At 40.5% G+C, this 285,453-nt stretch overlaps 21 protein-coding genes and 1 non-coding gene across 33 annotated transcripts in view; 6 read left to right on the forward strand and 16 right to left on the reverse strand.

Moving 5' to 3' along the window:
• The first annotated feature begins 29,336 nt into the window (after positions 1-29,336).
• Positions 29,337-36,890, forward strand: trib1 (tribbles pseudokinase 1). The gene is made up of 3 exons (XM_071500290.1): positions 29,337-30,008; positions 30,793-31,085; positions 34,410-36,890. Exons 1-3 carry the CDS (start codon positions 29,694-29,696, stop codon positions 34,882-34,884), a joined length of 1,083 nt encoding a protein of 360 aa, XP_071356391.1. The 5' UTR covers positions 29,337-29,693; the 3' UTR covers positions 34,885-36,890.
• Positions 36,891-62,689: 25,799 nt separating this feature from the next.
• Positions 62,690-65,553, reverse strand: lratd2a (LRAT domain containing 2a). Its single transcript, XM_071500876.1, has 2 exons — positions 64,206-65,553; positions 62,690-63,706 (listed from the first exon to the last, which is right to left on the reverse strand). Exons 1-2 carry the CDS (start codon positions 65,008-65,010, stop codon positions 63,669-63,671), a joined length of 843 nt encoding a protein of 280 aa, XP_071356977.1. The 5' UTR covers positions 65,011-65,553; the 3' UTR covers positions 62,690-63,668.
• A 2,454-nt stretch (positions 65,554-68,007) lies between these two features.
• Positions 68,008-92,179, reverse strand: fam91a1 (family with sequence similarity 91 member A1). 2 transcript variants are annotated; one of them, XM_071500226.1, is made up of 24 exons: positions 91,876-92,179; positions 90,284-90,368; positions 89,488-89,639; positions 87,765-87,822; positions 85,632-85,699; positions 85,227-85,340; positions 84,548-84,638; positions 83,062-83,124; positions 82,682-82,788; positions 82,491-82,529; positions 80,043-80,155; positions 79,283-79,392; positions 78,647-78,759; positions 78,454-78,540; positions 78,127-78,256; positions 75,808-75,956; positions 74,967-75,101; positions 73,666-73,779; positions 73,438-73,510; positions 72,443-72,589; positions 71,825-71,926; positions 71,506-71,629; positions 71,309-71,378; positions 68,008-70,454 (listed from the first exon to the last, which is right to left on the reverse strand). In XM_071500226.1, the coding sequence occupies exons 1-24, from the start codon at positions 91,945-91,947 to the stop codon at positions 70,269-70,271; spliced, it is 2,502 nt and encodes an 833-aa protein (XP_071356327.1). In that variant the 5' UTR covers positions 91,948-92,179; the 3' UTR covers positions 68,008-70,268. The 2 variants fall into 2 exon arrangements, with proteins under 2 accessions (XP_071356327.1, XP_071356328.1); XM_071500227.1 differs by having other exon boundaries at positions 78,647-78,756; positions 91,876-92,088.
• A 3,341-nt stretch (positions 92,180-95,520) lies between these two features.
• On the forward strand, positions 95,521-100,396 carry klhl38a (kelch-like family member 38a). Of its 2 annotated transcripts, XM_071499975.1 has the most exons (4): positions 95,521-95,653; positions 97,641-98,997; positions 99,230-99,335; positions 99,971-100,396. In XM_071499975.1, exons 2-4 carry the CDS (start codon positions 97,642-97,644, stop codon positions 100,258-100,260), a joined length of 1,752 nt encoding a protein of 583 aa, XP_071356076.1. In that variant the 5' UTR covers positions 95,521-95,653; position 97,641; the 3' UTR covers positions 100,261-100,396. The 2 variants fall into 2 exon arrangements, with proteins under 2 accessions (XP_071356076.1, XP_071356077.1); XM_071499976.1 differs by lacking the exon at positions 95,521-95,653 and having other exon boundaries at positions 97,470-98,997.
• Positions 100,397-103,661: 3,265 nt separating this feature from the next.
• On the reverse strand, positions 103,662-133,506 carry spire1a (spire-type actin nucleation factor 1a). Of its 4 annotated transcripts, XM_071499971.1 has the most exons (18): positions 133,032-133,505; positions 128,912-128,943; positions 118,422-118,691; positions 116,092-116,217; positions 113,563-113,637; positions 113,263-113,427; positions 112,988-113,074; positions 112,631-112,760; positions 110,693-110,740; positions 110,164-110,318; positions 109,648-109,729; positions 109,387-109,529; positions 107,504-107,533; positions 106,381-106,518; positions 106,203-106,273; positions 106,082-106,109; positions 105,760-105,923; positions 105,253-105,656 (listed from the first exon to the last, which is right to left on the reverse strand). In XM_071499971.1, the coding sequence occupies exons 1-18, from the start codon at positions 133,375-133,377 to the stop codon at positions 105,389-105,391; spliced, it is 2,358 nt and encodes a 785-aa protein (XP_071356072.1). In that variant the 5' UTR covers positions 133,378-133,505; the 3' UTR covers positions 105,253-105,388. The 4 variants fall into 4 exon arrangements, with proteins under 4 accessions (XP_071356073.1, XP_071356075.1, XP_071356072.1 ...); XM_071499972.1 differs by lacking the exon at positions 107,504-107,533 and having other exon boundaries at positions 103,662-105,656; XM_071499973.1 differs by lacking the exon at positions 110,693-110,740.
• Positions 133,507-135,900: 2,394 nt separating this feature from the next.
• LOC139634489 (brain and acute leukemia cytoplasmic protein) lies at positions 135,901-139,587 on the reverse strand. The gene is made up of 3 exons (XM_071500944.1): positions 139,248-139,587; positions 138,838-138,995; positions 135,901-137,387 (listed from the first exon to the last, which is right to left on the reverse strand). The coding sequence occupies exons 1-3, from the start codon at positions 139,384-139,386 to the stop codon at positions 137,262-137,264; spliced, it is 423 nt and encodes a 140-aa protein (XP_071357045.1). The 5' UTR covers positions 139,387-139,587; the 3' UTR covers positions 135,901-137,261.
• A 1,041-nt stretch (positions 139,588-140,628) lies between these two features.
• Positions 140,629-148,296, reverse strand: atp6v1c1b (ATPase H+ transporting V1 subunit C1b). The gene is made up of 13 exons (XM_071500513.1): positions 148,157-148,296; positions 147,174-147,346; positions 146,994-147,061; positions 146,693-146,778; positions 146,415-146,509; positions 145,689-145,780; positions 145,171-145,269; positions 144,833-144,901; positions 143,226-143,318; positions 142,664-142,757; positions 142,246-142,343; positions 141,927-142,050; positions 140,629-141,585 (listed from the first exon to the last, which is right to left on the reverse strand). Exons 2-13 carry the CDS (start codon positions 147,303-147,305, stop codon positions 141,487-141,489), a joined length of 1,149 nt encoding a protein of 382 aa, XP_071356614.1. The 5' UTR covers positions 147,306-147,346; positions 148,157-148,296; the 3' UTR covers positions 140,629-141,486.
• A 4,612-nt stretch (positions 148,297-152,908) lies between these two features.
• azin1b (antizyme inhibitor 1b) lies at positions 152,909-160,064 on the forward strand. Its single transcript, XM_071500519.1, has 11 exons — positions 152,909-153,098; positions 154,017-154,160; positions 154,685-154,883; positions 155,068-155,241; positions 155,502-155,674; positions 155,922-156,135; positions 156,274-156,348; positions 156,833-156,998; positions 157,290-157,399; positions 158,183-158,400; positions 158,501-160,064. Exons 3-11 carry the CDS (start codon positions 154,782-154,784, stop codon positions 158,574-158,576), a joined length of 1,308 nt encoding a protein of 435 aa, XP_071356620.1. The 5' UTR covers positions 152,909-153,098; positions 154,017-154,160; positions 154,685-154,781; the 3' UTR covers positions 158,577-160,064.
• Positions 160,065-160,209: 145 nt separating this feature from the next.
• Positions 160,210-172,321, forward strand: adnp2b (ADNP homeobox 2b). 2 transcript variants are annotated; one of them, XM_071500517.1, is made up of 4 exons: positions 160,210-163,304; positions 165,649-165,770; positions 167,365-167,469; positions 167,725-172,321. In XM_071500517.1, exons 2-4 carry the CDS (start codon positions 165,663-165,665, stop codon positions 170,596-170,598), a joined length of 3,087 nt encoding a protein of 1,028 aa, XP_071356618.1. In that variant the 5' UTR covers positions 160,210-163,304; positions 165,649-165,662; the 3' UTR covers positions 170,599-172,321. The 2 variants fall into 2 exon arrangements, with proteins under 2 accessions (XP_071356618.1, XP_071356619.1); XM_071500518.1 differs by lacking the exon at positions 160,210-163,304 and adding an exon at positions 163,335-163,620.
• On the reverse strand, positions 171,937-175,917 carry ggcta (gamma-glutamylcyclotransferase a). The gene is made up of 4 exons (XM_071500520.1): positions 175,056-175,917; positions 173,995-174,140; positions 173,774-173,906; positions 171,937-173,613 (listed from the first exon to the last, which is right to left on the reverse strand). Exons 1-4 carry the CDS (start codon positions 175,275-175,277, stop codon positions 173,488-173,490), a joined length of 627 nt encoding a protein of 208 aa, XP_071356621.1. The 5' UTR covers positions 175,278-175,917; the 3' UTR covers positions 171,937-173,487.
• A 597-nt stretch (positions 175,918-176,514) lies between these two features.
• snrpd1 (small nuclear ribonucleoprotein D1 polypeptide) lies at positions 176,515-179,801 on the reverse strand. Its single transcript, XM_071500521.1, has 4 exons — positions 179,645-179,801; positions 178,928-179,004; positions 177,785-177,976; positions 176,515-176,744 (listed from the first exon to the last, which is right to left on the reverse strand). Exons 1-4 carry the CDS (start codon positions 179,656-179,658, stop codon positions 176,668-176,670), a joined length of 360 nt encoding a protein of 119 aa, XP_071356622.1. The 5' UTR covers positions 179,659-179,801; the 3' UTR covers positions 176,515-176,667.
• Positions 179,802-181,355: 1,554 nt separating this feature from the next.
• On the reverse strand, positions 181,356-201,651 carry LOC139634208 (ankyrin repeat and IBR domain-containing protein 1-like). The gene is made up of 21 exons (XM_071500522.1): positions 201,455-201,651; positions 197,927-198,263; positions 194,917-195,088; positions 194,636-194,767; positions 193,700-193,891; positions 192,345-192,462; positions 191,987-192,207; positions 190,994-191,082; positions 190,735-190,879; positions 190,414-190,574; positions 190,073-190,161; positions 189,513-189,643; positions 189,287-189,421; positions 188,952-189,038; positions 188,750-188,816; positions 188,364-188,509; positions 187,201-187,379; positions 186,992-187,043; positions 186,742-186,795; positions 186,482-186,605; positions 181,356-186,126 (listed from the first exon to the last, which is right to left on the reverse strand). Exons 2-21 carry the CDS (start codon positions 198,112-198,114, stop codon positions 184,601-184,603), a joined length of 4,008 nt encoding a protein of 1,335 aa, XP_071356623.1. The 5' UTR covers positions 198,115-198,263; positions 201,455-201,651; the 3' UTR covers positions 181,356-184,600.
• A 2,639-nt stretch (positions 201,652-204,290) lies between these two features.
• On the reverse strand, positions 204,291-206,428 carry LOC139634447 (receptor-transporting protein 3-like). Of its 2 annotated transcripts, XM_071500910.1 has the most exons (4): positions 206,274-206,428; positions 205,738-205,909; positions 204,620-204,992; positions 204,291-204,570 (listed from the first exon to the last, which is right to left on the reverse strand). In XM_071500910.1, exons 1-3 carry the CDS (start codon positions 206,287-206,289, stop codon positions 204,650-204,652), a joined length of 531 nt encoding a protein of 176 aa, XP_071357011.1. In that variant the 5' UTR covers positions 206,290-206,428; the 3' UTR covers positions 204,291-204,570; positions 204,620-204,649. The 2 variants fall into 2 exon arrangements, with proteins under 2 accessions (XP_071357011.1, XP_071357010.1); XM_071500909.1 differs by having other exon boundaries at positions 204,291-204,992.
• Positions 206,429-209,249: 2,821 nt separating this feature from the next.
• Positions 209,250-211,552, reverse strand: LOC139634492 (receptor-transporting protein 3-like). The gene is made up of 3 exons (XM_071500947.1): positions 211,240-211,552; positions 210,721-210,892; positions 209,250-209,939 (listed from the first exon to the last, which is right to left on the reverse strand). The coding sequence occupies exons 1-3, from the start codon at positions 211,253-211,255 to the stop codon at positions 209,582-209,584; spliced, it is 546 nt and encodes a 181-aa protein (XP_071357048.1). The 5' UTR covers positions 211,256-211,552; the 3' UTR covers positions 209,250-209,581.
• A 5,793-nt stretch (positions 211,553-217,345) lies between these two features.
• Positions 217,346-229,927, forward strand: fam83hb (family with sequence similarity 83 member Hb). Its single transcript, XM_071500277.1, has 8 exons — positions 217,346-217,649; positions 222,620-222,809; positions 222,911-223,243; positions 224,552-224,716; positions 224,863-224,987; positions 225,072-225,629; positions 225,749-228,089; positions 228,867-229,927. Exons 2-8 carry the CDS (start codon positions 222,687-222,689, stop codon positions 228,885-228,887), a joined length of 3,666 nt encoding a protein of 1,221 aa, XP_071356378.1. The 5' UTR covers positions 217,346-217,649; positions 222,620-222,686; the 3' UTR covers positions 228,888-229,927.
• A 326-nt stretch (positions 229,928-230,253) lies between these two features.
• Positions 230,254-235,383, reverse strand: LOC139634052 (synaptonemal complex central element protein 1). 4 transcript variants are annotated; one of them, XM_071500286.1, is made up of 10 exons: positions 235,089-235,378; positions 234,490-234,534; positions 234,328-234,390; positions 232,845-232,919; positions 232,585-232,632; positions 232,343-232,397; positions 231,625-231,714; positions 231,487-231,550; positions 231,277-231,343; positions 230,254-231,152 (listed from the first exon to the last, which is right to left on the reverse strand). In XM_071500286.1, exons 1-10 carry the CDS (start codon positions 235,102-235,104, stop codon positions 231,049-231,051), a joined length of 627 nt encoding a protein of 208 aa, XP_071356387.1. In that variant the 5' UTR covers positions 235,105-235,378; the 3' UTR covers positions 230,254-231,048. The 4 variants fall into 4 exon arrangements, with proteins under 4 accessions (XP_071356387.1, XP_071356388.1, XP_071356389.1 ...); XM_071500287.1 differs by lacking the exon at positions 235,089-235,378 and adding an exon at positions 234,662-235,059; XM_071500288.1 differs by lacking the exon at positions 234,490-234,534 and having other exon boundaries at positions 235,089-235,381.
• On the reverse strand, positions 233,159-233,291 carry LOC139634689 (U8 small nucleolar RNA). Its single transcript, XR_011694027.1, has one exon. It is a non-coding gene; the product is annotated as a U8 small nucleolar RNA (small nucleolar RNA).
• Positions 235,384-235,940: 557 nt separating the features above from the next.
• On the reverse strand, positions 235,941-250,919 carry grinaa (glutamate receptor, ionotropic, N-methyl D-aspartate-associated protein 1a (glutamate binding)). The gene is made up of 7 exons (XM_071500281.1): positions 250,767-250,919; positions 243,311-243,650; positions 241,843-241,958; positions 241,520-241,720; positions 240,273-240,401; positions 239,556-239,699; positions 235,941-237,894 (listed from the first exon to the last, which is right to left on the reverse strand). Exons 2-7 carry the CDS (start codon positions 243,612-243,614, stop codon positions 237,745-237,747), a joined length of 1,044 nt encoding a protein of 347 aa, XP_071356382.1. The 5' UTR covers positions 243,615-243,650; positions 250,767-250,919; the 3' UTR covers positions 235,941-237,744.
• A 586-nt stretch (positions 250,920-251,505) lies between these two features.
• mapk15 (mitogen-activated protein kinase 15) lies at positions 251,506-260,172 on the reverse strand. The gene is made up of 15 exons (XM_071500278.1): positions 259,755-260,172; positions 259,377-259,522; positions 258,181-258,279; positions 257,907-257,936; positions 257,190-257,280; positions 256,606-256,736; positions 255,866-256,029; positions 255,539-255,678; positions 255,393-255,450; positions 254,526-254,663; positions 254,174-254,279; positions 253,714-254,038; positions 253,128-253,258; positions 252,792-252,944; positions 251,506-252,590 (listed from the first exon to the last, which is right to left on the reverse strand). Exons 2-15 carry the CDS (start codon positions 259,488-259,490, stop codon positions 252,396-252,398), a joined length of 1,875 nt encoding a protein of 624 aa, XP_071356379.1. The 5' UTR covers positions 259,491-259,522; positions 259,755-260,172; the 3' UTR covers positions 251,506-252,395.
• Positions 260,173-260,763: 591 nt separating this feature from the next.
• Positions 260,764-266,266, reverse strand: vps28 (VPS28 subunit of ESCRT-I). 2 transcript variants are annotated; one of them, XM_071500284.1, is made up of 10 exons: positions 266,196-266,266; positions 264,590-264,653; positions 264,452-264,480; positions 264,201-264,238; positions 263,999-264,088; positions 263,786-263,891; positions 263,553-263,654; positions 263,110-263,163; positions 262,932-263,023; positions 260,764-261,969 (listed from the first exon to the last, which is right to left on the reverse strand). In XM_071500284.1, the coding sequence occupies exons 2-10, from the start codon at positions 264,627-264,629 to the stop codon at positions 261,849-261,851; spliced, it is 672 nt and encodes a 223-aa protein (XP_071356385.1). In that variant the 5' UTR covers positions 264,630-264,653; positions 266,196-266,266; the 3' UTR covers positions 260,764-261,848. The 2 variants fall into 2 exon arrangements, with proteins under 2 accessions (XP_071356385.1, XP_071356386.1); XM_071500285.1 differs by having other exon boundaries at positions 264,590-264,647; positions 266,196-266,219.
• A 126-nt stretch (positions 266,267-266,392) lies between these two features.
• Positions 266,393-269,391, forward strand: LOC139634048 (aurora kinase A- and ninein-interacting protein). The gene is made up of 4 exons (XM_071500280.1): positions 266,393-266,583; positions 266,818-266,933; positions 267,144-267,300; positions 267,494-269,391. Exons 2-4 carry the CDS (start codon positions 266,841-266,843, stop codon positions 268,522-268,524), a joined length of 1,281 nt encoding a protein of 426 aa, XP_071356381.1. The 5' UTR covers positions 266,393-266,583; positions 266,818-266,840; the 3' UTR covers positions 268,525-269,391.
• Positions 268,777-285,453, reverse strand: part of cap2 (cyclase associated actin cytoskeleton regulatory protein 2) — a 21,889-nt gene continuing 5,212 nt past the window's right edge. The window contains exons 3-13 of the mRNA XM_071500279.1: positions 285,305-285,405; positions 283,650-283,727; positions 277,397-277,540; positions 276,373-276,458; positions 275,608-275,713; positions 271,604-271,796; positions 271,006-271,175; positions 270,752-270,875; positions 270,571-270,653; positions 269,973-270,116; positions 268,777-269,859 (exon numbers count right to left, since the gene is read on the reverse strand). Of these exons, the coding sequence (XP_071356380.1) occupies positions 269,776-269,859; positions 269,973-270,116; positions 270,571-270,653; positions 270,752-270,875; positions 271,006-271,175; positions 271,604-271,796; positions 275,608-275,713; positions 276,373-276,458; positions 277,397-277,540; positions 283,650-283,727; positions 285,305-285,405 (1,313 nt within the window). The 3' untranslated portion in view covers positions 268,777-269,775. The remainder of the gene's footprint in view (positions 269,860-269,972; positions 270,117-270,570; positions 270,654-270,751; positions 270,876-271,005; positions 271,176-271,603; positions 271,797-275,607; positions 275,714-276,372; positions 276,459-277,396; positions 277,541-283,649; positions 283,728-285,304; positions 285,406-285,453) is intronic.

A 285,453-nucleotide genomic window follows, 5' to 3' on the forward strand; every position in this document is an offset into this window, starting at 1 on the left:
AACACCAATTATGTGCATGTGTTACAGAATGTGTTGTCTGTCACAGTGGAGGCTGCTGCCACTGTGTCAGCTGATGGCTCCTATGTGTGTCTAGCATGAGTCACCCAACACATTTATCATTCCTCGGCTGCCATGACGAATACTCTTCTGCCTCTGGACTTGCACACTCAGACACATGCACATTACAGGTTTATAGCATATATATCTGTTTGACAAACAATATGTGCAAATTTATTTCAGTCATGGTGCCGTCTTGCAAGCAACAACAACAGTTTTTGTTTGTTTGTTTTGTTTTTTATGTAACAAATATGAGGGCTACCAAAACCTCCCTTGCAGCAACACAGGTTATCTCAGTGGTTCCGTGAGATAAAAGCTGCATAGGTGGTGTGTCATTGGCCCTCTGCACAACAGCACCTTAATACATATAAAGGTTAATGTGTATGCAAACAGTCACACTAACACACTCACGTACCAGTTTGACTTTGGTGTACTGTGGATCTGAATGGCCTGTGTTGCAATGAGTCATCTCCTATAAAAGTGTGTGTTTGTGTGAGCGGGTGAGTCAGAGAGCTTTTCCAATTGCAGATAAACCTAAAGGCTCCACTCCCTGATCACAGGATAGAAGAATGGACAGTGACCGCTGAAAGAAAAAGGTCTGAAAGAATCAAAAGAATGGAATCATGAAAGGCAAGTGGTAAAAGAAAGACGAATGTTCATGTTAGCCAAGAGTCAAAGGTACAAAGGGAGATGAGGTGGTTATGACTCATTGCCTGTTAAAAACAAATGCTGAAAAGCAAACCGGGATACCCATGCAAGGAACCAGATGTGAAGAGAAAGGAGGAGGGGGAGAGAGGGACAGTTGAGAGAGGTCATTCCTCCCCCCAGGTCCTTATCATTGAGTCTGACTCGTTGCCCCTCAGCGTCACATCACTCCTATCAAATCCAACACCCGCGGCACACGTCAGTCTCACGCAGCTGCTTTCATATGCAATACTTTCCCCTTGAGCCCTGAGCCACTGATCTTACTTTGCCAGAAGCATACTCGTGTGCCACAGGTTTTTCTACTCCAAACATCGATCTAAATTCCTAGTACCTTGCACACTCAACAGTAAATGGAACCTCACAGTCCCCACAGTAAAACACCTACTGAATAAATAATACTTTTTCCAAGGTTTGAGAAAACCTTTCCTTTGAATGGCCGGGAGGTTGGTCACTTCCTCTAATCTGCCACCAGGGGGTGACGTTTAAAGGTTTTCTTACCTGAACTGTGTAATTTGGGAAACCTGGGTATGGAGACATTGTGTTCTTTTTCAACCTGTGGGTAGCTGCAGTGAGTGTGAGCTAGTTGCCTCTTATCAGTTACCTCCCATGAGAAGCAGACTGATTGCAATTTGAAAGCCACAAAACTGAGCTTTGAACTGTGAGACATAAACATTTGGATATGTAATGTATTTTTAGCATTTAAAACTTGACTTTATGAGTGAATCATTTTGGTCTCCACCTTAATGACAGTGCCGGTTTTGTAAACAAGTACGACATAAAAACTGACTGAGCTATGAAGGCTTTGCAAAATGTTTCAGTCCTTTTTGATCCATACTTGACATTCACCATATAACTGCCAGTGTTTTGTACATGCTTTGCCAGTTCAGCACTGTGAAACAGGTGGGGGTTTAATATTCCACCTCAGAAGCAGACACAGATTTAGGGCTATGTCTTGGAATGATATTTTATGCGCACACCTGTCCATACTTTGCTCCTTCAAAAGCTTCAAACATCTCCTGTGAGAAGGTAAAGGGGAGGGATTCATGGGTCAATTGTAACATAGTCAGCATCTGTGGTGCAGGACCATATTTTCCTATAGATCTGGCACACAAACAGGTAAGGATTCCCTCCTCTCCTCTTCTGACTCATTTGCAGTCATCCCCAACGACGAGTGTGCCTCTGTGTGTTTGAATGAAGGAGAAGAGGCATGAAGTGAGTGTGTTATGTGTACATGTGTCAGTATAACTCGATATAACTTGATCTTATTTGTGCAGACACATTGGGCCAGAGGAAATATTGTGTTTGTACACATATGTGTGTGTACAAATGTACAAACTGAAGTAGAGTGTCTACATATGTGGATATATGTGCATGTGTGCCACAGAGTCCTACACTACAGTTGTTTGGAATATTAAATACAGTGCCGTGCTGGCGGCTGTTATAAAATCAAGAGGCAGCATAGCCGGAGTGTGACTCACACACTGACTCACTGACAGCGCTGCCATTGCATGTGTATGTTTCAGTGTGTGTGTGTGTGTGTGTGTGTCTCAAACTCTGTGGTTCATCTGGTAGGCCCACAGTGTGTTGCTAGTGTTCTAAGAACTCTGAACCCTGCCACATTCCCTGGGTTTCACACCAGCAAACAAGATTACGTGTGTGTGTGTGTGTGTGTGTGTGTGTGTGTGTGTGTGTGTGTGTGTGTGTGTGTGCGTGTGTGTGTGTGTGTGTGTGTGCATGAGCAAAATGTGTGTTTTTTTTTCCTATAACAGCATGTGTGTTGCAAAAGATCCACAAAGTGTAACGACAGCTCCCAGCTAATTTAATTTAACACAGCAAGGTTTCAATCTTCACATAAATTACCCAAAAAAGAAACAATGATCCAAGAAACTGCTCCGTACAGGACTAAGGAGCCAGAGGAGTGAGATCTGTTAATTATACTTAGAAAAATTGTTTGTTTTAACAATAAACATTTACAAAAAAAAAAACTTTAACCCTTAAGTAATAGGGTAAAAACATAGAATCCCTGTCCCCTCCTCTTTTGGGGGGTTTATACATGTGCAATGTCCATGTGTGCGTTTAAGCAAGATTACATGTTTTCATGTCTCACTGCTGAACCACTGTACGCATGCTTCTAGTCACGTGTTTGCTATTACCAAGAGAGGGGACCTGGAGCTGCTCTTGAATGTCTTCCCAACATGTGTACAGTAACCACTCATGCTCCCATCTCTCTGATTTATGCACCAACATGAAAAGCAGTGTACCTGTTGTCAAGGGCAGTAAGTTATAGCAGTTACTGTACAGTAGCTGTCCTGTATCCCGGGATCACAGGTACAAACGTAAATCAAGGGACGCCTGTGCTTTAAGAAAGCATACGGTGGTTTTAAATCTGTATGTGTATTGGTATGTGTCAGCACTGCGCCGCTGTGCTCTGCTACACTATATCATCTGGTGGTGATAAAGCAGAAAGTGACTTCTTATTTACTTTCCGCCTGATGCCTGATAGTGGCGTCACTTGGATATCCCCGCTCAGCATAAATCACTGTTTGCAAAGAATAAGAGGGAAGTGAGAAACCTGGTGTGTATGTGGGTGGGTGTGTGTGTTCTCTACAGACTGATGTTGATGTATGGGTACGTATCCTCGCAAAAGATAAAAGACCTGGAAAAGGCCAACCATGCATGCAAAAAAGTGTTATTTATCTGGTTAGAGTTTGTCTTACACTGTGATTAGAAGGTTTAAGGTCACATTCGCAGCAAATATGAGACACTGAGTTTTAAGTCTAGTATTAAATGTTCTTTCATATACTAAAGCAGAGGGATCTGGTTTAGAGTGCATATCTTGAATACAAGTACACTGAGTCATGTCAAGTCATGTTTACTGTTTGTGCCTCTGATTTGTGTGTGTGTTATGTGTTGGACCTGATATCCATGTTTGGCCTCATGCTCTGCCTGCCAATCTATCCCTCCCCATGGCTGTTGATAATGATGTTGAAATCATCCGCTTTCAAAAAGGAATGGGAAGGAGAGTGACAAAGACTGTGCGCTGTATGTGTGTCTGCGTGTGAGTGCATACTTGCATCTATGTATTGCGTAAGATGCTTATCAGACAGAGCCATGTTGTGATCAGTGAGGGAGGCCTTGGCTTGGGCCTGTACAGGAGCTCTCTGTCGCTTCAGCCTTGGCGTGTGGCTCCGTGTGCGTTTTGTGTGTCTATGTCAGCTCACTGACGTCTGTGTCTTGTCTTGTTTTCGTGTCCCGTGCCTCTCGTCAGCCAGCGGCCTGGTATCAGCGTGGGTCATGATTAGTCTGTTTGTGTGTTGGCCAACTTCAGGTTTCTGCCGGGTGAGCAGCCAGTGTGTTTACAGTTGGCCAACCACTTCCTAGTATAACACCGCACTGCTATCAGCCATAACCTGCAACCCATCAGCCTTATCTCTGCCTCAGTTCATTACAATATCAAACAATTTTTATGAAGTTTAACTCCGAAAACAATTTCTGAACCTTAGCCACAGATTAATTTAACCATCGACTGATATGTTATTTGAAGTCTTTTTTTACTTCTGATAAAGAAGAAAAAACCGCAGTAAATGAGGAACAACATTAGGACTTCTATGTTACTGACATTCAGTATTGCTGATGAAAGTAACTTGCCGCCTGCTCTGTCCTTAAAAACGTGCATTCATTTAAAGTAGATTTGACGGCAGCAACCCTGTGTTTGTTGCCCACTCAGTAACAGATCCTCCTATGAGTCAGGGGCAGAAGATGTGAAGCAGAAAGATAAACGGACAGGCAGCACATATGGTGAGGCTCCTGTTTTATTGTTCATCTTACAGTATTATTTAGAGCCAAGACGGAGGCAACAAAAAAAATAATACAGTACTAATAGTGACAGATTAGATTTCATGTCTAAAGTATAGCGAAGTGAAGCCTCAGCCTTTACGGCACATATTACAGTAGAAGTGATACTTTTTTTTCTCCCTCTCTCTCTCTATAAACAGAAGGCAGCTGCAGTCTTCATGTCTCAGGTAAGATATATTCACAAGAATGTGCAAAGTGGCTAAATGTGCACTCTGGTCATGAGGAGTGGAAAAAAAAATATCTGTCGTCTGCTATTGCACAACAAAGGCAGCATTCTCCTTCCACATTTTGAAAAATCAGAACAGAGCGTTTCCCCCTGAACACACCCACCTCCCCTCTTACCCCTCCCCCTTCTCTCGTCTCACTCTCCTCCGGCTGAAAAATAAAGTGAAACCAAAGACAGAATGTGACATGAGAAGCTGTCAGGCCCAGCCCGGGTCAACAGCGGGGGGTCAAAGCTATGTCTGGAACACAGAGTCACTGAGTGATGTGTTAAGTGTCTCTCAGGGACACTTTAGTACATGACAGCATGGTGAAAAGAGTGCGTGTGCGTGTGTGCATGCATGTACGATTTCGCCGAGGCTGAGAAGAGTCCATCAGGAAAGCTAGTCCCTTGAGTACATCTCATGCCCTTGTAGACTTTACTGACCTCCCTTTGCTCCCTTACTGAGTATCACACACCATGTCAAAACACAGGCAGGAAACCCGCTACAGAGTCGAACCTGTCTTTTGAAACTACTCACAAACACAGCATATAACAGGAGCATCACGAAATGACAAGCAGAGAAGATGACATGCAGCAGAGACTCTCAAAAAAAAAGCCACAAGAAGACATGGACACAAAAAAAGTGTGAAGAAATACTTTCACTGACACACACACAGAGACACACACACACGCTGTAGCAGTGGCTATGAGACAGCCTGGGAACAGCTAGTCCACTAATGAGGTCTATCCCATGAGGATTTAGTACTACACAGAGGAATGCAGGCACTCCGCTCTCATGACTGACCTGCCTTGACACACACACACACACAGACACACACAGACACACAAACACACACACATGGAGCTACTTTACTGTCCGAGAGCTGCCCTCTTACACATGAATGAGAACTGATAGAAGGCATCCAAGAATAGGACACTTGTAATTTGGTAGGTACTGCATTAGAAACAAACATAACAAGCACACTGGGGAATTTGACACTAATTTGAGACGAGAGCAAGTGGAGGCAGGAGGAAGGGGGGAAACAGGGCTGAGAAAACAGAATGAGAAGAAGGAATAAATAAACAAGGGCACAGCAGGGTCAGAGAGAGAGAACCATGCAAGGAGGGAGAGACGGAATCATGAGGGTATGAATCTCAGAGTTTTATTTGCACTTAGCATTTGCTCTCGAGATTGGCTCATGTTCTGGATATGGGAGCCAACTTGAGCGAGTTTACCAGAACAGATCTGGTGTCTGAAGCAGACAGACCCCATCGCTGGAGGTCTGTTGACGGTGCCTGCTGCTAACTGACAGGCGGACAGCATGGGTGTCCGTCTCTGTCACGACTCCCCCTGAGAACACACAAAGGAGTTCTCTACTGTTTGGAGAGAGGAGAAGTTTGAGATGAATAACTTCATAAGTGTGTTTCGAAACATTTTAAGAAGCCAGTGCACCAGCAGTTGTGTAGCCAACCCAAACACTTTGGAGTGTGAACACATCACTCAAAAGAACACAAACTGGGTTCAACCCTGAGTATAGACGGCACTAAAATGTAGTGGTTAGATAAAGAGATTTCAAAACATGATTTGGTTGAGAAAGTCCATTGGACTAACAAGAAGGACGTTGTTTACTATTGGTCACCATCTTAATTTAGCAATGCTAACATTTGCTAATTAGCCCTAAACACAAAGTACAGCTGAGGCTCCTGGAACTATCACTAATTTTTAAGGTATTTGGTCAAGTTATTTTGACCCGATGATAAAGTTAAAAGATTACCAACATTTACAAATCATCACAAGTTAGAATCTGTATCAAATGTCATGAAAATCATTCCAAAAGTTGCTGAGACATTTCACTTAAAAAGCACAAATTATGACCTTATGGTGGCTATTATTTTCAATTACCATTTACTGTCTTTCTGATTGTGTATTTTGTCTATTGAATACATTTTTGGACTGATGGGTTACATGTTTTTGGACCATTTATTTACTCCTTTTAGTGTTTTAGATATTAGATATTAGGATTTAGGTGTTTTCTGGCTGAAATGGTATTTGTACATGCAGTGACAGGGCCCCTGTTCACAAGCTCCTGAAGCTTATTGGGGTGTCCCATTTTCACCCATTGCTATCATCATGTTTATATGCTTTAACTTGTATATTATTCTGATTTGTGTGAAATAAATGCAACGACTGAATGCCGTGGCACTAATGGAAAGGTCAGAGGATCACAGGATCATCATGTTGGAACCATTAATATCTGTATCAAATGTCACGACAATCCTTTCAATAGCAGATGTGAAAACTTTGACCTGCTTGTGGCAGAAAATTCAGGGGATTACCAAAGTCACTAGAGGAAAAGTCAATCACCAGAGTCAGTAAAGAAATAAGCCCTGCTCCACATCGTGCCGAACAACGCCCCTTAGCTGTTCCTAAATCACTGTAAACCACAGCGTCATATGGCTTATTGCTTTTATGAAACAGTCACTACATACGGGATTAGCGGCACCTCTTTTCTGGCACAGGGATGTTTGACACTGGACAGGTGTGTGTTTTAATTACACAGTGCCACAAGCAAGAACATTGCTCCAGCATCTTCTCTTGTTGTAGTTTGGCTGCCGGTAGGATTACAGGGACGATTCCCATTTATGCGCTGTCCCTGAGGTGATTTCTCTTGTCTGGAGGCTAACAGTGTTTTTGTACAGTTGTGCTTTGCAAGCAGTGGTCGGTGTAGACTGTCTTTGTGCTGACTGCTTTACAACTCTGTAAAGCATCTCTGGGCTCTATAGTATATCTAACGTTAGGAGAAAGAAAAAAAATGTTCCAATCAGGCTGCACTTACATTATAACCACATTTGTTGTCAATATCACAATGTCAATTCACAACAAAGTCTGACATTTTGTAACCAGTTGTTTGACCCAGTAATATTATGTTGTAATGTGGTCACAAGTGTGTGTTTATAGAGCATTTTATAGCAGCTTTGAATGCAGCTCAGCTAATAATAATCAAGGAATATCCATTTCATTAATGGATTCATTTTCTTGGCACCTTGAATATCTATACAAGATTTTATGACAATCTGTGCCATAACTGTTGAGATATTTAAGTCTAGAGCGAAAGCAGTGAACCAACAGACCAACAGGCCAACATTGCTATCCCTAGAGCCATGTTGCTAGTGTCACTTAAAAAAGGGGTATACTGTATATTATACTTTAGGCCTCTCTGTTCCGTACAGTGGTCTGGTTATTGTTAATCATGACAGTTTTCATTAATGGTATATAGTATGGTCTGTGTGCTGCCCTAACAATGACAGTATGCAACCACTGTGCACCCATCCCTAGAAATAAACACTGGGCCACTGCTAATCGTCCCTGTGTCAGCCATGCGTAACACCATGTCACAGCCTCCGCGCATGCTGAATGCCTCTCAGGCCTTTGTTTTGGAAAATGTGGAAGGGTTGCCATGGAGCTTGTGTTTGATCTATTGTAATTAACCGAGCCCATTGATTGCACAATGCTTCCCCCTGGCCCGTCTCCATCAGTGGGTAGCTCTGGACGTCTCATCAAACACCACGTTAAGCACCGTTTATGCAGTCACCTCCCCACAATGATTTGTCCTTACATGGCCTAACAGGAATGAAAAGAGCGCAGGAAGTTAAAGGGAAGCAGAGCAATAAGGATCATTTGAGGGTTTAACAAAGCTAAAACAGGTTTACTGTTTGAAATGGGTTTTGATTCTGAACGCAAGATAACTAATAAGTGTTAACTGATTACTGTTGATCAACTGTGTGTGTGTGTGTGTATGTGTGTGTGTGAATCCATCAACCATCACATGTGTACTTGTGTTTTGAAGACAACAATAAAATGCTTTATGGAGACATTTTTGGATTGTGTCATCACTGACTTTCTGTTAGACCCACTATCTTCAACCAAACTTTCATCATGTGCATAAAGGCCAAGTAAGTCTCTCATATTTGAATGCTAAATATGAAACTTTAACTGATTAGCTCAGTTAAGCTTAAACACTTGAAGCAGGGGGAAGCAGCTAACAGCTAGCTAATCTGCCTACATGCACCTTTAAAGCTAATAGTCTGGCACATAACCCACCCCACCCCCCGTAAAACACTTCTTTTTACACTTCTGTTTGTCTGCGGATTAAAACAAGTAAGACATAACATGTTAATTAGTGACCTTTAGCAATGCTAACAATGCTATCTTGGTGCTTTTCGACAGAGCCATGCAAGCTGTTTTCCCTGCTTACAGTCTTCATGCTAAATTAGCCGTCTCCTGACTGTAGCTTTATATTTAGCAGACTGATATGAGTCGCATTGATCTCTAAGTCTTGGCAAGCCAGCGAACAAGCACATTTCCGAAAATGTCAAATTCAGTTGCAAATTGAGGGGGATCACGCACTGTTATATTTTTATCCTCCTGTAGCCACAGTGGTTTATCATGACTGTAATTCCTCTGAAATCCAGTTAGTTTGTATATGGTTTCATACTGAGGAAGTTGTACTAGGTGACCACATCCTTCTGTAAATTTGTCCTTTATCTGTCAGTGGTCCAGTCACTGTGTCCTGATGCATGTCATGCAGCCTGGTTTAAAGTCAATTAGCCCTGCTTCCCAACCCCACGGGTGACAATCTGGGGCTCACATGTCCCGTCAGGACTGACCTTCACATGAGGGACTGAGCCAGCACTCACATATGGCCAAGCCCTGGGGTGGGAAACTGCCTACTACCAAGGACAGGACTGTGCATGAAGGGTTGAGGGATGGATATGAGGGTGGGTTTGTAATCTCTAGAGAACACACAAAAATGGCCACTTTTTCATTAAAGCTATACATTTAGCATTTTCCAAGGATTCCTGTTTTTGTTGGACTATAAAAAACATGAGTGAAATAAAAAACATGAGAGGGGTCCAGTGTTGGAAACTGTGGTTTCTGCTTTATTTATGTGATACAAGTGAAAGTGTGAGAGCCCTTTTTTGAGCACATAGTACTATGAATTTAATCTAAGAATTATCTGCAGGGGATTTCCAGTGGAATGAATCTCTGCTGTTTCTGGGCTTGTCCTTTGAACCTGCTCAGAGAATGGCGCAATAACCCTATATTATTTATATCATAATTAAATCTATTATATGGAATCCAGTCTACGTAGACACAGGCCTCATGACTTAAGTCTGGACTTTCCCAGAGCTGCTGTGAAAGCAAGTTCACTTTTTTTTTCATTTCTTGCTTAGTAATCCAAGTTGGATCAGGAGGGGTATCTCCACTGAAGCAGCAACTAAGATCACCTCCATGTTTCTGAAGGTCGGGTATGAAATTAGGAACAGAGGACCACCCATAATTAAGGTACTGGATATAAGGAAGTCCACCCAATTTGAGCTAATCTGGACCAGATTTTCACAGATGCATATTTCAAGATGAATAACAAGAGCTAAAAGCAGCTTATCTGTCAGAGGAGATCCCTGTGATGTAAGACATAAACAAAGTTAAGATACATAACACGTCTGAAGCCACAGTACAATTTCACAAGCTTTGGAGGTCAGTGAGCAGAGGTTTCTTATGAAACCAAGTTTCTCCTTGTGTTACACTTCACTAAAGGCATGGGAATAGGTGTGTGAGATGGCTCTCTGCAGTAAAACGAGGTGTTTCTAATTTAAGGGTCTGTTAAATTGAAGTGAATGGAAAAACAATAGTGTAATGCCTCGGCTGGCTTTTCCAAGCAGTGTTTACTGCAGATTGAGTGTGTGTGTCCCAAAGCCTCTGTGTGTGTGTGTGTGTGTGTAGTTTTGATGTGCGGGTGGCTGCACAGTTGTGCAACTACAGCCCATTTGCCCAAAGCAAATAGCAACATTCTAAGAAAGAAGAAAGGGGGTTGTGTTTTGTGAAGGTTTTTTGCATTTTTTTTCTTTCTATTTTCCGCCAGTGTCATTTGCGTTTAATCTGCAGGGCTTGCACAATTTTCTGTTTCATTTGATGCTGAGCAACAGACTGATAAAGGTCATAAACAGGCAGGACTTTGAAAAACACCTCACTGAAATATACTGGGGCATGGATATGAATCATGTGCAGAAGCTTTTTTAATAGCGTCTTAATCATAGTCCACAATGACAGGCTACCGGTGGTTCTTGGGATATTTGAAAAGGTCATCTGGTTTGTACAAATGCCTTGTTAAATAGGTGTTAGCTCTACTTGTAAGAGCCTGTATGTGTGCTTGCATTCCTGCATAACCATAACCTCTGGGAGCCACAGGTTGCCATCTGCCTAAAGCTTTACTCTTCTCACACCTCTGAAAAGTAAAAAATGTAAACTATGAAACAACGTCTAACAAAAAAATGCGCTGTGTACAAAATGTTGACCCGTACAAAATAATAGTTAATACATCTATAAATGCAGTAAAAAGGGCAAAATAAATTATTTCAATAAGCTAAAACAACGAAATCCAAATGCCTTCAGCAGCTCTATTTAAGAACATTTTAAAAACCATTAAGTCTGCATGATACAATAACTCTGAATTAGATTTACTTTAACCTGCAGTAAAACCTGACTCAACCACAGCAAACAGGAAAGAGGAACACCTGCGTCGAAAGACAAATATGAAGGATGATGAAACAGATGTTTCAGTAACAAGGTAACCCCATCAGCACAGAAGTCAACAATGAACTATGCACAAGCTTTTTTGTGCGTCTGTGTGTTTGTGTGCACTCACGAAGGGGTAATATCCTCTCAGCCTTCCTGGTAAACCTATGTTTACTGACAGGACCACAAACAGGGATTTTACCAGAAGACTAATGAGAGGAGGTGTATGTGCGGGCGCGTTGGGGAACACCAACCAGATTCTGATTTCAGATCACCTTCTCAGTTTTCACTCTTGCTGTGAAAATTTGGCAAGGGCGAGCTGACTTCAGGTCTGTGTCAAGCGGTGACATTTTCCCCTTAAGCCATTGTAACTGTTATTACCTATACCAATGGGAATCCTGTGTTTACTGACCACACAAACACCAGCCAGTGCCTGGTACCAAGATTGCTTACAGTCACTAAGCATACATATGTCAGCCTGTTAGTCAGTGCACTTCCCCATGTGGTGACATACGGATGTCTGCTCCTCCCATAATCAGGATGTAAGTCGGTCATCTGTTCAGTGGTTCTCCTCTGCCCATTCTAATGCTGTTGGACAGTCATTTTGTTTCATCGTCACATGTCCTTAATTACTGTCCTGTGGTGACAAATATGGGTGGCTTCAAGGGAGAATAACTGCAGAAATGAGCGATGGTGGTTTTTGGCTTTGAAACCAGCACTAAACTTCACTGCTGTTTGTTCTGCCGGTTTTGCACAACATGAAACCTAATGTTGGTTATGAGGAAAAACACTATTTTCTGGTGATTCGTCTTTTAAATACACAGTTGTGATAATTGTGAACCTCTTTCCTTCAGCACTGTGTAAACAGATACTAAACCTACTCAACAGCATGAAACTATTGTTATTCAATCACATGTTTTGTAACTTTGCAGTAAAGAGGTCAGTGCTTGTGCATGTTTGTATGTATTTGTGTGTGTTAATTGATTCTTTCCATTATGCCCTTTTCTTGAACTTTCATAAACTGCCTTTACTTTCATGGTATGCCAAATGTTTTTTTGCAAAGTAGCTCATCTCAACTCAGGGTCACCCGCCGCACTTTCAATTATTCAGCATATGATGCAAAATATGTCTCATATGTAAGTCGTTTCAACATTGAAACCCAAGGTCACATTTTAATTGGCTGTAGCGTAGCTCTGATATTCTCATATTCCCAGTAATGATGGGTTTCTGAGCTGAGCAAATTCCTAACCACCCGTTTGTCACTTGAGTCATCTCACCCTGTGCAATCCTTTGTCTGCCTGCACTATACAAGGCATAACCCACAAACACTGGAGCTTTTGAAATGCAGCAAATTTGAAATGTAAAAATGTTCTCTTTTTTTTTGTTTGATTAATGCCCCAGACCACACACTGTGTGGGGGAGTGGTGGAATTTTTCTCCTTAATAAGCATGTTTCAGGTCGAAACAGGCTGTTTTCCTTTCATTCATATTCATGTTTCAGTGTCTGTGAAAACAGGCATGTCTGAATCATCGTAGCACATCACAAGGCAACTGTGTATAGATGGTAACTTCAAAGTGAATGTCTTTTACTTCCCAACATCAAAATCACTGAAAATTCGATTTATTATCTGACTGTAAGAAGCGTTTGGTTTTCTGAGGCTTCATTACACTGCCAAGTAAAATTATTCCTTTGGCTTTTAGTTATAGTTCAAACAAATCTCTGGCTCTAACTTTTCTCAGTAACACTAAAAACAAAGACACCCAACAGAATTTTCTGCATAACTAAATGAACACTTCCCCATAAATAATGCAAGGTTTTAGTCATAAATATAAACCTTTCAACAATAAAAGCATCTGCTATGCGGCGTACAGATAAGACTTTTTATTTTCCTTTTCTTTTCAGTCTTCTGCTCAGACACAAACACTTCTGCCATGTCTCTTGGACAATAAATGGACAGCCTGTGGAAAGAATTATTAACACTGGAAAGTATGCTCATCCTTTGATTTACACATTCCACCTTCACATTCAGATATCTTATCTTGATAAATGCGTCATTACAAAAATTTTTCTCACAACTTGAGTCTATATTAGGTATTGGAATGTTGTCCTGTACACGACAGGAGAGATGGACAGAGACACAGATTTTAAAAAGTTGGTATGCCACATTAAACAATAGATTGTTTCAGCTCACCAACAGCTGAGTTACTGCTGCAAGAGCCACAAGTCTCCAACAGGGTCCACATTGGCATCAGAGAGGTTTCCTTTACAGTAATATCTGTCTGCCTGCTCCTTACCGTAATGCCTGCTGTATTTGTATAAACTGTATTTGTCACTTTATTAATAACAGATTTGCTCTTGCCACAGCTTTTTCTCTGTGTTATTTGTAGTGGATTGGAGAAAGCCAAGTTGTAGTAAATATAGGGTCTATTTAGTCTATTCTTCCACTTGTGTATATATTCTATCACTGAACTTTTGTTGTAGGAATTCTGGACAGCCAATAACATTGTGTTCATCGAGGAAGTAGAAAGATGCATTTAAGTTTACCTGGACACACGCCAGGGCAGTAACTGATGCCCAAGTTATATTTACCAAGAGATACATTACTTCTACATCCATATACCACATAGGTACTAATTAGTTTTGATCACTTCCTCAAATTGAGTAAGAACCTATATTTCACAGCTTCACACACTATCTCTAGATACAAATGTTTTTGAGAATCATGAAACACCAAAAGATGGGACAGTTAAATCAGGTTTGCTTGACTGTCCAGTTGACAGACAGAACACTGTGATTTGACTTCATCAATTCAGAAAACGACAAGTCTCATTGTCATGGTTACAATAATAAACATATGGTTAAACTTATGGAACTCATGGCTCATGGTTAAGTTTGGTAAGGTTCAGTTAGGTTTAGGCACAAAAACAACTTGGTTATGTAAAGTAAAAAAACAGAAGTGTTGGAGGCCTCCACAACTCAGACTAGTTTCAGGTTACATCCCTGTTTATCCAGAGTCAAATAAAATATTAACCATTCGTGTGAAATTTTGTCGTAATTGCTGTATGAAGTCTTGAGGAATGGCTAAAAAGTGTTTTGTGAGCTCACACTAACCTTTGACCTTTAACCACCAAAATCTACACAGTTCATCCTTGAGTCCAAGTGGACATTTGAGTCAAATTTGAAGAATCTCCTTCAAGGTGTTACTGAGATATCGCATTCACAAGGCCAAAAGTGTCTTTTGTGAGGTCACCACGACCTTGACTTTTGACCATTGACCCCCAAAATCTAATCAGTTCATCCTTGAGTCAGGTGAGCGTTTGTGCCAAATTTGAAGAAGTTCTGTCAAGGCGTTACTGAGAGTTTGTATCCATGAGAATGGATGTTCGTCATCTGTACTGAAGTCTCAATATGTAGAAATCATAATGTTGAGATATGTTTTCACTGAATTACACACTGATGCGTTTCGGTCTAAAATGTGTATAAATTATCTTACTCTTAGTGCTCACCTCCTCTACTTTCATTGTCACTATTAAAAATACACATTTGCCTTGAATCCCCCCCCCCCCAAAAATTTTTTTGTCAATTTAAATCTTCACATCTACATCACAGTTTATCGGTACATATGGTCATGTGGCTATAATGTATTTCTTGAGACCTTTTTGTAATTACGTATCATTTAACAACAGAATAGCACAACTGTTATTGCAGTAGATCATGTGGATTAATTACAATTCATTTTGATTTAAATTTAATTTCAGAGTCAGTAGGAACTGTGAACTGGGTCAATATAAATTTAAATTTACTGTTAAGGAAATGAACACAATAAATCATCAAGGTCTACAAATGAAAATATGGATAAGTATAATTACATTATAATCATTAGGCACTAACATGACAGGTTTCATTCTCCAAACCTTTTTATGTATCACAGTAAGACCTACAGCATAGACTCAACACTATAGCCATTTAACAATTCAGGCTTAAGACATCTGGATATTTTGCAGGTGATGTCTTTACACATTTACCACGGTACTTTATCTTGGGTGAGTTCTGCCATTACTGCATTCTTGTCTGTATTGTCTCCTTAATAATGTAACAGTATACTATACCCCTGACTCTGAGGGGAGTTTGATCCATAGCTGCTTGGAACATGTTCTGTCGACTCAAGGTTAGATTGTTTCATTACATCCCATCAATCATTCAGTGATGTAAACATCCCCTGAGCATAAGGTTTTGCCAAATGCCCTTCACAGAGCGAGCGAAGGGAAGGAGGAGAGACAGGAGGAAAGAGATGCACTAGGAAGAGAGAAGACAGATGATAACCAGAGAGAGAGAGACAGATGGAGTGAGGAAGACAGAGACACTGAGTCAGAAAGGAATATCCTGACTGAGAAGTGTACGGAGATTTGCAGAGTATCCTGCTCTCCCCAAGCGAGGATTTGTTTGGGCTGGACAGGATACAGGGGGTACATCTGGACAGATTATTCCCAAATACAATATACAATATCTCACTTCCTGTGCTGTGTGGGACAAAGAGTTTTTTCTCCAGGGACTGTCCGCTTCTACAACTTCACAGTACTTTACCATGAGTTACTGTATGTTTTTATAATACTTGAATTTTCACTATAATTCCAGCTATTCAAATATATACATATATTATATTTTCATTAAAAATAACACAGTGGTTACAGAATTAATTGCTAAGATCTGGGAATGCAGTAACTTCCCTAAAAAGATGTCTGACCAGGCAAAAAACAAGCAGACGATCATGTGGCATTTAAGATGAGTTAAATTATTACCCAACTATCTTACTTAACTGTCTGATTTGAACATGCATCACAATTTACATCGTTTTATACTGTATGTGTGTGTACACAGTTTTCTTCAGTAAGAAATCAGTTGGGTAGGAAACTGATGTCCCAGGAAAAGCCCATTTTTATTTCCAAAATACAAAAGCTTAAGTAATTTGTCCACATTAAAATGTATAAAAACAACTAGACCTATGTAACATATTTTGTTGAGTTGTATTCTTACATGATCCCAAATGTTTCCCAGTTATTCAAACCTAGAGAAATCTGTCATTTTAATCAAGTTAACAGTCTGTTTCATTTGGTCTGCTAGAAGCAGACATAATTGGCCTTCTCTCCAGTTTTAAGCCACATTTTTATGGTACACCTTTTTGATATTGCTTATTTCAACTATAAACATAAACACAGAAACCGCTTTATTCAGTGTTGTTCCTGGATGTCGCCTGGATCATTTGTTTTGGACAGGAGATCTCTGCTGGTAAAAACCTGCTGAATGACTGACACTGAAGGAATCCTAACCGGAGGGTAGCTGACAGCAATGGTGGTGAAACCTTTTCAGTACGGTGAGCGAGCGTTTGCATTAGCACAACCACAAATGCTGTGTCAGCCACTGCTAGTTACAAGCTAACAAGCTAACAAACAACACATAAGGGCATGAGGGCTGATCCAGAATTTTTCTCAATGAGGAAGTAAGTGTACATGTGTATTACTACAGTAGATTTGCGTGCTCCCAGTTTAGAGCGGCAGCAGGGCGACCAGCACGGAAGCTGAGCGATGTACTGCTGTGGACAACGACATTAAAATTTTTTTTATTTTTTTTAAACGTATTTTAGCAAGTTAAAAATGTGCCCACAGAAAAAAGCTAATATCAGTTTATATATACGCTATATTTTGAATATTTTCACTGCTTTATCTTGCCGTCAAACAGCCCCTTCCACATTCATTGAATCATCTAATATCACTTCACTGGATGTTTGGCTGACTGCAGCGTCATATGCTGAACATGATGAAACTGTTCATGAAGTCAGTCTAACATCTGATCATATTGTCATAGCTAACTGATGTCATTTCAAAAGTTATGTTTACTGTCCCTGCAGTGGTTTACATAACTTTCGAAATGAACTGCAACTTAACCATGTGCGTGCACCATAAATGTGCTCCGGTACTTAAACTTAATAGCACTACACCACTGCTAACAATGCATCAAATGACAGAGCGAAAACAATTCAACCGAATTCGCAGCTCCCTTCAGCATCCAGACCACAGCTTTTCTGTTTTGGTCCACTCTCGCTTCTCTCAACATTGTTTTCAGCCACAGAAGGCAACTGTCTTCAGTGAAAGACCTCTAAAAACACAGTTAGCCAGTTAGTTAAACACAGTTAGCCACTAGCTGGGGAACATAGTGGAGCGTATAGCAGCTAAAGAGCCAGATACTTCCCTCAGGAGTTGGTAGACAAAAAAAAAAAACCAGTGCGTGAGCATGTTCACACCTCTTTGTAAAGCCCTCAAGTGGCCCTAAAAATCATTTATTGTGGTCCACAGGTTGTTAAATTTCCATGTCGGACCCGGAACGTTTCCTGTGTTACCTTGGTGATTTTAGTTCATTATTTACACATCTCATCTTGACAAACACTGGTTCACAGTTTTAATGGCCAATTAGTGTTTTAAAACTCACTGGATTAAACTAATTCAGCTAAATGTATCTTACAGGCTAGGTGATTCATTCTCTCTGCGTTGCCTGTTGATATTGTGTTATTGTGAAAAAAACACCCAGAGGCCCATTGGCTCGTGGTCCATTAACACCAGCCCAATTGGTGCTGTTCAACATTCACGCTGGTTAAAGAGAAAAGTTGTTGTGTTCTCACATTTGACGAGTTTGAATCCAATGCTATAATAACCATAAAACCCTCCATGTAATACTGTAGAGTTTACCCTGTGCGTCATGAACTAACAGGCATAATGCCGTTGGAGGGACTATACGGAAGGGTTTAGTCTACGGTTCAGTTCACTCACACAGGACTGGACATGTCAAAATGCTTGTAAAACTTGAGTGTTATGCGAGCAAAGCTCGTGGAGGTAAGATGGGCGATCACGGTGGTCTCGTTTTACTATCACACTCATTCTAATATCATGAGTATTTTGGAGGAGAGAAAGTGTTTCATTTCTTTTCTTGTATTCTTCTGTACAAAGCACCTGAAGACAATGTGGTTGCTCTATCAGTGTTTCTCCCCCTCTCCTCAATCCGACTTTTTCCAGTTACCTTTCAACCAGTGAAAAATATTTACTCCTGAAAATTAAGAGGATAACTTTCCATCTCCGACACTGTTCCAGGAGACATCTGGCTTGTGTTAGGAGAGCTTCAGTGTGTGTGTGTGTGTGTGTGTGTGTGTGGTGGAGAATGATAATCATAAGAGAAGTGTATTGTTTCACTGTCTGTGTTCTCCCACAGGGGAAGTCAGCTGCAGTGGATCACACACGCATGCAAGCCACAAAGTCTCTCAACAAATAGCACAGAAACTGACACTCATACACACACACATGCACTCACACACACACACTCACACACACACACACACACACACACACACACGATGGACCTCCCCATTGTGTTTGTACCTTATGTATAGAGATTCTTGTTATACTTCCTCCTCTCTTATGACTGTGCATACATACTAACATGCAGGGAGGATCCACAGGTGGAAAGCTTCAAATTCATACATTTGCCAGTGACCTCAGAGGTCAAACATGATGCATGTACAGTCTTGCTCTTACTTGCACTGGAGAATCTGCTCTGATCCTTCCCCTGTCTCGACAGAGAGCCTCTTGCACACTAAACCAAACCTTGAACCAACTCAGTGTATAAACCACGTGGTTGAATAAGTCATAGTGTTGACAGCTTTCAAATAAACAAACAGCCCAGTACTGTTAATGATCTGAACGTCTCCTCCAAGGATTCCCATCATGTGTTTATAATCATCTTTTGTGACCCAGCTGTGATCTTTTCACCGGTGTCTAATTATAAAAAAACATAACAATTCGTGATTTTCATAGCAGTGAGTGTAAACAGTAAATTATTCTGTCAAAATTTAAAATAAAAATGATTCATGATTGGGTATGGCATTGCTCCACAGATGATAAATATCCGGAGTGTGCCAGGGTTTATAAGGCTATTTAAAGGTCTTACATAGATCATCATGCCTCTCAGCCACCTGCCAGCAGTTATGTCCTTAGCAGGTTCTCGGTTGTCAGCTTGGCACAATATGTACATATATCACAGTCAAAAAAATACTTTCTGTGAGGAGTTTGTGAGCACTTCTCAGATACTCAGTCCGAATAGTTTGACATTTTGGAAAATACGCCAATTTCCTTTCTCGCCAAAAGTAAGCATTGTAGAACCTGCCACCACCACTGCTGCTGGCAAGTGACCACTAGGCAAATGGTTTGGATCCAATTAAATGATCCTAATTAAATGAAAACTCGGGAACTCAACACTAAGGATTGCTGCTTCCTCTCTCACATGTTGAAGACATTATCACAAAAACAAACATTTATTGGAATTTCCTGACTTATAGAAATAGTTTCAGATTGAGTCATAGTCTTGAAAACCTCAGCAGCTACTAGTGAAGTGAAAAAATGTGCCCAACGAGCGAGTACCCCCCCCCCCCTTCTCTCCTCACCCGGTGAATACTTCACCCATCTTTTCCAGGCAAGCCTCCACGCAGGTTTTAGAGGTTCTCTCAGATGCACAGCCAGGCGCGGTAAAGAATAATAACATGTCAAAGAAGCTCACAACAGCACAGTCCGCAGAAAATGGAACATGCCTCAGGGTGGAAAAACACTTGATGATTTCTCGCAGCGCTCTTGACTTTATTGAGAGCCATGACCCCTGCCTACTGCTCAGGAGCAGGGGACAACAAGTGAACTGAGGCACGACTTTCATGATTTACCTTGCTATGCTACAAGTTAATAGTACCAGAGAGAGTTCTATTATCCCAGCATTATTGCATTGCTATTTATAGGATTTTTGTATAACACATATTTCATTGCTGTCTCACTCCATAAAAAGTAAGATCTGAACTGGCTGCTTGGCTGATATTCTATATAAAATTGCACAACTAATAACAAAACATTCATTTATCACTGTATTTATACTGTATGATTAACAATGTCACCGCAAAACCAAATGCAGATTTTAATCTTGCAGTCAGAATCACAGGAATGAGCAGAGCCCTCATTATCTGCTAACACAAATGTAGAATTCCCTGCTCTATGCTTTTCTGTTTATTTGAAGCCAGTGAAGTAGGCACAGTGTTCTTGAAAAGCAACTTTGCTTTTCATTTTAAACTAATTTAAAGACCGATGCGTGCCTTTGGGTTTGCACTTTTTTTTTCTGTGGATCTTGGCTTGCCCTATGATCTGTGGAAACAACTTTCCCTAAGCCTTCACAAGTCTCCTGTTCCATTGGTTATACCGCTGCTCAACCTGGATTTAAAACGACCGGATAAACCTAACCCTTTTCAGAATTTAACCTGAGGGGAAATAACATAACGCTAAAAACACTGAGGGAAAATCAACACCAAACATTGAGTCACAGCCTGGTAACTTGCCTAACACCTAAGCCCTGTCTCAACACTGTAGCGCAAACAAGCATGGCTCCTCTTCAGTCCAATGAGCCACGAATAGAACATTTCTGTCCTCATTTGTGAGATGGCTCTGTCACGACTACACTCACAGTGTCCTTTACAGCATGTTTTTGTTGTGGCTTGAATGGCAGAAATGACCTCTTGAAACAAAAGCAAGATAGTTTCAGAAGTGGGACACATACTGTTCAAAGTACTCACGCTAAAATAGGTCGTATATGTATTTGATTTCTCTTTCTCATAACAAACGCACCACAACACACAAGCAGTCACAGATACATGCATGAAAAGAACCACAGCACCTACAGTGTTCCTGTAGTGACTTTTTTTTTTTTTTTTATAAGTAAGGAAACAACTTGCACAAAAAATCCCAACAAAAACACATACATGCACACACACATGCACACGCACACCCCGGGGCTGTTCAAGTGGCTAGGCATGACAGATCACGCTGGCTCTCCATTATTACGTCGTGTTACGATTAATAATGCATGTTTCCTGACACCTTAATTACCTCCGCCCACACCCTATACACACACACAAACACAGCACATACAAACCGTCAGTCAGCACCAGCTCTATCGCATCAACACACACACACTCTCCCTGTGGAGGGAACACATCAGCAGCACCCATAACACTGGATGAGGTGCTTGAAGTAAGTGCAGCTGTCTGTCCCTGAACACCCACTGCACGACGCACTGTTCACTCAGCTGTCACGCACCCATAGTGATCCTGTCACACTGACTCCGCACTCAATTTAATGCACAGCAGTGAAGACAAAAACCTGTTTCCTGCAGGTCTGCCTGCCTGGGTTAAATTTGGTGCAGTGAATCACCATTTAAAAAAAAAAAAGAATTATGCATGACTGTAATCTCAATGGGGACGCCTGACCTGGAGGCTGAGAGCTGCAGAACAGGTCTGTGTGCTGATGAGGTGTATAATGATGGCTGTTTCCCTGCTGACACCTTTCAGTTAATGTCTAGGAGTCCAGGAACCACCAGGGAGCCCAAAGTTAGATTATTAAAGATTCAAGATTGACTGACTTTATTCTCATAGAGTTCAATTCTCATGCATCTTGCCCATCTTATCTGATGTTGAGCTGATAAAGTGTTGCAAAAACAGAACAGGAAACACACATTGATGGGAATTGCTTCTGGTTAATTTTGTTCAAGGGTCAGTTCCCATTTTTCCCACTGAACCGTGGTGGTGTCAATTCCCATTAAAATGGATATGAATAGAATTTTGTTAGTGTTTCACAAAGCATCCAAAAATACATCCAGAGCAGGGCAATGCGGTGCGCAAGTGGTTAAGAAGCACACAAGCGGGGGATATTTGCTGCATGTCATATCGTTCTCTTTCTCCCCCATCATTTCCTGTCTGCATATCTCCTGTGACCTATCTAATAAAGGCAACATTAGAAAAAAAAAAAAAACTCAACAGCAATGTGTCTTTCCAACGGTGGCCTCTTTTCTGCTGGGCACGCTTGCATCATGCAAGCTGCAGTTTGCAACATGAGATCATTTCATCTTGCTCATTGTGACACATTCCACCAATCAGAAAAATGCCATACTTGCACTCCATGCATGAGCACCAGAGAGTCCAGTAAGACCTGCAAAATTCCTTAACTCTACGAGGGAAAATCAGGTGTGAAAGGTGATTTTGCCACCATTTGCAATCTGCTTGTAAGCAGTGCTCACAAATTGCTTCTGTGAAAAGAGCCCTGGGATAAAGCAAAGACCGTACTGTCAACAGTTTTTCATTCAGAAATGTTCCTCTGCATATTGGGGTTTTTTACATGTTAGTTTTCACTGCTTTGAGCACCACAAATATTTTACTCTCTGCAAATAAAACAACAGCAATCTGCACGGCTAAATATCCATCAGGAGTAAGTGGGAAAATGTGATTTTTTTTTTCTAATGCCAGTGAACTGATTCTTCACGTCTAGATGATGCACCGTGAGTTCTCCAACAGAGGAACAGATGTCTCGTAAAATATCTTAACATTAAGTTCTGGATCAACAGTTTCAAGTTTTTCAACTGTTCAAGATGTTTTTTAAAAATTAATTTCCCACTTTCCGGTCGACTATCACCCTTTAATTAGGAGGTTGTACCGTCACGAACAAACGACTATGAATGAATTCCTTTGAAAGATTTAAGTGCCTGTTTCAATAACATCATGTGTGTACTCCTTTATGATGACATTCTGCCGTTGAAACTCAAACACAAACTTCATGAATGTTAACCCACATTTTCAACATCCTTCAAAACTGATGAAACGCCAAGAAACGCGGGGCCTAATTTTCAGAAGCCACGGAGTCTGCAGTTAATGGAGCAACACGCGGCTTTCATCTTTCTCCCGTGAGTTGTAGTGCAATCATATCATTAAAAGCTCTGCGTTAGGTAATTTGTGGAGAGTGACAGGTTGTTGTTGCTGGCTAAATAATAAGTGCGTATGCATACACACAAACACTTTCTTGTCTTTTCCTCCTGCTCCACGCTTCCTCTTTCTCCCGCTGGCCTAGCCCTGGTTTAGGCAGTGTGTTCCAATGCATGGGAAATAATTGGCCATCCCTTTCATCACGGGATTATGGGGATAAATCTCCTTTTGGAGCGGAGCAGCGCTAACAGTCATTGAAATCCTGTTACATGGGGTATTATCCTGCAATTAATTGCTTTTTCCAAACACTAAGCTCTTCTCTCCCTCTCGTGTTCACACACTTTGATAAATTCAGTACTGGGTGACTCACTCTGGAAAGAGGTTGGGGGTTATGGGACTTGTAGAAGGGATTGGAAACAAATAACAGTTTTTACTCCACATATCCGTCTCACACTCTCACTGGAAGTGCCATTAATGATGATCCAACCTCTTCTGTTTTGGCTGGAGGATGTACTTTTCGTCCTCGCTTATTGAAATGAAGAGGGACCGAGGATCTGCTCACTTCAGAATATAATTTAGTGTAGGTATGTTAAAAGCGGACGCCCCTTTTGAACAGCAGCTGTAGCTTATCTTTCATCAACCAGCACGCGGGAGATTAATGTCGGATGACAGTTTCATGTTCCATCCTCTCCGGCGCTGTTTGTAAAAGTATATTTTTTTACTGCACCGATAAAATAAATCAAAGCAAGTCACACCTGGAAGAAATTGTGTGGGAGAGAACATTAAGAAGACTAAAAACTTGCAAAACTAATCACATGACTGAATGACTTCAGCCGTACTTTGTGCTAATTAGGAAATATTAGCATGTTAAAAGTAGAACATGAACATTGCTGCACATCAGCATCAGCAAGTGGAACCATGATTCATGCTTTGATCTAGAATCTTTCTCCTCTACTTCCCTACTCTGCCACGGTCTACCAAAGGTGAATCACCAACACTTTTTTTTTTTTTTTCAGCAGAGCAACAAATGACCGTCACTTCCTTTTTCCTTTTCTCAATCAGTGTTTTCTCATTCCACTGTGAGTGACATCATGGATTAGGCCGGGGTAAGTGGAGACAGCTTGTGTAACCTCAGTGATGGGCTGGTGACAGTGTGGTGGTGACGTGTGTGTGTGTTGTGGCCATACACACACACACACACACACACACACACATATATGCACAATTGCCATCTACTTCCCATTAGCAACAGGAAACCCCTTGAGTCATCCTGGAGAAGAGCAGTGAGCGTAAGGGGACTATTTCAGTGAAATCATGTGTTGGAGAGTAAATGAAAAAGATGGAGTTATGAAATTGTGTTCTTAGGATGTGAAGGGAAGTGAGCTAAACTTCAAGTGAAATCCTGCTGGTGAAAGCTTGAGGGGGATACCTGGTATATGCATGACCTTTCCAATGAAATGTGGTGATATTGCACAAAGAGAGGATGGAGGCATTCACTTTCACTTTGACTTTAAATGGTAAAAACGCATTTCCTTATTCTGTTGCAATACAATGGAATACCTCAAGTTGTCTAAACTTGATCACGAGTGCTGGGAACATGTAAGCTTAATAACCTCACTTCTGAATGCAAGGTGTTCGCCTGGTGTCATTATAATTACCTTTTCAGGCCTTGAAGGGTTTTCGCGATGTAAGTGCAAATGTGGTGTTCAGTTATGTGAGGAAGTTTGTCAGATTAAAAGGAAGAAAAAAACCTGTGCAAATGAGCAGAAAAACATAACAGATGCTGCTGCTTTCACACAAGGCACTGTATGGTTTGATAAGTTTAAATGTGGGGTGAATCATATGCTTCACAGTCACCAGATCTCAACCAGATCTCAGCTGAATACCTACGGGAGATTATGATATCAATCAATTTGTTACCAATCTTCCAAACTAGAATAAAAACACTAGATCTGGGAATATCTTTTGGAAGTATGGTGTTTTAATCCCTCCTGTAGAAGTGGAGCTGCCTTGGAGGCCCAGCATGTTTGGGGTGGGAAATACCATCATCTGATACCAATACCAGGGCAAGAAACACCAATATTCAAACATACACTGTGCATGCAGTGCATGTGACCTAATGCGAGATGGATCCATTTTTTGGGGTTTGTATCAATCCTATTGATACTAGTATCAATCTGCACGTTCAAACTAAGGATGATGGAGTGTCAGTGCCAGTATGAAGCAAAAAGGGCCTCAACCACCCAGGTCATGTGATCATGATTATGGAAACATGAAGCATTTCCATCCACAGTAAATTCCCTGTGATTGGTGTGGGTTTCTTTTTTTCTTTTTAGATTAGTATGATCTGATTACAGCTGGTTTAACCAAACAGACCGCTTCACGTGAACACGCTGTGTACAGTTGACGGAGAATTTATATTCAGCTAAAGCTTTACAACTTCTCAGAAGACCTTTGGGGAAGTCTTTGTGCTGAGTGTGTGCAAACATGACAACTCCCCTGTGTGAGAACAAATGTTTTCAATCGTTGGGGAACAATGTGTAGGTGTGTGTTCTGATGTAAAAACAATTAGTTGTGATGTCTTGTAAAATCCCAAGCACATATTGTAAAAACTGAAAGAATGTTTTATAAACTGAGTTTTGAAATGCTCAAATATCTTGTGTTGCCAAGGACCCAGTCTCTCCAGTCTAACCAAGCCTAACTGTAGCGAGCAGATCAAAGGGATAGTGATGGACAGATTGGGATAACTAGCAAAAGAAGGCAGAATGTTTTGGCCAGACTACAGTCTGGAGTTCATCCACATGAAACAATCCCCCATCTCGACTCCTGGTTTGATTGATTGTCCTTGAGGTCTGCCGAGGTTGTGAAAATATAGAGCATATTCAGTAGAGATGGTTATAGCTGGGTGATGACTCATTTTGGACGAGACCTCAACACTTGAGTTCATAAAGTTCACAGAGTCTAGGAGCTTGTATCAAGATATACAGTAGACCAGAGGCGTACTGCAGTCTTAGAAGACCTGCTTTTATTTGTTCTCCAGGCAGAATTTACACTCTGAATAGAAATTCAATCATTTTCATTGCAAGCATGTAGTTGAATATCCACTGGCCCACTTCCATCTCCCACACTCTAATTCTACATTCATAGCAAACTGTCAGCTGTCCACAGATACAATGGTAACGGCAGACAACCAGGCATTTACAGAAAACAAGTTCTACTTCACAAAATTCATAAAAGACACAGTGGCAGCAGTCAGTGTAAAACCAATAGAGGAAGATAATGAACTTGTCAGAAGATTACTGTTGCATACAGTATCCTTCCTTCTATCCTCATGTGACCTTTTTCAGATGCTCAAGAATGGGGTCAAAGTACAACTGTAATTACGTTATTTAGCATAGTTGGCATACTTCTGTGAGTAGTCACTTTGCCAGAAAAATACTGATCTGATCTCTGCAGCTCTGCTGTTGCAGAGAGGCAGGTAATCCAGGCTCTTTATCTGATGTGACATCCAGGCTGGGTGTGGGGCAAAACAATCTCGGAATAAAGCATGAACGCCTCCCAGCTTGGAATAATATGAAGCTTTTTTTGCTTTTCCCATTCTTCCGACATTGAATGGGTACAACATCACTGAGACACTTCGAGTTAATGGTAACACCTGCGCTTTTTCTACTATAACAATTCAATCTTTGTGAAGTGAACTGAGCAGGTGTACTAGTGCCCCCTCGATTATAATGTATACTGTCAAAGGAGCAGGCCGTGTATTTTTTATAATTTGTTTGGTTCATCCCATCTACCCATCATCATTCTTCATTATCCTCACAAAAAGATGAGCAAAGCCCTTGGTTGATCTAAGCCTGTGGTCGTAATTGATCAAAACTGATCAGTCCAGTTGCAAGTCCTGGTTTTCATAACTAACTGTATGTCTGAAGTTCCAGTCTCAAGTCTACAGCTCTGTTCATTTATCATTTCTGTGTGTGTGCGTATGTGGAATGTGACGGAGCAGCTCAAATGAAGAATAATTCACAGCGATGGCTGGCTGTCAGCCAGACCAGATTGAACTATTCTCAGAGCAGATCAATTCCCAGCCTCCCTTTACCGCTGCTGGTGGTGAGTGACTCAGCTAATTATTACAAGGGAGAGCATGCCCTGAATACTGTTTTCTCTTCTAGCTCAGTGGTATGGGGACGCGGTCACACTCCTACACAGGCACTGTATACACACACACACACACACACACATATAACACACACCCACGTACCTACATCATGAGGTACACACTGGAGTCCAGCAACATAAACTATCTTGCATATGAGTAATGCACAGCCTAAACATGTAGTATGGTGTGACCTTGTGTAATGATTCCAGCATGAACTCTCAGTTACATTGAGACAAATTGTTATATCACACACACATATGCAAGCACTTTGTTTAATCACAGCCAACACAAATAAGTCAGTTTTTCCAGTATACACCTAAACACTGTGTCACACACAAAGACGCAACAAACACACATCATCACTTTGATGCGCTGGCACACCGGATCCGGACCATTGTCAGATAACAATAAACCTTTCGTCCTCCTGCACCTCTGCCACTCGTTCCCACAGTGACTGTTCATCCTGCTTTTTGAACTTCTCAAAAAAGAGGCAGGGAGACCGCAGCGAGAGAGGAAACCTGTTCCTGTGCCTGCTCGACGACATGACAAACACACTTGCTCACAGAGACACACACACAACAATCAGCTGGTGAGTCACCTTATTCGTAGGACGACCACTGCACAAAGAAAGAATGCGAGGCCTAAAAATAACAGCCATCATTTCTACGGACTCTACAGCTCGTCCGCGTTTGGACGGCCTTCAGGGACAGGTTCACATGACCTTTCTGAGCCAAGCTGAGCCGAGGTGGCGTGACCTGGTTAAGTGTGTAACCTCTTGTGGAAGGAACTGTGTTGGAAATGTGAAAAAGGAACGGTTTGGGACGACATGCTTGTGTTTGGCATGACGGTGGCCGTACAAAAGAAAGGTGACAGTGCGTACACAAACCAAACACACACACACACACACACACACAAACATAGGCCAGCTGTTGCTCTGTGTTTTTGTGAGCGCTCAGTATGCCTCTACCGCTGCCACTGTGCTAGTTCAACATAAAGCAGTGGAGAGAAAAAAAAGAGAACTCTTGCGCAAGGAGCACATGGTCACGCGTGTGCACACAACCCAAAAAACACACACAAACACACACATTTAATTACCTCATACTACAGTTCATCGCAACACTCATCACAAGAATATTTGTCGAACTGACTGTTTACTGTACTTCACCCTTCAATTTCTGATACATCCTGAAGTAATAGTCCATAGTTCACTGATTATATATGAGCATATTGCCTAATTCTCACACAGACTGCACAGCAAGGGCTTGTTTCTTCTGTGGTATCTGGGTAAAGGTGTAGTTTTAACTGAGGATCAGTGTCTCTGGGAGCCCAGCTGCTATGGTGCTGTTTACAGAGCTGTGCTGGCATAGGCTATTTTATGTGAATGCTTATAGCCCAGCACCAGTAAGGCTTTATGGGGGTGAGTCATATCCACATAACAAACAGGCTCAGCATGGGAAAATATCACGGTGATGTTAAAGCTAGAGTTAAGGTTTATACACTGGAGCAGTTGTATTGACTAGTTCACACTTGAGGCCTAACATTTGGAGAGCAAACAGCTCAGGAGAGACTGTTGCAACGTGTAATAAATGGCAATAAGAGGTGAACATTAAGAAACAACTGAGTCAGTTTTGAAGATTGTTAATTATTGTCTAAAACATGTGCATGCTCGATGAGGCAGCTGTAAGTGGCCGTGGTGGTTTCTTCATTCAAAGATCCTGGAGCTCAGAGAGTTTAGAGATTCGCCGCGACCATGACAAACACAGAAGAAAAAAGAAATAACGTTATGATGTCTGAACCATGTGCTGTCTGAAAGGTAAGACGGCAGACAGTTTCATCAGAGCCGGGCTGGAGCTGGAGTCGGTGCCGTTACAGGATTGCTCAATGGTTGTGTCACCAGGAGGCTGGACTGGTCGGGCGGAGTGTTTGAGCTCAGAGCTCAACATCACCGGAGCTCACTCACTCTCTGCCTCTCTCTGAGTGTGAGGCGGTCTCTCTTTCTCTCCCTCTCTCTGTCTGTCCGTCTCCCCCCCTCTCTCTCCCTCTCTCTCTCTCTCTCTCTCTCTCAGTCTGGGCTCTGGGGGATCGGGATTTTCTCACCAGAAGTACACAGACCTCAGAGCCGCGGGCATCCACTCTCTAAAAGGACGTGGGTTGGATTATCACCAAAAACGCACGCCGTCACTGAATCCGCTGAAGTTTCGTTTATATCTCAACTATAATGAGTCTCACACGGAGGGATGGAGCGCACTGTCTGTAGTTTATTTTAACCAAGCGACGGACACATCCTAAACAGCTCTCGTTTGTTGCTTTCATGGTGAATCGGTCTATCAGGATGAACTTGCAGTGGGGCAGCCCGGCACCCTGCGTCCGCGCCGTGAGAGTCGGGCACAAGCGGCTGGACTCAGACGATCAGCCGCCGGCGAAATGCGCCAGGCTGAGCGCCGAGGCGGGGGACACGCAGGGACTCCTCGGCACCTCTCCGGGCTCCCCGGCCAGCCCCGTCTCAAGCCCTCAAACCCACCAGGGACCGTCCAGGATTGGACCGTTTCTGCTTCTACCTCTGGCGGACCGGGAGAGCATGCACAGCGCGATGAACACCGACACTGGCGATGAGCTACTGTGCAAGGTATGCGCAATCCCGTCGTTGTGCAATATCTTTGAATGAATGGTGTTTCAAGACACGGCGTTGCTCAATAGCCCGTCTGACATGTCATCAGTATTTAGACGACTTTTTCACCGAAGTGTCATTCTCACGCGAAATGTGTCACACTTTGAGTAATAACAGAAGCGTCGCTTCATGGTTTTAAATCCACAACCATATATAGCTCTGTGCTTATTTCTCAATGTGTTTACAAGTACACGACAGACCAGTCTGTGCTTCGGCGTGGACAGACACAGCTTACCTATTCAGGTCCTACCTACCTATCCATGGCACCGTGTGGCTTCACACTGTGTCTGTCAACTCGGCTCATTTGCATACACGTCACTGCAATACGCCAAGCCGTGACACAAAAATGCAAACATGTGAGGCGAAGAAAAGCTGTCATGATAAAGATCTGCTCTGATAAGGACAGGGCCCTCCACTGTTCTAGATCCATGTGTTTAGTTTGCATGAGAGACCTGCAGGCGTTTGGCTTTGTTGATTAATAAAGTGAAAGGCTTTGGTGATTCATTCGTCATGCTCTTGCAAAAGCAATGTATTGAGCTGGAATCAAAGCATATCCTACGCCTGTTTATAGCCGGCTGCCAAATTTGCATGGTTGTTTCCTCAGATTATCATTAAGAACAAACTGACCCGTTGCCTCTTCCCTTTCCTCTCACACACACTCTCTCCCCCTCCTTCCCTATCTTCCTAATTTCCATCCTGCAACCCTGTCCTTCCTCTCCTGCTGCTCCTATCTCTCTCACAGGTCTTTGATATGGGGGTATACCAGGAAAAGATCAGAGCCTACGGGATCCTGCCTGCCCACAAGAATGTGGCAAACATCAGGGACATCATCCTTGGCGAATGCAGGGCCTATGTGTTCCTGGATAAAGACTTTGGGGACATGCACACCCTGGTGAAGAGCTGCCGCAGGCTGGATGAGGAGCACGCCTGCAGGCTCTTCCGTCAGGTGGCTCTGGCTGTGGCGCACTGTCACCAGGCTGGGATCGTGCTGGGCGACCTCAAGCTGCGCAAGTTCGTCTTCACTGATGAGAAAAGGTGAGATGACAGGAAAGGGACTTTACCATGCTCAGTTTCAGACTTCACCCGGAAACCTGAAAGGTTTCTTGCGTTGTTGAACCATCAACTTGTTTAGCATCACATTCCTTTAAACCAGTTCTCATCCGGCCATAATAGTATCAGGTAACTTTATTCAGATGCTCTCAGACTTAAATACATGCAGTGTGCTGGGACGTGCCAGCAAAGGCAGCAGCTGATACACACAGGCCATGTGTGCAGATATCGATGTGGGTACAGATAGAGTAGGAGGTTCTGTACTTGTGGAGGCAGACTGCATAGCTTCCCAGATTTTCGCCCTCTCTGTCTGTCTTACTTTCTCACTCTCGATGTGTCTCTTTGTATGCGTGTTGTTGTGTGTTTGTTTTGCATGCCCGTGTGTGTGTGTGTGTGTGTGTGTGTGTGTGTTTGCATGTGTGAATGTAGTGGGTGGTAGTTTGGCAGAGCTGCTAGACGAGGCTGGTGAATGAGACAATCATCCCCTTCTGTGGTCTGTATCTTAGAATATATTTATTACTCATTATTTATTAATAAATAACATCATAACTATGCTGCGGAAATGATTTTGCTCCCAACAAGGATTCATTCACATGCACTTTCATCCATGAAGGAAAAGTTCAAAGCACTGTTCTTTGAACACCCCCCCCCCCCCACACACACGCACACGCACACACACACACACATACACAAACACACACACAGGCCTTAATGTCTGCCTCTCTGTTCAGGAAGACACACAAAATCCCTGCTTACAAAACTATTTGTCGCCTCTTTGCCCTTGCGTCACTCTCTTTCCTGTAAGCGCCCGCTGATCCCACACAACCCCCCCTCCGGCTTTCCAAAGGCCCTTTTTCATGGAGACTTTTCAACAGTAACATTCTCCAGCCATGACCTCTGGGTTTTCAGGGTCACGCTGGATGAATGAGCGCAGACAGCCAGTGAGAGAAGTTGAAGTTGGTTGTGCCCCTCTGATAGCTATACGGCTGCAGAGCGATGAGTCACAGTGTATATGCGCAGAGGGGAAGGGGGGGGGGGGGGGGGGGGGCTGCATAGCTCATTTTCTCTCCTTGTGTGTGCGTGTGAGTGTGTCCATACATGCATGCTTGTATGTGTGCTGATTGCACATTCAGAGGTGTAAAGCTGTGGTCCATTGCGAGCTCAAATGCCTGTAATTCAGTATTTCGTTATCTAGGTGACGGCATTGCAACATTAATGCTGGTAGACTGACCCACAAGACCAACTTGACCCTAGAGTTGTAGGATGACATCTTTTTTAACTTCTCTTTACTCTCTGGCCATAGCGCCACTAAAAAAACATCCTAATGTGACACCGCTGCAGATTTTGATGATACCACATCAGGGAATTTGGTTTTCCTTTGCCAAAAAATCAGTTCCGAGCACCCTGAGATTGCTGCTTCCGTCCAATCACGGCCTGACTTTTTGACTCACATCAAAATAATAACATAAGTTTCTTTGAAATGTTGCAATTCTGCATGACCTCATTTATTCCGTCACACATTCTTCCAAATTCACAATCAGGCATCTTTCAAACCCCAACAATCACACCGTGATGCAATGTCCTGGCCAACAATGCAGCTCTCAAGCCAGAAACAGAGAAAGTCACAACAATTTGACAAATGCTGTGTCCATTCACACATACACACACTTACACGCACACACACACAGTGCATTTGAAAAAGCCAGTTTAGGGAAGGTGACTAGCACTGTGAAGCATGCAGAGCTTCACTACCGGGCCAGCCTTCTCGTGCGTCACTGATGTGGCAACAGCCATTTGAGGGTAATTATGGGATGGCTGGCGCCGCGAGTGTGGGACCCAGGTGCAGATAGCCTCGGCTCGAGAAAGAGAGAGAGAGGAGGAGAGAAGATATGTACTCTCACAGAAGGATGAGTCATTCTCTCCACCCCTCTAACTCTCTCTGTTCTGTTTCCTTTTCTGTCTGCATCTCTCTTTCTCCTCTGCTGACTTATCTCCTCCACTATCTTGCTGTTTAAATATCAGCTGCTTTCTATCTTGGTCCTTCTGGCTGTCAATCTTTTCATCCTCTCTCTGGCTGTCTGCTTCTCTCTCTCCAGCCGCTCTGTCTTGACGACCGAGACGAGTGTCTCTCACAGTGTCGACCCTTCTGAATGTGAGATAAAACAGCACACTTCTTGTGTGTGTTTGACTTGATAAAAACCTCAATCCGTGTAGCAGTCTTGGGAGCAGATCTCAGGACTCTCACATTCATTTTTAATTAAACACACTGCACATCTGTTGCTGTAGAAAATTAATCACTCTTGAAATTATTTAGGGATATTTTTCTTTGTCCCATTAATCATTTTGTAAGAGAGTTTCAGTGGTAAATGTCCAATTCTACAAATATACTCTCACAAACGTAATTGCTCCGGTACTGAACTAAATGCACGTCCTGTCATTAACATGTCTAAATATAGCTTTTTCTGGGTGAGTAGAGGAGAAGGGGGGGGTGCTGGAGTTGTATATTTATATGTGTGTTTATCTGAGCATGTGTGCACCAGGAAGTCATTGGAAATTTGCTTAGACGGGACTCACTGTGGTGCACTTAGGTCATATCAAGTTCACTGGTGTGTGTGTGTGTGTGTGTGTGTGTGTGTGTGTGTGTGTGTATGTGTGTGTGTCCATCTGTCTGTCTTCTGTGCAGCTTAAGGATAAAGGATGGATGATTGTTTTTCCATGATGCAATCAGTGACTTACATTTAACAGATCCCTGAAATGTTTGACAGTGTTACACAAAGTCACTGTTAGAAATAGACATAGACACACAGACACAGACAAAGACACACACACACACACACACACACACACACACACACACACACACACACACTCAGTAGTGTACTACATCAAAGAATGACTTGTGCTTTAAAAGTTTTTGTACGTGGGAACTGAGATAGCATCATCTCCAACAATACAACATTCAGCAAAAATATTCTATTTCCGTAATGCAGATTTGAATGGGGCTACGAACATCATGTTCTTAGGTTTCACCATAATGTGTAAAGTTGCTTGCTATACAAGATAGCAGATGACGTCATTGCCGTGGCATCTCTCTCAGCACTCGTCCTAATTTACAGCAGGACTTAAGCTCTCACTTGCAGCTGCAGTTGTGTCAGATGGGGTCTGGGGCTTAGGGATAGCTGTTGTAAGTGGGCACAAAGCTAACACAAAGGAATCCCCTGTGGACTAAACAAGATATTTTTCAACATTTTCTGTGCTCTTAAAGGTCATGCCAAATGTCCTGACCTTATTCTGACTTTTTCTTCACAGGACACAGGTGAGACTAGAAAGCCTGGAGGACTGTCGCGTCCTGGAAGACCCAAACAATGACTCCATGTCCGACACCCACGGCTGCCCAGCTTACGTCAGCCCAGAGATCCTCAGCGGCTCCGCGCCTTACTCCGGCAAGATGGCTGACATGTGGAGCCTCGGGGTCATGCTGTACACCATGCTGGTTGGCCGTTACCCCTTCCACGACCCGGACCCAGCCACGCTGTTTTCCAAAATCCGCAGAGGCCAGTGCTGTTTGCCAGAGGGCTTGTCGCCCAAGGCCAAGTGTCTGCTCCAGAGCCTGCTGAGGAAAGAGCCCTGGGAGAGACTCACAGCAACTGAGCTGCTCGCTCACCCATGGTTCCACCAGCCGCCGTCGTCGCAGGAAGCGGCGCTGGGTGAACAGGAAGTGAACTCGTCAGAACAGATGGTGCCATCCTTTGACGTCGAAGAGGACGATAATCTGTTCTGCTGACCGACTTGGTTCAGCTAAGACTGGCTGAGGGACCAAAACAAAAATTGCCATGAGGGATTCATTGTTGTTTTTTTACATTGGCACTTTTTAGAAACTCATTTGTCTACTGTTGTGTGTACATACACCCTTAAGCTTTCTACAAAAACTAACTGTACTGTATTTTGTTGTTGTATATGTGTTACTTGCTAAGGGCATTGCTCACAATGATCATTCATTGTGTTTCTATATGTGCGTTTTTGAAATGATTTGGTGCTAAAAGAAATAACAAGGACTCAAAACTTGCCAGATTAAGTTAACAAAATAATCTCTGCAGGCTACTACGAGTGAATCACAGAAATTTAAATCGTGGCAAACAGCAGTCACCAATGCTTGCTCTCAGCCTGGACTCATAAGGCTTCAGACAGCATTAGACGAATCCTGAATGGGAGGCGAGGAGACCAGGATGTTGTTCCTCTCACTCTCTGACCAGGCTGGAGGCTTCACCGGCTGACTCACCGACCGACTCAAGAAGACCTAGCACAAGCTCGACGTCTCGCAGCAGGCAGTGACATAGAGTGAGAAAGATGCTTAGCGGTGGACTGATGTGTCACACTCAGCGGGACGATACGAAGGTGTCACACTGCCAATCTGGCAACGTCTCTGCAAATGGAAAGCATTTACAAATCTCACACCATGCGCAAAGAAAGGTTGAGAAAGGCGGCGTGTTAATGGTGTAAGACTCACAGAAAAGTGGGATGACTTTGTCACACACACACTCAAAAATAAGCATTGGCATTGGGCCAACAGTTAAAATTAAATCATTATCTTTTTTTAAAAGCATGCTCAAAGCTGAATATTTAATATAAAGTGCTTCCAAACAGGAAGTGTCTATTAACAGGGTCGGACTGTGCAAATTTGACTCTTCTGAAATGCTAACACTAATGCTTCTGGTTTCAAAATCCGTCACCTGCCTTAGCAGCAGCAGAGGTAGGAGATAGCTAATTCTTCTTCTAATTCTAAAATAATAAAATACAGAAAACTCAAATGGTACTTCCCACCGATGCAATACTCATTTTCCCTCAGTCAACAACAAGGCTTGTATTTTTTAAGAAATGTTGTCAAATATCCAGTTAAGGAAAGAAACGCATTACAGGAAAAATGAAGACTTTCTCAGCTGCGCAGTTGAACCTGTTCTGTTCTTTTCTGTTGGAACATTATGTCAAGTTGTGTTGCTTTAACAAAAGCTGAGCTGTGCTGAGTGTTGTGCCCATATCACTGTGTTTCATAAACTGAATGGCTCCGAATCCGTCACAGTCAGGCGATGTTTGATGTTGGTTTGTCTGATGATGACTCAACACTTGAGCGTGTCTGTAGAGAATGGCCCTGACCTTGGCTGGAGGAATCTGTTCTGACTGTTTCACCTCTTTAATGGTACTTTTTTTCCTCCTTTCCTCTTTTTTTTTTTTTTTTGCCGTTGAAAGCTGTGGATCCATGGAGACAAGTCATCGTAGTTAGTGACATGATGTACCACTTTCTAAAAGATCTCTTATCTTGGATTGTGACAAGCGGATGCAGTGTTTCAGTGACGTTTAGCCATACAGGCTACCGTAGGTCTGCAGCCAGCTGTTTTGTTCTGGTACAATACTTTTGACAATGGTTCTAAATCTCGCATATCTGAGAAGCGCTGTGCATTTCGAGTTCGGGTCAAGCAGTAGGCTAATTAAACGTACAACTTGTGACAATCTAGGTCGTTCCTTGCAGAAAAGTAATTTAATAGATGTATGATTTTGTTTCAGTTCATACATGTAGAGTGAGTCACACATTCATGTGACATGTAGAGTAAACTGACACGGGTGCACAAACTTCATATTGCACTGTGAATTATGTATTTGTGACACAACCTAGAGGCTTTTATTGCTCCAGACAGGTTACACACAAGAGGTATATTCATTGTACAAAAGATGTAAATATGTATATTTGAAATATGTGTGGAGACGTTGAATAAAGATCACATTTTTTCATATTCATACAGATTTTTTTTTTCATTACTGCTGTCCTCCTCTCTCTCTCTCTCTCTAACACACACACACACACACACCCTTGCAAACACCTGCACATTACATTACACAGCTTGACCACATGCCTGGAAGGTTTCCCTGCAAGAATTCTCCCCACACAGCTCTTCATCACTGTGAGTGAACTCGATACATTTTCTCATTTTCTTCAGCACTTTCAATTTCATCCTTGCAAGGGAGAAAAAACTCTCCCTCTCTCCATCTCTGCCTCTAACCGCTTACTCTTCTTTGACCTTTGCGTAATGTAACATTTAACTCCTCAAACACACAAATGTCAATAATGGGTCAGTGTCTTTTCCTGGAATACGCAAGAGGGAGCATACTCTCTTTTTTTCTTGAGGTCAACTCATCAAACACTGAACACCAGCACCACCATTTAAGCTCAAATACTGCTGTACTTTTATATCTAATCCTATTTTTCTTGTGAATCACTGTTTGACCTATAAGAGCTTGGCATGTCTCCACCCTCTGTGTGTTATGACTACCCTAGGCATGGTTGGCCAGGGCTTGCGTAAGCAATGTGTGTGCATGTACATGCGCATACCTGCCTGCATGTCTACATTTGTGTGTGTGTGTGTGTGGGTGCGCGTGTGCATGAGAGAGAGAGCGCAAGAGTCAGATTAGGTATCAACAGGGTAACTGGAGTGCCTCAGCTGCTGGGAAGCTGCCAAACCGACGATTGCCTAACACGTCAGAGTCGTGCTCCTCCGGGGATGACAACAGGGCCCCTAAAAAGTAGGCTAATGATGGGTCAAGTAATGAAAATCAAGAGGAATGTGTGTGTGGGAAAGGGTGTGTTTGAGAAGGGAGTTTGTTTGTGGGAATTTGTGTGAGGACCTTTGTTGTTCAGGAGTTACAAGATTTAATGTTAAGGAAATATTTCTCATGTCTGCACACTTAATATGAACCCAGCAGCCAGTTAGCTTAGCTTGGCTAGCAATAAAAAATGAAAAAATGGAGATACAGCTAGCCCAAAGGTAAAAAAAAAAAAATCTGCCTAAGAACACATTTTAAGAGTCTGATTCATAACCTCCCTGAAAAGTCTTGTATTTACACAATGGTTTTTATTAAGGATTAAACAAACAGGATGTACATTTTTAATTAGTGAGTTTTAGGTGGTGTTGACAGGCAGATTGTTTTTGTTGACAAAGCCATGCTAGCTATTTTCAGGCTTTATACTAAGCTAACCGACTGCTGCCCACAGCTTCATATTTTATTTAATATTTGTTTAATCAGGTAGTCTCACTAAGATTAAAATCTCTTTTTCAAGAGAGACAAGAAGCAGCCACAAGACACAATCAGCAACAAATACACAATACAACCACGCAATATAAGAAACTAAGAAGCAAAAACAATTAACAATTAACATTTACACTAGTCATAAAATACATCAAATAAGAAAGCTTTATTTAAAAGGGAAAATGTAGGAGTCTAGTTTGAAGGTAATTTGCAGTTCATTCCATTTAAATGGTGCATAGTACCTGAAACTAGTTTTGCCAATATTAGTCCAATGGATACTGGATTTAAAGGAGAGAAGAGACGTGAGGTAGTTTGGAAGCTGTGACAGTAGAGTTTTATAAATGAATAACATGAGATGCGCTGTTTCTTCTTGACTGTAAGGGGGTCCAATCAAATGACAGTGGTGTCGGTTTTCTCATCTGACTCTCCCAAAATGTCAAACAAGGGTTACATTAGCTTAAAATTACAGTTAGGATTCAAGCCTAAGTGTTTTGTGGTGAGAAAAATGAGGTTAGGTGTCAGGAAAGAGGCTCTGGTATATTGTGTGGCCGTGTGAGCTCATTCTGTCCCTTGACCACTACTGTAAACTTTATCCTTCCTTGTGATCCGGGATCATTAAAGTTTCCCAGACATGTAAGCCTATTATAACAGACTTCACAAACTTCCTCATGACGGGATGGATGTCTCACAAAGGAGCGTCATCAGATTCTTTCTTGATCTTGTGACCTCATTTGATAAAACAGAAATCACACAAGACAGTGGATAGTCCTGCAGTCATCTATAACTATATATATATATTTCTATATATAACTATATAACTATACATATATATACACACATACACACACACACACACACACACAATATATATATATATATATATATCATTGAGGAATTTACTTTACTGATAAAAACTATGTTGGTTGTTTCTGATTTTCCACCTGGACCATACAGGAAAAGGTGTAACCCTGTGGTTCACACATGCACCACACAAGGAAGTGAAGAAGCAGATCTGAGGTTTGTCAGTGAAGCACCTGCTCCACTCTGAGATGATGTTAGGCATTGTGCTTCTTCCTGGAACTCGCTGGCACAGCCGAGCGCTCCTCTGATGCAATGGAAACAGCCTCCCCTGTTTAAATTTCTCTTTGACCTGACTTACTTCATAATAAAAAACCCTGAGGGAATCTGAGGTAGGTTGTGCTGATCATAGTTCAGCGAGGGGACTGAACGCTTGTAATAATGCTGGTATTTTCAACTGTCATCTTAAATCACAAAGGCATACCTGGAATTTGTAGTCAAACTGTGATCTCTGCTGCTATCTTGTGGAGGTACAACAAACTGCAACTTTGTGCCAGATGATCTGCTGTCCTGGAATATGTGTTGTTGTTTGTTAAAATATGGTACTAGTTATGTTTACCTTTTTAGAAGAAAATTGTCTGCAAACTTAATTATAATACATATGAGAATAACAACTCCTCAACATTTCAAATAACAATTCATGATCTGATGTATAATTGTTGATGTATAATTTATTTATAATTGTAAATTGAATATCTTTGGGTTTTTGACAGTCGGTCAGACACACAACACATCTGATCACCTCCATGTTTACTGGCCTGCAGTCTGCTTCCTCCTCACTGCCTTTGTTGGTCTTTGTGCAGTGCTACCACATGTTGATCAGTGTTGGCAGGTATGTGTAGCATGTCACCCTTCTGTTTATGCACAAGAACAAACAAAATCGAGATCCTCTCATAAAAACATTGCTCTGTAGTGCTACAAAAAAAAAACAAACAAAACTTTAAATTGAAAATTTAGAAACAACAACAATCATAAGTACTTGCAACCCTATAAAAATGGGCTTTACAAGAAAACAACATGTTTTATGTTCCTCTGACAGCGTAAGCCTGTGGGTGGTAAATGGGAGTCTTGAGTGTTGTCTGGGTCAACAGCCTCTTAAACACCGACAGGAGGGGAATAAAGAGTATTTTTCTGATGAGGTTATTTCAAGCAAAGTGGCCCCTGGGGGCTCCGTGTTGCCACCATGATTGTTTTCTCTTCAGACAAGGTGAAACAAAAAACATTGTTCACATATTAAAATTCGCTGATGGAATGGCCCATGAGCAGCTTGATTGACCGGGTTTGTTTATCATGACTCCAATAAATTTGTACACAAAAAATTAATCAATCAATTTTTTTTATACCAACAGTTATCTACCCTCCTGCTGAGGGTAGATAACTGTTGCTTAATCATGTAAGGCAAGAATGGAAGACTAGATCAGACTGAAACAACTTGCATAATATTCAATGATCAGTTTATTATTAAGTCCCTCCAAAGTCAAATTTGGAACTTTAAAAAGGAGTTATTTTTAAGTTTTGCTATTCCTAAATAGCCAACGTTAGCATTAACAGTTGTTAACAGTATAGAAGTTAAAGTTTCTGCATCAAATTTCATTCCTTTACTCGCCAAGAGCTGTCTCCAGTGGTGGAAAGCACCACTTCTATTTGCTTCTATTTCTATCACTTCTTTTATTGTACTGAAGTTAGCATGCTAACCAGTTAGCCTTGCACCGATTGGCCTGTCTCGTCACTTTCTGATACCGAGTCACTGCAGCCTCCCATCTGCCCTGAAGAAGTAGCACTGCAGAGGGTGTATTATAACCTTGTCTTTTTAATACAACAATAGCTGAAGCGCTTGCCAAGATTGGATGCTAATGCTGGTTACGTATAAATAACTGCTTTGATTTGAAGCAACTGATTAACTGGTTAACTGTATACAGTAAAAGCTCTGCTTCAGAACTTGGCTAGGTCCTAGATATCTTGGTGCAAGTTTGTGTCCTCTTAATTTTAAGAAATATGTTATGAATGATCTTTGCTGTCTGAACTAGTGACAGTGCACCCAATTTTCTTTTTTATATCATAGTCACAGAAGAAAAGTACATATCAAACAATGCTTGAGATTATCTTGTGTTTTATGGACGAATGCTTGCGCGAACTCCTCATTTCAAACTCCATAACCATCAACTGTACAGTGTCGAGCTGTTAGAACGTATCATTACAGCAAATGTCCAGGAGAGGGCAGTGTTTACATGCACTATGACAGGTTATTCCTCATCTTTGTAAATAAACTGTCCTCTTCTGCACAAGGAACAGGTGGATCTGAGGTTATGGGTCTTTTATATGATGGTATGGAATCAACAGTGAGGAAGAGAGCGCAATGAAAAAATTCTTTGTTTTTTTTTTTCACAGATTGACATTTTGGGGGTTTCTGGCGTGCATATCTTTTATGCATGCACATCACACCACCTCACACCATTTGGTTTTTATTGGCTGTCCCATACTCATGCAGTTCCACCAATATTTTTATTTGAAACTAACAACATGAAACAACCTCAGATTTGGGTTTATGGGGTCTTAAAAGGCAATAGACCAATATTCTGGTAAATTGTTTTGTTGTTAAACCGTCCATCTGTCTGTGGATCCCATCAGTTTTTCCTGGCTCCGACTCAGACTGTCAAAGATGTCACCAAATTAGCCAGTCAGAGTAAAAACACCCTCTTAAAAAAATCTTGTTTTAACAAAGCAAATGTGGAATATTTGAATTATTTTCAGCAGCTCTGTTACTGCTCAGAACCCTGTGGTGTAGGTCAGTAATTATTTTGAGAACATCTACATATTCTGTTTTACAGTTTCATGTGAGAGAATTTTATTAACAGTTCCTCAGCTCAGCCTGGAAGAAGATTTATATGTCAGATGATTTTAATTCATGTTTCTTGTAGTGGAATATTTCACACATGCTGTATTGTTAGTGATCTCCACTTTATTAATTTTCATTGAGAGTTCACCTTGACTGAAGCATTTCCTTCTTTATTATGTTAAGGATTTAAGAGAAACTTTAAAGGACGGCAGAGGATTGACCTTCCGACCACCCTTTGAACAAGAGAAGTGACTTATTCCAAGTATAAAATGTACACTAGGTGTTGGACCTCCCACATAAACTCATCATTACGTCCATTCATCGCTAATAGCTACAGAAGAACAGAAAATAGGCTGCATGTTGTTTCATGAGAACCACTGTATGTTTTGCAGCAGTTTCCTAGAAATGGGTTATTCCACCAGTGGCTTTGTGCACTCAGGCTGCAGTATTAACACCTGCATCACTGACTCATGGCTGCTATGAATGGAGACAATGGGGTGTACCAGAGCGTTCCCTGAAAGCTTTGTGTCATTCATAAAACTACACTGACAGACAGTTCTGAATAATCTGGATTTTAAATTCCGCCATGCTCTACTTATAGTGCCAATTCTGATTATTTGTAGTCAGAGTCACAAGGTGTCCAAGCCCATCCCAGCATGCACAGGGCAGAAGGCGACGAAGCAACACAAACAGGCTGCAAAATCATCACAAGAGTAGCACAGAAAGACAATCTCACACACTTTGATCTGACTAACTGACTGGGCAGTGGAAACATAAACTCCACACAGCAAAAACCAAGGTCAGACCCTTTCTGCCCCTTTTCTCTTTCTCATAGTGAAACTTACTGGTGTGAAACCATGTTTTCCATATTTGCCTGCTTTTCAGCAGGTACTCTCTTATGTTCTGCCTAAATTGCAGAGGCATGTAATATTATACATTTATTTTGGTTTAATAAAGAGTGAAAAATAAGACAGAAACAAAATGCTGCAGTCCTCTCCTCGAGTACACAGCTACTTTAGTTTTCTGGGAAATATTGAAATGAAGCAGTTCTCTGCTGTCATCCTGTGAGGTGTTTTTGCACAAAAACATACTCTCTCTTGCATGTCACTCATGCTTCAAGGGGCACATGGTATCTTGTGCTTCCAGGGCTGCCTTGTTCAAAAGGCACAGTGTCAACTCGCCTAATACTTAACTTTTTAGTTTCCCTCTACAGACCCTAGTGCTTGAACACAATCACAGCTAATCTCTCTGCAATAGACACATGCCTGTGAGGAGAATAGAAATTAATCGACTTTGTGTTTTTCATCATCCATTGCATTACATGAATTAGAATTTGGCCCAACCAGGAATTGATTAGTTCTTGTAGGAAGGTTAAAAGCTCCTCCAAAATATGGTCATAATCAAGAAAAACAAATACTGAACAGTGTGAGACCTGACCTTATTTTGAAAAATGGTATTTAAATACTAAACCAGTTAGAAAGAGACCTGACATTTGTATTGTTACACGAGGGTGTGCTGTATATATAAGCTGCTTAATTCCTAACCCCCTGGCTCCAAAAATGATAGATCAGCAGTTTCCCTAACTGATGGCAGAGAGAAAATAGTGCATCGGCCAAACAGATTAGCTCAAAATTAAACAAAGAGCACAGTGTAAGGGGATTTGTTCTGTCACACAGGGCAGTGTGGACTAAATGAGTATACAGTGGCTATGGCTACTGCCTTTGTGGTCTTTCGTGCCACTGAGCTATGTAATGATTCTTATTCTCTAAAAATGCCCATTAGCCAATTTGCTGCTCACTTCAAGCTGGAGGATTAGATGTTGAGTACATAGGTACCATTGTGTGTTACCCAGCAGCAGCATTAACCCTTATCGTGCTTGTGTACCAATCAACGACAGCACACTTGAGAGGAAAAAGAGATGGAGAACCACTGTGCCTGTGCATATGTACCGTAGTTAATCAAGGAGTGAAGGGTTTGTTTACTCAAGTGCTTTACTTTAGTGTAATTCTGATGTACATGTACCTTATATCCATTTTATACCATTATATACCACTGTATTTCAGAGGAAAACATGACCATTATTCCAAAAACAATATAAAGTTATTAGCTCCAGTTATTATATCCACATCGTCTGGCTGATTTGGAAAAAATTCAATTATATAATAAATATATTTCATATGTATTTATTCAATTAACATGCTGAAAGGGACTGTTGCATATAATAAGTAAAGTACTTGTTTTTTGATACTTTAATCCTGCAATAACTGATTTTTTTGGCCACATGGGGGCAGCAGCATCAAGTAGTGAACACAACTTTGAAGTATCGCGACCTTTTAAGTTGATGTGGTGACCTGTTTGCAAACAGTTGTTTATTTACACATTCAGCACACAGCAACATAAGCATTAATCTGGAGTCAGGTAAAGAATCTATGTCCAACGTTAACTTTTAACTTCAGCTTTGTTTTTGGTTTGTATCAGCTCCTGAGGGAAATATCTGGCTCTTTAGCTGCCAAATGCTCCACGAGCTTCACTGTCTTGTTGCTAATGGCGTAAACAGTTGCCTTTTTACGCATCCAACAACATTAGCATTCATTTGGGGTTGTGTTTCTGGCCACCTGGAGGATGCAAGTCAAACATTCACTCTCTTTTTCAGTCTGTTTTGCTTTAAAACAACTCAGGAGGGAAATATCAGTCTCTTTATCTGCTAAAATGCAGTACTTTGTTCACCAGCTACTAACTATGTCAGCCATTTGCCATTTGCTTTTCATGCAGCTGCTTGCCGTGTCCGAAAACCATGCAATGAGAGTGGCGAGAGTGAACCACCAGAGCTGAAACTCACTATAAAGCTCCCTCCATAAAGCAGAGGACAGCTGCCGACTCAGGTCATGTCAATGTTTTCATGTCGTCATTTAATACATCTTTAGTATAAAAATATAAATTAAAGCAACCTAAGCCAAAGTTAATTTGCAGTAGAGAATTTTCAGTCTGTGATATTCCTACATTTGAGGATCTGAGTACACTGAGCAAGTCACAGCATGAACTTCATGTTCTTGTAGTCTTTATAACATGGCAAATGTGAAAAGTGTGTTATGTCTAATTGAACTGAAGTTCATTGATCCTCAGGGGAGGGATTAAACACACGTTCCCCTGACATGCTCTCATTTAATCCACTACTGATGCCTGCTCTATTGGCTCATCACCATCTTACATGCATGCTTGTTGGCTGCCCCTGAGTGGGAGAAATTGTGTGCACTTAATAGAATGAGTATTTACTTCTTCAACATCCTGTCATTAGTTACAGTGTCAGGACAGTGTACGGCGCCTGAACTGTGCCAAACGTGAAAAGTTGATGAAGGGATTAAGTCACCAATCCACATACTTGCACAACGGCCTCCTCCCTTTTTCTCCATTTACTCTGAGCTCCCCATGGGTGAGCCAGGGGGTTATGAGCAGGGGAGCAGTGAAAGGGGTAATCTTTCACTCCTTTGCATAGCACAAAGGCTTAGCTAGAGGTAAGCTCACACTCTGCAGCAAGTAATATTAGATAGACACCCCCCACTTTAAAGGGAAAGTTGGTGATCCCTAGCTCCAACCAGCTAAATACTTTAATGAATTACATTCTCTCTGTAAATTCATTTGGACTGGTAAAGGACCTTGCATTTGGCTGCATACGCTTCAGTGTTCGAAGTCCTCTGAAGGTCTGGCAGTACCTGATTTTCAACTATATTACTGATCATTTCAGATAAAGCAACTGACAAGTTGGTGCAACAAAGAAGCTGTTACACCTTGGCACCAAAGAGAGCAACAACTGGTAAAACCACACACACTGGCAGATGTACTATTCTGTGGAGTGAAAGTTAAATCAGTGAGTACAATGTTTGGACTAATTATAGGCAATTCTGTGTTTTTTAGTCCCATGTTCAGAAACATATGGGTTGTAATGTCAAGCTCTGTGACCTCTCTCTGGTTTGGTATTGGTATATTGGGCTTTCAAGGTTTGTATGATAGAAGTGGATTACTTTCTTTACAGAAGCTAAAAAAGCATTTTTCTCTCCTGGGTTTTGTTGGTTCTTGTACTCACAATTGAGATCAGCAATCTGTGCCTACTTTTCCCTTCTCATATACTGAGCACTTGGATTAACCCTTAAACTTCCTCTGCCAGGATGGTGACCACTATTTATGATGACTTAATGCCTAGAAATGCCTAAATGCTGGGGATGATTGAGTCCTGTAATCATGACCTCGAGGGACAGGGCCTTGAACTTGACTGGGACAATATCTGGGCTAAGATATTTATCTAATCAAAAATAAAAATAGCACATCAGCTAATTCACTATACAGTAGGTTTGTATATATATGCCCTTTTATATATAACCTATGGTTTAAAGTGGCTTAGTGTCTTGATAAAATCCTGGGATTCCCAATTCCTACACAGTAAACCTTTTCTTTATTCCACAGTGACTCCACCCTCAGAGGTAACACCAGGTTAGCGCCTAGGAAAATGTAGGTTTAACTTCTGCCAAGAAAACCCTAATGTTCTCATCGTTCTCCCCTGAGCCTCCATTGATAAGAGAATGGCTTAATCCATTAGGGATACTGCTCTCATAAAAAGATCATTAGTCATTTACTGTAGAGGCTTGTGATATCCTCATTGGTTATGTTTTATACCTTCTTGCACAGATGTAATGTGCCTGTTAGACAGAATGTAAGAAGACCTACACACATATCATCTTATGTCTGCGTTTTTTTTTATTTTATTACTCTTTTTGTTATTATTCTATGTATTATTAGTAGTGGTACTGTTATTTTTTAGTTGTTGTTTTGTTTTTTTTGCAAGGCAATGGTGCTATGTATAAAGCTTAGGCTAAATACTGTTTCTATGTAGACAAATCTTTGTCTATGGTACCAAGTGTACAATGATTTTCATGTGACAAGTTCAATAAAAACTTAAAACTACAAATAAAGGAAAGTTTGTCAGATGGTCACACATCTGACAAACTTTCCTTTGAGAAAGGAGGATGAGAGGATGTACATAAACCACTACATTAGACAAGCAGAGATACAGGAATACACATGTATGCACACAAAGAACCAATACACAGCACAGAAAGTGTTTACTTTGCTTTTGATCAACATGGCATTTAAAACTATTACCAATATGAAAAAACAGATAACTGTAAACTTTAAGCTTCGGGGAAACTCAACTAAACTCTGTTTTGGGATGAACATATGCCGTATGTGTGTGTGTGTGTCACACAGTTGAGGGATGCCGTGGCCCATTTATTCACCAGCTTTGCACTTAACAGGTAGCTGCTGTGTCCAAGAGTCAGCGGGTGATGGATGGGGAGAAGAAAACAACACTCACAGGGGGGATGATGGACAGATTGAGAGAAAAGCAGGGCGGGAGTTTAGGGAAAGTTAGCCAAGGGTTAGGAGGGGGGTAAAAGAAAGAAATCCAGCAGGATGTGAGAGAAAATGAAACAAGAGAGAGGAGAGAGAGAATAATAGAACAGCGAGAAGTCAAGAAGGGGTGTTATAGCAAGCTGCGGGTGCAGTTTGCATGGCTCCACTCTGCGGGTGACTTTAATTACCTTTCAGCGTCACTGCCTCTCCTGGTCATGAGCTGCATGCTCCGATCACCCGCCTCTGATTATCAGGCCTTTGTGAGGGCCTCTACCCGCTGTCAGGCCATAATTACGTTTGCGCTGGAGAGCGTCTCAGCATGTCAAAAAGCTTACAAAGCCATTATCCAAGTGTTCTCCTTCTCTACTGGCTTGAGTTGCACGGAGCTGAGAACTCCAAGGTTAAGGCCAGTACATCCACAAATTGTTAAATAATGTTATTAGTGGGTTTGTATGTATCATTATTTGTGTTTCTTTCTGTTCTCTGAAGATAAAGACAGTTTTAAGGCTGACAGAAAGCAGAAGCAGGAGAAAAACAGGAAATGATTGCAAAAGTAAGCATGATGATTCATCATGAGACGGCAAAATCAACAGGATTGTCCAGTCACTGTGCTTCTTCTAACAAAGGCAACCACTGCCTCACACACCCAGCTTCCTCCACTGTGTAAGCAACATAGTGATGATATCATGACTAACAGCAGTGAAGGTGACAATAAAGCCACTTGTGTCTGTCCCCATGGCCACCATGAGTGGGCCATATGTACACAAGGTGTCGATCTGTCTCCCAGGAACTGCACTGTGACTCCCCAACCTTCCTCTCATCCCACCTTTTATAAATGTCTTCATCGTATTTTATTATTCAGCAGCTCACATTCTCTCTAAGATTTCCTCCTTCCCATCCTCATTCAAGTATGCCATCAGTCAGTCTCCATCTGAACTTAATGCAGTAACTTGCAGCCAATCTCCAAATTCTCATTTTCATCAGAGGTCCTGGGAAAAAAAGTTGTCTTTTCGCATCTTTTCAGATAACAACAAATTTAGGTTTTAGGATCAGAGTCATAGTCTATGGGTAACATATTACTTACCACTCTCTTTTTACTCTGAAAATCATGCCGTTTTAATCTTACTGGACCTCTCTGTATTTAATACATACTCCTGCAATGTCTGAAACATGTAGTAGGTATTCAGAGTACGGTCAGTCTATTTCCTATTGGCAGCATAGATCAGTTTCAGTTATGAGTATGAGTACGAGTTATAATTTTTATCCTTCTCTGCTACCCTTCTGGTGTACTGCACAGTTCCATCCTATTTCATTTGTATTATATATTTACCCACTGTGGTCTGTTTTTAGACAACACATGGTCAAAAATTTTCTCCAGTTTAAATGAGAGTAAGCCCAAGGTCCTCATCATCGGTCACCTGTCATTTCTCACCTGCAGCTCCAGTTCAAACTGCAGCAGTGAGACTCCTCACTGGGACCAAGAAGAGAGATCGTAGCCAGGTCAGGTACTGGTCCCCTTCACTGGATTTCTGATGGTATTCCCATCGGCCATGTGTTCAATGCTGTATAGAAAATGTTAGCATGCCAACATTAGCGTTTAGCTCAAAGCAACATTGTTCCTATTTGCAGCCTCACAGAGCAGTTAGCATGGCTGTTGATGTCTCGCTTAAATGTTTTTATAAATAAAGTGACTTGACTGTTGCTGCAGCTTAAAACCTTCCTTTGCATCGTTTTGTCTGTCGCTCTTGCTGCTCCCGAAACCCTCTCCGCCTCTGATCTCTGTTACTTCCCTTTTCCTCCATCTCCCCATCCCTCTCTCTCTCCCATGCAATCACTCTCCACTGAACCAAAAAAGGGTGAATCCGATAGCATAAAGCGAGAGCTGCAGGTGTCTATTGAAGTGTTGTCCAGCCAGGCAGACCACCTCTCAGCGTCCACATCCCACGAGCCCACCATTGCCTGCACTTGTCTGAAGGTCGCTCTCTGAGCCATCTCACACGGCTGCTCGGGGTCTCAGAGCCCCATGCTCATCATGTGGTCCAGGACCTTCCTGCTGAGCAAAATCAAAAGAGCTGGGATAGACCTTCAGTCACACCAAAGTCAAAAGATTTTCTGCTTGTTGTGCATCTGTCAAGAGCATAGCTAAGGAACATCTCTGCAGGACACAGACCAACCTGACATCCGTCTGTGTTGTTTGCCTTACCCTGCGACCTATTTCACCCGATATACCTCTAGTAAAGTTATCAAGGAACACATTTTTGAGGAGAGTGATGAATGGAGAAATACCATGGAAGAATCCTACAGAGAGAAGGAGGATCCATTATCAGCAAAGTTTTATGACACATTCCTTTGACTGAACAGAAAGCAGTGTGGAAACTCACCCAATGTAATCAGATGCTTAAAAATCTGCACTAGCTTACAACAAAATACATCACTTGTTTTATATGCCACTGGTGACCAAACTGAATTTTCCATGTGTTTAAATTCATACACAATTCACCAACTTCATGCCCTAGATACAGTGATCTTGTGTCAGATTTAGCTGACTCATAACGAGAGACGGCGGGGATGTGATGATGGACATTGACAAGGCCTCGATGTCATTCTGCAGGCCACCCCCCTAATCTAACCCTGGAAAGACAGGGTTAGACTTTCATGAAGAGTTTCGACTTTTAAGGTTTTGTATCATTTAGGTCAGACGTTGCTTGGAGGTCAGTTTCTGGCACTTTATAAAAGACAACTGCCGCTCCCTTTAGAGGAGTTTTAAAGGGGACAGAGGAGAGTGAGTCTCCTTGTGCAACTTGAGGCCACTTTACCACAGAGCAAACGCCACTGCAAGGATAAAAGGTGCAGGTCTAAGCAGAGATCTAACAGCTCTATGGGGCTGAATGGAAACGCAGAGTTGGGTGATAATTCTCTAATCTTAATCCATGGAATATGAGGAAGAGGGAAACAGGCTTTATTAATGACACTATACTCACCAAACGCTAATCATTTCTGTCTTGGCCTGTAGTCTAACTTTCACCCAAATTTCATTGCTGTCTGTTAATTACTTTCTGTTAACTGACGAGGAAATAAGACAAAAGGGAACGAAAACATAATTTCCTTGGCAGAGTTTAAACAGGAGAATTAGAAGGAAATGGTTAACTAGCTCCCAGGTTTTCACTACTTGGCTCAGCCGTCATAAAACCTGACTGGTGCTCCTCCTTATATGAAAGTCTGTATCCTGGCAACCATAGAATTGGCCTTGAAATGTGATTGGAAGTTATCCCTGGCCTGGAGCTAAAACATCTCCAGGGGTGATTTCTAAGACACAAATATGTCACATTTCAAACCACCTCTTCAGTCATACATATCCATTGTTAACAGCAATAAAACTCCAGGTCTGGTCTCCCCTGAAACACCATTCATTATACCCACAATTTACATCGCAACTGTGGTCTTCTGAAGGCACTTGGGTGGCAGATTAAACCTTCTTGTGTGTAGTGGTTATATCATCTGGAGCAAAAAGTGTCAACTGCTTTTGATTGCTGCCGTGCCTCACCGCAGCTGTGTGTCTCTTTCATGTGTTCAGCGTGTGTGTTTGCTCCCCAGCACAGCGAGCCATCAGAGGAACAAGAGTCTGTGCCCCCTGAACGGATTTCCCTGACACATGGCAAGATTTTTGTCAAGCAACTCCTAGGAGGCAGCAATGCCACCAATTACCTCAGCAGAGTCAGCCAGCCGTCTCGCCGGTTTGACAGATGACTTTGACCTCAGCAAACACGAGGACCTTCTCCTGGTTGACACATACGGCTGCTGTTGAAGGGAGAGGTTGATGGGCTGAGGTGCGGGTATGGAGGATGTGAGTCTTATTTTCTTTTTGCATCCTGTACTGTACAAGCCTCAGGCAGACAAGGACAGGTAAGTTACCTTGATGGCAGGGTTCTGTACGACCCTTGCAAATGCACCCCTCCGCAGTCTTTTCACAAACACACATACACACAGTGACATGTTTTTCCCTAATGATTGGGTTCACAACCCGCCTCCAGCTGGGCCTGAGAGCCCGGCCATACTCTTACTGAGCCGTGTGAGCCATGAATGCAGCTTCCTGTGATAAAAGACGGTGAATGCAATGACTGATTCATGCAAGATATGTCAGAGTGAGGGTGATAATAATAACATTTATTCAAAGAATTGCCGACAAACTGCCTTCTCATTATAAACTGAAATAAAAACCAAATTACAGGAACAGAAACCAGCAAGCCTCAATATCAACAAAGCTAACTATAACAGGACATTTGCTTTTTCTTCCTAACGATGTAGATGACTGAGCATCGTATTCTGTAACCCTGCAGGCCGTTTTTTGAGAAAGTAGATATGACTCCCTTTATGTGCCTCAATGAGATGGAGAGTGAATATCAAAAGCTGCATAACTGTTTAAACTATATCTTCCTACAGCAAAAAGCCTCATTGTATCTGTTTAATATCAACACTAATGCATAGTCAGTGCCAAACACACTGAGGTATGTAAGATCTAAGTAAAATGCGGACTACTTGCACTCTGCAGTGTAATTGGTACACACTTGTTTTTCAAATTGCAGCACTGCATGACTCTTCACAGTGTTATTAACATTCCCTCTGATATTACATGCTGTTAAAACACCCTTGTGTTAATAAGAATAAGGCTCTTGAGCCTTACACTCCCCACACATCTGACTCAATCCTTTGTTTTCTGTGCTGCTGTTATTATTGTAATCACGCCTCTTGAAGTACTGGATTTCCTCTGCTTTGGCTTACCCACCAGGCAAGGAGTGATGAAAATGCGATGAGTGTGAGTTCATTAGTCTGGGCTTTATACACACTATGAATACAAATAATGAGTAAATGTACCTGGATGGTATACCTCACCTCTGGTAAATATTAAAGTGAATTGGGTAACTCAGGTTCTTTGTTTTTGTTCACTTTCCAGTTGATGACCAGTTTTATGATTTCACCCTCAGTTCACTGCTGACAAAGGTTTTGCAGCAAACACAAATGCTTAAACCTTTAAATTTACATTAGAAATGCCCCCTCAGAACCTAAATAGTTAGAATACTGTAATCGTGCCTGCTGTTCTTTTCAGTTTTTCTTCACAAGAATGGAGAAAAAAACGAATTAGTGTCCTTTCAAAGCTTCTGATTTTCTGGCTGTGGTGCACAGAAGAAGTGATAGAATAAAGCATGCTGCCCCATAATGTTACTTACATTGTGTTTCAGACAATGCCCCACTAATATTTTATACTGAATGCTACGTTACTGACTTTCTTTGAATGCCTCTAAATTTGAGTTTTAGCCTATAATTTCCTCTCATCAAATACATTATTATTTCAGGAGTACCTGCAGATATTGATATTTTCTCCAAGTTAAGCCTGATTGTCAGAAACCTTTTCTCCATCATACCAGCTTTGGGTGAGTATTGTGTGTCAGGATATAAAAAGGGCTCTGCTCCTGCCTGGCAGGTCGAGGAACTGGACCACATGGTGAACACCAGAGGCACAAATCTGAAACGGTGTCTTTGTGAATTTATCCTCCACCCTCTCTCTTAACACAGTATGGTTTAAGAAATAATGAGGTTCAGCCCCCTCATCTCATCCAGTGGTGTTTGACAGAGCTTTAAATCTGCAATAACTGATTGGCCACTTGGGAGCAGTGACACAAACTGTGAACACCATACAGTTATATTATCACCTTTTGGGTTCATATGGTGAAACTGTTAGCATACGGTTGCCTATTGCACATCCAGCACATACAGAACAATATTAGCATTCATTTGGAGACGTGTCAGGAAAACCAGCAAATATATGTCCAACATTCACTCGCCTTTAGCTCTATTTTTGTCTGCAATGAACACTGAAAAAATATCTAGCTCTTAGAGGAGCTATTTGAAAGTTTTGCTATTGCTACATGGCCAACATTAGCATTAACAGCTGTTTACTCTTGTTTTGCTTCTATCTCTATCACTTCTTTTCTTGTATTGAAGTTAGCATGCTAACTAGCTAGCCCCAGTCCAGTCACACTGTCTCATCACCATCCGATATTACTATAATGATGTTACTATAGCCCCAAGGCTGCCCTCAAGAAGTAGCAATGATCAGAGAACGTATAATATGCTCAGTATAGTTGAGGGAAACTGCAGAGTCTGGTGATAATTCTCTGTTGTCACTACAAGTGATCACTTTCACATTATGCATACTCATCTAAGTTGATCCTTTTTTTTTTTATTGTAAAAATATTGATAAGAGCCGCTTTGAAGTAAAAGATCTGAATAAATGAAATTACAGACAGAAACAGAGAATTAGAGCCACAGTGGAGGTCAGAGTTCACTCACACAAGGCAAGAGAGGTGACCCAGCCAGCTGTTATCCCTACTTGCCTCATTCCTGGCATCTGGAAGCCAAACATTTATGCAAATGAGCAGCAATTATTACGAGGATGCTCATTTGCCCAAGCGCATTCCCCAGACACAACTGGAAATCAACAAAGCGAGAGCCAAGGGGTTTAAACAGGAGAGGGTAAAATTTCATGAATACTGATGTGTCATGTAACATGCCGGCTGACCTCCCTGCAGTCAAAACCAGTGGAGTCACTTCTCTCTTTTGGCAAAGCTGTTAGTGAGAGCACCTCGACTGCCTGTAGAATCATTAGCAGAGGAAACTCAGCATGCTGACACTATCTGAACAAATGGCCTCTCTGTAGAGACAGGTAAGGCAAAGCCCTTAACTATGTGGAGAGAGATGAGACTGCTAGACTCCTGAAGCTGATGAAGTCACAGGGGGTGTCCAAGTCCCAGCTGATTACCAAGCCTAACAATTCAAATTCACTTCTTGCTGCACGGCATCAGTCTCCAGCCCTGGATCATCTCAGTTTCCCTGAACCCCGACCTCAGCGGCTTAAGTAAGAAATGAAAACCAAAGCTCAGCTTCTGAGAGTGATTGACTGCTGTCCTGCTCTGATTTCACAATGAAAATGATGTGTGACACGCATTTGGATCAACACCTTGGTCCCCAGATCTCCAGACAGATGGCATGTGCCAGTTAGAGCGTGCCCTCAGCTGTCTGCAGCAGCCCGGCAGAGAGGAGCCATCACTCGCCATCTACCCGTCTACTATACTCCGTCCACCATCAAAATTATATGACCAATATGCTCCGTTTCAGCCGGGGCTCAGGAGAATATGCAATTATGGCCTATTTGCATCATGTGCTCTTCCAATCCAATAAAACCGAATGTCTGAAGAACAGGGTAATATTTGCATAACAAGCTTAGAAAACACACAAAGACCACATTTTAGAAGAACAATTTCTTCTAAGAGGGTGCTCTGCCTTATATCTAAAACTTAAGCAGTATAAACAAATATTCATCATCATTTTTGAAAATGGCCAAAAGCCAGATGATGTAACTAGAGAGACGTGGTACACTTGAGTGAACTCTGAAAATTACCTTTTGTTTGAAAATAACTGTGAGCAAGCAGATGACAGTCATTACAAAGTCTCACATGCATTCATAACTAATATGAAAATTGGCAATGTGGTGCAGCACAATTTTCTGGGCTTTCAAGAGCATTGCTTTTTGAACAAGTAATTGCTCAGGCAGCCTCATGAAAGTTGCTGTTAATTTGTTTGTTAAGGGTGAAATCGTGGCTGCAATGAGGAGGAGAGGCAGAATGCAAATCGATTTTGGAGTACCTCCTTCCTGCTTGTTACCCCGTCTTGTAAACTTTCCTTTACTTTTGAACGGCCTCTGAAGAGTCTAAAGAAGGCTAATTATTTTAGACAGTGGAACAGCTGTGGTCAGGCGGGAGTTAAACCAACACAGCCTGTGCAGAGGCTGCCACATAATCAGGATGTAAATGCAGGGGTGCTGCCAGGGCAGCGGAGTTCCACTGTAATATGTCCCCTAGATCTGGCAGACATACAAACACATTACATATTTACATATAATTCACACAGTGTTAAATATGTTTGGCCCCCTGTGTTCTGATCTTAGAGATTTTTATGTGTAAACAGGACAGGGACAGCACACTCACTGCACCTTCACTTAACATAGTCTGGAATTTATGCAAAACATCAGTTAATGAGTCAGAGCTTTGATTCATCTTAGGTGTTATTCTGCGCCGGCAGGATATACATTTTTCAGTTTAGATTTGACGCTTACACTGGATGAGCTCATACTTAGATGTTAGTAAAAGAATTACCAACCATGACTATTTGTGTGGCACAATTTTACACATGGCTACACAGAACTAAGGAGACACTTTGAGTCAATTGAATTTGCAAACAAGGATAATTAGAAACAAGGTAAATAAAATACATCAGCACTCACCAACTTGGAGCAACTGCAAAGTCATTAAACCATAAATAGGAAATTACTGCCAAATTAAATATAGCTTCCCAGATGTTCCGATAGGAGCTGCTAATTGAATTGATAAAGGGACAAGTCTGGTGCAATTAAAAAATCATTAGATTCATTCGTACTAAAGAGTTCGGCTAATTTGTTGTGGTGTTCTGCCCTTTCAGATCTGATCCCTACCTGCATATACAGCTGTGTATACAGATAAGAGAGCGATAAGAAGAAACTGTTGGGCCACCGCGTCCTTTGAGTCATACGCTCTGCCCTTGTGTCCTCCAATTTAGCAGCTTAATGGTGCGTTAGAAGAGAAGAGAAAAGCCTTTACTGTTGGGTTACAGTATGTAAATTTGCTTTTGATTTCCAAGCCTCATCTCAGGCAGTAAAGTGGCTTTCGAGTCTTCCAAAACATGAATAAATATGGCTGCTCAAAGACATAACATGTGATTCTGATGCATCAGACTGTAAACATTTTTCCAAAAGCTTGATATAAACATGCCTTTATTAGCTTGTGTTTACTAAGCTGATGCAAATGACCGCAAATTATTTAAAACAACTCAGTTTCTATGATTGGTAGTCCTATCAACTCAAAATGACCAGCTCAAAGCACCACTGCCAGTGGAAGCTGCCATGGAGGGATAAACAAAGCCTGGCCAAACAATGACACCACCTGCCTCTTCTGCGTTTCAAGCCACTCAGCTGTTGCCACTCAACTGTGGACCTCAAAGGAAAGACCACTGCTCCAGGCTACACTGTGGGCAAAACACCCAGGCAGCCTTCCTAATCATAAGAACTGTAAAAATTGAGAAGGAGAACTGAATCTGAAAAAAAAAACTGGTGTCAAAACCAGCTCACTGGTAAAAATGTATTGCAAATATTGCAATGAATCAGTCATGACAGATTTTTTTGTATCTTCAAAGCGAGACACATGTAGCTCTTGAAAGAGAATCAGCTTCTTCCTCTCACAAATGAAAAGCCGAATTTATGAGCAATAAACGCACAGTTGATCAGTTCAATACACTCAGTGGTTTCACTGCCACATACTGGCTTGGTCTGGTTTGTCCATTAGCTTATGATGGCTGAATTGACCTAATGTTAGCAAAGTTAAATATTGCTGTTTAACTGACATTACAGATGACATGCAGACAAGACAATGTGAATTAATGTGTGTTACAATTCATTACTATTAAGAAGATATTAAGAGTTGAATGCATTGAGATCAACAGTGGGTGGCACTGATACCTTTTATGCAATATTTCAATTTCTTTTCAAATTTCCAGTATTTCAGGTTCTTTAGACCCAAATTGAAAATGGAAATGTGCTCATAGTCTTGCTTTAAAATGTAGTTAGGATCCATCTCAAAACGACCACCTCACAATTTTCTTATTATTCACCATGTCACTTATGAATCATTAAGTTTTGCTGCATTCCAGTGATTTATGATGAATGCTGTTCATGGGCACCGGCGTTTCTCCTTTCCAAGTGTTTTGTGTCAACCTATCAGGAGAAGCCTGACATCACAGTATCTTAATTGTCGTCTGAGCACTGAGGAGTTTTTCTGGCAGGAATCTAACACACAAAGAAAGGCTGTGTTGCTATTGTGGTTGGCTGTTAGTCACCCCTGTCATAGTAGTCAGCCAACCTTTTCCCTTCATCCTCTCTCTTTGTCCAGACAGGTCATGCCACCAAGAGAGCGGGACTTGAATATGAAAACATTTACAAGTATTTGAATGAGCAGATGCAGCTTTTAATGAGCTTAGTCACACTTGTTTTTTTGTTACAAAAGAGCCCCAGGGTTTGTGCCCTAAATTGAAGCTTTTGTTGTTGTTTTTTGTTTTTAGAAGTATGAGTTTGTGTAAGTGTGTGTGTACTTGTATTTATGCAGGTTGCTTTTCCCTGTAGTTGGAAAAGAATTAATCTCTTATTAGATGCTGCAGTGATTCAACACACTCATTTTTCTATTGACTTTTTTATTTTTAAAGCCGATGTGGTATTTTGCCAGCTGAGGTGCAGTTATGTAGATTTATAACATATCTTTCGTTTTATAGTGATTAAAAAAAAAAAAACAAAAAACTATAGTGTAATCTTGTTAGTTTTAGCATTCATTACATTTTTTCGTTATCATTAAAGGAATGGGAAATAATCTTACTTGATTTTTTGCCAGATGTTAGATGAGTTTTAATGAATTAATGAAACTGAGTGCTGGTGGGCATTTTTTTGTTGGACTACTGGGCCAGACTAGCTGCATCAACATTAAATGTTCTGTAAACGATTGTCGCTGCAACTGGATGTCACACTAAACCACAAGCTTCTCAGACCAAAACAAATACTTCAGGGGCCACAACTCCAACCTGTCCACAATCCACCCCCCTTCACCTTCTCAGTTAGTGAGTTGTTACAAAGCCCGGTGAAAGCAGCCACTAAACACACAACCAGAAGCACAACTGAATAAAGTTACTCTGTGTACAGAAGACCCAATAAAAAAAAGCCCATGCTAGCATTGCTGTGATATGCTCCCAAGCAAAGCTGCCTGTAAGCCAGCTAGTGATAGCAACATAAACAAATTCGTAACAAGCCTTTTAGTAACAGCAAGTTAGTAAATGTTATCATGCCTACTATAACCCGTCACCAATGAAAACAGGCATGAAACGTTATGTAGCCATGAAGGTACTTACACATTGAAGAAAAGCCAGTTCCGAGTCAATCTGGAGCTCTTTAGCCGCTTGTAGGGTTCTCCATCTTGGTAAAGCCAGACCAGTACTGGCTCCATGGTTGGACAGGGAAAGAAATTCTGTCTTGTACTTATCCTTTTCCGCTGGGACCAGGCTGCACGACACTAACGGAGCCAGTAAAGACACCAAAGGAGCCATATAAACTATAAAAACTTTATGGATGTTTTGATGGGACATCTCCCAACTGGGATTTGAGCCAGTTGTCCTCATGGCCAGTCTGCTTGTGCTCTAGTCTTATCACTTTTTTGTTGTAGTCCTTTTTAACAGAAAACGTGGTTTCTTCCATGGAGGAAATTCTGTAAGGTTGTTTTCACCTGAACCCTGCTTACTGCACTGTGCCATCTTGTGTGTGGGCAGTTTCTGTGTCTTCGTAAATGGAGGGAGGGACTGACACTATCATGCACTCATTGCCACACCTGATACCAAAACAAAGAACAGAGAAGCTCACATTACAACACATGTAGAGGGAGTGTGACGTTGCTCTCTGCTCAGGATGCCATTACAATATATTTACATAGAAAACAGTTGTTTGCTGCTATATTATTGTTTAAATATTATCTTGTTTACAGAACTGTCAACTGACTCAACATAGAAAACACCAGTAGCATATCTTAATTGTGATTGGGCCCAGTGTAAATGTTTCTTGTGCCCCCCCCAAAGAAATAAGCTGTAGCTGCGCGTTATCCAACTTATTAGAGGTAACATTTATGTAGCTCTAAATTTAAATCTCTGATCCCACTCCATAAACAGAAACCTGTACTCACCCATTAGAAGTTCATCCGCCAGGCCTTGCGCTCAGCAAAGTCATTAACAACACCGTTGTTCTGTTCTCTGATGAGAGTGTAGCACATCCAGCTAACGTTAGCCTCTGGTTGCACGTCAACAATTTCAACTTTCGATGAACTCGAAGCATGTTGAGTAAAAAAACGTATCTAATGTTGTCAGTTCAGCTGTAAACTCCTCCTGTTCTCCTCTCTTCTTTCTCTTCTGAGCGCCAGTTGTTTGTTTGTGCTTCTTTAACATTATGTTGCGAACTGAATCGTCCATTTGCTGAAGAATTTAATTCTTGCTGAAAGCTTACAAATAAAATTGACATCCATTCACACAATTATCAGAAATGACAGGGAGAAAGCTCCAAAACAGGGTTTTTTAAACCTCTGTTTATGACTGTTCATGTGAATCCACTTATCTGCATGTGCAGTACAGATGGGAAGCACACCGTTTCAAAACCATGAAAACACAGCTTGTTAAAATGCACTGACCACCAAACACTATAAGGTAAAAGTCTCTTTTAGTCTATTACATTTCAGCCACAGTGCGACATGAATACAGTTGTTTTGTTCTCTTATGAAGAAATCCATTTCATCAGTTCATCAGCATCCGATGGGAACAAAATCTACACAGCAGCAGCGGCAGGCTGAGATACCTGGAGGCAAGCACTGGCAGTTGATTATAATTGGGTTGCCTCTGCTATGTCCAGGCTTTCACATCCCATCAAGAGGAATGGCCTTGCAGACAGTTAATGCTGGATGACTGCTGCTTCACTGTAAGTGTAGTCAGACTCTATACTACACATGGAACGCTCTGTATATAAATAAAATAACCTCAGTGATATTAATTTGGAGGTCGTACAGCTGATCCCATCACGCCATTCCAGCATGTAGCAAGAGGCAGGGAAACATCCAGGATATGTCCATCACAGAGACAATGATGTCACTCACATATTCATATCTATGACCAATTCAGCCAACTATCTGTGAGGTCACTTACACATCTCAGGAAGTTTAGAGTAAGTTAAGTTTATTTTAAAATGCACTTTACTATATCAAATGTTATGACGTGCTCCCCAGGTCAGCATGAGACCAATAACCAAACTAAGAACACAAACACAGAGAACAGCAATGAAAGGCTTGTCTGTACGAGACGGTTTTCAGATTATATTTAAAACTGTTTACACTTCTGACTGACCTGATATCTAGGAAGGCTGTTCTGGAGCTTACGCCAACACAGTGAAACAAGGTTTCAAGTTTGAGTTTTGACTGAGCCACAGCGAGAAAGTCCTGGTCAGATGACCTCCAGCTTGAAGAGTCCCAGGTTAAGAGTTCATTAATGTGGTAGTTCCCAACCTAGGGATTGACGCCACCTCCCCAAGATAAATGTGTGGGGTCAGAAGATCTCTAAAAATGTCTGTCTTACGGAGAGATTTTTCCCATTTTGAGATTGATATGATTTAATTATGGGCAGAATGAACTAATCAGATTAAGTTTTTTAAAACAGTGTTAATATTAAAGTGTAAGACAAAATTATTTAATTCTTTTTTCCCCTCAAGCCTCCAAATGAAACAGTCTGAGAAGGGAGACTGCTCACAGTTCATCTCCACACTCAAACAAGGCACCTTCTCCTCAGATTCTGCTCAGATTCTGCCAAACCTCTCAAGAACCAAGACCTGTAACCCCACTGCACCTCACATACAGGATGTTCCCAAATTTACTTCCATGAGAATATTACTCCTTCACAACTACAGCTGTAACATCTGTGCAGCTGCACTCCTGTCTTGTTAAACGACTCTGTATTCAACATAACATTGTTTAATACACTCAGGAAAGGCTGAGTTAACAAAACCCAATGGAGGCTTGACCATGTCCTAATGTGATCACAGTGCTGCGAAGGACATCAAAGCAACTTCTGTGAAAAGCAGCACATGGTGTCTAAAGAAGCCAGTTATCTACAAATGTGGTTAAATTGTAGCAAATGCAGCACACTTTGTCTCTTCGTTCCCTGTGGTAATTACGAGGGAATATTCATACCTTTGACAGATGGTTACAGATGATTTCAAGTTAAATAGTCCAGTAATTTAAACAATAGGTGAAACAGCTACAGCAGGGGTCACCAACAGGTGGCTCGCGAGCCACCAAATAATTGTTTGTCAAATGAGTTACGCTGTCAAGCTTGTTTGCTACATCGGATATGCTGTGGGCAACATGCAGCGAGAGCAACTCTTCTGGAGAACAGAACAGATACAAACGAAACTTTTCCAAGAAACCAGAGACATGTTGCCATGGATTAAGTGAATTAAGCTGTGAGCTTCAACTTGAGCTGTAACTTTTTTGTTTGTTTACATTTTGGCAAATTAAGTGTACTGAATTTGCTATTTTAAGTTCCTGTTTGTTATGCACCAGTGGATGTACTGACAACTATCACTGAGTTTCTGACTAGGGAGCTTCTTTTTCTCTGACTGTTATGCAGATTTATGGATGTTTGTCTGCAATGGTGTTATGATGTCTGTGTTCAGGTTTGACTGAATCATGACTCAGATTTTTACTGATATGATGTTTGATGTGAGTTTCAGATGCTCTTGGTACAAAATGTAAGCTTTGGATATTGATATTTGATGACTTGTTAAAGTATTTTATTCACTGGATTTGTTTTGGAGTTCAGTTTGCCTGTTTTGATATGACATGCAAATAAATGTAACCAGTTAAGACATGAATAGCTCTCCACTTCTTTTAATTTTGTCAAAGTAGCTCTCAGAGTAAAAAAAGGTGGAAGACCCCTGAGCGACAGGTGGTAGGCTGTATACTGTATCCTCATTCTGTTGCATGGAACAATTCAGTGCACACAGTGCGGTTGTTCCGCATTAAGAGCTGCAATCTTTGATTGAAAAATTCCTGAAACACAAAGGAGCAGACAAAGAGATGTGGGGGATGTGAGTCTACCACACCACAGTTGTGTGGGTGAAGGTGAGGTGAACATGTTTGTATGATTGTTGTAGGCTAGTACAACTAAAACTAGATAAAGTTATCACTGCCATCATCAAGGCACAGTGCGTGTTCTTGCTATTGATGCAGAAAGTTGTGTCATCTGTTATGACAACACTGAGGCTGTAAAAAAGGCTGTTTCAACTGAATGCAGTAATGTTGCCCTTATCTGGATGCTGATGGCATGGCCCCAAGAAGGAATTCTGGATCCACTGAATGAATATTGCTTTAGCTTTTTGCTTTTTGCTAATTTGTAATCCTAATGCAATTTTTGTGTGCACTTTCCAGCTGTTGGCTCCTGGAATCAACACAGTCTTTCACCCAACTAGTCACGGTGCTGCCTGCAGGAATTAAGGCTTCATTTTCACAGAGAGTTGATTGATGAGGAAGCAGGTGTTATACATTTTGATAGTCTGTACTAGTTCAAGGTAGATTAGCCCTGCAGCGCAGGTTGCCATGGTGACACCCCGGTTAAAAGTCAGCCAAATTTGTGAGACCATAACCAAAAGTTCTCACAACAACCCATACATAAACCATAAATCATGCAGTACCACTTTCTAATATAATGCTTTATAAAGGTTGCAAATGATGCCTTTATTAATGGGTAATCAATTATTTACTAATGATTTATAGATAACATATAAGCTGTTTATAAGAACATAACTAACAGGTGGTTGAGATGTTGTGAGGATTTTTTTTTTTCTTTCTAGATGGTGATAAAAAAGCAAGTCCAGCTCCCTTTAACTTAGCGCTCCTAAATTTGCCATGACCTCAATAACCTCAATACAACGACCTCTGCAGCCACTTTTCAGATAAGCAGTCATTCAGACCAATCACTCGCAGGGATCTTTCACAATTGGGAAACACAAAAATTGCATCATTAATGGCTTATAAAGCATTAGTAGATGATTTATTCACATAAAGGAGACTTATTAGAAATCTTGCTTTGTAAGGCAGTGTACTGGCTGGATCGTCACCCTCATAGAAGTCTAAAAACTTCTTTGGTTATAGTCAAAAAGTCTATAAACCATTCACTTTACAGCAACAGGGACTTTTTTCGAAACATAAAATTTTGGGTAAAATCATGCAAATGAAATAATGAATATTTCAGCTATTTATGTGAAAAAAAAAACCACTTAGGCTTCTATTTTCAAATAATGACACGCTAAAACAGACTTTGAACTATGACCAACTATTGACCGTAAGGTGAAATACAAATCTAATTTTATCTGTTTTGACTACAGTTAAGAAAATGCTTCTTCTGCAACAAGTCAAACATTTAAACCCAGCAAGTTATACTGACGCGTCAAAAACTCTTTGATATCAGACACTGGTGTGTTCAAGGAGTTAGGAACCTTAATGCATGTAAATAAGACAATATGACAGAAGACTCAGTTTTAAAAGAGACAGTGATTCATGGTTTACTTGGACTTTAGGTACATTTCACACAGACTTTGATCAGTGTAACACAGAGCAGCTCCACAACATTTTCTTCAAATGTGCTGGTGTGACAATTTACCCTCCAAAGGCAGAAAGAATCCTTCATGTATTCAGCTGTGACACTTTTCTGTCTGGGTGAGCTGAGGGATGAAGGTAAACCACACGGGGATCAAATAACAGGACACACTGTGAATAAAGACACCTTCACTCTACAAACAGAATCGTGGCATTTAAAGACATATGTGTAAAGCTTTTATAAAACTACATTCTGTGTGTGTGTGTGTGTGTGTGTGACAAACAAGCCCATCAATTAATTCGACCAATTTAATTTCTTTCAGAACAAAATTAAATTCATAATTGCTAAGGCCATTCAGCGTCAGAGGATGTTGAGAATTGTGGCTTTAAGGCATTAACATTGTCATAACGCATGAAAACATGGACCGAAATGCTCAATTAAAAAGACAATATTCAGGTAGAACTGATGGCATGTGATCCAATTAAAACCAAAATGAAGGAGTGCAGGCTTGCTATAGCTGTAAGCAGGGTGTAACAGTTGGTGTTTGGTAGAGGCTACTCTACTTGCAAAGCAAATTATATTTTGGAGAGCATCAGAGAGGCATCAGTCAGCGCCCGGCTCACTTTTTGTCTCCTCCACGCTGTTGAAATGAGTGGCCAGCTCCCGCAACACGGCTGTCCTGCCCAGGTGATCGTTCCTCCTCTTCTCCATGATCATGTCCTCCAAGCTCTGAAACTCCAACACGTGTGAATGTTTGTCCGACATCGATATTTTCAGCCTGTACGGCTGTTTGCCTATCCGTATCTCCCCACCCATTTTGAACTCCCTCTTGCCGAACCTGCACCAGGCTGCGAAGCACTCGGAGTTCCTCCAGCTCAGCTCCCGGTCCTTTAAGCCCACCTGCTCCATCGCGTTCTGCACCACCATGTCCGCACCGAGCGCTTTAAACTTGTACAGGTCGTTCACGATCCTGCACCTCCTTCCTTGACTTGCGTCTGTCAGAAAGCTGTTTTTCACCTCGGCTCTGTGCAGGTGCACCACCTGGAAGTCCCCCACGTACACCGCCCAGTGCGGGTACTGTCCCGTAGCCACAAACTCCACCAGGTCACCTGCTTTGCATTTGTTCAGTAGATTTTCCGGGGAGTAAACCTCCAGGTTGGTGGACTTGACGCTCTTCTCGTAAATGCATTCATCCCTGTTGTACACGGCGCACTCCACCTCGTCGCGCCGGTCGTATTGTTTCTCTTCCTGATTCGGGTCTTTTTCTGTGCCGTCGACCGCACAGCCGTCCTCCAGCTCGTCGTCATCGTTGGAAAATATGTAAGAGACGCCGATCCGTGGTCCGTCCTCCGTGTCCACGCCGTTCGGGTCCACTGTGGGAACTTCTGCGTAACTTAAATGTGACAGCTTGTCCATCTGGTTCCCCATGCCGCTGCTCACCTGGTAGCAGCCTGTGTAATACGATCTGATGCCGAGAGCTGTTACCGGTCGCCAAACATCACTACCATCTGCCACAAACCCTCACAGCTTAAAACTTCCGTGGCCCTGCCGCCCCCGGACAGGGTTTTTTTTTATCCAAATTACGCATAAGAATATCCCCGTGGTGATTGCTGGCAAAACCTGTCAGTGCCCCATCAACAAGTGTGGAGTTGGGAGGAGAATACAAACTGGTTTCAAATTCAGCCTGTACAAATATCCTCAGGTGTATCCTCGTAGGCTCACCGGCCGTTCCCCTGCGTAAAGTTCCGTCCCCCTGCTGTCACACAGAAAACAAAGACAGTTCAAATCCAGACACAGGTCTGTTCGCGTGTTTGTCTACCCCGCAGATAAACCACATGTCCGCTGTGGTGACGGCGCTCAGTCTGCGCTCAGTGCAGCAGAGATCCGGTGAACTGAGGGCAGATCTGTGGCTCGGCATCAGCAGCGACTCTCCGGCTACACACACGGCTCCGCTTTTAAAGCGGAAGTGCGCGTAATTTTCATCGCTGCACCTTTAATGTCTGCACCACATCGCCAGGAAAAGGAAGCTTGAAAGCTTGTTTGAACGGCTCAAGGGTCTTGTTTTGTCTGAACAGTTCTGATCAGACATCTTTTTTTTATTTGATACTCGGACTGAGTTTAATTATAATAAAGAAAATATACAAGTAGGCTACTTCCATACTGTAATAGCCTACTGCAATAAAAGTTATTTATTTATTTATTTATTCATTTTATTTTATTTGTGCTTTTATTTTATTTTAGTTGGTTATCTTTACTGTACTTTGTTTTATTTAGTATTTTGTTTAGCCATTTTCATTTTATTTATTGATTTACTGGTATTTATATATTTATTTACATTTAATTTTTATCATATTTTGCATATTCACATCTTGCTAGTTTTATTACTTTATCTAATTTGTTGTGAATAACACTGTGATCAAAAACCATGTATACAGACAAACCTTTATCTGGGTTTAGTAGGTGAATGTGGCCCTATTGCAAATTACAAATCTACACAGTGTGGAGGACTGTGGGGCTCAAACATCTTTTTTTTTTCTTTACTGTTTTGACCACCTGTCTGTCCTTGAGTGAACTGAAGCTGCACAGTCATTCGCTCCCTCTCAATCTCCTGCTGGGACCATAATGTCTCTATTACGTTTGTAGTGGCTTGTGTCCTGCCTAGACTCGCTCTCAGTTATGGGCTATTTTCTCACCACTGTATCCCACAGGCGAGGGGAATGTGCTCAGTATGCCCCAAAAAATGGCACACACTGCAGCAGCCTCTGTGTGAAAACACCTGTGCTACAAACGTTATGGCTGTGAGTGAGAGGCAGCAAGAGACGCGGTTTCACAGGCTGTAAAGGGAAACAAATGTTCACATTTGTGAAGAAGCGAGACAGACAGAGACACAAACTTTGTTAACAGGGCGGATGAGCCTGAGTTTGACCTCATTACTGAGCTGGGTACCCACAGGAGGGACACATTACAACTGCAAAGTCATTCAGTGTAGTAGATATGATAGAGGACGTGTCTCGACAGAAGCAGTACTCCTTTTCTTATCCGTTCGTCTGGTTTAAACAGGCCCCAGTTAACACAGTGAACTCAGCAGATTAGTTAGGAGGCCTTTGGGCAGCACAACTATGAGGTTAATTAAGAGACTGAGCTTTCTTGGAGCTGCATGGGATCACTTTGTGTGATTTCCAACTCTGTGTAATCCAGATTTAATGTTTTCCCTGGTTAGTAAGATTCAGCCTGGGGGACAGAGTTCAGATTCCTTCATACAGGTTACCATGTCAAGATGGAACCAGTGAATATCAAGTGATTAATAGCTACATTAGCAGAGTGGCTCTGTGGAGCCAGATAGTACAGATAGTCAGGGTCCTTGGAGGATGAACCTCACTGACTTTGGTGATCCCTGTTTCCTGTAGCGCCACCATTAGGTCAGCATTGTAACTTATTAGATGAGAAATGTAAGTCATCTCATCTGCAGCGATACAGATAGACTATTTACAAGTCCTCTTGCAGTCTAGGTACATTCAGTACAAAAGTGGGCATCTAACAGGAACTTTAGCATTATCAAATGAGCTGATAACGATGCAGTTGATTCATTATCAACTTCCAGTTTCACTGATGGAAATGATAATAAAGCAGCAGACAGCAACATGCAGGAGGCCAGTTTAATTACACCATCACTGAGCTTTCACCAATCAAGTTTGTGCACGTACTGTACGTGCACGCAACCTTTTTTTCCTGTCTTCTGTCCTTTGCTCCTATTTCAGTCTGAAGCCTTGCAGCAGTCCCAGTTTGACAATGCATATGATGGGATTCAGAAATAACAAATCTGCAAAATGAATTCAGCAGATCAGTATTACACCTTTCCCAAGCAGGAGGTTTTATATCAGTGTGTGGCTGACGGTGTTAGGGAAGAAATGAAGTGTTAGAGTGGTGACATGCAGCCCATTTGACCGCTTCTTGGAGCATCTTATCCTCAGGCGGCGTGACCCAGTTTTTGCCCCTGGTGCCCCCCCCCGGTGACACAGTGTAATTTGTGGTGCTGAGAAATTACTGAAGCAGGGAGACCTGGGAGACACAGTCAATTAGGCAGGACTCCACCTGTCCGGTGGGGGCACAGCCAGCCACAGACTGAAATGTGGGCTTTTCATAGCTTCTCAAAGGCTTCACACCCATGTATCAGACGTCGTTCTTCAGCGCAGCATCTATTTACATCTACTAGGATTGGTGAACAAGTGTATGTTTGAGGCAGATGGACAGAGCATCCGGGCCGCTGCGTCTTGCACACCATCTGCTCCACCTGGCTTGGAAAACATCTAGCAGCCTAATATCATGTAATGTGATTGGCTACAATTCAGAGCCAGTAGGGGCTGGAATCAGTGGTACAAAACCTCAAAGTATAGATCAGAAACAAAACAACACTGGGAGACATCGTCAGAGAGGAAAAAGAGTTTGCTCTTATTACATATTTATTTATATTTTCATATACTTTTTACATATTTATTTGTAATAATAACATGTATCTTGAGCAGATCGGACATGGAGCAAGGATGGAAGAGGAGGGTATGTTGAAGGAATGTCACTTTCTTTTTTTTTTTAACCCATTTAATTTCAAGACCATCATCATCAACTCAGTCAATGATATCCACAGTCCCATTAAACAAGCTACAACAAAGATTTCCTAAAATATAGGCTGACATATAAAACTAGCATTTTTTTAAACACTGTGGTGGATGTATACCTGGGAGAGGATGGGGAATATCTGGGATGACCAAATAACTGCAACCAGATAACAGACAGGCAGGATTTGGGGGAGGGGGGCTCTTATTGTGAAAGGTAGGTTCGTATGAAAACACACCAAGAGTGAGGTGTACAATACACACGCATACACAACATACACACAACAGTTTCTACACAGTCATCATGCTTCAATGGGACCTCGTGTTAAGTCTTTTTTTTCTATTTCAGCATCACGTTATTAGAAACAACAACCACAAGTGGGTCATAAACTACAGAAGGCAAAGAAAAAAGTCAACTAAATGGGTTACCATTCTAAATGCAATATAAAGTACTATATATTCTTGGAACTGCACTGAAAATTCATAACAGACTTCAGACACTTTTTGGGCCATTACATCTCTGAGAAGCTGGGCAAGGCATTAGCATTTCTATCCCTTGGGTCTGTGACAGCCTTCACAGCAAAGCTGCCTCCTCCTCTCTCGACTACAAACCCCGTTTTTCAAAACATGGTGTAAACAGAATCCCCTGGAGAGTGTAGTGGGATGGCCAAGAGTGCACTGCACTGCACTGCACACAAACTGGAGTCGATCCAGGGAGAGATGCTGGCAGGCGACAGCGGCAACAGGCCTGGGTCAAACACACAGACGTGACTGTTCCCATTCAATCCAGTTAGATACACTTGGTTAAACCGGATCGGCCTCTTGAGCAGGGCTGATGGTTGGTAGTTTGTGACCCAATGTTGTTGACTTTATTGGTTATATACACTAAACCTAATTCACATAAATCATTTGAAAACTTTGCAAAAATCTAAAAAGGCAAAAACTAAACAAAAGCAAATCAAATCAGCTGATTTGATCTGACACCTGGTAGTTTCTGATTGGCTTACACTAATAAGGCAACAAAATAAAAGGAAGGACAGTCAAACAGAAGTGGAAAAAAGATTTTACAGGGGAAAAAAATGGTCTTTGGTGTTCTCTTTCACTGAGAATGAATGATAACAAACAATAAAAAAAACAGCAGTTTCTCAGATGATTTTAAACGGGTCTGAGTTTCCAAGAGGAAACAAATCATGTGCGCACTACAAGGGATCCAACATAAAAAAAAATTATAATAATAATAATTACTTCATCCACAGGTTGGTGAAATCCTGCAAAGTGCAAATTAAAAAAAAATGCCCGATATTGATAACAAGAGGAAAAGTATTTTTTTATGGTACAAGTTGTGCAACAGTATCATGCATCAGATCACTTAACATGAGACAACACAGGGAGGCAGCGGCAGAGTCTGTATTTCGACTCTCTCCTTTGTCTGGCAAGTCCAAATAACTTGGTCCTAGAATATGCATATTATCAATTGATTCCTGAAGAAGTCTGTTCAACACTTCATTGTTTATTTTGTGGGTCATTTTTAGAACATCTATACAATAGTAACCACTTTACACTCCGCTCTCAAAGATCACAAAACATCCATTGATTGGAAGGTGCGTGGGGGTGGGGGGGTAGTCAGCGGAGACAAGCGCTTGTGTTCCAGTTAAATGGTCTTCCTGGTTATATGATGTTTACCTGCATCACTTTTATATAGTGTGATAATAGCACCACTCCAACAGATAACACTGCCTTGCTACGAATACGAGGAATCACAGAGGGAAACATCAAGGGGGGGTTAAAACTAGTGTTGGCAAGGATGATTCCTCATACAGTAGGTAAATCACAAAGTGCTGGCGGGGCTAATTTTCCCATGACTGGATACTGATGATAAAGAGAGGCAAAGTTTATGACTAAGTGTTTCCTTGTGGTCAGATATGAAGATGCAGAGTTGAACCTCAAGTAACGAGACGTGACGCTGCAAGAGAGGGCGGTCCTTTTCAAGGAGATGTCGTTTTTTTTTCCTTGTGACCAAATCTGGAACTTTTAGGGTGGTGGTGGTGGTGGTGGTGGTGGGGGGAGGAGGTTGGTTTATGTGGGTTGGTCCTTCTGCAGGTCTGAGATGTCCAGAGCAGGAGGGGCCCGGCCGCTCCACTCCCTCAGCTGTCCGTCCTTGAAGAGCAGGTTAAGGGCGGGCAGGGGGACACCGGACTCCGCCGGGGGCTGACTGAGAGCGTTCGACACGCCGCTGTCCAGGTCAGAGGGCTGGCTGCCGTCCTGCCAACACAGGGCAAAGGTCACGGATCAGCACACCAGGCAGACAGGATGATACGTGGCACAAGGATTGGTTTGTCGAGGATTAGGAGAACAAATCAGGAAAAGCTAAGTAGAATGGTTCCTGTCTGGTTTACAGTCTGTGCCTGGCAGAGCACGTTTACCATGTCCTTCACCTTTCCTTTCATTTTTTTTACTTTCTGCTTTACATTACTTGTTTGTCTTCTCTCTCTTCACTCTTACGCCCATCCTCACTGACTAAAACACACACACCAATACATCAACAGAATACCTCCCTCATGATATCTCAACCCAACTCTCACATAACCCCTCGTACTACTGTCGCACTCAATTTCAACTGTGATGTCAACTATGTCACACATTTTATATTTGTTTGTCTCCTGTGTATTTCTTTTATTTCTCCTATAATTTCAAGACACCACATGAACAATACACACTACCCTTATGTTTGGGATATTTGTCTTTTATCTCTCAATAAAAAAATTAAAAAGAAACAAAACACTTTAGTCGCTATGTTTACCCATATCTATAAGGGTTTCACAAATTCATCAAGATGCCTGCCGAAGAAACTGGTGTAAGATTAGCAAACTGTATTGGTTTACTGATACTGATTCAAAACAAAACGTTTAATATTTATGGTTGCTGAACTCTTGAAATGTTTGTGTCTAAACAATTCCATTATTATTAATCAATTCTTAATCTTGATTCATTCTAACAAACTCGATCTGCAAAACTACATTCCTGATTGCTGACATTTTCACTGGACACAGTTCTATCTTTTCTCCTCTGTGAATATTCTCAAGTGGCAGCCTGAAGAGACAGCAGCGTGTTTTTACCTGGAATGACTGAACAAAGCTCAACACCTTCAGCGACAGCTTTCGGCTTGAGTGAAGCAGTTCTTGAAGGCTGAAAGAACAACAAGGGCCGAAGTCTAGCACAACGCTTTTCTTTACACTTCTCTCAGTGTTTTAAACAAAAGAGACATTTGTGAGGATGCTGGGCGGCTGTTTTATTGTTTTGTTTTGTTTTTCACCTTTCGTTGCTGCAGAGCTTGTGCGAGGCGATCTTTCGACACACTTTGCGGTTGAGCTCGGAGCTGAAGAGAGGCATGCCGAAGCACAGTTCAAGAGGGACCCATTCATCTTCAGATGAAAGGGCTGAAAGAAAGGGATTGACAAGAGAGAGGAGGAATGGGAATGGCTTTCATTTTCAAGCTGACATGAGACCTTTGTCACAGGTTATCCTTTACTCTCTGCTGTCTTCACCGCCTCATCCAAATCTCAAACATTTGATTAAGTTATTGAAGATATTCTGATGAATAATAAATACATTAACCAAAAAAGTAAACCCACTGTCAGTCTTTCCTTTGCTTTCTCCGTTGTTCTCTTCTGTCACGAGCTCAAAGGACTCAGTGCTGCCATTGGTGTCCAGGCCCCCACCTAGATGGGTGTCTCCTTGAAGAAAGGCAACAAATCTCCATCAACATTAAGGTATTGAAATGTTGTTCCTGAAAATGGTCACAGCTCGATTACAGCTTGAATGACCTTCAGTTAAGAAGCTTCAATAAAGGCAGAACTTTTCAATAATTGCCCTTTTTCTGAATAAATATTAGTTTGACTATAAGCATAACCTGCGCACCGTAATGTGCATAAATATCTATGCTAAACAACATCCTTGATCACTCATGTCAGCAGATTAAATCAGTGAATCTCCAGGTAAAGGCTAAGATAGTTCGATCCATGTCCATTAGCAAAGGCTATCACAAAAAGGGACACAATTATGCAGACAAACAGCATAATTAAAGTGGACTTTGAGCAATCTTTATCTAATTTGCACCATCAGTGCCAATGGCCATCAGAGACGAGCACATTGTTACTAATTCCACTATAAGTCTTGTCTGTTCAGTGCTCACATAAACACATCTGCATGCAAACAAAAAAAAGATGTGTGCTTGCGTTAGATCCCCTCACCTCTGCACTCGGCACTGTCGCTGGCCCTGCGACGGTGCCTGTTGTTGGAGTTGAGCATGGTGATGTAGCCACACTGGTGCTCCAGGTCCACATGTTCCTTCAGCTTCTGCAGCGCTTTGTGTACACACATGTTGGAGCTGGAGAACTCTGCACAGGGGGGGAGAGAGAGAGAGAGAGAGAGAGAGAGAGAGAGAGAGAGAGAGAGAGAGAGAGAGAGAAGAGAGAGAGAGAGAGAGAGAGAGAGAGAGAGAGAGAGAGAGAGAGAGAGAGAGAATGATGCTTCAAGTGTAACCTTGAACTCCAGACGGGCCAAAGCACTCACAATGATGAACGAGACTCCAGAGATAGCACTATTCTGCTGTACTAAGATCTATAGGAATTGTGTTTTTGCACTTCAGGTTGTATTCATCATTCATACACAACATGACACTGAGAACATACTAATATACAGTATAATATTATCAATTTCATATTATTAATTTAATTCTACTGTATACTCAAGAAACGTGACTAAAACTTTAATCCCCCATTTATTATTTCATTTGCAGTACAGAGACATATGACTGTTACATCATTAGATCAGTATACGTCACATTAGGCCATTTTTTAAGTGTTAATTAGTGTACAGTATTTTCAACAATTATAATTCCCCATAGCACATATTTGACAACGACACCAATAAACCTTATATGTGCTTATACCTATACTATGGTATATTATAAACATTCAGTAAAAGTTTATAACCTGCTTAAAGAGATTAAAGAGTAACTAATGTGTTAAAGGTTCCATATTCAGTTTTCATGTTTTTTTTCTTTGTATGACTCAATAAAATAACAAACATTGTCCATAATGCTTCAAAAACAAACGTGGCTTAGTTAAAGACTTACACTCAATTAGTTTTATTTGACTGAATAATTCTTTATTAGACTGGCATATCATGAACACATATATTAGCATAACATATGTTACAGCTTTAGGCACAAAGAGAACCCTACCTGCCTTCAGATCTTCCTCATCGAAGGGGAACGGGATGTGAACTGTTTCTCCGTGGCCATGCATACCATGACCCTGAGGGTCACACACACAAACAGTTTATATGTCAACACAGAGAGACTTGGTACCAATTACACAACATAAGTAAATGCATCGATAGCATCAAACCCCTCATAGAAAAATCAAGCTTGTGTGTGTGTGTAGGTGTGTGTGTGTGTGTGTTTTTTGACCTGGATGAGAACAGCAGAGTGTGTGAGAGCATCATTGAGCATAGTCAGCACGTTGGACGTCGGGACAACTCCGGGGTCGTGACCCCAGGAAGTGATCAGCAATCTGTCATAGACCTGAACAGAGTAAAAATGGTTAAACAATGAATTCTTCCACAGCAGGTAGTAACTGAAACCATCATGGGAGCACGTCTTCCCCCTGGCAGCTCGTCACTCAACATAAAAAATACTATACATTTATACATTTTTTAATATAGCACAGATTTTCAGGTAGTAAGTTAGGAAGGCAGAAAAAAAATGGAAAATTAACACCAAAGTAGGGGAACTAAATACACAAACACAGATATTTCAGTATCTCCCAGATCTATACAGCTCTACATTTATCAAGTTCTTAATTTTATACAAAACCTGTCTATGGTTTATATTGGAAACAGTTTAATCAAGGGAAGCAAAAAACAAGAAAGAAGCAGCGGAAACCTCAGTCCTCCAATCAAAGTAACATGTCAACTTGTCAACCTCCCACAATGGCAAACATTAACTGATTAAAATAATTAAAGCTCGACTGAGGCACTGATTTTACCTGCTATGATGTTAACGTGGCTCTGCCTGATTGAGTCTGAACTTTGCCAGGAAGTTAAGATATTATTTTTACTTGTTTTTTTGTTTTTTTTAAATAGCCGTCTTATGCTCTGAAAGTGTTGAAGGGGTAAGAAGTCTGGTTTTTAGTACAGTTATATTCAGTGTCGTCTGAAACGTGAAGAGGAATACATGCTGCTATGTTTCCATAAAGTGACCCATTTGCATGATATTACCTGTCCTCCCCTGAGAATTCACCACATCAAATTATTTTTTGTTCCCTGTCTCACATTCCCAGAATAGTTAATAAAATTCCAAGACCACTGGGAGGCCACGGAGGAGGAAAATGCAGGTGCACAGTGGGATGTGACTGTGACTCTGATGAACCTGGTGCTTTGATGAAAAATGAAGGTTGACGGGGACGAAGGAAAGCCTTGAATTGTACCTCCAGTGCTCTGATTACCTGCTCCTCCAACTGAAACAGCGAGGTCAAATTTTTAAAGGGCAAGTGTCAGAGAAAAGAAAGAAACAAAGAAAAGAAAGAAAAACTACCCGGACGCGTCTTTGATCAGAACCAGAGTACTGTTTCTGTAATCACATGTGTGGCTTTTCTTATCTAATTTCAAAGAGGTTTCTTTTGCTTATATCCGCACTGGCACACATTTACTTATCCTACCGTATCCCTACATGTATTTAACCTACCTGATTAATTATTAGTTCAGACTAACCTGGAATATGAGCGGCAGTTTGCGGAGCCTGGAGCCTTTGGAGAGCAGCAGAGATGGCGGGCCTTGGCCAGTCACATGGTACAGGTACAGCTTGAACCAGATGGAGCTCACCTCAGGGATGGCTGGGCCAATGTGCTGCAGGGAGAAACAAACACACACATGTACTCACACACGAGTGTACAGGAGCAGAACTAATGCTCCTACATGTACACATCCTCAGACAGACATTTCTCACATAAACACACACTCGAAAATGAACAAAAGAGCAACAACAAGCACAAGGAGGAATATTTGCTCTTATGTCTTGGATGCAGAAATTGAAGCTGCTATTAGAGATGTGAGCAGAAAACAAAGAAGAATTCACTGAATTCCACTTCACTGAGTCCTGGTGGTGTAAGAATAAACAGCAGCGTGAATGGCACAACAAGAGTTTAACTTCTTTCCCTCTGTCGCTCTGAGCTCAGCTAGAAATCTGGAGTGTGGCCAGGCAGAGGAATTACTCATGAGCCTCGCCTCCTCTCTCCCTCCCTCTTCTCTCTCCCTCTTCAGTCTCTCTCTCTCTCTCTGTATAGACTTGTTGTTGGGGCAACTGCAGGCTGAGCACTCACAAAGCGTACACACACACAGTCACAAATCACTCAGGCCACACAAGTGTGAACACACAGCGAGAGGGCAAACACAACCACACAAAACACACGAGCATAAGCGCATTAACTGTTGACAAAAACACAAACACACAGAGCACTCTCACATCCTAACACGCACACACACAACATTTGATCCAATATTCCAGCATGCCACTTAGTACCCCCGCTGATCTCCCTCCCTCCTGGCATCATACCTGAGGCGTGCAGCTGCTGATGGGTCTGATCTCATTGCTGAGCGGCGCCATCGAGACCAGAAGCTTGTAGTTTTTGTTGAGGACGCGGCTGCAGGTGGCCTGGTCCAGACCCAGCAGGCTCTCACAGCGCAACATGTCCAAGGGGAATCCTAGTCATGGGGGAAAAACAGGGGACAGTGGCAACTTCTGCACAGGATAGGCTGAGAGCCAAGTGCAAATCATTGGGTAAACACATGTGGTTAATACTCTTGTATCTTCTATATAGCGCATTTCTTTCTTTTAAGCATTAGAGCAACATTTTGGCTAGCCGTTTCCCCCTGTTTGCAGCCTTTATGCAAAGCTAAGCTAACCAGCTACTAATACTTTTACCAGACAGATGCGAGCATGGTATCAGTCTTCTCATCTGACTCTCAGGAAGGAAAGTGAATAACCACATTCTACAAAATGTTTAATTATTTCTTCAACCTAATGGTCTTGCATTCATTTAAATGAAAAGAGGCAGAAGACTGCTGCCAAGCGCGGCTGCATCAGACAGTGACGCAGCTGAAGAGCAGTGGATCACACACAGTGTAGATCCTTCCTTTCTTTGCAGCCGTGGTGTTAAAAACAAGTAGTTCTCTCTGAGCTGACGTATGTAGAACGTCCTCTCAAAGGACACAAGTTTCATCTTGGCATTTTGGATTTAATAATCACACCACGCCCCCTACAGTAGATATAAATAATATAGGCAAGAGGTGTCTGTGAACTGTTGATAGTGATAATTAACTGAAAAATGATAAGCAGAGTTGAGTTTCACAGATGTATGATGTGAGAACTGACTAAAACCCAGCCAAAAAGGTTAAGATGTTTGTATTTATTTAACGCAGAGATGAACAGTCCCTTATAAAAGTCAGTTTATGTGATCAGACCGCTGCTTCATATTCACTACTTTCAAACTTTAGTTTTTGTACAACAGCAATTTACCTCCATAGTGAACATCACAGGCAATCATTAACTAACTCTATACTCTTATACAATGGTGAACAGCTGCAGCAAAAAAAAAAGTATGGTTTGTTGAGAATTTACAAAAAGTATTTTTGTTGGCAAGATAAATTTCACCATTTTCCTAAATGAGCAATCATCACTAGGCTTTTTGTATCATTAGGGGCTTAGTTTAGCTTCAGGCAGCAGGCTCTCGCTGCACTCACTCCTCAGCAGAAGCCTGGAGCAGCAGCTGAGGAGGACTGAGAGATAAGACAATCAGAAACGAGGCACACAGCCAAACCAAACAAACAGCATCTGGTGGCACAATGGTAGCTACATGGAAACTCAGAAATTTGCTTTGTCGTCATTGGAGGACTTGCTCTCTGCTGCTCCCTCTAGAGACACGAGTAGAACAATACAGCTTTACTTCAGAGTCACATTATGCCTTTTCATCCAGAACCACATTCAAGAAAAACTGTTCAGACACAGGTGAGAAACAGACACCCAAGACTGACACAAAGATATAGTCTGACCCTTCCTCTGTGTTATTCCCACTAAAGATTCCAGCCTTATACACAATCTAAACATTTCATTATAAGTTATTGATTTTCTAAGACCACAAAACAAGGTATCTGAGTAGGAATCATTTAAAGTAGTTGTTAGCTGCAGTTGTGGTACTGACAGTTCAGAATATCGTTCAAATAACAGAGAGTCAAGATAAAAAACTGGGACAAAATGTTAAAGAGCTACTGATTTTTCTTTTCACCTTTCACCTTTGATTCAGGTAAACACTTACATGAAAAGACACATTTCTGTCTTTTACTACAAATGAGTCATCAGAGTCATCTGTGCTTTCAATCATACTCAAATTAATACACACATGATCAAATGAAAATGTTAACAAGACACCTACAGGTGCTGTTACCCTTCGTGGTTAAAGTGAAACTGCATCTGTCATGTTACATAGTGCAAATGTATTTTACATGAACAGCTTTAGTCCTTTTAATTGTGTGCATCTCTTGTACACACACTCATTCACTACACACCACCTGGCTCTCACAATAAATTTCAGACAGTTCATGTCACCTGAAAACTGACTCCAGCGAACAGAGCACAGATAGAACTGTAGACAAAAATATGAGTTTCTATTTTGTACACTTGCTGTTGGAGCCGGGAAGGCAATGAGAACCCAAAACCAAAACCAGAATGCCAGCTGCATGATAACACACAAAACCAAATCTGGTCTGCAAGCTGCCTATTTAACACATGTATACCACGTGCAGGTGTTTGACATCTGGGTCTCACATGTGGTTACCCATAAACACAATGAAAAAGAGAGTGTAACTGTCTAGTTACCTATATTTGGGATATCAGGTCCCTGGTCCTGAGTGAGTTCTTTGTTGTAGCGCAGGAAGAGGATGGTGTTTTTCAGGGTCAGAGCGTGGTCAAAGTAGCGCTGGGCCTCGCCCTCTGCTGTGCTCTCCACCTGGAGTCACAGAAACCACAGTGTTTGTGTGCATGCATGTGACACTCATGTGAGTATGTACACATCAAGCTATAAATTATTTGCTAAATCAATTTTGCAGCCTTTGGTTAATCACTGCAAATGACTTCTGACAAAGGCTTCACTAAGGAAAAACACAAATAAATCTTTATTTTCTTCGTTCTAACTGATGGTCTCACCTTCTCCAACTCAGCCAGGAAGCTGTCCAGAGTCTCATCAGACAGCTTACCCACTTCAAACATGGTCACCGCGTGACTCTTCAGGTTCTGAAAGACAAACACACAAAATTAAAATAATTATGTTTGTAATACGCCTTTTAAACACAAGAGTTTGTGTGTGTGGGTGTGTATTTGTTGGCATCCATTCACTAACCGGAGACAGGTTGCCCATCATGAGGAAGGCTGTAAGGGTGGAATCAAAGAGGAAAGCGATCCTCTTGGTAGGTGCAGCTGGGATGCTCAGGCTGCTAACGCTGGCTGTGTCTGCTACAGAGACAGAAAAAAGACGCATCACAAGAGCAATAAGTATATGCAATAAGATTAATGCATGTAATAGCACAACTGTATGGCTGTTATCCCTCTTAAACTGAGGACATCAGCCTGTGATATTCTGAAAATGAAAAATGTTTGCAACGACCAAACCATATCTCGTTCTCAAGTAGATTAGATTTAATTGATAATTAACATGTAAATGTGGCTGATGAACGGGACACTTTCATAATATCCAATTTGTTAGTTCCAGCAACCCAACAGTAAAAGCTTAACATGCACAACAGAATTAGAATCAGACCGAAAATTAGACCATTTCAGACAAACACCTGTTAATATGAGAATGACTTTCAAAAGCATGACCAAGCTTTCTTAGGGATTAATTAGCACTGCTGCTTCAAAACTTCTGAAGTAACATTCAGAAAGTGCTTTGTGTGCATTCATCAGCATGTGTATTAATTTGCATAGATTGCTGAATATGCTTGCAAGAGTATGTGTGCCCATGTGTGTGTGGAAAGACCTTGGTCTTCCAGACTGGTGGTGTCAGTGTCAGTGGCAGAGGAGCCTCCCTCCATGACAGGACTTCCCTGCTCCCAGGAGAGCAGCATCTTCTGAGGGTCCATGGTGCTCCTAACACAGAGACAGGAGGTACTAACACCACTACTCAAGCATTCAACACACTGTAGTGTTATATATTTATATATATATATATATATATATTTTTTTTTTTTTTTAATCAAATTTTTTTTTGTCAATGCCAGAGGACAGATTGAATATATCAGGGTATTGTGTATTCAAATCATTAGCCCCTGACCGTAAAGGTGGTTTAAATCTTTCAATAGTTAGAGAATGAAATTTTTCCAGAAGGACAATTTGAAGGACTTACAAGATTGATGTAGATAGACAAATGGATTCTGTCCCTAGATTGAATTTTCTTTGACCACATTAGACATAATAATTCTCACATATGTATGTTCTTGGCTGCATCACAACAGGCCAGGCCTATAGAGTGCTGCAGGACTAAGCCCTAAAACCCAGAAATAAGTCAGCATTTTTGCAATTTGCCATTGTTGTAATTACTATAAAATACAAAAGTAAGGAAAGTTAGTTTTCCTTTGGTGTTTAAAAATTATTCAAGTGTAAACACAATTTTCTCTCAGCAACCGTCTCAAATTTCACAAATGAAACTGAACTTCCAGTTATGGGATGACCGCAGATCACATTAAGGTGTCATATTGCTATTGGCTTGCTCTGTGGAAGTAATGGATGGATGCACATACTTGAGTCTGTTGACAGAGGGAGCGTTCTTCCAGGTTGGGTGGAGCTGGTCTGAGCTGAACACCTGACCTTTCTTTACAGCAAACCCAAGGCGACAGTACATGGACACTGCATTCTAACCAAACACAGCAGAGACAAAATATTGGACTTCATTACTGTTATTATTTGACTTTACTACTGACATTGTTTCCCGCTGCAGTTACAAAACAACTCACGCTACATTGCCTACATTTAGTCCAAACAAACTGTTCCTCTGTATGTTAATCCTTCTTTTCGAGAAATACTTTCTTTAAAAAGGTGTAAAGTAATTCTGGGTGGACGTTATTATTTAGCTACAGTTTCAACATTTCGCATTGCAACAAACAGCCACCTTAACAAGTATTTTATTCTACTATCAGGACTTCAATGTGTTTAGAAATGGCTACGCTATCTGGGGGATATCTACACAATGCGTGAAGGTTATAACAGTGTAGTCCCAAAAAACGAGGCTGCTTTGATGGACACAATGGTTTGCTGGTTATAAGAAGATTGCTTGTGTAACATATGGTCAGTTTCTCCTGACATCAGTGCTGAGTTATGAGAGTCTAAAAGAGATGAAAAACTACCTGAATAATCTTAGGGGTGATGCTCACTTGATGAGCCACAGCATGTACAATAAAAAGTCATTACTTTATGTCCAGTGACTCAACCAGTCTCAAAAAAGGAAGAAAAAAAGGTACTGCTGTGTACTTTCCACTTAAGATTTGGCTAGGCTTTGCCATTATTTCCTGGATATATAGAGTCATCAACTTGCTGTTTAATCTTTTATTCAAACTGAACGGGGTACCTCAGTGAAGTATGGTAGACTTGATTGCTTTCTACACCTTGACGCACCAGAAGTGCAAACTGAAGTCAACTCTTACTTATTCTCTCATCATATCAAAAGAAGCACAGCAAAGAAATTTTTTTCAAGTGACTTAGGCTATGAGGTAGTCATTACATGAGAGAAAGTTAAACTTAAGTCACGATGGGAAAAGTTCTGCACAAAAGGAGACCTCTCAGACATCTCAATCATCCCTGACGTTACAGGAGAATCACTGCCACTGCAGCCTTCAACCACTTCTATGAAGTGCTACCTTTCAGCAGCAGGAATGAGATGAGAGCGAGGGACAGCGAAGTTCAGCTCTTCACACCGGAGGTCATAACACTGACAGGGAGTTTGGCTCCATGTCTGATAGAGAATGAATAGGAAACTGGGGGAAACTGGGTCAAACTTGAGCACCAATTCAACCGGAATGGTGGTGTTCAGCACCCTGGAAGAGTCAAGGTGCATGATGGATCTAATCTGAAACCATGTGTGTGAGTGTCACAGTATAACTCTCAGGTGTATGCAAGTAGGTGTTAAGAGTAAAGCTGCCATATTGTGCAGAAATACCTACTTGCTAGGCTACACTGTATCCCTGCTATTCTCACAAATGTACTATCAATTTCACTTGAAATGGCCAGAGCAACAAAAATAACAGCAATGCCAATGTACTACTATAATAAAATGACATAATATATATTTATCTGACAAATTTCCAGAACCCAAATTTAATTGTAGTATACCTTTAAAAAGAAAGCAGGAAAGAATATTATTGAAAAATGGTTTGAATTTTTTCACAGAGTAGATGCCAAACTTAAATCTCAGTATCTGGCTCCAGAACATCAATTGGAATAAAACGAAGGAGGAGAGAGCGTTTTCACTTTCTTTCATTCAGTCCATTGTGAAAGTATTTTGCATAAAACTATGAAAATGTCCTCATAAAAAAATCTTTACATAATTGTCCTTTACATATTACATATGGATATGATACAACTGTATGATATAGTGCACTATCTGAGTATTATGTATCTTTATGTAATTATGAGTTATCATTTTTTTATCCTTGCTGGGAATCTATTCAATGGAAAGTGTTTTCTTCTATTATGAGTTTATAACTTTAATAATGTTTTTGAATTAGTTTTCACTGTATGTGAGGGGGAGTGTTTCCAGATGTTGGCTATAAATCTGTCATGGGCTACTACCAAATAAACTGGTAGGACAGAGGTTTCTTTACTCTCTAATGGCATAAAAAGTGGTTTTCACTGTTGATCAGGAGAATCTCTGATCACATTCTGCTAGTGTGAACAATATATATATTTATACTTATGTTCTACAGTGTTTTATGTGTTTATTATTGAAGATATTCATTCAGTTTCCACAACACTACACTCTGCTGCACTGTGTGGCTTGAAGCATAGGCAGAGGCAAAAAGTCTCTTTAAAAGCCACAGAGGGACCAGAGAAAATTACCCCCCTTTTGCCAGTATCAATTTTGAAAACGGTGCAATACTTCTCAGATCTACCGTTTTCCATCTTCTTGTGAAAAACAGTACTTTAGTGTATACATTACAATAGACTCTCACATTCTGCAGCAAGTGGACACCCACCTTCACTAAGTCCAAGTCAATCTCCAACACATTGGCCAGCTGAGAGTCACAGAGGGAGAAAGGATCAAGAGGAAAAAAAAAAAGAGCACAGGACTCGGTTGAAAAGTTGATCAATGAACACACAGACACAGTCATATTACATTTAATAAGCACAGCAGGAGAGCACAATGAAACACATTTCTAAAGCCTACCTCTGCTACGTTTGTCTGCTCATCAATGGACACAAAGATTTTGTAGAGAAGCGTTTCAAAGTAATCGCCCTGGACACGGTTCATGACAAAGCCCTCCAGCGGGGGCACTGAAAAACACAAACAGTGATGAACAACTGTGCAAAAAGTTCCACAGGTTTTTCTTTTCTTTCACATTCTTTTATTTTGCTGTTGATGTGTTTTGTCTGCTTCTCTTTTTTTAAGACTGGATGTATCTGTAATGACACAATTAGGCATTGCAATGCAAGTCTATTAAGCAGAGTGCTCACTTATGTTCCCACAGTTGTCATTTAATTACATGCAGTGTTTAGTCAAGGTAATTATGTTCAAACACACACACTCACGCCCACACACAGATGTACCTGAGATGCAGCTGTCATCAGATATGGGAACATCCAAGTAAATGAAGCCCCGGTTGTACAAGCCTGCAATAAAACAACAAAAGTACAATAACACATTATCATGTTTGTTTCTGTTGCAAAAAATGGAAATATTTATAAAATAAACCATCTATATACTATCTATCTATAAATTTGTCTGAGTAGAACAGAAAGAGCAGGCATTCAAGAGCAGTGGAAAAAATAAAATCAAATTTAAACAGCTACTTGGACTCAAATCGCTCTGCATCTCCTGTGTTTAATTGTATTTATTCCCTCTCAGTCACCAGCACTCCAGTGGCAGAGGCTCATCACTGTCAAACTCTTCTCTAATTATTATTTAAACTGCATGGACACAACCTCAGTCCCTCTGCTTCATCTTTTAAATTCACACCAGCACACTGATGAGGATCTTATTTGCCCATGTTAGAATTTCCATTTAATACACCTATTTTTTGGTATTAAATGATAAGTTTCCTTCTTGTATTTCATATCAAAATCCCATATTTTCCTAATTAAAATCCTTAAGTAATGGCTTTGGTAGATGGAGCTAGTTCTGCACCAGTGGACCTCAATCTGAATAAACTGCTTTTCATATTTTATGATCGCCATCACCCTATTTCAACGTTTTGAAAGGAAATATATTCAATAGACCGTTCTCACTGAAGACGTTTTGAAATGTCAAGGTGTAAATAATAAAATGAATGATAGCTGATTTCCATTTAGTTGCTTCAGGTTCAAGGTCCTGGTGTTGTTCATGCTGGTTCGCCATCACATTATCATGGCTCACTGAGACACCTCAGTAGAATGGAGCCAGCATTATTGTTATTGGTAACACCTGCACTTTCTCTACTATGACCTGTCACAGTGCAACATCAGATCTACTACGGCAGATCTCAAAATGCTGTTTCACAAAGACTGTGAAGCCAAACACAAAACAGCCCCTTGTAGGCAGTTTGTTTCCATAATTCCTAATGAGACAATGCTTTGTGCAAAATCTTGCACCACTGCAAAGTTTCATTGTAACCGTTCTCATGTCTTATTAAAAAGAAAGCACACTCCCGAGGCTGCGCAATGCAATTCACACTCTTTTGTAAAGGAAGTGAAGATGGGAGGTATTTTATTTTACAGTGGTGTTGTAGAAAGGTCCTGCATGTTTTTAGTCCACCTCTATTTCCATGTATGGAAGTGGGGAGACAGAATTATTATTAGAAAGTACCATAAACTTAATAGTGTTAAACAAGAATAAGGAATATATTGAATATTTTTAACAGACTGACAGTGGAAAAGTAGCTTGTGTTATTAGAATTAGATCAATATACAAAGCATCCACAGTAGAGTAGTACAGTATTAGCAGAGAATTAGAAAGAAAAACTATGGTATGGTATAAATGTTATTGAAAAGCCATTTTTCATAGCCTAGTGACTAATGCATGCAGGTACAGTTGTATCAACATGTCACAGATACTCACTTAAGACTACATTGTACTCCATTGATCCAGCCAGCTGAGGACCAGAATCTATCATCTTATCAATGGCTTTCTTCTCTGCTGGAGAGCAGATCTGTAATCACACACAATAAAGAGGCCACGTTAGAGTACACCTGTAACCACCTCCAGTGAGCAACAGTGGTCGTGCAGCTGCTGGGAGGGATGAATACATTTGCATGTGATAACTGTGTGCACTGTTTTGCAGTGTTGCCTTTTTATCTTGTGGGAAGCAGAAAAACTGTTGGAAACTTGGCAGATATTTATTTTTAGTCAGGTGAGATCTCAACACGCTGTGAGGGGGCTCATGGGATGAACAGCTGTAACTTGGAGGGGAACACAGTCAAAATTTCAGTGAAAGCTCAGTTTAAAAGTCACACCAATACTCAAGGTCAATTATACATATACTGTTCATACTACAAAGGGGACTGATATTAAAAAAAATGTGTTCCTTCCTTTGTGGTTTTGCCATTGAAACTTAAATAAATCTGACGCCCCTCTTTTCCTGAAAAACTATATCCTGTTATTCTCTCTCCTCCCATCCTGCCAGTATGATATTATCAATCCCAAACTGCTATCACTACAAATAAACGATCTTAACACATGTCTATTATCAAATTAAAGCGAAACATGGAAAAGAAAAGAAGCAAAGTTCTTAGCTCACCCTGATATCGTCCTCGGTGATGTAGCCCGTCTGTGCAACCCACCATGGCTCCACAGAGATCTCTACTGGTTTGGCTGGTAGCAGGTCCCGCGCCGATTTCCTACGGAAGAATTTCTGACAAAAAGACCACCAGGTGAGGAGAGCTCAAATCACCGAAATCAACTGTGAAGTATTGACATTTTGATTATAAAGAGTATCATGGAACAAATTTCTAAAACATTTACTCAGACATTCTTGAGCTTATTAAATATTACAGCGATTGTAGTTACATTTATTGGGATGTGTTCTTACATTAAATATTGCTGTGCAGTTTGTTGTTAGAATGCCAATCAGGCGAAGTACGGCTGGATTTAATATCCTATACTCCAATTTTGTATATATTGCATATATCTTAACATGTCTTACTTTGGAGGATCTGCACTGGTTCATCAGGTCAATGTACTGGTTTCTCCCAATGCCAAGCAGCCGCAGACCTGTGGGACGATGGGGAAAAGAGTGAGTCAGTAAAACTCAATCATGCCTCAGTAACTGGCTATGAAATTGTAATCACTGCACATTAACCCTGCAGAAAATAAATCTGGCTGCAGTGCAGCTGCAAAAGTGTCCCTGGCATTTTTCAATTACAGCCACTGAAGCTACAAGAAAAAAATGGAGGAGAATTACAACAAGAAGTAAAGTTTGAAAATGAGTTTCTCTGGATATTTCCAACTTCATATTGGAGAGTTATTTCAGCGAATGAAGGTGCTTCGCAAGCGGTAACAGTGACTCATCCAAACTCTGCAGAGAGTGTAGGTCCAAACAAATACCCTCTCTGAGACAATGCCCTGAAACAAACACACACACACACACGCACACAGCTAATCCATCTACCAACATACACATCTAACAACAAAAGTGGATGCATACATTTTTATCTGTATTCAAATGAACCTGTACATTATGGATCTGAGGAGATGCTGGGCCATACTGGAAAAGTTTTACAGTCAGTATAGTGCAAAGATGTGCAAATTTCTCTCCTCAAATCCCACCTTGTCACCTCCTCTTGCCTGTGCTGCACAGGCCTGGAAGGGGCAGAGCAAAATGTGCTGGGACGGCTGCCAATGCAAGCCGGGACCAGTAGGGACGTTCGCATTTCAGCCTCCTAACGCGGCAGAATCCAACATGCGTATCCTGCTGTTTCACCAAGACACAGACACAACACACAAACATCCACCCACCTAACCCTTCTCTCACACACACTTTCACCGTCTCTCCATCCACCCACTTCTGCATGACACACTTCCAAAGCTCCTCTGGGGAGATTAGAGGAGAGAGGCCCCTCCGAGCAAGGCTCCGACAGCCTGCTGGCAGCCTTCTGTCTCCACAGCATGAAGGTCCTGTACTGCCAGGACTCAGTCAGTCACAGGCCAATGCCAAAGCCTGTTTCACTTGACAGCAGAAAGTCAGGGAACGCTTCAGCTGCCCTCACTCTTGACTTTCAGCTCTGACGCAGTCTTAATTGTGTTTTGAGATGATTTCTGAAGAATATGGCTCCTCAGTGATGTAGTAACACATCAGAGAGGCGACAGCTTTCTTTTTTGAGAAGCAATTTGATTTACTATAAAATAGGATTTAAATCATCCAATCCAAAATCCACTTGGCAGGTGCTCTGATTTGTTTATGGAAATACAAAGAAATCATTTGTGTTTATTAGTGATGCTAGTCAGGGGATATTAAAATCATGTCTGTTATAGAGAAAACCATTGTGGGAGTTATTTGTTATTGAAGTAGTAGCTATTTTAGTAGAGAAGTACAACATTTTCTAGGAAAACTCAAGCCTCCCATGTATAACAAACCAAATATGCTCTACTCGCCAAAAGGCTGGCATCCAGGTGCCAATAGCCTGGCATCCAGGTGCCAATAGCCTGTTTTAAAAAAAAAAAAAAAAACTTTTTGATTAGATTAAATTTATCCTTGAATTGCACTGTGTTAGAAATGCAGTTTCACAAAATGAGAAAATAAAGTAAATTCATTTACCAATTATTTTCCAGATTAGTTGGCTTGTTGATTAAATGCCAGAAAAGTAAAACATCAAGCCAGTCTAAAGGTGGCATCTGCAAATGACTGTTTTGTCTGACTTGAACACTTAAACAGTTCACTTTTTTAAAATAGAGGCCAATTAATTTTCTGTTCCTATATTACCTTGTCCCTTAATTTGCAAGGGGCAGTAGAGAAGAACTGATTTTCACTACGAATAATACAGCAAAGTCAAATAACCATTAAAAGATCTTTAAAGTTTTATAGTTTAAAGTGCCCCTCCAATGACCCCCTGACCCTCAGATTTCTGAAAACTTTGCATCTTTTCACAGTCACTGCTCTACCGCCCTGTACTCTGATGGCCTGTTAAAAACTAGAACTGGGAAAAGATGTAGAAAAGAGACCAGAGACACAGAGTGAGTAGGTGTGGGAGGAGATACACAGAACCCCAGTGAAGTCATTTCAACAGCTTGGGGAAAAGGGGGAAACTGAGAACAAAAAAAATAAGGGGAAAGAACTCACAGTCAGCAGCAGTGAAGTTGGGCAGGGAGTCGTAACTCTTCTCACTGTTCATAATATCCTGAAGGAGCAAAAAAAAGAAAGGAGAAAAGAGACAGGGAAAAGAAGAATTAAAGTCATTTTTCCTCTCCCCTTTCTATGTCCCCTGTCTCTGATTAATAACAGGATTAGCAGATCTGGGCGGCCATGCTAATTTCTACTCCCCGTTTTCATTAAGTGCTTAAGACGGATTATCAGAATATGACATAGCTTTCAGCAATTTAGTGGCCACAGTTAAAGCTCAGTCAAGTTTAGTTTAGCAAGCAGAGAAAAGTGGGTGAGGCCTTTTTAAGTGAGCTAAAAACGAAATGGTTCATCTTTATTCATGTTTGTAAGTGAAGTCATGAGAAAGAACATTTTAGTCACATCTGTTCTGATGAAATGGGAAGTATGCTAAATGTGGAACAATCGAATGTGGCAGCTAGCATCTGCAAACACACAGCATGCACACACACAGGATTGTGAAGTAGTGGAAATACACCTGAGGGCAATATGTACAGAAATGATACAATAAATACATAACTTAAGATAATAATAAGACATAATAAATATCTCTAATCAGCTTCAAGTGTAATAGAACAGAAGTAATCATTTAGAAATCATAATATTATATAACACCCCCACCATGTGAACATGTGGGCTCAGTCTTTGAAATGTAATTGAGAAATTCAGAAGTCAAGGAGAAGCCGGCTGGTCATAGTCTCTGACAGACTGGTTCTCCGTGAGCCCGGCTGTGACGGCCTAAAACAACAGACTGAGCTTTATCAGTGGGAGTGAGCCGTTGTGCAGGCAAAGCCCAAACTGACTGCAGAACAAACAACAGAGATTTTCTCTGGGTGTGTTTGTCCTGGGATCAGTCTTCTGTGTCTTCATGAGCGGCTACATGAGGCACTGTCACTAGGCACTGACTGACACCTAGTGCCTGACTGATGCCAAGACTGCACATACAATATTAAACCACACGTCCCTCTACAACAGCAGAATATTTAATAAACCAACTGGATTTATCTCATAATGAAATGGGTGTTATGTGTGTGTTACAATGTTTCACCTCTCTTTGGCATGCAAATAAAACGTCATGTTTCCCCCCTGTACAGACTGACTATACTGTAATGGTGTGGCTGCACAAAATGATGCCTTTTAGTAGATCTACTGAGGAGTATGATACAATATGCTATCTTGACATTGTTGGTGTAACAAAGAACACACAACACATGACAGCACAGTAAAGCTGTAAAAAGCTCTGATCCTTCTTACTGTAATAGTTTCTTGGTTTCCCTGTTTTGTCTGAAACTTCCATTTCTGCAGCTGTTTCCAGGGATTAAAAAATCGAAGACATTGTTCAATTTAAATGAACAGAGACTGGATGTTTCCAAACCAATTAGAGAATCTTTGCTGCTGCACAACAAGCATTTCTGCTCTGTTCCTTTGAGTTTACCCAGCTCATTGTTCTGACAGCGCAGATGAAATTCTGAAATCGCCAGTGTTATTGTCTTGGGTTTAAGAATAAAAAAACAAGACTCGCGAATCAGTGAGGGATTTCACATACTGTGTGCACAAAGATAGATGTTCAGGTGTGAAAGAACCCGCTTACTGAGATTATGATAACACAAAAAGTGTCGAAGCTTAGCCACATCAAACACCAGTCTCGCCTGCTCTATTCTGCAATGCAGCCTGAGTTCCTCACCTCCATGATTCCTATGTAATATGAGAACGGAGTGACTCGCAGCCCTTTGACCATGATGTCAGAGAGGTGGTACGGGTACAGCATCAGGTGGTCCCGGCTGTACTTCAGGAGCTCCTCATAATACTTCCGCTCATCCTTCCTCACATGGCGCACTGCTCATAAAACACACACACACACACACACACACACACACACACACAGCAGTCAGGTCACAGCCAGGGGTTAGTGTTTGCTCATAGCACTTCTAGTCAATCTATGCCAGATCAATCCAGGTTAAAAAAAGGAACATTGATCCGGAACAAGCTGCAGAAGGTCATGAGGGAAATAACACAATTGATTAGATAAAGAGTCATGGACTTTCTACTTAACTAGTAGAAAGTCCATGATCAATCACTTTCTCGGTCATTGACAAAAAGTATTCTTAAGCATAATGCCAATAATATCTATAATATAATACAAATGCACCAAGAGAGGAGACGAGTATTGCTGAATGTATCTGTGATAAAACATGTTTGTCTTGCAAGCTGATCTGGCCTGGTGCAGTTGCAGTTAACACTAAGCTGACATTTTTTGACATACACTTACACTAATGCAGAATAAACAATTAAATATATCGTACCGTCCTGACGGTAGGATTTATAACAGGACTGTTGTATTAGGATGTATTCGTTTAAGCTAAATGTGCCTGATAAACTAGCCACTGAGATTACATTTGGCCAATCCAGAAACCTTTTATAGAGCCATAAAATGCAAGAGGATTTAGCACTGGACTGGTGCGATGGTCAAACTTTCTTACCTAGGTTATTGCGGAATCGCAGCTGGTTGCGGATGCTGTACAGCAGCACATGCTTCTCATACTCGCGCTGAGAGTTCCCCAAACTCTGCAGAAAAAACACAGCACACAGGTGAGGACCACGGCTGGATTAACCGACTAGGGTGCAAAAAAACAAGATCCTCGCCCCGTCTTGAGCCCCTTTTCCTTCCACTGTGTGTGCGCAATGTGTACAGATTTTCTATGCAAGAATATGTTTTGCATTAATGTAATTTGATTTAACACATAAGTGTTAAAAATATTTAAGATGTAAACACAAAACTAAAACATTGAGGGTCTAAAAAGTGTATTTGGACACAGGGACCCAAGATGGGGTCTACAGTTCAGGTAATAAAGCAGGTAAAGCTGATATTGTGCTTTAGTAGTGCATACTTCCAAACAGATTTTCTAGAGATGCACCAACCTGATATGCCAGATAACTATCAGCACCAATACTGATCCTATTAAGTGAGTCAGGCCTTGGCCTTAACATGACTGATGCACATTAAATTCACTTCCTTTATCAATGTCATTGTTGAAGTTAATGTTTTTGCTATCGGCCACGACCGCCAAACTCAGTCCGTAGTGTCACAGCAGTCTCTGGCCTCATTACACCCAGGCTTTATGGGGAAAACAACACTGATATCAAATCAGTACTCGCTATTGGCAGAACTGAAATACCAGAATCAGAAAGAAAAAAAAAACCTGGAAATCGGTGCACTCCTAAAATGATCCATTACATCTGCACAACCAAGCTGACACACAGTAAGCCTGAAAGTCTGGAGCTGCCCAGTTTTTCTGTTTGGTAATTCATCTTTGGTGAGGATGCACTGTGCTGCAGGCAGCTGGAACAGCAGCGCACAGCTACTGTACACCAACACTGTGCCCGCCTCCTCTTGGCCACGACATGTTCGCGTAATGGCACAGGATGATGATGATGATGATGATGATGATGATGATCTGTGCAGACTATTGATAACACCCTTCACGTTTTATCCGACATTGCAATGCTTGCAAGTGAACACCCACGCATCAAAATCAGGTGGTGCCACCAATCGAGCAGCCATCAATGCCTACAATCTATGATGCTGTCATACTGATTTCCCACACTGTAGCTCTACTTTGCTGCTCTATTCCGCTATACATCCGTTGCGTGTGTCTCCGTCCTGGATGAGGGATGCCTCCTCTGCTGCTCCTCCTGAGGTTTCTTCCATTTTCCATTAAATTATTATTTTTATTTTTATTTTTTTCTTTGCGGGGGAGTTTTTCCTCGTCCTCATTGAGAGCATAAAGGTAGAGAAAGTCGCAATTTGCATGGAGCAAATTTATGCTTTGTGATACCGGGGGACATAAACGAAACGTGACTTGAGTCGACTTGAGTCATGTGATGCCAGTGCGTGGTAAAGAGGAGGCTGTAACAGCGATGGTCAGTCATGGCTCCGGCTGAGCGGAGAAACCCCCGCAGAGGAGGGGAGCGCCTGGGTGACATTGACAGGTTAACCCCCGCTCCCTCCCTCCTCACCCACCCCACTCCCCCCTGCTTCGCCCCGGCCGGAGGAGACGTTAAAACACGGTACCTGCTTGACGTTAGCGGGGAGCTTGGTCCACGGGTAATTCTGCCTGATGTGAAATTCCACGTCCGTGTTCATCGCTAGCTAGCTAGCTGGCTAAAAGCGCAATCCCTCGAAACGGTCACAAACGGGCTCTCGGGCAAGTCCACGGTGACTTTGCCCCCACCCCGACACCCGACACACAACCGAGCGAAGCGGCCCCACGATTTGCGGGGATGTTTTCTCCGGTGATTATTTTCCCTTCACAATAAACGGTCACTTCCTTGTTGTATTTTCGAACGAGCCGTTCGTCACGCTGTTGGCCACAGTCGTCACTTCCTGCCGAGGCGTGACCGTGGATGTGAATGGAGCTGGTGACAAATGAGAGGTGACTGGTTATGACACTTGATCACAGTAATATTTCACCTCCAAAGAACTGAGTTTTATTATTATTATTATTATTATTATTATTATTATTGTTATTATTATTATTATTATTATTACTATTATTATTATTATTATTATTATTATCAGGACAAACATAAGCATTTACATCATGTGGAGCAAGATGGGGCCCCACTGACCCCCACCCCCACTCCACTACACTGTACACTGCAGTTTCACTACTTCCCCAAACACCCAGGAACCAACCAGTGACAATACTGATGATCGCAGTGGGATTTCTGCCTTCTGCATAAGATGAAGCCAAACTGTGCCGGCTTGAATTTATATGAAGAAGCAGTTAGAGTATTAAGAGATGGAGAAATGGGGATAAAGGGGATAAAGAATGCAAACTGTGGTGGAAGCAGTGAGGAAAGTTTAGATGTGAGTCATATTGTGTGAGTGAGTTGAAAAACACAGACAGCCATGTGCACTACAGCATCTCACCTGTAAAATAACAGAGCTGCAATGGAGGAGCAAACAAATTAGCAAAATATAAACTAAAACAGTTAAAGTTTTAAAGAGATGAAATTATATTGATATGGAGTAAATCTGGCTTTTGGGGTCCCTGGAGGTCTCTAGGTATGGGGCCCCTTGCCAGTTGCTAAAAGTGAGCTGCTGGGCCCCTGTTAAACAATAACTCTGGTATTATTCTATATTTATCTTACTATGAACAAATCTTTTTAAATGACTGAAGCCAAAAGTGTGTTAGTCTGTCCACAGTCAACTACAACTGGTGTATGGCTCTTACTGCTCATTCCTAAGACCTAAATCTTTAAAAATAGATCACAACTATCCATCCATCTATCCATTTTATCCAGAGCCTGGAGTTCACAGACAACCATCTTGTCTTGGTTTCAAGGTCATGTTTCAAGTTTAACATAATTTCTTCACTTACAACATATCATTCAAAACATAAAAGCATCAAGAAAAAAAAACACAAAAAGTGTAGAAGTGTATGGAAGCATCAAATATTTTACAAAACATATATTAATATTTTCATTTGGCTTTTATAAATTGCCTCCAAAAATTCATTTTAATGTGAAAATCCTGATTTTCTTCTGCACACTTCTGGGCCTGAGCTCTCTGGGTGGATTTAGATAAAAGTCCCAACGCCATTATTATTCAGCGGCAGCTAAATCAGTGAATCAAGACTGTAGGATTTTAAGCCAGTAAGGGAAGTAAAAGCGGAAAATCATAATCTCCACTTTGCACCTCCACGTGCATTTTTTATTTTTAATTTTTTAAAAAACTGTCCGTTGTCAGATTTTCAGCTTGATCCCTGAAGGAGTCTGCAGTGCACCCTATGAGCTCCAAGCATGAAGCTGTCACTTGGTAACTAATAACAGAGTGTAGGATTTCACTGTGTTTCAAAGTCCACCAAAGCTGCGTGTGCTCACATGTCATGATGTTTGAGTTGCTGACAGCTCACTTTCTTGTAGCTATGTCATCCAATCCGTCCACATGTAACTCCAGTTCCTTGTCATATGCCACTAAACAAACATGACAATAATTCATCTCACTGCCTCGGGAGCTGCAAGTTAGAGAGGGGCAGCCCTTAAGAAATGACAACTTAGAGATATGTGCGGTGGAGAAAAGGAGGCTTAAATGCCTCAGGACTATATCTCTCTCTGGAAAATATGAGTGGAAGCATGAGGTTATGACATAAAAGGTTATGACCCCTTAAAATTATGTGACGTCCGCTTGCAATTCCTCATCAGAGGTTGAGGCTACGATATGGATATAAGCTGAGCAGTTTCTCCTCTCAGATTGATTGATTTTTAGAGGCCTGACAAGGTGAAGGAATCCAGTATTTGACAAAAAAGCAAACTTGGAAAAAATAGATGTAATTTTATTAACATATACTGTTAAACATCTCTATTATCTCAAGGCTTTTTTACTACAATTAAATCCTAAAAAATATATGTAAAAAAAAAAAGAAAAGCTATAACAAGAAATTCACTTTGCCAATAGGAAGCTATTTGTTTCAAGACTAGTATCTGTGTCTTGAAAGAAGAAAGAAGTAGGCATGTTGGCATGGTTATAATGAAGAAAAATAAAACCTGATTTTAGAAAATACTTTAATCAAATTGAATTACCTCGGCAACAAGCAGAAATATTCTCACTGCACTGACGTATCTGTTCTGTTCTTTTAAAAACAAGAGTTTAAAGTTATAATCTTTAAATCTATAAATAAGTTCTTCATGAGACCAAACCCTGTTTTTGAACAATCTATGGTCAGTATTTTTAAGCAATTAAGCAAAGCACTGTGTTCGCATTAAAAGCATTCAGCTGGTGAAAAACATTGTTACCACCAGTCATCAAATGAAATAGCACAAAAATCTAAAGGATTACAAATCTGATTATGTAATGCTTTAGTTAACTTACAAGCAAAAATCACATGGTAAGAAGGAGCTTTTGAAGCAATCTTATGACCCCTAATGACCCATTACACTTAATCAGCCAAAGAGTCTCTATACTGTAATATGTCACGTTTATTGGAGTGCTATTTTTTTAATGGAGTATAGTTAATAATATCACAAACCTTAAAATGTGGACACTCAGAAACAAGTTGTTTTTTTTTTTAGGACAAACAGTTTATCTCCACTATATGCAGGATTTAGTGTAATGGGTGTTATTTGGAAACATGACACACACATTACTATTAAAACACAACTAATTGACACCTCACACAGGTGACGAGTCGTAGTAGTAATAGTGGTCATCCCCAGTTTTGCACACTCATGTACCAACACACAAAAACACCACCACACCTTGAGGTAAACTGTTGTCAGATCTTACAGCTGTTTGTCCTGATCAAGCTGGCCCATCAGCGCTGCTCTATATTTACCTTCATCCTGGGTTACACACATAAAGGGAGGAGGAGGAGGAGGAGGAGGGGAGGACTTAAACAGTACAGGAAGATGGACAAGGGTTAGCAGCTCAGGGACATTTTGATTAAACACCAGCCTGGGTGGGCTCGATGGCTGACTCGGGACCCTGTGATGATTCTCCCTCCCCTGGCTATTGTAAACACTCTCTCCACTGGACCCTGGCAGAGCTGTTAAGTCGGCAACTGGGTACCAAACAGCTCTGTGTCACATGAGAGGCCTGGCTGGAGTTGCAGTGGCCCAGGATACTATTCTTAGCTGCAGGAATGTACACAGTGGCCTCATGGCGAGCTCACCAGCGCCTAACTGGAGAGCCTTGTCGTTTCTCTGTGTCATGCTCCTTCTCTCTCCCTGACTACACCACCCACGTTTTCTCTGGACTATATTTTGGCTCTTTTTTGGTTGGTAGTGATACTTTTTCAGACCAGACTGACACGATATTTTGCATCTTACTGATTTTCAGAGGGCAGGAGGTAAGGATTCACTCAGTCACAGATGTTGCTGATGAACTGACAGCAGACTCAGTAGGGAACGCCAACTCATGAGTTTGACCCAAATCTTATTATGTAATGCTTTAGTTAACTTAGGTCAAGTTTTTTTTGCATAATGACAGTATTCTTTAATTTTTTTAATGATAGCAACAAGTAATAAATAAATATACATATGTAGATTGGAGTCAGACACTTCCACTGTGGGATGTGTTTAGGATGTTTTTACTTAATGATAATTAACACTGTGACAGTTTTCCAAAAATTAAATAAAGGATAATCTGATACTAAAAAGTATTTTAAAAAATCACACTGGTTGAATTGTACTTGAATAATGTACAATACATTTTTTTGATGAGTTACTATGCAGTATCCAAATGATTCAAAAGTAATTATGTCTCAAGTCGCTGTTCTCGTTTAAGATCTGAGAGAAAACCAATTGTAGAAAAATGTCACTCACAGCCATTGGCATTTCATAGTATTCAATAATGATTAGAGGTCCAAATATATCAGACAGGCTGGGCCGGTAAGTGGGAGTAAATCAGTGGCTGTCGTGGGAGTGATTAGAAGACTTAGTGTTGCTAATAGCCCAGTGAAATTCCTGCTCTTTAAGCAGCAGGATCATCACAAACCCTTTAACCAGGGAGAGACAGGCTGAGGCTGAGAGAAGAGATATGTTAAAAAAAAAAAAAAAAGGAATGTATAGAAAATAGCTACAGAAACACACAAAGAGAGAAAGGCCCAGTGAGAGAAAGTCAAAGTGATAGAGAGACAAAATACAGATGGTGTGTTGACACAGCTCTGAGAGTGTTAGCAGCGATGGGCAGCTTCGTTACAGAGATGTGGTCTAATGCTACATGGATGCATCAAGATAATTTAGAAGCAGTTTAAAATAGAAATCTGTGAGTCAGTAATTCACATTGAGGACAGCTGCACTGCAGGAGTTTTAAGAGTTTAAGTGCAAGCTAATAAATGAAAGGGTTTACTCACACAGGGATCCACATGGTCCATTTGAGGGCAAAGGTGAAAAAGCCAGATAAAAAGTTAAACAAACAGTGAAACAGTGAAACTGTGTCAGCCTGTTTAATCATCTAATTCTACAGTACATGTTGTGTTGTAGATATAAATTGCTTTAATAGTTAACGTATTCAACTAATCAACTAATCAGTCAGAACTATAATGTCTACATGCCTTGAAAGCATAATGCATTATACATCAAACTGAAATAACGTACCTGCATGGATGAAACACCAGCGATTGCAACTGAATTTACAATGGACTAAAAACATGCCAGCACAAGGTAAAAGCAATGTAGCATTTTGGTAGATTAGGCATTAGGTGGGTTATTGGTGGATGCAAGTATTTTTGTAGAAGCATCACTATCTACTTTTGGATCTTCACAGAGTAGTTTGCTTTGCATCCTCACAGTGAGACTCCAGTCAATCTGCCACCTCAAGAAGTAGTCTGGGACATAACCCCATGTAAAACCACAACTTGTTTTTACACTTTGTTTTTTGTATGAATTAAACAAATTAGATACATTTAGTGAGTTTAGCGTGTTTTAGAAGCACTGGTAAGTGGATTTATTGCCTTTATTTATTACTTTTTCAAGTCTTAATGCTAAGCTAAGCTGTGTCCAAACTGTAGCTTCATGTTTAAATTACAGATATAAGAGGGGAATTGATCTTCTCATCTCACTCACAAACAGCAAATATTTCCCAAAAATATCAAACTAGTCCTTAAATGCAGGTTGATCAGTTCAACTTCAGCAATACTTATAAAACTTTTTTCTTTATAACAACATTCAAGTCAACTTTCTGCGCAGATCATCACCATATTTTAATAGGACAGATTGTCATCAGTACCATGTTTTTGTCAACTGTCTCATTCCCGTGGACAACACAAATGTGACACTATGGTCGTGGACTGATTCCTCCTCTTTTTTACCCTTCTCTTTTTCTGCTTTACACAGAATGGCCTGTAGACCACGAGAAGTTTTCTCTTTCAAAGACTCAGAACTTCCCTCCCACCTGCTCGCCCAGCTCAACATCCTCCGGCAGGAGCGTATCCTGACAGACGTCCTGCTCTGCACCGAGCATCAGGAGATCCCCTGTCACAGGAACGTCTTGGTGTCCAGCAGCCCGTACTTCCGTGCCATGTTCTGCAGCAACTTTCTGGAGAGCAGTCAGGCCCGCGTGAATCTGAAAGGAATCTCTTCAGATGTCATCAGCGGCATTGTGGACTATGTCTACACAGGCTGCATCACTATCACAATGGAGATTGTGCTCCCACTCATGCAGGCAGCATCCATGCTTCACTATGGAGGTCTCTTTGAGGCCTGTTCTTTGTTTTTACAGGAGCAGCTGAGTCCAGAAAACTGTCTCAGCATGATCCGGCTCTCTGAGATCCTTCACTGTGAGAGTTTGAGGGAGAGAGCAAAGGAGATGGCTGTTAGGTTTTTCTCTGATGTGGCTGCAACAGAGGACTTTTGTGAGTTGTCTCTTCCTGAGCTCATGTGTTACCTAGAGGATGACCGACTTTGTGCTGAGGAGGAGCAAGTGTTTGAGACCCTCCTGGCATGGATCCACCATGACCCGTTCTCACGACGTGGTGCAATCCATGATCTCTTCAAGAAAGTCCGTCTTCGCTACATCCATCCAACTTACCTCTTCCAGTTCATTGCCAATGACCCGCTGGTGCAGTCCTCCACACTCTGTACTGAGATAATCGAGTCAGTGCGTCGCCTCATGCTTACAGTCAGTGCTAAGTGTAGTCGTGAGCTCAAGCCACTTTGGACCACTCCACGACGTTACACCTGCAGAGAAACACTGGTGGTGGTTGGAGGACGTAAAAACAATGAACAAACTTCTCGAGAAGCCTTACTATACGATGAAAGGACTCATCGTTGGCAATGGTTGGCCAAGCTCCCTCTGCGGCTCTACAAAGCTGCGTATGTGTGTATTCACAGCATCCTCTATGTGCTTGGCGGACTCAGCCTCTGTATGACATCAGGCGACAGCTCAGTCAGTGCCACAGTCTACACACTCTCCCTTAAAACCAACCAGTGGAGGACTGCTGAGCCCATGTTGGAGCCACGATACGCCCACCAGAGTGTGTCCTATCTGCACTTTATTTTTGTGCTAGGAGGCATTGGGGTAGATAAGAGAATCTCTCAGTCAGTAGAGAGGTATAACAGTATGTTCAATCAATGGGAGGCTATGGCACCGATGCCAACAGCGGTGCTGCATCCAGCTGTTGCAGCCAGTGATCAGAGGATTTATGTTTTCGGAGGGGAGGATGCCATGCAGAACCCTGTTAGGCTGATTCAGGTAGAGACCATTCTTTTTAGGGTCCAAGGAGCAACACTTAAGTGCCAGTAATAGTTGCCATTCAAATACAGGCATGGTCTTAAACAGATTTTATTGTCAGTTTGTGAACAGAAAGTTTAAAAGCAAAAGTTCTTTAGAAACTCTTGGACGTCACAAAGGCATATAGTGAATCACAACTTCTGACACTCTTGAAAAAACAGAGTGACTGTTGATGTTTGTCATGTGTTAACAGGTGTATCACATCTCTCGCAACTTGTGGTCCAGGCTAGAGACGAGGACAGTTAAAAATGTTTGTGCCCCTGCTGCGGTCATAGAGGACAAGATCTACATCATAGGAGGTGAGCTCAGAAGTCGTCGTCCCTAGCGTTTAAATAGTTTCATGATAGAGATATAGCCATTAACATCTTTAAAGTACGTGTTGATTTTACTGATTTTTTTAAATCATGTAGGACTTGCATCATCAAAGGCCAAGGCTGGGATTATCTTTCTAATTGTTAACAATTCCTAGCAAACCAACAATGTGTTAGTCTGTCTCTTGATACACTCTGACTTCCTTCCTTTGTAGCTTTCAGCCCAGAGCCCATTGCTTTTTACGGCAGACATAAAGATATAAATGCAATCAAATCATAAAATACTGATGATGGATATATGGTTTTATTTTTTTAAAAGTCTAAATAATTTCCTAAAACAGTTAATCACCATTTTTTTTTGCAAACATTACTCAAAGAAGAGTAAATGGTGCATTTGTTGGGGGACTATTTTCAGCAGTGAATTAATACATATTTTGTTCTCTAGTGAGTATTTCCAGTAGCACTACAGTGTGTGGGGGGGTTTAACTGAAATTAACTGAAGTGCCAATATTAAATGTAATGATGACACCCTCACTGATGTGTTTTTAATAGTTTTTATAGCTTTTCATGTTATTTGTTGACAATAAGAAATATATCACCAGCCTGAACATTTTAATTTCCAGGGTACACCAGGCGAATGATAGCCTACGACACCAAAGCCAACAAATTTGTCAAATGTGAGAATCTAAAGGAGCGAAGGATGCATCACAGCGCTACGGTCATCAACAACAAGCTTTATGTCACTGGTGGACGCATCCTCAACAGCCACGATGTCATTGAGGACTCAGACTGCTTCGAGTGTTACGACCCAAAGACAGACATTTGGACTTCGAAAGGCTCTTTACCATACAAGTTATTTGACCATGGCTCTCTACCACTTGTCTGTGTTTCCAACAGACCCAACCCACCCTGATCTATCATCTAGTCTGCCACCTTTGGCGAATGCTTAGCTGCATGTTCTTCACCTCGCCTTTGCCATGATTTATTGGCCTCTAACTATACAAATGGGAAACCATTTCAAACTGACTGCATTCCTTCACGCAGCTCAGTCTCTGCCACAACTTAGCGGCATGTTAAGCCAGGCTGACTTTAATGTGAATCAAAGGAAAGCTCAGCTGACACGCAGAGGTGTCATGTCTAAGACACCTGAGGTGGAACTGAGCTGAGAACCCCAGAGATGACAAGAGGCAGTCACACTTGCACAACAAGCAGCTGTTCAGACACCTACGTAATAGAAAAAGCTCTTTCTGCAGATGGCTTCACTTGTTTGATGTCAGCTAAATGTGTTAATGTTTTAATTTCCCAGACATTTATACACAGCCTATCACTTTGCCTGGCAGCTGCAGATGACTTCTCTGTAACAATTAAATACACAGGGAATTACATGTACGGCTGTGTTAAATCCATGAGGTCTGTCTGTTGTGTAAAACTGAAAGTGTTAGATTATACAGCTGATGTAGCTGCACTTTATAGAAAATACATTCCTCCGTGACCCAGAGGCTTCAAACAGAGTGCACTTGATGATGAGAACAGTTGTGACAGCCCATGGACAAGCTCCCTCGGCGAAGCCCGGTAGTCTATCATGGTTGCTGAAATGTTGCTAAGAAGAACAGTATTACTGAAATGACATTATCTGGGCCAACATTATTCCAGTTTTGTTGGCTCGTTCCATGACTTTGAGAATTATTCCTGCAACCCCCAACAAAGCATGTTTTGTGTAGCATTTTATAAAAGTCTTGCTTTAAACTCACAGTTCCAGAGGTAGAATAAAAAGAAGTGATGTCTCAGATGAGTGAAAGCGCTGTAAAGACAAATGACTGTGTTTTCTTCAATGTTGGTTTAGATTTAATTTCATGATGTACAATTGTTTGATAAAGAAAAGGGATTCAAAGGCAGCTATGCTGATGTGAGGATATGTGACAATGCTGCCTTTGAATACAAGTGCCTGGTGGGGATGCAGTGACCTGCTAAGCACAACTATGACTGGAAATGGTTTCGGGGAGATTGTCCACCTACAATGGGCTCATGTTGACACATGTGTAACCTGCAGGTGGCTGCTCACATGCACGTTCACTTATCTGAAACCCGTCTTCCATTTGTTCGAAAACAACGAATGTATGATAAAAATGCAGTACAGACTGTTTGAGACTGTTTGAGACATGTCTTACCATTACTTCGGCCAATGTCTTCATCCTGTTACCCTCTTGACCCTTATGGAGCATACATTCACTGCTGTACTTAATCAGCAGGTGGCGGTTGCCATGGTAATCCTGTTATCATCCCAACGGATCATTTGTGGCGTGCATCCCTGTAGTGAGTCTTTCTATTTAAGACCGCATCACTGATCAGCTGCATGATGCACAACGTACTGCTGTTACTTGCACAATTGAAAGACCTTTCTTTCTTTTTTCTTTACAGTCTATCCTTTCTTATTGTGCAACATGGTTACATGTTGGTTATTGACTTATCCTGTGTATAAATTGGTTCTTAAAAGAACAGCTGAATTTTTTTTTTTTTTTTACAGTACGTGCTGACACAACAAAGCAAATGCTGTTTTTAATTTATTGCTTTGAATCTATCTATATACAAGAATGTGTATTTGAGTCTGTGCATTCTGCTTGCTGGTCTTTAGTTGTACTTGGTGCAGACTTAAATGGTCCTCCATTTGTCTGCAGACTGGCTGAGTCATGTTCCCATCATACACGAGGGAACATTGTCAACGGGGACACAGAAACATGTTCACTGGCAATCAGGCTCTCCATACATCATTAGGTAACAGTGCACCATCCAAAAAAATACTGCATTATATTTAACTCTGGTGCAATATTTTAAGAATTATGATGGGAAGCTAAGACCTAAAACCTTACAAATTTGAACTGCATCAAGATAATTTGCCATCAGCTCAGATGTCAGCGTCATATCCTCCACTCAGTTAGACAGAGCAGCATTTAAGTACAACACCCCATGAAACTTTTTATTGAGCTGCTGCTAAAGACACAGCCTATTCAGACTTTTTATTGACTGTGTGTTTGCTTGCTGTCGTTCCATAGAAACCAGTGTGTGAGGGTCACCCTTCAGAGGGGCTGTGGCCTGGCAGGTTATTTTCAGTGTCTGTTACTAACCCATTAAGGGATAGCATTTCACTGCTTGCCAACACTGTGTGTCAGCTTATACACACACACACACAATTGTGGTTAAGTGACCTATATGCATATATAAGAGCAGCAAGCAAGCATCAGCACACACATATGTCCACCACTATAAAGCTCATGCTGTATAACCCTTGCAGATTTTCAAACAGGCTCTTACTGTATTTACTTTTGAACTTTTCACCTAAATCTAAATAACCTTCTGGACAGTGTCATTAAGTAATGAAAACTATAATCAATCACTGAGATCCCACTCCTCTGTCTTGAACAGCTTTTTCAAGAATCTTTAGTTCCTGATTGTAAAACCAGATCTTGGTTTGAGAGAAACGTCACAACCTGGGGCACCTGCTTTCAGCTTGGAGTAATCTTGAATACTAATTGAGGGGTTTCCCTGCTATGTCACATGACAGGGCCCTTTGCCAGCCTGTAATGTTACTCCCCTCTGTGTCAATGTGATGGACAGGGGGTTTAAGAAGGTTTACACCTTTACAGCCAGGGATGGTTTAGAAATGCTAGGAAACGCTGCCATCTGTGTGCTACCTAAGTCCCACTAAGATCAGTTAAGCACATTGCCCATCTCACTTTTTGAGCATTAATGCTAAAATGCCTGTACAGACATATCATCTCAAACTCTCAGTACTCTTAAAATGCAAATAATGCTTGAAGATTAAGAGTTAAAGTAAATAGATATTTACAGTTTTGACACAATAAAGCAACAGAATCACATTGATTATGGCCTCTTTCATTTATTTTTAATATCAGAGAGAAACTACATAAAAATCAAGAAACCAAGTAAAGGAATGAAAACTGAGGTAAGTGAAGATCTCCAGGTAGCCCATGTAAAGTATTTCATTCTTTTGCAACAGGTCACTTGCAAAGAGAGCGTTTGTATGACAACACTTTGTTATGTTTCATAAGCCTATCAGCCCATTTAAATACATATATTTTGAATGTGGAAAAGTGATGCAGCTAAAAATGCCTGCAACACACATCTTCTACCACACGATGTCCCTCAGGAAACAGGGTGATGTAAAAGATTTCCTTACATCGCCCTCTGCTGACTGATATGACTTGACTGCACTTGAGTGCTGTCGTACTGTACATTTGTAAAAATCCATTTCAACACCAAGCTTGACATCCTGTAATAGGATAACTGAGTCAAACATAAGAATCATGATTTTATTAGAGTTTCTTTGATAAAAACAAATAGATCACAATACAGCATGCACACATTCCTTACAGAGGTCTAAAATAAAATTGCTCAGATGTTCTATGTAATGGCATTATTATGACAGGCTGGTTAGGCTTTGTGTCCATTTGTTAACAACTGTTACAAAACACACTATATGAACATGAGATGTTTATGTGTGTATGTGTATGTATATGTGTATATATGAGTGAGACTATGTTTTGTGAAGGATAAAATGTTCATAAAGCATATTCAATGACAGCCATACACTTAAAAATGCCTACAATCAAATCAGTGGAGTGTTTTGTCTAAGCCATTATTCTTCCTTTCCAATAACCCACTGCCATTCACACACATTTTCATTCATGAGGAACCCTGGGAAATGGCACTATGGATGCCCAAGAGGTGAAAAACAAAGATTTTGATAATTATTATTAATTAAGACAAAAACCCAACATAAACAATTAATTGGTCCAATAAAAGTGCTATTTGCAATTTAGAGGAGTATTTTAACACTGAGGAGTTTATAAACTATACAATAGAAATAAAATCTTACTATTACATTGACACAAACATAATAACAATAATAATAAAGGTCTCAGAGAAGAATTTCAAATAAAGAAACTCCAGAGGCAGAAATCTTAAAACATGGTAAAATTATACTTAGTTCAGTTTTTTATATTAAATTTAAATTTGGAACAGTTAAGATATACAGCATGTACACATTCATAGCCCACATTTCTGTGCTTCTATTGCCCAGCTTGGAACATGAAAGGGCAAGAACCCAAGCCTTGGATTACCCTAAATGTACCCCCACTGAGTTTATCACACATATGTACAACAGGTCCATAACTACAAAGGCATTTAAAGGAAAAAATTACATTTTGGCACCAGGCACAGAATTGAATATACATTATAACTAAAAGCTAAACCCCACCCAGAAATATAAACTGATCATTCTCATGCCCTCAACATGTTCTGTAATAATAGTAAATATGCATTTAAACTGGCAAAAAAAGATGAATGATGTAACATTTGGCATAATTGTTGCTGGAAGAATAAAGGAGGGGCAGGGGGCTGGCTGAGATCAAGCCCAGCAGACCTGACAGGAGGCTCTACAGTGCATTTCTGTCAAAAAGACAATCGGTTGTTCTTCCTGAGTGCTCCAAGTAAACAGGAACTGGAAAACTTGTTGATAGCTAAGATTAGGGCCGGGCTTTGATACTATTTACATGAATCACTGCAGCTTTTGGCTTTCTGAGTCACCTGATCCCACTCTTGAGTCAAATATACATTCTCTTACCTGATTCACAATAGCAACATCAATAGCTCAAAATAACCATTTTACCCACTGTGTCCTGAAGACCACTGCCACTGATAGAAACATGGCTGTCCATCATTATCTGGCAGCTACTGCAGAGTCCTGACTAGTCATGGCCAATCATAGCGTGCCATCTTTTCCTGAGAGGGGGGAAAGGTACAAAAACCTTCACTACCTTTGGGGTGGGACGGCCTGGCTTCATGGTCACTTCAGATTTTTTGAAAATCACCATTTAACTGGAGTTAAATGCAGTTTACGGTTCACCATAAGCTACAGTGAACTAGTCCGTGCCAAAACTACATTAAGAGAGGAATTCTTTTTTGTTTTTTCATTGATCGAATGAGCTCAGCATGAACAAAAGTGCACAGGGTGGTCCTACTTGCTACACCTCATTGATGGTGCGTTCTGACGGCCTGAAGTTGACAGAGTTAGACGACGACATGTAGAAGGATTGGGTTTTGCGATTGAGACGGGCACGCTTGGTGGCCACGCACAGGCTGCGCTTGCTGGAGGAGATGATCTCTGTGATGAACTTTTTGCAGTCTACACAGACCTCCATGGTGACCCAGTCTTCTGTCAGCTCCTTAGGCAGCTCTGGCTCATCCTGTGACAGGCCATCTTTGCTGCTACTGCTTCCGTGCTTGGACAACCTGAGGACAGAGAGACAAAATGAACAACTACCCTCACCAAGCCTGACACTTTACCATATTTTCTCAGTATATAAAAAGAAATGGGAGTTCAACAGTAACATACTTGTAAACGCTCCTGCGTAGGCTGTGTCGGCTCTGTCCAGACCCAAACGGGTGCTTTTCGGGCTCTGCTGGAGCAGACACTCCACTTGCCTCTTCTTTAGCCAAAGCACTGGGACCCAAAGAGTAGATTGGCAAGGTGCAATAAGGCTTAGATGGCAGCCGCATCTGAGGTACAAAGATACACAAAATGATGAAAACCCCTTATTCACTATTTGTAGAAACAGTTTTCATGGATTAGCCAACAGGTGTCCTGAGTGTCAACTTTTACAGAAAAGTGCTCATGAGTGTGTGTGTTAAATATACATCAGTCAACAGCCTCCTACCTTTTTTGAGCACTGGGAACACACTGGCCTGTGAAAGATATAAATGTACTGTTAAGTTAGAGATCACTGAATAGCTGCTCTACTTCAGTTGAGTGGTTCCAGTAAAAGTGATTCAATTTACCTTTTGCAGAACTGGCAGGTGTAGGACCAGGTAAAGAGGGAGAATCTCTTGGTCCGACATGAAAAGCAAAGCTAGAGAGGAGAGAATGAGGTGAGGTAAATGGTATCTGATGCATTTAAATAAGTCAGAAAATATTAGCCTGACTGCAGACAAAATCTACAGGTTGTTTTTTTCCTACCTTTCCTTTCTTGAGGGCGTTGTAGATGTCTTTGTATTGCTGAAACTTCTCCAGCTCTGCCTTGACCAGAACTTGTCTGATGTGCATCACCTCCTCCACCGTCAGAGCCAGACACTCCACTGGGTAGCAGAACTCCTCCTGGAAGAAAAGATTCATCACATTAGCAAACTCCCTTAATGTTCACAGCTCAGCAAACGGACAACCCCAAAACAGAGCAACAGCAAGAAGTGAAGGCATCTGCTGCCAGAGAGACTAACACCATGTGAGTGTAGCAAAACAGTGGCATCCAATCCCACAAAATATAAGCACCCATCGCACACCACTTAACCAAAAGACCAGACATGCAATGAGATGGTGAGGGTGAGAATAGTCCTATACATAAAGGATGCTTCCAATGACAGGACAGTGTGACAATGGACACAAATACAAAGCATCCTGGTGATGTAACACACCCGCCATGTTGGTGGTCCACTGCTTTTGGCAATCAGTTTCCTTTATTCAATTATTCTATTTACTTTATTCCTGACCACAGGTCCAAATTAAAAAATAAACAAAAATGAGACAACAGATAACTGCATTTATAAATTTGGGAGTCATCCAAATCAGCTGGGTGATTTTGATATTTACATCTAACATGTCTTAGTAGAACTACAACCATAACAAGCATGTTCTCCATACAGATAGATGTTTTACAAATCATTATTTCCACCCACCCAAGCAAGTGGACCCCCACCATGTTGCAAGCTGGAGATTTGTGACATAGCTGGAAGCCTTTATTCATCTATCTTTTGTCTCAACTTAATAGGTTAATGCACCCAAGGTCAAACTCAACAGAAGTAAAAAAAATGCTCAGAGATCTTAACTTTAACTAATCATTTACACTCAGGATTACCTGATGTGAGTCTCTGCTGTAAATGTTCTGATTATTTCTCAACTCATCTTATTTTCTTTAAACCTTCCCTGAGGTTTTTTTTAGTATGCCACAGATACAAATGGTTATGACTCAAGGTCCCATTCATCTAAAACAGATCTGCTGAATTACACAGTATTCTGGATGAGTTCCCACATGGTGTTATGAGCTTTTGATGATTCAGTTTGATGATATGCAGTAACAGTGACATACCGTGCCCTGAGCACCACTGGTGGCTTCCACCTGACCAGCAGACAGAGGGAACAGGACATTCAAACAGAAGAAGGACCTTATGTTCCAACAACTTAATCACATACAGTATGTATCATAAAATTTAATACAAGACCTGCATGAGCTTATTAGAGGATATGATGTAACTGTCAGTTACATCATTTTCTCACAGTCACGTTTGTTCGACACTTATAAAACTATTAGAAATCTACAAAAAACACAAGGTTAACTACAGTTTTGGGGGAGTCACAAAAATCTGCATTATAATTCATACATTATTTCATAAACTCTCTCCCTACATGAGCTTATGAGCTGTTGTTTCATTTCATATGTTGCATGAAATTTAATTTGATACCAAACAGAAGCCAGTCTCATGATTGAAAAATCATCTGACAGTGTCATCTCAACAGGAAAACAGTTCACTGAGATGGTAGCCTTTATCTCATGATTTAATTTCTCTGCTCCTTCATGGACACCATGGATCACAGCCGGTGTCTACTAATGGTGCAGAACTACATTTTACACGTCCCTGCTAGTCTTCCCCATAATCGTCTCTCCTGTGTGCCCCCTAACTTGTGTACCTCTTTGCGATAGCTGTGAAGCTATAAAAGGAAAAAAAAACTTAAAAAAAAAACTTCTATAAAAGAAACAAAAAACTTTAAAAAATGGATGGTGATGGATAGACAGGATTTTGACCAAGTTACCTTGGCACTGGGATCCGCCATCAGCTGCAGCATTATTACAAAATAGAAATTGACTGCAAGTAAGTCTTGAGGATAAGGCAGACAACCAATGTAAACACATTAATGAGATATGAGTACCACAAGAGGAGGAGAGCTACAACAAAGATCTTACTGTTTTACATTTACTAGAGAACCTTGACTCCTGGTAACTATGTGAAAGGCGAAGCATGCTTGAGCATGTGCTTGTGTCAAGAAAAGAGAAGAAATGAAAAGAATCATGGCTTCTGGCAAAAGACAGTAAATATTTTCTCTTGACTACCTCAAACAGTCACAAATAAGTTTAATTATTCTCATTTATAAGAGGCCAGACAGGATGTATCAAAGTAATAAAGTTTAAAGTAAAAATGTTAAGTAAATTTACATACAACCAGTGGCACTCAATATTAACTTTCCTCTGGATCATCTTTAAATTAGCAATGCAAGATAAATGGTCACTAGTTTTAAGTAGGAGATAAAAATTTATAATCAAGTTACGCCTGTGAGAACGGTCTGCTCCAGTGTTTCAAGTGAATTCGTCTGATGTGACAACTTTCGGGCCCCTGGTTGGGCGCCAGAGGTCTGCCATTAAACTAGCAAGTGGTGAGAATGAACTAATTCCATCTAAATCCTCCTCGTACAGCGGCCTGTCCTGTGGTTTCAATTACATCCATCAACCTCACTAGAATCATACGACCAGCACAGAGTTACTCACAGAACCAATGACCTCATGGCAAACAAATGACCAGTCACAGGACAGGAGTAAATTCAACAGACGTATATTGTACGTCCAGTGTTGTTGGTAGATGTACCCACATTCATTCAAATTATATGTGATGTCCATGTTTATGACTAAACTCTGCCATTCACATAAATGTAACCACATATATTCTGCTTTGTATTTAGTTATATTTTATCACTGTGCAGACTGCTGTAATCATGACTGACCAGATACGAGGATAATCTTAGTTAAACCAATAAAGAGTGTAATATACCATCTTAGTTTAATAATCTAAGGTGAGTGTACAACTGATGCAGTGAAATCTGTTTTGATGCAATGTGGGAGGTTAAAGATCTGTCATCAACCTTCATTCATTCAGGCCTTGATGGTTAATCCAATAAACATAGTTCAAATAGTGAATGTACCAAAGACTTGGAGCTCTGTTTGGATGGAGGCAAAAAGGGGCGGACACTGGTGGGGGTCTCCTTCTCGATAGAGTGCCGTCTCTGTGGAGACTGACGCTTGTCTGGCTGTGGGGTGGCAGAGACAGGCAGGAACTTTGGAGGAACTAGAGACATGGGTCAAACAGAGGAGTGCATTAAAAGGCAGCTAAAGAGTGAACATCGGCAACCTTCGGCAAAAGGTACAATATAATATGTTACAGTATGTTCAAGGTAACCTCTTACCCTTCTTCCCTATGACAGACTCAGGTGACGTGTCCTCCATCAAAGACGTGGACATACTGGAGCTGCTTCGGGTGGGCTCCTCCTGTCACCCAGAAAATTACACATACTCAATTCAGTCCAATTTCCCTAATAAATATTAACAAGCTGTTTGTCTTCAAGATAATTTCAGCACTACTTTTGAAATGCCTGTTAAAATAAGTGAATTTTAGAAAATTCATGTCTTCGGAAATAACAACAAAAAAAAACACAAATTACCTGTAAACTGATCATTTCTGTGCTATGTGTCTCTTTCAAACCTTTTTGAAAGTTATCTTGCTGTAGGCAGGATAACAGAGTGGCAAAAATATTAGGGTTTAATTGTCTTCTTGTAGAACCAGTTATGCTGCATCAACATGTTTGAAGCTGCTGAATTGAAAAATAACCTTTTTTATGCAATCAAACCATTTAGACTTTCGATCTCAAAGCACTGAGTAAAGCAGTAAAGTGATCATCTTATGAGCACAGCAAACATCTTACATCCGATTCCGAGCTGTCCAGCTCAGCCAGCGTGGGCGCCCTGAGGAGCCTCTTCCTCTGGCTAAGTGGCTGCACTCCACTTTGATTGGGTCCCGTGGTGCCACTGGCCAGAGATTGGGTGCTGCCAGCCAACTTCCTGGGTGCATCAGGAGTGTCTGTAGGTCAGAGATAGAACAGTCAGTCAAGAGGAGAGGATCATAGCTTCTGACAAACTGAAGATGATTTTGGTTTAGTGAATCATAAATCATTGTGAACTTTTTCCTTATCTGAACAGCCGGCCATCATGCCTCCTGTGTAAACTATGGGCGTCTTTGTATTGTAACTATATGATACCACAGAGTCCGTATACGCAGTCCACATGTTGGACAGGACAAAGCCACAGCACATGCCAACGTTACAGATTTTCTCCTCAGTCAAACAAGACTGACAACCCTTACGTGTATTGTGTTACAAAGTTCTTGCCAAAGCAATAGGTCACACCACTAATGCCGATTTTATACCATGAGACACTGCTTCATGTGTACTTTACCTGAGCTTCGGAACAAGTCCTGAGGGGTGCTGATGCTTTTCCCTGCACCTGTAAAGGAGTTATGAGAATACAGCCTTCAGCAGGACCACACGGACATGAATATTTTCATCCCTAACACCAGACTGGTACCACAGGGAGGGCATGACGGCAACAAGCATCTGTCAGACCAGGTGTGAATGAGGGGGCTACACTCACAAATAGATGCTTTGTGCATAGCTGGAAAGCACAGAGGGAGAGGGAAGTGATGGGAAGTGCCGGGAAGTGCCAGGGGAGCAAAGAAAGATGATGAGCCGCAGCACAAAAAAAAAAAAAAAAAAAAAAAAGATTATTCCCGTATGTCCATCTGGATTATGGCCGTCCTGTGAACTGGAGTCCTACATTCAGACGATCATCTGCCATTCAAATATTTATCTGAGGGGGGCTGCTGACACCAGTGTTATGTAATTTTTCATATTCCACAGTGAGAGCGGATTAGGGTGACAAGCAGGGCAGACTGGCTGTAGAGAGACAGTGATGATCTGTAATCTCACGCTACTGGCTCAGGCTCCACGGCGATGCCTCATCAACTAGACCACAGTCACTGTGAGTAGCTACTACCCAGGACATTTCAAACACTGGTATATTTATACCATTCATAACATACCTAAAATACAGAAGTCCTGCTCTTTTGAAGCAGTATGTTTATATTTTGCCTCTAGGCAGGATGACAGTTTCACACTGCTTGACATTAAGCTGCACTGTGCTGATCCCATCCTTTCACCGGGGAGAGTGGGCGTGTGTTATGATACAGCCAGTGAGTGACAGCAGTGTGTCACACACATAATTTCTACGATGGAAGCATGAAAAAAAAAAAAAAAAAAACCACAAGGTGTGTGTGTTTAGATCAGGGAGAAGTGAGAGTGAGCTAACCCTAAAAATAGCCTGGAATGAAACATAAGGAACAACAGCAGGAACACAACAGGTGATGTTCAACTTTACCTGATGAGTCAAAACTGTAAGACATGCTAAGAGGTCGCATGACTGACAGATATGCCCGTGTTTGAAAGAAAGGAAATGGAGGCAAGGAGAAAAAGAAATCCATGAGAGTTAAAATGGATGATGACGTCAATGAATCATCAAGTTTATAAATTGTATCATTCACAAAAATAGAATGTTCCTAAAAATAATATACTCTATATAAAAATCTAAGTTTTCAGAAAGTCCTTCACAAATACTGTACAGCTCATATGTATGATTATGCAACAACTGCTGATTGTTATCCTCCTAAAGCCCTCAACAAAAGGCATCTTGTGTAGAAGCACACTATGGTACTGACTGGCAAAATATTTGATGTTTTTATTTGATTAAAGCCTTTAATGGTTTAAAACATTATCTCTAATTGGCTAATTATGACCACCAGATACCAAAATGACCTCTTATGCACTGCTGGGTTTTATAAGGAAAACCACAAAAGGCAGCATTATATAATAGAATTATATTATTGTAAATGTCAATGGAGTTAAAACCAGAGAATCGTCAGTCCAAGAGAACATTTGTCAGTGAAGACAACGGTAGCAGTGCAGGTCTAACAAACAACTGAAGGCTCACAGCTGCAGTCAGCGTTATCCTTATTTAAACACTTTGACACTCCTGATGAAGTGAACAGATCAATGTTGGAAGAGGGCTGTTAGCGTAATCATGATGGATGCGGTTAGGAATGATTAAGTCATGGTTAATGGTTTTTGTCCTGAGTGGAGGTTCATAAAGAGCAGCAGAGGGTTAACAGCCACACTCACACAGTCAGATTAGAAACAACCGAGGCTTCTCTTCAGATAGAACAAAAAGGTTTAGTTTGAACAAAAAGTACAGTTATTGGAGAGAGTTCTGTCCAGGGGAGTGCTGAACAGTTATATTTATTTATAGGATATAAACATCATCAAGTCTGTATCAATGTCTCACCCAGACGGCTTCTGCGGATCATGTCCGGTGAGACCGGCCTGAGCTTCCTTTCAGCTTTAATGTCCTCGAGCAGTCGCTCATGGAGGCTCCGGGGTCGGGGAGGGTGGGGTTTCAGTTTACGGGCTGAGACCTGCAATGACAAGCAAAGGAGAGAGCACTTGACTGTGAGATTGAGATGACATTTAGCTGATCATTATCATATCAGTCAGTCTCTAAATGTTTTGATCTGACCTGATCTGAGTACTGTGTACTGAATGCTATATACTCTCATACAAACTTATACAAATCTAAGGCTCAATATTGCACCAATGGGGAACCTTCTGACAGATTATTGGCACTATGTTGTGTGCTACTCACAGGATTGAGTGGCGGTCGTGACCTGATGAATTCCAGAATAATTTCATGTGCGCTCTTCTTTAACCTCGGGGGGATGTCTCCATTCACCTGGCATTACAAACACATGCACTCAAGACTATTAACAGACATTTGAGATTTCAATGTTCACACGTAGGAAATAATGCAATAGAATAATCTTTTTGTAATACTTTGATCCTGGCTTTTTACAAACATAAAAACAGCTAAAAAGAAATAAATGCTTATGTTGGGCGTGTGCAGGGCAGTGAAATCCCCACCATGACTTTTCGCAGCTTGTAACGTTTGGAGCGGATGTCGTCCATCAGCATTTCATAGGGCGTGAGCTGGTATTCAATGGGCAGTGGGTTGTACTGGCGTTCCTGAACCTTCTTCAACTTTACACCATTTCTTAGATCTCGCATCACCTGCACCCAGAACCGTGCCTAAAGGGAACAAAAATGATACCTGTTGCAGTTATATTCAGAACACATGCATGCAAAGGTTATGTAACTTCCAACACATGGACACATAGTTAAATCTAGTGGTGCTCAGTGTAGTAAAGCAGTTATTTTTCTTACCCAGTCTGCATTTTGCAGCTCATCTAGGTCTTTAACAGGTTCCTCATGTTTCTCACCTTCCATTTTCCGAAGGTTCTAGACAAGAAAAGGGACAGGAAGGGCATAAAAAGAGGGGGAGGGAAAAGGTAGAAAGAAATTAAAAATTGTTTTCTAAATTATAACATGCTCTAGTTGTACCACTGCATTCCCAGTGCTGCCTGGGATTAAGTAAAGGTCACTGGCAAACTGCCCATATTGTCATAGCAGTCAATTGATCAATGGATGTTGTTTCACATGAGCGTGTCGATATCTTGTCTCATCCTATACTGACAGTGTACGAGAGGGGAAAAAGAGGAAGTCAATAGCCAACTAATAACTGCTATTAATGTGTGTCCGCTGAATCCTCACTGCCAGGCTAGATATTGGAAGTTCTGGGTGACTGTGACTTCAAATGTCAAATCACCCTCCTTACTGACGTACTGGATGTGTACATTTACAGTCTAAGTGAGTTGCATGTGGCAATCCTGGACGTGGCTAACAAGTAGTCTGCTCTGTGTATTTTTAACATGTTGTCCCACTGTCCTTTCGGTTAATTTGTTTTTTTACTGAAGACATTAAAATGTACTGACTGAGGAAAGACAAAGTAGCCACTCAGACTGGAATGAGGGACCCAGTTTGTCTTCATTACAGACACACTCAAACTCTTCTTCATATTTCATAAACAAATCTAAAAAGGCTCTTGTCTCAAGTTCAGTTTAGGTTAATTAAAATAACTGAATCAAACATAACCAATCAAGATCACTCAATGTTAAACTTTTAGATCAAAAGATCCTCTGCTAACAACCATAGCTGCTTTAATACTTATCATCTTTACATCTATTCATACACACCCATGTTTATTGCTGGAACACATTCCTTCTACATAAGTGTAATCGGCTAATCTGCCCGATCCTCTTCTAATAGCTAAATACTGCTGCCAACTTATCCTACACCTTTTTACACATGTAACTTGTCTCTCACTCACACTTTTCATTAAAAAAATAAGGTTTCAGTGTATTTCTAGACAGGCAGGAAAGAGTTGATCTGCACTGCCAGAAAATAGCAAAAACAAGCGCAAGAGAAAATGAAAGAAAGACTATCTGACTAGCCTCTTAATTTGTAAGCATGTGTGGTGTGTGGTAGTGCATGGTTACTTATTAGCAATTATCTGGTAACATTCAGTGCAAAAGGGAATGCAACAGGGCCCCTGTACGCTGGAGGCTCCCTCCTGTAAGCTCCTTAAATTGCTCAAATAATGTAGTGCTTGACTCTATAACCATATGTTACATAAGATTGTTTACATGAGTCGTGCCTCCTGCAGAAGTCACAGCCAGTGTGTACAGCGTACAGTAAAGCTATGTTGTCTGACAAGCTATGTCATGTGGTTGTCTTCTCTACACACTTATTATTGTATGTACAGGAGTTAAATTCCATGTCCATCTCTAATGCATGAGTGAGGGAGGGAAAATGTTTTCCCACAGGCTCTATGATGCATTTAATGTTGTTCATTAAAAATTATGGATTTATCAATATTTTCCGGTGCAAATTTAATACAATAGAACACCTCAGGAATGGTGCAACTGTCATCAGCATGGCGTCTATGCACAACAAATTAAACCTATACACACAAAATATCCACATTACTTTTTCCAGTTTGTACCTTGTACCATTAAATTGCAAAAACAAATTCCAATAACAACATTATTTTCTGAAATTAAGCTATACACTTAACTGTGACATTAATTAAAAAATAGTGAACTCTGGCACATCTTGGTTAACAGTTGCTTAAGAAGCACAATCTCTATGGGGGATCCCTCATTAATCATACTCCATTACTTCAGTACTTATACTTCATTTGCAGGAATCAGTCTGCCAGTTAGCTAGTGTACTGATGCCAGATCAAGTTTGGCTGAGTGCTCAGTTGGCCTGACGAGGAGGTCAAGCAAAGTCTCAATCCTTCCTGACCATCACCACTTTTATGGGCTGTTTTGCTGTTATTGTGCTGTTTCTGGGCACCGCTCTGGTATTTTCTATTCCTGGCAATAGAAATCCTGTTGGCCTAACAGATCCTAATTTAACCACTGATTTCTACACAGCCAATCCGCATACCAAAGCAGAATGGCAAATACCACGGACAAGAGAGTTGGGTACTTTCTCATATCCCTTTGTCTGTGCTGTGCCTTTAAATACACTTTTTCCCTTTGCTTTCCATATTTCGACAGGTTTCTGACGTGCAAATGAGTCAGACATTCTGAGTATGATTCATGGACAAAATTACCTGACTCTGGGAATATGGATGAGTGACAATTATTATAAGCAAGTGTTGAAATAAATCATTCTTTCTTAAAAAGGTGTACAAGACTCACATCATATTAAGTATCAATTATTATGGAAAAAAAAAAAGATTCAAGTGGGCGAGCAGATAGAATTGTTTGTGTTTCTGCTTGACTGTGACTTACACTCATTTGATTTAGCAATACCTCACAGAGGGAGGGTGCTACAGTTTCTTACCTCCTTGGCGCTCTTGATCTTTTCCAGGAAGGTGTGCAGTTCCCTGGTCTCGGCATAGAGAGCCCGACACACAGCCTGGTAATGACTGGGAGCGTCTGATGGGCTGGGCAGGTGGGAAGAACATAGCTAAAGGGGTGAAAAGAAAAGGAATGGGTTACATGTATGTATGTATGTATGTATGTATGTATGGTCACTTATGGAACAAACATTAATTAAACATAGCCAACTTAAAGTACATATTTTAGCATCTTACACACTGGTGCATACAGACATCTCATATAGCTAAAGCAATTATTTATTACAGTTTGAGCCATTTTCAGTCTGCAGTTTTCCCAACATCGCTGTAATCCAAAAACCTTTCCTTTTTGGTATTGTTTTCCTTTTCCCCATTCCATCATTTAGTCAAAAATGTTCTGAAAATATGACCATGTTAGACTCAACTACAAACCTACTACAGGCTTTCATTTCCATCTCTTAAAATCATTGGCTTTCCAACAAACCAAAATAATGTACTAAAAAGAGTAGTCTAAAACCATGCTAGCAGCTCAGGCACAGCTGTGCTTTGGGCAAATGCTAACGTACACGGTCTAACACTCTGATGTTTAGCAGGTATAATGTCTCACTTACTCATCTCAGTTCAGTGTGTTATTAGCGCATTATTAATAAAGTATACCTGAAGCAAATGGCAATATCATTAAATTTTGCAGATAAACTAAATCATTGGTCAAATCAAAATTTTGGCCTGATGATTGTACCAGATGGAAAGTCTGGGAAAAGTGATCGCAATTCATCCTGAGGGAGGTAGGAATGTTTGTGCCAAATTTTATGACATGGACCTGCTTGTCCAGTCGCAGCAACACTGTCTGACAAGCATCACCCAAGCACCTAGATCTGACCCTCACGGTATTTGACAGTGATTGTTATGATACTAAAGGCTGCCTGTCAGAGTAATTGAACAGCTGTCACACTATCTCTAGCAACACAAAGGAAGAAACCAGATGAATGACATATTTGCATGCTCTCTTGATGGGCTTGGCAAGCCACAGGAATGTCTGACTCAACCGAAAGCGTCTTCTTCCTTGTGACTTAAGGGGAACTTCACAGGTAAAATAACACCTGAGCTGGGAGAGTATTTACTGACATGCTAAAAATACCACTGAATCAGTGGTTTCCACTGTTTCTGCTAAAAACAATGATCTTTATCAAGCACAAAAACATATTTATTACAAAATATGAAGGCAGAAGTGTGGGTGAACAACAGTACGTGCCAATGTCACAGTTTGCAGATGTGGTGTCAAACTGATGACTCATTGTGTGTGAAATTTGGGGTGCAATCTTCACCACAAAATAGATTGACAGCTTTGGTAAGAGGATGACAGCTCATGGAGCCACTCCTCAGTTCACTCCATTTCACTAAAACATTGAGAGAACCCATTCAGCACATTCAACGTCTCATTATTCCTGCCTTAGAGAGACGCTTCGCTAGCCACTCCTGTCATCTTTAGTCAGCTTCACATCTCGCCAAACCCTCACCGACCCAACCCACCTCTGTCTGATAGAACAACAGAGTACAAGGAACGAAGGAGGTTGGTCAGGAATGTGCAGTTACCTAATCTAGCCATGTCATACCAACATGTTGCAGGTCACACTCAAGAGAATCATTGTTGGGGGAATTAGAGGCCAGGCTAGACCTACACTGGCCACAAACAGACCTAACATTTGTGTTCTACACCGGGTTCATTATATGGAGGGAACAGGCTGTGAAAGTTTCTAAGCCTATTCCCCAAATACCAGTGTGTTTACATAGCTATAATTACCAGTCTCATATACAGAAGCTACTTAGGGAATTTACAGCGTGACAGCCCCTATCAGGAGAATTTATTTTGGGTTGAGGTGATTATGTTTTGGATGCACTGTTTTGTTAACCTAATGTAAAAATGTGGAAAAAGGGGGAAAAAATACGCGTACATCCAGGCAGTTCAGTTTTCAAACACATGCAGGATAAAAAAGAATCTGCATGTTTAATATGCCTATAGTGACTTCAATAATTCACTGCACCATTTCCATCCATTGTGGATCTTCATCAGCCTGATCCCTAGTTCCATGACTGATTGAAATGCTGCAGGAAATTATTTCAGTGCAAGGATTCCACTTTTGTTTTGCACAGACTTGATGCACCCATGGAGACTGGTGGACAAACTAAACTCTCATTTGCAACCAAATACAAGCAATTTGTCATAACTCACAATCGATGCATTGCGCTTCAGTTTGCATGCAAGGAATTCAGAATGCACCAGGTATATCAGAACACGTGCATCAAAACTACCCACCGTGATGATATCTTGATAGCTGCGAATGCTGCTGACTGTGCCAGTGGTGGTGGCAGAGACGAGCTCCTCTTCCCCCTCCTCTTCCTCGCACTCATCCTCCTCTTCAGTGGCCTCATAGCCCTCGTCAGGACAGGGGTCGCTCTCAGTTTCTTGAATGTTGGTCATCATATCAATCAGATGCTCCAGCGGCGGGCTGAGTTCACGCTCCTCGTTTTCTTTGAGGCCATAGTCCAGAGCTTTGTATATCATGACACCCAGTGAGTCGATAACCTGTGGGAAAAATGACAAAGGGGTGATGCAGATTGTTATTGTGTACTAATCTACAATAGTTTCTTTCAGTTGACAAAAAATGTTGTAGGATTGGTTTCACTTTTTCTAGTCGTAATTATGTTCTCACAGGGGTGAATGTTGAACGTTACATGATGAGTGTTTCAATCTGAATATGAACATGATTATAGCAGTTTTTCACTGCCACACCTGCTCAGCCATATTTTGCTTTCTTTGTTGTTTATTTTGGTGCAGGCATGGTTTTGAGTCAAATAATGAATTCATAAATTTCATTCAGGTACACACACAACCTTAACTGTTCTTCAGCTTGACAAGTAAATATATTTGTTCAAACATTAGGGACTTTTCTAATTTAGCTAGAGTAGTAAAATATTTTTTTGTGCCAACATTATGTTCTTCCCAGACAGTCAATTTTGTGTATATTTTCTCTACCCCTGCTGCTCTATAATTACTGGTACACTAGCACATCCTCTTGGAATGGACCAAATTTCATTGCACCCCTGTCTTAGTTAGATAAACAACTCTTATCCACAGCAAACTCAATTCACCTGAGCAGACAAGAAGACAGTTCGTGTCCTCAAACCAGAGGCAAAACAAGGCCACAGTGTTCCTCCAAACAGCATGATTATTTCCATAATCTGAGGATGATTTCATTTCATCACCGCTTCCCCTCATTAATAAGCAGGGTATGGCCCATCTTTTTTTGCAGCTTGTTACAACTAATGTTAATGTCTCCAACTACCACCAGGCTACTACGAGACAAATTTGTTCTTTCACTGCAGCATGTCCAGTTGGCTCTGCTGCTGATGACAACTTAATCTAACCACAAGTGTTTGGAACCAAGATGAGCTGGAAATTCCTCACAGGACGACAGACCTGAAACAAACTTTGGAAACCTTGTAGGATGGGGACAACTATTTCAATCACAGCTCAGTGATGAAGGAGAAAATCAGGCAATAGTTGAGTTTACAACAGTGTGTTAACAGCTGTCACTTCTTGCTCAAGTAGTAAAAGTATTGGCCGTTTAAGCCTTTGTTGAAAATGTTTGGTTAATTCCTTATTTTTAAATCTTTTTATGTGGATTGAGTCAGTCAGTCATTAATTACACCTGTATGACTTACACTGACTTTTATTTTTACATTTTATCCACCACTTCAACTTCTTTCTGTAATTGTGTTTCAACTGCTATTTCAGAATATTTGGCATTTTCAAATCAGTAGTTGTGTTTTTATGTGGTTAAAGCCATTGAGTCAATTGTTCTTATTGGAACTGATCATTGACTATCACGTCTGGAATCACAATAACTAAGGATGTTAAGTTTTTTGCCTGTAACCCCAATATTAGTCATATATATTCAGCACCTACCAATGTCTGTGTTATTTGTGTTTTCCTATGTGCAGCACTAGCTCCACACTCCTACAAGCCTACAAGAAAATGTACTGTAGCTTGTATCCCTGTTAGTTTCCAGTGCTGTATTGTACAGTGAGCTTCATTGTTCCCTATAATATCAAACAAGAGTGTTGTGTTAGTGTAAGGCTGCTGTCTCTAGAATGTTTGCACAGGATTTGCAGCAGCGTGAATATCCTTAATAGAAACTGTCGGCTGCTGAGTATGTTTTTTGTGCTGCTCTGTGGTTAGCTCACTCGCAATGGTGGACTAAAGTTTCTGTTTTTGTAATGTGCAACAGGTTCCAGTGATCTTACAAAGCACAATAGAGCAGGCTCATAAAACAGTGCGATGGTTTGCAATAAACAAGGGACCTCAACTTACTAGGAATTGGCCTTAAAAATGACTTTATTCGTCCTGACTAACACTGACTCCAGCAAATGTTTAGTAAGCAGCAAGCAGGAAGTGCTTCTACATGACTGTGCTATTCTAATAAATAAACTAATCAATCAGTCAGAGAAATCCTACCACTATTATTCAACTAAAAATGTCTTTGATCAGTGACAGCCCAATGCTGTTTTCAACCATATGTGGCATAACATGGCAACAATGCAGGGTTAAATGTAGTAACAACGAGCAACACCTCAAAGCTTTTTCATAATGGCTTTGTTAAAGTAATGGAATGATCTCATGAGCTCCAACATGTGCTACATAATGTGACTCATTGGACTGTATGTTCTTATGAAGAAAGGAATGGAGCCACATTGTTGAAAAAGGGAGGTGTCCAAAAGAAAAAGAAAAAAAAAACAGAGTTGCTGTGGGTGAAGCTGGTGTTGATGGGCATGGCTGGTAATGTTTGGGTTTTGGTGCCAGGGAACGGCACCTGGCTGTGTGGGGTGTGGGAATGTAGCACACAGAGGGAAGGGTGTTGACAGAGCATGTTTGGGTTCAGTGACTTCAGCACTTCAGGATAAAAATCATTACAGGACTGACGTGACAGAGTCAAAGCGTCACCATCACATTTAAACTAACCTAAGCCTTAAAACGTTTCCCCATGTCTCACACATTCACGTCAGGCTTTTATGATCTAATAATCACAGCTCATGAAAGTCTGTTTTAAGGTTTTCAACAAACTTATTTACAAGTAAATAAACAAAGGATCTCAACTCAGCAGGAGGTGCTTCCATGTGACTGCATTATTCAACTAAAATCAACAAATCAATCAGTCAAAAAATCCAACCACTATTATTCAACTGAAAATGTCTTTCGTCAGTCCAATGCTAATTTCAACCATATGTAGCATAACTTGGCAACACTGCAGGTTTGAATATAAGCAACCTCAAAGTGTTCTTTAAAATGACTTAATTAAGTCAATGAAATTAGCGTCTAAAAGTTCCAACATGTGCTGCATAATGTGACTAATTGGACTGCATGTTCTTATAAAGAAAGGAATGGAACCACAGTAGCTAAAGGTTTATTGAAAACCATTGCACCTGTTTGCAGGTTTGTTTATCTTAAATATTCAAAATGATCAAATCTATATTGTTTGAAGAACACTAGAGTATTCTGATTTAAATTAGTATCCACTGGTATATTTGTCACTAACTGCCAATAATGTGTGATAATCATTGATAACCAAGTCTCCCTATCCTCCCCCTTTCCTCTGCATGAAGCTGCAGACAAAGTACACAGTTCCGCGTCACCTGACTTACAGCAGTAGGCCTCTCTATTGCTTTGACTTGATCTACAAGGAAAAGGTGAGAAGTTATAACAGTCATGTCTGAAATAGAGGTTGACTGCTTTCATGTCACTGGGTGTTCAAATTACATAGGCCTTTGACTTATTGGAAATAGTGAATCTTTGTAAAAAGTGATGACACTGAACAACCAACATTGTTTCTTACTAATCACCATTTTTGTCTTGTAAGAGGTCAATGCTGTTAAGCACTATGTTATGTCTTTGTGCCAGTTATTTCTGAATGTGTGTCACTAAAAACTGCCATGGGATCGTGGTTCTCTTATTTATGAATAAATCCCAGAACCGTAAGTTTTATTTTGCTCTCTCTCCAGTGCCATGAAATACCAATGCGATAGAAGATTTAAAAAAAAAAAATTATTCAGAATTTCCCAACACTAATCTGTTGATCGTATCCTCTCTGGGCAAAGATCAATTTTGTGGCGTTATACTGTTATCATTTATAAACCATCTCTGTGTGCATCTGATAATCCTGTTCCAGGGCTAAAATAAATATCCTATTCCTTGGTGTCTCATTACGTAACCTTATATAATCCATCTGTAGGACAACATGCACTGTCATGGGCAGAGGTAGTAGGGAATGCTGGAGTGACAGAAGCATTATTCATGGGCCATCCTGGGTTTACTGTGTGCTGGAACATGTATAGTAAACTAACATCAATAATCAAGTGTGGAGAATCCTCTTGAATACATGTCCAATTTAAGCAGTTGCATTAGACTAGATTTCTAAATGAGGAACATGTGCTACACTGGCATGGCATGGGTGGATTTAGTCAACAGTTATTGTTTAAATCCAATTTCCCAGCCAACACAGAAATGGCTTGTAATAATTAACTGTCCAATGGCTCAACAGTAGCTAGCACAGAAAAGCTCACTGTTCATTTCATTTCAGTTCCAATGACCAATACCGAGGCTGACTGAGGGGCAGAACTGGCAAGAGGAAGGATTCAGCTTGATTTTCCAATTACACATCACAATCTCATATAAAGACTTGTGACTCAGAGGAATGAGGCAGGGAGGCGAAGCCAAGGAGCAGCCAGACGGAGGAAGGAGGGGAAACAAGCATGCGGATAAACAGTTAGGAAAGACAGGCAGAAAATCCACTGCTGGGTTTTAGGCACGTGTTTGCTAGTGAACCACTAATTGAAACCAGACCCCACCCAGGACAGGTGGAAGCTTGCCACAGTGGATGAAACACACATATGATAGCATCAGTGAGGTCTTACTCAACCACAGGTAACACACGAAATCGCCTACATTTCCAAATGCGTCTTCGGAAATGTAGCAGAATGAGTCATCTGGGTGTCAAAGAAAAAACTATACCAGTGAGGATAAATTCAGCTTCAGTGCTGAGACTGGCTTACGTCATACATTAAGTTCAAAAACAATATGTGGATTCTACAAACGTCCTCCTAACTGTGGATCTTTAAATCCATTCAGAAAATACTCCTCCCTCACAAGCAACTTTTCCCATGCTCCACAAACAAATAAGCAATATTAAGCTTGACATCACTGACCGGGGTAAGAGATGCGTTTTTCCAACAATGACTTGTTTTATACTAGAGAAGCTATTTCCCATGAAGACCAGAGTCAGAGGCAGCATCTTGAGAATCAATGACGAATACGAAGAGAATCTTTTACTCATGAATAACCTTTGTGTCCTGAGGAAATGGATGTGGTCAATGTGAAATCTTGAACATCATAGTCAGAGCTAGTTTGCCCATAAGCCTAACTAGTACAGAAAAACTAATAAATTATGTAATAGTAAAACCTCAATTGATGGATAAAACTGAATATGAAAAGAAAATCTTCATGCCTAAAGTAGACCTTTTTTCCCCAAAAATGACCTTATTAGAGCTTTAAAATATTAAATAAAATAAAGAGTAATGCAGTGTTTTTTTCCAACTTAACCAGCTAAAATGGGTCAAGCTGTACACTTAAACACTGGCCTTTTGATTTCCAAACAAAATAACAAGGAATATATAATTAAGAACATCTGTTTGGTCTCCTCCCAGGCCAAAAATCTCAATGAGGTAAGCAAACTAGTCTGGTCACTCATGAGTGAGGCTACAACTCATGTGGCTCTTGGCCTTAAGGCCGTGTGCTACTGTCTGGTACGGCTTTCTTGGGCAGAACTTCCTTCAAAAAGTTATTTTCTTCTTAATGCAGCTACATCTAGATGATGAAGTTAAATAAATCAAGAGCACTACATGTTTCAGTTGTAACTATTGCAATATTCCCCTCACTGAGCCTTTTATAAATAACAAAATTCATGTCTGGCAAACTGCAAGGACAATAAAACGCAAGAGTAGGCTGAAAAATAGATTTATACATACTCTCAGTTGTATACACTAGCTCACCAAACAGAACAAGAGGACTACCCATGATGCGGGAAGAACCAATGAGTCAACCAGCACGCAGATGGGATAAGAATGAGTTGTTTGTGTTAAAGAGCACCATTACCACTCACAGAAGCACATGAGAAAGGAAAGAAAATCAGGCTTATCACTGTTGAATCCTGTAACTAGATCAGTTTATACTGAAATATAAAACTAGTCATGATTTTCCACTACTCAATTGTCATTGTTTTACCCTCCATTCGAATCAATTTTCAAGCTGTATTCATGCAGACTAGTGCAACTGGCCTGACATCATTTTTGGGTTGGAGTTAACAGGATCACACTCTTGCTTTTGCAACAGCAGCCCAAGGCATCACTGTGGTCATCTGAGTTCACAAAGCAGTCAGATAAGCAGCCTTCAGCGTTTGCTGCAGTAGTAGAGCAAAGCCATCACAACACAGACAGTTACATAACCAGAGCTAAATCTAGAGGTCTTTCACTGCAGGAGCGGATGCTCTGTCTCCTCCAGTCTGCAGCATCACTATCGTCATTCATAGTGGGACAGAACATGATGCTGCTCTTTCACATCTTTTCATTGTCAAGAGCTCTTCATACCCTTTCATGGTCAGAAACTGTCAAGTTTGCATTCAAGTCAGTTGAAGTCAACTGGAAAATGTTGAGGACTGAGAAAATGTTTATCTGCATCAAATACCTTCTCTGACATGACATGTCATCATTCCTTGCCATCCATGTGATGTAAAGGCATTGAAGCTGAGGGATGAAGGTAAGACTGAGAAAATTCAAAACTCAGACAGGTCGCCTCACAAACACTGACAACACATGATACTACGATCAGTTTCTAGTTTTGAGTTAAATAGTCTTAGTAACACATGGTGTCTTCTTTTATGTGCCAGAAAAATCCTCCCGTAATGACAAACCCACAGAATCTAGTTTATTTCACTACACCCATTATTCATCAGCTGCAAAAAAACAAAAAAAACAAGCTCCTCTTAATGAGTTTGACCTAAAATGCTGTCAGAATCCCCACACCATACAACTGACACCACACAAAGCTGACAGCCAGCTTTTATGACAGGGGAGGAAATCTGGCTCCTTCACACAAACCCATTTGTTTATTCCAAAAACCGCCGAGGACTTTCAAGCAGCTGCTGCAGAACATCTGTGGTAAAAGATCTGATAACTTCATAAACTTGGCAGACTAACGAAGAAACTTGATTCATCTCTCAGGCCAGACTGGAACAGTCTTCTGCTGTGGATATAAATAGAATACCCTCACTCAAATAGTTCAGACTACTCAATAAATTGCATTCCCCTGACTTTGTGCTTGCTGTGAATATCCCTGTTTAGGCAGAAATGTAACCTCGGGGACTGTAATATAGGCTGCACGGGTGCTTTTAAGCTAAGCTGTCAATGTCACAAAAATCAATTGACTGATTAGGATAACAGCGGGATGTAACATAATGAGGTCACTGGTACATGTCAGGCATGCAGGGATCAAACTGGGTGCCACTCAGTCACTCCAGGGGACTCTACAAACAAGCATGTCAACAACTGATCCCAAAAAAAAAAAAAAATCTGACTGAAAACTACATGAAAGTTCTCATTTTTCCTCCTCTTAAAATGTGCACTCTGACATTAGAGCTGACATGAGTGAGAGCCAGTCTTGGTAGAGACAGAGCTCATAGCCTCCAGTGACTGTTGTAAGGGGGGATATGCACACACACACACAGACACACACACGCTAAACACAGAAGCCTCACATGCAGACACATGCAGGCCCTGTTCAACCAGCTGCAGCTTGGAAGCCACTACTGTACACTGTTGACATGCAAAGATATGCATAAATCTACTCGGTCTGAGTTAAACATCCATATGTTTATCCTGAGTTTAAAAGATCTAAATGTGGTATTTTACTTTAAAAAAAAGCAGGTCTTCAAACTCTTTAAACTTACAGGTATACTGGCACCATATTATTTGAATTAAGAGAAAATGAACATGCAAACTATTTGCATTAATGCTAATTTCCCTTTGGGACTAATAAAGTGTTATCTTATCTTCGCTGTCACTTATTGAACGACTCACTGAAAACTGAAACTCAGTGTATTAGGATCCATTTCAAAATCCAAGGCTTTAACTTGTGCATGGTGTCGGCAAACTAATTGTCTTGGCCCAAAATCGAGCTACGGGTACTTGAGCAGATCTGGCAAACTGGAGAACCTGTAATAGGATACTACAACTAATCTCACCTTAATCTTCAACAGAGGGCAAACTGGGTTAAGCTTGTCCTATAGGCTACAACATAAGGTGTACATCTCATGTAAATTCTTTTCTTGTAAGACATATTCACTACTAACCACAAACATGACAGTAGAGCACCAAAAGAGAAACACTCCCTTGTGACCAAATTTAAAGTAAGAAACAAATCTGAGGCTTGCTTGATTCTTGTGATGATTACACGAACACAGGTTCTTTGGTGTAAGCGAGAAAAAGTGGGTCAGTGCTACATGGGCCAGTGATTAGCTCCGAACACACGTAAGTGTGTAGAAGTAGTGGTATGAGAGTGGTTAGCTGGCTGACTCACTTACATGGGGTACTGACACACAACAAACACTCAAGGCTGAAACATGAGGGACACGGGACGATGGCCAAAATCTGACCAAGTAAAGCATTTCAAAGGGCATTACTGTGTTTGTGAGTGTGGCTGTCTGTATTAAATCAATTTCCACAAATGATCTGAATGGAATCAGGTCACGGAGAAGTGCCAGATCAAATTTACAGTTCTAGTTCACAGCTTCTCAGAACACAAAATTACATTATGCACAAAAAAAAAAAAAAAAAGTCCACAGCCATCCTAATGACTGCTGTAAGGCAGTACTTGAGCTAAATGCCAACTTTAGTATGCTAACATGTGCATAACGACAACGCTAACCTGTTTGCATTTAGCAGATATAACATTTACCAAGTTAACTTTAGCTGTATTGATTAGTCGACTGATAGAAAATTAATTTGCAATTGACAGTATTGATAATGATAATGAAAATAATCTCTAGTTGGAACCCTTCTGCACAGAGGTATAGCTGAGACTGTTGTTTTTTTTATATGGACATAATGTCCAATGTCCAAATCGTGCTACTAGACAAAAAGTTGGAATCACCAAACTTACTACCCCCAAGATGAACCTGAGCATCTCTACCAAATAGTTATTGATAGATAGATATATCACTAAAATCCAAAATTGATGGCAATGGAGAAAAGGTGAGGGATTCTCACTGTCACAGGATTCATCCTCTTTGGACCATGAGTGTCTGTCCAAAAATTACATGTCAATTCATCCATCATTTGTGGAGATATTTCAGTATGGAATGAAGCAGTGGACCAACCGACTAACAGAGACATAGAGATTGCCGTCCACATTGCCATCCTTTGTTTTGGGGGTTTTTTTAGCATGCATGGCTAAAAACTGATTTCAAAAAACACGCCACTGGATCTGACAGAGACCTCAAACAGGTGACAGGTGGTTTTATCTGTGCTCAAGCCACATATCATTTCCCAGAAACTGACAAAGACAAACATTGCACTGTCTGTAGCAACCCAGCATCAACTACAGTAGCAAAGATACTGTAAAGCAGAAGAGGGTGGTGAGTGAAGGTAAACGTATGAGGAGAGAAAAACAGCCATGCTTAGCATTTTCACTTCAACCATTCTTCGGTGAGCTGAGTAGCCACTGTTCAGCCATGAGATTTCACCTGTGTTCTGACTGTCAGCTGAGGAAGAGGAAATCTATTTCCATCTAAGCCATGCAAAAACACACTCGTACTGTGCATGCCTGTGATCACATGAACTACAAAACAAACATGAAAGATGATCTGACTGCTCGAAGTTGTTAAAGGACTTTGCAGAATTAGTCTGTGTACATATAATGAATCTTTGAGAGACTTCTCCGCCCAACATTATACAGTGTAGCTCACTTGGCCAAACAGACACTGGCCTCTTCATGTGGTTTTGGTACTGGTGTTACAGTGTATATTAATAATATTTTTAAAAAGTAATGCAATCATGAAAAAAAAGAGAAAGAAGAAGGACAAAGACATGCTCTTCTGTATTTAAGTGCAACACATATTAAAGTTTACGTGTGTTTACTTTTGTGAGTGCATATCTACACAGAGATGGAAAAATTCACAAAACCAGTTAGACCCTATGGGCACCTGATGAGTAGCGGCATGTCTACATTTTGACTGTGATGATGTGTCAAACCGAGCAGATTTCTACCAGCTCCTACCGAGAAAATAGGCTCTACAAGGAAAATACTGCCACATTTCACAAGTTTTGAAAGACAGTCAATGTTTACGGTAAATATCATCTTGCACTGACTTGAGGGAATGTTTTTCCCAAGGCCACACCAGCGTTTTTGGTGTAATTGCTCACTAATATTGTCAATGGTGGGCAAGCTGTGAAAACAGATTCCGAAATAGTTTTGCCCGTGTTAACATGATGAGTAAACTAAATAACGCATAACAGATGTGGAGTGAAAAGAAATCGGATAACTGAGTTACCCAAACTTTCAAGGAAAAACAACATATTCTATTACCCAAACTTTCAGGGAGAAGCAGCATATTCTATCTTGAGTACAATAAACCTGCTGCACAGTGGTCCATGTAAAACCTGATGTTGGAGTACTGGAGGCTGTGCTGTGAAACTCACCGCTAATGATGTGGGGGACGATCTGTACTTATCTGTAATGACAAAACAGAAAGGAGAGCTATTAGTTACACCCATTAAGATCGAAAATTTTCATTACCTGTACAAGTAATTATTTGTAACAGTCAATCAACATGGCAAACACACCCTCTGAATTATTTATGTGCATGTACTGTGCAGTTACGCAAGACATCTTTAAGCGAATAGACACAGAGAAAACACACACCTCACCCAGTGTTTCAGAACATAAAATATTAAACCTCACATGCTCGGAGGGGGAATAGAGACTAAACGTAGCCACACAGGATGAGGAGATGAAAAGCCACAGTACTTAATTACAGCACTACAGATGACTGTAAAACGAGTGAGTGAATAAATGATCATGTTTCCTCTGCAGTCACTGCACACACTGCCTGAGGCAAACTGAGGTGTCAAAACCTGCCACAGGGGGCTGCTTGTGGTAACATGACTGTTCATTCATGTGGAGGGAGAAAGACATCTAACCATTTCTCTCTATCCATTACCATGGACAGCTCTCTCAGAATGGACAGTCAAAATAAAGAAAGCAATACCTCAACCTTGACTGTGACCTTTCCAAAAATAACTGCATCTGAGGCTGAATTTGGCCCATTAGCCTTTGCGGTACACTACAAACCTGCTCTTAAAAAAACAGAGAATTCCAAGAATCTAGATGGATGGGAAAACAACATTTTCTCTTTCCTTGAATGAACAAAAGATATAACAAATCAACAAGCTCTGATAATCTTATCTCTTGGTCTGAGCAGCTTTGTGACACACCTGTCACATAACATTTTCATACCGAGTACAAAAAGTACACAGAAATACTCTTTCCCACACTGAACAATTTAATATTACGCTTGACCTACCGGCTTTATTTTAACAAGTAATCACAAGCAATTAGTGCCTTAAACAAAGACAACTGCCAGTAAGAGCAACGTCAGGGGTTAAAGTACAAATAGAGCGATAGATGTGCAGACTTTCACACCAGTCCAGAGTTTAAGATTAGGTTTCCCAATTAAATGAGACACTTTGGTCTGAACGCTAACGCCAGTGCTATTTCAGTTTATATTCCATAAGTGGAGGTAGTGATAGAGTAATTTCAAATTACATGGGACCACTCACTCATATTTTTATGCAGAGCTTAAAGATATGTTGGCAGAAAATACTAGTTTCATCGTGTAGCTCTATTCAGTGCAGGTCACTATAAATTACAGCTAACAGACGGGAGAAAAAAACATAAACATTCATCCACCAACGCTCTTCTGGGAAACACTAGCTCCTCTGTTTGTCCCAGCAAAGGAGAGGTGGCTTGGCCAGGGCTCTTGTCTCTCCTAGGGCAAGTAAATCACAGAGGGCATATTTGGAGCAGCGGGCAGTGTCACCCTGACTATGCTATTCAAAGAAAAATCAAAGCTGCTAAAAGGGTCTCACAGAGAGTGGGATACAGATGGGTAGATTGTCATTTATTGTACCAGATTAAATGGCAAAAGTTAGATCTTTTATCCATCGCTGGCCTCCAATCTAATAAACAAATATAGAAGAGGATGCTCCATCCTTACTCAAACCCATTCAATGAGATAATTAACCACATTAACGGTATGAATATCTTCCTAGCTAAAATACTGCATGCACCAAATCAACAAAAAGGGAAAAACAACTCTGTACTGTAGGTATGAATCACTGAAAGTCTTGGGGTAAACAAGTTTCATCTTGATGCAGCATTCAGGCTTGGCCCTCCTTTAGGCAACGTGGAGTGGGAGTGAATATATTCACCATCATGTTCTGTGTGAATTGATCTGACTGCAGCAGGGGCGGTGTATATCTTGCATCAATGGAGTCTAAAATAAGACTTGACTTGGACTCCATCCCGCTTATTAGTCTGATTGTGTTTGCAATGCATCACAACAGTAAACACTTCCTTGTTTGCTGAGATTGGCTTGATAGCTGACCACGACAGCAGTGTACGGCTCTATACAGCATCATTGCACAGCATGATATCGGCTGCAGAGCTCAGTGTTTGTGGTTGGTGGTCTGGGTGCTGGCCAAATCATGCCACCTTGTCACTGACTCATGTGCAAGCTATACATAGGTTGCATAAGCATTGATTTTCTGCTGGGGTAGTAACCTCTTACACCAGCCGCTGAGCTACAGGAGGCTTAATAAGTCTCACATTTCTCTCATTGCCAGGCCTAATAAGAATCAGGACAGGGCCAAGCTCTCCCAAAATACCTCAGCAACTATCCAGAGGAGCACCAAAGGACTCTCCCCATAATCTCCAAACTCATCTGCTGTCAGACTTCTAAAGCCTGTGCATCTAATCATCACGTTTGTTCTATTTTTGGCCGTGCCAAGGCACTCTGCGGTACTGTCTGAATCTGTTTATACTGGTAGTGTAATTTCCGCACACAGTAAACATTACTGGTGCTTAGCTTAGTATGCTGAGATGAAGGAGATGTGGACTGAAGGGTCAGCTCAGGAGAAAGATGGGAGGGGAGGGTAAACAGGGGAAGGGAAAATAAGAGCAAAGGTGGTTAATAGGTTCCCAGGAGAGAGAGAGGACATAACCTCAGTGCCTGAGGCTCTGCTGATATCCACACCTATTCCTCCTAAACCCGAGATCCCACATATTAAGGCTGTGCAGTTAAAAGTGTACAAGGCTTAAAACATTATGTACATCTCTCTACATAGCTGAACTGGCATACTAGAACAATCCTTGCTGGAAGTGTCCTTGAATAGAGAATATTTTTTTAAATACATTACAGGATACAGATCCCTGTTGGTTTTCAAATCTGGGACTATTTTGCTCCAGATTTACCAGGTGGTCATAGTTTTTTCAAGTATTTCAGCTTGCATCCCAGGTGTAAATCTATGCCTGAAAAAACCAGCAGATCCAAGTCAAAAGGACTGGAATTGACTAATAATGTCCATTACCTATCTGACCATTCATGTTGTCTGATAAATTAGTGCTGCAACTAATAATTATCTTTATTAAAGATTAATCATTTGTCAGAAAATGGCAAAAAACCCATGCTGACATCTTCATATTGCTTTCTTTGTTAAACCAACAGAGCGAAACCCTAAACATATTGAACTTACCATCATAGACAACTATAAGAAAACATTGACATTTTAGAAGGAATGGAATTTTTGTTTAATAAGTTCAATGGTCATCAAAAGTACTGCTTATTAATTTCCTGTCATTTGACTGATCAATTAATATATTAATCTTTTCAGCTCTGAGGTATACTGTTTAGTCATAGGTGGAACTCTGACCTGAAACAAACTGGAGCTCCAGGAACAGCACTGATGGTTTGCACTTAATACAGTCCATGTGCATGCTAACTGTCATCTCTATATATATCTATCAAACTATATTAAATGTGTTTTCCTTGCGTTTGACATGCAGCCCACACCAAACACCTGCTCTGAACTACAGGATGATTGTCCCCAACGCCCCACCCCCAATCTGTGCCTTTATCTAAATGTCACAACACAAATAATAGGGCTGTTAGCAGCAATATGAGTCATCTGCATTTGGCCTTGATTCAGGCAATATAGCTTTACTCTGGATTGCTCCCAAGGTGCTCTGCAGTTTGAATCCATCACATGGTTCATTGTTTACTGACGCTAACTGACCGCTGCAGGAGCATAATTCAAACCCAAACCCAAAGCAGCCATTCTGGACAAACCCTGCTAGCACCTCCGTTTGAATGAAGCAATATTATTAACCATGTTTATAATGTAAACACCAGATGTTGTTGTGATAACAAACCATGTCAGGTTATAATTGATAAATACGGTTTTCTTGCTCTTTACGATTCCCACAGGCTATGCGGTGATCTATGATGTATTAGTAATAACCGCATCGGGCGTCTGTAAACAAATTCACCACATGGCTGGAAGCAGACAGCCACAACAATATGGCCTCTTTGTAGGGATGCTCCGGTCGCTTGGCCTGTGAGTGATGCGAAGGGAAAAAAAAATGCTTCATTGTTGGCAGCCGGTTGAGGTAACAGTCTTTGACGTTAAGCTGCGCAGTTACTCAAAACAGACATATGTCAGGGGAAAATCCCCGACACCTGGCCGGGCTTGGTGCGTTTACCTGTGCCGACTTCAAAGTGCAGCTTGACAGTCCCGTCTCTCCCGATCTTCACATCCCCGGGTCCCTCAATCCTCCTCGGATAGTCGGCAGCTGAAGCGCCAGCAGACTTGGAGCTTTTCCTCCGATGTCTCTGTGCTAAAGCCCGACAGCACTGATAGCACACTGCCCACGCCTGCTCCTCGTTTATCGGCTGGCTGTACAGAGTCAAAATTTCTTCCAGGGAGACCTCCTCGGCTCCGTCGCCGCTGTCCATGTTCACATCCACGGTGTTCAAGTCGGCGGCGAAATCCCGGAGAATGGTCGGCGAAGTCAGCATCCCGTCGTCAGTCCCCGGTCGCTTAGCCATCCTCACATCATTATAACCACATAACTGGAAGGGGGGGGGGAAGGTAACTGTCTGTTAATGTTTTTAAGTCACACAGCTAGTAGACCCGGACGCCGCCCGCTCCCTCAGCCGTCGTCTCTCCGGTGTGAGCGAAGAGCACCAACGGTCCACGGTGACAGGCAGGCGGCCGAGAGAGCTCTGCGTGGTCTTAGCGCCCGCCGGACAGCCGCTTCGTCATCAGCTTCAACGGGAACAGGAAACTGTCATTAAAGAGCTTCCGCCTTCAGGTGTGTGGTTGGGGTTTAAATCATGATCCATAAAAAAAAAAAAAAAAAAAAAAAATCACAAATTTTTCAAAATACTACAAGAGAACTTGCAGACAAGATGGTGGACGTTTTCTTGTTGCTGTTGTTGTTTCTTTTGTTTTTTTAAAAATTTACTGACAATAACTGAAGTCATTTGGAGATTTTTTCTTGAAGCAATAAAAAGTGACTTGTTTCTTTACTATTTATTTCAAAGATATTTTTAAAAAAAAAAAAGCTAAGTTTTGATTTTGTACCCAACAAACTGTGCCAGATTTTAAGTTGTAGGCTATACCCAGCTAACAATTTAAGGTTCTGGGAACGTTCCGCAAACGTTTGCTGGATCCCGTAGCGAATGTTCCCCCAAAGTAAGTTTTTTTTAATGTATCTGGAACATTCGGAGAACATCAGAAGAACGTTCCCTCACGGTAGTTCGCAGAACGTTGAACAAACGTTCAGCAAACGTCTCAGAGCAGTTTAGCACAGTTTCCCGGCCTGGACAACCTACAAGACTGGGAAGTGTGTAACAGGTGCATATTATGTATTGCAGCATAATTTTTTGCTTTTGTCAAAATTTCTCTAACGTGGAATTTTATGGAAGAATTTAGAATTTCTTAAGGTTAAAATGTAACCCTCTAAGAACCTTTTGGGAACGTTCCCTAAAGGTTCTCTCGAGGTTAACCTTTTGCAACCTTTAGCAAACGTTCTTGGAACGTTCATTAAGAATTTAGTTCTTTTAAGGGAACATTCCCTTAAGGTTCTCCGACGGTTCTTCAAAAGTAACTCTTAGAGAACGTTCCAAGAACATTTCTGGAAGGTTATCTTTGTAAAACTAGCTTGATTAGCTTGATTAATTTCTGTGTGTAAAACATCAGTTGTCAGTTTGCATGGTATCAGTTGCATGAATTGTCAACTTTTTTTCCAGTTTGTAATGTGTTAATGTGTTTGCCATATACAGACTGTCCTTTGGGCTAAAGGGTGCATTACAACAGAGAATTTTAGTGATTTTAATACCAGAGTAGGATAGAAACTAAGTACATTAACTCGGTTACAAAATATGGAGGTACTTGTAGCCCTCTTTACTTGAGTAATTCTGTTTTATGCTTTAGTTTTATTTCAGGATTTCTTTTGCATGAATAGTTTTTGAACAATTCCTTTATATAGTGCAAGGCATTGTAACAGGCTGTGTCACATATACAGCTTTAAGGTCATTTCATTCATTTCTTTTTTCTTATTTCTATTTGTTTCATTCAATGTATTTATAGATTTTAGGCACACAAAGCATAAATTGTCTTATAAATTGCCACATATTGTTAATGACTAATCCACCAGTAATTGTTAACTTTATATAGCGTACAGTCAGTAAAAGTACCTCAGTCTCATCCAGCTACCACATCAAAATGTTGATTATGTTAAGGCTTGAGTAAAAGTAATCAATTACTATAATCTAATAAATAACATTACATGTAACAAGTTAAAAGTCATTCTACATAATAGGTAGCTTTCAGTTTTGAAATATTCATACATGTTTATGCTTTTACTTAAGTTTCAAATGCAGGACTTTTGCTATAACTGAGTATCCTGAGTTTACATTTACTGTAATGTTACTATAATCATTTAAATCAATCTTTGTACTTCTGTCACCACTACCTATATTATTAATATCAAGTTGTGCTATCACTTCAATTTCCTTTATTTCTCAATTAGCTGCACACATTTTCTTTACCAGAGCTCCATCTCCTGACTGTGTTGTTCCTCACATCAAGATTTTATACCATTGTAATGAGCAAATTTGTTATTAATTAAACTTACAGATGAATGACTGCTGTACAATGACTAAACGGCATAATTTGAATCTCAAATTACTAATATTCCCCTGGTAACAACTTCAATCAATTGATTAGATAAGGGCTAAAATTTACAAAGGTAATATTAGCTGATGGATTTTATTACACAGAAGAAATAATGTCTATTTCTTTACCATTTTTTTGTTGATATATCGCGTAATATATTTTCTATGGGGATTTTTTCAACAAGCCTATATTAAATAAATAAATACAAATGTCACTGGTATTGCTTTTCATGCTGAAAGATAATTATCATAAGCAAACAAATACAATTACTGCAATTAACTTATGTGATTGTGGCCTTGGGAAAGGAAAATGTGATAACTGTAAATCTAAATGTATTTAGGTCTTTGAGATACATAAAAACCCATCCATGAATTGATTAAATAATAACATAAAGCAAGATATTAGTTTATTGATTGAGGCTATTTAACTCTGCTGTAGCCTTTGCCTGTAGGTTATGAGAAATGATTACACTTATCACTTTTTGTGAGTTTCACAACTTAAGAAGCTGACAACAATTTTAATACAAATAAGAAAAAATGTGGCCTGTGTTAAATAAAAAAAAAAAAAAAAATCATTTCCATCACAAAGCAAGTTGGCCTGCATGTACACATTTCACCATTATCATCTTAGTGTTATCACATCAAATACTAAACCAGAGTCTGACTTTACTAACAAGACATGACCAACAGGTTGAAGAACAGCTGAACTCAGCATCCTCTATTAAATCGAAAGTTTTCTGTAAATGGTTGTTATTGTCAATAGCAAATTCTCTAGGGGTTTTCAATTAGTTTAACCCCCCAGCTGGTCATCGGTGCCATCTGCTGGCTGTAAATCTCATTACCCTGATGATCCGTTTCCAGGTGTATTGGGTAGGCAAAATGTTTTATTTCAAACAGCTTGCTTTTGATTATGGTTATTTGAGACTTTTGATTTTGAATCAATTTGTGATTGATTTATACATGCAGATCAGTGTAAGCCACACAAATGACACATTGTTACACTGTGGTAAATAATAGAGTATAAAATAATACAACATAAAGGAAGATGCAAGAGAATTGTAAAACACAATATTGAACAAAGTTAAAAAATAAACACAGGAGCAGTTCAAATCTAAATAAGTTGTAGGCACATGCGGGTGTGTTTGTTTCTCTATCTTTTGAAGGCTAGAAAAGCCTCCAAGCTTCAAACCTCCAAATCACAGCTTCGATACAGCACTTCAGGTTCTTCTAAATGAAAATCATTTACAGCACTGACTGAGGTTAAACAGGGTCATCATTGGTTCCCACACCACTGTTTTTCATTCACAACAAAAGGAATACACTTGCACGAATAACTGAAGCAAATTCTTGAGGAAGGCCCCACACACAAAACATTTGATGTGCAGATTGTGATTATCATGTGCATATGGGACGGTCTGTTTCTTAAAATTGGCTTAACACAGTGGCACATTCCATAACCGGCACCATAAGCATGGGAGAAAAGCATGGTGGAGAGTGTGAACGCTGTTTGTGACCCACTCTCTGCCTCACACATGCATTTGCAATGGCAACAACAAAGATGCAGCATCCCGAGATCTTTGGGTGGAGACAAATGCAGGAGCTTATATTGTAAATCACTGAGATCAACAGCCAAGCTCTTGTAAAGTCACTAAGAAACATCATCCGCGCACTTCTGTAAATCACCACCCCGTCCACTGGTGAACTGCTCACAGCTCTGGCCATCTTCCTCTTCACAGAGTCTAAGCCTTTCTTCATCTTTCATCGCACACATTGCCAGGTTCAGCGTCTCCACTACCATTGATATTGACAGCTTGCCCATCTTTAGACAAAGTGTTGGCCTCCTTTGACGCCCTCCTTTTGGAGTCACGGGTGGTTTGCTGTGGAAAGACGTAAGATTTTGAAGGTCACATCATTTAAATGTCACTACACTGGACAGAGAGTGAGTGGGCGAAGACGACCAACTGAGACCTGAGTCGCTGGAGCACTGCCCGTAAGTGGAAGGTTAAATAAATAAAACACAACACACAGTCTTTGTTTCCGAGATGCTGAAAATGCAATTTGTTAGGTCAGAGGAATCGATTTTTCAGATCTTTTTGAATTGTTAAATGCGTATTGTAAAGGACGAGGAACATTCATAGCTCAGTCATCAATAACAGACCCCAAATCTAAGACATGCTTAGACAGCCTCATCTGTCTATGTCTTTCTAACTCCTGTACACTAGTGTTAAAACCCAAAGATTTGCATCATGTAAGCAGGTGATGGGGTCTACACTCAGTTTCTTTTGTGCAGTAAGTTCTCAAGATAAAAGATTAGAGAAACAGATGGATGGAAGTAAATGTTATGGTAGGACCTGTTCAGAATCAAGAATATTTTTAGAGAAATTATTCTCAATGTTCGTACTTACTGCTTCAGAACTATGGCCAAAATGTCTGTAGAAATACACACGCACATGGATATTGAAGATTTAGGAATATAGCTAGACTGGATATAGTGTACATATATATATGATATACGCACATAAAACCACCGCTTTCGGGCTGCTGCTAATGATTATTTTCATTACTTGTACTTCATTTTACAATAAATCACTTTGTCTACAGTATCAGAAAATTATGGAAAACAGTTATTATAATTCAGGTAGCACCTCTTCAATTCCTTGTTTTATCCTTATCTGACCATCAGTCCAGAGCTCAAAGATATACATTTTACTATATATGACAAAGAAAATCCTCACATATGAGATGCTAAAATCTAATTTTTGGGGGGGAAAAAAAGACTAAAACCATTTATCAATTATCAAAAACCTTAACTTACTGTTAACCAAGTAATCAATTCATCAAACAATCATTTTAGTCTACATCTCTGTATGTAGAAGTACATATTATCCTTCCACACAGCTGTTTCACTCCTGCACTACTTCCACCCCGACCCTGTACATACTGCAGTAAGCAGTGATATGTATAGATACTGCAGGGTTGTTGTCCAGCTCTAGTCTGGATATAATATGCATCTTTTCTGTCTTTGTGTAAGTCTGTATTTGTGTCTTCCTGGAAATTTGGCCTGCAATTTGAAAAAGGGTAACCTTCTATCACATCTCTACAAATCTACTCCGGAGAGGAAAAAGTCTTCGTGCTTTGAGTACATTCTGAGTAAATATCTTCTGAAAGCTTCTGACAGCTGAATCCCTTTCAAAGTTGATTCTGATTCTGCAGAGCAACCTGGCAGAATGAGCGAAGTAACGGGTGCGTGATGCTGCTGGGTCAGATGTTGCTGCTGTTCATTTTTAGCTGTCAGACATGCCAGCACCCGCCTCCAGTGATACCTACATCACTTAAGGAGCGTCTGGGTCTCCTCTGGTGGTTTGAGCCGGTTGTAGTGGTGGTGGTGGTGTTGTTGGTGGTGGTGGTGGTGAGGGCCTGCTTCCCACACTGGGTGCCTGTGTTCACCATCCTCTTCTCTCTCAGACTTGCCTCCAGAGCTTTACCTTTGGACAACAGTGAAGGACTTCAGTTGAAACACAACCACATTCTTGTCCTGGCGTCGTTCAACAATAAGACAACAATAGAGATGAAACAAAACTGCTGTGTCAGGGAGTTGACAGCTGGTTGTGTTTTGAATGGTTAGTTTAGCTTCGCAGCGCAGTCTATCTGCAATGTTTTATCATATTTGAGACCAGCAGAGATTGAGTGTGATGTGGCCTGTGATGAATGCTATAAAGGACGACGGAGGCTCTTACTGTTTGCAACTGGTAGAGGGGTCTCCACGTCCGTGTTGGTGAGCCACGTCGATTCCGTCTCTCTGGTCCAGCTTTCATGGTACCTCGGCTCGATGATCGCGTCCGCCCGACTCCCTCCACAACCCATTGGGAAAATCATCCACGACAGGTGCAGCTGCAGCTGACACGGAGTGAACACGGCTCGGCTTGTCTCACAGCAGCTGCAGCATCCTCCCCGGATCTCTACTGCACCTCTGTCCGTGCCTCCGTCTCCATCTTCAGTCGGGGATGCTGCTGCTGCTGCTGCTGCTGCTGCTGGTTGATGCTGCTCTCCACAGACATCAGCTGAGCAGCATGAACACACACTGGCGATATCTGCGTCATCCAGAGAGAGAGAGAGAGAGAGAGAGAGAGAGAGAGAGAGAGAGAGAGAGAGAGAAGAGGAGGGGTGGGGGAGGTGAAACTACATCCGCTGATAGGTTGTGGAGGAACTCAAGTCCAGCCTCCGTCAGCATCATCACATTTCACCACCATCATCATCATCATCATCATCATCATCATCACCATCATGCAAATATGCACTAAACCAATCAAAATTATTCAAGTTCTCGGATTTTTTTTTTTTTAATTGTATATATTCTTCTTTCTATTGATTGCTGAACCACTCTAACAGCATATTCTCTCAAAAATGGCCTGATCGATTGTTAACAAACAATATATTCATCCTATATTAAGAAAACCTTTGGGTTGACGAGGTTTGAAAAAATCCCTTGGCAAATGTTTATCCATAAAGGGTCATGAGTTACAGTTATAAATATTGGCAAAAATAAGTTAAGATGAAAAATGTACCTCAATACATAATAACTTATGTATAATAATTACAAATAAATTTTGTGTGTAAAACTTCTGAAATATTAAAACAATGAGAAAAATCAGTTGAACAATGAGAAATTAAGACAAATCACAAGGACAAAATGATGTAAATATTATTAAGTTGTTATGGAGGGGTTTTGGTGTTCTGTGATACAATAAAGAGATGAAATTAAATAAAGAGAGGATTTTTCAAAATTTGGCAATCCCATGGTTGTTTTTATAATTGGCTTATTAGAAATAGTTTATAAACCATTAATGTATTTAATAAGTATCTGGTGTTGGAATACTAATATACAGTTCATGAAAAAGAGGAATTAAAAACTGTTACAGTCACCAAAAGACACCCATTTCATTTCATATCAAAATGAAATAATTTCATTTGTAAAACCTTATTAATCGCTTCCCTCTTTATTCTAAGGCTGCACTTCAAGTACCATGTGGACTTGTATTATGGTTATATTCTGCAGGAATACAAACATAATACTATTATGTTTAATAACCATGTTTATGAAAGTGAGCTGAAGTCAAGTATTTTTCACATAGAGCATTTATTTTCACATTTATTTTAAATATGTGGTTCAATTTTCAGTTATACTGACAATACAGTATTTGCACATAGACCTATCATAATTATTCTTAAAATTCTTAATATACAGAAATCCAAGGAGCATACAAGCAGCAAACATATTGCTTCTTTATACTGTAAAATGACCAGTGTCAGTATTTCACAGGATTACAGCTGGAGACGGGGAAACGATCATTAACATCTACTTGTGAACAGACATTCCTTACATGGAGCTAAAAACACATCACCTTCAAAAACTGAACAAACAAAAACACATTCACTGATCTTAGAGTCTTTAAATAAATACTATATTTAACATACATTTATTTTTCTCCCCATTTCCCCCACATTTGTACCGTTCATGTTACTTTAAATAAAGTAGGAAGAGGGGGGAAAAAATGACAATAATAATGTGGTATTTTGCATGTCCTTTGATGCCATGAGGGAATGTCAACCATTTTGGTGGCCACACACTGTGAAGCTGTTCACTTTTACAGCGTAATACAAAGAGGAAGTGACACCAGAGGAGAGGGCCCATATTCAAGTACACTAGAACAGAAGTTATGACTGGAGACGAGTTCACCTCTGTAACCTATCTGACCTTACTTATAGTCACCAGTCAGTTCTCTGTTTCCTAACTACTTCTTCTGTTTAGACCCAGGAATGTGACAGGAACATTAAAGGAGAAAAAGAAAATGAGAAGACAAAAAGTGAGAAAGGAGGGAAAACAGAGGAGGTGTGGAAATAAATTAAAGCTTGTGGATGTGGCCGTGTCACATCAGAACACTACTGCACATGATGATGATGATGATCGCAATGCATCTAGACTTTGAAGTCCAGCAGGTTGCAGTCGATCTTGTAGTAAACATAGGGGTAGTACTCCTGCTGGCTCAAATTCAGACCTGGGATGTCCATAGAGGCCTGCAGGCACAAAGGAGAGACAGGAAGACAAATGTTATACACATATTTCGGTCATCACAATGAACACCAAACCATCCTAATGCACAGATAGAAAAGATGAAAGAGTATCTAATATCTATGTCTATAATATAAGTCCAGTTAAGGAAATGTATGGTGGGAGTTTCATATTTCCATAGCAACTGACACAAAGAATAATTTAGTCTTTTTTGGTGCCTTCATCCTGAAACAACGACCAGATGCCAGTAACTCCAAACTCCCAGATCATCTAGTCTTTCTAAATTCTGCTTATTATAATAATTATATTTCCACTTTTTCAAAGAGTGAGTGTGAATGAGACTCACATCAATGATCGCAGCACTGCTGTCCAGATGTTTGTACAGGTCATACAGCACCTCCCTCAGCTTCTTCATGTTCTTCTTGTTGGGCTGAAGCAACATGGCCTGGAAGTTGACTGGCAGCCCATATCTACAAAACACCAGATATCTGTCAATGCAGGCTGCCTTTCATTTTTCACAAATAGGACAAGAAACAATTCTTACATTAGCAGCGTAGATGTATGGGTGAATACACGTACACATGCTGTTAGCAGAGAATGGGAAAGAAAAGCATGCAGATAAACTTCTCTAATACACAGAAGCTGCTACGTCTCAACTCTCTCACCTCAGTACCGACTCCACAAACACACGCAGGGCTTTTATGTGAATCCACGCGATGAAGGCTTCACTGAAATTCACTTTCAGCCATCGTACCAAAGGCCCCTGTGGGTACAGCGAGAGCATTTTAATCATTTTAACATGCCTCTCAGTTTGCTGAAACTCAACAAAAATACACACTCATCCCATTGACGAGGTCTTCAATTGATGCACTATTTTGTCTTTATTTACCCCAAACTTAATTTAATGGTGAACTCAGTAACAATTTAGCTGAAATCACTGGTGAAATAATCACTGTATAGACGTTCTATCTATGGAGCCTGGGGTTCTCAGCGTCAAAACCAAGTCAAAACCCCCTCTGTAAATACTGAGCTCCAGTAACTTCCTCGTAGGTCGTAGGTTTGAGAAGAAAACAGCAGCCATACAAACTGTTTCTTCTTGTCAGTGGACAAACGTGTCATCTCTTCTTTGTCTGCCTTCATCTCCTCCTCATTGTACTGGAAATCACGCACTGTAAACCTGGGTCAGGACACACAGCAGAGAGCTGGCAATCAGCTGTCAGCACGCACACACACATATTCAAGTGCCCTCCTGAAAATAGGCTACGTACAAACATACATAAGCACACACAATGAGATCCCACTGTTGTGCTAATTGGAGAGACTGTCGAGTGCTGACAAAATTGTGTTTATCGTGTCTTTTTTTAGAGCATAACAAGGCAGTTCCTGTGTTAACAAACAGATAGCCCACTTCAGCCCTGACCTATCATTACTACCGTTAGTGTGGATGATTTCCCGCAGGGATAAATAGACATCATTCATTGAAAACCACCAATAGTAAGAATAATCTGCAATTCATAAACACACGTCTGTCAAATGGCTAAAAGCCAAACATGAGTTTAAAGAAAAACGTTTTCTCGACACTTGCTCTAATAAAATTTACACATTATCACATTTTTACATTCTCAAGTGAAACTGAATCATTTACTTGTTTTCCCTGGCCTTGTGCTTGAAGTCATCGACAGCCTTCCTGAAGAGGGTGACACTGAACAGACCACTGTCGTTGTCTTCAAACAGCAGCCTGGAGGAGAGGACACAAGATGACGGATCAGCACGAGAGCTGGAGCACACAGTGTGTTTGCAGCAGACTCACACATCAGCAGTATTTTTTGCAGAAAACACCCAGTACAGGTTCTCATGTCAATCTTACTGAATACTTCGTAAACCAACACAAAGGGAACATATGTTTATGTAAAATACCATCTAAATGATTATTGTTGCTGCGTTGGATATTGTGTCAAGTCATCGTATTGTACCATCCATTCCTGTCTTGCTACTAACAACAAGCCACGATGCATCTCTTTTGTGGACCAGTTCATACAGTTTATGTTCTATGAGATTAAAAGACGACTAAAAGTAACAAAAACCAGCTCCAGCACATTGTACAAAATTATTGTAAATGTACTGAATAGCTACACTCCAGCTACCTTTGTCAGGTATTGCATATACAGTACCAAGGGACACATCCCCCCGTAACCCTAACAACCAATCCTATAGACCAAGAACTCATAATAATTGGATAGAGAGATACAGTTAATATGATACCCTACTCCATTTTTCACTCTGTGATTCTCTCCCATTCCCTTACTGCTCAATAAAACCGCCACACATTTTCATATCAAATCTCATCAGAGTTATAAAGAAACAAGCAAATTGAGTAATTGCACCGCTAACACTGAAAAGAAGAGATTTCCCTTGATAGACCTTGTGTCACCAGCTGTGTCGCTGATGCAACAACAAGTAAATTACCCAAAACCAACACTTTGCTTGTTGCAATGAACACCGACCCATTGTGTGCACTGGAAGACAATTTCTAGAGATTAAATAGAAAGTATCTACAATTAAGAGTCAAATGCAAATCACCAAAGCCTTCAATTGAGATTTATGAACAGTTGTCAGGGAGATATTATGAAATTGGATTTTTTTTCCAAAAATCACAGGAAAACAGTTTGAGAACAGTCCTCCTCTGCTCACTGCTCTTAATTTCTCTTGGGGATCATAGGATGTTTCATGTCTCCAGGTCATATCGGCAGATAGTGCTCCATATCCGTTCTGGTAATGCAGGTTGCTAGGTTACCACATCACACTGAGCGATGTCCGTCAAGAAACCTGAACGTAACGTCTCAAATCATCTGGCCATGTTGGCAAAAGGTCACTTCCTTTCTACAGGTCAACCACATAATGTTTTCTATTCTAATGCAGATCTATAGCTTTTTGCAGGTCAACCATGAAATATTTCCAATTGTAATGAGAGTCAAGCACAAGGCTGAACCAACTGAAGAGGGGTGAGAGAGGGAGAAGAGCACCTGTCTGGTCTAAGGAATTAAAAAAAAAAAAAATTCTAATTGTGCCACAGAGACACAATCTACAGTCTATGTTTGTACTGATTTTTCTTTTTTTCTTTACAGTGCATGGGAACACTTCATATATGTGCTTTATCTGCGAAACACTGGATGTCGATTAATGAAAAAGAAACTGTCTCCTTCCTGTGGCTGATCATTCATAAACTGAGTTCAGTCATCTGGTCATTCTTACTTAGTGGAGCGTGGTACAACCATTTCTGCCAGCGTTTCATACGTCTTCTGCCAGTCAGTGTAGCCTGTCCTGGTTTGGGTGAAAGGGAAAAGAAAACAGCAGTGCGTGTTTTTTACATTTGAACATGAAATTTTAAGGCTGATACCAATACTAATGTTCTCAAACAAAAAAGCAGACACTTTAAAAAAAAAAAAAAAAAGCAATTTGACCATTTCCAGGCCTCAAATGTATGTGAATAAATAAATTATTAAAACAAACTGAATGATGTAAATAAACTGTTTTACAAAAAAAAAAAGTCTGCATATTGGATATAGAGATACTGATGTAGGCGCACTTACTTTGGGACGACTACCAGCATGGTAATCAGGTACTCTGAGTCCAGTACAAAGTCCTCTTTCTTCACTATGTCAGCCAGACTCCTGGTCAACAAGCTCCCCCTAAAGGACGACATGACAGCACACAGGCAACTTCAGAAAAGTCTTTCTCACAAAGCAATTATTATGCTGTAAGTGCCCCAAATACACAATGCAGAGAGCAGAGGTACTGTACAGATTCAACATAACTATAATAACCATGTCAATCTCATCCGCCTTAGTGATACAAAGACATCATCCAACGGAGATTGCGAAAGAAATATCTACATTTTGTTGAGAAGAAGCTGAGCCTCACGAATTCTTGACGCTAGCTTGAAATCAGAGCAGGCTCGCAAAGTGGGATTTCTGAATTACTGTTAATTATTAAAGCAACAATTAAATGATGTTTTTCTCCTACTAAGGCAGGAAAAACAATCAATTTAACAACAATTTAAAACAATCACTGAAGAAAAGAGTGACAGATGTTTTCCACTGTTACTCACGCATTCTTTCGCTCCAGATTCTGCAGATTTCCCTTCAGATTGTTGTAGGCTGAAGCTCTGGCCTTCAGGTCGTTGTCTATCTGAGTCGCTTGCTAGAAACCAAGATGGAGAAGGGGGCTGTTAGAGGTTGCTTCAGTATGGTTCTGTTTGTGCATGTGCTTCTGTGTTACTGGGTACATTTGTTTCCTGTAGCTATTTATTCTGTTGCATTCAGATTTCTCTTGCAAAAGTTATCTTAATGTCCGTGATAATGCCTGATTAAATATAAGCTATACACTCACAAGCACTTTATTAGGAACACCTGTACATCTGCTTATTTGTGCGGTTATCTAATCAGCCAATGGTGTGGCGGCGATGCAACGTATGAAATAATGCAGCCACAGGTCAGCGGCTTCAGTTAATGTTCAAACATCGGAATGGGGGGAAACTGTGATCTCCGTGACTTTGAATGTGGCATGACTGTTGGTGTTAGGTTGAGTATCTCTGAAACCGCAGATCTCCTTGGATTTTCACACTGAACAATCTCTAGAGTTTTTACTCAGAATCATGCAAAAAAGAAAAAACATCCACTGCAGAGAAGTTTGCAGTGTTGATGAAATGGGTCAGAGGAGAATGAGCAGACTGGTGGGAGCTGATAGAAAGGCCACAGTAACACTCCTAATAAAGTGCTCACTGTGTATACAAGATTAAAATCATGTGTACAAGTGAACAGATTTTCTAATATACCTTAGAGATGATCTCAGAGATGTTTTTCAGAGACTGTTTGATTGGGTACTTAGCCATGTCCCACTGAAATCTGGTGATATAGGTGACCAGGTCAACTGGAGAGAGTTAAAAGGAAAAAAGATAAAACCATCAGCATTAATCACATCCACTTAAATTGATTTTGTATGTTAAAATGATTATATAGCTGTATGCATAGTAGGTGCTAACCACGATCACTTCATGCTTTGAAGCCTTATCAGTGACATCAACAATGTTGATGATGGTGTTATGGTGATTACCTCCATTAGCCAGTAGATTCTCCTGGACTTTGTCTCGGCTGTCCTCCAGAACGTCAGCCATGTACTGAGCGACCTTCTTCACCACACTGAAGCACAACACGGGATGAGGAGAAGGGTTAGAGGCCAACATGAGATATCAGAAATAAAACAGGAGAAACAGTCAAGATTGTACTCCAATGTGACATTTGTTCGTTACAGAGCTTAGCTCATAAGTCTCCTACTGCCCAACAGATACAGAGGGCATTTTACAGTTTACAAAAAATAACAGGTAGAAGTAGACTGTGGTAGATGTAAGGTTTACCTTTCAACAAAAGTGTCCAGTTTAGCCAGCTCATCCGACAGACCCACCAAGACGTCTAGTGTTCCGACCTGACAAAGACAGAGCACAAAATTATAACAAAATGCTCCATTACGGCCCCTTTGCTGTCCACCCATGCATTCCCTACAGTGGCTGTAGCTACATATGACTGCTGTGTTGAACCTTGAGGTCAGGGATGTTGAACTTGTTGTTGGTAGACAGGTTGTTGGTGCGTGAGGTGGCGACCATCATCTTGTCCCAGGTCTGCTGACACGTCTTCTCCCCCGGAGCGGAGATCAACCAGAACTCTGTCATGGCTGCTGGCAGGAAGTTTGTCGTCTAATGTAAGAAAGTCACTGCAGAGATGACATGATATTCCATTATAAATTGATTTATAGAGTGATAAAGGATTTTATTCATATGGCCCACTCCTGCAGTTTACATGTTAACACATCAATAAATCAATAACATAATATATTTGATAGATATAAATATATGATGGTATAAAGAAAGAGACCATTCTACATAATTACAAGATTACTTTAACTTTAACTTGATTGATTTTAACACTGATTAATACAGATAATATTTTTCTTCTTTTACTTAACTAAAGTATTGAATGTATGACTTTTACTTGGAACTGAGTGTTGTAGTACTCTTTGGGGGATCAGAGTACTTTTCCACTAATAAATAAAGTATAATTATCACTACATGAATCAGAGTCATATTATAAAGTCGTTTGTTCCGCTTTTAAGTTCCATTTTGCCCCAGATTCATGGACTTCCTCACATTTCCCAATGGTTACAGTGTGGTCACTGAGCTAAACCGAAGTGGCTGATTGCATCAGGGAAGGACAGCAGAGACAGACATGTCTCCATGTCTGCTGATTGACTGTCATATGACCAGTCTCTATATTGTAGAAAACATGCTAACCACTGATCCTCCTCTTCGTTAAGAAAAAAACAATAATATCGCATGATTAAGAAGTGCTGCTCCTCGGGTTAGATTTGTAGATCATCCTCTAATCAAAATCAGTAGCAGGGAACAAAAATAACCCAGGTTTAGACACGGTTAAATTCAGTGCTAGCTTGCTGCTGACATGAGCTTGTTTGCATTGCAGTTTCACGCTGTCACGACATCAGTACTCGGTGTACGGTCAAACTCACCGGTGTGTTTAACGCCCTCGGGGTTCGGTCCACACGGTTTAATTCAGTCAAGTGATCGCAGCTCCCCATACATAGCGCAGATAATAGCAGGTTTTCGCCTCAGAGGTCCTTCAACACAGCATCTCACTCATAGTCAGCTGACGGGGGGGGAGTAGTGCGTCTGCGCAAAGGCTGCTGCGCACTATGCTGCCTTCACGGGATCCGCATGTCCTCGTAAGATTCAGTGTCTGAGGAGAAGGGGCCATGGATGTTTTGGAAAGAGCAAGTGTTTGTGTTGAGCACTGCTTTAATTAAAATATCTTTATGCATATTGAGTCAGCTGCCAAACCTGAACACCAAGTACATAACAATAATAGACTATATAGCATTTATTTTAAGACATTATTATATGACCTATGGTTAGAGACTGCTAAAAGTAGTTAGCACCTCAGCAGAGACACATAAATGGTTAGAATAACTAAACATCATGGATAAGATGAGTTAGCTAAAAGTAACGTTAAAAGATAATTTGTTGAAGTGCTCTGCTAAAAGTAATGGGTATGGTTGAAATAGCTAAAAGAACAGCATGAATTAAATAAGAATAAATGGAACATCAATAGATAATTTGTCAGATAAAAACAATGAATAAGCTGAATTAGCTAAAAATAAAATTAATAGATAATATGTTAAAATAATCGACTAAAACTAATGGATAATTTGTTGAAATAGTTAACTAAAAGTCACAATTGGTTAAAATGGCTAAATGTTATGGATACATTGAATGAGCTAAAAGTGAGTAAGCTAAATTGAGCTAAAATGGCTAAATGAATAAATGGTTGAAACGAGGCTCAGCCACTGAAAGTGATTAGTAATACTCTGTGTTGGGAGAAGTATTACGTAAAAGCAGTAATACCACAGTGTAGGAATAAAGCCATACGTTCAAAATTAAGATTTATTTTTAGAAATTAGACTATGTGTTTTATGAGACAATTTTTTTTTATTCATATTGTTTATATACATTTCACTTCCTGTTGTTTGATAACTTGCCCTCCATTTGTTGTAATTGTCAATGATTCCATCATTTACGACAGTAATTAAAGGCAGCATGTGTTTGTTTTGACAGCTCAGTCAGTGGTTCTCAATATCGACCTCCTCTGGTGAGATGTAGCTACTGCATTATTGAACTGCCTTTGGGTGACAATAAATGTCTGTAAGTCAACAACTGCTTTTAAGTGCATTCAGCTGTTTGTAATTCTTTAATAACTATTATCATTCTAGTATGAAATGCAAGTCTGAACATCATTGTGCACAGGCGTGTTCCTTTCTGCCAGGTTTTCTGAGCAGTGACGAAAACCAAAAAAATGTATCTTGTCCAACTTGTCTGCTTTCCTCGAGTTAAAGAATAAGCTGTTTATCTTTATGGTTTCACACGTTTATGTCATCTGTGTTTCAGTGGTGCAACATCTTCAAAAGTAATATCATAAAAGCTAGGGTTCCAACAAGTGTTAGAGCCGAACTCCAGCCATACTGTACTTTTAGGTTGATATTGGCAATATGATAATTAGATATTGGTTGATATTACATTTTAATAAAGACACATAACACACACACACTTTTTGGATAAGGATCCCTTATTTTTGTTTCATAAAGAATAGGCCTTTTCCTTTTTCACAGAAGACATTTTAACATGTCACAGTAAATAATAGTATAAATAATAGAATTAATGACATTGATTTCATTGAAATTACTGGGACACAGAACCATTGTTGAGGTCATTAGTAATACTCATGGTTTTCCCACCATGACAAGTGAAAATGTCTGTTGTCTATTGTCAACAACAGATGTTACAGTTGAAAAATATTGGTCATTAACAATCAGTGTATGCAATAAGGACACATTATGTGATAGAGATACTGTTTCTAAGTCACCTCCAAAAATATCTGTGGCATTTCTGTTCTGACATTTCTGGTGTTTCTTGCTACTTAATCCTCTGCCATAAATACAAATACTTATTGAAACTGTCATAGTTTGGATAATGTTTTAATTTTGGATTTGTGGGTGTGCTGGGGGTATTGAGAATTGGTTAGTTATGCTGTTGTTTGTTTATATCTGTTACCGCTGGCTGTTAATTGAATTTCCTTCCTGAGGACAGTGAAGGCATTCACCTAAACTCAGTGGAACTGAAGCACAAAAATCTAATTTACTCCTGTCGCTGTGGACCCTGATGAGAACTTTGAAGCACATACTTTACTCTATACTTTACACTCTGTTGTGTTGTTGAACGAAAATTTAGATGACATTAAAGAAAACAGCATTATGCTTGTTTAAAAAAATTATCAAAACTTTCATTTTCACCAGTCTTGATTACAGAAATTGTGCAGTCATAATCCAAGATGCTGTTATATTTTAACCTAAATTGGAAAGAATGCAAACATAACTCTGAAAAACAATGAATTTTCCAAACAGAAGCATGAAAATATCATTATAATATTGAAATATAATTTCAATTACAGCACATTACTTTCTTTGATTGTTTTTTTTGCACATCTTATGTTTATTGTCATCTGTCTATGTTTTATGGCTCTGTTAAGGACTTTATTTTGTATCATATATTGCACAATATTTACAAATAAACTTTCACTTGACTGTCCCACTTAACTCCACCAATAGATTTAGAAGCCATGGCTACTAAATCTATTTGGAAACACCTTATTTCTCAGAATTTAAAAGTCCATGGCCCAATTTGATTAAGCTATTTCTGTAGTTTGTGCCTCAGGGCCATTAGCATGACCATGCATTTAACCCAGTCTCTTGCTCGCTGACCATAGAAAAGGAGGCCAGCCAGCTGAGATTCTTCAAAATATTAGTGTGAGGTTGTTTCCACAGGACTTTCCTTGTTGTGTAGAATCTGGTGTTTTCTAGGCCAACGCTGTTTTGTGAACACAGTGTCCCTTGGAGTGACTGTCATAAAACAAAGATAAGAGCTACAGGACAGGCAGACAGCTACAGACACACAGATGAAGCCATGCAGCATGTTTCACCAGTATCACAGAAACACAAGTCATACGACTGAGGTGGCTGCAGGGTGAGTTTTCTCAGTGTTGTACCAAACTCCTGACTACCATGCTTAATGAAATCATTTTTTACTGAATGAAGGTCTTCCCATCAAACTAGATTGTATAAAGCATTAAATCATTACGGCCAAAATAAGGCTAGGAGTGAGTGTGACAAAGGCTTAAGGTCTAATCACAAAATATTCAATAAGCTCTTGAATCTTATTAATCCCCCACATTCCATCAGACGGAAGTAGGAACACCTAGAACGTCAAAAACAGAGACGGACTATTTTTGTTTTGTCTTTTCTGAAGTTTGTCACGTTGTTTTCAAAAAATTGTTTAAGTCTCCATACAAATCTTGGGAAAGTATGAAAACAGTAATAACATGTAATTGATGCAGTGTTGTAGTTAGAGGGCTTTTGACCCAGTGACTTTTTCAACCTCATAACGTTCCCAGCCATTATGCCTGCACTTACGCACTCTAAATTCAAGGCTCCTGAATGGTTTCCGAAAAAAAAAAAAAAAATTAAAAAATAAGGATGAAAATATTGGCTTTTCATTCACTGAATGTAAAGATGTCTATGAAAAGGAGTGCATATCTCAAGGACATTAAAATCATGGTAGATGCAGGGCCGTATTATCATGGAGGGGGACAGTTGTTTCCAGCATCTGACTTAAAACAAGGTCATCTTTTTGGATTCTCACAAAGACTTAATTAAACAAAAAAATACAAATATCCCCAGGGAGTCCGTGTATGCCTAAAAGTGTTTGAAGGCTGAGCCAGTAATGATTAGTCATGTTAGCTTTTACTTAAATTTACTTTAAGTCTCATAACCTTAGGCCATACATTCCCTGATGTGTAAAGTCCATGCAGTGCCACTAATTTAATTTCTGCGCACTCATATGTGTATGTTAATATTACAGCCAGTCAAACAATATGGAAAATATGGAATAAAACGTTTTTACTTGCGTTGTTTATTTTTCAATAAAGTTTAAGCTATTTACTGAACATACACTTAAATATAACTAGTTCAAACAAAAATTTGCCTAGGCTAAACAAATAGCCCAAAAGGTTATATCCCTGGGCAGGGGTACAAAGTTTGAGACACACCTTCATGTTTACAGAAGATTATTGTTTAATGAACTTTGGAAATTCAATCAAATGTTTATCTACAGCTACATGTTGCCTCCAGTTGTGGTCACTTTATTAGACAGGCAAATTGGATTTACTGATTGGAACTATGGGGAAATATCTGCTCTAGATGACACTTTTGTTTTTGATTTCATGTATTGAGAAAGAGACGCAGGATATATGACAACATAATCAAACCAAAAGTGGCTTTTAAAGAAAAAAAAAAAATTGAACATTTTATTTACCATTATGCTTAAAACAGCTTATATGCTTTTGCAACTGCAAGTGAACTGTGTGAAATAAGTGTTTTTGCGAAGGATCCATCTCCTGATGAGAACAGGTGGAATGAATTGTCCTGTGAAAAAAAGAGAAGCAGAGGTCTTGAGGACTGATTGACTTGAACGAGTGGCCATCTACGGAAAGTTTATGGTTATGTAACGAGTGTAAACATCACTGATCTGCCGCGGCCTGTATGGATGTTCGGAAATACATATTTGGTATGTTCTCAAAAATACTGAAAGCTCATTGGTCAAACTGAACGTTAGGTCCCACCCCCCGGGCCGTTGATTACCTTTTCCACTTCCCCTGCTCGGTTCCAGTAGTTCTCCACCCACCAGCCGCTAGAGAAGACACGGCCCGACCGACGCTCGTCCCTCATCTAAACATATGGCAAAAACAGCCGCCTTTCTTTCTTTTATCGTTGTGCCCACTACTCTTTAAAAATTCCGCCGAAAAAGAGAAGACGATTTTCCAAAACATTCTGGCCGTTATCTCACGTAAGTACAGCAGAACACTTCGGTTGAGTTCCTTGGATCCAGCAGGCGGACGTAACATGGCGGGCTGGTCTTTCTGCCTTCTTGCCACACATGACAGACCGATTCATTGAACTCTGTGCATTTGAGTTGTCTCGATACTGAATTTCAAAGTATTATTAAATACCTTAAGTGGTATTAGTGCCTCAGTTTAGTTTTTATTCGTGTACTGTTGAGGTTTGTTCGGGGGTTATTACAGAATACAGCGCTAACATGAGCTTCTCGGACCGACGTGCTGTCGGCAGCCAGCTCAACATTAGCGCCGCTCTCACTGCCAGGAGCCTCTCAGCGGCGCCTTTCCTCACGGTGGCGTTTCCTATGTTTAGAGCAGCTGTGCTTTTACGTGTTAAATGTGAGCGTTAATGACATTTGTGTGGTATTGTTGAGGTTTTGTGTTTTGTTTTGGTGACGCACTGAAATAATAATATCTCTTTTGTCAAGTTGTGACAGTATTGTGACACCACCACTGCGCATGCGCGTGTTGTATATAGACCGTTACCGCATAATGTGAACTAACAGTGGTTAAAAACAGGCGGCTTGATAATGATAATGATAATGAATGAGAAATAATATGATTTGTGTGTGTGTGTGTGTGTGTGTTTGGTTTGAAAAAGCACAAGCTACGTAAACGGGCACGAAAGTTGCGTAACACATTGTTTATGTCAGTGAAATTTTGACCACGGTGTCAACAAATGTCAATCCATAGGTAATAGAGGTAGAGTCTGCAATAACACAAGAATCATTCTGACTGAGTATCCTAGCCAAGATCAGTGCATTTCATGTGATTTAATTTTTTCCCCCTCTGATGAACACGCAGCACCTGTCTTCCTTTTACAGTGACTTATGTGTTGAGGTCTAACATTATGTGTGTTTGCTCCTCAGGGCTCCCCTGTCTCTGCACAGGTGTATGAGCGCTACCCGGAGGGCCTAGGGGCAGCTCTTTACCGGGAGCACTTTGACTTCAACGCTGAGCCACCTTGGGATCCTAGCTGATAGCGGGACAGGTCCATCTCCTGACTTGTCCATGTGAGTGACCCAGTGCCAGTCTGTGCACACTAACACACATGCTTGCTTACACACACATAGACCTGTAGCAAAGTCCAGGATCATTGTGTCCTCGGTGGAAATTTGCAAAGAAACCACTGTGCGAGTAAACACATATTTTTATTGTGTTTGAACTCTTTGGAAGTCAATAGAATTGAATAAAAGCAACGAGGAGTCTAACAATTGAGCATTTACTAATTATACATGAAAGAATATAACTTTTCTTGTTGTTTTTGTTTGAGAAAAATTCTTATATTATAAATGATAGAAGACAACCAAGAATATTTCAAGTTAAGTCTTGAGTTCATAAAACACAGATAACAGTATGTGTGCCCAAAGGGAATAAGTTTATATATGTGTAGCTGTTCAGTTTTGAACAGTGGAAAGGAATATAGGAAGATGTTAAACAGCACTATGTCTTGTGAAATTACTGTGAAGAAGTTATTGTGATGATATTAATTGCATGTTGTTGTTGTTGTTTTTTTTCTCCCTGTTTATTTTTCCAGTTTGTTGCATACCGGCAGGACCCCATTGGCTCAGTCGTGACCCCTTGACTTGTTTATCTGTTCTTTATGATTGTCGGCTTTGCGGAATACGGTTGAGATGAAAGGACTCGCTGACAAACCCAGCTACATAATTGAACTCCTGGAGGGAGGAGTGACCCTGGAAGATGTCATTGATGGACACATCTATGAGCAGGCTCTGGTCAGTTTAGCTTGCAGGCCTTTTAGTAGCTTCCAGGAGCAATTCACAAAATGCTTCTGATGTCTTGAAATGCATGATTCTTTTTGCTGTTAATAAATCCCTTGTAGATCTGTCAGGATTTGATCTCTACATGCAGTGTGATTTAAGTGGTTGACCAGTTGTTTTATGTATTCTTTGTTCACAGGTGGAGAAGAGTGCTTTTGTGGTGGGCGACCTCGGTGCCCTCATGCGACAGCATGCATGCTGGCAGAGCATTGTGCCAGAGCTGCAGCCCTACTACCCAGTCAAGTGCAACAGCAGCCCTGCGGTCATCCAGGTGCTGGCCTCCTTGGGCCTGGGTTTCGTTTGTGCCAACAAGGTAAACTTCACAGGATCAAATTCTGTCAGCTCTAATTAATTTGTTTATTTATTTTAAACTGCTCAGTGCTTCATCCTCTTATGGTGGCTCTTGACATTTTGGGGCCATTACATTACAAGCACTCAATTTATTACTGGTCATCTGATTACTGCTATCCTTTCAACTTACGCAACACACTTGGTGCCATTTTTGATTGTTTTGATGGGGCTTTTAGACTTTGTTGCATTCATCATCTAACGTGTGTGTCCTCTCTCCCCTAGGCTGAAATGAACCTGGTGCTGGACCATGGCGTGCCACCAGAAAATATCATTCTGTCAGGTGTTTGCAAGCAGCTGGCACACATCAAGTACGCTGCCAAGAACAACATCCAGCATCTTGTGTGCGAAAATGAGGCAGAGTTGTCCAAGATTTCCCGTCTGCACCCTAGTGCAAAGTAAGTGTTCAAGTTAGGCTGCGAACTTTGTTTTATTTGTTACTGTTAATCCTCATACATTTCTGTAAAACTGACATCGTCTACAAAATTACTGTTTTGATGGGAAGGCACATTATTTTTCCCTTGGGCTGAAAATAAAGAGAAAATTGGAAAAGCCTTTGCTAATGTAAAAACCTATTTATCTAGCTTAGACAGATGTTTTATTCATGACTTGATCCCTGGGTGATGAGTTGTTTGTCTCTTCTAGGTTGCTGCTGCAGTTGACCACTGAGGCCCACGCGGCTGAGACCAGCATGGCCTTCGGCTCCTCTCTGAAGAGCTGTCGGCACCTGCTGGAGGCAGCCATGGAGCTCGGAGTCCAGGTTGTGGGAGTAACCTTCCACATTCCCAGCTCCTGCCAAGACCTGCAACAGGCTTACACCCATGCACTGTCAGATGCCCGCTGCGTGTTTGACATGGGGGTGAGTACTGTCTGGGAAAATATCTTTTCCATTTAGTAGATGTATCAATTCAAGATTATATTCTAGAGCGTCAATGCTATTTTATCTCTTGGGATTTCATTTTCATTAAGGATAACCCGCTGTGTGCCTTTTGTTCAGGTGGATCTGGGCTTCAACATGAACATCCTGGACATTGGTGGTGGATTTACTGGCTCAGAGTTTCAGCTCAAACAGGTAAGAGGTAAACAGCTGTGATATGAGTGGGATGCTTCAGTCAGACTTTTGAGCTCAACATGTCACTAGTTGGCTCATAACCTGAACTTTCCATCAAATTTAGTTTTAATCTTTAGATTGCCTGTCAAATTACAGAGCACATGATCTGCAAGTACTTGGCTCACACGTTGGTGTGAAATTACTTTTCATATTGCAAAATGTGTTTCATGCTGATAAACCATCAACAGATGATTGAAGACTTGACCAGTTCATCATTCATCTTGCTAGGCAGCTATTGACACAGTGATGTGAGATGCCAGTACAAGTGCAGTGCTGGATGCTTTTTGCAGTTCAAACATAATTTCTGTTGTGTCTTGCAAAAAACACGCTGAAAATTAGAGATTTTAGCTTTAAAAGCGCTTAAGGCCTAAAACCAAAGTTTTTGCACCACATGTGTAATATCTGGACACACTATCTCATATTCACCATAACTCTGTGTGTGCAGGTTGAGTCTGCAGTCAGGCCACTGCTGGACGCTTACTTCCCCCCACTGTCTGGTGTGCAAGTGTTGGCTCAGCCAGGCAGCTTCTACGTGGCCTCAGCTTTCAGCCTGGCTGTCAATGTGATCGGCAAAAAGGTGTTGACCCACCACTGGGACAGCCTAGCTCAAGGTGAGTTGCTTTATCTTCTCATAGGTTCTCTTTGTCCTCTGTAGTCCAGTTAGAGCTGACTGGAGTACCTTTGTCTCTGCACCATGACTTTGAATATGTGTAGATGAATATTAGCTGTCTTAGAAAGGACAAAATAATTTGTGTTCTCATATTTGTTGTTACAGTTTTGTTTTACACATGGCTGTTGCATAATCATAACTAAACCATTAGAGGTCAAGTCCCACTCTGGAGGCCTCAGTTTGTAGATGATATCCTCCCTATCTGACATGGTCACCCACTATATTTTCATAGGTGAAAACAATGAGGATACCGAGTTCCTGTACCACATGAATGAGGGTGTTTATGGCCCATTCAGCCGCAAGCTCCTGGGAAACTCCATCGCTGCCCCGTCAGTGCACAAGGTTAGTAGGCCTCCACCCAAAAGTCTGGTATCTGATAGCAGCTCATGTTCTATTGGGAAAAGGGGGTCATGCATTGTGAGCATTTAAGGAAGCAGGATCAGAATTTCTTCTGATATATTGACTCATCTAAAGAACCTACAATGGATCTGGGTTTTTTAGTACAAAGCCAATTTATTTAAACGCATCCTGTTGTCCTTTTGTGACATCACTCAAAAAGGTCATTGGCAAACAAACAAACAAACAGCTGGTTGCTACCCCACTGTTCTTCCTGCCAGAATAGGATCATCAGTGACAGTTAAATGATGCATTTCCTCTTCTGTGCTCAGTTTACCTCACAATCACAAAGTAACTTAAGTAACCCAGATTACACAACATTAAGTGTGCCGCAGTTAACCAATACTATCAGGGTAAAATAAACAGACAAAAATAGCCAGTGATGTAGAAATTGTGTTATGGTACTCCAGGGTGATAATTCATACCATACGCCACAGGCCTCTGGTGTTAATGGGTTAACAGTTGTCATCTGCAACTGAATATTTTTTCGCCTGATTTGCCTGCCAGCTAATAAGCAATAGAGGACAGGTTATTGATTAAGATGGCTTTTAGCTACCACAGTAATACATCTGCAAATGATGATGCATCACTGTTGTTATATGTAATGAAAAAAATGTGTTTTTATTGGTATGTTGTTAAGTGAGACAGAAGGCCTTTATCAGTCACAGAAGAGCAATCAGTTACTTTCCTCATTGTCGCATATTTGATGACACTGTTTCCTCTCTCCAGCATGTGCTGTGCGCGGAGCAGACAGTGTATCCCAGCAGCCTGTGGGGCCCGTCACTGGACCAGCTGGACCAGGTGGTGGAGCGCTGCCTGTTGCCTGAGCTCAGTGTGGGAGACTGGCTTCTCTTCTCCAACATGGGAGCATGCGGCCTGGAGGATTCTACTTGCCTCTCCAGCTCCCCCCAGCTGCCAATCTACTACACTGTCTCCACCTCTGACTGGTGAGTGTGCAGTCTGTGCACGTCCACCACTGATACAAATGTCGGAGGAATATGATATTTCTACAGAGAACTGATCCTGATGTTCCGGTGTTGTCCACAGGTACGAAATGCAGGAGGCCGGTGTGGCACTGGACAGTGCCATGAAGAATTTCTCCATGGTCCAGTACAGTGCATAACTACCTTCTACCTCTGTCCCATATTATATTGTACAGATCCTTCTTAGCCTCTCCTCTCAGCATGGGAGCAGACGGGTCAGTGTGGTATTTGGGACAAGGGTCTAAATGTAGTCAACATTCCAGCCACCATGGAAAATGCAGTGTCCTATTATTTCTTCCAGGAATTTGGTTTTTTTGCCTCTTGAAATGGGAAACAATTGGTGTTTGATACCTCAATTGTCTAAAATTTTATCTGGAAGATAATCTTACCTTTGCTCCTCCCTCCGTTGGACTCTGTCAGCTAAAAGAACTCCAGCCCAAGCTCAAATGACATTATGCAACAAAATGGACGACTCTTTGGAGATGGGACCCCCCCAACATGTTTGGGGTGGTTTGTTTCCTTAATAAAAAAATCCAGTTTACAAAATGTACAATTGATTTAAATCATATTGATCACCTGTTGACAGTCGTGTAAATCCTGTATCTGTTCAATACACATACATTTTGTCTGTAGATGATTTTTGAAGTGTTTAAAAGAATCAATGCCTTGTGTGGATTCTGTACTTCAGACCCCTCACTTTGCAGAGTTTAAATGAAATTATGACAATGATGTAACCTATTTCTATATTGCAGTTCACCTCAATGCATTTTTATTTATTGGATTCAGATATTACTTGGGGCATGTTTAAAGCTCCGTCTTTAAGTGTGTTTTGCCCAGGTATTATTCTGTGGCCCATCTAACAGTGTTTTTCCTGATTAAGATATTGATGTGTTTTTTTTAACGCTACATGGATATAAGTGTGCTGTGATTGCCATTTGTGACCTCAGTGGTTTCCCTTTACTCGAAAGGCTTGAAGGAATTGCTGTGGGAGATACTCTCTACACTGAGCTAGAGCTTGAATACAGAGAAGCTGCATACACCTAAATGCACTCCTTATCTCTAATAGAGCGAGGTTAATCTGGTTTAAAATGCACAAAATCTTTTGTAGGTTAAAAAAATACTGTGACACTTAACACTGTCCTGATTTTTTTTTTTTTTTTTTTTTCGATCTTCATATTAGTGTCCCTTGACATGGGATTGGTCCTTGTTCTCCTAGGATCTGAAAAAGCAGCAAAGGATCTTTTCTTGCGTGCTCAAATATATATGATCTGTTTGCAGCAGTAATAGACTCAGATGTCTATAGCTCTAAAGTAAAAGGCATGCTAGTTGTACACAGACCTCTCTGAGGCAGTGCAAATGACAAATAAAATGCCAGTGTCCTCATGTCTCAAAGTTATGAGGGACACACTGCACAGTCTCTTGTACAGCTAGATCTCTCATGTCTGTTGATATTAAAGGTGAGCTGACTTAACAGCAGTTTTTAAAGAATCCTGCCCTTGTGTTAAAAATGACTAATGTATTAATTACTTGCTTGTCTAAGGCACTAATGGACCATAGCCTGTTTTGACTGTAAATTGTGCTTGTTAGTAATGAAAGTGATTAATTTAATACATTTCTGACTGAAATCATTTATCTTGTGTATGTGTGATCTTTTGCGTTGGAGGTGCAACAGTTGTAGAATACTACACGTTTTTGGATAAAGGTTTCACTGTTGGCCAGCATAATTCAGAACCATGTGTTTCTGATCTGTTATGGATCTAGTGTATGTGATCTGAATGAAAGATAGTTAAATCTTGTAATCCAGATTTAGGGCTGTTTAGGCTTGTTTTTTTTTTTTTATGCAGTGAGGAATCAGATCCTTCTTCGTGCTGTAAACAGTAAAAGTGGTAGATTTCATTGAAAAAGCTCTCTGGTTTATAATTTTGTTATAACCGGGATGTATTCTGTTTACATTTTGGAGGATGTACAGTTAATATATATTTATATATATTTAATTCAATTGACTTTTATGGTCAGTTCATCCTAATAGCATATTGATTGAATATTTTAATGTTTTCAATGATGACAGTTTTTGTTGTTACCAAAGGAAAATAAATGTTATGCTATAGGCTGACAGTCCCAACACAAGATCCATAAAAATACTGTACAACAACAATTCTTATCAATTTTAATTATTTAACAATGCTCATTGAGTGCTACTCAGACAGGGACAAAGAAGTTTCCTTGAAAATAAGAGTTAAAACATTCAGTACTGGTTCTATTTAACTAACTGTATCCTCAAGGATTGAGGGCTTGGGCGGTCGATGATACTCCAAAGCAACATAAGTCAGAAAGTGGCATTCAGTCAGTTAAATCAGCTGCTGAGAGAGTTGTTGTAATGAACACCGACATGCTCATGTGCTTTGATGACACAAGGAATATATGCTAAACACTCCAATTACATTATAATTATACGTGGTCCTAATCAGCCCGTCTTTAAATTCTGCAAATAAAGAAAGGTACCAGTGAACGGACGCCAGGGGACCTGCTGGCTCGAGTAAATAGGAAGTTTGGGTAGTTTCTCTCACTATGTGGAAAGTACCTTATGGTGTCCAATCAGCGTGTCCCTGAACAAGATGCTCACCTCTTATCTGGCTGTGTACTCTACGTTGCTCCCCATACGATCCTTGTCCAACTGTTAAATGTGATGTAATTTATTGTCGATGCCGGCTAATAGATAACCTTAGCCCATGCCCAGTCTGAACCTCGACATCATTGGAATAGCAAAGAAATTTGTACATACACATCTAACCTAAGTGCAATGATGCAATGATTTCTACCACAGAAATTTGCTTCAAAATGTTGATGAATTACCAGCGCTGTAACACTTCCTGGGTATTGTGCGAGAGAGAGGAGAACAACTGAGGGAATCATTGCTCTAAGAGGAGTCATTATTGCTCCAATGAAGTGTCTCATTCACATGCTTAAGTTTGGCACCCACTACATGTCACGGTCAGAAAATGTGCTTTGGAGTGTATAATGGTGATGGTGATGATAGTAGTGGCAATGATGATAAACAAACAAAAGATTTTGCAACTACAAGGCTTTAACAGAGATGATAGAGTTGCGATTACACGATTGAGGGGTAACGTTTTTGATTCGCAGCCTGTTAAGTATGACAGAGCAAGTATGAAAGCACTCACAGTTGTTTATTCTGATTAGTGGCTTGTTGATTGGTTTAATTGCATAACCCTATACTGATTGTGAAAAATTCCTTCATTCACTACCAAGTGGGTTTAGACATGATGTAATCTGACTCTGTTGTCCTTCAGCAGGCTTAACCTTTGGGACATGGCTGCTCTGCCTTGGTAAGAAATGCTGCAGTGTAATCAGCCGCAGAATGGCCACCATTTGCACTTAATTCAGTCTATGTTGTTCCACTTTTTGCCCAGAAAATTGTATCATCCTGGTTTGCACTGCCTGACCCAGAGGGCACAGTGGCTGATGTGACTTCGATAGTCATTTTTTAAAATTTTGTTGCATCACTCAACTCGTTCATCACTCGACACTGAACTTGTTTGTGACAGATATTCGATAATCACGTATAACTGTGGAGTTCAGATCTGACAGATGAGTAATGACAGGTATATGTGGAGGGTGGTGCAATGACCAATTATGGCACAAGTTGGTGTGGATTAAGGAGTGTATCAACATCTACGCTTGCGGTACTGTGTAATAGCTAATAAAATTATTCAGTGGTCACAAATGCTACACTAGAAAATGTAATGCAAGAAACTGTGACTCACCACGCCTCCACGAAGAAGCTTTGGAGTGGAGTGAAGCCACTTTGATGCTTGAATGAATTGTTGATTTGGCTCCAAACAAAGTGACCTTTCTTCGTAAAGGCCAACAGGTGGGCCGTGGCTCTGACAGGGGGCTTGGGCTTTGCTCAACTTGTATGAGAGCGAGCATGTTTGGAAGTTGTTGGGTGGCAAGGCCGAACAATATTGTAAATCCAAAAAGATTTGAATCGACTTTTAACTATAACTGTTGAAAGAAGTTTCGCTGTTGGTATAAATTACCATATGGTGGAAGCTAGCCATATATCGTTATCGTAATCTTAAAAACATATCAAAAAGTCCTGACACTTCATGCTATGCTAGCCCAAACACATCTAAACTATCAATTTCACTCTCCTTTTCTATCAAAATGGTGTGTTGACATAATTGGCTAAAAAAAGTAGCATGATATGACGTCACAATAGAAGGACCACCCATTTAGCTCATTTTCTCGACAGCTCATTGGTTAGCCTTAGTCATGTACCACGTGACTACCAGTGGGGGTCGCAGTAGCCACGCCCCCCGCCTAGCTATGTGTTGTTGAACCCAAAAAGCCAATTAACAAGTTAGTTATTACATGAAATTCAAAAACTGAATAATAAAATCTGTCCCCCGGACACTCCGGAGCAGCGGCTGACAGTCATGGCAGAAGAATAAAAAGTTATTCAGGTTTTAGGGTGAGACGCCTCCCATTGGTCAGTTTGTGCAGTATGCAAATCAGGACGACTACGTCAGATCCTGAACTTGAGCGCCATATTTTTCTTCAATAGGGGAAAGAAAGGGACAAAAGCGGACCAAAAATCATTTATCTGCGGAGGGGGTTCGCAAACACCACCTCTCGTATTGTGCGGCGTTGTCCCCACAGCGGTGTATGTAGACAGAGGATGCTTCTCGGATGAGTGTATGTGTGCAGTACTAGCGGCGGACGCAGCTTGTCGACACACACACACACACACAGACACACACACACACACAGTTGCGGGCCGGTGGAAGTGGAAGACGTCGGAGGCGGCAACGCAACAACTAACGCTAACTGGGAAATCAGACGAGGTAAATATCTGCAGGGAGGCTGAGGGCATCCTCAAGCAGGAGGAAGCGGCGTGGCCGGCTCAGTGACCCGGCTCGGTGCTGTCAGCAGGAAACCAGGCGCTGTGTGATGAGCCCAGTGTGGGCAGCGTACACACACAGCAGTGTTAGCATGTATGGTGACAGGTTATAGTTAGTGGGTGATTTAATCCAAATGCACACTCCTACCTAGCTAGAGATAAAGTTTTCATCTCATCCGTCAGCAAATCGCCATCGTTCATATATTTCCACGGAGGGACTTAAAGTGTGAGATGCTCAAAGTGAAATCAGCTGTTGCACGGTAGCTGTTGTTTTGAACTGTATTTCCATGATGCGCATACAGGCATAACATCCATGTAACGCATTCACATTTTGATAGGAACGTATCCTTCATCCAGGGATATAATCTTAATGCTGCACTTTGCTATTATTCTGCACATGGTGTTTACAGTATATTCATAAGTTTGTTTTTTTTTTTTACTTCAGTCTTTTACCAGTATGACTAGATGAAATGGCACACCCTAGGCTTTCAATAACTTTATTTCTTAACAGAATTAAATAACAGGTTTATTGAAATTCATGCTGGCATCTTGGTATATATACTGCACATATTACCTGACCACAGCTAATTGCATTGATTGTGTCAACCTTTGCCATTGTTCTCAGTATGTGCTATTTTCAGTGTGCTGTTCTTTATTTCCCACACCAAACAGCTGTATGTGAAGCAGCGATGTAAAGTGGAAATTTAAATTACCATCCCGTTTCCAAAAAAGATAGGACACTGTGCAAAACAGAATGCGGTGATTTGCAAATCATGGAAACCCATATTTAATTGAAAATTGAAAAAAAGACAAGATATCAAATGTTGAAATGCTGAAATTTTTATTGTTTTATGAAAAATATATGCTCAATTTGAATTTGATGCCAGCAACATGTTTCAAAAAAGTTGGGACGGGGGTATGTTTACCACTGTGTTGCATCACCTCTTCTTTCAACAACACTCTGTAAACGTTTGGGAGCTGAGGAGATCGGTTGCTGGACTTTTGAAAGTGAAATGTTGTCCCATTCTTTCCTCATATAGGATTTCAACTGCTCAACAGTTCGGGGTCTCCTTTGTCGTATTTTTCGTTTCATGATGCGCCAACTGTTTTCGTTGGGTGACAGGTCTGGACTGCAGACAGGCCTGTTTAGCGTCCGGAGTCTTCTACTATGGAGCCGTGCGGTTGTAATACCTGCAGAATGTGCTTTGTCATTGTCTTGCTAAAAATATGCAAGGCCTTCTCTGAAAAAGACGTTGTCTGGATGGCAGCATATGTTGCTTCAAAACCTGTATATATCGTTCAGCATTAATGGAGCCTTCCCAGATGTGCAAGCTACCCAAGCCATGGGCACTAATGCACCTTCATACCATCAAGGACGCTGCCTTTTGAACTGTGCGGTGATGACAAGCTGGATGGTCCCTCTCCTCTGTACCCTGGAGGACACAGCGTCCATGATTTCCATAAAGAATTTGAAATTTTGATTTGTCAGACCACAGGACAGTTTTCCATTTCACCTCAGACCATCTTAAATGAGCTCAGGCCCAGAGAAGTCAGCAACGTTTCTGGATCAGGTTTAGATGTGATTTCTTCTTTGCATGGTAGAGTTTCAACCTGTGTTCCTGAGCCCGTGCAGTGATTTCCACTATAGAATCGTGTCTGCTTTTAATGCAGTGGCAGCTGAGGACCCGAAGATCACGGCCATCCAGTATTGGTTTTCAGCCTTTTCTCTTGCATACGGAGACTTCTCCAGATTCTCTGAATCTTTTAATGATATTAAGAATCGTAGATGCTGGAATTCCTAAACTCTTTGCAATTTTACATTGAGGAACATTTTTCTTTAATTGTTGCACCATTTGCCCACGCAGAGTGGTGAACCTCTCCCCATCTTCACTGCACAGAGACTCTGCCTCTCTGGGAGGCTCTTTTATACCCAATCATCTTACTGACCTGTTGCCAATTAACCTAATTAGTTGTGAGATATTCAACCAAGTTGGGTTTTTTTTAGCATTACACAACTTTTCCAGTCTTTTGTTGCCCCTTTTTAGAAACCTGTTGCTGGCAGCATATATTTGATGTGAGTTGCAAATCAACGCTTTCCTTTTTTTATTTACATTTTACGCAGTGTCCCAACTTTTTTGTATTATACAAAGATAACGGTTACTGTCAACTACTGTCGAATGTGCTTTAAATACATAGATAAAAGATTCAGTTAAATCACTTTTCTCATAGCTTCAGAGTGATTATTTGTGTTAATGCTCCATAACATTACAATTAGTTTCTTTTATTAGGTTTGCAAGGTATAATGTATCAGATTCCAGTGGGAAATATTGAGAAGATCAGAAAGGCACGCAAGGCGGTGAAAAACATCCTTAGTGAGATCGGCCTGGAAGACTGCCAAAACCGGCTGAAGGTATGTTTTATCTTGGAAAACAAATGAAGATATCTTTAAGATCTGGCTAGCATATATGTGTAATTAACAATACTCGTAAGTCAGCCTCTGTATTATATGTTTGTGATTGCCTACTCTTTTTTTTGCCTTTTCACAGTGGCTCAAAAAGTTGCAAACACTATGCTCATTTTGTTTAATGCACACCTTTGTGGTGGTTTATATTTATTGGGCAGCCAATGTCAATGGCTGAATCATCATTACAGTAAAAGTCATTTAGGTTTAGAGTTCATCAGGTCCCCACAAGACAAATATGAAGGGTAGTATGCAATAGATGGTTGTAAAATCAGAGCTGCTGCCTGCTGCTCCTGTCTTGTAAAACTGAGGGAATACATGTTAGTTTTTATGTCAGTTAAATATAAAGAAAGTTAGGTTTTGTAACCTGATAGTTACTAGACATTTAATACTGATTTAACCTGATACCATCAGTCATGTTTCAAGACTGTGTTGATTTGCTATGTCGGCTATTAATGCAGTCAACACGATGGCAATCGCAGCAGCAACCACCTCACAGTTTGAAAATGATATAATTCAGTTTATAATGAATGATGTTTGCTAAATTTTGGGTGTGGTCATTTAAATACAGCCATTATAGCACACATCAAATCAGTTTGAATTTGATATGACAATGGTTGCATTAAAAGAAAGCTGTTCAGAGAGGTTTTTCTTTGGTTGTTATGGCAACTAGGTGGGGGTTGGGCAATATGATGCCATGTCTACTGTCAGAGATTTTCTGTGGTATTGGGTTAATGTGGACAATGTTGCAAATCCATTAACAGGACTGTTTTGTGGCAATATTTTATTAATGTCAATCTGATGATGTAGCTTGATATGTCAAATATTTACATGTATTTTGATATTTATGCAGGTTTTACCCCCCCCCCCCCCCTCCATCCAAACAAATGGTCTGTTGACCACAGCACTGCTTAGTTTGTTTGGACTGATTAAATACCCCACCACTACACTTGATTAGTTTTACTGAGATTTAACACTGGACTCGATTACACTGCATGTGTGATTGCACAGGTTTGACACACAGGTGAAGATCCATTTTTGTGACTTGATACACGTTTTCAGTGAAGCACTTTGCTCTTAACTCCACTGTCTTTATCTGATGGCCGCTGCTTCTAACTTTGCTTTCAGGTTCAAATCTCACATGTGAAATAATCACTTAGACGCCAGGTACACCCAGATAACACGAATGCAATCTACTGTTACTGCTATATAGCAAAAGGGTGGATAAAATAATAGAAACACTTCTCAATTTAACACAATGCAGCTCAACACCCGGCAATAAATATGAATCTGCACCTCTCTAAAACAGTTTACACAAAAGCTGAACATTATAACCTTCATGAAGGGGGATTTACTGTAGGTCATTTTTATTAGACTCCAAGTTTACGAAATAAGCAACTGAACATACAGTTATGCAGTACTTCGTGTTTGAGACATGTATATTTTCTTGCTAATCCTTATTTACTTAGACATGTACTGTTACATTGTACTGTTTCTTATATTCAAGAATTGTTCATTTGTTTGTTTATTTTTTACTGTGCAGGATCTCAATGAAAAATCGGAGAAAAACCCAGATGAAGACGAAGCCTTTCAGGAAACTGAATGGTTTGATTTCACAGATGGATACAGTACGAGACAACAGAAAAAGGTGAATATGACACTTTGTCCCTGTTAAGAACTTTTGGTAATCAACAAAAATATCAACACAAACAGAAGAAACAAGAAACACCTTTCTTGTGGGTTACAATTCCCTATTAAAAATGAGAGTGGTCATTCATGATTTAAGATGTGTGGTTTGGTGGGAATGTTATATTCTCTGACACACTATGTACAAATTTTAACATGATTTGCTGAAATAAACTGAAATAACTTTCTTTTTTTTCTTCTTCCACTCTCTATCCAGTGGCCTTACCGGTCTCGATCTCTATGCTGTAACCTGTGCAAGTACTCTTCACACAACATCTACAACTTCAGGAGTCACGTCTCTCGCTGCCATGGATATGTTCAGTCATTCTGTGCTCTGGCACCCTGTTCTCAGTGCTACTTTATCGGCCATCCCAAGATTGTCAAGAAGCACATGCTGTTCTTCCATGCCAAACCTACCACCCATGTACAGTCACCAAAGGAGGGGTCTTTAACCACGCATCGTGGAAACGAGAGGTACCAGTGTCGAAGATGTGGATTTCCAACCTCTTCTATCTTTGCGATGAAGAAGCACATTATTCTCAAGCACCTGGACAGTTTGGCAGAACAATATATAGGTTACAGATTACATCTTCAAGGGACTACATCTGTAAAGGTCTACTGCTGCAAAGTGTGCAAGGTGAACGCTGGAAATCTAGACCAAATGTTGCATCACATGCTGGTTGAGCCGTCGCACTATTCAGTCAGCACACAAGTACAGAGCATGATTCATGAAAACAAAAACTACACAATTAAACCGACACCCAATGGGAATGGCGTGTTTGTGACATTCCCAAGTATTGCTCCCAAACCACAGCAACCTCAAATGTTCAACAGTAAGTCCTTGGTTTTACCAAGTAATGGCCAACCTCCTGGGACTGTGGTGGCATTACAGCAGCTACAAGGAACTACAAACAGTGCTACTCTAATATGTGCCCCTGGAACCAACCAAGCTTTTCTGCCCCCTCAAGCATCAGCGCTAGTACAGCTAGCGAGTGCTGAAGCTAAAGGTTTGCTTCAGCCTGGTGCCACAATAGCCCTCCGAAGTACTTTGCCCCAAGGACCATCTATGGTCCAGCTTCCCACTGTGTCTAATGTGTCTCTGAAACAGGCACCAATGACTATAGCCCCTGCCCCTGCCCCTGCCCCTGCCCCTGCTCCTGCTGTTGCTCCTGCTGCTGCCCAAACACAGCAGGCTCCACAAGCGCAGCAGATCCTTGTTCCATCAGGACTTCAAGCCAACATGGCAGCTGGAACAGGGACTGTACCTAAGCCTGCTGTGGTTACACAAAATGCATCAACAAACCAAATCACCCTACAAGGTACCATGCTGACTTCACAGTCTCTGCTGAGTCACCTCATCCCAACTGGCAACAGGGTGAATGGCATGCCCACATACACCTTTGCTCCACTGCAAGTAGCAGTGCCTGTCTCTCAAAGCACAAGTACCCCTCTCAAGCCTGTTGAGCAAACAAGTAACTCCATACCACAAACTAAGAAATGGATTACCTGTCCCCTCTGCAATGAACTTTTCCCTTCTAATGTCTTTGACATGCATACAGAGGTTGCCCACCAGACAAAATCTGCTACATCCAGATCAGAAAGTGTGGCGGCACGAGCGGCATTCCTAAAGAAAATGCCCGACAAAACTGTCAAATGTCTAACATGCAAAATCCTTCTGTCAGAAAAGAGCGTCTTCCAACACCTGCTGCATGGGTTGAATTGCTTGTACTGCTCAGCGTTGTTTTTTTCAATCAAACAGCTTACTGAGCATGTAAAGCAGCACAATCCCACAAGCAAAGCATACTGTGATTTCCTGAGGCAGAAGTACAGGGTCTATTCCAAAGGTGTTGGCGGAATCCTATTCCCTTACTTTGATGTCAACACCACTGCACCAAAAGAGGTCCTCGGAGACACAGAGGTCAATCTAGCTCTGGTCACAAATTCCCTCGATCTGATCTACTTTAAGTTGCAGCCCAGCAGCCAGCCAGAAATCTGTCCGGCCCCTGTGAAAGTCAACAGTGCATACTGCCCCTTCTGTGATGAAAAGTTTCAGCATGAATCCAAACACCTGCAGCACCTGAAACAGAAACACTTTGTAGCACCCACGATTCATGCCATCCTCAAGACAGAGGCATTCAAGTGCATATACTGTAATGGAGTGTACACAGGAAAGGTCACCCAGCAGGCTGTGATGCTTCACATTCAGCGATGCCGGTGTTCACCAAAACAACCACCACCACCACCACCCAAACCTGCGGCACAACCACCACCACCACCGCCACCACCACCACCGCCACCGCCGCCGCCGCAGCAGCAGCAGCAGCAGCAGCAGCAGCAGCATCATCATCAGCCTCAGCCTCAGCCTCAGCCTCAGCCTCCGCCTCCAAAACCAGCTCAGCAGCTCATTCAGCCATCCGGACTCTACTTTCTTCAAGTGCCACAAGGGCTGACAATGAAACGGACTATAGCTCCAGCTCGTTTGATTCCAGCTCCACCCAGGGCAGAGTCTCTAGAAACAGAAGCAGAGCTGCAGTCTAAGAAGAGGCTGGAGGCTGCATTGAGGCAGGTCATTGAAGCCAACAAAAGAGAACGAGAAGAAAGGGCAGCCATGCGCAAGAGGCGAGAGCAGGAGAAGCTGTTGCCCCCACCGGAGCCTGAGGTTCAGAGTGACCCCACAGTGAAGCTGCTTCTGGAGCCTACCCCAGTTGAGCGCCGCTGCAACGAGGAGCGCAGAGACTTCATTTCTAAATACTTCAACCTGAACCCCTACGCGACCAAAACCGAGACCGACGAGCTGTGCAAGAGGCTGTCACTCACCAAGGCAGAGTTGGCAGCCCACTTCAGCAAGAAGCGCAGCAAGTGCATGAAGAGTCTCAAGAGGAGCACATCTGCTGTCCTCCTCGGCTTCAACATGACCGAACTGAGCAAACTTAAGCACAACCTTAACATCCCAGAACAGCAGCCTGCTGATCCCACAGAGCAGCCGCCCTCCAATACAACGGAGCAAATGGAAAACAGTGAGGAAGGACCAGAACCTATGGATCAAAGTGGAAATGAGAAAGTTACAGAGGAGGTGGAGCAGATGGAATGAGTTCAGAAATGTGTGAAAATGTAATAACCTGAAAACAGCAAATAAGTCAAATGCAGGTGTCCCTGATTAAACAGAACAAAACCCTAATATTTTAATGATGGCCTTTTGTGTTGACAGTCACTGGAGAAGACTATTGTGTAGTGGATACAGTGTATTTCAAACATACACCTGTACCTGAGGGCAGTTTCTTAATGTAGCCTTCATTAATAGTGCTTCATTTGACTTCAGTATGTTGTCAATGGCTCGTGTCCTAATTTCCACATAAATGCAGAGCCATGTTGTGATGCTCCCTAACATATATAATATATAAACATAATAATTAAGATTATGGTGCAGACTGTTGATTTGAAACAGTAATTAGCTGGTTACAATCTCATTCTACCATGGCTACTGACTTTAAGCACTCAATTGCACCTGGTAGCTTCTTTTTTTGCACCCTTTATTTAAGCCTGTGTGTATAAAAAAAGAGTTGTTTTTTTTTTTTTTATATTTCATGTCTGCAAATATCAATATCAAGACTTTAGTGCACACCTCAATATAGAGTTGAGTTATTATATTCTGCTTTCTTTTCATGTTTGGACCTATTCCTGTCATGTGCACAGCTTTGTTATTTTGTTTTCTCATTCATGTTTTTTGTTTTGTTTTTCACATTATTTTCCTCTCTGTATTTAAACAGTTAAGAGGGAAATGTCTCCTGCTCACCAGCTACCAAAAACCATTTAGGTGGATGTTCATCTTGCAGTTTTGAAGCCAAATTCTTAAGAATGTATAAATGTCTGAGCTATGACGTTGCTGGATTCCCAGAATTAATGAGCACTTGGTTATTATAAATCTTCAACCATGTTGCTTGCATGAGCCTTTGTTTTACTGTCAGATAAAATTATAATTTGTGCCATCGTGAAGTCTACATATTTGCATAGACTTGTGAAAATTTAACCTATAGATTCAGCAAAACATAAAGCGTGTTATTGGGTGTTGATTCTGTCACCATACATCTTTTGTTCTCCTGACTGCTGTTTTTTTGTACTATACTTAAATTTTCTATAATTCCAAGAGGATCAAAATTGTTGGGAGAGGTAAAAATTCTCATTCTGTCCAAGACCACTGTGTTGTTAATAATAAAGTGGTTTCCTTTTACATAAATGATTCATTAATTTTTATTTTCAGTTCCTAATAAACTATATTTAATTTTTAATCAAGCTGTTTTAAAGCACTCCAAGGTATGTTTCTTTCATCTGTAACTATTTGACATTGAAAATCATTCAAAACTTAATTCCTTTATCAGCAGGAACAGAACAGAACAGTTTAAGTCATAATAAAGACAATGGAAGGCTGATGTTCTTTTCATCTGTTTAATATTCCCCTGAGAAATACTGAAGTTAAACAGTTTGCCCACTACATACATTTTCGTCTTCCATTGTGATGGCTCTAAAATTAAATACATTTGTTACAACCCTGTTTCCAAAAAAGTTGGGATACTGTGTAAAATGTAAATAAAAACAGAATACAATGATTTGCAAATCATGTAAACCCATATTTAATAAGAAATAGAAAGAAGACAAAACATCAAATGTTGAATAGCTGAAATGTTATTGTTTTATGAAAAATGTATGCTCAATTTGAATTGGATGCCAGCAACGTGTTTCAAAAAAAGACAGGGGAAACAAAAGACTGGAAAAGTTGTGTAATGCTAAAAAAAAAACAAAAAACACCAGGTTGAAAATCTCACAACTAATTAGGTTATTTGGCAACAGGTCAATATAAGATGATTGGATATAAAAAAGAGCCTCCCAGAGAGGCAGAGTCTCTGTGCAGTGAAGATGGGGAGAGGTTCACCACTCTGTGGAAGACTGTGTGGGCAAATAGTGCAACAATTGAAGAAATAGTGCAAATATTTAACAACATATGCTGCCATCCGGAAAATGTCTTTTTCAGAGAAGGTCTTGTATATTTCAGCAAGACATTGCCAAACCACATTCTGCGCATATTACAACAGCATAGCTCCATAGTAGAAGAATCCGGACACTAAACTGTCCTGCCTGCAGTCATCCACTGAAAACATTTGGCGCATCATGAAGCGAAAAATACGACAAAGGAGACCCCGGACAGTTTAGTTGTTGAAATCCTATATCGGGCAAGAATGGGACAACGTTTCACTTTCAAAACTCCAGCAACTGATCTCCTCAGCTTCCAAATGTTTACAGAGTGAAAGAAAAGGTGGTGCAACACAGTGGTAAACATGCCCCTGTCCCAACTTTTTTGAAACGTGTTGCTGGCATCAAATTCAAACTGAGCATATATTTTCATAAAACAATAAAATGCATCGGTTTCAACATTTGATATTTTGTCTTTGTTCTATTTTCAATTCATTATGGGTTTACGTGATTTGCAAATCATCGTATTCTGTTTTTATGTACATTTTACAGTGTCCCAACTTTTTTGGAAATGGGGTTGTACAATATTTCTCAACTTGCCTGCTCAAAATAAAAGATAAAATATTTGTTGGGGCCAGCCAAATGTCTCATTACGAAGAACATGCATTATTGATGTCCTGCTACACACTGGTGATAGTTCTACTTTACTTAAGAAATAGTAATTTGACAAAGAAAATCTTAACGCAAGGCCCACTTACTAGCTATTTTCTGTTATGATGAGACTTACAGGCTCCATCATCATTATTATCATTTAATTATTACACTGTTAAACACTGTACTATTTCATATGACAGGATGATGGTCATGATGAAGACAGTGAAAGCCCCAGAAACTTCTAGTAAGTGGACCTTGAAACCACAGGGCTCTCAGGAGAGCTACTATGTGGACCTTGTGGTGAGACTGTTTTTGTCAAAACTTGCTGTTTCCAAGTTCAAGAATAAACTTTTATTGAACTCTATTTCATAGAGGATCTGATTTGATCGAGAATTGACGGGCCACTGTAGTTGTTGGTTTGAATCACCTCCAGCCTCTTCAGGTACTCCACTGGGAGGCCGTTCTGCTCTGCGCCCAGACACACAACCTAATACAAAACACAGAGAGAGACACATTAATGAATATCTTGACTAAGTCCCAAAATACTGGATTAGTTAACGAGTGGTTTGTAATGAGTCATTTATTGCACAGCATGGCTTTGCATGGTGTTTTCTTTGGACCAGTGCTTGTGTGCTTTTTGTGCACACCTGTTTGTACTGAGGAGAGGGAGGACAAGCATGGAAATTGTTCATCTTATAAGTCCTGCAGAGAATTAGTCCATTGTCAGTCTCCACTGAAACCTCCAGGGGTGAGTACACCCCCTGGCTCACCCCTTCCTGGCTGAGGACACATGGAAAACAAACATGCAGCATTAGTTAGAATGACTAATATTAACTGCTGAGCTGATGTTTCGGCGCGTGTGTCTCACTTGTCAAGGCTTGTGAGGTTGTCGTTGCTCAAAGTCCAGATGACCCCCCACACTTCAGCGCCTGGACAGGGCTCAATGGTGGCCACCCCACCATGCCAAGCGTTTTCCACATGTTGCTCCCAAAGGCCAAAGTTCAACTCATAGTCCTGTGCACACACACACACACACACACACAGTGGGGTGGTCATGGGGGTAGGGGATATGGGACAAAAGGCTATGAGGAGTGCATTTTAAACTAAATTCATTTTATTCCACTCATGTAAAGATGGGCGCTATGTTTGTGTTTTCAGCTGTGTCGCCAGCGGGCCTGACGTCACAACATGGTCGGGCCGCCGACCTTGTTGCAGCCGGTTTGTAAGGGGTGGCGGAAAAGCAACACTCTCGTCGTTTAGATGAGATGGACCAATATCTGAAAATAATAATAGCAACGATTTTCATACTGGGACACGGTGGAGACCAACATCGGGTCTTCTACCGAGAACAAGAAGCATTAAGTGTATTTGTTGTTCCCATAGACCGTTGTTCCTATGGTTACCCGCCGTCGCGCACTGATACAGAACGGCGGTTAAACGGTAAACCGGGCTGTTCGAGATGTTAAATGGGCAACTGTCAACCAACTAAAATAATTTGTGGCCATTATGTAACGACAATTAGTTATGAAATAACAGGCTATAACCCACAAACAAAACAGCAGAAGATTTTATTCTGTCGTTTTTCCCTCAGTGGCAGTCATGATAAGCTACATTTCCGACTGTTCAGCAAGTGAATCCGTGGGAGGCAATGCTGCGTTCACGTCCCGTCGGTTTAATTGGTCGTGGTTGTGATCTCGACGTACGTAGGCTACTTAATACAATTAATTAATAGTCGATAATTATTTATGTATCAGATTGCGTGTCAGACATTGCACACATCGGGGGTTTCAGGGTAGAAGATAACGTTACACTGAAGTAGTCCGACACCACTTAGGTATGTGCAAATTTCCACACGACGTGAACACCATGTCGATTAAAAGGGGAAACTACACAATAAAGCTTCGCTATTCCACAAAACCGATTAGTTACCTTCAGCCGACCGGTGGCGCAAAATGTCGCAGAGGGGTTTGTCAGTTGCAGTCTTTCCTTCAACAGGTTGCTCCCGAAAGCGAAATACGTGAAACGGCCGCTGGCAACACCAGACATTTTTGAGATTTCCTCGGTTCCTGTCAGCAGAACGAGACATAGGAGCACGGCTAGCTTTTTGCAGAGGTGTCGGTGTGACGAGGTCTTTATCCAGGCTGAGGCCATGTTCTTGTCCCGCCTCCACCGGACCAGAGACTCGGCGACCAGCCACGACACCCAGCTGGTATCTGGGTGATCGGGACTGTTTCATAATTTGCCCGCAGTAGGGGCCCTTAAAGCACGGAAACAGCCCTTCCGATAGTTAGGGCCATTTATTTGATTTTAATGTGTAATATTTCTGTCTACAAGACTGCACCATCTCTGATAACTGTTCACAAAAACTGATCCTGATCACAGGGACCGGTTTCACAAAGATATTTTAGACCGGTCTGTGGTGTTTACCCGTCTTAATGTAGCCAGACTAGTTTAAGGCAAATAATAGTTTCACATAAACAAAGACTAATTTTACGCCAAAAACAATAGACAAGCTAACTCAGGCTAACTCGGGTCTAAGTCCAATGTTACCATGGAAACAATCAATGACACCTGCGCTGACTGGGTTCATAATTTGTTGTTTGCTAACATTATCATTGTGAGACGGGGAAGTTTTCAGAGACCGCAGCGATTTTTTTTTTTTTTACTGTTACACTCTTAGCTGAACTTCCCAACTAAAGAGCCCTTACAACTTAAACCCACCAAAAGACAAACATTTTCTGCTGGGGTAAAGGGAGCGCAGCGGCTTGATGCGGTTCCACCGTCGGCCATTTTTTTTTTTAACATTGAAAAAGTCTCCATTTACCCTGAAATCATTGAACCACAGTCCGTTTAAAGGTGGTCCAGAGCTGAACTGCTTTGTGTTACGGATGAATGTAGACGTCTACCTGAAGTCTGACTATTTCTGACTATCTACTACTATATTCTATCAAATCCACAGTCAAGTCTTTGTGAAACTATCCCCGGGTCTCCCATGGCAACTGTGGGTATCTATGACTACGCTTTTCCAAGATATCAATTACAATCATAATTCAAATACAAGCATCACTAAATATTCAGTTTATTATGGTTCTAGGATTAGTTTCTATTAATTATAATATGCACATATGAAGATTTAGGATTCTCCCAGTTTTGAACACTATCAGTTACCTTGATATGTTTTTATCATTTCACTGATTATGCACAAATTCGTGATAGTCCCTTTAGCAAACAATGGGATATTTCTGGTTGCATTTCTCATGGTAACTTGGGAAACGTTTCCATGCAAAGACAGTTTATTAAGCCATGTAATGAAGACATAATAGGAAAACAAAGCACCTGACTGTTAAACAAAATAACCCAGTGAACAATGCTGTAATAACGCACGCAGTCAAGTTTATCCTCTTTATAAGGAGCATTTTAATGTACAAAATAAGAAAAAACAAAAATAAAGAAAAACGCACAGAAATTCAAAAACCATTTCCTCTGAGAAAAAAATCCTGTACAAACAGCTGGGTGGTGAGAAGAAACTGCGGCCTGGTGATCATCTCCTTGGACCACCCCGACCTCTTCCCCGTCCTCTGCCACGACCTCGTCCCCTGCCTCGTCCCCGGCCAGCCACTGAGGAGAGACACACCAGTAATCGTCAGCACATTACCCAGAAGCACTTACAAACATATTGGGTAACAAACTACAGAGGTGGAGGCCATTCAACATTGAAACCACAACACCAAATTAAAATTTCCCCAATACCTTATAATAACAACACAGAAAGATGCTAGAGCCAGATGTGCACAATGTTGTCCTAAAATTTATCATTAGCTTCAACTTTGCAACATATGCTTTTGGAGACCACTGCTTAGCAGAATTGATGACATTAATGTTAGTCACTTTTAGGAATATGCAAACCCATATTGACAATGAAAGAGGAAACAATTTTCATAAATCTAGCACTCAAAATATCAACATTTGTGTTCAGTTAAAGAAAAAAAGAGGGATGATTTTCCTGTATAGTTAATATAAGGGTTATAATTCTTGTCCAGGCTTTGGCCCACCTTCATACTAATTGACAACCGAAGTGTATATAACCTGCAGTCATATGAGACTAACCCCATCTTAGACCATACCTGTGCTTAAACAGGCACACCCACTAGATAAACCTCACTTAACGTTTAATGTTAATGCATAAAGAACCTATAACAACTATACTTGCTTGAGAGAGAAAGGGGTTTGCTCGAAGACATTTCCTTGATAGCCCAGTAAAAGTCAAGTAGTTTACACATCTGGATATTTTCCTCCAGTTTCGCTTACTTTCCCACAACAGCTTACAGCTTAAGTTACAGTCCTCCTAGCTTCAGCTTCCTTGGTTATAAAATTACATACTGGTGACTGAAAGAGGTAAAATTTCAATGACCCTCTTGATTCTCAAGCTCAGCAGTGTACAGCTTGTGATTATGTTAGACCTGTACAGCACAATCTTACTGAGACAGTACATCTCAGAAACATCACAATGTGCACAAAAATGCTAAGCGAAAGAAGGATTCAGCTTTGTCTGTTGGGACAATAGTCTCCACAATACAAAAAAAAAAAGACACTTTTGATGTCTGGTGTGTTCTGATCATCACTGTTTTGTCACCATTTGTCAATTCTTCCAAACTTACCTGCTTCCCTCTTCTTGGACTTGATCTTTGGCTCAATATCAACCAACAAGGTGTCCAGGGGGAGGCTGTCGGGCAGGATGAAGTAGCGAATATTGTTGCCACGGATACTGAGAGACTCCAGCTGAGTGGGCTCCCTGTTTTTCAGGGTCATTTTCACCGCCTTCAGGTGAGTGTTCATGCTTACATCAACACCTAAACGGGACATGAGAGAGGGTTGAAAACATGAAACCACATGAAGATGTCCAACTAAGTTAACTAAATGTGAAAACACTTCTTGCATTCACACTAATTCAGTGTTTTCAAAAACTTTCCAGCATTGCGTTTTAGAGTGAGCAGGTAAAAGTGAATGACTGGAAAGCAGTGACATAAGCCTGATCGGGCTGCTGCATGGCAGTAAACCTACAAGACAAGAGTTATGTTGCATCAGACCCTTTCCGGTGTCAATCATATTAAATAAAAATCACATGGCAAAACTTTTGCTGGTAGGCAGCGTTATCCTTACTTTGTCAAACAACTTCACCATGGAACAAAATAGAAGCAACGCCCTGCAATCAAATTTCTACTACACACTTGTTCAGCTTCCTGGCAGACAGATAAGTACATAAACGAGAACAATTAAGTTGTGAGCTCTGCTGTATTAAAACATGCTCTATGTGATTGCAGGAAAAGATTGAACAGAGCTTTCACCAGGTGAGACTCGGCAGAGTACTTGGATTGCGTCTGTCTCGCTCCTTCTCTATATTGGCTCTTATTGTTGTAGTGCTTCAGTGTGGACAGAGGTCTTTACCAAATGTAAGCTGGAAACTACAGTGACGATGCACACAGGGCACACACAGAAAAATGATCTCTAGCAATATAGATTTTTATAATCCAACAGCACTGCAGACTACAGCCTCCAAGATGATCATTAGGTTGAATCGCCTCTTTAAGACAGCTTCAACAACTGAACATTACAACCTTCAATAGCAAAAACTCTACAACTGCATAAGCAATAGCTTTGTGAACCTAAAAAACTGAAATTAAATCTAAGAAAGAAAATTAAAGTCATAACGTCTGAACTTTGGAAACAAATCTCTCACTGCAGTTTGCTTGTAGAGAAATAATCCCAACACATTTCCCCACATTGCACCAGCTGGCCCTTACCTGTGATGGTGCCATGGACCTGGGTGCCATTCTTCAGTTCAATGGTAACCGTCTCATGGCTGAGCTTCATCAAAAACCTTAAAATGATCAATGAACAAGATTACACAGCGTGAACACGTCGATCCCGCAACTAAACCTTAGAAAGCAGAGTTAAAGTTGTAGTTAGCCGGTGTTAGCTATTAGCTGCAGGGCTTACGGCACCAAAACAAAAGCGCTCCCGGAGAAGCGGGGCCTCCACTTTGTATGCACGAACAGCTCCCGTACTACCACCTCTTTTTTTAAAAGAAAGAATCATGTTGCTACAAGTTTTGAGCTAAATGAACACCAGGTTAGGGTTGGCGTAGCTTGAGAGAGACAAGGCCTTCGAGTAGTTAAGCATCAGTGTGGATACGTTAGATCAAGCTAGCTAGCTAACACTACGGCCCTAATACTTGAACGTCTTTGCAGCTAAATCCACAGCTCAAAATTTAATAAGAGCACTACATGAGCTTGTGTGTGTGTGTGTGTGTGTGTGTATCTTTGAATCGATATATGCGAGTCAGGTTGTTTCAGAGCCTAGAGCACGGTCATTGTACCGCCGACCAGCCTCCATTCATTTCGCTTCCCGCCTCCTCATCGTCTCTCCGTGAACATCTAAATCCATCCGGCGGGGTCGCCTTGAACTCACCGTCTCTCATCACAGCACTCGACAAACAAAGTGTTTTCATGTTCACATACCTGACTAGTTTCATGATGGTGACGGATTGCGGACACAAATCCTTCACCGGAGAGAAAAATTACAGCGCTCAAGTGAAAACACAGGCCGCTGTCGTACGGTTTACGTCGCGGTTAGACGACGTCACGTCATCCGGAAGCCAACGAAGAAGAGCCGTGACATGTGACCAGATCGCCGCCTACCGGTGCAGTGAGGGACAAGCTTTTTGGTCGAGGTTGGGTTGTTGAGGCTGTCTTTCACCTTTTCTTTTTCAACTAACAGCTTTTTTAGTTTAGGAAAATATCCAGATGTATAAACTACTTGAATAACCGTGTAGTTATTCTGTTAGAGTCATTTTGGTGTTGTCCTAATGCAGAAAGTTTAAGGAAATATATTATGAGATTTGTCAATGTGAAAATGTGCTTTCTGATTTCTAAGGTCCTGACAAAAACAAGCAAAAAGAAATGTATATTACTATTTCAGTCATTACATAGGCAAACTGACAAATCTACAAATGTGAATATACAATGTAATATTACTGTTATTTTTATTATTCATTAAAGGTTTTCTAAAAGAAGTTAAGAAAAAAACTGTACACTGCCAAAAAAAAAAGGCTTTTCACAGTCAGATAAAAACTATAATATATATTCTGAGGAATTAATATATGTACTAAAAAAGTAAAAGCAATATAGGACTTTTAACATAGTAGGAAATGTACAGGTGTTATTAATTACATAAACAATGGCTTTGTTGTATTCAAGTATTCCAGTGAGCCAGGATTAACCCTGACTCTGAAGCTGCTAAACAGAATTCAGCCATCACTAATGTTAATATTTACACCTGAACTTTTCCTGCTGTCACATGTCAAAGTGTCTTCTATGAAAAAGGCCTGATTCTACTTCACATTTACAAAACTGTCAATTAGAATAAATATCTGTATATTAACTTGTGAGTCTGTTACCAAATCTATAAGTGAATGTTTTTCACTTCATTTAAAAAATGTGATATAAAGGATGTGAATACACACACACACACATACATATATATATATATATATATATTGACATTATATATATATTTAAAGAGAGAGAGAGAGAGAGAGAGAGAGTGTAATACTCTCCCCAAACACACTCTTACTGCGTCGACCTGGACGATTTCAAGTTTTAAATTTGAGATGGAAATCCCAATACAGAATTTGTTTTAAAATGACAAAGCTGGAGAAAGACATGTTTTGCCAGGGTTGCTGTAGTTTCCGGTGCCTGCCAGCAGATGCTGTTTGAGGCCTGTAATTGATTTTTTACCAGTAGTGGTTCTATCCTGCAGCCACTGCATGAATACATTTTGAATGAATAACATTTTATTTTACTTGACACCAGTATTTGCAATCAACAGTTCAATATTTAAATAATGATCAAGTTGTGCCTGACCCACGATGAGGTTTGCTCCTGAATGTCATTATCCAAGAAGTGTTTAAACAAGTTACGGCAGAATATTTGAGTATTTAAAAAGTATGACATTAGTTTACTTGATCATGTTTGGCAAGTTGTTGTGACAAGTGGAAACCGACTGTAGACTGAAGAAATCCTACATGCACAGTATGTGACGGTCTAGTGATCATACAGAGCAGGGAAAGGAAAAAGTGACATGAAGCAGCCTGCTCTTGCTTTTTCAGATTTTCATTGAAGGATCTTTTGAAACTACTGTCACAAAGCACTTACACAAAACTCATAGCGACACACTTTCAGTTCTTTTTATTGAGAGTAAACTTTGCACTGACACTTTCATTTACAGTTTTGGCCACACATCAAGCCTCTCTTATGGACCGACTGGGAATGTATCAAGTATAATCTACGAGAGTGCAATTTCATTTTTTTGAATTGTGAAGTTGTTGGTTGAGGGATTGTTAAAATATAAAGATTATATGGAGTGCAAAATGGCACAGAGCCATTTCCTTAATGCCATAAATCCAATTCTTAATTAAGAAAATTAAAAAAAAGAAAATAATAAAAGTGGCACTCATCAGCCCTCCACACCTTGCCTGGCAGCACTGGATTAGTGCAACGCATTAACAGCATGCTTGTGCAAATTAAAAGACCCCAGACTCAGTGCTTCCACTGTCGCACCATGCAACCCAGAAGAAGTGTGTGCAGTCCTGTGGATCAAGCCATTCCTCAGTGAACAAAGTCTGACACGTTACGGGGCGACACCAACTGCCCCTCACATCTCAGCAGGCTTTATAAAATGTCTTTGTCAGCACCTACAACCTGTCCAGCACCTTCACAGTCTCATGTTCAATACAGAGAGGAAAGGGTTTTAGTTCAGGGTTTTGTCACTTCCTTTAAAGTCAAGTTCATTTCTGTGGAGTACTTCATCACTTCACTTTAAACAAGCTTCAAAACTCACACTATCAATTATAAGTGATGCATGTTTGATCGCATGTCACATTATAGCTGGCTGTTTTCGTAGAGTCAAAGGAGGAATTTCAATGAAATCAGAATTTGCTCTTAGACAAGATTTTTTTTTTTTTTTTTTTTTTTTACATTTGTTTGGCATGCTGTCAAAGTATGATTAAAACACTCCATTATTACCATTCCAGTCCCCAAAGCACCAAATCATATCTCAACACAAAAGGCAGTGTTTAATTTTCTTGTAAACATTAAGGTTGGGCAATAAAGTCTCGAGATAAAGGCTGCACAACAACCCTGGAGTCAGAGTGCTACATCGCATTTGAAAATGAAATCAAAGGCGGACTACACTTGAGCAACATTCAGATAAAGTGGTTGTTAATTATAGTGTAAACTCAAAGTGTGAATAATTGAAGAACAAATTCCTTCAGGCAGCCTCAAAGCGGTGTCTAATTAAGTAAAATGGCCAAAACATGGGCGTCTATTCTCTAGGGATAAGGTCAAGTAAGATAAAACAGGGCTGAAAGGACAAACAATACAAATGTGCATCAAGAACCTCAGTGTATTATGGCAGCAGCCAGAGTGGTGTGTTCTCCATTAACTTCCATTAGCAAATTGTTCAGCATGTTTAAAAAGCAATGACACTAATAAATACCAACAAATAAACATTACAGTCGAAACAAAAGGCACACAGACCCAACAATTCTGGTCTCAACTGGAAGAGATTTCATCTCTATGATAAGGAATAACGGAATTTAAAAAAAAAAAAAAAAAAAGGATAAATTACAGTAAAAATCCAACCCATCTCCCATCTATCAACACCACACTGCACTAGCCATCAGTAGTGGAACAGATATGATAAAAACAGCAAACTTAAAGGTTGCAGAAGGATTTTCATTTAGAGTATTTTAAAACTTCTTTGCTCAGATTCCATTTGCAAAACCCTTAAAGAAGAGAGACACACCAAGTTAATACAGTCATACCTTGAACACATTGTGGTTTGAAGTTATGCTTTCCAGGATTACAGCAGCTTACTGTATTTCAGATGATTTAACTTACAAGTGGTTGAAATATTTACATTTTAGTGATAAAGTAAACAAATGCAGTGAAGTACAATCCAAAATCATTATTTTGACTTGTATATACAGTCTAAAGAAGTCAGACTCTAGACTTCTTTCTCTATATTAACAGCAAAGCGGAAATGTTAAATAAATAAAATGATCAAAAGTTATTCTTACACAAATACTGAGTTCTGCATAAATGACACATTTTTGGCATTACAATTCATAGTGTTGAGGAAATGGTCTAGAATTAGTTACTGTTTGACGGCATTATTTGATAATGACAATTTTAACATTCTGTATAACACTGATTACAATTCAGTGATGAGCACATACAAAATTGTGATGCCCTGACAACCTTAATTACCTAATATGATAGAGATGTTGTCATTGTATGTGTAGCATTTTGTGTTGAGTGTTTTGCAAATTGAAACTGAGCCAAAGCAACTGTAAAATACTGTAATATCTATAAAACCCATGAATGAAAGCTCATCTTTTATAAAGACACAGAGGTACATGGAATGAGGAGTAGGATGGTGCAGTGACCAGGAAAACTAGAGGGCTCAGTCCCCCCTGAAAACCAGCACCCATGATGGTGAATTGTCTTTAAGCAAGATGCTGAATTCCTACTGCTGTTCTGTAGCTGAGACTTGACCTCTGACCTCACTGTGCAGAGGGACGAGACAATTTATCTTCTGTGATCATCTGCGTATTACAAAAGATTTGTTACCATCATAGAATCCAGATAAGGACATCATACTAGTGTGACGTTTACCGAGCAGACAGGTGTATTGTGGTTCTTTGCAGCCTACCGAAAGGAAAGATCAGTAGTGTGTTGGCTCTCTTAACAAAGCAGGCACAGTGTGCATGAAGGTCCAAAAATCTGAATTAGGCCCCTCTGATTGTACAGTACGCTGACAGTAAGCTCCAAGGTTAAAGTTATCATCGTATTTGGCTCTCAGAGCTCTGAACAGGCTCATGGTTGGGTTGGGGTGTTAATAAAGTGTGGGTGTACGAGGCAAGTTTGGATTTCAGCAGCACCAAAACTTCACCCTGAACAAACAGAGAGGACAAATACAGGAGGCAGGGAATAAATAAAATAAGACATGTGCAGCATTTTATGTGTTATGATATCAGTAGCTTTCCATTGATGTACTCTGTTTTAAACACTCATTTGTTTTCAAAGAATAGTTTGTCTGTTTTTACAGCAGACAAAAGCACTTAAAAAAAAAAAAACAAAAAACTGCGTATGACATCATCTTTAGTGGACAAAGTCTGCAGGTCTTTATGTCCTCTCTAGATACAGTATAATACATACAGCAAACACTCAACCCTCAAAGACCTACATCATTCATTGAGGCATCACTGTTATATCTTAAATTTTTCCATTAAAGTTTCACTCTAGTTTTCCTCTTTGATTTTTTTTCCTCTTTCACTTCTCACTTATCACTCTCTCATCTCTCTCTTCCTGTACTTGGCTCAACTTTCTCTCTCTCTCTCTCTCTCTCTCTCTCTACACCAGGTGTACTTGCTCCTCCCACTCCTCAGGTGACTGGTCCATCTCTAGCTGAAGAACCAGGTCTAAGTCTCTCTCCGTGGCTGGGGCAGTGTGTGCGGGACTGTTTCCACATTGGGAGTGTGAGCATGGGTGTGTGTGCGCTTCGTCCAGCGACAGGTCTGCCACACACCCTGCTTCCACACCCTCCTCGCCAGCCTCTCTGTTTTCCAACTCCAGAGTGCTGGGCCTTGATGTCTTCAGGCCCTCCACGCCGGCAGCACCTAAATTGGGACTCGATGACCCTCTGTCCGCTTCTGGCTCACCCTCCAGGGGCTGCCAGAGCGGGGCGGGGGTCACGCCCCTGGAGGTCTGGCTCTCTGACTCAGTCTCAGTGTGTGTGTCAGGGGAGGAGTCGGTTTCTGTGGTGGGCGGGGAGGGGATAAGGGCCAGGCTCTGTGGGTTGTTCTGTGGGTTGATGTTGTTGTTAAACCAGGCCATGATGTTGTCCAGCAGCTGGGCACTGGCTGTGGGGTCCAGGGCCTCCAGACTCTGAGGGTCGCTGGGGGTGAAAGGGCCCCCTGGGGGGATCACCGGTGAAAGCAGCAGCTCCGGCTCAAGCTCTGGAGATGGGAGGCACAACTGGGCAGGGGGCTGGGGGTCTGTTTTGGGTGGGCGTTCAAGAGCGTAGGCAGAAGGACGCTCCTGAGTGTAAGAGCTACTGTGTTCTGGACAGGGGTTGTAAGAGCTGTCTGGTTTTGGGGTGCTGTCATACGTGGCTGCATGTTCACGGTTGTAAGTACTAGAATGGGCAGGGTTTTGGGTGGGGTTTTGGGTGCGTTCTGCCATGCAAGAGGCAGTGTGTTCAGCCTCAGCCAAATAAGCACTGGGGTGGCAGTAACTCTGCTCTTTACCGTCATAGCGAGGATCTGAGATGGTGATATGGTCGAGCACATATGGAGCTGTCAGTGCACTCTGGTCTTGTCTATGGCTGCTGTCACTGTAGGCAGGTTCAATGGTGTAGGGAGCAGTGAGAGTACTGTGGTTGTATGTGTGGTGTGAGCATAGCTGCTCCTGGGTGTGTGTGTCCAGGTCATAAGGAGTGGTTATGTTCCCCAGTTTCATAAGGCTGTCTCCCAGCTCAAGCAGCTCTGCACTGAGAGAGGGAGGTGGGGGAGGAAGGGGGAGAGGGTTAGATGTGGGAGGCTGGGAGGTGGTGGAGTCTGTCCTGTTAGGGGGGCGAGGAGGATCCAGGAGAGAAACAGGGAAGGAGGAGCCTCTGGCTCCTGGAGGAGCGTCTGTGTTGAGGGAGTGCAAAGCAACGTCACCCAGGTCTACTGTGGGTCCAGGCCTCCTCTCTTGTCCTCTGTCCAGTCCGCGCTCCAGCTCCACTCTACCCTCCATCCCTCTCTCCAGGCCTCCCTCAAGGCCTCGCTCTCTGCGGGAATCCTGGAGCGAAAGCTGGATGGCCAGAAGGATGTTCGGGTCATCTTCATCCAGTGAGCCCAGCATTCTCCTTCGGCCCTCGGTCCTCTCTGGAACTTCTGGAACAGAAAACGTCACATTACTGACTGCCAGTGACTGCCAGTTGATCCCAGTGATCAATGCCTCTATGCGCTTCGACAGACCTGATTCATGGAGCAATAAAGTAAAATCCCATTTGCTGGTTGTCTAGTGCAGTGACAAGTCCAAATTTATAAATGGAGGCAGGGAATGAAGTTGGACTGGGATGCATAGCTGTGAATATATTGCTTTAAGAAAATCTGCTGTATATGGTACAATACATAAGTGAAAATTGTACCTTTGCAAAATGCCCCATATAGTATATAGACCTTTTTGCCTTTTGGATAATCCCTTCTGTAATAAAGGTCTTAATATAAGACATTTTGTTTTCTAGACCTGTGTTGTCACTCCTCCTGCTGGTCTCTGGTGTGTTGCTGCTGCTTCTAAGGTTGTGCAGACTCAGCATGTCTCCTCTGCGCCGTGGCCTGTGTCTACGACGGTACTGAATGTCAGCATAATCCTGTAAAGAGTGATTCAAGCTGGGTTATTACAAAACCAACTCTAAGCAGCTGTGTCATTTAGTTTGTAGTGTTGTAAGAAAAACAGAATACAGCCCATGCATATGCAAACATTGGCAAGAAACTATGGTGAATTACCTGTGATTGCCTCTCCCTTTGATCTGCTCCCAGTACAGTGTGACGACTCCCCATCTTAACACACAAGCACACTCAAGTCAGCTGCAGCCGTAGTCATGCATTAATATGACCTCATACAGAAGTAGGTCACCAATTGCACTAGTGCGTTTTGAGGAAGTAGCATTAGCTTAGCATGAGCCAAAAAGGTTAGCAGAACATAAAAAGTTAATGTTTTGGTGTATAGTGTGACAGGAGAAGAATCTCTGTATACCTCTGGAGAGGCAAAGCCAAGATACTCCCAGTCCCATGATCCTCCAGGGTAGCTGAAAGAAATGCAAACACAAGAATGTTTTATCAAGGGTATTTACACCTGTACTTTGTCCCTTGAGTCCCTGACAGTGTCTCTTCTGTTCAAAGAATTTGATAACCTGAGCAAAGCGAAACCACATTTTGTTTATGTGGGAGTGTGTTTGTCCTTACTTCCTGCGGGGAAGCTCAGGAGAGTCGTTTGGAGCCACGCCACGGGCCACTGATGCTAGGAACTCCTGCCTCTTCTGTTGGACTAGCCGGGCTGCACTGATTATCTTGTGGCACGGCGTCCTCAGGTATGGCCGGTTCACCTTCTGTGCCAGATCTTCCACTACCATCTCTAGGTCCGTCTGGGAAGAAACATGAAAAAATGGCAACTTCTCTCTACTCAGATACTGAAATTCTAATTTAAAAGGGGATTTGCAACATATATTTAACTTGTATTGTAGATAAGACATGAGCTGACGATCTCACAGCAGACTTTATCCAATCTTAATCCTGTTTAAGTGTCTGAAAAGAAGATGAAATTGACCTCTAGTGGTTCAAATATTTTTTTCAAGGATCTTCTGATCTTAACTATACTTAAATTCAATCACTGCAACATTCAGCATGACTACAAAACATTATCACACCAATGCTGCAAACTACATTAGTCCGTTGTTATAAGAATACAAAACAGCAACTAAAACTAAAGCAATGTACTTAATTTTTAAGTATTCAGCATGTTAAAGCATCAAAAATACAAATTTGAAGCTGCACACTTTGGAGTTCAGATTAAATCTTAACTTAGTATCTTATAAAAATATGGTGATGCAGAAAAGTGCTTTGCCCAGTATATCTGCTGATTGCTGGGTTGGTGGTTCAATCTCCATCCCCAGGAAAGGCATCCAGTGTAAAAACCTATGCCAAATCAACTATGCGGAAGGTGTCCCGCTGTGAGAATCCCTAACAGGAACAGAGGAAAGTCGACTACAACGATGCATATGTGCATAAAAAAGTCATGTTATGCAGGCCACTTGCTAAGGATGCCTGGACAGTATCTCAACAACAACTTGCCAAACGTGTGTCAATTTTTGTTTGGATGTTTATGGTCGTCAGATTTTGTTGACTCCCTGACCTTTCATCTACTGTGACCAACTGGCCAAAATACCTATTTGTACATAAAAATACACAAACTCATGATCACATTGCCACAGAATCTATTAACAATACTTTGTTCTAACCATTTTAACTCTGGGGGGGTCTAATTAACAGCAAGATCACCAGTGGAGCTCTAAAGTTGTTGGTCTTATTCTTGCAGCGGATGCATACATGACAAATATGTTTCAGATTACCTGCATGAGTTCAAATATCTCTTTCTGGGTGCTGCCTTGCTGCAGGAAGAACCCATATGGATAAGAGCATTTCAGCACGCGTCGCGTCTTCAGCAGCTCACACACACCGTCCTCAATGAACCGTGTATCTGGAGTAGTGCCTTCACCTGCACCAGAAAAGAAACACCATTATGGTCTTTGGCTTCCTTGTAGCAATTAACTTACTCAGTATTATAATGTGGTTAGGAGTAATGTATTACGATAAAACCAAAGCCTGGGTGTAAGGCTGAAAGGACTATGCTCTATTCACATATTAACAATTTTGACAAACATTTTGAAATTTAAAACTCTATTCTGATGCAACTCTTCCCAACAACAGGCTGATTTCAGTATAAAAAGAGACTTGCGGCTAATGAAGGCTCTGCTCAGCTGCTCCATCTTCTCCTTAGCTGTTTTCAGCAGCTTCTGCTCCAACTAATGGACAGAGAGGAGACAACACATGTCTATTATGTAATAATCTTGAGATTCAGATGTATGCATTGACAAATATTTTAGAAATACCTGTGTGTGTGTGTGTGTGTGTGTGTGTGAGTGGGGAGAGAGAATTACCTTATAACTGTGTTCATGGTTCTTGAAGCGAGTGTAATAGTGCATGAACCGGTCCAACTCCTGAAAACTTTTGTGCTTCTTTTCTGCCTGTAACAAAATACAAGTTATTTACTTTATTAGTTTGTGTGAATATATAAAATGCTGCTGGGCATATGAGCATGTGCTTCAAAAACATTATCTGACAGGTGATGGAGTAGTTCTTGTATTGTGGAAATGTGAGCAGGTAAATGTACATTTGTGTGGATATATTTTGGGTGCATGTTTGTATCAGTGAGAACCTGTGTGTGGTCAAAAGTGTGTCTTCTGCATTTTATTGTGTGTGTATGTGATTGTACCTCCACAGTCATCTCCTTGGACTGCTCCTCTAGCTGTTGGATGACCTCATAGCGCGTACAGCGATAGTAACCTCCTGTTGATGAGCTGTGCTTCTTCCACTCCTCCAGACAGATCCAACAGAAATCATACTTACACTACAGAGAGAGAGAGGTTTTTTAATGATTTAAACCAAAATACAGTCTATAATGGAATAAACTATACTGACAAAGAGATTAATGTGTATACCTTGGCACACTGCATATGGTTGCAGCCCTCATTCTTTTGAATGGGTGACTTGCAGTTGGCACATGGTTTGGAGTTGGTCAACAGCCACAGGCAGTTAGCAGCATCCTCATAGGCCTCACTCACACCTGCCACTGTGGAAAGTGCACACAAACACAAAGGTGCACGCACGCACGCACGCACGCACGCACGCACGCACGCACGCACGCACGCACGCACGCACGCACGCACGCACGCACACACGCACACACGCACACACACACACACACACACACACACACACACACACACAGAGTTCAGCTACATCTCAATTGGCCAACACCTGCCTTGCAGATACACCCTCCAGCACACACATGCACATATTTGGCAAATATCAATGACCTGAACACCTGCCACTATGTTATAAAAGTAAATTAGACACATCCTGGTAGGCTGCGCCGACAGCTGCTGTTAACTGCCTTACTGTTGTGCCAGCTCACTGAGGTGCAGCTTAAATGATCCCTGGCAACCCCAGAAACACCCAGAAAATTCCTGGAAGCACAAACAATACAGGACAGACTTACACTCCTCAGGCTTCATCTCTGTGACTTTCTGAAGCCAGTTCCTCCACATCTGACAGTCACATGGCTCATGGGCCTCGCCAAGGCACTCCCTGCAGACAAAACAAGACTAATGTTTAATGCTGTCAAGCCCTGAGTGAACGGTAATGATCATGTTCAACAAAGTGGGCTCCTCTTCCAGCTGAGGAAAAAAGTGACAAAGGGTGGCTTAAACATTATATTGGCTTATACTTAACCAAGGGAGACTTGTGTCTGGCTTTGCTAAATGGCATGTCAGTAACACTGTCATTATGTGTGCAGCATAATTGCATGTGTGTATACAGCCAATAAACCATGAGGTGTACCAGCAGAAGAGATGACCCTTGCCACAGTCAACGGCTGGTGAGGGCAGCAGTGGGAAGCTGTGTGGGTCACTGTCCCCAGGGCCTGGGCGGGTGAGCCTCACCGCCCGCTCACAACGCGCTGCAGGACACCAGCGGATGGCAGGATTGTTCTCCACAAATGCCTGGGAAAAAAAGGGTGTATGAGAGATGGAAAAAGAAGAGAGGACACAGCAAGAAACAAACCCAGTTCCATACAAATATGCAGCAAGAAGTTAGGGAAGGGACAAAGACACACAAATAATGAACTTAGCAGGAAGAAAAGCATGAGTGTTGTGTTTCTACCTTAATATCAAACTGTAAGTATCGCTGGTCCATCTCTCTGGAAACCACACTCTCTATCACATGCACTGGCACCAATTGATAGCATTCATATGCTGGACAGAAGATATTGTGTGCATCACCCTCCTGAATCTTTACATTGAGGAACCTGAGAAAAACACACAAACACGTGAGAAAAATGCACACAACGAAAATGCAGGAAACATCTAATAACACACTGAAGTAAGCAGGGACATTTATACACACAAACACAGGCCCCTACCCCTCCCAGCAGGCTCTGCAGAACTCATGGCCACAGGACATGTCCACTGGGTCCTCAAAGACTGAGATAGAGCAGAGACAGATTCCACACTGCAGGGAGAGAAGAGAGACAAAACACATGATTTACACTGCCTGGCAGCATAAAATTGTTGTATATTCCATTTAATAAAGATTCAATACTTTTTGCTGCGTCATCTCCATCATTTTGCACAGAGGAAGGACAAAATAACATACTGTGACTGTGCAAGAGGATTAAGTCAATTCCATTGTACTTTTTGAGAGAATATGCTGTGGTGTATTTTTCCAAAGTCCATACTGTTTCATCGTACCTTTAAAGTAATATTAAATCCCATCCATTGCCTAAAATACACCCAAATTTACATTATCTTATGCAAGTAAGTTTTTAAGTAGAAGCAGCCTAATAGTTTGAGGTCTAAACATTTTAAAAGCCTGAAAGTTTAACTGGAGACAGAATTAGCAGGCAGACAAATGATAAGTGCTGGATGTGTAATTACACCTGCCTCAACAGCAAAAGTGGACAATAGGCTGATGCTGATGTAAAACTAGCAGAGAGAAGAATTCCTAGAAAGATGGCCTATGACCTCCTATAATAAGAATAGACATTAACCTGTAACCATTGCTGTAACTGTAATCAAACAAGTCAGATACTTGGCATTTTGTCAAAAGCTCAACTAGAATAAAGTTGGGTTTTTTTTGATAATACAAGTTTGCACTTCAGTCCATTCACTCATGTTGTTGTGAACACATTTAAATACAGGGGACATACAGTCTTAGGTCCTGTACATTTAGATTTAGAGTGAAATCCAACAGGACTTATGAAAACTCTGCTGTTTACTCCATATGACTTCCAAGGAAAATACCTATGATTTTCAGCAATCCTGTCACCACAACCTACCATGCAATCCCTTATTAATCAACTAAATAATACCATTCAGAAAGAACAAAAACACAGAGGTAATTTAAACATATATACCGTAGCTAGGCCCTCCTCACCAGGTGTGAGGCAGCTATCAGTAGGAGAGGTGAGGGTGAGTGTGAGGGGTGAGCGTGGGGTCCTAGGGGTGCGAGGTGAGGGTAGGGTGTCCCAGGCATTGTAGCCACTGGGTGGTGGAGTGGGCATGGCCACGCCTGAGCGCTGACAGCAGCCTTCAGCGTCTGACATCCAGGCCTCCAGAAGCTTTTCTCTGTCCCAGTCTGAGAGAGGGAGGAGATTACACACAAGTTTAGAAACAGGGAACAAATTCTCTATATATGTATTTTCATAAATCTGCAGTGAAGTTTCGTGAAAGTGATGCATAAATGTCAACTTTCACTAAAAGACAAATACACACCATGTGCTCGGAGCAGGGCCTCTGCAGTGAAAAGGGGGGCTTGCAGCATGTCTGCTGTCTCCACAATCAACATGTCCTTCAGCCTGCGCAGGTCCTGAAGCTTCAGTCCCTCGTAAGGCTGAAAGGATAGAGTGGGTAAAATGTTAGTAAAATACACACATAAGTAAAGGAAGAGGAGGGGGAGATGAAAGACAGAGAGGAGGAAAACTATGTCAGAGGGAAGGTAAGGGCAAGAAATTATGAGAAAAAAACCCAAGAAAAGTAGGAGACTGAGATATGTTCAAGTAAGAGGAAATGATAATGTGAGAAAAATGAAAAGGACTGGGATGTAAGGCTGTGGTGGGAAAGAGAGATTAAGTATTAGCATGGATTTGAATGCTGGACGGAAGATCAAACAGCTATCAGTTGGCAGCAGCCACTGCTAGACCGCTGTGCTGGTGCCCTCTGCTTAACTACGACCCTGGGAAACATGACGAAAGGTGTGTGCATTCTCATATTCCTATCCTTGTAAGAACCAGTTTAAGTTTGTGGACAATATTTTGTTGAGAAATAGGTGATGTTTGAAGGTGAGTGTTAAGAATTCCGTCACAGGCACTGTGGGTTTCCATGGTTTCACAGAAAAATGAGGGGAGCCGTTTAGTGCAGATAAGTGAGAAATTTAATCTGCTTAGTTCACAAATGCAAGCACTAAGAGATTTACAGAACAAAAAATGACTGAAATAGCAGCTATTCGCGTTAATTTACTGCTTGACATCATTGGCTTACCTAAGCAAAAGTTGAGTATGTGAGAGTATGTAAGATCATATAAATCTGTAAAAATACTGATAGCACAATTGGTCTCAAATTTGATTTCCAACAATCTATTCAGAGTGATAGTTATGATCCTGCATCATCTATTCATTTTCTTTTAATCTTAATTATGTTTTTTCCTTGTGCTTCTCTGTACGAGTTTGTCTAAAAGCAGGTGTTAACTGTTACTGTTGTGCTTATATCACATTTCCTTCTGTAAAAGCAAGCTGATCACACACATGACTTTTTCATGACTATTTAGGAACTTCCATTACTTTAGAAGTTAACAGTTCATTCTTTTTAATTCTTTACTTTTTCTCCATGAAACTAAAAAGCACCTGGTATAGTTTTGAGTTTCCTTGACATTATGAGAAGTGAAAATTAAAATCAAGTGTTTCCCAGGCGAGATGCCAACTCTGTACGTGCAATGTAAGAGGTGAACGCTTCAAAGTTGCAACACTGACTTACTGTCTAAGATCTGTGACTTTTAAAAGCATAAAAATTACACATTAATTATAAAAGTCAGGCCAGCAGGAAACCCCCAAATCTTGTAACTGTGATCTCACCTCTTTGTATTGCAGCAGGTTGGTTTCACCATGTGCGTCTGTATTTGACTGCTGAGTTGAAGAGGAGGAAAAAACCATCTGTGACTCCAGGCTGAGGGCCAGCTCTGTGTGGTGATGCCGCTCAGCATGGTCACATGGTGTCAGCTTGTCCTCATCCTCCACAAAAAGGTCCGCCTCACTCTGGATTAGCAGCTAGAGGGAGGGACGAGGAGGGAGAGAGGAGAGAACAAAAGAAATGGGAGAAGAAAAAAAAAAAGAGAGAGAAATGGATAATGTGGAGGAAAAAGAAATTGAAAGAACTTGCAACCAAACAAAGCAAAGGAAGCCAGAGGCAAGAGCAAGTGGAGCGGGCACAGAGAAAACAGGAGGAAGGGGGAAGAGAGAAAGAGTAAACAAAGATGTGATGGTAGAAAACAGACAGGACATATGAGAAGAGGACGCAGACAGTGACATGTATAGAAAGAGGGAGAAAAATGACAAGGAAAGGTAGAAAGTGAAAGGGAGCAAGACAGGAACAAAGGGGCATTTAGTAAATTGGTTTAAAAGGTGTACATGAAGAAAGAGGTGTAAACACACAGTTTATTGAAGGTTGAATAAAAGATGAAACCAATATCTATAATATCTGGGTTATTTTTATCCCAGGCTGCCCATATCGGAGCTGAGCTCAATGTTCTTTTAATTCAGAGCAGATTTTCTTCCTAATCCAAAAGCGGTACAATTCTTAAATACAAGGGAGGAAGCGCTACTTGGATCTGACAGTAATGAAACACAAAGCAGATGCTCCTTATGGAAGAATAGACACAATGCTCAGCCTACAGATTTGACTGGCTGTAAAATCTTTATAAAATCCAATCTACAAGAGCACAGACAGATCTGCCACACACAAATGATTGCTCATCCTAATGTGAGTTTGAATTTCAGTGGACTTTCTCTCACCTCCACACAGCTCTTCATGCCTGCAGCAGCAGCATAGTGCAGACAGGTGCTGTGGTGGTTGTCGGTGGCGTTGACATTGGCCTTCTCGTACTGGCCTCCCTCCAGCCTGGCCCCAGTCCAACTTAGGATCATCTGGCAGCGGGGAAACCCACAAATTCATGCACACATTATTTGCATGTCAACTTTAATAGAAGTAATGACTTCATACAACACACTTCTTCCCACACTAACATGTAAGTGTGTACACTAAACTATATTTGTCTTAGCATGTGTGTTTGCACCTGCAGGCAGTCTGCCCGGCGCTGCTCGTCCCTCTGTGGTCGGGCAAGTCGTGGTGACAGCGCTCCCTCTGGCAGCAGTAGGATCTGCGGACCTTGGCACAGCACATGGAGGCACGTCTCATTGTGCACATTACGTTTGTTGGGGTTCCCCTCTTTGCTGAACAGGAAAGACCTACACGATGCAGGCAAGAAAGGAATTAATTAAAATAGTAGGAGGGCAAAAGGACAATTATAAGAACAAAAGTTCAGAAGATAAGTGGAAAGAAAGTTTAAATCGGAGGGTGAAAGGGAAGGTGAAGGAAAAGAGCAAAGCACACTTAAGAGAGATACAGAGATGTGGAGGAAGCGGTGGACAGAGGGATGAATGGAGGACAAAGCATGGCAGTGCGATGGACTGTGAGATGAGTGTTGGTTGGTAAGAGAGGGAAGAGAAGAAAGACGGCTGAATATTGACTATTTCTGTTTAACATCTCTGAGATAATGGACATGCTGGCTGGCGGGTGCACACACACACGGTGATGGATGGGCCAGTTGCACCAGGAGCCCGGCTGGGGTTGCAGTTTAGAGAATAGTTTTTCTCTGCTATTTGTCTGTCAAAACCTCCATTTACTGATTAGCTTTCCACTCTTTTATTTGGCTCCACCTACAGTATTTTGTTTCTTCGTCTTCAAGTTTCTTTCTGTTCCTTTTCTATTGTCTTTCTTCCATTTGACAGCCTTTATTACATTGTTCTATGGCAGCTGCATGTTAAACTGTAAAGAAAATCCTCTTTCTTTTTGATAGTGGTTACAACATGGGCATTTTAAAAGGCTCTCAATGCATATAATGCAAATTCCACAAAAAGAAGAAAATAATAGGATAGGATTTCTACTGGTTAAATACAACAAAAAGGTAGAACACCGCCCTCACTGCACTCTCTGCAATTTGGACACAGCAGTAGCCACTATTGAATTTGTGTTTGAACGTTTCCTTATTGTGCAGCCCTTCAGCCTATTCTTCCACTGCTCCCCTGCTCTTCCACTTTTGACCTTCTTATCCTGTCAGCCACAAGCCCCTGCAGCCTCTGCCTAATGACAGTGCACTGCCAATTCACCCGCACAGCAATAATCACTAATTATTCCCCTCTCAAATACAAATCTACACCCCCAACCCTTAAACAAACACACACACACACACACACACACACACAGGATGGATGGCCCTAATATCAGTCTACCAGAAACAACATGCTAGGGGATGTCACATTTTGCTGCAACTGTCAAGTGACAAAGCTGTTCAGATGGTGCAGTAATTTGATGAGGGTAGTAAACCTCAGAGAAGACAGACAGACACAGACATATACACACACACATACATACAAAACACACACACACACACAAACACACACATTTAAGTAAAAAAAAAAGGGAAGTTGTTGCATGTTGACAAATTTGCTGAACATCTTTGCTTCAAACAGCAGAAAATCAATGGTTCATTAATGAGTAAACAAGTCAGGGTTGTTATTTACATGTTTCTAAGACTGTATACTCGGTTGTTGTGAAGGAAGGGTTACACTTCCTGAACTACACCCATTTTTCCAGTAATAGGTCTACTTGTGATTTCCCACTTGCACATCTCATGGGATTACTAGCCAATACAATCCACGGAGACGACTACAGGAGGGCAAGTAAACATGAAGCAGATACATGTTAAAAATAATCTGAAAAACAGACTCTGCATCTACCAGCCCACGCTCGTCCTCCATGAGTCTTTATTTTGTCTGAGATTTCTCAGTCGTCTATCTGCTTGCCTCTGTCCAATCGAGTTGTTGGAACAAAGAAGCATTTCCTCTGATACTTATCAGAAGCCAAGCGCTGCGTTCAGCACGCCTCTCTGGCCCATTATAGGTTAGTAGGAAGGGACACAAATAGCACAGCAATTGATTCACTGTTTTATATTCACAGACTCGGACACGTTAAGCAGTTGTGGAGTCACTGTTTCCCCCCTCAAAATACACACGCATGTGTGCACACATGCAGATGCACAGATAATTGACTGGCCTTTTCAAACTGCTTCCTCTGACCCCCCTGTAATCATGGAAAGAAAGGGCAAGAGAGAGGAAGAGTGTAAGGAGGAGGAGGTGGTGAGGACGGCTATTGAGTCACTGAATCAGCTGTCTTGGTCACGGCCAGCAGCCTGATTATCCCTGCAGGGGGTAAAAAGACACACTGGTGTCTTGTTCTCCATATGTTTTTTAGTTTGACCCCTTTCTTTTAGGTTGTGTTAGACTCAATCACTCTCCTTTATATTCACCATTCCCTGAATATAACTCATTAGACTTTCGTCAGACCCTCTGCTAGGTGCCCAGATCTTTTTCTGCATCCCTAATGTGTAATGCAGACTTTCTGTTAAAAAAACTGTCTAAAGCCCAGTTTGAGGTAACCCTGATGAGATAATTAGTTATTTTATTGCATACTTAGACAGCTCCCTCCAGAACCACAGAAGACAACTGCACTACTGTTTTCACAGACTGACAACTACCAGCACTATGAACATCACATGTAAAAACTTTAATGTTTGTTTTTTGTTTGTTGTTTACAGGTGCTCACTGCAGTCATTGATCATTTTTGAGGCTTTAGTTAGCAGTTTTTTTTAACAAATATTCTACTAGTAAGTGTTGATGATGATGGTCTAATTGCGACTGCTCCTCATGGCTAATGCACTTTTCTCTGCCTTTTTAACATCATTTACGTAATCTGACAACATACTGTATGTGAATGGCCTCTTTGGACCTCTGTATAGTATGTTACTTTATTTGCCTTAAAAACATAATTATGAAAATGATGACTCTCAGAAATCTATTAAAGTTGACATAGTGCTAATTTTTATTCAATTTTAAATGACTCACTGCCTTTGTAACTGTATTAGATAACTGCTTAACTAAATTATAAACCCCAGCCTCAAAAATGACTGTCAAATTCAATTGACGTCTCAAACAAATCCAAACCAAAAAAAAAAACACGAACTTTACCTGAGCAGACGTGTCATGGCATGGCGGCATACGTAGTGCAGGGCTGTGTTGTGCTGGTACTGCTCTCCGTATGATGCATTTGGGTCCAGACCGTCCCTGAATTGAGGGTTGCCCTCATACAGCTGCCAGGCCAGGGCCTCATCGCCACTCACCAGAGCCTTGCGGAACTTGGTGGCTGTGTTTCCCATGGCTTCAAGCTTGCAAAAGGCCGCCTAATGGGAGCTGTGGCAGATGCCTGCCTGCCTGCCTGCCTGCCTACACCTCCCTCCTCCTCTTCCTCCTCCCCCGTTCACCACAGGTCACAACCTACAGCAACATGGTTCGATGTTTTCCTGCCCTGTAAGTAAGAGAGATACACTGGTTAGAAGAAAAGGATGGTGGAAAGAGGGCCATGAAAATTGCAAAGAATAAGAATGAGTGGAAAAAAAGGCTGGTGAAGGTAGGAAAAAGGAGAGAAAAATAACAAGACAGAAGACGAGAAGTTAAGGAGAGAGATGGACGGAGAGACAGAGAGAGAAAGTATCAATCAATCAGTCCATCCATCGATCAGTTGATGTGCTGCACAGAGGACGTTATCTTACCGGAAATAGAGAGGAAAACAGAGGGAAAGAAGAAAGAAACTAGAAAGACAGAGAGATAATTATAAAGAGGATAGGCCAGAGAGGAAAGTTAATGATATCCAAGCCATTGATTTGTTAGACAGTTGATGAAAGGCATGGTCAATTTTACCTCAGCTGCCCGATGCGAGTCCGTTAGGTTGCGTTTGTGAAGAATTTGCATATATTAGGCTGTTTACATGCTTGTCTGCTGCCCAAGATATGACAGACTGAATGTGTGTTCAACCATGCAGCACTAATACACTGGGCAAAAACCAGTTTTTACTCCGGCGCTCACAAGAATCACAGCTATGGCTGCTACAGCTGAGTTTACTCTCCCAGGCTTACAAACCTGTTGATTCACAAGTTATCATGATCTTTTCATTATCTTCCTCATCCTTGTATGAATTTTAAATCAACTTAACTGGCATGACAAGCAGCTTTTCTATCACAGAACAATAACATGACATGCGACACAAAAGTAATAACTGTGGAGTGAAAGAGAACAGATATAGGAAACAAACACACTCTCTCTTGTCACATATTGTTCATAATCACTATCTTTAGCAATGTGCTCTGCTTCATTTCCTTCAAGTCTTCCCAACCTCTTCTTTCTTACGTTCTCTCTCTCTCTCACACTCACTCTCACACACACACTCAGTTTGTCCTGTTTTTAACACACACAAACAGAGACCATTACATCCTGTAATGAGTGGAGTCTGTGCATGTGTGTGTATTGGGCCATTGAGATCATTACAGTCTTCATTCTATGGCCATCTGTCTGGCCCTCACAAAGAGCCTCTTTTAACCCGGCTACAGTTGGCCACTGGCTGGCCAGGCTCTGGAACATTTGAATAACGCGGCTGGCTGCCTCCCCTCTTCTGCCTCCCATTTCTATGCAGTGACAGACAGGAAAAACACACACTGACAGACGCAGACATACGGGTCGCACAGAAGCTGCTGCCACTGGCGAATAATAGGCAACATTTTGTAAGTTCTGCTCCCTTGATGCATGCAGTAGACTGGATCTGGATCTGTGTGTGTGTCTGGAGGGGTGGTGGTGGTGGTGGTGGTGGTGGTGATGGGAGTTTACTATAGTTAATAGGTCAGTCTGTCTGCTTAGCTCTCTGTTTTGTGCACACTGGTTTACTTCCAGTTCACTTCCCTCCACTGTGTATCTCTGCCAGTCTCTCTCTGTCTCTCATACTAAATAAGGACAGGAAGTCTGGACATGGAGGAACTTTGGAATTCCAGGATCGCAAGTTTTGCTGTTTGCACTTGGCTGTGACAGCGCAATTATCTACTATTATGAAAGCTCTTTGAGCCTACATGTCATTCAGTAGTCGGGTTGAGAAAGGCTTAGGAAGTGGTCCCCTTCTTGTTGAATGGACACATACACACACAAGTATGTTTTTGAAATAGGTTTGAAAAGCAACAATATGAGGTTATACTCATGCCACATATCTACACAGAACCAGCCTCTGGTACATATGGTATTTCCCATTTTAGGCAATATGATCACCGAGACTTAATGACTCACGAGCTCGAGAATCGCAAACACATGAATCTTGTCTGGAAATCTTGTCTGGTGATTCCTGCTTACAAGAACTCAAGTCACAGCGCACTTTCTCAAGAGCCCACCAAGCGATACCCAAAATAACTAAATCAAGCATAACAATATTTCACAACCAGTGCTGCAATTTATGATGATACTTTCGGTGTGAGTGCAGTTCAAGCTAAAATGATAATCAGAAAATTATTCCATAACTGTTAAATCATTGTTCAAGCAAAAACACCAAACAATTCTTTTTTCTCTGTTTAGCATCACTGAATATGAACATGTTTTTTGGACTGTCAGTCAAACAAAACAAAACATATGACCATCGAATGTCTTGTGGAAACTGTGTTGGGTGGACTTCACTGTTTTCTAACAAAGAAGATTTAGTCACATCCAATAAAACAGCACTTTTAATAAGATGGAACTTAAGAGTGTTTGGTAGTTTTAATTAATAAATAATTAAAATGACTGAATATTGTTTTAAGAAACTGTTGAAGACAACACTGTCTGTCAAATCAAGACATTAATATCATTCTGCTGTGTATCTCTCTCAGCTCTGTGATAAGTTTCCACAGTCTAGGTACATTCAGGTACAGCTATGAATGATTGTAGACTTTACAAGCATTTCAGCCTTAGCTGCCAGCACCTTAAAAATCAACAGTTACCACTCTGCCATTATCACAGTAACAAACCCCCCCCCCCCCCCCCAGTTGCAACTTGCTGTCAGCTGATACACATTAACTCAAACAGCTCAACTCAAAGTATGGGTGGATCGTGCCGCTGTATAAACAGCTGGGGGACAAAGTCGGGTAGTCCAAGGAGACATAAAACTTATCTGGGAGAGTCACAGCCAGGCAAGAGCTGTAAAACGAGGTGCAGTGCAACTTAAACTTTAAAATCACTCGGCATTTACCATAATTAGCTGGGTCACCGTGTATCAGCTAAATATTCAGGTCAGACCTCGGGTGGCTATCCCCGAAGAAGTGTGTCAGCATGAAATGGAGCACAAAACAAACAGCAGCCGACTTCTCTCTGCATGTTTCTGTCCATGCGGCCCCTCGGTTAAAGCTCCTTTGTTCAACGCACTGACAGTCTGTGTGAATCACTAACCCCAACTAGAAAAGCGGCTGTTAGGTGTACGCTGCCCCGAAATGCCGCCGATAAAAAGCTTTACCTTGAGTGTTGAGCGATTTTTTTCTTCTCATGGCTGTAACGGCGCCGTGGGAAAACGTTAACACCCAAAAGCAGCCGACCTTACTGCCGTTAACGGAGCTAGCAAACCGTCTCTCTCTCTCAGGTTTACGTTAGCGCTGTGTTAGCCTCAACTACCTTCCCCACAGCAGGACAACACCACATCTCAGCCGATCTACTTACACGGTCGTTTCACTTGGTCACCACTCGCACATTTGGAAACATGCGGAAACCGAGGGCCATTATCTTATCACTGTCATTCGCACCCTTCGGCTGCTTTTGCGCTGGACCATCCTCTCTGCCACAGGACCCGGCGGGGACGACGGTGATGCTGCCGAGAGCGGAGGGGCGAGACTGACTGAGTCTCTTCAGTATGTTGTTGTTGCTGCCAAAGAGAAAAGAGCACTGCGCATGCGCGGCACCAACTGTCACACGGAAGGCTTTCACCTGATTGGTCGGTTCTCTGGGTTCACTGGTTGGTTTTGGTGTATGGAATCGCAAAGTGTCAATATTAGACAAATTAAAGACATTATGAACCAAATGGATCATGTAAATAGGAAAATAAATATATCGATATATAAATATACTTTCATAGGTTTTCTTAACAAGGTCTAATTTTTTCAAAACTCTACACACAAATTGGAAAATTACACACACAAAGTCATAGTGCCACATATCTGCTGCAAAATGAAAACACTGCGTTCAAAATATCACAGCAAATTTCAAAATCAAGTCTTTGCATCAAATGCCAAACACTTTTTTAATTATGGTGCATTTTTGGATATACCGTGTAGACACTGTTGTCCTAAATGTAAAGCTCTTCTGTCTTCCATAGGATTGTATATACATTTCTATACAATGTTCTCAAGTGACAATACAGTGGAGTAGTCTGCTGAGAGCTGTTGAAATGTGCCCAGTAAACACAAATGCAATACAGAAAAAGGATATATTTATTTTTCCAAAATGTTATTGTAACTGTAGTAGAGTATGGGAATTTACATTCTGTAAACATGTGACCTTGTCCTCCATGACATCTCTGCCTTTCCACTCTGATGACAATTTAGGGTAAAAAACTGTGTGGGTGTGTGCAGTACACAAATATAGTACACAAATATTTTTTGCAGTCCCTGTAGAGCTCATCTCACCAGAGACGGGTTTTCTTCCTTCTCCTCTTTGCCCTTGTTCTTTTCCCCCTCTTCATCTTCATCCTTAACCCCTGCATCTCCCTCCTACTCCTCTTACTCTCCTTGCAATGTTTAAATCCAGTGGTCAAAACAGGTACTGCTATCTGACCTTTGGCCAATTTATATTATTTTATTATTTTATATTCTAAAGCCATGATTGCTTCGGTGATCAGTTAAGCAGTTAGTGTTCTCACATGTGAGGAGTGGGTGTATGACACTGGTGAATATGTGCAGTATTTTGATTGTGTTCGGAAAAGGCAAGCAAGTTACTTTCTGTTAGATTTTTGCGTCTTAGGCAGTGTAATGTTTGTGTGTAATGTTTTGTAAAAATGCCCAGTTTCAAATCATTGTTAAGGTTAATAAAAATAGAGTTTGTGTACTGTGTGTGTATTTACAGCATGGAGCTAGATAATTGATCGAGACATGGGGGGGGGGATTGAATATGGCTCCCAGTCACTTGAATGAAAATTGCTTGCCTAGTGCATGAGCCAAAAAAGTTCAATAGCTTCTGGATCAGTTTCTTTACTGTGCGGCCCACTGCATATGCACATTCATGTCTCACCCACTGGACTTGCCCTTCTGCTTCTGCTGGCCCCATTGACTTTATATGGGAATGATGCCACATTAATACTCAATACTCACCTCAATTTCACAGATGTAAAACCTCCATGGATTAAAAATTTGTATTGGAAAGCGTAAAAACCTATCTTGATTGGAGTTGGAGGTGTCTTGTCAGTTTTACTGACACCTATTTGGTCTGGGGAATTTTCGTTGCAACACTGCAGATGGTTTCTGGGACAAATTGGCAGCAAGGCTGACTGACAGTGCCATATCCACTTCGAAACACATTTGCTTCCAGGTACCACAAGTTAATTTTGCCAGGCAGATATTTGTGTAACTGCTCTGTTTGACATTGTTTTTACTCCAGGGAACAGGAGCTAACTGTATAAATCTGATAAAGGTTGTTGAAATTGTTTGCTTAAGAAAGACAGGAGACATGTAAATGCCTGAAAAACTGCATGAACTACAATGCTGCGATGAAAAGTGACATGAAATAAAATGTAACAAAAAGGAAACATATTACAATCAAACAGTTGTTGAAATTATAATTTCTATAGAGAAAATTAAGTGAACTGATGAACATACAAGTGATTAAATTACATTTGATAACATTTTTTTGAATTTTCATAAATCATTTATTTAATATTGAACATGGGCCTTCATATTCGCACGATGGCTTTCTTTTTGTAGCATTTTGTAAAATTATAATTGAGCAGAATGGAAAGTTTTATGTTATGATTATAATCATTTGGGAGGTTAATTAGTAGGAAGATAGTATTCAGTAATCTAAATACATCCTAAATACTCCATTACAGGTAAAAATCCTGCATGTGTTTTTACATTGATTCCCAACCTCCTTGAGTTGTGACCCCTGACCACCGTATTATATGTTATATATATCTTATATGTGTTAAGACTGATTTACTAATATATAATTAGTATTTTAATTGTGTAGCTGCCCAAGATCATCTTATTTGTGTAGATTAATCAAAACATATTTAACATATATTTAATAAGCTGGCTATCTGTTTTGCATGTGAAGTCTGGATTTGTAAAATAACTGTTATCTACAGCTACCAAATAAATACAGTTGAGTACAGTACGAGTACAATAAGTGCGATATTTACCTCAGAGCTGTTGAGGAGTATAGAGTACTATAAAAAATAATTAATAAATCAAAAGTACAAGTAAAGAAGTTGGGTATATAAGCACTTGTTGTTACCACTTCTTCAACATACCCATCTAAAAAAACACCAAATAATAATTACCCCAAAAAAGTGGACAGACAGTTTATTAATAACCACAATGTACAAAAAAATATACAAATTGATATAATTTCTGTAACAATCTTATTATTGGTCCTGTTGGTGTATCATTGTCATAACACACCATTAACCTACATAATTACATACTAGGAGAACTTCAAAATATTAGGAATAAAGGACATGTGCATCTCAGCCAACCAGTTACCTGCCAGACTCTACACCTGACGCACACACACTCCACTCCATCTCATTGTCTCTCTCTCTCTCTCTCTCTCTCTCACACACACACCTGACACACACACATACACACACACGCGCACGCGCACACACACACACACACACACACACACACACACACACACACACTTCTACTCATCATCCTGACAGCAAATGCCCATTCTGCAGGCCTCACACAAGGTCTTCTCATGGGGTTTGGTCCACACTTTGGTAGAGCAGGCTGATGATCCACCGTCATCATCGTCGTCCTCACCATAGCAATTTTTCCGGATTTTAGAGAACAGCCTGAGCAAGGCCTGTTCCGCCTCTTTGTCGGAAAAACCAGGGAGATCAAACTCATCTTCTCGGCAACGGCGGCAGGTCTGACCAAAGGGCCGCATGATCACTGTCCCCCGGCCACCCCGCAGCCGGTAACGGAACAGCAGCACCACCCGTGCTGAGGGCCAGGTCCTGGAGCAGGATTCACACTGGAAACTGTGGGGAAATGAGAAAACAGTTCAAGAGAGGCAGAGGCACAGAGGTATTCTCAGGTGTACAGCTATCCCTGAAACCTGTCAATGTTTTTGAAATTAAGTTTCTGAAAAGTTAAACTGCCAACAAGGGAGTGTCTTTCTGAATTTAATATATGACACATGCAAGTGCAAGTTTCATCCAGCAAGAGCCATCATCTCTTTCTCAAACAGCTACTCTACACAGAAATATGCTGTGACGTCCTTGAAGAAATTATAATAAGAATTCACACTTTGCAGCTTTGGTACACAGACTTGCCTCTTTAAAAGGTTAAGGCCAAACGTGCTGGCTTTACCAGACTGGTAACTTATTTTTTCCACTGTAATCTTCCTGTAACTTTGTTGGATTAATTATATCCTGTGCTCTCCTGAGTCACTGTAGAGCAGGACAACTTCTTCGGTTGCTCTGTTTTACCAAGGTGCAGTTTTTCCACACAGTGGAATTGTTATATCACTGCATATAACCTGATCCCGATCACACCCACACGCACACACACACACACACACACATTTCATCATGTGACCTGGCATGAACTTGCAAAAAAAACAAAAAAACAAAAAAAAAAGGTGGAGCCTGAGAAAGCATAACAACACAATCTGTGTATTTAGCCACTGTTGCTCCTGTTGAAAACCTGGGCTCCCTTTTTACATTACATTTTTTAAGCATCTTTGAACTGAATAACCATTACTGTATATACTGTGATACATACTTTCCATAGGCACAGTGGCAGTAGACCTTCCAGCCTTTCTTCCTCTCCTCCTTGGTGACTTCGTCTGTCTGAGTGTAGTTGAAGTTGAGAGTCCACTGGTCTCCATAGTCCAGCTCATTGTCATCATACAGCAACTCATCAAAGATGTCCAGCCACAACCTGGGAGCCCAGTCTGCACAAGAGTGACACAAAACAGCTTGATGGTTGATAAAATATGGGTCTCTGTGTTGCTGAACACTGAACAACAAACAGACACTGCTCTTCCTGGGGTAATAACCCAACTCTCATCACGTAGAAGGAAATGAAAGGAAGCTTAAAATAATTAAGACCATAAAAATGTTATTTTTCTGACAGGTCTGCCCTTTGGAAATTCATGCCACCCCCTTCTTCCATCTTTCCAAATGAGAAATCCAAATGAAAATAACACGAAAAAATAACATGATATGAAAAAAAATAACATGAAAATATAAGAAATGTAGCCGATTATAAAAACAAATGCATTTCGCCAAAAGCAAAAAGTATTAAAAAAGTGTTACCTGTAGATCTGCTCATGTTGCTCGATGGTCGGGTTTTTGAAGAGGTCTGGGTCGATCAGGTGAAACGCTGCGGAGAGTGAATGTCGCTCTGGACGCAGCCTCTCTATTTATAATGTGTTTACAGCTGATATCCTAGAAAACGAAACTTAACATCACAGTTTCGCTTTCCATCTCCTCAGTCCATCATGTGCTGGGTGATGCAACATCACTACATCACGAATGTAACCTGAATGAGTTGCTGCCCATGTAATTAAATAGAAGATAAAGACTGTTCATTAATTACTTGTGGTTAGCTGCAGGGTCATAAGGCGTGTAAATATCAGACAAGTCTTATTTATAATTGAATATATCAATGAATAAAGTGTGAAGATAATTAAGAAGCTTTGTTCTTTTTCTTTTATCGTCTAACTAGTTGGTTAAAAAAGAGGAAAAACTCTTCTTTTCCTCTTTACCTCCAAGCTGATAAAGAAAATATTGTACTTTATCTTTAACAAGATTATTTTTATTTTGGTCTTAACAGATATTAAAATCATTTCTCATATTTTCTCAATTCTCATTTTCTCAACTGATGCAGTTCTTGTCTCATTTATTCATTTGTGATGAGGCAAGTGATCACAGGTTTAAGCTAAGAACAAACTCCAGTGCTGTTGAGCTCAGTCCAGTAGGGTGCAGTGTAGGACAGCTGTTTGTTTTCACACAGACCAAATGCAGTGCAGCTGAACAGGAGGGCGGCAGTGGTATTTTAAGCAGTCCTGGGATTTCCAGCAAGCCACTACCTATTCCTAAGTAAAACAACTGGATTAGGTTTCCATTCCATCATGGAAAATCAATATACTTTTAATATTGAGTATTGGACACTGCAGAACTGCTGCCAGCTGTTGGGACATCCCGGTGACCTGATGAGCTTTCTCAGACTGATGCATTTGCCAAAACACTGTTTTTTTGCCAGTAAAATTCACAATTGCACAACTGCTGGAGGAGGTTTCTTTTATGAAGAACACACATCCCTTCTCCGTGCCTCAAATACACACAAGTAAAATATGTGATCTTTAATGTATCCCTATAGCATATACAGTAGCACTTCACGATTACCTAAATAAGTTAGAACTGTATTGTGTTATCCAGAGACGCGTGTCTAATAGTTGGTCTGTCCTCACTGATTTAATGGAGCAGGCAAAATAATCCTAGATGACTTTTAAGTTGAATCATTACCTGAACATTATGACCTCAGTATGAGGTAGGAATTGTTGCAGGGATGTTGGATTGTACCGCATTCATTTTAGTGAGGTGTACTGGCACCTGGGTGGATACGGACTGGGTTTATTTTGAGAAATAAAAACATATCCTGCCCTGAATTTTTTAACACACTCTTCTTGGTTAGGCAGTAGTTGTCTCGAACTTCTGCCATGATCAAGCTGAGTTTAACTGCTTTGTCAGTGTGGTCTGTTTGGTGACTGATATTCATCAATACATTGCAATTCTTATAAACATACTGAAAAAAGAAAAAAAGAATCAGTTGCATAAATGAAAAGTTTTCTTAAAGTCTGCATATCTCTTCATGCGCTCTTGTGCCAGTAACAACCATGATGATTTCAAGCTGGGTTGATTATCAGACCCCTTGTTTACTCTGATTGACTGTAAAGTTATGCATGATGTGTCCTGAATAATCATTTCCGTCATGTCTCCGGTGGCAAAAATAGATTGAAAATGACAACACCTGTCACAGGTATGTATTGACATTGTGATTGGAAAAAAACAAAACAAAACACACTGTTGGGACTTTCCTTCTGCCTGAGCTGTTTATGGTTCATATAATGCTCCACCCATTACTGAAAACTGACTGTGGTGCTTTGTCAGAGTCTCCTGACAAAGTGTTGAGCTCTGGTCAAAGCACACACACACACACACACACACACACACACACACACACACACACACACACACACACACACACACATACACACACTTGATAACACATGCATACAGGTTTGTCAGTTTAATCATTAGCCCAGTTAGTTAGCCAGCTATGTGAGTGGCTTGCTATTTAGCCTTCTTAAGCTAAATGAAAACAGGGTTTGTGTACTGTGTGTGTATTCACAGCAGGGAGCTAGATAACTGATCCAGACATATAGGGGGACAAGACCATGGATGTATTATAGGATCTAGACACCAGGCTCAAAATGGCAACCAGTCACTTGAATGAAAATTGCTTGCCTCTTGCATGAGCCAAAAAAGTTCTTCCTGTTTCTTTATTGTGTTGCACTGGACCTGCCCTTATGCTTCTGCTGTCCCCATAGACTTTATATGGGAATGATGATACACTAATAAAACTCAATTTGACAGATGTAAAACCTCCATGGATTAAAAATTTGTATTGGAAAAAACTCATTTGATTAAGGTTGGAGGTGTCTTGTCAATAGTTTTACAGATGCCTCATATAAAGATGTTCAAGGCATCTTTCCTTGCAACACTGCAGGTGGTTACTGGGACAAATTGTCAGTAATGCTGAGACACAGCGCCATATCCATGTAAATGGGTGAAAGTGGCAACACTACCATGTTTCCCAAACCTTCTTGAGTCCTGACCACTGTTTTATATCACTGGATGTTGATACTGATGTATTCATATATAGTCAGCATTTTAATTTTGTAGCTGGCCAAAATGAAGACCATTTTATTTGAGTAGATTAATCAATAACTCCCATATATTTAATAAGCTGACCATCTGTTTTGCATGTGAAATCTGTATCTGTATCTGGTAAACAACTGTTATCTACAGCTACCAAATAAATACACTTGAGTACAATAAGTACAATATTTACATCAGAACTGTTGAGGACTATAAAGTAGTATCAAATAGAATGAATAAGTTATAAGTACAAGTACAGTAGTTGAGTACAAGCACTTGTTGTTACAACTTCTTTACTATACTCATACACAAAACTATGAAATAATCATTCCCCCAAAAACAAATGCGTGGTCAGAATTGACTGTTTATTAATTACCATAAAGAACAAAAAATAATAATAATAATACATGGAAATTACTATATTTTCTGTGACAAATTTATCATTGGTCCTGAGAACACAAACTTACATCATTAGAGAACTTTAAAATACTGGCAATAAAGAACATGCCAGACTGCTAATCTGTCACACAGCAAACCACTTCCTCTCAGTGCCTCTCTCTCTCTCTCTCTTTTACACACATTTACATGCACACTCTTGCGTACCTGCACACATACACATACGTGCACGCACACACACACACACACAAGAATCCAGTCTACTGCATGCAAAATGTTGGCTTTTACATGCCAGTGGAAGCAGATGTGTCATCATTCTCAGAACAAATGCCCATTCTGCAGGCCTCACACAGGGTCCTCTCATGGGGTTTGGTCCGCACTATGTTAGAGCAGGCTGATGATCCCCCATTATCAACTTCACCATAGCAATTTTTCCGGATTTTAGAGAACAGCCTGAGCAAGGCCTTTTCCACCTCTTTGTCGGAAAAACCAGGGAGTTTAAACTCATCTACTCGGCAAAGGCGGCAGGTCTGACCAAAGGGCCGCATGATCACTGTCCCCCGGCCACCCCGCAGCCGGTAACGGAACAACACCAGCACCCGTGCTGAGGGCCAGGTCCTGGAGCAGGGTGCACACCGGAAACTGTGGGGAAATGAGAAAACAGTTCAAGAGAGGCAGAGACACAGAGGTATTCTCAGGTGTACAGCTATCCCTGACACCTGTCAATGTTTTTGAAATTAAGTTTCTGAAATTTTAAACTTACATTTCAGTTGAAGACAATCAATACTGTGGTGAAAATTGAATGACACATGCAAGTGGGGCTGTTACAATTCGACAGAGCTTCACACAGCAAGAGCCATCATCTCTTTCTCAAACAGCTGCTTTACACAGAAATATGCTGTGACGTCCTTGAAGAGATTTCAATAAAAATTCACACTTTGCAGCTTTGGCACACAGACTTGACTCTTTAAAAGGTTAAGGCCAAACGTGCTGGCTTTACCAGACTGGTAACTTATTTTTTCCACTACAATCCTCCTGTAACATTTTTGCTTTAATTATATCCTGTGCTCTTCTGAGTCACTGTAAAGCAGGACAACTTCTTCGGTTGTTCTGTTTTACCAAGGTGCAGTTTTTCCACACAGTGGAATTGTTTTATGAGTGCACATAACCTGCTCACTATCACACCCACACATTTAATGATATGACCTGGCATTAAGTTGCGAAAAATAAATACATTGATGAAAATTAATAAAAAATAATAATAATAAGGTGGAGCCTGAGAAAGCATATCAACACAATCTGTTGTTACTGTAGAAAACCTGGGCTCCCTTTTTACATTGGATCTTTTAAGCATCTTTGAACTGAATAACTATTACTATATATACTGTGTCTTAATACTTTGAGAATATATAAACATATATACTTTCCATAGGCATGGTGGCGGTAGACCTTCCAGCCTTTCTTCCTCTCCTCCTTGGTGACTTCGTCTGTCTGAGTGTAGTTGAAGCTGAGAGTCCACTGGTCTCCATAGTCCAGCTCATTGTCATCATACAGCAACTCATCAAAGATGTCCAGCCACAACCTGGGAGCCCAGTCTGCACAAGAGTGACACAAAACAGCTTGATGGTTGATAAAATATGGGTCTCTGTGTTGCTGAACACTGAACAACAAACGGACACCGCTCTTCCTGGGGTAATTTTATTTTTATGGCAGGTCTGCCCTTTGGAAATAACTGCCACCCCTTCTTCCATTTTTCCAAATAAAAAATTCAAAATTAATATAAAATGTAAATGTAAGAAACTCGATTATAAACACTGGAGACATCGCAAAATGTTGCGTTGCACTGCATGTTGCATTGCACAAAAACTGAATAAATAAAAACTAAACAATAAATAAATGCACTTCGCAAGAAGTAAAAAGTATTAAAAGTAATATGTGTAACCTGGGGATCTGCTCATGGTGCACGATGGTCGGAGCTCTGGGTCGATCAGATGAAACGCTGAGGTGCAGCGATGCGTTACTTGTGAATGTCGCTCTGGACGCAGCCTCTCTATCTATAATGTGTTTACAGCTGATATCCTAGAAAACGAAACTTAACATCACAGTTTCAAGCTGATAAAGAAAATATTGTACTCCTTTATTTATCTTTAACAGGATTATTTTATTTTGGTCTTAACAGATATTAGTTATTATATAATTTCTCATATTTTCTCATTTTCTCAACTGATGCAGTTTTTGTCTCATTTATTCATTTGTGATGAGGCAAGTGATCACAGGTTTAAGCTAAGAACAAACTCCAGTGCTGTTGAGCTCAGTCCAGTAGGGTGCAGTGTAGGACAGCTGTTTGTTTTCACACAGACCAAATGCAGTGCAGCTGAACAGGAGGGCGGCATCTTTTGGTACACAGTGGTATTTTAAGCAGTCCTGGGATTTCCAGCAAGCCCCTACCTATTCCTCAGAAGTAAAACAACTGGATTAGGTTTCCATTCCATCATGGAAAATCAATATACTTTTAATATTGAGTATTGGACACTGCAGAACTGCTGCCAGCTGTTGGGACATCCCGGTGACCTGATGAGCTTTCTCAGACTGATGCATTTGCCAAAACACTTTTTTTTTTGCCAGTAAATTTACAATTGCACAACTGCTGGAGGAGGTTTCTTTTATGAAGAACACACATCAATTACAATTACATCAAATACACACAAGTAAAATATGTGATCTTTAATGTATCCCTATAGCATATACAGTAGCACTTCACGATTACCTAAATAAGTTAGAACTGTATTGTGTTATCCAGAGACGCGTGTCTAATAGTTGGTCTGTCCTCACTGATTTAATGGAGCAGGCAAAATAATCCTAGATGACTTTTAAGTTGAATCATTACCTGAACATTATGACCTCAGTATGAGGTAGAAATTGTTGCAGGGATGTTGGATTGTACTGCATTCATTTTAGTGAGGTGTACTGGCACCTGGGTGGATACGGACTGGGTTTATTTTGAGAAATAAAAACATATCCTGCCTAGAATTTTTTAACACACTCTTCTTGGTTAGGCAGTAGTTGACTAAAACATCTGCCATGATCAAGCTGAGTTTAACTGCTTTGTCAGTGTGGTCTGTTTGGTGACTGATATTCATCAATGCACTGCTGCACATTCATGCCTCCATCAGTCCTGTCTGCCTTTTTCATCTACAGTTTATCTTGCAGCCCGTATTTGACATTCATGGAAAATTCAATCGCAAGTGTTGTTGGTGCAAACACTTATTTCCTTTGAAAAAGGGTAAAATTGTTTTTGATTTCCTCCTTTCTCTCTAAGTACCTCTAAAAGTGCTTTTCACACCGAGACCCATTTTAGGACATCATTAATTACCCAAGAGGCCTGCATGGTTTCAACCTCAATGACATTACTTTACATTTGAACTTCTTGTAAGAGCCAGAGGTGTTTGCTGAGGTCCTCGAGCACAGCCGTTCTGTCTGGTGAAGTTTAAAATAAAGTGCAAAGGTAAAGACCACGCCCTCACAAGGGCCTCTGCAATGTATGACAAGCTCTGGGCTAATTCTGAAATGAGGATTTCTTATGAAGATACTTAAAAAAAAAAAAAAGTTTTCTTAAAATCTGCATACTTCTTCATGTGCTCTTGAAATATTTGCTGTTTGCTGTTTTAATTATTATTAATTAGTAGTAACCAGTTTAACAATAATTCATACCAGTAACAGGTTGTTACTGGATTGTCAAGGTGTCAAGCTGGGTTGATTATCAGACCCCTTGTTTACTCTGACTGACTGTAAAGTTATGCATGATGCTTCCTAAATAATCATTTCCATCATTTCTTCGGTGGCAGTAATAGATTGAAAATGACAACACCTGTCACAGGTATGTAGTGACGCTGTGATTGAAAAAAACACGTCCACACACTGTTGAGCCTTCTACCTAAGCTGTTTATGGTTCATATAATGCTCCACCCAGTACTGAAAACTGATTGTAACGTTATGTCAGAGTCTTCTGACAAAGTGTTGAGCTCTGGTCAAAGCACACACACATGCATGCGCACACACACACACACACACACACACACACACACACACACACACACACTTGATAACACACACACACACACATACACACACACACACACACACACACACACACACACACACACTTGATAACACATACACATACAGGATTGTAAGACTCACAAGACTAATCTCACCTCTCAAGCACTTGACAGTGATTGTTTAGGTGTTATCTGTGATATCTCTCATAACAACATAATAACAATGGTATAATCAGGTCTCTCTCTCACACACACACACACACACACACACACACACACACACACACACACACACACACATTAATTCTCATACAACAGTCTCATAGTACAGTATTTACTCTTTAAGAAGAATAATTGTATCTTGTTCATTAAAAAAAAGGACCTGCACACGATGGAGGCTGAAGAAAGTTAAGGTTATATTAAGGTGATATAATAATTTCATTACATGGTGGGTAGTATTGAGAACGTAATGTGCCCTCATTGGCATTAGGCTGTGTGCACAAACACACACTCAACAGAAACACAGAGTAACACATAAATAGCCATTTAAGTCGTATATAGTGTTAAACTGGACATGTGTGTGCACCTTTCCTCCCGGCACAGTGGTGTAAAGATGACCTCAAAGCCCCAGGCTCCAGAGAGTCACCTTATACTCAGGTGTGACATTACAGCGTGAGAAAAGCATGCTGGGAAAGCTCACAGGCCCACATAGATGCAGGCTTCAGACAGACAGAGAAAGACAGAGAGAAACAAGACAAGAGCACATTCACAGAGTAACCTCTTTGTATTACCTTTCCGCAGCGCTGAAGCACATTTCTATTCATCAAAGGAAACAGTGATAAAATCTACTCAGGAACGAAAGCTACATCAGTTATGCACCAAGTAAATTCAAGAGGAAGAAAAAAAATCAGCAAATGTTGTTAAAATACAAATGATAAGCACACTCAGCATGGTCTGAGGTATAACTGAAATAAAAATGCCCTGCAAATTGTTGGTGTTTTCTGATTCCTGATCCACCAAGCCACTCTCCATTTTTTATATTTTACACAATCACCCAACTTGTATCTAATTTGCATGATATCTCTCATCTCATCCTTTCTCTTTGAAAACACACAAACAAGTTTTTTTTAAATTTACTCTGTGACATCCTTTTGAACAGGAAGAAGATATGATGTTCGGCATCTATTATAATACACACGGCTACAACGACTGTGATGTAATCCTACCTTTATGAAGATTATACTCTTTTGTTTGTGTTCAAACTGTTTTAGTGAAATGTTGATTCAACTTTGTGATCATTTTGGAGGCTGTTGTTGAATTCTTTGGACTGTGCTCTTATCCCTCATTGATATAAATGGAGTGGACAAAACAGAAACTTTCCTTGGACGCTTTCTCAGTTTTTCCGACATAAACTCCACTCTCCTCCTAGTTGCTGTAACCCGCTCTGTCTCTGACACTACAGTTGCTCCTCTCTTCAGCTCTGGCAAACCAATTATTGCTTGCACAGGAATGTCACCACACACACTAGATTTAAAACTCTGTTATACAACAAAACACAATGACATTTGCATTGATGCACTGACAGGCTTGGTCAGCATTGTCTGATCTTGTTTGACAAGGGCTTGAATGTAGCAGACCAGCGCTTCAGCTTTAAGACGAAGTCAAACTATTTCTTTAATACAGACTACTACATTGCAGAACCTCATATGACTCCATACAGTGCATAAGGGGTCAATAAATGCTGATGAGTATGAAAATGACATGTTTTGACCTTTGCAATCTCAGCACTGAACCTAGTTGAACACTTACTGGAGGTTCTAGTCCACAGTGTTAGACAACGCTGTCCAACACCATAATCAAAACAACGTGAGGGAATATATTTTAGGAAACTGGTGCTCATTCCTCCAGTGGAGTTACATAGACTTGGAGAATCTGACAAGGAGCAATGAGGCTTTTGTGGAGGGCCAACATCTTGGTGCACTTCTGTGTTTTCTACGTATCTCTACAGCCTGCACTTTACATGTATATATGTGCATTTTCAGCATTGTGCTCTAACAGCCATGTCAATAAAGCTTGTTTGAATTCAAATCGACCCAGATAAGACAGACTCCTCAACCAGCATGCTGAGGTGCAGGCCAGGATTTAGCCACCGCCCAGACTCTGCCTGGACCTGTACACCTAATCAATGGCTGCCAGGTAGGGGATGGGGAGAGAGAGAGAGAGGCTGAACCAGGAAGACAGAGAAAGAGAGAGAGAGAGGGGGAAGAGGAGAGGTCTAGGGAGAGGGAGGGAGAAGGAGCTTGGGTGTGGTAAGATGCCTTGAGCACATTCCTCTGAGCGGCCGCACCCTGCGTTTCAGCGTCTGTATACCTGTTAGTGTTTGTTATCAGAACTTGTTCATGTAAGCAGACTTTCTCTGTCAGCGCTCACATGTCTTTCACCGGATGGCAACTCAGGCCCACAATATTCAGTTTTTTCTTGCACTGTTACAGTCTACTAGTAACATTCACAGCTGTATGCAAATATTCGACTCTCATTTCATATCTCTGTCACGCTGAGAGTTACACATTTTCATGACTAGGAAGAGTAGATAGGCATAGAGAGACCTCACAAATATGGCTCCTAAAGTGTGTGTGTCTAACAGCTAAGTATGAAATGGGTGCTCAGGCAGACATTCAAACAGGAGGCACACCCTCAGGAGCAGGACTAAACACACAGTCATAGTCATAAGTGTGTGTGTGTGTGTGTGTGTGTGGGTGTGTGTGTGTTGCTATCAGAGGGTCATGAAACAAGGTGTGTTCTGTCTGATAGACACGTTTGAGGACAAAGGACGGCCCAAATAAAGTACACACACACACACACACACACATACATACAGAGGTGTATACGTTTACCTGTACTACACCTTGTGTTCCTGTCATGATTGCTGACATATTTGCATGTAAGTGAATGATACACAGAGGAGATTGAGAATGAAAAAGAGAAATAGACACAATTAAATAAAGACGACAACAAAGACAGTGACAGAGATAAATCATTGAGACTGAAGTAGTTTTCGTCATATCACACAGTCAATAAGCATTGAAATTAATTCAGTCGAACAGATATTAAATAATCATGAATATTTTGGTCAAAAGTGTGAGAACAATCTGTCAAATAACCAATAAAGCATCATAAATGAAGTGTGGCCTACGAATAATGGCTTATGGACATGCATGGGGACATCCAAGACAAACAGTGACCCTCGATCTACTTGACCTGCACTGCGTCTGCATGGACATTAGGTCAAATTCAGCCCATTCAGAGAGGAGGAACTGAGCGCTGCAGCCTGCAGCGGGGAGGTTGGGTTTACAGGGGATTCACATACAGGAGAAAAGGGAACTGATGGCGTCTGCTGATTCAGTACCTTAAGTGTTTTGCCATGGAGAAAAACAATAGATGACTCATTTACACAATGTCTCAGAGAGGAACGTGATCTTAAAAGAAACCATTTTCGCTCTAAAGAAAGCCTATGCAACCTTTGATAAACAGGAGCCACTGTAGGTGCAACTGGCATTCATGGGATCATGGAAAATGGTAAGATGTAGTAAGAAGAGAAGAGTCAAACATGACTCAGTAATGTCAATCACACTGCAATATCTGTCTAAAGTTAACTAAACTGGCTGATCTTCGGTGCCATAATCTAGAGGTCAACTACATTTAACTTTTAAACGGTGCAAACACAACAGGAGATTGTGCAAGCAGGATGAAATTAACTAACTTATTTGAAGAAGGCCTGCTGGTTATCTCAAACTGACAAATCCAAGAGAAACAGTGATCAAAGTTTGGAGAAACTTCCTCCTTTATCCCACAGGGACTAGATAAAACACCAATTAGCAGCCATGACATAAAAGCCAGCACTTTTGAAATATGCCACTAGGAGTGAACTTCCAATGGTGTTGTGTTTGGGAGGAGTCTCGCCGGTGGGAAAGCCCTGCCCAACAGGAGTCGCCCCGCTTCTTCCTCATTCATCGCGCTGCTCTGTGCGAAAGCGGCGGCGGTTCTGGAGGTCGACGCTCCGCCGAGTGAAGCGCTCAGCCCGGGCCTGGAGTGGGAGCTGCCCCGTCTCGCCTGCGGTTCGCTCTGGCAGCGGAGGTCGCGCACCGGAGCGGTTTGGGTGGAGTTCATACCCGATCTGAGGAATGTGACGCACGGACGGAAGGAGACGCACATCGGCGGCTTCACCGGAGAAAGCGATACCTGTTGGTTTAAAAACAAGAACAAGACGAGACAAGCTCTGCAGCAAAGTTAGGAGGTACGGAGAGGAAATAAAGGAGAGCTGTGGAAAAATGCAACATGGGACGAAGAGATGTTCAGAGATTCTGTTACAATCTATTCTTGGCTGATGAGTCCTATCCTGCTTTATTCTATTGTATCTATTCTTTCCTGATTTATCCTAACAAACCACTATCCTGTCTACCCTGTCCTATTCTGTCCCACTGTATTGTTTCCTGTCTTGTTTTTTTTTCAGTACTAACTGTACTCTATTCTGTTCTACTGCATTGTGTCCTCTTTTATCAGACTCCAACAGTAGCCTATTCTAATGAATGCTCTTGTCTTTTCTAGTTTTTGCTCCATTAATGTGAGTGGAATAAAAAAAAAAAAAAAATTAAAAAAAAAGTGAAATGCGGGTTGCTTTCCTCATCTGCAGCTTGCAGTTTACACAGGATTAAATCAACCAGGTAGCTGCTGTGCATGGCAAAACCTGAACAGTATTGTTATTACAGTCTGAGCACACAGTCTAGGGCTCTGCGTTGGCTGGCACTGACAAACTGCGCTGCTCTCTTCCCAGTCCTTTGAAGACATTCAAGAGAGAGGGGAAAAAAAACTACTACTTGGGAAAATAACAAGGTTTCAGACTGTGTGGAGCTTTGTCCTGTCCTGTAGGGAGTCATGGGTAACAGTGCTTAAAAAGGCAGGGACACTTTTACAAGCATGTTTAATGGCTTGGTTGCACAATGCCATGTATGTCATTGCCATTAGGCCAACTTGAGATCCCTCTAATTCAAGGATAATTTGTGAGATTCTACACAATCCTTGCCTTCTAATCATACAGCTTTGTCCGTTTGAACAGGGAAGATACCCCCCATATGTCCTCTCCTATAGATGCTGGTGTCCTATAGGCTCTGATAATATCCTGACCCAAACAAGCAATGTATTGATTCAAACTCACAGGCTTTCCCTCAATTTATTCGGTGAGTCACTGCACTGGAATAGTCCAACATGTGGTTATAATTTGAGGGAAAAAGTCTGGTGCCAGCTTTTTGTGTGGTGCGTCAGTGCATGTGTGCTCCTTATTATAGATTTCATCTTGTCACACTAGCCATATGGCCACGGCTTCATCCCATTCATAAGTCTGTTTGCATTGTCTACGTCACGAGGGGGTCAGTATCTGTTTGTAAAGGTGTTGTAATTCATGTATGAGCAATATCGTACTTTGAGGGGGAGAAAGGAAGCAATGTAGAGGTATTTTTATGCTTTTACTGTTGTGTTTTTCACTCAAGACAACCGCAGACATTAAGGCATCTGGAACGGATGACGAGGACCTCATTGGACCTGTTTTTCTAGCAGTGCTGCTGTGTAAAACACAGAAAGAGGGGTGGATTCATGCTGCTGCGTGCACATGCAGTATACATTCACCTGACCTTCAGCAGTCTTTTGTGTGGCATTCAGCGCCTGTGCTGAGCTGTGATGATATACAGAGACAAGACGTGCTCTGTGTTTGCTCTTATCTATGCTTGTGTGTGTTAATCTGACAAAAGTGGCCCTGAAAGGTCCTGACAGGAGCATCAGGAGATGACTTGCTCATTGCTCCAAACCTGTTTTCAGGTATTCCTTTCTCGCTCCATTCACACCGAATCATTATCACACAAAAGTTAATCGACTGAAGAGGTATGCCAGATCAATCATAGTGTTTGTTTAGGGAGGCGTGTTCAGATGCATATTTGTGTGTTTGTGTTTGTGTGTGACAAATGAAAACAGTATGAGAATTAAGAAAATACTTTTTGGAGTTTGTGCTTGATAGTTTGTCTCCTCTGACTTAATTCTTTTAATACAGATAACGAGACAAAAAAATGTTCTATTCTTGCCTCTTCTCTCCCTCTTCTCATTTCCTGCAGGAATGCTGAGAATGAGCCATTTACACGGTTGGTGAGCAAACATTGGGCACATCTAAATATTGGGCTTATCAGCTTGGAGTAGCTGCAGTTGGTTTCTGCCAGCCTGTCCTATGGTGGTTTAGTGTTTCAAACTGGCTTTGTTTATGGTGCATTTAGAGCAGGCTCGTCCTTGTGTGGGCAACCGAAAGTTCAAAGGAGGAACAGAGAGAGAAGGATCATCATCATGTGTCACTTTCTACAGTTTGATGCTTACGGCAGTTGCTATAACAACAAACAAAGCAGCAGTTTTTGTTTGCATATCCTACCAGTCAGCCAGGTGAGATTGAGAGAGTCTGTCAAGCTTCTTACATTGCGCTGTTCTCCTGCTGCTTCATTCTGCACTGATCCAGAGATCAAGAGGCTGAATAGGACACCCCTGGACACTGTTTCGTGCTACTGTACTCTTAAGTCACTCACTTAGCTCATATGCACCCCAGGGTTATTTTGCACAGGTCACTGCCTTCTTCTAAGGCTCTTTTGTCACTGAAAGACAGTAAAACCATGATAAACTATTTCACAATTTGAAATTCACTCGCAGTGTTTTTTGGCTGCTGTTGAGGTTTGCGCTTCATGACGAGCACAGACAGGTGCACATCGTCATTTAATGACTGTTAAATCCTCAGGTATGTACTTCTCTGCTGCATCAGCAAATTCAGTTGCATATAGATCAAGCCCCACGCTGCTAGATTACTTTTAAATAAGGACCAAAACGGATCAAAGTACATGCAATTCTTCCACATTAGAAACTTGGCATAAGTAAAATTATTCACTGCAACCAGCATGTGCACCCAGCATGCCTCCCTGCCCACCATGAAACTGTGGAAGGGGAAAAGAACACCGCAAAGGCCTAATTTCTATGGCTAGAAATGAGAAAGGAAACAGGATGTCAGCCATTTTGCCAGCAGATGAATCACCACAGAGACACGTGGTGGAAGTTATCCCCAGGCTAGGCCAGGCCAGGCTACTCAGTGACTCACCAGGCCGCTGACTAAACTGGGTTCTCACAGTAATTGCGGGTTAGGACTTGGACGCATTTGTTATCACCATCAATAATCAAAGTGTTTGTGGAACTTTACAGAAAACACGTCACGCGCACTTTTAAAGTAGGTACACCTTGCAAAACACCTACTCACCCTTGAACTCAGACCCCAGGTAACACACACACACCCTGATCATGTACTGAGGCTGTCAGTCAACCACAGTTCCTGAGACTGTACATTTCCATGGTGATGCATCCACACAGTCAAAAACACATCCTGTCTTGACAACATGCTGCGATGTGCAGAAGAGATTTATCAAGTGTTTAACCAGCTTACTGAATGAATCAATACATCCAGTTTAGTTCAACCCAGATCATGATAACCCATTAGATGACCTATCCAGCATGCAGCTGTCAGGACCACATTAAATATCAATGAAGGGGGTGCCCTGGTTGGCTCAGTTGATGGTGCATAACACATAACTATGTTGTGGGTTGGAACTGAGCCTAGGACCTTTGTAGCATGTTTACATCTCTCTTTCTTCTTTTATCTAATGCCAGACAAAATATTAGAAGTGGCACTGATGATCTACTTCCTCTTTTGGGTTTGGCGCAGAGACAGTATCTCATTTATTTATTCATCCTTGTATGAAATCATATGTACAGCAATGGAGAAGTCGCCCCTCAGCCCTTTAGTAGCCCTCAGTCTTCTCTCCTCTCTTCCTCATTCAAACAATCACACCTTCACAAATTGTTATGTAACAATGTTCCTTTTAAAACCTTAAATTAAGTTTGAGTCAGTGACATAACTAATGGCATACTCATCGTGCTCAATTAATTTGTTTGCCACGACTGACAGATTTTTCAGGATGAATTCTGAGTAGCAACTTGAAGTATGACGCACCAGCATGACAAGTTTACTGAGCAGAGATATGAGAGAACCTGTCTATACACCTCTAAATGCCTTTCCCACCTCTCCCTCACACGTCTCTTTTCTCTCACTTGACTTTCTTCTTTCTCTTCCACCCATTGTATGTTCTATGTCCTGTTGTTTTTCTTTGTTCGTACCTTTGTGTACAATTTTCTCACAAGCCAGATTGAATATCAGTTAATCACTGGTACTATCACAAGCAGGGTATTTCATTGCTGAATGCAGCTCTAATGTTACATCAAAAAGGCAATTAAGCCGGGCGTGTGATGCCATAAATGAGGACTAAGTCGAGTTAAGTTTTAATCACAGTCTTACTTTAAGAATAGTTTACAGTGAACAGAGAAAGAAAACATGATATGATACCCCAGATGATGCGTTATGAAAAAAGGTCATATATTTTGTCTTTTTAAGTTGGAAATTATTTATTTGTATTGTTCTATACTTCTTCACCAATGTCATAAAGTCAAATATTATATAAGATATGTAAAGAGTTATTTTTAGTTTAGTTAAAGTGTCAAACCTATTTTGTATTTGTATAATTTGTATAATATTAATGACAACAATAAAAAAAAAAAAACATTAGGACAATATAAAAACACAACTTAATAAGTATTGATTGAAGACTCTCCCTCTCTCTTTCCTCAGCTGCATTAAATTTTCCTGTAAACTGAGGAACGTGGCAGAAAATATTTCTGAGATCTGTCACAACTGTTAAAACTGTGGAGTATGTGGTATTGTTTGTTGGTAAAGGTGTGTTAATATGAAAGGTGTACTTGTCAAACTTACTGCATAGACTTTGACTCAGCAACAACCAGTGCTTTGTGTAAGAGGTCACAGGTAATCTGCCTGCTTGTGCACCATGACACAAAGCTTTCTTCCTCTCATCACCCCAGGGGATATTCGGTTTAAATATGAGTATTGTGTAACAAGGATGGATGAGTGGTGTGTTGTAAACAGTATTTGCAACGATGTGACTTAAACACATGAAAATATTTTATGTCTTTTGTACTTGGAAGATATTATTTAGTTGTGAAATTATTTGAAACTTCTAATATGCTATTTCTCTAAAATACTAAAACAGGTTGTATAGATGCGCAGATAATAATAATTAATTTTTCTGCACCAACCTTTTCCTTCTTTCTGACTTTTCTGCACAGGTTGAAATTCCACCTCCCTCACCTCTCCTCATTCCTGAACCCTGGCCTTTGACCCCACTCTACAACCATGGCCCACCGATCTCAGAGTTCATCAATTGGTGATAACCCCCTTGACCCGAACTACCTCCCACCACATTACCGTGAGGAGTACCGTCTAGCTATTGATGCTCTCATAGAAAATGACATACAGGTAATACTGCAGATTTCTAATGGTGTATTTTTGTGGTGTAAAATACTTTAAAATTACATATATATTTTATAATGTAATGAATTTTTCAACTTTCTCCTCAGGGCTACTATGAGTTCCTCCAGATGGCAGATCTGGTCAGTTTCCTGGCGCAGCCAGAAATCGAACTTATCAAGTCCACAATCCAGGCACCCAATCGGACCTCCAGCATGCCAGAGCTGACATACCATGAGGGAGGTCATGAGGCCGATGGCTCCTCCGACACCTACTGGCCAGTGCAGTCCGACCTGGCTGCCCCAGGCCTGGACCTGGGCTGGCCGCTGCCACAGCACAGCTTCGTTGGGCCCACAGAGGTCACCACTCTAGTCAATCCCTCTGACCCAGACATGCCAAGCATCAAGGAGCAGGCCAGGAGACTCATCAAGAATGCACGTCAAGTGAGTAAAAGGGAGGTATAAGAAACAGAGAGATGTTAAACTTGCAGGTCTGGTTTGCTTTCAGCATGTATTTGAGAAAAAAATAACCTGAAGATGAGATGAAAGCATTCCTTGTTCATAAATGGGCATTTACTCAGTGTGTACAAATACATGGGCATTTACTCAGTGTGTACAAATACAAACATGCTACATAAGTTTTAGTGACTGGGTATGTACACTAACTCATGCCTGATGAGTTAGTGAGTGGGTGAGTGGGAAACACTAAATATAGTAAATTAACGCACCATTTCTTATTTATGAGTATCCTCTTTCCGTGTCTTATCAGTATGTACTGTATGTACAAATCAAGTGTTATGTCTTTAAAAAAAAAAGGAAAAAAAGTAAAGGAGTTAAGATAAAAGCCTGCCAGTGACTAGTGCATATGTGGCTTATGCTATCTCATTGTTAGTTTAATCTTACTTTTTATCTGCCACTGCCCACTTTGCTACCACTCCCTTTCAGATGAAGTTCAACTAGTTGGCCTTTGGCTAAATCAAAAATAAAATTAACAGAGTCTAATAGCCGAATGTCAAAAGCAGTCAAACCTGTTGAGTTTGTGGTTCATGTCATTATCTGTCCTCCATTTCTGTCTCTGTGTTTGGAGAGCAAGCCCTTCTTTTTAGATTTGACAAAATTTATGAGTTACAGTCTATTTCATGAATGAAGTGTTTCAAAACATGGAGGACAGACAGGTTCTAAGATAAAGGAGTCATTAATCTTACTATACCATGTTTGTTACATAAATGTATTAGACATTCACCCACTCTGCACTGCTGATCAATTGGCCGTAGTTAGATGCATGTTTTGCCACAGTTATTTCATTAAGAGGTGTTACTCATTGAAATGCAGTTCATTAAGGGTTACAGACTTAACCTCTCTTCAACTGTGAGAAGACTGGTTAACGCCTTTGCAGTGTGCAGCAGTGTATATGACGTTATTGAATAAATTATAATCTTACTCAGTTTACAAAATTTAATGAAACCTTTATGCAATCCCATTAAAGGTCTTAATGTACATACTGTATTATGTAGTCTTTTTAAGAGCATAATGCTCTATGCTAGATCGTCTTTTGCTGAAAAACACAATGAAAAGCTGTCAGTGCCAAAGTTTCTTCAACTGATGTAAATGTTCAGGTATTGCAATTTCAAATTACCAATTTGGATAACCAAAGGAAAGCAGGCTACAAATTAATTTCAATGCCAGACTACCAAAGACCTCATTATACTGAACAAACCTTGACTAGTTTTCTTGTTTGCTCTTCTGCGTCAGGTTATTGCTGTGGTGATGGACATGTTCACAGATGTTGACATTTTTGCTGACCTCCTGGATGCAGCAGCTCGCCACGTTCCTGTTTACATTCTACTGGATGAACAGGAAGCCCATCACTTTGTGTCTATGGTCTTCAACTGCAAGGTCAACTTGGACTTAATTCCTGTGAGTTTGCCTTTTCATTACATTTCTTCAAAAGATTTGGCTAACATTTTGCCGTCCTGGGGCATTTATTGTTATTATTATTTACTTTTCACTTTTCCCTAAGGCTTATATGTGTCTATAACAAGGTTAAACTTTTGATTTTACAGATGATGCGTGTTAGGACTGTGGCAGGAATAACATATTATTCCCGGACGGGGAAATCATTCAAGGGACAGGTGAAAGATCGTTTCCTACTCTCTGACTGCAGGGCTGTACTCAGTGGGAACTACAGGTGAGTCATTTCATATTAATTATGAGTTTACTTCCCAAGACTCCCATACCATTCATTCTGTAAATGCAACTTATTTTCTTATAGTTTCATGTGGTCCTACGAGAAGATCCACCGCTGCATTGCCCACCTCTTCCTTGGGGAGCTGGTTGCCACCTTTGATGAAGAGTTTCGCATTCTCTTTGCTCAGTCAGAACCTCTAGTCATTGACCCATCAGATGGAGCACTTGCTATCTCTGACACTGGCTCCACCAGCAGTTACATAAGCAGCCAGTTTGGTTTGAAGAGAACCCAGTCTTTGCGTAACCCCATAGGATACCGCAGGCAGCCTGAGATTCCCTCTGCCTTCCCCTATGGAGACCCTGATCGTAACCTCGCACTTCCTTTCCGGAGGAACGACCCATTTCGTCATACCATTGAACCTGGGGCAGGAATTACAATTGGAAAGTATTCCCAGCAACAGTTTCGTCTGCAGCAGTCCTTTCTGGAGCAGGGAAGATCTGTAGTGTCCAAGCAGATGGAGGTCAGTAGCAGTGCCTTCAAGAGGCACAGCTATGCAGAGGGAACGCAGGAAAACTACACATCATCAAGGCAATACATGAAGCACAGAGTCATGAATAATCTGGACGAGACAGAATTCCAAAGGTAATTATCTCTTTAATACCTATAACAGTTTGGACTCTGAATCAATCAGTCTTCACGTCTTTACACATAATTATGAATTTATAATCAAACCAATAAGAACCATTGCATTTTCTTCACAGGGAACAGACCCAAAGTAGCCATTACTACAGCGAAGGGCTTGGGCCGGGTTCTGGCCATGGACACTACGACAGACTTAGAGGTCGTCCTCCACACCTCTCCATCGACCAATATTCAGACTCAAGCTTTCGCTCAGATCTGGAGGCTCCTCCTGGAAACTATGGTCATGATTACTTTTCATCTGAGGACTTGAGAGGACCTGAGGGGCACCAGGCACCTCCATTAGCTGGGAGATACGGAGGAGGATCCACCCATAAGAGGCCAACCATAGGTCAGGCGTATGCTTGCCAGAGCTCACCAACACAGCCCCATCCACCAGAGAAGAAACAGTTTCTTAAACAATCTGATCAAGAGCATGATCAAGATCCAAGTGTTAGGCACGGCCTGAGGAGTTGGAGAATCCACTCCTATCTTAGCACATATGAGGACGGTGGAGAAGAAGGTCTGACTCAGCCTATGGGGCCTGATGCATTTGAAGATCCTCCAATATCTCAGCAGCCTACTACTTCTGAAATTTCAGCACCTCGCTTTGGAGTAAAGGAGCCACCTAATGTTCCCCAAAAGCCCAGACCAGATATCTTGAGACCGCGCTTTGGAAAGCCCAAATTGCCTGAAAGCAGCAATAAAGACTCTGCCCAAACAACAACGAACCAGAGAGAGAGGGAGGTGGAGAAGGATTGGGAGAGAGAATCAGAAAAGGGTGCATCAAGGGATTCAGGTGTGGATGTGGAGGTGAAGGAGGGTCCAGATCTCTTCCTTTCAAAACATGAATCATTCCGCTCACGTATTAACCCACTCCTTCAACGTAGCTCTCGTCTCCGTTCCTCGCTTATATTCTCATCTTCCAAGGCAGAGATACATAGTGGCAGCCTGGGATTAAAACCAGCCACAGAGGAAGATGAGGAGTTAAACACAGTGCGCACTTCCTCAATAGTGGCCCAGATCCTAGAAAAGAGGAGGTCATTTTCTCGTGAACCTTTTGAGTGGAGAAAGAAGGCTGAGGACAAAGATAAGGAGAAAGAAAAGGACAAGGAGAAAGACAAAGAAGATAAAGAAAAAGACAAAGAACATCAGCAAGAGGAAAAGGAGATGCAAGTCAAAGATGAGATTAAAGCAAAAGAGGAACCTCAGAAAACTAAAGAGGAGGTAGAGACATCAACAGCTGTTGAAAAATGTGAAGTCACAGTGTCATCATCTCTGAACATGAATGACCCAGCCAGTCGACTGCAGTATTTCAAAGACCTGGCAGCCAAGAGGAAAGCATCAAAAATGGAGGCAGAGTCATTGCTAAAAGCCCCAGAGCCTGCTGAAAAAAAGCCAGACCTCTCTGGTAAACCTCCTCTCAACACTACGACGACTCCAAAGATCCCAGCTATCTCTGTTGGTTCAGCAGAACCTGAACCAAAGAAGCCAGACATCGCCACAAAACTGGCAGAGCTTACTCGCAGACCCTCAGTTGGTTTCTCAAAACCACCAATAAACTATGCCAAGCCTTCTGTGAGCAACCTGAAGCCTTCGGAGACATCTCAGCCTCATAAAGAGGACAATGCCTCAGAGGGTCTAAAGAAGGATATATTCAAGTCTCTAAAGCCTCTTCCTTCACCTAAACTCTTCAGGAGGGATCAGTTGAAGCTCAAAGGCCTGAATCCTCGTCGCGTCTCCTGTGATGAGGAAATTCTAACCACAGATGCCACAGATACAGAGAAGAGTGAATTGAAAAAGAGCCGCTCTCAAAGTTCTTCAACTCTGCCGCATGAAGAATCTAAGGAAGGACTCCAGAAAATTATGGGATCCAATACATCCATCAACACACTTGGTGAGGGAAAGGGTGAGGGTAAGGCACTTGACTTCTTAAAGAAGCACACTCAGAAGCTAAAGGGAATCCTTGGGCCCAAGGATAAAGAAAAGAAATCTTCAGGGGATGATAGGGGCATGAGCATGGTCAAAGAGATCACTGAAGATTCAAGCAAAAAGCAGAGCTCATCAACTAAAGATACAGGATCTACCACCACAGACCAAAGTACAGCCAATCACAAGACATCTACTGGGACGTCAAGCACATCCCGATACCAGGCCCCAGGCAGCTCTGTTTTGTTCAGTAGCAACCTACGAGATGACACCAAAGTTATTCTGGAGCAGATCTCCGCCCACAGCCAGAAAAACCGTCTGGAGAAGGAAGAAACAGGGGGAGATAGTGACGCTGGGGAGAAGGGGCTTGAGAGACAGAACTCCATAAAAAGGAATCGATTTCTGCGGCCGACGGGCAACCTCCAGGAGCGGGAGGGATTGCTGAAGAGGATAGAGAGCCTGAGGAAGGAGAAGAAGGTCTACAGCCGCTTTGAGGTAGTTTATCACTGCAAGGATGATGTTTGCAGCGTAGACAAATAGTGTAGAAAGAAATCTACTAAACATGTACCAGTCAGATCCCAGGTTTAGATTAAGTCATATTAGAAAAAAGCCAGCTGTTGGCTAAATCTGATTTTGTGTTCGTTAATCAGCAGTATACACTTGTGTGTGTAGTATTCAGCACAATTAATAGAGTAAAATGTGACAATTATCTCTTTGCAACTTTCTGAGCGATAAATATAATCAGATATGTATAAAATCATGTTTAGGTATTTAGGAATTTCAGTTTTCAAAATTTCAGTTTGAAAATGGAAATAAGTCATGTGGTAATTATGTGGCTGGACAAGTGTTTAATATTATATATATATATATATATATATATATATATATATATATATATATATATATATATATATATATATATATATATATATATATATATATATATACACACAATATATTTCTGATTTTATAATTATGTTGTTTGTATAATTGAAAACTGTTTTATTCCCAAATAATAGCAGATGAATGTTTAACATAGTGTCTGTTTTCAAGCTGTGAAAATACATTTTGGTTGACCAGCTAATGTTCATTGCCTCTTAAATTAGAAGTCTGGTACAGCTACAGTATTATAATTATTACTATTTTAAATAGAACTTAATTTGGTTTAACCTTGTCACCAGGCTAAGCACAATACTGTAGGGAAGACAGGGAAGAATGAGTGGGAGTTCATACCCTGTTGCATTCACTGTATCCCTGTTGTTCTGTTAACAGATGGGGAATAGCCTGGGTTAACGAACGATGGAGGAGCGGCGTTTTAAATGGAAACTATTTATGCAAGATGATCAAAAAGACCCATTGTCCATATGTGCCAGCGACACTATCAAAGTACCTCTATGGCTCAACACTGCAGCCTTTCCTGGATTTTCACACTATGTAATAAAACTTGAAAAGACTATATATATATATAAATATATAAATGCTGAAAACAAACTTAAGTCATTGAGTTTGGAATGTGCCCATTTGCCAAGACCTGCTACTACTTTTACCTTATATGGTGAGACAAAGAAGAGTGACTCTACTTGCATACTGGCTGCATGGGCTGATGTTTCACCAACCAGAGAAAGGTAGGGCAGTTTACCTATAACTGAGCTTGTATGAACGTGACTGAGGGGAGTTAGAGGATAAGAGAAAGACAGTACATGTTGCACCTGGGGGAAAGAAAATAGATGCCAGTCAAAAATACATGGCGGTAAATGACTGCACAAGGATAGCACTAGTGTTGTCTGTTTTTGCAAGTGAGTGTGTAACTGGGACTTGTTTGAAACTAAACAGAAGAAAATGTCCTTGTGGATTCACTGTGTGCCAATTGCCCACTGGGGCATTACCAAAGCTACAGGGACTATTATTAACCCAGCCCAGAAAGCAAAGATGGGGATATGAAGATAAATACAAAGAGAGTTGATGAATGGTGAACATTTAAGGGCAAGTTTGTGAAATTATAGGGTGAGTGATATAAAATCAAAATAGCAAGTGAGATAATGTGTTTTCTAATGTGTGATTCTAATGCTAAGGCAGCAGCAGTTGAGTTTTGATTGAAAGTAGAGCCTCTATTGAACTTTACCCTCTCAAAAGAGTGTTGTGTACCTTTGTATTAAGGCGTGGATCCACTTCTCAGGGGTAAAAATGTAAAGCAACCATTCAGAGAGGGGGTATAAAAGCTTGTATGTTAGGAGGAGTGGAGTTGAAAAAAATGTATGTGTACAAGTCATTGTATTATGCAATGTTGACCTGAATCACTGTTTAAAAAAAAAAAAAAAAAAAAAAAAAAAGAATTTTTACATGACTCAAAATGTGCCCCCCATTTCTCTTTTCTTCATGGACTTTTAAATTAGTCACCACCTTGTAAGGAAAGGAAGAGTAAAAGGATAGGTGCATTTTGCACACAGGCGCAGGGCCATGCCTCCTTACATAAGGCATTTAACTTCTGAGAACAACGCCCTGCACAGGACTTCTAACTCCTTTGTTGGTCTGTAAACACCATGACACCAAAGATTTTATTATATGGTACAGTTCCCAGGCTGCTTGACAGATCAACTGGGCATCAAACCATTTAATGTTTAGTATGTTTTTGTACAGTACATCAAAAGAACACTTACAGTTTTCTGTCCAGGGTTATGTATATATTTATGCAGAAAAGGGCTTGTTGATATTATAAGTAACAAATTTGATTATGGTCACCCTCACTGTTCCATTAATGTGCCTCATGTCCATTTTTATAAGTATGTGTTCCTGGCTGTAATAAAGTAATTGGCATTAATAAGGGGAAATCAGTTGCACTGGTTAAATGTCTTCTTTTTAAAAACCTAAAATAGTATTACATTGTATTTTAAATACTGCAAAAAAGTGTTTTATTAAATCTCTTTAAAACTGAAGTTGAATGTGGCTGTGTGCACATGTGTACTTTAGGTCTGTATATTGAATGGCTACATTTTCATTTATAGGTTCTTTAAGATTCATAAAATAAAAACCTTTCCATAGCAATGTCACAACTTGAAATGAAATGTCACAGCAGATATTCCAGCACAAAAGTGGATCATTAAAACAAGCCCATGCCTCACAGAACAGTTAATATAACAGCAGTAACTACTTAGAGAAAAATAGCCAAGGACATAGGAATAAATTAAGTTTGGTCTGCTAATATTTTAGTTGGAGGTCACTGGTAAAGTTGTGACTAAAATTCTCGTTATTTAATTTCTAGGTCAACTCAAGTTTAATTTTTTGCTGTACGGGTTTGGCAGGATTCTGCAACCTTTGAGCTGATGACACCCAGAAGGTGACATTTCACCTTGGTTTTCACCTGACAAAAGAGATGAGTGTTCAAAGTGCCTCTACCTGGGAATACAACAAGGAACTATTACTCTGACTCTCTAAAAATCCCACTGATCATGTATTTTTACTTCTCCTGAGTCTCTGCAGCTATTGTTCCCAACTGCTTCTGTTTCCTCACGTTGTCTAGCTCCTCATTGAGATGGCACAGCTGAGCCAACTTCAGATGTTCTACAAGAATCACAGTATAAAAGCGTGTCAAAGGGGTTGGAAAAGGAAAATACTATATTAATGAAATGTTTGACTGCATGTGTGCTTACAGATGAATGTGCATAAATTCTAAGTGGGTACTTACCAGCTGATAGCAGCTGACATTTTGTCTTCTCAGCACTCCCTATTTCATCCGGGAGCCTTTCTGGAGACTAAATAACAAATTGGAGGACTTGAGTAATTAACAATACCATCAAGAAGTCACATTTTCATCATTCTATTTTAGAGAACTGGGGAAAATATATAATTAGGGAAAAAAGCACCACATGTTTTAATATTAAATAAACAAACTTACAAAGATGGAGTGCAGATTCTTGTGCTGCTCTATCAGCTGATGAAGTTGGTTTTCAAATTTCATCCTGCAGAAAAAAAGGTTATAAATATGGCTGTTTGATAAGGTGTTTTTTTAATACAATAATTCATTAATAGGTACCGCTGCTTCCGGTGTTTAAGCTTGAATTCCTGGATTTCACATCTGTACTGTTCCAGCAGTTCCTCACTTTTCTCATTCTGCTTTAACTGCCTGCAAAATATACACAATTCATCACCCAGTGCAATATATAAATAATTTCAAAATATGAAAATTCCCATTGAACCATTAATTCACCTAGCTTACAGTGTGTAGGCTACAGTAGACTTGGCACAGGTGCCAGTGTTACATGCTTGGATATGGGGATCAGATAAATCTATGCCACTGAATATAAATTTATCTTTACAAAGGTCCACACTTTTAGATTATTTAAAAAATTTCAACATTTTATCAGTACATAAATAAGAAATCAGGCAAGACATTAAAATGTTGTAATATTTATTACAAATAGTAAAAAACCCCCCGAAATATTTAAAAACTGACATGGCCAATAACAAGACTGAATCAAAAACTAAGTCAATATATCAAAATATCATAATATATCTAAGAATACAGGTATGGTTTAACACAGACAATATATCAAAGAAAAAAACATCCAGGATGTTGCCATGGTAAGTTACTGCCATCTAGTGTTACACATCATAATCACACAATTCAGGTCTGAAAACATAGAGAAGGAAAAATGACGGGTCATGTTGAGACTTCAGCAAATCATTGATCCACACTCCTCATAGCTAAAGATATTCAATAATCATATTTATCTGGTGGGGGTGGAGCTCACCTGGCAGAGTCCTGCCCAGACTCCTCACACTGGAACTGCAGCTTCCTGCACAGCTCTGAATAAAACATCAGTAATAAAAGTGCTAATCAAGTTATTTATATTTATTGTCTGTGTATTTAAAAAAGATGACAAACTTGCTTCCAGACATAGTCGACCAAAACTTTACATGTAAATGGCATTAAACAAACTAAATCTTCATACTTGCTGGACTGTAATTAACTATACATGTTACCAGCAAGTACCTTCTTTTTCTTTATGAATTCCCTCCAGTTGGTAAGCTTCAGTTTGTACTGTAAAAACAATGGCAATTGCATGTTAATAATATTTGATAATAAAATAAGCATTATATATGGTACATAACACATAGCATAAATGGTTGCCTTAAGTTACTGTCTACTTTTAGCAGGTCTTTGACAACATGTCAGCAACACATACACGTATTAGAAGTAATAAGTCTACTGTATGTGAATCAAAGAAAATGATTCATGATTTTGTGTCTTACAAGTCGCCAGCTCTTCCTGCAAAGAGTCACTGACAGATTTGATGTCCTTAATTTCTTCTTCCAGGGCTCTTTTACCTTGAATAAAACACAGTGTAACTAAATCATGAGAACTGCTGAGTGTTGTTTTGTGATTGCTTTACAGCTATTTTAAATACTCAATTAATATTCTGTGAATCATCACAGATATATTTCTACTGAAGTCTCCACAGAATTTGATTGAATTTTCTATCAGATTTATAGAAGCAGTGAATACGTCTATTATATTTCTTTTTTGCTGAGTTGTATGCAGAAAATTTTTTTATTTTTACAAAGAAGTCAGAATGGATCTTGAAGGGTGTTGCTGTTCCCTACAAGATGGAGATATTAATCATATCTCATTCATCTCCATTCATCATGATCTGATACTCCTTTGAAGGAGTAACAGGTAAGGATGTACCTCACTGACGATACTCAGCTACTGGTATAACAGCTGTTATGATCTGTAGGTACAGCTGTCTAACTCACGGTTTTAACTTCCGTGCTAGTGCTAAACTTTTACTTATCACATGTAGTTAAATGTGTTTAAACTCGGATCCTTATTAGGTTAGTTTATTAAGGTTTTGGCTCTATGTGCTACTTTTTCTCTTAAACCCAGAAGAAAATGCGTGTTCATTAGCATATCGCCAGCACGATCAGCCTTCTTATTGGTGCACATTACCAAAGATTTCACACAGACTAAGACCTCCATGTTTACGTGTTTTCACATTGTACGGGCAGTTTACTTCCTTAGACGTCCGACACGTAGTTCACATTTGTCGTTTCTACCTGTTTTTATTGTATTTAAAGAAAAAGTCAACGCGACTTACTAGCGGAAGTGGAAGAGTGGCATTACAAAGATTAACTACTGTGTCAAGATACATGTCTCCCATCCCGATCTAACTGAGTTACGAGTTTAAATTCATGCTGGCTTGTACATAATATACGACATGTAATTAGAAATTGAGGATTCGTACTGATTAGATTAACAGTCTCCCAATACTAGAGCTAAATAATGAACTAACCGTCGATATATCCAACTCACTACTACAACGCCACACACGTCCGAAACAAACGCAATTCAACACGAAGACGGAAGAACGCGACAGGTAATTATCTGGAGGAATCAATACAAAAAACCAAGTAAACACGCCTGCACATAGTCTTCGTAAGAGATATGCAATAATATAAAGGGCAATCTTCTACATGAAATTCCAGTTTCACGACTTTCACGACTTGTTTTTGTTTGTTTTTTTCTTTTAACCATTTGTACACAATAAATATACAGCCAACGCGATGAAATAAAGAAAGTTTGGCTTGATTTGATTAATTTACCAATTCAACTGAAATTTTTAAATGGAAGAAAAACTTTCCAACAAAGTAAATCCAGTGGCGATTGATCTGTGATCTGTAATAGCTGATTTACTTGCAATTTAAAATGTGATGAGTCCACGTCAGTGGAAACTACCTTGTTGGAGCCTCCTCAGTTTGCTCATCAGCTGCTCAACTTTGGGCTCCTGTGTTTCACCACCTGACAGAGCAGGACATGAAAACATCAGCCTTATTTTAAACGTGTTAAAGATTGTTTTCATTTGCACTTTGCTACTTTGTGCAGCTTTGTCTAATTTACCCTCTTTCAGTGGTGAAACATTAACCATGTCCTCAATGTTGAATCCTGTTATGGAGACAAAACATGTCAGATAAGCAACAACTTGTGGTGTTGCGTTTCTTTCTGTAAATTATCTTCAAGTTACCCTTATTAGCCACACGGTCAATAGCTCGGTGGGTTGAAGTGAACTTACAAGCTGTCTGTATAGCTCAGGTTTTGTCTTGGCCCAGGATGAGCTGGCACAAATTCACACCGGCGCTACCGTTAGCCAAACGGAAACGAAATGCAGCTAACGCTAGCTTAGTTTGTTGCTAAAAACGTTGACAGTTTCAGTTTAGTCCACAAATGGCCTTCCCGAAATTAAATGTCAGAGCTTAATTAACGGTAATATTGGATTTATTATTTAACATTCTGCATTATCATTATTATTATTATTATTATTATTATCCCTGTTTCATTTTAAGTATTCGTTAGCAGACAACATTATTACCGAGCAGTTAGACAGACACTACCATTGACAGTTATCTACAGGAATTCTTGTCACATTACATATTCTTAAATCGGTTTAAGTTAGCCACTTGTAGTTAGACTTTAGTTCAGTTTTAATGTACGTATCTAACCTGTCAATTTGCTCATGTCTATCCGGCCAGAGGAGCGTTTCCTTAACTGTCCAGGTAACTGCAAAATCCACTTTTCCTTGAGTCCTGACTTGAAGGACGAAACGTTTGGCGCCAAAGACTTCAAAGGTGGCTGTGCACCCAGTGGCAGAATAAACTAAATATTCATATTTAAATCTGAAAAGTTATAGTTACAGATAGAAGTTATAGTTGTAAACAGTGTAATGGATGCCCTGTTACCAGAGGCTTACAGATACAGATGCAATCTATATTTCAAATCTTGACATTTACAGTTGGAAACTTGCTGCTTTAATATATTTCAGTGCCCTTAAATCTTATGAGTCAAATTTGATCTGATGTGAACTAAGGCACAATTTATAAGTCTTAAACTTGAAAGAAATTCAGTAGTCGATTTTTGATTTTTTTTTAAATCTATATTTAAGAGTAAAAACAAACTACAGAATAGCTTCTATTTAATTTGCAACACAAAGATACAGTATGACTCAAAAAATAATATTTTAAGATTCTTTGGTTTTAAGAAAATATGATACTGAGCGAGACATCAACTGAAAAATCTCTGCTGTTCAGCTGGCAACTTCTGCAAAGGCACATTATATTATTGGCTGATAAATAGACAATTTCATTTTTCTGTGATTAGCTAAAATCAGCCACTAATATTGATCAAGCCAATATATTGTCAGGCTCTAATAATTACAATCAAAAACACAACCGTTTTTGTTTTGTCTGAAAAATGCCTTATGAGGGGCTTGGGAAGTTAAATTTACTTTATCTGATGTGCAGTTTCCTGTCAACCAGATGACATGTACAACACACAAAAACAACACACAAAGTAAACACCTTTACATTGTATTAATTTTAATGAAAAGCCAACAGCTGTGTGGAGGAATGTGATTCCACTTTAATTTAATGCAAATATACAATGCAAACAGACCTACAAAGCCCAAAACTTACTTGATCTATACACGTCAAACCACTAAGGAGTTCTATATACACATACACATTAGTTAGATAGAAACACAAGATTAAAAAAAAAGTCTAACAGGGCTGCCAAACAACACTGTGTCTCTTCAAAACAGGAGCACCTGTACAGTGTGCATTATCAGCACATGCAAATGGGAGAGAGTCATGCAAAAGGTGAAAAATCAAAACAGAAGTTACAGAATAAAACATGTTAAATGTCATGTTAAATATATCATTCAAGTTGTGTGTGTTTGTGTGTAGGAGTATCTTGGCTTCCAGTGTATATTGAATCCTATTGCCTGTTTTACTTTGTATGTTATGCATCCTGTATGTTATGATGTTCCAATCATGTCTTTGAAAATTTCAGTCTGAGTTTGTTTTCCTTAACACCAGCTTATAACAACCCCGCTATCTACATCAAACTTAATAAATAGAAAAGTTACAAGTGCAATTTCCTTCAAGTTTGGTGTCGGTCTACTTCATATTAACTGGTTTAGAATTTTGAAATTCTGAAACCTGGATTAGCTTGGTAAAAAAAGTGGTCAGAAATGCCAGTACTTCAATATTTCACATTAGTTGCAACGAGAAAAAAATAAATACAGCACTAAAATGTCACTTCACTTTGATGACCACACAAGAGGGAATTGGTGAAGACAGTTAAAGAAAAAAAAAAAAAAAACAAAACACAAAAAAAACACACTCAAAGAAGGTATAGGGATTCTGTTATACAAATAATTTCAGAACTAAATTTTTATCCTTTTGAAAAGATATTATGAAAGAATATATAATTTATAAATATTAATTTATGTTCATATTTGTTATACACATCCAACGCTGATCTTTATTCTTATGCCACTGAAAGATTTTAGTTACTACACTGGGTCAGCACAGTTCTGATAACAGAGCACATTTTTCCCAAAAAGAAGCACATCCATATGAATCACCCCAGAATGCCTTTCAGTGGCAGGGGGGAGATTGGCATCATATACATTAATACACTTAACTATTTACAGCTATGACAAGCAAGCTAGAGGTTTTCCTCTGGTAGTTCTAAAGAATTGTAACACATCTTTAGTTGTGTTTCCAATGTTGCCATGCAGAGTTACTTTACACCAGCAGTTTGAAAAGGGAGAGAGTAGTTTGGGAAAACAGACAGGTTGAAGGAGAGGATATTTCTAGCACTAACTTCTTCAGGCAAAGATCGTTTGCATCAATATTAAGTGTCACAGATAGCGCCACTTTTCCAGTTTACTCTCTGCGACAAGGCCAGGCCGAGTGCCAAGCACTCGTACAATAACACATTTGACACTGTATTTGCCGTGCCAAACTGGAAGTTGGGAGGTGGGTAGTGTAGACATAATGTTGTCATCTGTGTTAGTAGAAGCAGAGGACAGTAAGAGCAAGCAGAGCAGTCAAAGTGAGGAAAAGACAGATCATTGCATTCTGTCATTAATGGCAAGTTTTGTTTTTTTTAAGTGTCCCTCTCAGCTGCATTTTATGACAAGCTGCATCTCCTGCACAGTCCTACTATCTGTTAAAAAATAACTGTGTATGATTGGAGAGGAAATAAAGAGCAAAATTGGAGAAAAGTAAAAGGAGTCAGAGATCACAGGGCATGTTAGCAACATTACACAATAATGAGAGGCATTCTCTGGGTCCCTGCTGTTAAGGTGCAGCCTCATTCGCGGGAGCGACCCACAATAGCCAGGATGTAGAGGAAGATATTAATGATATCAGTGTAGAGGTTGAGGGCAGCAAAAATGTACTCCTCTGGACTCAGGGCCAGCTTCTTGTTGCCCAGGAGAAGCTGAGTGTCCACAGCCAAAAACTGCAGAGAAGAACAAGGATGGCATTAATCATCTCAAAAGATTTATATTTATTGTGATATTGATCTCTCGCGCTCTCTCTCTCTGTGTATGTGCTGTCTCTCAGAGTTAGATGAAATGAATGATTCATAATGTGTTATTTTATTGCCTAGTATTTTTTTTATACAATTAATATCCATAATGGTTGAACAATACACAAGTTTTGTGTGAAAGGAATTAAAGGCCTGTCCCATGTAGATGCCCTTTCCCAGACATAGGCCAGTTGAATTCAGTGACTAAAGCAAATAAAAGCCTGGGCTATCAATTGAACTTTAATGGTATGTACATTACAGCATATTCATATGGTGTACATTATATCAATTTCAAGTCTCGCTTAAGATAATACTGTCACACATATCTAAAGCTTCTCTCAAGTTTCCAATGTATTATAACACCCATGCATGAAAAAAACACAGGCCTCTCCCATCCATTTTAATGGGAATACCCTTTTAGCACTAGTATAATAAAAGGCCAATAGACCCTTTGTTCTGCTAGTCTTCAGGAGTTAATCTTCACTAATCAAATGCTTCCTATCACACCTTCTCTTCCCTTGATCATCTGTCTGAATTCTATTCTTTATGGAATTATCTACTTCTGTTGACCCAAAGCTTTTATTTTACTCGCAATATAATAGATGTTCACAGTGGTTGAATGTGACCATTACATTTACTCAAGTACTGTGTGTAAGTACAATTTTGAGGTATTTCCATTTTAGGGTACTTTATACTTCTATTCCACTACATAGCGAACAATCTGACAGCTGCAGTTACTTTAAAGATAAAACATTTATATGTGTATAAATGATACTGTATTAGAGATTAAACCAGTTGTTCCAAACCTTTCTAGCTCATAAATCATTTGTGTATCAGAACTTTGAGGAGCTTTAACAAAAAAACACTGCTTATACACTGAGGCATCAATATTAACAATCTAATAATGTCCGACATAATAAGATATTAGTAAGAGGAAATACCTTACTGCAGTACTAGTACTTTTACTTTGAGTAAATTTTGCTGACAATACTAATGTACATTTACCTAAGTAGGATTTTGAATGCAGTACTTTGACTTGTAATGGAGTATTTTAAAGTGCGCTATTGGTTCTTTTACTTACATAAAAGATCTGAGTACTTCCACCACTCAATATTAAGAGTGTTTTAACAGATGTTTTGGTTGAGTCTGGCTCACAATGCATGATCATATATTCAGATCTTAATAACAAAGTTTGTGTGCCACGTTCCTCTTGCTAAGCATGAATCTTTTTCCTACCCAGTTTCTGCTTTAGTCTCTTAACATTCTGCAGACGGAATTATCCCTTACTGAGCAGAATAACCTTCCCTAGAAGGCGGAAAAATCATCATTATGCCAATAATGACTGTCTAATAACTGTATCCAGACAACTGGACGCCATCACCACACAAATATCAACTTACCCAACTGGAGAATTAACTTACAGGTTAGACGTTTGATGAAATCATCTGCCCTAGCTCAAGTTATAACATCTAAGTGATCATTATTATAGTGCTCAATTTGAAATTTGCAACATAATAGACAGAAATTAAAGTCACACAGGAGCCACTGAAATTATTAATGTGAAAATGAAACGCTATGAGTGCTAAACTTACGCAGGTGAAGAGCAGAGCCCCAAGTGAGGCATAGACGATGTGCAGGATCCTGTGGCGGATGAAGATGCAGAGGATGGAGAAGAGCAACAGCACGATCAGGCACACAAAAAGCACGCCCCGACAGGAAGTAAAGTCATATTTGCTCTGTAGTAAAAAAACAAGAGAAAAGCGACTTAGAAAACAAAAGCAATATGAGCTGTGATAAGATGTGAGACACACCACTTTACATGACTAACGGACATATTCAAATGCAGCCTTGATTATTCATTACACTCACAGCTAGTGGTTTGAATATTTAATGTTTTAAACCATTAACAAGCAGCTTTAATTCTAAGATAAAGACATGCTAGTGTAAGAGTGGCCCTGTTCAGACTTGGCATTAACATACAGCTTTCAGTACATCAGTTCCACATGCGTTTTGAGTGACCACTTGTGATCCGATCTCACTTCCTAGCTCCATATGCAAATAAACACATTTTCATTTTTTGCCAGTTCGACTATAGCAGAGGGAACCAGGCCACCTCTGAATTCACCTTCAATGCGTCTTGGGTGTGTTCATGCCTGCACTTTGAGCTGAACTTCTGATCAGATCACGTGAGAGATATGTTAACACCAGGTCTGAACAGGGCCTAGGTTGAGCATCTCCCTTACTACACAAATAACAAATAACCAGAGGTTGATGTTTGTGTGTGGGCATGTGAATACATGTGTACTGACCTGTAGTGAGAAGAGGACGACAGTGAAGCAGACCACCGCTGTGATGCCCACAGCCATGATGACGGTCTCTGTGTCGTAGAAGCTGGCGATCATTCCCACCATGTAGGAGAGGCTCAGGGTCAGAATGGACTGCATGACACAGAAAACACACAACCAAATTAACACGAGCCATTACAAACTTTACATGCTAGTGATTTAAGTGTTGTTTTCAAAGTACAATATTCAAAGGCCACCGTATACTCTGTCAGAACTAGTTCTTACACATGTTGTCTGACCACATTAAAAATCAAACGAGTTTATGGCTGAAAGGCCACACTGGAGGGCAGAGTGAAAGCTGGGCATCATAGAGGAGAGGGGATGCAATATCACCCAAATATGGAGGGAATAGTGTGCTATTCCAGACAGTCTCTCATAGAGACATTCTTAGTGTTTAACCCAGTTGTTCACATGAAAAGTGCAATTCACAGCTGTGTAACAAGAAAAAAGAGAGCTGAGAAGGGAGTTCAAAGCCGGACTCCTTTCTCACTTGCATAGTGTTAATTACAGCAGTTGCTGATTAACAACTTAATGTAGTGGGAATACAGGTTAGGACCTAAGGAGTAACTAACTTGTTGCGAACCAACTGGCAACAAGTTAGGTAAACTGGACGGTTTAAGCAACACTAATGTAAAAATAACTTTACTCACTCATAACTAACTAGTTACTTTCATTTGATAGATCATTAATTAATGTAGCACCTATTAGATGTCATTTGTTCATCCTCTGAACTTGTTAATTTCTCTGCATTATGAAACCACTTCCTGCAGTGTTTCAAGTCTACCTTCTAACTTTAGCGTCAGATGTCGTTCTGCGTGGAAACAAAAATGTTGACATGAGGATACAATGTTGCAGCAGAAAACAAAATTAGTAATCTGAGAATTTTCTGAGAAAACAGACAGGTAGCCCAGTTAGACTGCATTAACAAGTGTGTGATGTGAAGTGTACGTAAATGCCATGAAAAGGAGGCATAAACGCTATTTCAAAGTTTGAGAGGTGAGTAATCAGTGTTTATGGGCGTTTAACCTTAACTACACTCTTGCCTTACATATGTTTGACGCTCAGAGTCATCCCAACTTATCACTGTACATTGACCCTCATACACAAAATGTAACGTAAGATGTGAACCTGTTGATTCATTATGGAAACTGACTTTTACAACAGGTAATTCATAGTTTTTTTTATCATTTGGTGTTAGGGCATGTTCTTACCAGTGCAACCAAATTCCAGGGGTGCTTGCGGCGGAAGTCTCCACAGCAACTGAGGACGATTAGTGACACAAAGAAGACTGCATAGGACATGTAGTATGTCCATGCATTGCGTCGCACAAAGTACTTGGCATCATCGACAAAGGTGAAGACAGCAACAAAGGAAAAAGTGACCAGCAGCTGCACAGTGAGAACCATGAAGACCTGGTGGGAAAGAGGAATGAAGTGATTTTGAGAGATGAAGAATTATGTTTGGTGGTATTTTGTATTAATGTTGGTTGTACTGCATACAGTATGTAATCTGTTGGACACAGTAAAGAACCTACTTTTCTGATGAAGGCTTGTCGGATGATCTTATCTTCAAAGCCAGAGTTGGTGAACTCCTCATTGTCATAGTAAGATGGAGGTACATCACCATGATAGCCAGGGCTGCCAGCAGGTGCTGGTGAAAAACAATAACAGGACAATAGATGTTAAATAAAACAATCAACTGACAAAAAACTAAGCTAAACAAATGGATGCATGTCTGATGCACACTCTGTGTGTGGTATTGATCATCTCATTGATTGCCCTTTCATCTGTGTTAAGTCAGATGTAAAGTGGAGTCACCAATGTTTTTTTTTGTTGATTTGGATAAAATTGTGCCTTTGAGGTATAAATTCATTTATAGAGAAAATTTCCATCCAAACTGGCCACTTTCAGATGGTAAACTGAGACAGCTTTAATGAGCAAAGAGGAAAAGTTTTGGAAAAGAAATTAATGAACACAACTTGCTGAGCAGATCGTTTTTTTGTAAGTGGTAACTGAAAATAGAGCAAAAGCAGGTACAGTTCCACTATTTGGCCATATTGCACTTTATCACCTACAGCACATCCAGAAAGTATTCACAGTGCTTCACTTTTTCCACATTTTGTTATGTTACAGCCTTATTCCAAAATGGATTAAATTCATTTTTTACCTCAAAATTCTACACACAATACCCCATAATGACAAAGAGAAAAAAGTTTGGGCAGCTTCTCCCATTCTTCTCTGCAGAACCTCTCAAGCTCCATCAGGTTGGATGGGGAGCGTCGGTGCACAGCCATTTTCAGATCTCTCCAGAGATGTTCAATCGGGTTCAAGTCTGGACTCTGGCTGGCCCACTCAAGGACATTCACAGAGTTGTCCCGAAGCCACTCCTTTGTTATCTTCGCTGTGTGCTTAGGGTCGTTGTCCTGTTGGAAGATGAACCTTCGCCCTGGTCCGAGGTCCAGAGCCCTCTGGTGCAGTTTATCATCAAGCATGTCTCTGTACTTTGCTGCATTCATCTTTCCCTCAACCCTGACTAGTCTCCCTGTACCTGCTGCTGAAAAACATCCCCACAGCATGATGCTGCCACCACCATGCTTCACAGTAGGGATGGTATTGGCCATGTGATGAGCGGTGCCTGGTTTCCTCCAGACATGACACTTGGCATTCAGGAAACAGGATGCACCTGAGCTCAATTTTGAGTGTCATGGACATAGGCTATTTTTTTGGTTTTTTATTTTTAATATATTTGCAAAAATTTCAAGCAAACCTTTTTCACTTTGTCATTATGGGGTATTGTGTGTAGAATTTTGAGGTAAAAAATGAATTTAATCCATTTTGAAATAAGGCTGTAACATAACAAAATGTGGAAAAAGTGATGCGCTGTGAATACTTTACAGATGCACTGTATGTGACAAATTCAGATATCCAATAACAAAAAATATGGTGACCTAGAAAGATAAAGGCTTCTAATTAATGCCTAAAACCTTTAGTTTAACTACTCACCTATGGGGTCTCCGGGAAAGCCTGGCTGTGGGGTTCCTTGCTGATAAGGCCCCTGAGGGTAGGGCCCCTGAGGATAGGGCATCTGAGGGTAAGGCATCTGAGGGAAAGGACCAGGGGCGAAACCTGGGCCTGCCTGGGGGAAGCCTGGCTGCCCATAGCCAGCTGCTGGTGGGTATGGTCCCCCCGGTGCCTGGCTGTAGTTGGGAGGGGGAATGCCAAAACCTGGCTGAGGGGGTCCATAGACATTGTTATGAAGTGGGTTGGTCTCACCCATACCAGGGTATCCACTCTTGTCCTGGGACATGGTTTGAGGGAAGGCTTACTCTGCTGCAAGAATAATCTGTGAAAAGAGGAGAACTAGAATTATAACTAGTTTTCTTAAAAAGCAACATCCAGTACAAACAAGCATTTAACAGGCAAGGAATTCTGTATCCTTATACATACAATTTCAGCATCTTTATTGAATCTCAACAGCCTCAGAAGGAAGCTGAGCAAAAGCAATGACAGTACAACATTTAGGCCAAACTGGCAAAGACACAAACACTGTATCTGCCTGATTAAAAAGGTGACAGGCAATCAAATAATGGAGCAGGAAGAGAAGACAGAAAGACGAAATAGCGCTACATCACGTTGCCTTTCTGTTTCACAAGCTAAATTCCAGCTATGATCATAATTTTATGCTCTTTTACATTCCTGTTTCGATTTTGCTTCTGCCAAAATAGGCCTTTTATTCAAACACACCAAAATAAATGGACAGGGCGGTCATGAAAAAACTAGGATGTGGGGTAGCACAAGGAAAAAAGAGGAGCCACCACAGGCCATCTTTAAGGTTAAAGATTGTTGTGACACAAGTAATAGAGAGTACACAGGGCAGGAGAGAGACCAGGAATACAGGGGATGAAGAGAACCAGGCTCTAATCAAAGCCTTGAAGGCCTTACAGGCGGATCGGGGAGAGGCATCAGAGAGCAGAAATCAATGGCAAAGAACATCAGTATGAGGGAGGAAGGATTTAATTTGAGCAATGACTTTAAAGTTAATGGAAGTATAATTATTAGTTAGTACTCATGGAAGTACAACAAATGAATTATTCTGAGATTTGAATGCATTTGTTCCAGAGTAATGGTAATTTGGTTGATTATTATTAAGTAATGATTACGATATAATGGAATGCCTTGATAAAATCAGTGACTGTTTTGATTTGAGTATGTTTGCTTTTGTTGTGGTGCACAAACTATTAGTAATATGTGATAAAAATGGAAAGTTAAATGTAATGTAAGGCTGTTTCTACTGCCAAAGCAGGAAGGAGGTGAAGGGGGAGAAGAGGGGACTCAATTAATCTATTAATCATTTGATTTGTATAGATAATATTTGGCCTTTTAGCTTAAACTGTGACTTAAACAGCAGAACTGTCGATTCATTATGAGCAGATTAATTTAAGATAGACTGACTTATCGTTTCAGCTGTCTATTTTACCCAGCTAGGTGAGGGTGGTGATGGTGGTAGGGGCATTTAATAGCAGCAACAGCCTCTGAACAGTGATGGGAATTGAGAGCCGGTTCCACACTGTCTGAACCACTGTACTTGCATGACTCTGAGCTTATCAATTCCTTTTATCAATGCCAGCATGTGTTCTTGACAGCTGTGTATTGCAAAACAGTGACGTCAAATTCATGTGTCTATGTGGCTGGAAATTTGCAAAGGAGTCATGGCGGAGAGGAAGAAACAGTCCAAACTGTGGCTTCAGATAGATCCAGTGCACCCTGGCGACTAAGAAAACCTAAATGAAAACAACAATTAAAAAGTGGGACATTTGCACACTTGAGTCACATGCATCTCTTTCTCCATTTGAGGTTACCTTGTAATTCTGAAACTCCACCAGTGATAAAGTTCAACTATAGACCTCCAAGAAATGTACTGCAGTAAGAACTGTGCATTCTTGTGAAAAAATCTGATGAGGAAAACTACACAAGAAATCACAGGCTACATTTACACCGACATAAAACTGTCAATCCCACACACTGGCTGTATGGACTTAGCCAGGAGAAAACACAAAGCTGGGATGGGTGGTGTGAGAGAAACAAGGAAAAAGCAAACACTGTCCACTTCAGTGCTGACAATGTTACCATGGATGAAGGTGGTGCCTTGGTAACCAAATGTATTATTAATCTGCTTTGCTTCTGGAAGAGACCTGACATACTGGCCATTTACTGCAGTGTCCCTGCCCCACCAGGCCCCTGCAAAACCCTGGTCACATGGTTTCTGTGTCATTTTCATTGCAATCTATAACGCTAATGAGGCAAGACACAAGAACTGCACACAAGAAAACATAAATCTCTCTGCAAGTGACGTCAGATTTACAAGGTTGATTGGTGTTTTCAAAAATGCTGCACAGTTTTCAAATAAAAGGCCTCCTGTCCCCAGAGGAAGACTTTTGCTCAGCAGGAAGGGAGCCAAAAGCCATTCTTCTAATTGCTGACTTCAAAAGAAGAGCTGGACTGGGCATCAGACTGGCTTTAAAGTGGTGCATACAGATGTGCCTTTTAAACTACTGCTTACATACCAACACAGACAAACACACTCTCAGTCCTCACTTTTAATACACACCACCCATTAGAAAACACAGATCAGATCACTAAATATCGTGTTTACATGCTCACACTCGCTCCATCCTTCTCCTTGCCTCTTTCCAGGCCACACTGAATTAACGGTGAGCGTTATACAACACTGCTCTATTTCTCCCTGGCAAACATCATGATCCCTGTCTATCCATCACTAGGACAGTGTAGTGAGAGACTGCAGACAAACATGGCGAGTCCTGGATCTGCTTCATACTGACAGTCTCCATTAAGATCATAACAGATTACAATCATTATCTGAGGAGCCAAATCCCTCCCAGCTGTCTGGACAACAATGGTTGTGTAAGGCGGGTATACAATGCGCTCTGTGCAGTAGTTTTGCTGAACTGCTTGACAAATCCAACTATCTGTCAGTTAACTGTTTGCACTGCAGGCATTATTGGTTTAGCTAAAAAAAAAAAAAAACTGACTTGATCTGAACAGACATACAACACTTTCCTCAGTAATTCAAGGCTTTGTTTGCTTGTGTCACACAAGATGAGACGTCTGTCAACTGAATGAATCCAGAGGTGTAACTGAGTAACCCAAGACCGCTCAACTAATCATGTGACACACACAGTCAGAGCATGTGATCCACTCCCTGTCCAATATCCATGTAAAGAATTTAAGATTAGAACTCCTGACTTGAGAGAATCTGTCATGCATGTTTGGACTGGGCGATACGGCTGCAATGACAAACAAAAAAAGAAAGTAGACTGCTCTAGGTCTACAACTATAACAGTTTATTTCATTCTTGATTAATCTCCGAATCACTTTTTCCATTAACTCATTTATTGTTTGGTCCAGGTGATGAGGTCCAAGGGGATCTCATTAAATTACTTATTTTGTCTGACCTGCAGTCCAAATCTCAACAATACTTGGTTTATGATTAGCAAAGCATAATACAAGTATATTATACTTAAAAGAAAGTACTGAATAGTAGTATATTAGATTATTTTTCTGTCGATCAATCATTTCAGCTCTACTGTGCTCCTCTGTTATGTGTTACATGAGCACAAACTCTTCATATGTGTAAAACAAAAACTTAAATAACTAACTTTGTTAATTTATAATTTAGCTTGCTCTGTATCTCTAGTTTGGACAACAGAAATTTGTAGAAAGATTACACTGTAAGATCATATCATGACAGTATGATTTTAAGAAATGTATATTAACTGAATTATCTTTCAGTGCTTTATATTAATATTTCAAGATTGCAGTAAAAGATTAAGATGATCTTGCAAGTCAAGTTTAACAGAAGTGACCTTACATTGATTGAATTCAATGTTTGTGGCTTTTCATCTGTGTTAAAGGGATTACCAGATATGGTCCAAAGTAAAAAAGTCAACAGGATGAGACACTTATGTCAGAAATATGCATGAAGTCAAACAACAGTTCAGCTCAGTTCAACAGTTCAACAGTTAGGTCAGACGGCCTTCTCCTCTGATATTCTGACAACATATTTATTTTTTTGATGTGTCTTAAGACACTAATCGCTAAAAAAAACAGTTGATTTTATTATTTCAGAAACTGTTAAAAATAGTTTTACACAAAGAAATGTAAAAGAAAAAAAAGACTAAGATTTTTTCAGAAGAGTATATTAAAGGTTAGTGGCGAACTTCTCATTTCATTTAACAAGTGCAAAAGTTCATTTCAACAACCACAGCAGTTTCACTTCCACTTCTGAGATATAGTGAAAGAGGATTCAGAGAAAACTTTTTTTTTTTTGCTTTTTTTGTAGAGTGAGGAGACAGTTTGATGCACTGTTTGTACAGCTTTACAAGCATTATGTGGGAGATTTCAAATCCTCTTAGGAGAGACACCCCGACGCTATGGATAAAGACAGTGCCACTATCCCTGGCTTCTGCTGATAGCTATCGCTAGGGGAATTAGGTTAAAGGGAGGGATTCAGTGGGCTAGCCAGAGAGCCACGTCAACACAATTAGGCTAACACAATACCTTGACAAACCCATGCACAACATGTTATGTGCATGCCTGAGCAACACCCGGAAACACATTGACAACGCAGCCACACAAAGCAGAGGGGCCCATATAAAGGTAAGCATGCTATTATATGTGGCGCCAAAACAAAACTGAGAAATTGTGATCTTTGATGGAGGATGAAATGAAATCCCACTTGTTTTAAAGATGCACCTTTTTCTAAAAATGACACAACGCAACACAGTTTCTTAACCTGTAGGATGAAAAGTTTCACAGGGTTGTTTCACGCAACATGCACCAACCACAGAACCAGCTGAATTTTAATCCAACTCTGAAAAGCATTGAGTGCACCATGATAACATCTTGAGTCCCATTATGAAATTGTCACTTAGACCACCTGGCAGACAAAATCCTACACTGTGTTGCTATCAGCCTTTCTGCCAGCCAATGCAGCAGTCTGGCAAGATATTGTCATCATGCCATGCCACGTGAGAAGCAGCTCTTGCACTGTCAAACTGCAGACACCTCACCTCGTAACAGATGGTTGCACTTTGTGTAGGTTAGTATAGTACGACAACATACTGCTGTCACAGTGAACAAAATCTCAATTTCTCTCAATAACAGGACTGATTTTTTTTTTTTTTTAATTTAAATTAGGAAGACCTATATCAGCATTAAAGTTTGTACTTTTTATACCAGCTTATTGTTATTTTTCAAGTCTCTCATTAGAAGAGAATTATTATAATGAGAACATTTTCTTGTTCAAAAAAGATGTGTTTTTTTCCCTTGGTGGCCACTGTAAGCAAAGCTAGAACTCCAACAATGCTTTTTGATCATTAGCTTAGAGATGAAATCAACGTATCACTCCTTACACTGCATAAGCAGTTGGCAATTTCAGGAGGTGGTGTTGGCAGGATAGCTCAGCTTTATTGCTCTTGTCTGGATAGTACAAGCCTACTGATCCTTGAAAATCCAAATCTTCCCAAACAAAACTGGTGTCGGCTAAACAGACTTATCCAAAATGTTTAATACCTCCCCCATACTCCATTAACAGTAAAATTTAACACGACACATGAACATAACATAACATTAATTTGAAAAATGTTCATTTAAAAGTTCTCACTCAACATATCAATAAGCTACAACCACTCAATGTAAGTGTAGTAAAGCAAGTCAACATAAAACTATATTAAAAGGAGAGCAAACTAATTTGCACCAGCTGGCAGTTGTCAGGGAGGAACACATAGGCTGCTTGTCTGAGCTTATAAACATCTTGCTCAGGTATGTCCCTTTAGGTTCACTCAACACAAGTGTAAATACAGAATTTAAACCAACAACACTGTCAACCTGTGAATAAAAAACATTTATGGGAGAGCTAATAAGGACGATAGGGGATCTAGACTATAAATAGCAAAGGACAGTTTTGGGCTAATGGAGACAGTGTATATTTGGAGATGTGTGGATTATTCATGGAGATGGCCTTACACTGAGATAGAAACAACAGGTAAAAACATTGAAACGAGGTAATGGGTAATATAGCGGTATTAATATTGTTTTAATATTATGGCAATGTTTTCCTTCTTGATTTTAGAAGCAGTCAAACTATTATGTGACAACTCTCTGATTTTCTGACCTTATCATGATGGCTCTATTTCAGATTGGGTGATATAATTATTTACCTCCTAGTCAAAAATAATTTATCATTTGTATGATAGTAAGTATCCCTTTAATATCTCTGGACAAGAGCCATTGACCATTGTGATGCAATATTGCAAACAGTGAGCAGAACTGCTGTAGGGCAATACTGTATGTTTGTATATGTTTTGCATCAATAAACATTTAGTAGCCTAGTGAGCCAACAACAGGTTTTCCTCTTTGTGTATTTTATCCATAAACTGATATAATAATAACAATCTGGGTGCAACTGATTATTTTTATTACCAGTTAATTTGCGGATTATTTCCCTCTACTAATCGATCAATTTACAGTGATATAAACCAGAAAAGCAGCAAATACCTATACTGGAGGAGCTGGAATAAGGTAAAGGTCATTGTGTACTCTAAAATCAATTACTTAACAATAAATAAATCGTCAAAATAGTTGCAGTTTAACAAGTAAATTAATCAAACAATTGTTCAAGCTCTAATATATAAATAACATGATATAAGCTACATAGAACAAGATAAAGGATTTCATCTATATCACCCACTCCCAATTCTTAAAGTTAAAGTCAATCTGGGCCAAAAAGAATGATGACAAATTTATTAATAGGTTAAGTACGAAGGGAAACCAAAACAGAAACCTGAATCCAATATGAGCACCGAGCGTCTTTTTCGAGATGTACCTGCAGCGGGCGCACCTCCTCCTAGGCCTCACCGGCGCAGATAAATGCGACACTGCGATCATCTGTTACCCCAATCCCACAAAACATTACCCCCCAAACAACCAAGACCGCTAAAGCGACAGTGAGTAGGCCAGGGATATCCAGAACAGCTAGCTAACTCGCCAGGATGGATCCATTCACTGAGTTGTTTTTTTTATTTATTTTTATTTTTCGTAGGACGGTGACCATCACGCCGCGCCCCCACGTTTACAGTCGGCTCCTTTCCCAGCCGACTACTTTTCTTCGTGTCTCACTGTATCTAGATACGTGTGTGATATGTGCAGTTATGCAAATTTAATCTGTTTTGTTCATTTGCCGATTTCTGTCCGGCTAACGTTAAGTGACAGCCGCGGACGGGCAGGTACTGGACGTTGCTAGCCAAACGGTGCTCGTTGACCGCGCCGACAGCTAATTTAATGAAAAACAACTACAAAAATAATAATAATAATTTCTATTAACAAAATAAACACAAACACACACGCCTAAAATATTCTCACAAAGCTATAACACCCTTACCTTGTGTGTATTTATTGGAGAGTAGCTGCCGACACAAACTCTCCCTCCTCCTCCTCCTGGTGGTCTGAACTGAGCAACTGGGCTGAGAGCCGCTGACGTCACCGCACGGCAGGATCACGTGATTTGGGATCTCCGGTTGTTTCAAAATGACACAATTTATTTAAATAATGACGCAGTGTTTTTTTTTTTTTTTTCATACGGGTCCTATAAGAAACACAAAAGTGCAGTTACATATGTGTAACCAGCTTTTCAAACGAATTACTGCCGTGGAAAGATCCAGATACATCAGGAGACTTCTGTGTGACGCACGGTTAGTCATGTGGTTTATCATCAGCGGTGTAAAGTACATTTACCCCAGAGCTGTAGTATGGTTTCGAGGTACTTGAGTACTTTGCACTTCACTCTTGTTAGCAGTTCCTCCAAAGAGTTCATTTTAATTTATTCATAAATAAAGGATTTGAGGCCTAGAGAGAGGACACACAAATGGTGTAGCAGCAGCTGTATACCCTGCTTCTGAAGATTAACTAACCATGACTGACCACAACAGTAAAAAGCTGCTTACACATCAATGCATCAGCATTAGCAATCTAAAAATGTAGTATACCGGGGCCACTTCTCTGCAGAGGGAGCACCAATGGACAGAACAACTGTACTTAAGAAGGATTTCGAGGACAAGGATTTTGACTTCTAATAGAAGTTCGTATATTGTGGATAGATAAAGAATCTAAGAACTTCAACCTCTGGTTATTATTTAACTTTATGGTACTTTGCTGCCACAGTTATCTGTTAGACATTATAAACTGGGTGCAAGAAACACTAATCATTTTCTTTCTGTATACATTAGAAGAACAAGTAGACTTATTGCTGCTGTACTGAAAGATAATTTTTGCATATAATCAATTCAAACAACTATTTGTATATTTTACAGTTATTCTGTGTCCACCTGAAACCCAGTGGCTTAATGTACATAAATCATTAAGCTCATATGTGATTAGCTACATAGATGTATGTCTGGTTTTACCCTGTACTGGGCCCCTACTGACCCCTTGTGTGTGATACTTGGGTGAAACACAAATATATTTAGGAATATTTGGCATGTTGATTTTGACACAAAGGCTCTTTTACAGATAACATTTCAGCTGATAATGTGCTGACATGGAGCACTTTCTCAAATAAATTTGTATCAGTCAAATTATCTCAAACCAACTGACACTCAATGAAAATATAGTCTTCAGGGCCCCTGAAAGTCTTGGGCTCCAGGGTAGCTGCCAGCTGTGGCTGCCGGGTGATCCATCCTTGTAAGAAGTGAAGATGAGTAAAACCTCTTGGAAAATGAGATGAGCATATTCTCATTAACTGCTGGTACAGTTTGATAAATGTAATATGAAGTCACACTGGATTTTACAGTTATGTATTCACTGTCACAGACAGCGAAAGGAAATCCATGTCTCCATGGTTATATTTTGCACAGTACATAAATGACATTTGACCTAACAGTCTTAACAGTTTCTTCTTACAAGATCTCGTTCAGTTTGCCACGCGCCTATGATTGTATCACAAGGCAAACCTTGTTGTGTGCTTAAACACAGTTGCCACCAAGCCCCTATGCAACCACTGACATGACAGCAGTTACTGGTTGTAAGGACGACTCCGAAGCAGATTGTCCAGTTCAGTCTTGTTGATAGTACCATAGGCCTGGGAATAGCTGCCTAGTTTGGCTCGTGGGTCACCTGCGGCTGCCACATTACAGTTACTCTGAAATACTTTTTTGCTGAACCGTGGCGGGGGACGAGCCTCACGGACCTGAGAGTTGGAGCGTTGGTTCTGCATGGGAATAAACAGAAGGTTAGACATGTTATGACAGCCACTCCATCTATAGCTTAGTAAAGCCACCAGGCTTTAACAAACCATAGGTTTTACGAATTCTAAGTTTAAAATCAACATTTTATCATGCATATAAATAGGCTGAAGTTGTATACTCATATTAAGACTTATTTTACATGTCCTGAGGGGCAGTGGACTGACCAGGCGTGCAGATGTGACATGTAGCCCTGAAGACAAAGATGGTTCATCCTTGCGCACTAGCAGGTTGTTCTGTGTTTGGTTTAGGGTCAAGGAGAAGGAACGGTTATGGGTCACAGGGGCTGAGCGGCCACGCTGAAGAATCTGGTCCATGGACTAATGAAAGGAGGGAGAAAAGATAGAATAAGGTTCAAAGTGAGCCACAGAGTGAAAACATACATAGGGAAGACTGCCACTAGCTAAAAATAAAAAAGGATGTAAAAAAAAAAAAAATCATGATTACATCACAGCAAAAGAAAACAAAAGTGAACAATAAGTCAACTGAGGCCTGATACTTACTGTATTAGCGTTAGTGCCCTCTGTTGGTGATGTAGTTGCACTTCCATTACTGGTCTGTCCCACTAGTTTCCTAATGGCTGCAGTTGAGTGGTAGTAATGTGGAGGTCCAGCTGGGCTCCGAACAAAACCGTCTGAAAGAAGAGAAGAAGAGTTTGTGTTTTCTAGCCAAGGGTCTGTGTATGTATACTGTCTGAGAGATTTATGAAAAACACATGAAGCTGCATTGTTTAGATTTTATTGTGAAGGCATGGAACTAGGTGTTGTTTTGTAACGTTTGTAGGTATTATTTTTGTGCTGATACCAAAACAATATTTTTCACTACATTATTTTTAGAAGTATAATGTCTTTCACCTAATTCTTTTTTTTCAAATATTAAATGTTTACACAAAAAGCCACAGCAGAACTTTCCACGAAATGAAAAGAGTCTAATAAATCTGATAAAAGCATAAGTAAACAAGAAATGTGAAATATGTCCAAACAATCAATGCAAGCTTTCAGAATTTCTAGCTTTAGATATTTACAGTCAAAATCAAAAAGTTTGACACCCAGCCCTGTGTGGAACCTGTAGAAATATATTCAAACATACTTGGGGCATGTGTGATGGGGTTATATGTGAGTTTCCCCAAGCCAGGGCTGGCTAATGGACTTGTCTTCTCCACAGCTGGCAGGGTGGACACATTCACAGGCTCAGGTTTGGTGATGCCTGCATGTGAAGTCATGTGGTTTTTCTCATCAGTCTTTTCATGTTGGGGTTTCTCCTCATGGTCACCATTACCATCACCATTTACTGCCACTGGGCCCTTCTCTCCATTATCTTTATGGCCGGGCTTCTCCCTGCTACTGACACAGCCTACATCCTTCTGCTGGATCAGTCTTAACATCCCCTGGTTAGTTCTCCTCTCCAGTATCATCTGCAGGTAAAGAAAGGGAAAATGTAAGTTTAATTAGTTTGATCAGATCATCTTCCACAATAAGTACTAACTATTTAGTTTTACTGCAGTAAATGTTAAATGTTGGTTCCTGAACAATTATGACTCATTCTGTACCTCATAAAGTTTGTTGCGGTATTGAACCACAGATAATTGTACATCATCATCCACTGGCAGCACTACATCATAGTTAAGAGCTGGCTCCTTGGCTGGATTATGGAACCTTGAGGGGAAAAAAAACAATTATGGATAAAAGATGACATTTCATGATAATAACAGTAACATAATGATACTAATTACTGATCTCTCTGAACTTGATCCAGCACAGGCAGCATGGCATGCAGAAAAAACATACTAGCTCAAACCGCTCAGCTGAGCGAACAAAAGAATAGAGAATAAAAAAGACATCTTTACAATATTGGAAAATCTGACCACAGTCAATAATCCATTAATCAATGCTCCTTAATACCTGGCTACGTATGGGTGTTGGAGGGCTTGCTCAGCAGTCAAGCGTTTGTCTGGGTTGAAAACGAGCAAACCCTTCAGCAGGTCCACAGCATCAGGAGGCACAGACGGCTGAAGAAGATCCTCCAGAGGCACCTGTGGTCTGGTGAAGGAAGGACAGGTGAGATTTAAATACACAAAAAGCAGGGGTAGGAAGAGAGTCAGAGAAATGTGGAGGTTTGAAAGAAAATATCAGGCCAAATTTGGGTTTTCAATACTTAACTAGAAAAGGTAAAAGAAAGATAACAAATAAAACTGTTCCTTTTAAAGTACAGATACATATTTGCAGTTTACAAACTTACTGCTTTATGCAAAGATCTGAAATATAGCAAAGCCTTTGAGCAATATGACTCTCCTTGCTGACTCAAATATTTGTATTTTTTCAACACATATCAAATGCACCACTTGCAACAAGGTGGTCTATTTAGGCTGCAATCGCTTGTTCTATGATTTTGCTTTGTCACTGCTACATCGTTGAATCTCCGCAATAATCATTGTTCTTGTTCCCTGAGCATGTAATGAGCCCCACCTCCACCTGCAGGCTCTGATTATAGTCCCAGTAGAGGGGAAGAAATTTGTTATCGTCACTCCCTTAACTCCCCTTGTGCCAGGAGCGACAAGGTCAGAAAGGTCAAGGATGAACTGTACACACTCTGCATTTATATATAAATAAAGTAATCCACATGAGTTAACTGAATAAAATGCAACATATGCATTGTTGGTTACTTAGATAACCAGATTTACATGTACATACACAAAAAAAATATGATTTGTTAATATGTCCTGTGTATGGAAGAATTCGTACAACATAGATTAAAAAATATTTTCTTACTTCAGTAACATTCTCTGAATGACAGAAGAGCCATATTCAGACTTGATTGCGAGAATATCTGAAAATCAAAATGTATTTAATTAATCCAAAGTAAAAGCAAAATGTGATGCATTTGAACGAATTAAACCTGGACTTTTTTTAGTCACCTTCTGGACTAGGGTGTGGTATGGCACTCATGATCTTCTCTATTTGGTTGATAGTGGATGTCCCAGGGAACAGGGCTTTTCCCAGCAGCATCTCTCCAAGGATACAGCCGAGGCTCCACATGTCTACACCTTTAGTGTACCTTTGGACAAGATGTACTCCTTTTACAATCTGGTACACTCAAAACAGCTACGTCATTTTCCAAGTAAGTATTCTGTCCCTTGAATTAAAATGCCATGTTACTATCTTCATTATGGCCAAAACAACTGTCGTGAATAACCGGCAGAAGATGGAGTTTACTAACAACAGATGTTTATCACAGTTGATACCTTGCAGACCCCAGCAGGATCTCAGGAGCTCGGTACCACCGTGTCGCCACATACTCCGTCAGTGCAGGATTCCCACTGTCCTCTTGGATCTGGTTGAGTGATCTGGCCAAGCCGAAATCACACAGCTTGACTACACAGTCAGTGTCCAGCAGCACATTGGATGGCTGTGGGAAACACAGAGAACAGAAACATTCTCAATGAGGACAATAATAGTTTGATTTTCACTCATCTATCTAAAGATCATTTTTAGCAGGTATTACAGAGAGCAGTGCCCAGCTTGACCAAGGTGTGAAAACAGAAATTATACAAGGAGTGAAAAGATGTTTACTAGGAAAAAACGAGGAACAGAAATGTAGTTTCCAGGGAGAGGAGCCTAGAACAGAGCATATTTGCTGCAGACATGAACATGTGCTATTGAAGAGCATTGTATAGTAGACAGTATTTTATCATTTATTGTTATCTATTATTATTATTTATTATATCATTAGCTTAAATTTTCATTAGTAAAAATACATGTTGTATTTCAAATATTATAATATATTTTACATTATATTATGCATTTAGACAGATCACAACAAAAGATTAATATATCATAATGATATACATGCATAATGCAGCTTTAAACTTCTGTGAATCTTAAATATAGCACTTATAGCAATTATAGCACTTTTGAGTGGTGTATATATATGCATTCACTACTGTTCCTGAATATTATCCACCCGATAAAGTCACTGACATACCTTTTGGTCCCTATGGATAACATTTCCTGAATGCAGGTATTTGATGGCTTTGAAGAGTTGATGCATCACATAACGTTTATGGATGTCCTTCAGTAGGGTGCCTTTCTTAATCACTGCATGCAGGTCAGTATCTGGGTCAAAGCAGAGAGCAAGTGTTGTTGAATAAGGCTGTCACAGTAATATCAGCCAGTGATTGGACTGGAAATCATCCTCAGTAAACCATGATTTTGGCACATGTTCCTCTAGAATCACATAGGCAATAATTTCAACCAAGAAGCATTCTGAAAATGAGACTCCAGAGAGAAACAGTGGAGGTTTGTGCTGTGATGCTGGTGCACAGTCATGGATTAGGCTGCAGAGAGGCGGAGGGGAGGGGCAATATGTGGACTCAGCAGTAAGACAAAGCAGGCAGCCAAGGGAAGCAGAAGCCCTTCCACACACAACTACACACACCTCACACCTTTTTCAGTGCCAAGTGAAACTGCAAAGAACCACTGCAGCCATCTCAATGAATGATGATTATTTGCTCAATGTTGTTTTTCTGTGTCACAGCTGAGCAGCTGAGCATGTCGAGCTACACTCACCCATATATTCAAAAATGAGGTAAATGTCTTTATCGTTTTGCGCTCGGATGACATTTAGAAGTTTGACGATGTTGGGGTGATCTCCAAACTCCTGCATAAAGAATAAAGATTTTTTTTTTAGTAACAGAAACAGAAGCACACAAACACAGAAAGCACACTGTGGCTACTGTTTGACCTGTAATAACTGGCAGTTATTGTTTCAAGGTTGTGTAAACAACAGGGGCAGTTTCAACACAGGTTACATAATGGTCACTCAACCCCATGACTGCAACGCTGGAGTTTTACTGGAGGATGATTGGGGAGCAGTGGCACAGCAGACGGTCATATATATGTGGGTCAGCAGATAAAGAGTGAAACAGGAATATGTAACAGGATATAAAGTACAGTGAGACGGCTGCATTCTTGCTGATCGTTGTCATCAGTGTGTTTCTGTGATCTATGCCTAACACCTGCCTGCAAACCAAATTTAATTTATGATAACAATAAAACTTGTTTGAGTTTTCAGCAAAAGCACCAATAACTTAGATGCACTTCTGCTGACTGAATACATCATCACATATCATTCTTTATGCATATTTCACCATATTGGACATCAGAGAAATGACTGAAAATTTAGAGAGTGGGACTCAGATTATGAATCTATCAGACTTAAATTAAGAAAATTATAGTCTAACAGTTAGTTGACCTTTACATAACTGAAGCAGGACTCTTAGTTACCTGAAGGAACATGATTTCTCTGAATGTTCGCTGAGAAAGAGAAACAAAATTACAGTTAGAATATGAACTTCATAAATAACATGCAGTAAAAAAGAAAGCTAGGAAGACAAAAGCCCTTTGTTCCATTTTATCACTAGCCAAACTTATTTTTCTATTGAGACAGGTGCGGGAGCCGATTTATACGAGGTGGAGAGATAGGAAACAAGATAAGAGTTCACAGGTTACAATAATTACTTCATTGAACTTATTGTAGATCAGACAGGACATTGCATACCTGGGCATCTGTCCTGTTTCTGAAGGCATCAAAGATCTTTTTCACAGCCACAATCTCTCCAGTTTGTCTGTCAACTGCCTTCCATACAATGCCATAGGCCTGTAACAGATACACAATACAGATAACATTACATTAAGTCACTGATTGTATTCTGCAGCAAGTTTAAGATTATTAACGTTTTAACAGCAGGATGTCAACAAGGCAGAAAAGTTAATAATGCAGACTAATATGGGGAAATACTGTAGGCAGGGCTACAAATCCTGAAACCATAGATCTGAACAGCTCCTCCATACCTAGATAAGTGTAAAAAGAGCCAAGAATGAAAATTTGAATTACATTTTTACAATGTTTCTGCCATCTAACTGTAACATATTATCCTTTTAACATTCATTTTAAAACAGTGCATGCCACAGAGTTCTCATACATGATCATCTAAAAACTTCTAAGACTTGTGTCTACTCCTGTCAGGAACGTTGGCCTAAAAAATGGCAAGCATCACTGCACAGGATGCTACCATCTAGCCCATTGGTAAACTGTAAACAGGTTGAACAGCTGTGTAACCTGAGCTACAGTCACACTCAGGTATGCCTAGAAGGCCAGTGTTACCTGTCTACGTGGCAGTTACCACCTGGCCATTTAAAGCAGAGCAGCAATTTGTGAGTCTCTGTGGACTTTCTATGGAAAGAAACCAGGCTGTTTTTAGTCCTGTGGCAACTGTACTAGGGGAGAGAAAAACAAAGGGGTTTGGCTCACAAGTGTCCTCACACATCAGCTGATCTGCAGGGAAAGAGTTTGTCCTGCCAAAGTAAATAAACCCCTTGCTTACAACACTTGTATTCACTGAGGACCTTAAGTCTGGAGAATTTCAGGAATTTCTTTTAAGGCTAAAGTACAGAGAGGCTTAAAGATGTGGTTAACATTAACGCAGAGGTCGAAAAGGGTTAATCTGGACATGGGTTTTGCAACTCTTAATAATGCTGGCAAACTGAAATGGAAGTGAAACTTAAAAGTTTCATAGACTTAATTAAATGCATCTGATTTATTTAATTGTATCTATTTATTTATACATTTTATGCTGAGAGTTATACAGAGTATGTTGAGAATTATTAATTTTATGATAAATTATGGTAAATTAAATGATAAATTAAATTCAACATACATCACATTTAGAATTTAAAAAAAAAACACTCACTCACCCCCTTTCCAAGCCTCTTCTTTATTTCATACTTCAGAGAAATATGTTCCTCCACCTCAGACACGTTTGTTGATCCATATTTTTTGCTCATCATTTTTTGCTCACTCCTGCTCATGCAGAAATCCTCACCATGCTCTTCGATTATTCCTGAAAGAGATCGTCAGACTTTGAATGTCCGAATAACAGGTGTTAAAACGGCTTGAAGCTATGAATGAAGTCTGTCAACCATATTGAGACCAGCCAAGTCAGAGCTGCCGCATCCAATTCAACATTTATTTCCAAAACAGCAACACATGGTGCAAATTAATGGATGCAACAGTCGAGTCAACATGTATGCGACCCCCTATCTCTACTTGTGGCCATATGTGGCGTTACTTACTGTTCAATCAATCGATCGATCAATGTCGGCCGACAAGCAGCAAGTTAGCTTTTCACCTCAGTTCAGTTGCTTGAAATTCAACGCGTTAGACCAGTTCAGTCAGGTAATCTGTTGTTATTTCTCCGGGTGGTGGTCAAAACTCGCCGTAAGTTTGGGTTCTCCCTCACTGCTGCTGTCAACAGACGAGCCGAGGAGTTTTGTCATTTTTCAGTTGTCCTGGTAACGAACACGCCGCTGCCCGGTTCTTAAAGGAGCCGCAGCACAAACGCGAACTCACCCACTCACCCACGGGGTTGCCACAGGTGGACATTTGGTGTTGTCACGGAGATTAGGATGGTTGTGGGGCAAGGATTAGAGGAAGACCTCCTCTATAATCCTGGAGGAGACACCAAAGGCTGCTTTGTTCAACGCGGCCTCAGTTAAAATGGTCTAAGTGAAATAAAGTTCCTTGTACAGTCATGAAGCTGTTTCTATTTGTTTTAGTTCTGCAGCGAAAAAGAGGCCATTCCTTCCTTCGTAGGTCCTCGCAGGCAGGTAGAAAATAACAACTCTGCCCTCTGTCAGTCATCTATGCTGGTCAATCTATTAATATTAAATTTTACTTCTGGGAAGAGTTTATGCTTTTCCTTATTCATGGCAGCAAAAGTAAACGATTCACCTGGGGAAATAAACCTACAGGTGTGCAAGAGGAAAAAAGGCTATTAAAACAGTAAAGATTATGGGAAATAAAAGGAATAAAAGCATCAATCAGCAACTCAAAAATTATCTTAAAATATGTTCAGTTCAATACACAGAAGCAATGGAACTGCACCAAGCACCTATACCCCACAAAGCCATAAAAGTCCCTGGCACTTCACAGCTAATGGCCAGCCATGGCCATTATTAGGCTGTTGTGAAAGTCAGATAAAATTATGATTGGTAAAAAAAAGTGTTACATCATAGTTTGAACATATTGAAAAATGCAAGAAAAAAAACGTCTTCTTCATATTCACACACAACAGACACAAAGTTGGAGGTAGATTTTAAACTTTATTTCTAAAAAGATGTTACATGCTTTTATTTAAAAATCAAAACTATTATTTACAATGATAAATCTTAATAAATATGTTCTCCCTAATGCTGTTAGAGGGTTGAAACATATTTAGTAAGCAAAACAAGGAGGAGGTGTGACCACCTCTCTTTTGCCCACTTAATGTGGCCAAACCCTCACTTCTAAAGGAAATATGGATTAGGCATGTTAACAGAAGACCAAACGTAGACAAATAAACAAAATAAACATAAACCATTTCCTTCTAACATAGCTTCAATATAATGATTAATTTGAAGTGCAGTCTAATCATATTCAGAGTCAAAACAATTATTTAAGCTGCATTTTATCAGTTAATTGACAGACAAAGTAGATGTTACCTAGGTCAGCTTCATTCACTCTATTGTCAAACTCTATTGTAGGATTCTACAGTAAAAACTTGTGTAATAGAAAACAATCATGGTACACAGAACAAAACTTGTCCCCAGGTGGCAGATAGTGGATACATTTAGGGTACCAAAAAGAAAAAAATATATATTTATCTTTCCAATAATACAAAGGCTTTGGCTGTTGCAACCTTTTCTTCATGTGCAGAATTTGCCCAATATAATTTTTCATGCTTCTCTGTTGGTGCTCTGCAAAACTTAAGTATAAAATTAGACATTTTTTGAAATTACAGTATAAAGTTAGAAGTAAACTGTTTTGTCAAGATCAGAATAAACAGCCAGTGTTAAGGATTTATCACACAAGTTTGGCTAGAAAACCGGCCAATGGAGCATCTCACAGCACAGGAAGAGCCCAGCGGGCAAGGCTGCAAGCAGCACGATGTACCACAAACGGTGGAGTATACTCTACAAGGTGGTGGATTTTGAATTGTACACAACATGGATAAAGACACAGGGAACAAATGTAGAGACAGAAAGGAGAAGCAGGAGAGAGAGAACCTCCCCCGAGACTTAAACCCACTCCCTACCAATAAACATGAGGAGAAAGTGGAGCGTTTCTTTTAACTTAGCAAGTATTAGAGTCAGAATTTCAGACTGATGGATCTTTAATGGAGAGATGCTTTAGGAGGAGTGGAGGAAGCGGTTGAAGGCATTGTAGGCCGACTCAAGGTCAAACAGCATCTGGCGCACCTGATTATCATCTAATTCGTCTGAGGCCGACATACTGCTCAGGGTGGTCAACCTGACGAGAAAAGATCAAGAAAGATGAGAATTAAGACAAAACTTATCCTATGTTTACCTTAACTGTTGAAAGTAATGGAGTTGAGCTGTGGTTTTAAAACACAATTTTACACGGAGTGGTGAAAATGCAGTGCCATTAATGATCAGTGCAGCCATTTGCCACTGCAGTCTAGTCCAATTTATATGCCACAATCAAGAAAAGGTCAAGTTTCACATCTTTTAACAATACTTTTCATAGGAAGGTTATTATAATGATAATATACTTAATACAGTACATTGGGAAATTTGCCTGTTGAATGACGTGCTTCCTCAAACTAAGAAATGAACATGTGGACTCTTAGAGTCCTTTCAGAATGAAACAGTGACCAGAGAAAAACCCAAGTTTGTGATGTTTCTACATGAGCTGTCAGAGACTGAGTTCCACAACCCTGCTCTCAACTAGGAATTTACAGAGGTCTGACACTGCTCAGCTGCGCCATCAAAGGGTGAACTCAAACTACTATAGCAGCAACATACCCTCATTTGATTAGGTACACCTGTAATATCTGATCGAATGCAATACAACAGCTCCGCCATAAAATCCACATTAAAAAAAGATAATGTTCAGTTTTGACTGACACTGTCAGACAGGTACATACTGCAACAGCGATATACACAACAGACGTTATAAGCTTCAAAAAGGTAGAATATGTATAAGAGCTGTATGATATGCATTAGATTGAGCAGGTATACTTAATCAACAGGTCAGGGAGTGAACTATTAACCTACAGCTGCTATAATTGTACGTATCGGTGGAGACTTGCAGCCTTTTGCCCCATGAATTCAGTTTTTCTCAACTAAAAATTGCTAGATCAGTGGCTGCTAACCCAGGTTTGTCTGATGTGCTATACGCATGACCAACACTCTGCTGCTGCTGTCATTGTGACTAAAGTTATATACAGTCCATAGCATCCTGTAACTAACCAGAGGCTGACTTTGTCCTTAGCCTCTGAGTCTGGAGGCATGTTGCTCATTCTGTTCATAGTTTCCATCAGCTCCCTCAGATCTGGTTGGATCTGGATCAAAGCAAAACAGGCGTCAGGTATCCACTTAAGCAAACAGTATGACAAGTCTGCCAACAGTCTGCACTTTTCCCATTTACCTCATCCATTGCCCTGATCTCCAGTCTCAGCTTGTCCATCACAGTGATGAAGAGCTGAAGGTCAGAGAAGATGAGAAAAAGTGACACACAATGAGACAAAATTTATAAAAACGTCCACAGTCCGCAACAAGAAATATGAGTTTTCTGTCAGCAACACAAACGCAGTCTTTGCTAAAATCACACTATCTGTCTGCTGATTTTATGAGTTGAGTTAAAAGTTGGCGGTGGATACAGCTGGCAACACCCACTCACATTCTTCAACGACTGACCAGAGGATGAGCCAAATGAAGTGAAAGAGCTTCAGCCACTTAGTGCTCAAACTGGACACACTAAATCATTTAATCAAAAATACAACTACATCAATTCTTATTCTGGCACACATCCAGAATAAGCCTCCAGTTTGAACTGACTGCTTAATATGATGGAGGGGAGAGAGGACGTACAGAAACAATATCTGCAATGCAGCGGTTCAGGTTGCCCTTGTCATCCTTGATGGTGATTGGCCGATCCTCCTTAATTCTTTCCATAGCTAAGGGGCAGTCGAGCTAGAGGACAAAATGAGAAGAGCAAGATCCTTACTAAGGCAGCAGGCAGCACCACAGAAATAAAACCTCTAAAATCTAATAACATTGGTCACATGAGTCAAAAATGATCTGCATTCCAACGCAGAACTCACTCTGTACTTCCTGCAGAAGTCGTCAATGGAGCCCACATCAGAGCCCTGCACCTGTTTGAAAGCAGCCTTATACTGAACCAAGAGTCTGGAACAGGAAGCAGTGTACCTGAAACAGACAAATCCTCCACATTAATAAAAAACATACTATCAAAGTTACAGGTGAAATTTTTGTCAGTCTTTTAAACACGATATATAAACTTGGGTATGACTCACTCATTAGGTGTGACACAGTCCTTGATGTAAGCCTTCTCCAGGGCCTGCAGGGTCTTGACAACAGCAAACAACTCGGCCATGTTATCATACCTTTAGAGACATGGTCAATAAAGAAATGTTACAGCACTGGCAAGATTATGAAGCCCTGTAGTCATAGCACATTCATATTAGGCTGGTAATTGGACATGTATTTGACACTCACTTCTCTCGTTCCCTTGCATTTTTGTATAATTTCACCTCCTGAAAAGATATGATTTGTGATGAAAGACTTACTCTGGCAAGTAGAATATGACATATCTTTTCATCCTTGCATATAGTTCAGCTTAAAGCAGTATTTCTTCTAGAGGCAACAACCATAAAATCAGTTGGTAGGTTTGGTTTGCTTTTAGGTAAATTTCAGAAAAAAAAAAGTTTTCCAAATCCTAATAAGAACATAAAAATAGTAATATTTACCTCATATAACTCAGGTTTATTGGCTGGAGCTGAGGGAAAAAAATAACATAATTTTAGTGAATTTTGCTGGAATTTACTGGATATTTCTACAATCTGAATACCTAAATCGTTGATATTAGGTCCATTTGAATGTCTTACCTCCTCCTACACCTCCTGTAACTGGTATCCCATGGAACATGATGCAGATGTATCAGACCTGTAACTGCAAAAACGTTTATGTTATACTTTGTCTAATAACTGATCAATAATTTGTTACCAAAAACACCCAGCTAAATTTAACTGTAAAATAGCAAAACGTGTCTTCATCTGGTACAGCCACAGTTAATGAATAAGTCTTTTCACAATTATTTCTATGCATGTCCTATATCAAATGTTTTTTTTCCTTATCCCGGACCGTCCTGACATATAGGTGTGTTATTCTCAAGGATTACTTATGTCCGAAGTGCATCCACTGCAGGTGATGCTCTTTTAATACTTAATGGGAGCGTAACAACAAATAGTGCTCACAGGATTTTAGAATTATTTAAAGGCATTTTCTGGATTATCACTTTTGGCATTTAATGTAAATAAGCTATAAGGAGAGCACTGTTAGACTGAAAACATGTTAGTGCAAGTTCTAGCCAAGCCGCAAACGGTGTGCAAGATACTCTACTTTTTGGTATTATGTTTTCTTTCTGACAAACTTGTTCTGGTGAGGTATAAACCCTCCAATAATATAAAAAAACAATTACACAAAGCGAATACAAAATATGTTAAATGTAACTTATTGTTTAAGCTACAAGAGATGCATCAAGATTCAGGTGGCCTGTCAATTTCTTGAGGGAAGCCCAGTCAGATGTTCAAAGATATTTTGAGCACTGTAACATAATACAATTTGTTGGCTCAACAGTTACAAAGGATCCCAATCAGGTGTATACTATGTGTCAGAGCTAAATCAGAAATTACATTCAGAACTACAGCAGCAATGACTTGGTGATTAATTGATTAACTGATCAAAAGAAAAACAATTGGCAACTATTTTGATAATCAATTCAGCATTTCAGCCATTTGTTAAGCAAAGATTCCACAGTTTCCTCAGTTCTAGCTGGTATTTTGTGAGGATTTTCTGAATTATCCTTTGTCTTATTAAATGTAATAGTAAATTTAATATTTTTGGATTTTGGACTTTATGTCAGACAAAATAAGCAATGTGAAGATATCACCTCGGGCTTGAGGACTTTGTGATGGGCATTTTGGACTATTTTCTGACATTCAGAAGACCTTTACAGACCTTTATAGACTAGAGACTATAAAATTAAGATAATAAGCGTCAGAATCATCGATCATGAAATTAATCGTGATTTACAGCCTTATCCTAAACCTTAGTTTATTTTGTGTCCAGCCTCTGGGGCGACTGAACTAATGAACACCATAGAGATGTCAAAGGTTGGGTACATTAGTTAAACACCAGCTCAGTGGATGAGATCCAGTGATGATTAAAGAAAAATCTTCAAGCTGAAGAAAGATTATCAGCCCTCAGTGTCTTGTTTTGTCGAACTAGCTAGCCTCAAGTTAGCTGTCGAGGCTAAGATCGTCAGCACTTCCTTTATGATTTGTTATAGCTAGCCCATTCAGGCAGTTGTTTGTAAGCACCAGGCTTTGTTTTAGTGACTATAACTGTGGTAAGAGCTTGGGCCCCCGTAGCAGTTTTATGTTATTTCAATATCAGTGTTTAATCTGTGAAATTAAAAGACACTTTACTCACCCTCTCGGCAAACTGCTGTGACGTGAATGTAAACACACCCTTCTGCAAGGACCAGCATACGTCAAACTATTAGCTGTCCATCGCGCCTTACCAAAAATTTATACTTTTTAAGATTAATAGTAGCGTATTGAACAAAGATAGTGTATTTTTGGGCTATCGACATCTTACATTTTGATGGAGCTGTTGCAGCAAAGAAGGGATTTTAAGGTTTGACAATATTTTATCGTTTTTACGTAGTCAAACGTCAGCAGCAGCCCATCGTGAAGGCGCCAGACTCAAACAAACAGATCCGAGGACGAGTTTCTTAACAGAGAGGCAATGACCTAAGTTATACAGGTTTGAAAAAGCGCAGAGGAAAGCTGAAGACATACCCGTGCAACTGTATGAGGTCAGTTCAAATATGACATGGTCGTTTTGCGTTGTATGGCAAGCCTAAATGATGTTATGATTAATAAATACCGCCTAGCTGTTAGCGAAGTTAGCTAACTGAGGGCTAACACCAGTCATGTAACTCAGAACTATTAAACCGCGATAGTGTGAATTAATACTACAAAAGTCACAAAAACATGAAACAGATGTCTAGTTTATTCTCAAAGAAGATTTTTTGTTTCGTGTTTTGTAGATTTTTTTTTTTCACCCTCCACCATGAAGACCCCCAAGCCAGCGCTGCAGACCTCCAGTCAAGAGGAGTGTGGTGTTTGGCTGGACACAGTGCAACTTAAAGGAAAGGCTAAACAGGTAACTATAGAAACTGTCTTTAAATTCTGCATAAATGGCTATTTTGATACTTCTCAATAAAGCAGTGAATTAATGCATTTAGTAAAGTAGATGTTCATAATATGCATTGCCTTTACAATATGTCACTACTACTACACCATCATATCTATCTTAGCCTATCATGCTTATTACAAAAGAACCATATTTCATTTTGCACATATTATGTTTCAGAAACGTCTCAATCGTCCCATTTCTAAACTGCTGAACCCCTTCGCTGATGGCGGAGGATACAGTTTGGCTGTGGCTCTCAACTTCACGCAGACCAAAATGGAAATGCCAAAGACCAAACAGAGCTCTATATCAGCCTTCTTCACACCTCAGCGCAGAGGTAAGTACCTAAAGTTCTACTGTTATCAGGTGTCAAGACATTAGTCCTATGTTTTAGGATTATTATTGTCTTCAGAAAAATCTGTCACAAGTTGGTAAAGCTGCACTAGACTAAACTTGCTTGAATGTATAAATTGCCACTGTCCATTTCTTTTCCTCTTGACTAAATGCTTGCTTATTCTTTCTGCCAAAAGTTCTCAATAAGATGTCTACCTCTGAAGTACCAAACATGGATCCAGAACTGTCCTCCTCAGAATCTACCTCAACAACACCCGTGCCTGTTGCGTCAGGGACAAAACGAAGACGAGAAACATATCTTGAAAAGTCTAACTCTGACCCTGACGTTGATCGTGAGTGGAAAAGTGAAAATGTGACTGAGCCTGAGGCAACAGTGTGGCAGGAGCAAGGCAAAGCAAACCATGGACTTTCTCAAAACATGTGCTGTGAGTCTGAGCAAGAGCAGTCTGAGGAGTTTAATCTACCACAGTGTAAGAGGAGGTGCACTGACATCTCCTCATTACTCGGTGAAAGTCAGCCTCCACCACAGGCATGGAGTCAGGATCCACTGCTCACCTATAGCCAATACCCTGACAGTGAATTTTACCTGACTAATCAGGAAAACACTACAGCAACAGACTTCAACGACTCTGAGCCAAGTTTCCCAAACAGTCTACAGACTGAGGAGGCCTTCGGATTTCAGATGGCTCTGAAGGGGAGAACCTCGACTCAAAAATCCTTTAAAAACTTTCATTCCTCTCAGGTGGAGGATGACAAAGAAAACAGCAGCATTTTGTATAAGTCCCCAAGTAAGCGCTCATCTTTCGTGCATACTGAACCTCTGTCAAATCACGAATGTACGGAACCAAAATCAGCATCACCTCGAAAACACACCACAGATCAACTGTGGAAGAAAGTTGATAAAGAAGAGAGCTCACAGTTCAAATGGACAAAATCGAGCAGCTCTCCTTTTAAAAAACGAGCACCACCACAGCAGCAAAGCAGAGAGGTCGATGAGGACAGCCTGGCCATGTTGTTTACCCAGGACTCTGTAGGCTTCAGGGTGATAGCACATAGAGGTCTGGAAGTCAGGAGTCCCCTCAAAGATCAGAGTAACATAAGCACTAGGGCTGTGAGAGCCAGTGCCTACAAGTCTTTGGTGGAGGACGAGGAAGATGAGATGCTCTTTACTCAAGACTCTCAGGGAAATATGGTCATCAAACACTGAAAGGATTTGAAAGTCACTACCAGTTGTCTTGGTGTTTGTGGATTGTTAATCTTTACTTTTTTTAAATGACTTTAATCATATTTGTGCCTCTTCCAATGTGTCAAAACAGGAATCTCTGGTTTCTGTATCAACCTGATTCACCTTGCACCATCTTTAAAACTGAAAATATTGATGTTTTTCTCTTTGGTTGTCCTCTCACCTCTCTTCATCCTTAGATAGTTTGTATTTGTAATAACACAACCAAGCCAGAACTGAGAGTTTAGATTTTATTTGAAAAATGATACACAATTACATCATATTGTTTTCATGTAAATTAAACGTTTTGAAAAGCATTGGTGGTGTACACTATCTTCACTATCTATGCTGGTGCCATCTTAGTACAAAACAGAGTGATGTACAAAGAAATAAAGAGACCAAGAAGTGCTCAAGTGTAAAAGGTACCACTACTGTCAGTATTTTAAATCATAGAAGAAATTAGTAGCCAAGTACTTGTTTAATTATTTTGATCAGTTGATTTTATGTCTCCTGCAGAACATCAATCATTACTGGATGGATTATGCACTAGCAAGACAGCATCTGGTATTAATGCAAAATATACTAAACACTGTTGCATAAACTTCACTCACTAAGTGAAACGGTACTACATGACTACCATGCACTATACACATTTAAAGAGGTAATTAAAGTACACTTTATTAGATAGAAAAATAGCAAAATGACCCACATTTGACTCTGAGTTGTTCTTGTCTGCTTGGCCACTGAAAATTGAGCATGTTATGTCCTCTTTAGCTTTTTCTGTTAAACTTATTGCTGTCATGGTCTAATTTGTGCTTTAGCTTTCGTATAATGAAACAAAAATATTTAGAGGATAATGAGATTTTGATGCTGTTGCTGAGGATTGTATAAGATTCTTTATATTTCAACAGTTACATATGCTCACATATATGCCTTTATTTCTATGGCACAGAAATTTAAGAGATGGTTAAAATACTGGGTTTGTGTGATTTAAATTTGAGATATCCATTTATTCTATGGGCATGATTTCATAGAAAGGAAAAACCAATGTATTGAATGCTTCATTACAATCAACAGCTTCAAAGTGCTGTAGAAGCATTTCATGAAATAACAATTACAGCCACAGTGACTGGATCAATAGTGTGTGTTACAGTGCCTATGAAGGATATCCCTTTTATATCTCGGAAATTCAATAAATTCAGGGGGACGGAAAGATGAAGATGACAAAGCTTCAAATCAGCCTGCGATCTCGGTGGGCTCTGTCACCAGCTTGGAACCGTCCCAAACAGTCTTGAACTGCTCCGGGACAGGAAACTCTCTCTGCAAAACAACAAAGAAAATGACTGAAAATCCACAAATGAACCAAAAAATACACACTCAAAGGTCAATAAAGAGCCAGCATAGACATTTTTTTGTTTCTATGTGTTCCTTACATAATCATCATCTCCTTGAGGTATCATGATGTTCATCTCAGAGCTCTTGGCACTGACAATGTCACAGTTCAGGGAGTCCTTACTCAGGTAGACCTGGCAGCCCTCTGTCTTGTTGATGGAAATAGTAGGAACTGTTCCCAACACCTACAACAAAAAGATAGGTCACAATCACCGGCATGTACTTGTGGCACAATTTGCACAGATACATGAAACAAACAAAACAGATTCCAGTGCTGTGTTTTCACACAGAATAAGACAAAGATATCTGGCAGCTGACAGCTAAACGAGGATAAAACCCAGATGACGCCTGCATTCAAAGCAACTTATAAATGCACAACTAAAATAAACTCATTGAGTCAATAGAATTTCCTACATTACGGACATTAAGACCATTAATAAGTTCAATTAGAGAGCCTATAAATGTTTTCTGTTCAATTTACATTTTAGACATTTAGTTGGCACTTGTATTCAAAGCAACTCAGATGTACTAGAGTGAAATATATGTTACTAACATTAAAATGTGGAAGATTTTATAGCCATTACACCCAGTCCCCCAAGTTAATCTCTTATGTTGTTTGTGTCTAAATGCTTTACTTACCTGCAACTGAATTGCTTTGGAGTTGATGATCTCCACAATCCCGACCACATTCTCAAAAACCAGACCCAGCTTCTTACAGTTGTCTGGCGAGAGTGAACACGTGCAATAAGGTAAATTATAATGAGAAATTACAAACGTAATCACAAAAGCTAGCATTTCAGTTTTCTTGGAGGCCGCTCACCTATGATGATGGAGTTAATTTTGCCCTTAATCTGCAAGGTGGAGTTGTTACAATTGAAGACATACGCCACTTGTTTTAGCTCCGTCTCCTCAATCAGCAGGTCATGTTTCTGCTCAAAGTTTTCCTGCAACAACAAGGAAACAGATCCAGTCGATAGTCAGTGCAGTAGACGAGAGTAAAAGTTTGATTGCTCTCCCATCATATAAAATATACCGTCTTCCTTTTGGGAATAATCCCTGAAACATTTCACGTACCACCCTCCATTTCTTCCCTTCCAGCTCCAGCAGAGGGGGTCTCTTCTGGGCCGCTGCTCTCGATGAGCTCACAGTCCCTGAGGACTTCATTTTGGTTTTGGTCTCTGCTGCTTGAGAGCGCAGATTTGGGTTCTTATGGGTCTTCTGGTCATCTGATACATGCTTCAAACCTACAGACACAGAGGAATTACATTATATACTATATGCACATGCAGGGCCATAGCAAGGATTTTAGACAATGCTGAGGTCAGCTGTCTTAATAAACCTTAAAAAACATGTGTAGTCATAGAATTTAAACTATTATTCCTGTAATTGCCGGAAATATTAATGAGGACATGACCTTTGTGTCCTCAGTGGTAGCTTTGGCCCTGTGTACATGCATTTCATATCATATCATTACTATATTTCTTGTTGACAAATTATTATCTACTTATTATATAATGTCTATCTTTCAGTGAAAGTGCATAGCAACATCACATTCATGCCATTACTTAAGGTCAGTTCACCTGCATCATGAGGACATCATGGACATTATGAGGACTGAACATGACATGATATAGTGATATCCTCTGCTATCTGTTATCGTTTTCAGGCCCACCTTTGGTGATGTCCATGCCCTGGTTGAGCTGAGCGAACAGCGCTGAGTGCTGTCCCGGTGCACCGCCCGCCTGAGGCTGGGAGTCATCGTCTGTGAAGACCGGAGGTGGGCCAGGTGGAGGAGGAGGAGGTGGGGGACAGGGAGCACTGGGGGCGGTGGAGGGGTCAAAGAGGGAAGGAGGAGCAATGGGGCCCTAGGGGGTGAAGAAAGCGTCATTTAAGATTGTGACATTGCATTCTGGGTTTGTGAGCTTTTCATGAGAGAAAACACAGAAGTAACAGGTGTTCTGTGGATAACAACTGTAGTAATACAGATTTCCAGCAGGGGGAGTATTGCACAAGAAATATACTAAAGCTTTTGGCCTATGTTGATACTTTTTTACTCTGGACTACATGGGATATGACAGATCATTGTCTGTGATTCTGTTCTGAGTACATGTTGAACACAAGAGTGATTTTAAATGATGGACAGGCATTTTTATTTCCCTCTAAAGTTGTTAAAAGCCAACCCATCTTAGCACCACACATTTATTCTGTTTCACCTTGTTTCAGCTCTATTTAAATTATATGATGTTTACACTGAGGGAAATGATTCAACAAATGGAAATATTCCTTTTTCATACATCGAAAGCAACTGGACTTGGTTATTTGTCTAGGAAGACGTTTCACCTCTCATCCAAGAGGCTTCATCAGTTCTTTCTCGCACCAGTCCCAGGCTGGTCAGTTGCGAGAAAGAACTGATGAGGCCTCTTGGATGAGAGGTGAAACGTCTTCCTAGACAAATAACCAAGTCCAGTTGCTTTCGACTTAAAACTCCTTTGAGATACTATGACCTGGACAAATGAGAATATTCACAGGCTTTTTCATACACATACATGACGTATGTATCTTGAGAAACACTGGGATTTCCACTGTGGATCTGAGCTTGAGCTGCTTTATCAAACATGCCAAATATTATCTGGTTTCTGTTTCTTAAATGTGGGGATTTCCTGCTTTTCAGTGTTTTATACCATTGTATACTGAATATATGTGGGCCGTTGATCTGTCAAAAAAACACACATGAAGTTGTCACCTGGGACTATATGTGAAAGGCACTTTTTAAAATCATTTTTTAACTTTTCATAGACTAAATGATTAATCACTGAAAATAATCACTTGTTTCACTAGTTTGAACAAATGTGGCTGAACAGTATGAGTTTGTATTGAGTTTCATCAGATCCTCTAATTAGTTACAGCTACAGTTCACACTCCTTTTACTGAATGTCACCTTTGGTTTAACTGATGAGCTGTGTACAGTAAAAGTGAACAGTCATCTATTGAATTGACTGCTACAGTGAGGGGAACCAGACACACACACACACACACACACACACACACACACACACAAACGCACACTTGCTGTCTGAAGGCCTTGCACAGCTGCCAGAAACACACACACACACACACACACACACACACACACACACACACCTATCACAGGGGTTCTGTGGGTTGAACTGACACTTTACGCACTTCTGATCACAGCTGAGACTACTTGACCTCTGACATGAGGAACATGTGTCGTGCATATCATAGATGAACAATGCAGAGCTGTTACACTAGCTCAGCACATGCCACTGGATTAGAACTGTGTGTGTGTGTGTGTGTGTGTTCATGCATGGCTGTAAAACTGTCTGACTGCTTCTCTGTGTTTATGGCTGCTTGTGTTTACATGTGTACACAGACATGCACAGAAAAATGACTTTTTTGTCAAGGTGTTTTTCGTCCCTGTTTTCTAGATTTTTAAGGCCATTTTGTAATTTTTTTGGCTGACAACAACTTATGTCACTGGGATGTGTTTCATTTAAAATGCTCATATATATATTCAGGAACAATCAAAGACATTTTCCAGTGCTTTACACTTGAGAACATTGAAATGATTCATCAAATAGTTGATTGGAAGCAAAAATGCTGATATTCTCTGATAATAAACTGTTCAAATGTGATAACAAACAGAATATCTTTGGTTTTTGAATGAAAAAAGCAATATGCCAACATCACATCACCTAGAAGATTTTATGAGATTATGATGGGCATTTTTCATCCTTTTCTAATATTTAATAAACCAAATAATCAAATACTTGAGATAATAATTAGCAGTTTGTTTAATGATGAAAATAATTATTAACTGTACACCTTTAATGTGATTATGATGGGCATTTTTCATCATTTTCTAATATTTAATAAACCAAATAATCCAATACTTGAGATAATAATTAGCAGTTTGTTTAATGATGAAAATAATTATTAACTGTACACCTTTAATGTGTGTGTAAAGTTGATTTGTGGTCAACAGGTACTCCATTTTATCATCCCGAAACAACTTAACACAGTGCCCTGGTCAGAAGGTCACCACAAATTGCCTACAGGAGCCCACAGGGGACAGCTGAAACAAATACTTGAAAACTCAATTACACTTATCGTTAGAAGGGACACATTTAATAAGTAACATGCTCCCTTGTTTTCAATTTAAGTAATGTTTGTTGAATTATTTCATGTCTGAGTGTGCCCCATGTCTGGTCTGAGGAACTAATGTAATTCAGTAGTTTGAGTGTGTGTAAATCCACCTCCATATGTCTGCCTGAGCACGTCAGAGTATAAGTGTGTCACTAAACCTCTATCTGAGCAGCAGATGACGGCTGCGTTGAAGGGGGACCAGCCCTGCAGTTTAGGTTACGGCATAGGCTGCATGTGTGTACACAGGCTCTTTGTCGGGGTTCTGTGAAGAAAACCTCCATTCAAGTAAACCCTGAGGACCACCTGTCGGTAGCACACACTCCCATCCTTGTACACACACACATACACACAATGTGTACCTCACACACACTTCAGCTCTGTTGTCTGACAGCAGGGACAACAGCTGACACACACACAGCCACTGCAGGCTCTCAAGTTTCTGCATGTAGAATACACACATGTGAGCGCAGTTGTTGAACATTTTCTTTCAATTTAGGCTTTAATCTAATCTTTTCATGTTAAAGGAGCAATTCAACATTTTGGGAAATGCCTACATTTGCTCTCTAGCTGAGTTTAGCATAAAGAATCCAAACAGCTAGCCAGACTCTGTCTGATGGTTACAAAATTCACCAACCAGGGCCTTTAAAGTTTGCTAATTAATGCTTTATATTTCATTTGTTTAATCTGTACAAAAATGTGAGTATAAATATGTCATGTTCAGTGTAATGTGAGATTATGTGCTGAACTAAGTCTTGGTGTGTTTTGTTGAGTGGTAGCAATCTCCTAGTCTAATTCATAGCATGAGAGTGAATAAGCATATTTGTCAGATAGTGCTGTCGTGACTTCTGCGTTTTAGATGCCAAAATGCAACACAACTAGCTTTTCCTGAGTTAATAAGAGAAAAAGGGAGAAACCCTTATAACTGACAAGAGAAGGAGGTTAAGTGTGCATTGAAGGATTTGTTTTCAAGCCGTTGTAATCTCCAGGATCCAGTGAGGGTGAGTGCGGAAAAGTCCCTGAGCAGACATCCATAAACAGAAGTGAGTGTGGGAGTGACAGGGGTTTTGGGAGCTCTGTTGAGAGCTACGGGGTGCAGCCACTGAGGAGAAACTCATTCATTCATTCATGCTCTCTGCAGTGGTTTATGTAACCGGTTCCTCCATAACTAAAAATGGAAGTGTACGCAAAAAGTAGGAGTTAATTTGGGCTCTGATGTAAAAATATCAAGGCCTGTGAATGGAAAATAGATGAAACACAGCTAAGATAATAAACAAGTTGTCATAGGAGTGATTTCTTGTTTGCAGGCAAATGTGTTGTGAACTTTTAGAGATGATGATGATGATGATGATGATGATGATGATGATGATGATGATGGCTGGAGGAGCAAGTGCAAACATACTTCACATTTACATCCTTATTCTTATAGGAGGATGGTGTGTATAACACGGTGTTGAGTTGCAAAAACAATTATGTGTTTAACATGAAGGGCATGAATAAACATTTACTTACACTCTTGCTCCACACCAGTCCGGTGGTGTGGTGCTGTTTGATAAAGGACTGCATCTCGGTCCAGATTGACAGGTAGGAGCGCACCCAGTCCACATGGCGCCTGTCGCTGGGTGTGGGAAGTGATGGGCGGGCAGGTGACAAAGATGCGATGATCAGATGAAAACAGGAGGGAGGAAGATGAGGGAGGCAGTAAAGAAGGAGGGAGCAAAGGTAGTGGAGCTGTTGAGCATCAGCGATGTCAACAAAGTGGGCAATGTTGTGACATTTTGCAGCTCACACTTGATTGCACACTCAGCCCATGAAAATATATGAATGAGTATCTTTGATTACAGCAACACTGATGAGTCATTTTTTGTAGCTCTTCATCAGGTTGACATGAGCCTGATTTATAAGAGTTATCAAAAAATCATTGATATATCTTTTAATGGGCTGAGAGAAAAGTCACTATCATATAAGACTTCTGGTTTATTCTTTCTAAATACATGTCACAATGTGCACAAAGATTTTTTTCTCTTTGTTTTATATTTCTCTTGTAAATTATGTCACCTTGTCAACACAATATCACACTGTGAAGCATTTTTTCGAATGATAACTAAACAAACCATTTTTAAGTTGCTATGGTTTAAATTTAAGGTTTAAATTTTGTCAGAATATAAACTACTCAAGTTTATCTAATTCCCAGACTTTAAGAATAACAAAACAATGATATCACCCTTGTGGCATGTGCATGATAATGCTTGTGAGGAACTGAGTGGATGTATTTACGTTTCCTTGTAGTCCTTCAGCACTCTGTTGGTGTAAAAGGTGGCAGCATCGTTCATCTCCTTCACATAGGGACCCGGCTTATGAGTCTGAGAGAGATGAAAGTTCATTAGAAACAACTTTATCTCAAACTCAGTGTGACACTGCCAGATCAAAACTGTGTCTTCCAGAGCTTCATGAAAGTATATCTGTAAATGATAGACTATCTAGCTATCAGCAGATTTGTCTTCATTTAAGAGTACAAAGAATTACTCAGAATGGCATTTTGTACTTAAAGGTCTGAGTTGGACATGTTTGATAAGCCCTCCTGACAGCAACTTACACTGACCAGAGCCAAAGCCAAAGCCTTTTATTTAAGAACTCAAGAGGAGGAATCTTGATCTTAAACTGAATGATAATCATCCCAAAACTCAGAGGGAGAGGTTTTGTGCTAATGGGAAACAGAGAATGATGAGCAGGAACATAGAGGGACAAATACCGTGTTTTGAAAGAAAGAAAAACATGGTAGGATGAGTTTATTTAAAGTTCCCTGTTTATATGCAGCATTATTATAGTTTTTATGTATGTAATTTCACTTTTTGCATCATAACACTTAAGGTTTAGACTTGGGCTTCTGGTTTAGTTTTCTGGTAATTAATAGTACAACTTCGCATGGACATAGTTTATGTCAATGTTCATGTACTATCAGTGTATTTGTAGCTGATCAATGCATTTGATGCTTTGCTTCTGCAGCATTATCTCCAAACAAGTCATGGTTATTACTTCCTTTTCTCTTTAAACCATAAAGGAGATCTCTTCAGTTTAATGTTTTCAGATGCGTGTGTATAATTTTAATTTCAGGAGCCTGGATGCTCTTCCATGTTTATGTTTTAGTTAAAGTCTTAGTTTACAATATCAGCCTTGAGTAAACTTGTGGTCTTTATATACATGGGTCTACTGTATGAGTGTCCTTGTGTGCCTATATGCTGATACACACCCTGCAATGTGTCCCTTTATTTGTACGACAGCGGGTGATTGTATTCCTTACCACAGCGACCCAGCCTAGTGCGGGGATGCTCTCGCTGACAGCTGACAGGTGGTTGAAGAGGTTGCTGCCGCGGCTTTGCTCTCTGAATTTCTGAATCTCCTGAATGTGATCTGAAATTGGCTTCAGCAGGTCATTAAGCTCCATCTGCAGGAGAAGAAGGGAGGAATTAGGAACAGCAGAGCAGGAGGATGCAGGAGAAAAAGAAGAGATACCAGAGGATGAAAGAGGGAGGGAGGGTGAACCTTTTTTACATGCAGAATTTTCAGACACTTGATTTTACAACCCCTGCGTTGTCTCCCCTGCTCATCCATACTGCTCTCTGTGCCAGTCAGTAATTCCTCAACTAGGCTACAGGACAGTAACTAATTTTATTAGCCAGAGCCTTTTTCCGTTGGAACTTCCAGATCTCAGCTACAGTATAGCCCAGCTCCCAGCTCCCAGCTCCCAGCTCCCCTCCCCATCGCTCCGTCCTTACAAACATTCCTCAGTTCATGGGGAGATCCCTCTGGCCTTGTAAGGCATACCGCTCCTCCAGTGTTTACAGTTTACCTATCACACATGCGCCTGCACACATTGATTCAAGAACACAATGTTTCATTGGTGAATTGTTTCCCCAGCTTTCTTGTTTTGATCCGCAGTGAACTGGATGCTATGTGAAACATTTACTGGTAATGAGCTGTGACAAAATAGTTTCTTTATTGAAATGGGAAGCTAAGGACCACGCTGCAGAGCACTGCTCTGGGACTGAAGCAGTCTGCAGTCTGTTTGATAATATCTGTTTTTAAATTACATACTACTGATGTCATGTTACATGTAAGGTACAACCCACAGCCCAGAGCTCATTTGTGTGTTTATGTGAGTGCACATAAACATATCTGTTTTTACTTTTGTGTATTGTTTGTATAGTGCACATAGATGTAGGTGTGTGGTGATGCTGTGAATAAAAATGCTTATAAGTCTGCTTCTGTAAATCCATGCTTGCGTGCAAAGGAGCAATAGATACAGAATAAGTTTTCTCCTTTTTTTCAAACAAATTCTTCCCTCAATCAGACGCACATGATCTCCATAAGCTGAGATAGACGCTTCTTTCTCTGCTCCACCAGCTGCTTTTATTCTCCTTTAATCCTGCGAATATCTGTCTTTGAAGCAGTATGTCCAAAACAGAAACCACAGTAAGGCAAATAGAGATGTACTGGGTCTGCTGCGTAGATGTTAGTTGATGGCAGTTGCTGGTACGGGGGGATTCAAGGTAACAAGCTCATGGAAAAAATAACCACCATAATTTTCTTCACCTTTTTCATCCCAATTCAATTTTCAGCTATTATTTCTACTTTTATTTATGCACCTACTCATTTCCTTCCATTCTTTCCTAAACATCCATATGAAAACTAATGGGTATTAATGAAAGATGTCTTAACAGGTAGAAGTCTTGCATTTAAACTTGTAATAAAATACAAAGGTATGAACAGCAAATGTACCTGCGTATCAGAGCTAAAGTTAGGCAGAACGACCCCTTTCAGAGTGTTACATCATTATATATATATAGATATAGGATTATTACTATTATGGACACATAATGCATATAGCATACACATTCAACAACATATAAGCAGAATTTAAATGTTTCTGGTCAACTACTTTTTAACTCAAAAACATGTACTTACACTGTATTTAAGTGAATATAACTTTTCACCACTGAAACTAATATGACTATAATATCAAATAAGTTACTGCATCATTTAGGCTCTCACTGCATTACGGACTGACAATAATGTCATCATGGCTGCCATTGAAAGTATTATATGAGTCAGTGCCTAGGTCAGAGTGTGGGTTTCCCCTCACTTGGTCAAGCTACACAATGAGGAAAAAGACAGAAATATGTGAGATGACTGGAGGGTGCAGAGAGGACTTATCTGAAAAGGAAAACATTAGGCATTTTCCCACATGCTCAGTAGCTTAAATGTTCTGGCCATTTTCAGAGTCAAGCATCAAGTCAGAGCAGAAGCCAGAGACAGTTTTCCATGTAAGACCCTTCACCAATTTGCCAGCTCAGGAGCTACTAACATTTCTGAAAGTCTTCTGCTACATTGTTTGAAGGAAAAGAAGCAGCTACATTCCTAAGCACAGATAAATCTACAACGGTCTTAAGTATGACGGCGTTACACTGAGCAGCTGTAACAGAGTTCATGTGCTAGTGAGAAGCTCTGACTTCCTCGTCAATTATAAATGGAAAATTCAATCCAGAACACAAAGAAACAAGCATGTAAATGTCCTGAAAAAGTTCAAATTAAATCAAATTAAAACAGCTTGAAACTAAATCATTTTTATTTCCAGTTTTTTCCTCCCACAGTGACTCACAAGTAAAGCGGTATTCAGTAGGTACAAAAACAAGTAAATTATTAGCACTGAATCCTCAAACTGTACACTGAAGCGCCAGCAACCAAATCAGTGGCTTTTAGCATTGGCGCTCCTTTTCCTGGTGACTGAAGGCGCTTTTGTCAGGTCAGCCATGATCTGGGACATTAAAGGAGCATTTTGACAATTTGGTAAAAACTCACTCTCTTAGTTTTCTTGCTAAGAGTTAAAAGAGCTAATTGATATCACTCACATCTCCGCACACTAAATGTGAAGCTACAACCTGCTTGGTTAGCTTAGCTTAGCACAAAGACTGACAACAACCTGGCTATGTCCAACCAATGGTAAAAAAAAAAAAAAAAAAAAAAAGAATCAGCCAACCAGCACTTCTAAAGCTCACTATCAAACACACATTTAATTTGTTTAGTCCATACAATAAACTGAAGTTTTTTTTTTCTTGCCGGGATCTAAATAACTGAACTTTGAGCACAGCTTCATGAAGCTAGTACCAGCTCCTGGTTAGATTAGCACAAAGACTGAGAGCAGTTTCTGGCATCAGTCTTGTGAGCTAGAGCTTCATCAGAGTCAAAGACTGAACTAAAGCAGCTCCTAAAATTCGGCATTATGAAATGTGATTGCTTACTGAGGTGCTTTTTAACTGCATATTCGGTGATAATCTCTGAACTGAGCTGAACAAAATGACTGAAATCAGCAAAGTCATTTAAACTTAGGGTGTACGTAGACTGCTACACTGTCAGGTATCAGTCTAACAAAAAACATATTTCTCTAAATTCAAATGCACACACTGTATGACTGCATGGATAAGCAGTCACCTGAGGCAGAGATGTGGACTGTAGAAGTGGCGAACACAGACAGAAAGAGAATGAGCCAACAAGAGGATCAAAAGCGTCGGTTCACATTATTTGATGGGCAGTGAATGAGTTCAGTGTGTTACAATAGCACAGTATCCGAGGCCTTGACTTCCTATACAAGCACTGGATCAAAGGTAGCGAGTGGAGGGCCACAATGGGAAAACAGCTGTAGGAGGGTTTTTTAAATCTGTAAAAGTTCACAGGGTGTGTGTGTGTGAACTGCCAGAACCAGTAACATAGACACACACACACACACACACACACACACACACACACTGAGTTAACAGGCCAACCTAAGGTCACATGAGAGAGGGAGAGCATAAGAAAGTAAGGCTCTCACTCTTTCTCTTTGTCTCACACACTTTCTAACTCTCTCTCTCTCTCACACACACACACACACACACTGACAACAAGCTCAAATATAGAACATGCCCATAAAAAGTCAGAGAGCACAACAGGGCTGCGCTGGAGAGAAGGGCCAGAAGTTTGTGAGCTCTGTGTGTGTGTGTGTGCGTGTGTTTGTAGAGAGAGAGAGAGGCACTGGCAAGAGTCACACACACTTTTCTTCCTCTGTCTGATCTGTATTGAGGACTACAGATATAGACATGAATAAGGGAGGTCAACAGATGTGTGTGTGTTCGTGAAGTGCTTTAGTGAAGAGGGTTTGTACTGATGGTTTGCGCGTGTGCGGGAATTCAGTATGTGTACGTATGGGTGTATTTAAAGGTTTGTGGGTCATGTTGACTGCGTATGGAGATCTGGTGTCCTTAGCTAGCCTCAATTCCAGAGGCATTTTCTATTATCTGCCTTTTAGAAAAATCAGAAACATGATACTTTTACATCCTTGTATATTAAGTTAAAGTGGTATATACGACTGCACTGGCAAGTAAACATAACAAACATGAAATGGTCATTATTTTGTTAACATTTACTTTATTGTCATATCAGAGTTACTATAATCTGAAGATCAGATTTGGTGTAGAATAATACTGCCAGAAAAGTCTAACAAATATGGATCCTTTACATCAACCACAGTTCATCCTCTCACAATCTAAAAGCCAAACTGAAAGGATATAGTGCAATATTGTCAATATACATTATATTGTTTATTGTTTATGAAAGCCTTTTCCATCTCCACCATCCATCCCATATGACGTGAACATGGCATGAGACTCAAATGATGGGTTCTTGTTGAATGCTATCAAGAAACTGGTCCTGTATCTTTGGGGTCAGGCCCAAGTTAAGTGACCAGTACTAAAGAGAGTTGCAAGTTAAACCTTCAGTTTTTCTTGTTTACCTGATGCTCACCATTAACACTTGATGTCAGATCAAATCTGTTCAATGCAAAAACCTAACAATTAAATATTTAAGGTCTGTGGCTATGTAATACAAGGCCTGTCGGGAACTGTCTTCTTTATCCTGCACTGTTGCAGCAATTTACAAGGTCCAAACTTGAGATTTGAACGTTTTGTTTTTAAATCTCAAGTCAAGTCAAGCGTGTCTGGAGTGAAGCGAAGCCCAAGTCTCAATTCTCAATCGAGATATTTTCTATGTTTTGAATGGTTTTACCCAGTTATGGCGAATTTCATCTCCACTACCCTCACATCTCTCTCCTCTCTGTCACACCACCCCTCTCCTGGGTCGGTCCCTCTCTCTCTGTAAAGCCCTCGCTCTTTCCTTGTTTGCATTTCTGACAATCACTGAACGCGCTTTTCACCGCCTCTCTACCAATGACCTGACAGACAGGGAGTAATCACTTCCTGGTAGGCTCTATGGACCCTGTAACACACGCACACACACACACATACGCATACACACATACACAACACAAACAGAAGGCCAATGGGATGATATCATATTGGCTCTCAAACACACACACAGCTTTCTCTCCCACCCCCTTTTCTCTATACGTGAACATGTTGGGAATGTGTTGTATTAGCGTTTTCTTAGTCAAAGAGCAGAGTAATCCCTCTGTGAACAGCCTGTCCTGCTGGGGAACACAGGAGGGGAGGACACAGACTGACACACAGGGCTCTGATACTGTTCATTTTGTTGTTAGGCTGCGGTTAAATGTGAAAAGAATTGCATTGTGGTCCGCCTGCTGCAACTGACTGCAAAGGTTTAGTTTACGTATCAACAGAGAGCATAAACAACATAAACAACTGGCTGGCAAGCCTGATTCCTGTTGCTTGTAGTGGACCGTTGAATAACTTAAACTGTTGTCTGCATGCAAGTGGCAACCAAGTTGGCACATGCTGCACAGTTTTTTTGGAAAGTCTACAATTGAGAGATGATAGGAAATGAGGAGAGAGACAGATGGAGAATGACACACAACAAAGGTCCCCGGCCAGATTCAGACCGTGGATGCTGCAGTTCATGGTCACCTCCTTAAAGTCCTACGCCACCAGGGTGCCAACTCTATTGTTTTACAGTCTACGACAGACTTTAGAGTTAAGTAGAAAGTGTCAGGATGAACTGGCACTTTGGCATATGACTTGGAGTGAACACACTGAGGTATTATTTAGCAAAAAAGACATTATGATTATAGTTTTAATTTAGGAAAAATACCTTAGAGGTGCTATTTTTAGGCTTTGCAATTGAAACATAGCATGGCCGATATTAGCATTAACAGCTTAAGCAGAAGAAAAAAACTGATAGAAATAAAAGCAAAATTAGAGTTAACATTGGTCTGGCTTTCCCTCTGCTGGAGACAGCGCTTGGCGATCAAAGGAATTAAGTTTGATGCTAAACTCGCAACGTTTCTTCTAGACTGCTTAGTAAATAACTGTTAATTGCTAACGTTGGCTATGTAGCAATACCAAAACTTACAAATAGCTCCTTTTAAAAAGTCTTCAGCTTTACAAACTTGTTTATCTTATCCGATACATTTTAATAATGTGATCAACCATTTAAACCTAACAACATTTTCTCCTCTTGCAATCATAAACACAAAGTCACGGCGGGCCTAATGTGACCACGGTTACTAACCCTCAGTGGGTTTGCATGGTAATTTTCTGCTGTTGTACCTGGGCAGGTTCCTGGTGTGTGGCAGCCATTTTGAGGAAAGTTCTCTGAGTCTGCAGGGCATTGATCACCATCTCCGCCTGTCAATCATAAAGGGTCACAGTCAGATAAATTAGGTTAATAATACAATACATATTATGGAGTGTACAGAGCAACATGTTACTGTATTGTGCATATTGAATATAGACAATGTTGCAGTTCCCTGAAAGGAAAAGATTTTCATGGTTTTCTCTCAGTTTCTTTGTGCTTTGCCAGTTTATTCTCATGCCTATTGAACTATAACCAGTAAATCTGTCTGTATTGCACATACAAAAGCTAGTATACAAAACACACACACACAGAGTTTGGGTTGGTCCCAGCCAGCCGTGTCCTGTGTGTGTATGTGTTTGAGACCTCCAGTCTCAGGCCAAGGGAACCACCAGGGAGGCTTTGTCCATAAAAGGAGCTCTATAAACTTAAAGAAACTACCTCTGGCTCTCACTCACACACACTCCCCCTCCTCACCCTGTGCAGTGATGGGACACAGAGATAGAAATCTTCTTTCAAGGTAGAGAGGGAAATATACAGGCTTTTTTTTTTTCATGAATTTCTTTCTAACGGCCTTCTGTTTTGGAGCCCTCCCTATTGTTTTGGATTAATTCCAAGGATACAACACAGCTATTTTTGCCAGCTGGCTTACCACAAAACACACTTACAGTCCTAGTGGGAGTTCAGGTCATTACCAAATAGGAAAAAGGTGCTCCAATCACAGTTTGATAAATGACTGAGAGGTTAAAGTTCAGTCATACTCCCATCCTTGGCTTGGTAGAGGACAGGAAAGCTTTGCTATCATACACACACATGCACTCACTGCCTGGTTTCTACCTTTAGATCATGGACCTCCCATACACACTCATTACTATCTTAACAGAGCTATGCATATCTAAGTAGGATCTAGAGTTTGTTTATAAATGTACATCTAATGAAATAAAGGTTTGCAGGAAGAGAAGCAGTAGTTTGTCCCCTGGTATCCATCTGCTCTCTATTTAGAGAAGAGATAAACAGAAAGCTAGATATCATGCTTATATGAGTGGATTTTCTTAAAATCTCAGTTCACTTAGTAATTAACATATGTTGATTGGTGAATCATAAAAATCAGGGGCAACATCTGGACTGTCACAAGGATTTAATGAAGCAGAAGTAAGACCAACATTACACTTAAATTAAAATGAGATTCATGCTATGAAAGCTTGGAGTTAAAGGAGTACTCCAGCAAATTATTACTGCATTTGCTTTAAGTTGAGGGATTTGCTAGAGCCAGGTTTAAAAAAAAGAACTAGATACAAAGTGCTTTTACATGAAGACTAAACTAAACTTAGGGTGTAAAATTGCTAGACTGCCCCTTAAAAGCATGGTTAATAGTTGCTTTGGCAAACAATAAACTGACAGACCTGCTGCACTGTAACCGCAGATCATTGCGGCAGCAGCTGTGGTGACATTTGTCTCCAACAGCTGCTGCAGCATATGTGTGTCTGTGTGCATTTATGAAGTGTGCCTGGACAGGTGTGTGTCTGCAAGTGATTCATGGTTAATCAGCCAACTTTTGTGTGGAATGGGGAGATTTTATACACTGAATATGTGGGTCTGAACATTTGTGTCGCACACATGAATAACTCACATGTTTCTCCACATCGCTCCCAATGGCTCGGCTGTTGTTAAGGTAGTCTGACACTGGACCCCTCAGTAGCACATCAAAGGCCTCCACGCACTGAGACAGACCTGAATACACACGGAAAAATCACTAGTGTTTGCATGTTTTTTGCTTAA

The sequence above is a fragment of the Trachinotus anak genome, unplaced genomic scaffold (genome assembly GCF_046630095.1).
Source record: "Trachinotus anak isolate AG129_WGS33_773 ecotype Australia unplaced genomic scaffold, CSIRO_AGI_Tana_v1 ptg000016l, whole genome shotgun sequence".
Taxonomy (NCBI): Eukaryota; Metazoa; Chordata; class Actinopteri; order Carangiformes; family Carangidae; genus Trachinotus; species Trachinotus anak.

Excerpts from the sequence above, each read along its gene's own strand:
- trib1 (XM_071500290.1), top strand. The coding sequence starts at position 29,694 with ATGGTGAATCGGTCTATCAGGATGAACTTGCAGTGGGGCAGCCCGGCA. Across the intron at positions 30,009-30,792 it reads GCGATGAGCTACTGTGCAAG|GTCTTTGATATGGGGGTATA; the intron begins GTATGCGCAATC and ends TCTCTCTCACAG. Across the intron at positions 31,086-34,409 it reads GTCTTCACTGATGAGAAAAG|GACACAGGTGAGACTAGAAA; the intron begins GTGAGATGACAG and ends TTTTCTTCACAG.
- lratd2a (XM_071500876.1), bottom strand. The coding sequence starts at position 65,010 with ATGGGGAACCAGATGGACAAGCTGTCACATTTAAGTTACGCAGAAGTT. Across the intron at positions 63,707-64,205 it reads CAGCGTGGAGGAGACAAAAA|CTCACCCAGACAGAAAAGTG; the intron begins GTGAGCCGGGCG and ends TTCATCCCTCAG.
- fam91a1 (XM_071500226.1), bottom strand. The coding sequence starts at position 91,947 with ATGAACACGGACGTGGAATTTCACATCAGGCAGAATTACCCGTGGACC. Across the intron at positions 85,341-85,631 it reads ACCAGTGCAGATCCTCCAAA|AAATTCTTCCGTAGGAAATC; the intron begins GTAAGACATGTT and ends TCTTTTTGTCAG. Across the intron at positions 78,257-78,453 it reads TCCTGGCTGAGTTGGAGAAG|GTGGAGAGCACAGCAGAGGG; the intron begins GTGAGACCATCA and ends CTGTGACTCCAG.
- klhl38a (XM_071499975.1), top strand. The coding sequence starts at position 97,642 with ATGGCCTGTAGACCACGAGAAGTTTTCTCTTTCAAAGACTCAGAACTT. Across the intron at positions 98,998-99,229 it reads ACCCTGTTAGGCTGATTCAG|GTGTATCACATCTCTCGCAA; the intron begins GTAGAGACCATT and ends ATGTGTTAACAG. Across the intron at positions 99,336-99,970 it reads CAAGATCTACATCATAGGAG|GGTACACCAGGCGAATGATA; the intron begins GTGAGCTCAGAA and ends TTTAATTTCCAG.
- spire1a (XM_071499971.1), bottom strand. The coding sequence starts at position 133,377 with ATGGCTAAGCGACCGGGGACTGACGACGGGATGCTGACTTCGCCGACC. Across the intron at positions 113,638-116,091 it reads AGATCAAGAGCGCCAAGGAG|AACCTTCGGAAAATGGAAGG; the intron begins GTAAGAAACTGT and ends TTTCTTGTCTAG. Across the intron at positions 106,274-106,380 it reads ACGCCCTCAAGAAAGGAAAG|CTTTGCTTTTCATGTCGGAC; the intron begins GTAGGAAAAAAA and ends TCTCCTCTCTAG.
- LOC139634489 (XM_071500944.1), bottom strand. The coding sequence starts at position 139,386 with ATGATTTTCCCAATGGGTTGTGGAGGGAGTCGGGCGGACGCGATCATC. Across the intron at positions 138,996-139,247 it reads CCCTCTACCAGTTGCAAACA|GTAAAGCTCTGGAGGCAAGT; the intron begins GTAAGAGCCTCC and ends TGTTGTCCAAAG. Across the intron at positions 137,388-138,837 it reads CCAGACGCTCCTTAAGTGAT|CAAACCACCCGTGACTCCAA; the intron begins GTAGGTATCACT and ends GTCTTTCCACAG.
- atp6v1c1b (XM_071500513.1), bottom strand. The coding sequence starts at position 147,305 with ATGACAGAGTTCTGGTTGATCTCCGCTCCGGGGGAGAAGACGTGTCAG. Across the intron at positions 147,062-147,173 it reads TCAACATCCCTGACCTCAAG|GTCGGAACACTAGACGTCTT; the intron begins GTTCAACACAGC and ends TGTCTTTGTCAG. Across the intron at positions 145,781-146,414 it reads TCTCTGAGATCATCTCTAAG|CAAGCGACTCAGATAGACAA; the intron begins GTATATTAGAAA and ends CTTGGTTTCTAG.
- azin1b (XM_071500519.1), top strand. The coding sequence starts at position 154,782 with ATGAAAGGACTCGCTGACAAACCCAGCTACATAATTGAACTCCTGGAG. Across the intron at positions 156,999-157,289 it reads CTGGGACAGCCTAGCTCAAG|GTGAAAACAATGAGGATACC; the intron begins GTGAGTTGCTTT and ends ATATTTTCATAG. Across the intron at positions 158,401-158,500 it reads ACTGTCTCCACCTCTGACTG|GTACGAAATGCAGGAGGCCG; the intron begins GTGAGTGTGCAG and ends TGTTGTCCACAG.
- adnp2b (XM_071500517.1), top strand. The coding sequence starts at position 165,663 with ATGTATCAGATTCCAGTGGGAAATATTGAGAAGATCAGAAAGGCACGC. Across the intron at positions 165,771-167,364 it reads ACTGCCAAAACCGGCTGAAG|GATCTCAATGAAAAATCGGA; the intron begins GTATGTTTTATC and ends TTTACTGTGCAG. Across the intron at positions 167,470-167,724 it reads GTACGAGACAACAGAAAAAG|TGGCCTTACCGGTCTCGATC; the intron begins GTGAATATGACA and ends CTCTCTATCCAG.
- ggcta (XM_071500520.1), bottom strand. The coding sequence starts at position 175,277 with ATGGCCTCAGCCTGGATAAAGACCTCGTCACACCGACACCTCTGCAAA. Across the intron at positions 174,141-175,055 it reads GCGCCACCGGTCGGCTGAAG|GACTATGAGTTGAACTTTGG; the intron begins GTAACTAATCGG and ends GTGTGTGCACAG. Across the intron at positions 173,907-173,994 it reads AACCTCACAAGCCTTGACAA|CCAGGAAGGGGTGAGCCAGG; the intron begins GTGAGACACACG and ends ATGTGTCCTCAG.
- snrpd1 (XM_071500521.1), bottom strand. Across the intron at positions 177,977-178,927 it reads GGTCCATGGCACCATCACAG|GTGTTGATGTAAGCATGAAC; the intron begins GTAAGGGCCAGC and ends TGTCCCGTTTAG. Across the intron at positions 176,745-177,784 it reads GTCCAAGAAGAGGGAAGCAG|TGGCTGGCCGGGGACGAGGC; the intron begins GTAAGTTTGGAA and ends GTCTCTCCTCAG.
- LOC139634208 (XM_071500522.1), bottom strand. The coding sequence starts at position 198,114 with ATGGGAAACACAGCCACCAAGTTCCGCAAGGCTCTGGTGAGTGGCGAT. Across the intron at positions 191,083-191,986 it reads GTGAGGAGGGCCTAGCTACG|TGTGGAATCTGTCTCTGCTC; the intron begins GTATATATGTTT and ends CTCTCCCTGCAG. Across the intron at positions 189,644-190,072 it reads AGAGATGAAGCCTGAGGAGT|TGGCAGGTGTGAGTGAGGCC; the intron begins GTAAGTCTGTCC and ends CACTTTCCACAG.
- LOC139634447 (XM_071500910.1), bottom strand. Across the intron at positions 204,993-205,737 it reads TGCCACTGTGCCTATGGAAA|TTTCCAGTGTGAATCCTGCT; the intron begins GTATGTATCACA and ends ATTTCCCCACAG.
- LOC139634492 (XM_071500947.1), bottom strand. Across the intron at positions 209,940-210,720 it reads CGCCACCATGCCTATGGAAA|TTTCCGGTGTGCACCCTGCT; the intron begins GTATATATGTTT and ends ATTTCCCCACAG.
- fam83hb (XM_071500277.1), top strand. The coding sequence starts at position 222,687 with ATGGCCCACCGATCTCAGAGTTCATCAATTGGTGATAACCCCCTTGAC. Across the intron at positions 223,244-224,551 it reads TCATCAAGAATGCACGTCAA|GTTATTGCTGTGGTGATGGA; the intron begins GTGAGTAAAAGG and ends CTTCTGCGTCAG. Across the intron at positions 225,630-225,748 it reads GACGAGACAGAATTCCAAAG|GGAACAGACCCAAAGTAGCC; the intron begins GTAATTATCTCT and ends TTTTCTTCACAG.
- LOC139634052 (XM_071500286.1), bottom strand. Across the intron at positions 232,920-234,327 it reads ACTGAGGAGGCTCCAACAAG|GTAAAAGAGCCCTGGAAGAA; the intron begins GTAGTTTCCACT and ends GTTTTATTCAAG. Across the intron at positions 231,715-232,342 it reads TCTGGGCAGGACTCTGCCAG|GCAGTTAAAGCAGAATGAGA; the intron begins GTGAGCTCCACC and ends TATATTTTGCAG.
- grinaa (XM_071500281.1), bottom strand. The coding sequence starts at position 243,614 with ATGTCCCAGGACAAGAGTGGATACCCTGGTATGGGTGAGACCAACCCA. Across the intron at positions 241,721-241,842 it reads GACAAGCCTTCATCAGAAAA|GTCTTCATGGTTCTCACTGT; the intron begins GTAGGTTCTTTA and ends CTTTCCCACCAG. Across the intron at positions 237,895-239,555 it reads GGGCTCTGCTCTTCACCTGC|TTTTTGGCTGTGGACACTCA; the intron begins GTAAGTTTAGCA and ends TCTTCTCTGCAG.
- mapk15 (XM_071500278.1), bottom strand. The coding sequence starts at position 259,490 with ATGAGCAGGAGTGAGCAAAAAATGATGAGCAAAAAATATGGATCAACA. Across the intron at positions 257,281-257,906 it reads GAGAAATCATGTTCCTTCAG|GAGTTTGGAGATCACCCCAA; the intron begins GTAACTAAGAGT and ends TTCTTTATGCAG. Across the intron at positions 255,451-255,538 it reads ACCACACCCTAGTCCAGAAG|ATATTCTCGCAATCAAGTCT; the intron begins GTGACTAAAAAA and ends TTTGATTTTCAG.
- vps28 (XM_071500284.1), bottom strand. The coding sequence starts at position 264,629 with ATGTTCCATGGGATACCAGTTACAGGAGGTGTAGGAGGAG. Across the intron at positions 264,239-264,451 it reads ATAAACCTGAGTTATATGAG|GAGGTGAAATTATACAAAAA; the intron begins GTAAATATTACT and ends ATATCTTTTCAG. Across the intron at positions 263,164-263,552 it reads GCATTGCAGATATTGTTTCT|CTCTTCATCACTGTGATGGA; the intron begins GTACGTCCTCTC and ends TCTGACCTTCAG.
- LOC139634048 (XM_071500280.1), top strand. The coding sequence starts at position 266,841 with ATGAAGACCCCCAAGCCAGCGCTGCAGACCTCCAGTCAAGAGGAGTGT. Across the intron at positions 266,934-267,143 it reads TTAAAGGAAAGGCTAAACAG|AAACGTCTCAATCGTCCCAT; the intron begins GTAACTATAGAA and ends ATTATGTTTCAG. Across the intron at positions 267,301-267,493 it reads CTTCACACCTCAGCGCAGAG|TTCTCAATAAGATGTCTACC; the intron begins GTAAGTACCTAA and ends TTCTGCCAAAAG.